Raw genomic sequence first — 247,087 nt, 5'->3', positions numbered from 1 at the left:
ACACAAATGGCCAGAGCTGGGAAACAAACAAGGAGAATTGGAGCTACGAACACAGGAAGAGAAATATGATGCCATCGGCATCACGGAAACTTAGTTGGATGATACACATGATTGGATACAAGGCTTGAAGGATACAATGTATTTATAAGGAACAGACCTAATAAAGGGGAGGAGGTGCTGTGTTGTATGTTAGGAGAACATTCATCTGTCCTTTTACAGGAACTCTGTCTACATCAGATGGCCAAGCTCTCAAAGAAGCCCAACATAGTGATCATGGGAGATTTTACCCATCCAGACATTTGTTGGGAATCTCTCAGGTAAAAGTAATGGATCCAACAGATTCTTATCCGCTCTTACTGACAACTTTATCTTCCAGAAGGTAGAAGAGAAAACAAGGGGATCTGCTATCTTGGGCCTAATTCTTACCAACAGGGAGGGAATGGTTGAGGGAGTAAGGATGGCCGGGACCTTAGGGGGCAGTGATCATGATATCCTTGGATGTTGGATAACAAGGGGAGGAAGACCTGAGAAGACTCAGACCTCAAGGTTGGATTTCAGAAAGACAGATTTAATGGACTCAGAAAGAGGATATGAAGAATCCAATGGTTGGATGTTCTTAAGAACAGAAATGTCCAAGAAGGTTGGGAGATATTGTGAAAGGAGATTCACAAAGCACAATCGTTACCAATCCCTAAAAGAAGGAAGAATAGGAAGCATTTAAAGTGACCAGGATGGATGAACACAGAACTTGTACACATGTTAAAGAGGAGGAAAATATGTTTATCAAATGGAAAGAGGGAATATCTAAAGGAGAATATAATGGGGTCTGCAGAAACTGTAGGGCAAGGGTCAGAAAAGCTAAAGCTGAGAATGAATTGTGGCTTGCAACAGAGGCCAAAAGCAATAAAGTATTTGGGGGGTCAAAAGTAAAAGAAAAGCTATGAGGGATAGCTAACACTAGGGAAGAGAGGGAGAGTATTCAAAAAGATCTAGAAAAGCTTGCACAGTGGTCGGCGACTAACAGAATGGTATTTAACAAGGAGAAATGCAAAGTCCTACATCTGGACATGAAAAATGAAGAAAGCACATACAGAATGGGAGGAATTGGGCTAAGCAGCACATGTGAAAAAGACTTGGGTATACTAATAGATCATAGACTGAACATGAGTCAGCAATGTGATGCAGCAGCCAAAAAGGCAAACACAATTCTGGGATGTATTAAGAGAAGCATAGAGTCTAGATCATGTGAGGTCATTATCTCCCTCTACTCTTCCTTAGTCAGACCTCATCTGGAATACTGGGTCCAGTTCTGGGCACCCCACTTTAAAAGGACAGACAAACTGGAGCAAGTTCAGAGAAGCATTGCCAAGATGGTGAGCGTTCTGTAATAATGTCCTATGAGGAACGGGTAAAGGATCTGGGAATGTTTAGCAGAAGAGAAGGCTGAGAGGAGACTTAATAGCTGTCTACAAATATCTGAAGGGCTGTCACAGTGCAGAGGGATCAGACCTATTCTCATCTGCACAAGGAAAGACTAGAAGCAATGGGATGAAACTGAAAGGGAGATGACACAGATTAGATATTAGACAGTGAGGGGGATCAATGAGTGGAACAGGTTACCACGGGAGGTGGTGAGTTCTCCTTTAATGTAAGTGTTCAAACAAAGGCTGGACAAATATCTGTCTGGGATGATTTAGTGAATCCTGCACTGAGCAGGGGGTTGGACCCGATGACCCTGGAGGTCCCTTCCAACTCTACCATTCTATGATTCTAGGTGATGAGCGGCACCTGGTTTCTTCCAAAGAGATCGCTTAGAGGCCAAAAAGTTCCATTTGGATGTCATCAGAGCAGAGAATCTTTTTTTCCTCACAGTCTGAGTGTCCTTTAGGGTCTTTTTGGTAAACGTCAGATGGCTTTCATGTGTCTTACTGAGGAGGCTTCCTTCTGGCCCCTCCGCAATAAAGCCCAGATTGGTGGGGAGCTGCAGAGATGGTTGACCTTCTGTAAGTTTTTCCCATTTGCACACAGGATCTTTGGAGCTCAGCAAGGGTGACCATTGGGTTCCTGGTTGCCTTTTTTATCAAAACCCTTCTCCCCCTTAGTTTGGGAGTCGGCAGCTCTAGGAAGAGTCTTGGTTGTTCATCTTCCAAGTAAGAATTATGGAGACTGCAGAGCTCTTGGGAACATTCAGGGCAGCAGAAATTTTTTGTAGTCTTTTCCAGATCTGTGCCTCTGCACAATCCAGTCTCTGAGCTATATAGGCAGTTCTTTCCTCCTCAAAGCTTCGTTTTGACTTTTATTTGTATTGTCAGTGTTGAGACCTTATAAACAGGGCAAGGGGGTCTTCTGTCCAATCAGCTGAATTTACTACAGGTGATTGTAATCAAGATGTACAAACATTTCAAAAATGATCAAAAAGAATGGGAGGCCCCCCAGTACTAAATTTCCCATGTCAAACCAAAAGGGGGTGAATACATTCTGTTGTCACTTTGTCATTATGGGGTATTGAGTGCACAGAGTGAGGAAAACACAAGGTCTGAAGACTTTCCAAATTCATTGTAAGGTTGTGATCTAGAAGGAGCAAACAGGGACCCTCTGTTGAGTGTGTCTGCCCCCAAGGCTGTGCTTATTAAATACCCAGAGAGTTTGTTAAAACCTCTCCAAAATAACTATTCCCATTATCCCCAAACTTAAATAAGGAAAGGAAATGATAAACCTAGTGCTCAGCGCGACCTACAGTCAATGTAGTCTTCTAAAACTAACGAGTTTGTAACTTAATGGAGTCCAAATAAACATATGTGGAGCCAAATAATGGCTTTGTAAAACTGAACCAATGATATAGAATCCAAATAACACTTCTGTTTAGTAGAATCAGACACCCAATGTAACGCGTTTCGAGGCACTCAGACCTCTTTCTCTGACAACTGAATAATTTATTCAATGCTGAATCATCTTGTCCCGGAATTAGAGAAATGGAAGGATCATTGGTCCTCCGGAGTTCAGTCTGAGAGCAATGGAAGGGCCCTTCTGAGGAACAGATCTGCGTACCTCGAAATGAGTTCTGAGTTTAATTTCATGGAAAAAAAAATGTAACTAGAATTATTTACCGTTGGTTCAATTCTACAAAACTGTTAATTGGACTCCATAGAATTTACAAACTTGTTAGCTCTATCAGACTACATCAACTATAGGTCACGCCTGAGTCCTAGCTTTTTTATTTCTTTTCCAAATTGACAGACACTGCTAAGATAATTGGTCCCCTAGCCTACTAGGCCAGCAGCGCCTGCCATGCCTCATATGCACACTTCTTTGTCGGTTCCCCTCTACCCCATTCTAATACACAAGTACACTAAGTCCTATTGGCCTTGCTTCTGGGCTCTCTGCCCATATTTTTTTATTAGCTCCACTTCTACTCAAGCTTAGTAAGGCCTATGAGCCCCAGTGGGGCAGTTAAATGATGACATTTTTTTCTCACTGTGGACCCAAGCGCTGACATGGCTCACTTAGGGAAACGCAAAGTAAATATGGGGACAGCTATGTCAGGAAGTATTTTTCTGGGTTTTTTATATATATTAACATAAATTGATATCTCCGGTTGCTAAAGATAAAAATAGTCCTTAGCGGAATTGTGTATACCATTGGCCTACACAGAAGACCCTGTGCTTCCTGAGTCTCACCCTGGACCTTGTGACTATAGCATGCCGCTCTTTCAGTATTATTTTAATGTAAGCCAATATCCTGATCCAATAACCAATAATGAGATCCAGCGCCTATTGTTTGAGTTGCATCCCATTCTGTTCACTTCTCTTAGTTTTCCCAAAGAAATGATGATGGAAAGTCAACGGGTTACAATTCAACCATAAATGGTCTTAAAGGATCCTTGGAGAACAGAATCACCCTGATATAAGATCTTGTAGTACAAAAGTCCAGAGATGCCCACCTTAAGGTCTTGCTCATCCACTCTGGTCATGCCTTAAGCTAGATGATTGTTTTTGCATACTAATGTTTTTTCATGTTTGGAACAAAGACAATTTAACTCTGATTTCAAAGCTGGTTTTCCATTCGTTCAAGTGTAGACCTTGAGTTGTATAAAACATACTTGCTGGGACTGGGGCTCCTGAACATCTTCTGTCAGGTCCAGCTTTTAAAGTTTCAACAGTACTCAACCAGAAAAGATGAAGTCTAACCTTAGAACACTCCATGCCACCTAGACAAGGTTTGGGGTATTTAGACGAATGAATGAACTTTATTGATAGTATGTCTAATGACATAGGTGGTCCGGTGAATATATACATTAATATACATTTACTAACAAGGGGACAGACAATCAACTGCGAAGAATGTGGCCGATGTGGCCAATCTTTGGCCTTAGCACTGGTACCACCGAGACCACTGGCTGGTTAAAGAGGCTACATGCACAGATGGCATGTGATCAGCTGATTGGAAGCTAGTGCACATCACTGAGGGTCGATGGGGATTGGAGCAGTTTAATGTAAACCAGTGGCAAGATGCAACAATAATGAGATCCATTGTTTGAGTTGCATCCCATTCTGTCCCCTTCTGTTCTTCTGAAAGTCAAGCATACATGCTCTTACAGGACGCTTGGCAGATACGGCTGTCATAACTCCTGACTGATACATGGTAGGATTACTTGGACTGATGAGACCAGTGAATGACCACAGCAGTCATTTGTATAGACACATACTGTAATCCGCTGCTGAAAAGTAATGGTAGGTTGTTGGGGGTCAGAGTGGGGGGAGACTGCAGCATTGAGGGGACCAAACAGGCCAGAACTTATTATTGTATTTCTTGCACTTATTAAACTATAAAATACTATGCACTGCACATTCCCTTTAAGGATCGGCATGAAGCAGTCCTGTAGAGGCGGGGCCAGGCGGTTGCAATCACATTATCGGGTGGGGCTCCGGGGCCCCATGCAATATTAGTTCATTTAAAAAAACACCCAGATCATTCCTTCTAGAATACCGTTCTTTAGTTCCTTGTTGATTTCCTGCATCACAGTAACGTAGCAGGTTAGGCTGCATGAACACAAGGTCCATCCACTTGAGCCTGTTTCACCCTTGTTGGTTCAAAGGAAGGCAAAACAAAAACAATGAGCCAATTTAGCTGATATGGAGTAAAGAATGCCTTTCTGACTCCATAATCGTATCAATTCTTTGTTGTCTTCAAGATCACTGCTTGCTGTCATTGTGGAAAACCTTCACAGTAAAGTTATACATTTCAGAACTCCATTCTATTCATGAGCCCTATAGCAATAACTGTAAGATGAGTAATAACTCAGTAGCAGCCGGCAGTCAGCGGGACCGGTATTACCATCAACTGACCTTAGATTGCCAAGTAGAGAATTATGCTGTAAAAACAAAATCCAAAGAAACGGCATCATTACAGGTCGTAGTGGGAGACTGAGTCAGAGCCGGCATTCGGCAGTCCCAACCTGATCACAGCCGTGCAGCCGCAATACAACACATTTCAATAAACTCTGTTCTAGTCTAATGAAACATTCCGTGATGTATTAAATATATTATGTATATTATTGTACATAGGAGGCAGTATTATAGCAGTTATATTCTTGTACATAGGGGGCAGTATTATAGTAGTTATATTCTTGTACATAGGGGCAGTATTATAGTAGTTATATTCTTGTATATAGGGGGCAGTATTATAGTAGTTATATTCTTGTATATAGGGGGCAGTATTATAGTAGTTATATTCTTGTACATAGGAGCAGTATTATAGTAGTTATATTCTTGTACATAGGGGGCAGTATTATAGTAGTTATATTCTTGTACATAGGGGGCAGTATTATAGTAGTTATATTCTTGTACATAGGGGGCAGTATTATAGTAGTTATATTCTTGTACATAGGGGGCAGTATTATAGTAGTTATATTCTTATACATAGGGTCAGTATTATAATAGTTATATTTTTGTACATAGGAGGCAGTATTATAGTAGTTATATTCTTGTACATAGGAGGCAGTATTATAGTAGTTATATTCTTGTACATAGGGGGCAGTATTATAGTAGTTATATTCTTGTATATAGGGGGCAGTATTATAGTAGTTATATTCCTGTACATAGGAGGCAGTATTATAGTAGTTATATTCTTGTACATAGGAGGCAGTATTATAGTAGTTATATCCTTGTACATAGGGGGCAGTATTATAGTAGTTATATTCTTGTACATAGGGGGCAGTATTACAGTAGTTATATTCTTGTACATAGGGGGCAGTATTATAGTAGTTATATTCTTGTACATAGGGGCAGTATTATAGTAGTTATATTCTTGTACATGGGAACAGTATTATAATAGTTATATTCTTGTACATAGGGGGCAGTATTATAGTAGTTATATTCTTGTATATAGGGGGCAGTATTATAGTAGTTATATTCTTGTACATAGGGGGCAGTATTATAGTAGTTATATTCTTGTACATAGGGGGCAGTATTATAGTAGTTATATTCTTGTACACAGGGGGCAGTATTATAGTAGTTATATTCTTGTACATAGGGGGCAGTATTATAGTAGTTATATTCTTGTACATAGGGGGCAGTATTATAGTAGTTATATTCTTGTACATAGGGGGCAGTATTATAGTAGTTATATTCTTGTACACAGGGGGCAGTATTATAGTAGCTATATTCTTGTATATAGGGGGCAGTATTATATTAGTTATATTCTTGTACATAGTGGACAGTATTATAGTAGTTATATTCTTGTACATAGGGGGCAGTATTATAGTAGTTATATTCTTGTACATAGGGGACAGTATTATAGTAGTTATATTCTTGTACATAGGAGCAGTATTATAGTAGTTATATTCTTGTACATAGGGGGCAGTATTATAGTAGTTATATTCTTGAACATAGGAGGCAGTATTATAGTAGTTATATTCTTGTACATAGGAGCAGTATTATAGTAGTTATATTCTTGTACATAGGGGACAGTATTATAGTAGTTATATTCTTGTATATAGGGGGCAGTATTATAGTAGTTATATTCTTGTACATAGGAGCAGTATTATAGTAGTTATATTCTTGTACATAGGGGGCAGTATTATAGTAATTATATTCTTGTACATAGGGGGCAGTATTATAGTAGTTATATTCTTGTACATAGGAGGCAGTATTATAGTAGTTATATTCTTGTACATAGGAGGCAGTATTATAGTAGTTATATTCTTGTACATAGGGGGCAGTATTATAGTAATTATATTCTTGTACATAGGGGGCAGTATTATAGTAGTTATATTCTTGTACATAGGGGGCAGTATTATAGTAATTATATTCTTGTACATAGGGAGCAGTATTATAGTAGTTATATTCTTGTACATAGTGGGCAGTATTATAGTAGTTATATCCTTGTACATAGGAGGCAGTATTATAGTAGTTATATCCTTGTACATAGGAGGCAGTATTATAGTAGTTATATTCTTGAACATAGGGGGCAGTATTATAGTAGTTAAATTCTTGTACATAGGGGGCAGTATTATAGTAGTTATATTCTTGTACATAGGGGGCAGTATTATAGTAGTTATATTCTTGTACATAGGGGGCAGTATTATAGTAGTTATATTCTTGTACATAGGAGGCAGTATTATAGTAGTTATATTCTTGTACATAGGGGGCAGTATTATAGTAGTTATATTCTTGTACATAGGAGGTAGTATTATAGTAGTTATATCCTTGTACATAGGAGGTAGTATTATAGTAGTTATATTCTTGTACATACGGGGCAGTATTATAGTAGTTATATTCTTGTACATAGGAGGCAGTATTATAGTAGTTATATTCTTGTACATAGGGGGCAGTATTATAGTCGTTATATTCTTGTACATAGGAGGTAGTTTTATATTAGTTATATTCCTGTACATAGGAGGTAGTATTATAGTAGTTATATTCTTGTACATAGGGGGCAGTATTATAGTAGTTATATTCTTGTACATAGGGGGCAGTATTACAGTAGTTATATTCTTGTACATAGGGGGCAGTATTATAGTAGTTATATTCTTGGACATAGGGGGCAGTATTACAGTAGTTATATTCTTGTACATAGGAGCAGTATTATAGTAGTTATATTCTTGTACATAGGGGGCAGTATTATAGTTGGTATATTCTTGTACATAGGGAGCAGTATTATAGTAGTTATATTCTTGTACATAGGGGGCAGTATTATAGTAGTTATATTCTTGTACATAGGGGGCAGTATTACAGTAGTTATATTCTTGTACATAGGGGCAGTATTATAGTAGTTATATTCTTGGACATAGGGGGCAGTATTATAGTAGTTATATTCTTGGACATAGGAGGCAGTATTATAGTAATTATATTCTTGTACATAGGGGGCAGAATTATAGTAGTTATATTCTTGTACATAGGGGGCAGTATTATAGTAATTATATTCTTGTACATAGGGGGCAGTATTATAGTAGTTATATTCTTGTACATAGGGGGCAGTATTATAGTAGTTATATTCTTGTACATAGGGGGCAGTATAATAGTAGTCATATTCTTGTACATAGGAGGCAGTATTATAGTAGTTATATTCTTGTACATAGGGGGCAGTATTATAGTAGTTATATTCTTGTACATAGGGGCAGTATTATAGTAGTTATATTCTTGTACATAGGGGCAGTATTATAGTAGTTATATTCTTGTACAGAGGAGCAGTATTATAGTAGTTATATTCTTGTACATAGGGGGCAGTATTATAGTAGTTATATTCTTGTACATAGGGGACAGTATTATAGTAGTTATATTCTTGTACATAGGGGACAGTATTATAGTAGTTATATTCTTGTACAAAATGGGCAATATTACAGTAGTTTTATTCTTGTACATAGGGGGGCAGTATTATAATAGTTATATTCTTGTACACAGGAGGCAGTATTATAGTAGTTATATTCTTATACATAGGGGACAGTATTATAGTAGTTATATTCTTGTACATAGGGGGCAGTATTATAGTAGTTATATTCTTGTACATAGGAAGCAGCATTATAATAGTTATATTCTTGTACATAGGGGGCAGTATTATAGTAGTTATATTCTTGTACATAGGGGGCAGTATTATAGTAGTTATATTCTTGTACATAGGAGGCAGTATTATAGTAGATATATTCTTGTACATAGGGGACAGTATTATAGTAGTTATATTCTTGTACATAGGGGGCAGTATTATAGTAGTTATATTCTTGTACATAGGGGGCAGTATTATAGTAGTTATATTCTTGTACATAGGAGCAGTATTATAGTAGTTATATTCTTGTATATAGGGGGCAGTATTATAGTAGTTATATTCTTGTACATAGGGGGCAGTATTATAGTTGTTATATTCTTGTACATAGGGGCAGTATTACAGTAGTTATATTCTTGTACATAGGAGCAGTATTATAGTAGTTATATTCTTGTACATAGGGGGCAGTATTATAGTTGGTATATTCTTGTACATAGGGAGCAGTATTATAGTAGTTATATTCTTGTACATAGGGGGCAGTATTATAGTAGTTATATTCTTGTACATAGGGGGCAGTATTACAGTTGTTATATTCTTGTACATAGGGGGCAGTATTATAGTAGTTATATTCTTGTACATAGGGGGCAGTATTATAGTAGTTATATTCTTGTACATAGGGGGCAGTATTATAGTAGTTATATTCTTGTACATAGGGGGCAGTATAATAGTAGTCATATTCTTGTACATAGGAGGCAGTATTATAGAAGTTATATTCTTGTACATAGGGGGCAGTATTATAGTAGTTATATTCTTGGACATAGGAGGCAGTATTATAGTAATTAAATTCTTCTACATAGGGGGCAGTATTATAGTAGTTATATTCTTGTACATAGGGGGCAGTATTATAGTAATTATATTCTTGTACATAGGGGGCAGTATTATAGTAGTTATATTCTTGTACATAGGGGGCAGTATTATAGTAGTTATATTCTTGTACATAGGGGGCAGTATTATAGTAGTTATATTCTTGTACATAGGGGGCAGTATAATAGTAGTCATATTCTTGTACATAGGAGGCAGTATTATAGAAGTTATATTCTTGTACATAGGGGGCAGTATTATAGTAGTTATATTCTTGTACATAGGGACAGTATCATAGTAGTTATATTCTTGTACATAGGGGCAGTATTATAGTAGTTATATTCTTGTACAGAGGAGCAGTATTATAGTAGTTATATTCTTGTACATAGGGGGCAGTATTATAGTAGTTATATTCTTGTACAAAGGGGACAGTATTATAGTAGTTATATTCTTGTACATAGGGGACAGTATTATAGTAGTTATATTATTGTACAAAATGGGCAATATTACAGTAGTTTTATTCTTGTACATAAGGGGGCAGTATTATAATAGTTATATTCTTGTACACAGGAGGCAGTATTATAGTAGTTATATTCTTATACATAGGGGACAGTATTATAGTAGTTATATTCTTGTACATAGGGGGCAGTATTATAGTAGTTATATTGTTGTACATAGGAAGCAGCATTATAATAGTTATATTCTTGTACATAGGGGGCAGTATTATAGTAGTTATATTCTTGTACATAGGGGGCAGTATTATAGTAGTTATATTTTTGTACATAGGGGGCAGTATTATAGTAGTTATATTCTTGTACATAGGAGCAGTATTATAGTAGTTATATTCTTGTATATAGGGGGCAGTATTATATTAGTTATATTCTTGTACATAGGGAGGAGTATTATAGTAGTTATATTCCTGTACATAAGGAGCAGTATTATAGTAGTTATATTCTTGTACATAGGGGGCAGTATTATAGTAGTTATATTCTTGTACATAGGAAGCAGTATTATAATAGTTATATTCTTGTACATAGGAAGCAGTATTATAATAGTTATATTCTTGTACATAGGGGGCAGTATTATAGTAGTTATATTGTTGTACATAAGGAGCAGTATTATAGTAGTTATATTCTTGTACATAAGGAGCAGTATTATAGTAGTTATATTCTTGTACATAGGGGGCAGTATTATAGTAGTTATATTCTTGTACATAGGAAGCAGTATTATAATAGTTATATTCTTGTACATAGGGGGCAGTATTATAGTAGTTATATTCTTGTACATAGGGGACAGTATTATAGTAGTTATATTCTTGTACATAGAAAGCAGTATTATAATAGTTATATTCTTGTACATAGGGGGCAGTATTATAGTAGTTATATTCTTGTACATAGGGGACAGTATTATAGTAGTTATATTCTTGTACATAGGGGGCAGTATTATAGTAGTTATATTCTTGTACATAGGAGCAGTATTATAGTAGTTATATTCTTGTATATAGGGGGCAGTATTATATTAGTTATATTCTTGTACATAGGGAGGAGTATTATAGTAGTTATATTCTTGTACATAAGGAGCAGTATTATAGTAGTTATATTCTTGTACATAGGGGGCAGTATTATAGTAGTTATATTCTTGTACATAGGAAGCAGTATTATAATAGTTATATTCTTGTACATAGGAAGCAGTATTATAATAGTTATATTCTTGTACATAGGGGGCAGTATTATAGTAGTTATATTCTTGTACATAAGGAGCAGTATTATAGTAGTTATATTCTTGTACATAAGGAGCAGTATTATAGTAGTTATATTCTTGTACATAGGGGGCAGTATTATAGTAGTTATATTCTTGTACATAGGAAGCAGTATTATAATAGTTATATTCTTGTACATAGGGGGCAGTATTATAGTAGTTATATTCTTGTACATAGGGGACAGTATTATAGTAGTTATATTCTTGTACATAGGAAGCAGCATTATAATAGTTATATTCTTGTACATAGGGGGCAGTATTATAGTAGTTATATTCTTGTACATAGGGGACAGTATTATAGTAAATATATTCTTGTACATAGGGGGCAGTATTATAGTAGTTATATTCTTGTACATAGGAGCAGTATTATAGTAGTTATATTCTTGTATATAGGGGGCAGTATTATATTAGTTATATTCTTGTACATAGGGAGGAGTATTATAGTAGTTATATTCTTGTACATAAGGAGCAGTATTATAGTAGTTATATTCTTGTACATAGGGGGCAGTATTATAGTAGTTATATTCTTGTACATAGGAAGCAGTATTATAATAGTTATATTCTTGTACATAGGGGGCAGTATTATAGTAGTTATATTCTTGTACATAGGGGACAGTATTATAGTAGTTATATTCTTGTACATAGGGGGCAGTATTATAGTAGTTATATTCTTGTACATAGGGGGCAGTATTATAGTAGTTATTTTCTTGTACATAGGAGCAGTATTATAGTAGTTATATACTTGTATATAGGGGGCAGTATTATATTAGTTATATTGTTGTACATAAGGAGCAGTATTATAGTAGTTATATTCTTGTACATAGGGGGCAGTATTATAGTAGTTATATTCTTGTACATAGGAAGCAGTATTATAATAGTTATATTCTTGTACATAGGGGCAGTATTACAGTAGTTAATTCTTGTACATAGGAAGCAGTATTATAGTAGTTCTATTCTTGTACATAGGGGCAGTATTACAGTATTTATATTCTTGTACATAGGAGGCAGTATTATAGTAGTTATATTCTTGTACATAGGAAGCAGCATTATAATAGTTATATTCTTGTACATAGGGGGCAGTATTATAGTAGTTATATTCTTGTACATAGGGGACAGTATTATAGTAGTTATATTCTTGTGCATAGGGGGCAGTATTATAGTAGTTATATTCTTGTACATAGGGGGCAGTATTATAGTAGTTATATTCTTGTACATAGGAGCAGTATTATAAGAGTTATATTCTTGTATATAGGGGGCAGTATTATATTAGTTATATTCTTGTACATAGGGAGGAGTATTATAGTAGTTATATTCTTGTACATGGGAGCAGTATTATAGTAGTTATATTCTTGTACATAGGAGGCAGTATTATAGTAGTTATATTCTTGTACATAGGGGGCAGTATTATAGTAGTTATATTCCTGTACATAGAGGGCAGTATTATAGTAGTTATATTCTTGTACATAGGGGGCAGTATTATAGTAGTTATATTCTTGTACATAGGGGGCAGTTTTATAGTAGTTATATTCTTGTATATAGGGGGCAGTATTATAGTAGTTATATTCTTGTACATAGGAGGCAGTATTATAGTAGTTATATTCTTGTACATAGAAGCAGTATTATAGTAGGTTTATACTTGTACATAGGGGGCAGTGTTATAGTAGTTATATTCTTGTATATAGGAGCAGCATTATAGTAGTTATATTCTTTTACCTAGGGGGCAGTATTATAGTAGTTATATTCTTGTACATAGGGGGCAGTATTATAGTAGTTGTATTCCTGTACATATTAGGCAGTAGTATAGTAGTTATATTCTTGTACATAGGGGGCAGTATTATAGTAGTTATATTCTTGTACATAGGGGGCAGTATTAGAGTAGTTATATTCTTGTACATAGGAGCAGTATTATAGTAGTTATATTCTTGTACATAGGGGCAGTAATATAGTAGTTATATTCTTGTACATAAGGGGCAGTATTATAGTAGTTATATTCTTGTACATAGCGGCAGTATTATAGTAGTAATATTCTTGTACATAGGGGCAGTATTATAGTAGTTATATTCTTGTACATAGGGGACAGTATTATAGTGGTTATATTCTTGTACACAGGGGGCAGTATTATAGTAGTTATATTCTTGTACATAGCCGCAGTATTATAGTTGTTATATTCTTGTACATAGAGGGCAGTCTTATAGTAGTTATATTCTTGTATATAGGAGGTAGTTATATAGTAGTTATATTCTTGTACATAGGGGGCAGTATTATAGTAGTTATATTCTTGTACATAGGGGGTAGTATTATTGTAGGTATATTCTTGTACATAGGGGGCAGTATTATAGTAGTTATACTCTTGTACATAGGAGCAGTATTATAGTAGTTATATTCTTGTACATAGGAGGCACTATTATAGTAGTTATATTCTTGTACATAGGGAGCAGTATTATAGTAGTTATATTCTTGTACATAGGAGGCAGTATTATAGTAGTTATATTCTTGTGCATAGGGGGCAGTATTATAGTAGTTATATTCTTGTACATAGGAGCAGTATTATAGTAGTTATGTTCTTGTACATAGGAGGCAGTTTTATAGTAGTTGTATTCTTGTACATAAGAGGCAGTATTATAGTAGTTATATTCTTGTACATAGGAGGCAGTATTATAGTAGTTATATTCTTGTACATAGAAGCAGTATTATAGTAGGTTTATTCTTGTACATAGGGGGCAGTATTATAGTAGTTATATTCTTGTACATAGGAGCAGTATTATAGTCGTTATATTCTTGTACATAGGAGCAGTGTTATAGTAGTTATATTCTTGTACATAGGGGGCAGTATTATAGTAGTTATGTTCTTGTACATAAGAGGCAGTATTATAGTAGTTATATTCTTGTACATAGGGGCAGTATTATAGTAGTTATATTCTTGTACATAGGAGCAGTATTATAGTAGTTATACTCTTGTACATAGGGGGCAGAATTATAGTAGTTATATTCTGGTACATAGGGGGCAGTATTATAGTAGTTATACTCTTGTACATAGGAGCAGTATTATAGTCGTTATATTCTTGTACATAGGAGCAGTATTATAGTAGTTATATTCTTGTACATAGGAGGCAGTATTATAGTAGTTATATTCTTGTACATAGGCGCAGTATTATAGTAGTTATATTCTTGTACATAGGGGGCAGTATTATAGTAGTTGTATTCCTGTACATATTAGGCAGTATTATAGTAGTAATATTCTTGTATATAGGGGGCAGTATTATAGTAGTTATATTCTTGTACATAGGGGGCAGTATTACAGTAGTTATATTCTTGTACATAGGGGGCAGTATTAGAGTAGTTATATTCTTGTACATAGGAGCAGTATTATAGTAGTTATATTCTTGGACATAGGGGCAGTATTATAGTAGTTATATTCTTGTACATAGGGGGCAGTATTATAGTAGTTATACTCTTGTACATAGGAGCAGTATTATAGTCGTTATATTCTTGTACATAGGAGCAGTATTATAGTAGTTATATTCTTGTACATAGGAGGCAGTATTATAGTAGTTATATTCTTGTATATAGGCGCAGTATTATAGTAGTTATATTCTTGTACATAGAGGGCAGTCGTATAGTAGTTATATTCTTGTATATAGGAGGTAGTATTATAGTAGTTATATTCTTTTACATAGGGGGCAGTATTATAGTAGTTATATTCTTGTACATAGGGGGTAGTATTATAGTAGGTATATTCTTGTATATATGGGGCAGTATTATAGTAGTTATACTCTTGTACATAGGAGCAGTATTATAGTAGTTATATTCTTGTACATAGGGGGCACTATTATAGTAGTTATATTCTTGTACATAGGGAGCAGTATTATAGTAGTTCTATTCTTGTACATAGCGGCAGTATTATAGTAGTTATATTCTTGTACATAGGGGCAGTATTATAGTAGTTATATTCTTGTACATAGGAGCAGTATTTTAGTAGTTATATTCTTGTACATAGGAGACACTATTATAGTCGTTATATTCTTGTACATAGGGAGCAGTATTATAGTAGTTATATTCTCGTACATAGGAGGCAGTATTATAGTAGTTATATTCTTGTGCATGGGGGGCTGTATTATAGTAGTTATGTTCTTGTACATAAGAGGCAGTATTATAGTAGTTATATTCTTGTACATAGGGGCAGTATTATAGTAGTTATATTCTTGTACATAGGGCAGTATTATAGTAGTAATATTGTTGTACATAGGGGGCAGTATTATAGTAGTTATATTCTTGTACATAGGGGGCAGTATTATAGTAGTTATATTCTTGTTCATAGAGCAGTATTATAGTAGTTATATTCTTGTACATAGGGGGCAGTATTATAGTAGTTATATTCTTGTACATAGGGGGCAGTGTTATAGTAGTTATATTCTTGTACATAGGAGCAGTATTATAGTAGTTATATTCTTGTACATAGGGGCAGTATTATAGTAGTTATATTCTTGTACATAGGGGGCAGTATTATAGTGGTTATATTATTGTACACAGGGGGCAGTATTATAGTAGTTATATTCTTGTACATGGGCGCAGTATTATAGTAGTTATATTCTTGTACATAAAGGGCAGTCTTATAGTAGTTATATTCTTGTATATTGGAGGTAGTATTATAGTAGTTATATTCTTGTACATAGGGGGCAGTATTATAGTAGTTATATTCTTGTACATAGGGGGTAGTATTATAGTAGGTATATTCTTGTACATAGGGGTAGTATTATAGTAGTTATACTCTTGTACATAGGAGCAGTATTATAGTAGTTATATTCTTGTACATAGGAGGCACTATTATAGTAGTTATATTCTTGTACATAGGGAACAGTATTATAATAGTTATATTCTTGTACACAGGAGGCAGTATTATAGTAGTTATATTCTTGTACATACGGAGCAGTATTATAGTAGTTATATTTTTGTACATAGGGGCAGTATTATAGTAGTTATATTCTTGTACATAGGAGGCAGTATTATAGTAGTTATTTTCTAGTACATAGGAGGCAGTATTATAGTAGTTATATTCTTGTACATAGGGGCAGTATTATAGTAGTTATATTCTTGTACATTGGAGCAGTATTATACTAGTTATATTCTTGTACATAGGGAGCAGTATTATAGTAGTTATATTCTTGTACATAGGAGGCAGTATTATAGTAGTTACATTCTTGTACATAAGGGGCAGTATTATAGTAGTTATATTATTGTACATAGGAGGCAGTATTATAGTAGTTATATTCTTGTACATAGGGAGCAGTATTATAGTAGTAATATTCTTGTACATAGGAGGCAGTATTATAGTAGTTATATTCTTGTGCATAGGGGGCTGTATTATAGTAGTTATATTCTTGTACATAGGAGCAGTATTATAGTAGTTATGTTCTTGTACATAAGAGGCAGTATTATAGTAGTTACATTCTTGTACATAGGGGGCAGTATTATAGTAGTTATATTCTTGTACATAGAGGGCAGTATTATAGTAGTTATATTCTTGTACATAGTGGACAGCATTATAGTAGTTATATTCTTGTACATAGGGGGGGCAGTATTATAATAGTTATATTCTTGTACACAGGAGGCAGTATTATAGTAGTTATATTCTTGTACATAGGAGCAGTATTATAGTAGTTATATTCTTGTACAAAATGGGCAATATGACAGTAGTTTTATTCTTGTACATAGGGGGGCAGTATTATAGCAGTTCTATTCTTGTACATAGGGGGCAGTATTATAGTAGTTATGTTCTTGTACATAAGAGGCAGTATTATAGTAGTTATATTCTTGTACATAGGGGCAGTATTATAGTAGTTATATTCTTGTACATAGGGGGCAGTATTATAGTAGTTATATTCTTGTACATAGGGGGTAGTATTATAGTAGTTATATTCTTGTTCATAGGGGCAGTATTATAGTAGTTATATTCTTGTACATTGGAGCAGTATTATAGTAGTTATATTCTTGTACATAGGAGCAGTATTATAGTAGTTATATTCTTGTACATAGGCGCAGTATTATAGTAGTTATATTCTTGTACATAGGGGGCAGTATTATAGTAGTTATACTCTTGTACATAGGAGCAGTATTATAGTAGTTATATTCTTGTACACAGGGGGCACTATTATAGTAGTTATATTCTTGTACGTAGGGAGCAGTATTATAGTAGTTATATTCTTGTTCATAGGGGCAGTATTATAGTAGTTATATTCTTGTACATAGGGGGCAGTATTATAGTAGTTATATTCTTGTACATAGGGGGCAGTATTATAGTAGTAATATTCTTGTACATAGGAGCAGTATTATAGTAGTTATATTCTTGTACATAGGGGCAGTATTATAGTAGTTATATTCTTGTACATAGGGGGCAGTATTATAGTGGTTATATTCTTGTACACAGGGGGCAGTATTATAGTAGTTATATTCTTGTACATAGGCGCAGTATTATAGTAGTTATATTCTTGTATATTGAAGGTAGTATTATAGTAGTTATATTCTTGTACATAGGGAGCAGTATTATAGTAGCTATATTCTTGTACATAGGGGCAGTATTATAGTAGTTATATTCTTGTACATAGGGGGCAGTATTATAGTAGTTATATTCTTGTACATAGGAGCAGTATTATAGTCGTTATATTCTTGTACATAGGAGCAGTATTAGTAGTTATATTCTTGTACATAGGGGCAGTATTATAGTAGTTATATTCTTGTACATAGGGGGCAGTATTATAGTGGTTATATTCTTGTACACAGGGGGCAGTATTATGGTAGTTGTATTCTTGTACATAGGCGCAGTATTATAGTAGTTATATTCTTGTACATAGAGGGCAGTCTTATAGTAGTTATATTCTTGTATATAGGAGGTAGTATTATAGTAGTTATATTCTTGTACATAGGGGGCAGTATTATAGTAGTTATATTCTTGTACATAGGGGGCAGTATTATAGTAGTTATATTCTTGTACATAGGAGCAGTATTATAGTAGTTATATTCTTGTACATAGGAGCAGTATTATAGTAGTTATATTCTTGTACATAGGCGCAGTATTATTGTAGTTATATTCTTGTACATAGGGGGCAGTATTATAGTAGTTATACTCTTGTACATAGGAGCAGTATTATAGTAGTTATATTCTTGTACACAGGGGGCACTATTATAGTAGTTATATTCTTGTACGTAGGGAGCAGTATTATAGTAGTTATATTCTTGTACATAGGGGCAGTATTATAGTAGTTATATTCTTGTACATAGGGGCAGTATTATAGTAGTTATATTCTTGTACATAGGAGCAGTATTATAGTAGTTATATTCTTGTACATAGGAGACACTATTATAGTAGTTATATTCTTGTACATAGGGAGCAGTATTATAGAAGTTATATCCTTGTACATAGGAGGCAGTATTATAGTAGTTATATTCTTGTGCATAGGGGGCAGTATTATAGTAGTTATGTTCTTGTACATAAGAGGCAGTATTATAGTAGTTATATTCTTGTACATAGGGGCAGTATTATAGTAGTTATATTCTTGTACATAGGGGGCAGTATTATAGTAGTTATATTCTTGTTCATAGGGGGCAGTATTATAGTAGTTATATTCTTGTACATAGGAGCAGTATTATAGTTGTTATGTTCTTGTACATAAGAGGCAGTATTATAGTAGTTATATTCTTGTACATAGGAGGCAGTATTATAGTAGTTATATTCTTGTACATAGGGGGCAGTATTATGGTAGTTATGTTCTTGTACATAGGGGGCAGTATTATAGTAGTTATATTCTTGTTCTTAGGGGCAGTATTATAGTAGTTATATTCTTGTACATAGGGGGCAGTATTATAGTAGTTATATTCTTGTACATAGGGGGCAGTATTATAGTAGTTATATTCTTGTACATAGGAGCAGTATTATAGTAGTTATATTCTTGTACATAGGGGCAGTATTATAGTAGTTATATTCTTGTACATAGGGGGCAGTATTACAGTGGTTATATTCTTGTACACAGGGGGCAGTATTATAGTAGTTATATTCTTGTACATAGGCGCAGTATTATAGTAGTTATATTCTTGTACATAAAGGCCAGTCTTATAGTAGTTATATTCTTGTATATTGGAGGTAGTATTATAGTAGTTATATTCTTGTACATAGGGGGCAGTATTATAGTAGTTATATTCTTGTACATAGGGGGTAGTATTAAAGTAGGTATATTCTTGTACATAGGGGGCAGTATTATAGTAGTTATACTCTTGTACATAGGAGCAGTATTATAGTAGTTATATTCTTGTACAAAGGGGGCACTATGATAGTAGTTATATTCTTGTACATAGGGAACAGTATTATAATAGTTATATTCTTGTACACAGGAGGCAGTATTATAGTAGTTATATTCTTGTACATAGGGAGCAGTATTATAGTAGTTATATTTTTGTACATAGGGGCAGTATTATAGTAGTTATATTCTTGTACATAGGAGGCAGTATTATAGTAGTTATATTCTTGTACATAGGGGCAGTATTATAGTAGTTATATTCTTGTACATAGGGGCAGTATTATAGTAGTTATATTCTTGTACATAGGGGGCAGTATTATAGTAGTTATATTCTTGTACATAGGGGCCAGTATTATAGTAGTTATATTCTTGTACATTGGAGCAGTATTATAGTAGTTATATTCTTGTACATTGGAGCAGTATTATAGTAGTTCTATTCTTGTACATTGGAGAGCAGTATTATACTAGTTATTTTCTTGTACATAGGGAGCAGTATTATAGTAGTTATATTCTTGTACATTGGGGAGAAGTATTATAGTAGTTATATTCTTGTACATAGGGAGCAGTATTATAGTACTTATATTCTTGTACATAGGGGGCAGTATTATAGTAGTTATATTCTTGTACATAGGGACCAGTATTATAGTAGTTATATTCTTGTACATAGGCGGCAGTATTATAGTAGTTATATTCTTGTACATAGGGGGCAGTATTATAGTAGTTATATTCTTGTACATAGGGGGCAGTATTATAGTAGTTATATTCTTGTACATAAGGGGCAGTATTATAGTAGTTATATTCTTGTACATAGGGGGCAGTATTATTGTAGTTATATTCTTGTACATAGGGCGCAGTATTATAGTAGTTATATTCTTGTACATAGGGGGCAGTATTATCGTAGTTATATTCCTGTACATAGGAGCAGTATTATAGTAGTTATATTCTTGTACATAGGGGGCAGTATTATAGTAGTTATATTCTTGTACATAGGAGGCAGTATTATAGTAGTTATATTCTTGTGCATAGTGGGCAGTATTATAGTAGTTATATTCTTGTACATAGGAGCAGTATTATAGTAGTTATGTTCTTGTACATAAGAGGCAGTATTATAGTAGTTATATTCTTGTACATAGGGGGCAGTATTATAGTAGTTATATTCTTGTACATAGAGGGCAGTATTATGGTAGTTATATTCTTGTACATAGGGGGCAGTATTATAGTAGTTATGTTCTTGTACATAGAGGGCAGTATTTTTGTAGTTATATTCTTGTACATAGAGGGCAGTATTATAGTAGTTATATTCTTGTACACAGGGGGCAGCATTATAGTAGTTATATTCTTGTACAAAATGGGCAATTTTACAGTAGTTTTATTCTTGTACATAGGGGGGCAGTATTATAATAGTTATATTCTTGTACACAGGAGGCAGTATTATAGCATTTCTATTCTTGTACATAGGGGGCAGTATTATAGTAGTTATGTTCTTGTACATAAGAGGCAGTATTATAGTAGTCATATACTTGTACATAGGGGCAGTATTATAGTAGTTATATTCTTATACATAGGGGGCAGTATTATAGTAGTTATATTCTTGTACATAGGGGGCAGTATTATAGTAGTTATATTCTTGTTCATAGGGGGCAGTATTATAGTAGTTATATTCTTGTATGTAGGGGGCAGTATTATAGTAGTCATATTCTTGTACATAGGGGCAGTATTATAGTAGTTATATTCTTGTACATAGGGGGCAGTATTATAGTAGTTATATTCTTGTTCATAGGGGGCAGTATTATAGTAGTTATATTCTTGTACATAGGGAGCAGTATTATAGTAGTCATATTCTTGTACATAGGGGCAGTATTATAGTAGTTATATTCTTGTACATAGGGGGCAGTATTATAGTAATTATATTCTTGTACATAGAGGGCAGTATTATTGTAGTTATATTCTTGTACATAGAGGGCAGTATTATAGTAGTTATATTCTTGTACACAGGGGGCAGCATTATAGTAGTTATATTCTTGTACAAAATGGGCAATTTTACAGTAGTTTTATTCTTGTACATAGGGGGGCAGTATTATAATAGTTATATTCTTGTACACAGGAGGCAGTATTATAGCATTTCTATTCTTGTACATAGGGGGCAGTATTATAGTAGTTATGTTCTTGTACATAGGCGACAGTTTTATATTAGTTTTATTCTTGTAAATAGGAGTAGTATTATAGTAGTTATATTCTTGTACATAGGGGCAGTATTATAGTAGTTATATTCTTGTACATAGAGGGCAGTATTATAGTAGTTATATTCTTGTACATAGGGGGCACTATTATAGTAGTTATATTCTTGTACATAGGCGACAGTATTATAGTAGTTATATTCTTGTACATAGGGGGCAGTATTATAGTAGTTATATTTTTGTACATAGGGGGCGGTATTATAGTAGTTATATTCTTGTACATAGGAGGCAGTATTATAGTAGTTATATTCTTGTACATAGAGGGCAGTATTATAGTAGTTATATTCTTGTATATAGGGAGCAGTATTATAGTAGTTATATTCTTGTACATAGGAGGCAGTATTATAGTAGTTATATTCTTGTACATAGGGGGCAGTATTATAATAGTTATATTCTTGTACATAGGCGACAGTATTATAGTAGTTATATTCTTGTACATAGGAGGCAGTATTATAGTAGTTATATTCTTGTACATAGGAGCAGTATTATAGTAGTTTTATTCTTGTACATAGGGTGCAGTATTATAGTAGTTATATTCTTGTACATAGGAGCAGTATTATAGTAGTTATATTCTTGTACATAGGAGCAGTATTATAGTAGTTATATTCTTGTACATAGGAGGCAGTATTATAGTAGTTATATTCTTGTACATAGGAGGCAGTATTATAGTAGTTATATTCTTGTACATAGGGGTACAGTATTATAGTAGTTATATTCTTGTAAATAGGGGGCAGTATTATAGTAGTTATATTCTTGTACATAGGAGCAGTATTATAGTAGTTATATTCTTGTACATAGGAGCAGTATTATAGTAGTTTTATTCTTGTACATAGGGTGCAGTATTATAGTAGTTATATTCTTGTACATAGGAGCAGTATTATAGTAGTTATATTCTTGTACATAGGAGCAGTATTATAGTAGTTATATTCTTGTACATAGGAGGCAGTATTTTAGTAGTTATATTCTTGTACATAGGAGGCAGTATTATAGTAGTTATATTCTTGTACATAGGAGCAGTATTATAGTAGTTATATTCTTGTACATAGGGGGCAGTATTATAGTAGTTATATTCTTGTACATAGCGGGCAGTATTATAGTAGTTATATTCTTGTACATAGGGAGCAGTATTATAGTAGTTATATTCTTGTACGTAGGGGGCAGTATTATAGTAGTTATATTCTTGTACATAGGAGCAGTATTATAGTAGTTATATTCTTGTACATAGGAGGCAGTATTATAGTAGTTATATTCTTGTACATAGGAGCAGTATTATAGTAGTTATATTCTTGTACATAGGGGACCGTATTATAGTAGTTATATTCTTGTACATAGAAGGCAGTATTATAGTAGTTATATCCTTGTACATAGGGGCAGTATTATAGTAGTTATATTCTTGTACGTAGGGGGCAGTATTATAGTAGGTATATTCTTGTACATAGGGGTACAGTATTATAGTAGTTATATTCTTGTAAATAGGAGTAGTATGTTTTCAATGAGCTTATTATTTATAATCCCCTTTACAACATTAAAAACCCCTATACTCTCCAGTGATCTTTCTAGCTTTTTGCTCCGATAGGTTATCTTTATTAATTACCTCATCGCACTACAATTATTAATACATATCATAATGGCTAAATTTCATTTGGAAAGCACCTTCATAATGTTCTGCATCTTGCTGGGACGGTTATACTACAGAGGTCAGGCAGATCTGTCATCGTGTCATTAACCTTTCTGTTCTGGTAATGCAACGTTTGCTTAGACCCTGACTAGCAGTAACGGAACAATAGTACAATTGTTGTTTAATTAGTAGCTAAGTAGCAAGTGAAGCAGCCAAGCAATGAATGGGGGTTCACAATAACGTCCTTTAATATAGAGGCTTCAGATATATTATTAAGAGCATATTGACCTTTGGGTATTTTGGTGAAAGGATTACTTTATGAATGTTGAACTGACTTAAAAGAGTTGATCACGTGGGAGCTGAAAGACATGAAAGTTATATAAGTCACTACATTCTTGCTTTTAAAAGACATTTGCCCTCCACCTTAAGGCTTTCGAGCAATGCTGTTTGGAAGGTAAGACGTAAAGCATTTACTACTTTGTAAGCAAGTTTTGTGTCCAAAATTAGAATGCGAGCCTCAAATATATAAGCAGGTAGAATGGGAGAGCATGCCTTAGACTTTACAGATCTGTGCTTGCACTCAGGCTGAATCCTTTTTTATAATGTGGAGATTGTATTTTTGGTGTCAGGCTCAGATCTTTGGACATTTATTTTTTCTCATTTTATTGAGATTTTACAATAAATTTTTTCTTGCTTATTAAAGTTCTTCATTTTAAGTACAATATTTACATGTAATAATTAAGTAGATTTTTACGCATCAAACAAACAATATTTTCTCATTTTTTTAAAGTAACAATGATGACTGTAAAGAATTATATTAAAAACCAATGTTTGCAGCATTTAGAGCTTAATGCCCAGAAACCAAGTGAGAAGTGTCATACTGTGAGTAGGAGGCAGAAAACGAAAAGCCAGACGTAACATTCGCCTCTAGTCCGTTCTTTGGGTATTTTTAGTTTAATTCTTATATTCTAGTTTTTTGTCATTTTTTGACATGCGTGTAGTTTTCAGTCTGTCCCGTTAACGTAAGCTGTCTTGCTCCCCGTCTGTCACACATGATGCTGTTTTGTTTGCCAGGCAGGACTTTACAATGGTTGTTACACATCTGGTGGCTTTGTTGATGATTTTTCAGATTGGTAAGTTTTTTCATTTTCTATTTTTCTTTCTTTCTCGCCTTTTCCTCGTCTCTTTGGTGTCTGGTATCCCGTATAACACCCCATCGCTGGACTTTATCACTCTGATACTTCTTCATTAGTTTTCAAGTGAATTGAAATATATTGCTGTAAAATTATTTTGAGCTTTTGAAATGAAACCCTGCCTGCTTATTGATACGAATCGCCCGCAGACTGGAGCCGCAGACATGGGAATGTCCGACCTTTGTTCTCTTCTCATTCTGTCAGCCGTGGACCTTACCGACTGACTGATTCTGCTGAATAGAGCTCCTTGTGTTTCCGATGTACCTGCAGAACCCGAGCAGCAGATTTGGGACATGAATTGTGTTTAGTCATTGCAGCAGATTTGTATATATTCATTTTCTTTATCCGTCTGCAGCCTCCATGTGGATTAATGCTCAATCAGACACATTTAGAATAGTTGATATAATGGGCCATTTGTGGTTTAGCGTCAGGATCAATTTCTGATTGTCTTATTTGACATTTTAATAGTGAGTGGAGGAAAGCCCATCTCATGCCCTGTGAGCCCCAGACATCCTGGTCCGTGCTGGGTGGATTCTTGGGCCCATTCGGAGTTCTACCTTCCATCCTAACAAATTCACTTATCACTAAATTGTAATCTTTGTTGTTAATATTGATCCCACCAGAAATCTGCATCATCCGTCAGCACTGAGGGCTTATTTGTAGAAGGGGACTCTTGTGGCAAGTGATCTGGGGCTCCGTGATTGTGGGGACCCTTTTACTGATCTATGCTTTTTTGCATGTGAGGGTGTTTCGGCATTGCAGTTCACAAGCAGCGCTACGTGTTGCCGAATGCATTACCTCCCATAGCAGTGGAGGGAGAGCTGAGATCCATCAGGGGAAGACTTGATCAGGCAGATGTAAGGTGGCCATTGGACTTAAAGGTATTATGGTACCAAATATCATCCACATCGATATGAGTAGTTGGAATCTTATCCAACAGTAATACTGCTCCTCTAAGGCCGCTCTCACTCAGGCGGTTTTCATTGCGTTTTAGTAGGCATTTGAAACACCCACTAAAAACGCAGTAGTGAGCCTCCATTGATTTCCATGGGCCTTCTCAGACGAGCGCTTTAGCACTGAGTCTCTAACGCTGCGCTTATTGAACTCGGTCTGTTCCATTTTAGTGCGTTGCAGCGCTTTTTAATGCACCACAGCAACCATTGTAAAGAGGGGGGCGTTAAAAACACTGCCATTACAAATCACTGTAAAACACCCCATTTAAAGAAAGGCCTGTGAGGGCCTGGCCTAGTTGTCCACTGATCCCCCCGTGGTCTGCATCCACTCGTTTAGCTGGCTGACTCAAACAACATCAGAACTTTTCACTTGAGTTGATTAAGAAACTATTTAAGAGGGTTGCTGAATATCAAGGACAGTCCAGGAATTTGTAGCGTGTTCCTAATATGTGGGAACCTGTAGTAGAGGTCACGGGAGACTTGAGATTAGGCCCATAAAATAAGGAGAATGAGAAGATACAGCAAACGAAAGGTGGAGAAGCTGCTTACAGCAACCAATCAGATTCCAGCTCTCGTTCACCTCGGTTTGGATGTCCTATTTAAATACAAGCCAAAATGTGATTGGTTGTTTGTTGGGCGATTGCTCAACTTTTTCTTTGCTTCCATTTTTACAAATTCCCCCCCCCCCCCCCCCCCCCCAGTTTGGATGAGAATTGTACCTAAACATTCTCCCACCGTCATGGAGTTGGGGCGCACGGCCTGAAACGACAGCAGCATCCTGTGATTGTCAAATCCATTTCACACTAAAACAATGGAGGGTTGCATTTTGCTCAAGTGCCTGGGTTGTGCATATTAAAGGGTTAATTCAGGTGCAGCAAAAAAAAGCTGATTGGTTGCATAATGACAAGTTGCTCCATTCAACAGACTTTGTGGATTAATTCCTCCGGCTTTCTGCTTTTAGTCATTGAATGAGGACCTGCTTGTCTCCCTCCAGCAGCTGGAGATCGGTTCTCATACTGTCTATGTCCAGATTGTATTGTCTCCGAGGGGATAGAAGCCTTTCTTGGTCATGTGATGGAGGCGCGGGTCGGCCCACATGGCCGATAGCTCTACTCTAGCAGATATTTAACCCCTCATAAATGGGACATCTTTACTTTTCATCTTCATCTTTTTTCATTCCCGCTTTATACGGCCCAGAAATCCTTTGTTTTCCCGGCGCGGCGCGAGGCTCGTTCTACAGGACAACCGGGTGGCAATGCCATCATTGTATGTATCGTATGATGTACCGGGTCAGCCACAGAGCAAAGTGTGCAACCAGGCATCAGATCTACAAGGTGACTTTTACTATAATGCATTGAAAAACATTTCACTTTTTTTTTATGTGGGGTGAAATAGGAAAAACGCAATTGCGCCAAAGTTTGTTGGGATTTGTTTTATGGCCTGCATGAGGACTTGCACAATTCCTGCTGGCTGTTAGTACAATTGCAGAAAGAACCAAATTTACACATTTTTTTATGTTTTGTTACTTCTAATAAAAATCCTTTTTTGTGGGTGTGACTGCCGGCCGAGCCGTGAGGGCTTGTTCCCTGCAGCACGAGCTTTAGTTTTCACGGCTCTTATTTTGGGGTACATGCGGCTTTGTGATCACTTATCATTCCATTTGTGGGGAGGGGGAGGCATGGTGCTTCAAAAAAATGCAATTCTGGCATAGCGCATTTTTTTCTTTAAACACCGTTCCCCGTGCGATAATGTGAAGCTCTGATCGTCCGTCTACCAGAGACCCTGAAATATCAATGGCAGATGAAGCAACAATTAACTTGGCTGCTATAAGTTTTTGCAACAAGTTATCCTATCTTGAGCCATTCTGAAGTTATTGAAGGACCAGCAGTCCGTTATCTGGGCACTTTTTGAGTCTTTAAACTTTGCTACATTGTTATTTTTATGTACTTTTTTTTAGTTCTCATAGGCGACCTGAGTTTGTGATTGTGTGATCACTTGCATAATATACTGCAAAACCTCTGCGTGTGTCTGTCTGTGTGTGTATGTCGCTGTGTGTGTATCTGTGTATTTGTGTGTCTGTCTGTCTGTGTATCTGACTCTGTGTGTCTGTGTGTGTGTGTGTCACTGTGTGTCTGTCTGTGTGTATGTCACTGTGTGTCTGTGTGTGTATCTGTGTATTTGTGTGTGTGTCTGTCTGTGTATCTGACTCTGTGTGTGTGATTGTGTGTCTGTCTGTGTGTGTATGTCGCTGTGTGTCTGTCTGTGTATCTGTGTATGTCGCTGTGTGTCTGTCTGTGTGTGTATGTTGCTGTGTGTCTGTGTGTGTATCTGTGTATTTTTGTGTATAACTGTGTGTCTGTCTGTCTGTGTGTGTCTGTGTGTGTGTGATTGTGTGTCTGTCTGTGTGTATGTCGCTGTGTGTCTGTGTGTGTATCTGTGTATTTGTGTGTATGTCTGTGTGTCTGTGTGTGTGTGTATGTCGCTGTGTGTCTGTGTGTGTATCTGTGTATTTGTGTGTATGTCTGTGTGTCTGTCTGTGTGTGTATGTCGCTGTGTGTCTGTGTGTGTATCTGTGTATTTGTGTGTATGTCTGTGTGTCTGTGTGTGTGTGTATGTCGCTGTGTGTCTGTGTGTGTATCTGTGTATTTGTGTGTATGTCTGTGTGTCTGTCTGTGTGTGTATGTCGCTGTGTGTCTGTGTGTGTATCTGTGTATTTGTGTGTAGGTCGCTGTGTGTCTGTGTGTATCTGTGTATTTTTGTGTATATCTGTGTGTCTGTCTGTCTGTCTGTATGTCGCTGTGTGTCTGTGTGTGTATCTGTGTATTTTTGTGTATATCTGTGTGTGTGTGATTGTGTGTCTGTCTGTGTGTATGTCGCTGTGTGTCTGTGTGTGTATCTGTGTATTTGTGTGTCTGTCTGTCTGTCTGTGTATCTGACTGTGTGTCTGTGTGTGTGTGATTGTGTGTCTGTCTGTGTGTGTATGTCGCTGTGTGTCTGTGTATCTGTGTATTTGTGTGTATGTCGCTGTGTGTCTGTGTGTGTATCTGTGTATTTGTGTGTATATCTGTGTGTCTGTCTGTCTGTGTGTATGTCGCTGTGTGTCTGTGTGTGTATCTGTGTATTTGTGTGTATGTCGCTGTGTGTCTGTGTGTGTATCTGTGTATTTTTGTGTATATCTGTGTGTGTGTCTGTCTGTGTGTGTCTGTGTGTGTGTGTGTGATTGTGTGTCTGTCTGTGTGTATGTCGCTGTGTGTCTGTGTGTGTATCTGTGTATTTGTGTGTCTGTCTGTCTGTGTATCTGACTCTGTGTGTGTGTGTGATTGTGTGTCTGCCTGTGTGTGTATGTCGCTGTGTGTCTGTGTGTGTATCTGTATTTTTGTGTATATCTGTGTGTGTGTCTGTCTGTGTGTGTGATTGTGTGTCTGTCTGTGTGTATGTCGCCGTGTGTCTGTGTGTGTATCTGTGTATTTGTGTGTCTGTCTGTCTGTATGTGTATCTGACTCTGTGTGTCTGTGTGATTGTGTGTCTGTCTGTATTCCTGTACATGGGCATCGGTGTATATTCGCTTGTGAGAGGATGACGTGATTGTACTCGTGCTTTCACGCTCATACCTGCGCACTGTATGGTATTTTTGGTGCTAACAGGCCCCGTTCACACTGGCTCAGCAGCCTAATTATTCTATGGTGCTATCAATTAAAACCATGAAATCTCACAATAACATATGTGATTTTGTGTGGATGGCATGCGAAAAAATACACAACATGCTCTATTTTTGCGCATCCCATAGACTTCTATGGTGGCTTGGGTACGCAAATGCGCATAAAAATAGAGCATGTTGTGTATTTTTTCGCCTGATGGAAATGCAGGCACAAAAATGCTGAATGCGAGGGAACTTATTGAAATCAATGGCTTCTATAGTCAGCGGTTTGCAGAAGTGATTTTGCACATGGGAGAATGGCCTGTCTGCAGGCGCCCTAAGGGTGGCTTCACACGAGCGTGTTATTGTGAGAGATGCAGCAAATGAATTCTTCATCCCTGTGGGAAATAAAGAATTCCCTATCACAGCTGTAACAGATGGCAGCTGCGGCAGGGCATACAGCTGCCGGCATCCTGTAATTGTTTTTCAGGAGGGGCATTAAGTGTAAGCCCTTTCCTAAAAAACAACAGAAAATGGTGATAGAAATAAAAAAAACAAAACAACTATACTCCCCTTTCTTTAGCTGCTGGGGCACAGCCACATCCAGCCAGCTCTTCTCCTGCACTGCTGTGAGGAGTATTCAGCAGGCGGGGATTTAAATTCCCCGCCTGCTGAATGGGCTGCCTCTGATTGGCTGAGCACTTTGACCAATCAGTGGCAGCTGTCAGCTATTGAGCTATATGTAAAGCTCTTCACTGAAAAACAATTCAGGGGTGCCGGCAGACCATTGTCTTTTAACCCCTTCATGACACGGCCTATTTTGGGCTTAAGGACGCAACAATTTTTGGCGGATTTTCTTCTCTGTCTATCAAAAGCCATAACTTTTTTATTTTTCGGTCGACGCGGCCGTGTAAGGGCTTGTTTTTTGCGTAGCGAACTGTAGTTATTATCGGCGTCATTTTTGGGTACATTAACTATATTGTAAAACTTTAATTTTTTTTTTATGATAGCGGGGAGAGAAAACGCATCAATTCTGACATAGATTTTTTTTTTACGGCGTTAATCATGCAGCATAAATGAGACATTCCATTTTTTCTGCCGGTCGGTACGGTTACAACAATACCAAAATTCCTACACTTTTTAAAAAAATTTTTCCACTTTTCTGCAATAAAATCCCTTTTTTTGGAAATTTTTTTTTCTAAATGGCTGCATTCAAAGTCCTGTAACTTTTTTATTTTTCGATGTACGGAGCTCTGTGAGGGCTTATTTTTTGCGAGATGAGCTGCAGTTTTTACTGGTACCATTTCGGGGTACATACGACTTTTTTGATTACTTTTATTGCATTTTTAGTGGGGCAAAATGCTAAAAATTAGCATTTTGCCTCAGTTTTGTAGCGTTTTATTTTGCGTTTTTTTCCGTGCACAGTCAAAAGCATGCGGATCTTATTGTACGTGTCGTTACGGATGCGACAATACCAAATATGTGGGGTTTTATTTTTTTTTTACCTTTTTTATGCTAATCTGAGAAAAAGCATAAAAAATGGGTTTTTTTAACTTTTTTTAAATTTTTCTAAATTCATTTTTTTAATCTTTGTTTTTTTTACACTGTTTGTGTCCCTCTGAGGGACTTTGACCACTGACCTGATGATCGCTGTCATATCGCTTATACAGCGATCATAGGCATAGGCAATACAGGACGCCAGTGTCTGTTGCCATGGTGACAGGCCGGGCTCTCGCGATAACATCGCGAGAGCCGGCCGGAGACACAGAGGGAGTCCGCTCCCTCTGTGAACTCTTTCCCTGCCGCAATCTACTTAGATCGCGGCAGGGAAGGGGTTAACAGCGGGGGGCGCATCTCCGATGCCCCCCCCCCCGCTGTTGCAGCGGGACGCCGGCTGTGACTGACAGCCGGCTCCCGCTGCGGGATAGTGCGGGATCATATGTGATCTTGCACTATCCCCAGGACGTAAGTTTACGTCCTGTAGCGGGAAGTACCTGGCTGCCAGGACGTAAACTTACGCCCTGCAGCGGGAAGGGGTTAATGGAGCCACCGGCAGCAGCCGCGGCTCTATTGAAGACAATGCGTGCATTCCCTTTGGTTCACATATGTCCTATCTTTACAGGCACTAACCTGTAAAACACGGACATGTGCACACACCATGGGGAATGCATTGTTTCTAATAGAAGCGTGTTTTTGTGCGCGCGTATGCATGCACAAAATCACGCTCGTGTGAAGCCACCCTAAGTGTGTGGCAAGGACCTTCACTAGGCACGCGTAGTGGATTATGTGTTTGGAGAAGCCACTATCACCCTGTTGGGCGGGGGCTATACCCCCCACTCCCCACCCCAGGTTATATCCCGCGCTTCGTAATGATCAATTGCAGTTAGCGCAGTTAGCAGCTGCAGCTCTTGGTTGCACAACAGCTCCAGGATTTGGAGCCAGTCCGAAAGACCACCTTGTACGCAGCTATCTGAACCCAAGCCAGTGTTCTGGGCTGATGGCTCACCACTTGCAGGGACCTTGAGATGCGACGAGTGTGACGCTTGCCAATGTATTAAGAGGAGCTCAAACAGGTCAAACCTTTGAAAACTGTGAATTCATAAACTGCCGCTCTCAGCATCCCGTTTCGTGCCTGAAGAATTATGTGGCTTCAACCTTTCCATCGGCGTATTCTTGCCCATTGAGCTTTTGTGGTCAAATGGACGCCTTGGTGGACATTGTTCAAAAGTTGTTGCGCAAAGAAGCGCAGTGGATATTCCATGTGGACCGCTGTCGCCAAAAGGGTCTTCATGAGACTTTGTCATTTGCTTCGTTTATTTAGATGTTGTTCTTTGCGAATCCTCCATTTTTTATGCACATCAAATTTTTGGTCTTTTTTCGGTCTTTCCTTTTTATCGTAGACGAAGATGAAACTTTCATAGATCTTTTTGAAGTACTTCTCTGGTCCGGCACTTACCTCCCCCTCCAGATGCTTCTTGTTCGAGGCCGTCGTCTCCCCGCGATGCACTGTTAGTTATCATTATCTAGCATGTATATCCGCTCTGGATGGCTAATGTGGCACTGATGCCGGCGGCCGCTGGTCTTCTCACTGGTGGCAGGCTGCGGCCTCACACTGTGCATGCCCAAGCTACGGCAGTGCATGATTTGGAAGCTGGGCGGAGCCTTTCTTTGACAGCTCGGTCCCTGATTGGGGGATAGCTCGGGGGCGGAGCTCTCACATCCGGGTGTCTGTGACATTATCTGACCAACCAGTTATCAGGACAATATCAGTTTTGTCTAGTTCCAGTAGGACCGTTTAACCTGACATCAGGGGAGCTCCATCGTATCCGCTTCCCAGAAGTTGTATACAGATAAGAAATAGCTTTTCTGCTATAACCTGGTACCACTGTCTGTGCCAGGACAATGTTTTTGCAATTAGAATCAGCATCGCTGCTGGTTCTGTTGGTATTTGTGCTCACATCCTGAGCGCCATGATGCCAGGAGTTCAGGAACGTGGCGCTGGAGTGGTTACCTGACTTCCTGTGACATCAGCTGTCACTACAAATGCCGGGACCACAGCGGGACTGCAGTGCTGGATCTCTGTGGCGGCAGACAGGTAAGTACTGCTCGGTTTGTTGTTTTACTATAGGCAGCCCGGTTTAAGGGATATTGTCCAGTAACTGAACAATCCCTTTAAATCTGGCACTCTTCATAGTATCAGGGAACATGAAAAATCTTTTGGGTTTCAACAAATGAAATAATGGCATTGCCACTTTTTTTTAGCTACAAAGCCCTTTAATAGCTGGTTTCTAGGAGAACATTTGAATCATAGAATCATAGAATGGTAGAGTTGGAAAGGACCTCCAGGGTCATCGTGGTCATAGGGGCCTCCAGGGTCATCGGGTCCAACCCCCTGCTCAGTGAAGGATCACTAAATCATCCCAGATAGATGTTTGTCCAGCCTTTGTTTGAACACTTCCATTGAAGGAGAACTCCCCACCTCCCGTGGTAACCTGTTCCACTCATTGATCCCCCTCACTGTCTAATATCTAATCTGTGTCTCCTCCCTTTCAGTTACATCCCATTGCTTCTAGTCTTTCCTTGTGCAGATGAGAATAGGGCTGATCCCTCTGCACTGTGACAGCCCTTCAGATATTTGTAGACCGCTATTAAGTCTCCTCTCAGCCTTCTCTTCTGCTAAACATTCCCAGATCCTTTACCCGTTCCTCATAGGACATGATTTGCAGACCGCTCACCATCTTGGTAACTCTTCTCTGAACTTGCTCCAGTTTGTCTAGGTCTTTTTTAAAGTGGGGTGCCCAGAACTAATGCATGAGCTGCATCGGTTTATAACTGCTTTCTATTGTCTCCTTATACGGCATATAGAGATGCATATTGTGGTGTTCGATCGCACACCTTAGAGGGGGAGACGGCTGGAAAACAAGATGGTATTCAATGGAGGCTCTACTGCTCCTCTCTGAAGGTAACACGTGGCCTGTCTTGGCTGCACATAGTGGTAAAATCAGACAGTTCTTATAACCTGCGGAGTCGGATAGGGTAAGGTGGCGATTCGTCGTGACGCCAACCTGCCTATGGGTAGAAACCCATTCCGGGCAGGAACCATGAATATTAAATGTAGGGAACTCAACAATAATGGTGCTTGTATTCCTTGTCCCTGGAGTGATAAGCGTAGTACCTCAGTGCAGTGTATCGATGAAGGGAAGACACTTCAGGAAACAGACTGCAGCTGATGAAAAGAGTTCAACCTTTTATTTGGAGGGAGGGAGAATACTTGACTTTGCATTTACATTCACTTGCAGTAACTGTTGAATCACATTGACTTGGGATATTTGATGACTTGGCATCGTATTAGTAGACATTGCATTGAAACACTTTCTCAGGGGGGCAGCGGCAACATATTGCAGTAACACACTTCCTGCTTTTATCCCTGGCTTTGACTGATGCTTTGCAGACTCATTACTGACTTGTTCCTTTCCTGTACTCCTCTTCTCTGCCTCTCCTCTGCTAAAACTCCAACACCACTTTTCTTGATAGGTACTCACACTTAGATGTGCTCCTTATAACTCCACGACTAGGATCCACAACTAGACTACTTCTTAGAAGACTTTGTGTAGATGTTCGCCTTACAACTCCCAGGTCTCTATTTCTGGCTGTCTTCTCTCAGCTATCTCCAAAACTAGACTTCCTCCATGGCTGAGCTCCAGGACTAGACTGCCTAACCACACGCAAGTGCTAGCTTTTATACCTCCCCAGTAACCAGAGAAGATTCTCTCTACCCAATCCCAGGGCTAGCTAGAGGTGATTGACAAGTGTTAGAGCAGGTTAGGTTACATTCTGCAAAGTCATTCACAAGTTATCTAGAGAGACACTAGACATTGACCTTTTGGCGATCTGTCTAGGCCAATACACATAACCAGACACAGTTTAACAGACATATACACTTCACTTGAGGTAGCTAATAAAATGCTGTGGGGGCCCAAACTCTGGGTCACTACAATTTAAAAAAAAGATGTCAATGTTAGCAGATATTTTGAAGCGCCCGGCTCTGCGCTAAACTGATTCTCTTTTCTTTATTTTTGCTTTTCTTTCAATCATTCTTCATGCTGTATTTTATATTGAAGATCACTATAAACAATTTATAATTGTTTCTTCCTGTCTGAGTTTTGGAGTATCATGAAGACATGTTGGTGGTTCTCTGAGGGACCTGCTGTCTGTGGCGAATGTCAAATGGACATTTTGGATGTCAAATCTGCAATTGTATTCTGTAGTGTTACTCATTGACAGTTGGCAGAGTTGGGGGGGAGCCATTCATGTTATAGTAAAGCCCCTCTGAGACGATAACTTAGAACTGCATCAAAAAGTGTCTTCTAGGATGGCGGGTCCTCTTAAAGAAGCCATCCAAGAATGGTCTTTTGACATGCCTTATGCATTCATACCTCCCTAATGTGGCTCAAAGCCTAAATCAAACACACACTGTGTCAATTTCGCTATACGTACAGTATGTACAGTATGTACTTGGGGACCCAGAGGAAACCCAAACATCAAACTCCATGCAGATGTTGTCCTTGGTTGGAATTGAACCTACAGCCCCCAGTGATGCAAGGCAACAGTGCTAACTGCTCAGTTCCTATGCTGCTGAATATAAGAACTTAGCAACATGAAAACACACAGTATGGCGGTAACTCATCTATATATATAAAGATGAAAGCCCTCACTGACTGACTGACTCACTGACTGACTGATTCACTGACTCACTGTCTCGCCACTAATTCTCCAACTTCCCGATGTCGTAGAAATATAACATTTGGCACAAGCATAGATTATGTCCAAAATAGGAAAAGCTAATGGGTCCCAACTCAATTATTCAATTCTAGCACAAAATAATTAGCGCCCAAATTTTAAGTACGGAATCTAATTCTCTCAGTTCCCGATGTCGTAGAAACATAGTTTGTGCCCAAACTTTACGCACATAATCTAATTATTCAATTCTATGCGCAAAAGAATTAGCATCCAAATTTTACATACGTAATCTAATTTTCTCACTTCCTGATGTCATTTTATATAAAGGAAACGTCACATGGTTACCTCCACGTGGTGTTTCCTGGGTAACGCAAAGAACCATGCAAAATGGTGAGCATATTTTTTTCCTCGGTATCTCTGAAGTAACCACGACTTCATAAGATTTTCTGTGTGAACACCAGATAAACACCAGCGCCAAATTAACTCGGGCGAAGCCGGGTATATCACTCACTCACTCACTGACTCACTAACTCTCCACTAATTCTCCAACTTCCCGATGTCATAGAAACATGAAATATAGCACCAGCATAAATTATGTCCAAAATAGGAAAAGCTAATGGGTCCCAACTTGATTATTCAATTCTAGCGCCAAAAGAATTAGCGTCCAAATTTTACGTATGGAATCTAATTCTCTCACTTCCCGATGTTGTAGAAACATAAAAATTTGGCACGGGCATTGATTATGTCATAAATAGAAAAAGTTAATGGGTCCCAACTCGATTATTCAATTCTATGCACAAAAGAATTAGCGTCTAAATTTTACGCACACAATCTAATTCTTTCACTTCCCGATGTTGTAGAAACATGAAATTTGACACGGGCATTGATTATGTCATAAGTAGGAAAAGCTAATGGGTCCCAACTTGATTATTCAATTCTAGCACAAAAGAATTAGGGTCCAAAATTTACGCACGTAATCTAATTCTCTCACTTCCCGATGTCATAGAAACCTGAAATTTGGCACGAGCATTGATTATGTTATAAATAGGAAAAGCTAATTGGGACCAACTCGATTATTCAATTCTAAGCACAAAATAATTAGCGTTCTAATTTTACGCACGTAATCTAATTCACTTCCCGATGTCGTAGAAGCATGAAATTTGGCGCGGGCATTGATTATGTCATACATAGGAAAAGCTAATGGGTCCCAATTCGATTATTTAATTTAAAGCGCAAACGAATTAGCATCCAAATTTTACGTTTGTAATTTAATTTTCTCACTTCCTGATGTCACAGAAACTTGAAATTCGGCACGGGCATTGATCTATCTATATATATAAAATTGAATGTATGCGTGTATGTCTGTCTGTCTGTGTGTGTGTGTGTGTTTGTCCTTTATGCGCTACTACACCATTCATCCGATCGCCATGAAACTTTGGGAAGTTGTTGAGTACACTCCTGGGAAGATTATAGGCATAGTACATTTATGCTACAATAAATGGCGCATGTGCGAGCGCCGTCGACAGTTACGACCCCCCCACGTAGATCGTTCGATTTCCAACGTTGCCACTAATTCTCTCACTTCCCGATGTCGCAGAATCAGGAAATTTGGCAGGAGCATTGATTATGTCATAAATAGGAAAAGCAAATGGGTCCCAACTGGATTATTCAATTCTAAGCGCCAAAGAATTAGCGACCAAATTTTACGTACGGAATCTAATTTTCTCGCTTCCCAATGTCATAGAAACGTGAAATTTGGCAGGAGCATTGATTATGTCATAAATAGGAAAAGCTAATGGGTCCCAACTGTATTATTCAATTCTAAGCGCCAAAGAATTAGCGACCAAATTTTACGTACGGAATCTAATTTTCTCGCTTCCCAATGTCATAGAAACTTGAAATTTGGCACGAGCATTGATTATGTCATAAATAGGAAAAGCTAATGGGTCCCAACTCGATTATTCAATTCTATGCACCAAAGAATTAGCGTCCAAATTTTACGCACGGAATCTAATTTTCTCGCTTCCCAATGTCATAGAAACTTGAAATTTGGCACGAGCATTGATTATGTCATAAAGAGGAAAAGCTAATAGGTCCCAACTCGTTTATTCAATTCTATGCGCCAAAGAATTAGCGTCCAAATTTTACGTACGGAATGTAATTTTCTTGCTTCCCAATGTCATAGAAACTTGAAATTTGGCACGAGCCTTGATTATGTCATAAATAGGAAAAGCTAATGGGTCCCAACTCGATTATTCAATTCTATGCGCCAAAGAATTAGCGTCCAAATTTTACGTACGTAATGTCATTTTCTCACATAGAAACTTGAAATTTGGCATGGGCATTGATTATGCCATAAATAGGAAAAGCTAATGGGTCCCAACTCGATTATTCGATTCTATGCGCAAAAGAATTAGCGTCCAAATTTTACGTACGGAATGTAATTTTCTCGCTTCCCAATGTCATAGAAACTTGAAATTCGGGACGGGCATTGATCTATCTATATATATAAAATTGAATGTATGCATGTATGTCTGTCTGTGTGTGTGTGTGTGTGTTTGTCCTTTATGCGCTACTACACCATTCATCCGATCGCCATGAAACTTTGGGAAGTTGTTGAGTACACTCCTGGGAAGATTATAGGCATAGTACATTTATGCTACGATAAATGGCGCACGTGCGAGCGCCGTCGACAGTTACGACCCCCCCACGTAGATCGTTCGATTTCCAACGTTGCCACTAATTTTCTCACTTCCCGATGTCGCAGAATCAGGAAATTTGGCAGGAGCATTGATTATGTCATAAATAGGAAAAGGTAATGGGTCCCAACTTGATTATTTAATTCAAAGCACAAAAGAATTAGCATCCAAATTTTACGTTTGTAATTTAATTTTCTCACTTCCTGATGTCATAGAAACTTGAAATTCGGGACGGGCATTGATCTATCTATATATATAAAATTGAATGTATGCATGTATGTCTGTCTGTGTGTGTGTGTGTGTGTTTGTCCTTTATGCGCTACTACACCATTCATCCGATCGCCATGAAACTTTGGGAAGTTGTTGAGTACACTCCTGGGAAGATTATAGGCATAGTACATTTATGCTACGATAAATGGCGCACGTGCGAGCGCCGTCGACAGTTACGACCCCCCCACGTAGATCGTTCGATTTCCAACGTTGCCACTAATTTTCTCACTTCCCGATGTCGCAGAATCAGGAAATTTGGCAGGAGCATTGATTATGTCATAAATAGGAAAAGGTAATGGGTCCCAACTTGATTATTTAATTCAAAGCACAAAAGAATTAGCATCCAAATTTTACGTTTGTAATTTAATTTTCTCACTTCCTGATGTCATAGAAACTTGAAATTCGGGACGGGCATTGATCTATCTATATATATAAAATTGAATGTATGCATGTATGTCTGTCTGTGTGTGTGTGTGTGTGTTTGTCCTTTATGCGCTACTACACCATTCATCCGATCGCCATGAAACTTTGGGAAGTTGTTGAGTACACTCCTGGGAAGATTATAGGCATAGTACATTTATGCTACGATAAATGGCGCACGTGCGAGCGCCGTCGACAGTTACGACCCCCCCACGTAGATCGTTCGATTTCCAACGTTGCCACTAATTTTCTCACTTCCCGATGTCGCAGAATCAGGAAATTTGGCAGGAGCATTGATTATGTCATAAATAGGAAAAGGTAATGGGTCCCAACTTGATTATTTAATTCAAAGCACAAAAGAATTAGCATCCAAATTTTACGTTTGTAATTTAATTTTCTCACTTCCTGATGTCATAGAAACTTGAAATTCGGGACGGGCATTGATCTATCTATATATATAAAATTGAATGTATGCATGTATGTCTGTCTGTGTGTGTGTGTGTGTGTTTGTCCTTTATGCGCTACTACACCATTCATCCGATCGCCATGAAACTTTGGGAAGTTGTTGAGTACACTCCTGGGAAGATTATAGGCATAGTACATTTATGCTACGATAAATGGCGCACGTGCGAGCGCCGTCGACAGTTACGACCCCCCCACGTAGATCGTTCGATTTCCAACGTTGCCACTAATTTTCTCACTTCCCGATGTCGCAGAATCAGGAAATTTGGCAGGAGCATTGATTATGTCATAAATAGGAAAAGGTAATGGGTCCCAACTAGAGATGAGCGAACGTGTTCTTCCGAGCTTGATATTCGTGCGAATATTAGGGTGTTCGGGATGTTCGTTATTCGTAACGAGCACCATGCGGTGTTCTGGTTATTTTCACTTCCTTCCCTGAGACGTTAGCGCGCTTTTCTGGCCAATTGAAAGACAGGGAAGGCATTACAACTTCCCCCTGTGACGTTCAAGCCCTATACCACCCCCCTGCAGTGAGTGGCTGGGAAGATCAGGTGTCACCCGAACATAAAAGTCGGCCCCTCCCGCGGTTCGCCTCAGATGCGGTGTGAGTTAGATGAGGGACAGTGCTGTTTGTACCGGAGCTGCTGTAGGGAAAGAATTGGTAGTTAGTGTAGGCTTCAAGACCCCCCAAAGGTCCTTATTAGGGCCACTGATAGCTGTGTGTTGGCTGCTGTTAGCAGTGGCAAATTTTTTTTTCTCAAAATCGCCTCTGCAGACCGTTGCACCTGGCATTAGGGACAGAAGTGCTGCATAGGCAGGGAGAGTGTTAGGAGTGAGTGTAGCCTTCAAGAACCTCAACGGTCCTTTCTAGGGCCATATTTATCCGTGTGCAGTACTGTCCAGGCTGCTGTTAGCTGTGCTGCATTTTTTTTTGCTTCTCAAAATCGCCTCTGCAGACCATTGCACCCTCCATTGATACTGCAGGGAAAGAATTGTATAGGCAGGGCCACAACACAGTTATTATTCATAGAATATACGCAGTGCTGCCTTTTGGTGCCAAAAAACTGAAAACAAATCTATTTGTCCAGCCTCTGTCCGTCCTAAGGGCTGTGGACACGTGTGAGCTGCGTGAACAACATTGCTAAATCAGACGCACCCAGCTACGCTTTACTGCTGGCTTCGCCATTTGCTTTCCTTAATTGGTAAAAAAATACCTGCTCTCCAAGAGTTATAATAACTCTGCTACCTTCACGTTCTGTGACACATTAGCAGGGACACAGCACAGTTATTAAACTTAGATAATTCATTCACTAGAGGCAGTGGGGCCTTTCGTTTTCCAAAAAGGGCAAAAATTATATTTGGCCTGCAGTCTTGCGCCAATTTATTTCCTGCCTGTGAAATCAAATCACTGGTAATACAGCATGCTGAGGGGTAGGGGTAGGCCTAGAGGACGTGGACGCGGCCGAGGACGCGGAGGGCCAAGTCAGGGTGTGGGCACAGCCCGAGCTCCTGATCCCGGTGTGTCGCAGCCGACTGCTGCGCGATTAGGAGAGAGGCACGTTTCTGGCGTCCCCACATTCATCGCCCAATTAATGGGTCCACGCGGGAGACGGTTATTAGAAAATGAGCAGTGTGAGCAGGTCCTGTCCTGGATGGCAGAAAGTGCTTCGAGCAACCTATCGTCTACCCGCAGTTCTGCGCCGTCCACTGCTGCCAATCCGAATCCTCTGTCTGCTGCTCCTCCTTCCTCCCAGCCTCCTCACTCCACTACAATGACACCTGCTCAGGAGCGGGAACACTCCCAGGAACTGTTCTCGGGCCCCTGCTTAGATTGGGCAGCAGCGGTTCCTCTCCCACCAGAGGAGTTTATCGTCACTGATGCCCAACCATTCGAAAGTTCCCGGGGTCCGGGGGAAGAGGCTGGGGACTTCCGCCAACTGTCTCAACAACTTTCTGTGGGTGAGGAGGACGATGACGATCAGACACAGTTGTCTTGCAGTGAGGTAGTAGTAAGGGCAGTAAGTCCGAGGGAGCAGCGCACAGAGGATTCGGAGGAAGAGCAGCAGGACGATGAGATGACTGACCCCACCTGGTGTGCAACGCTTACTCAGGAGGACAGGTCTTCAGAGGGGGAGTCAAGGGCATCAGCAGGGCAGGTTGCAAGAGGCAGTGCGGTGGCCAGGGGTAGAGGCAGGGCCAGACCGAATAATCCACCAAGTGTTTCCCAAAGCGCCCCCTCGCGCCATGCCACCCTGCAGAGGCCGAGGTACTCTAAGGTCTGGCAGTTTTTCACAGAGACGCCTGACGACCGACGAACAGTGGTGTGCAACCTTTGTTGCGCAAAGCTCAGCCGGGGAGCCAACACCACCAGCCTCACCACCACCACCATGCGCAGACATATGATGGCCAAGCACCCCACAAGGTGGGACGAAGGCCGTTCACCGCCTCCGGTTTGCACCCCTGCCTCTCCCCCTGTGCCCCAACCTGCCACTGAGATGCAACCCCCCTCTCAGGACACAGGCACTACCGCCTCATGGCCTGCACCCACACCCTCACCTCCGCTGTCCTCGGCCCCATCCAGCAGTGTAGTTCAGCGCACCGTCCAGCCGTCGCTTGCACAACTGTTCGAGCGCAAGCGCAAGTACGCCGCCACGCACCCGCACGCTCAAACGTTAACCGTCCGCATAGCAAAATTCATCAGCCTTGAGATGCTGCCGTATAGGGTTGTGGAAACTGAGTCCTTCAAAAGTATCATGGAGGCGGCGGCCCCGCGCTACTCAGTTCCCAGTCGCCACTACTTTTCCCGATGTGCCGTCCCAGCCCTGCACGACCACGTCTCCCGCAACATTGTGTGCGCCCTCACCAACGCGGTTACTGCCACGGTCCACTTAACTACGGACACGTGGACAAGCACAGGCGGGCAGGGCCACTACATCTCCCTGACGGCACATTGGGTGAATTTAGTGGAGGCTGGGACAGAGTCAGAGCCTGGGACCGCTCACGTCCTACCCACCCCCAGAATTGCGGGCCCCAGCTCGGTGCTGGTATCTGCGGAGGTGTATGCTTCCTCCACTAAACCACCCTCCTCCTCCTCCAACGCAACCTCTGTCTCACAATCAAGATGTGTCAGCAGCAGCACGTCGCCAGCAGTCGGTGTCGCGCGGTGTGGCAGCACAGCGGTGGGCAAGCGTCAGCAGGCCGTGCTGAAACTACTCAGCTTAGGCGATAAGAGGCACACGGCCCACGAACTGCTGCAGGGTCTGACAGAGCAGACCGACCGCTGGCTTGCGCCGCTGAGCCTCCAACCGGGCATGGTCGTGTGTGACAACGGGCGTAACCTGGTGGCGGCTCTGCAGCTCGGCAGCCTCACGCACGTGCCATGCCTGGCCCACGTCTTTAATTTGGTGGTTCAGCGGTGTCTGAAAAGCTACTCACGCTTGTCAGACCTGCTCGTAAAGGCGCGCCGGCTCTGCGCACATTTCCGCAAGTCCCACACGGACGCTGCCACCCTGCGCACCCTGCAACATCACTTTAAGCTGCCAGTGCACCGACTGCTGTGCGACGTGCCCACACGGTGGAACTCTACGCTCCACATGTTGGCCAGGCTCTATGAACAACGTAGAGCTATAGTCGAATACCAACTCCAACATGGGCGGCGCAGTGGGAGTCAGCCTCCTCAATTCCTTTCAGAAGAGTGGGCCTGGTTGGCAGACATCTGCCAGGTCCTTGGTAATTTTGAGGAGTCTACCCAGGTGGTGAGCGGCGATGCTACAATCATTAGCGTCACCATTCCTCTGCTATGCATCTTGAGAAATTCCCTGCAAACCATAAAGGCAGCTGCTTTGCGCTCGGAAACGGGGGCGGGGGAAGACAGTATGCCGCTGGATAGTCAGGGCACCCTCCTGTCTATTTCTCAGCGCGTACAGGAGGAGGAGGAGGAGCATGAGGAGGATGAGGAGGAGGGGGAAGAGACAGCTTGGCCCGCTGCTGACGGTACACCGGCTGATTGCCTGTCATCCTTTCAGCGTGTATGGCCTGAGGAGGAGGAGGAGGAGGAGGAGGATCCTGATAGTGATCTTCCTAGTGAAGACAGCCATGTGTTGCGTACAGGTACCCTGGCACACATGGCTGACTTCATGTTAGGATGCCTTTCTCGTGACCCTCGCGTTGCACGCATTCTGGCCACTACGGATTACTGGGTGTACACACTGCTCGACCCACGGTATAAGGAGAACCTGCCCACTCTGATTCCCGAAGAGGAAAGGGATTCGAGAGTGATGCTATACCACAGGACCCTTGCGGACAAGCTGATGGTAAAATTCCCAGCCGACAGCGCTAGTGGCAGAAGGCGCAGTACCGAGGGCAAGGTAGCAGGGGATGTGCGTAGATCGAGCAGCATGTACATCCCAGGCAGTGCAACAGTCTTTAAGGGCCTGGCCAGCTTTATGGCTCCCCACCAAGACTGTGTCACCGCTCCCCAGTCACGGCTGAGTCGGCGGGAGCACTGTAAAAGGATGGTGAGGGAGTACGTAGCGGATCGCACGACCATCCTTGGTGACGCCTCTGCCACCTACAACTACTGGGTGTCGAAGCTGGACACGTGGCCTGAACTAGCGCTGTATGCCCTGGAGGTGCTTGCTTGTCCTGCGGCTAGCGTCTTGTCGGAGAGGGTGTTTAGTGCGGCTGGGGGAATCATCACGGATAAGCGTACCCGCCTGTCAACCGACAGTGCCGACAGGCTAACACTCATCAAGATGAACAAAGGCTGGATTTCCCCAGACTTCTGTTCTCCACCAGCGGACAGCAGCGATACCTAAGCAATACGTAGGCTGCACCCGCGGATGGAAGCTACGTTCTCTCTCACCATCCAAAACGGGGACATTTCTGCTTCATCAATCTGTGTCTAATATTCCTCCTCCTCCTCCTGCTCCTCCTCCTGAAACCTCACGTAATCACGCTGAACGGGCAATTTTTCTTAGGGCCACAAGGCTCACTCAAATAATTTTTCAGAACAATTTTTATAAGTTTCAATGCACTTAAAAGCGTTGGAACTTTAACTTGAACCAATTTTTCGTTACACTGGGCTGCCTCCAGGCCTAGTTACCACTTAAGCCACATTAACCAAAGCGGTTAATGGGTTTCACCTGCCCTCTTGGCTGGCCATGGCCAATTTTTGGGATGTACATTAGTACTGTTGATACAGCAATTTTTGTGGGCCCTCGCCTACAGTGTAATCAAATTAATTTTTAGCCCACCTGCATTACAGCTGACGTTACCTCAGCTGTGTTGGGCAATGCAATGGGATATTTCTATGTACCGCCGGTGGGTTCCAGGGAGCCACCCATGCTGTAGGTGCACACGGAGTTTTTAATACATCTGTACACTTCTAAAGAACCCGTCTGACTGGGCCATGCAGTGTGGGCCGAAGCCCACCTGTATTACGCACGACATTACTACCTCAGCTGTGTTGGGCAATGCAATGGGATATTTCTATGTACCGCCGGTGGCTTCCTGGCACCCACCCAGGCAGTGGGTCCACAGGGAGTTTAACCTACATGTGTCCACTTGTAAAGAACCCCAGTCAGACTGGGGCATGCAGTGTGGGCCGAAGCCCACCTGCATTAAGCACGACATTACTACCTCAGCTGTGTTGGGCAATGCAATGGGATATTTCTATGTACCGCCGGTGGCTTCCTGGCACCCACCCAGGCAGTGGGTCCACAGGGAGTTTAACCTACATGTGTCCACTTGTAAAGAACCCCAGTCTGACTGGGGCATGCAGTGTGGGCCGAAACCCACCTGCATTAACCCTTTCCAGTCCACTGTGTGACCTGTGAAGACATTAGGGTTTAAGGCTGTACAGCTCCGTTGTTGGTAGACGTCCGTCGGGGTTCTCTTACTGTATATTGCCAGCATCTCTGCTGTCGGAGCCTATCCTACGTGTCAGCTCATGCAGTACTGGCTTTAGCCAGCATATAGCGCCTTTGTATAACAGCAGAAAAACAGTAAGCCCCCTAGGAAAACCATATACAAATTGGATTGGAAAGGGTTAAGCACAACATTACTACCTCAGCTGTGTTGGGCAATGCAATGGGATATTTCTATGTACCGCCGGTGGCTTCCTGGCACCCACCCATGCTGTAGGTGCACAGGGAGTTTTTAATACATCTGTACACTTCTAAAGAACCCGTCTGACTGGGGCATGCAGTGTGGGCCGAAGCCCACCTGTATTACACACGACATTACTACCTCAGCTGTGTTGGGCAATGCAATGGGATATTTCTATGTACCGCCGGTGGCTTCCTGGCACCCACCCATGCTGTAGGTGCACATGGAGTTTTTACTACATCTGTACACTTATAAAGAACCCCAGTCAGACTGGGGCATGCAGTGTGGGCCGAAGCCCACCTGCATTAAGCACGACATTACTACCTCAGCTGTGTTGGGCAATGCAATGGGATATTTCTGTGTACCGCCGGTGGCTTCCAGGGAGCCACCCATGCTGTCGGTCGACAGGGACTTCACAATAGGGAGTTGTACCTGCCTGTGTCTATGAATTAAAAAGCCCGGTCTGACTGGGGCATGCAGACACCTTGACAGAATGAATAGTGTGTGGCACATAGGTTCCCCATTGCTATGCCCACGTGTGCAGCTCCTGATGGCGGTGGCACAGGATTCTATTTCTCATTGCTTCTGTACAGCATTGTGGGCTATCGCTCCGCCACTTTTAAAGAGGGTCGCTGCCTAGCCGTGCCAACCTCTGCAGTGTGTGCCTGCGGTCCCTCGTCATGGCAGACGCAATTCTAAATAGACATGAGCGTGGTGTGGCATGAGGGCAGCTGAAGGCTGCCCAGGGACACTTTGGTGTGCGCTGTGGGGGGGGGGAGGGGGGGCGGTTGGGCAGCATGTTACCCAGGAGAAGTGGCAGCGGAGTGTCATGCAGGCAGTGATTGTGCTTTGTTGGAGGTAGTGTGGTGCTTAGCAAAGGTATGCCATGCTAATGAGGGCTTTTCAGAAGTAAAAGTTGTTGGGAGGGGGGGGGCCCACTCTTGCCGCTATTGTGGCTTAATAGTGGGACCTGTGAACTTGAGATGCAGCCCAACATGTAGCCCCTCGCCTGCCCTATCCGTTGCTGTGTCGTTCCCATCACTTTCTTGAATTGCCCAGATTTTCACACATGAAAACCTTAGCGAGCATCGGCGAAATACAAAAATGCTCGGGTCGCCCATTGACTTCAATGGGGTTCGTTGTTCGAAACGAACCCTCGAGCATCCGGGGAAGTTCGTTCCGAATAACGAACACCCGAACATTTTGGTGTTCGCTCATCTCTAGTCCCAACTCGTTTATTGAATTGTAAGCGCCAAAGTATTAGCGTCCAAATTTTAAGCACCGAATCTAATTTTCTCGCTTCCCAATGTCATAGAAACTTGAAATTTGGCACGAGCATTGATTATGTCATAAATAGGAAAAGCTAATGGGTCCCAACTCGATTATTCAATTCTATGCGCCAAAGAATTAGCATCCAAATTTTACGTACGGAATGTCATTTTCTCACATAGAAACTTGAAATTTGGCATGGGCATTGATTATGCCATAAATAGGAAAAGCTAATGGGTCCCAACTCGATTATTCGATTCTATGCGCAAAAAAATTAGCGTCCAAATTTTACGTACGGAATGTAATTTTCTCGCTTCCCAATGTCATAGAAACGTGAAATTTGGCACGAGCATTGATTATGTCATGAATAGGAAAAGCTAATGGGTCCCAACTCGATTATTCAATTCTAGCGGCAATAGAATTAGCGTCCAAATTTTACGTATGGAATCTAATTCTCTCACTTCCCGATGTTGTAGAAACATAAAAATTTGGCACGGGCATTGATTATGTCATAAATAGAAAAAGTTAATGGGTCCCAACTCGATTATTCAATTCTATGCACAAAAGAATTAGCGTCTAAATTTTACGCACACAATCTAATTCTTTCACTTCCCGATGTTGTAGAAACATGAAATTTGACACGGGCATTGATTATGTCATAAGTAGGAAAAGCTAATGGGTCCCAACTTGATTATTCAATTCTAGCACAAAAGAATTAGGGTCCAAAATTTACGCACGTAATCTAATTCTCTCACTTCCCGATGTCATAGAAACCTGAAATTTGGCACGAGCATTGATTATGTTATAAATAGGAAAAGCTAATTGGGACCAACTCGATTATTCAATTCTAAGCACAAAATAATTAGCGTTCTAATTTTACGCACGTAATCTAATTCACTTCCCGATGTCGTAGAAGCATGAAATTTGGCGCGGGCATTGATTATGTCATACATAGGAAAAGCTAATGGGTCCCAATTCGATTATTTAATTTAAAGCGCAAACGAATTAGCATCCAAATTTTACGTTTGTAATTTAATTTTCTCACTTCCTGATGTCACAGAAACTTGAAATTCGGCACGGGCATTGATCTATCTATATATATAAAATTGAATGTATGCGTGTATGTCTGTCTGTCTGTGTGTGTGTGTGTTTGTCCTTTATGCGCTACTACACCATTCATCCGATCGCCATGAAACTTTGGGAAGTTGTTGAGAACACTCCTGGGAAGATTATAGGCATAGTACATTTATGCTACGATAAATGGCGCACGTGCGAGCGCCGTCGACAGTTACGACCCCCCCACGTAGATCGTTCGATTTCCAACGTTGCCACTAATTCTCTCACTTCCCGATGTCGCAGAATCAGGAAATTTGGCAGGAGCATTGATTATGTCATAAATAGGAAAAGCAAATGGGTCCCAACTGGATTATTCAATTCTAAGCGCCAAAGAATTAGCGACCAAATTTTACGTACGGAATCTAATTTTCTCGCTTCCCAATGTCATAGAAACGTGAAATTTGGCAGGAGCATTGATTATGTCATAAATAGGAAAAGCTAATGGGTCCCAACTGTATTATTCAATTCTAAGCGCCAAAGAATTAGCGACCAAATTTTACGTACGGAATCTAATTTTCTCGCTTCCCAATGTCATAGAAACCTGAAATTTGGCACGAGCATTGATTATGTCATAAATAGGAAAAGCTAATAGGTCCCAACTCGTTTATTCAATTCTATGCGCCAAAGAATTAGCGTCCAAATTTTACGTACGGAATGTAATTTTCTTGCTTCCCAATGTCATAGAAACTTGAAATTTGGCACGGGCATTGATTATATCCTAAATAGGAAAAGCTAATGGGTCCCAACTCGATTATTCAATTCTATGCGCCAAAGAATTAGCGTCCAAATTTTACGTACGTAATGTCATTTTCTCACATAGAAACTTGAAATTTGGCATGGGCATTGATTATGCCATAAATAGGAAAAGCTAATGGGTCCCAACTCGATTATTCGATTCTATGCGCAAAAGAATTAGCGTCCAAATTTTACGTACGGAATGTAATTTTCTCGCTTCCCAATGTCATAGAAACTTGAAATTTGGCACGAGCATTGATTATGTCATAAATAGGAACAGCTAATGGGTCCCAACTTGATTATTTAATTCAAAGCACAAAAGAATTAGCATCCAAATTTTACGTTTGCAATTTAATTTTCTCACTTCCTGATGTCATAGAAACTTGAAATTCGGGACGGGCATTGATCTATCTATATATATAAAATTGAATGTATGCATGTATGTCTGTCTGTCTGTGTGTCTGTCTGTGTGTGTGTGTGTGTGTGTGTGTTTGTCCTTTATGCGCTACTACACCATTCATCCGATCGCCATGAAACTTTGGGAAGTTGTTGAGTACACTCCTGGGAAGATTATAGGCATAGTACATTTATGCTACGATAAATGGCGCACGTGCGAGCGCCGTCGACAGTTACGACCCCCCCACGTAGATCGTTCGATTTCCAACGTTGCCACTAATTTTCTCACTTCCCGATGTCGCAGAATCAGGAAATTTGGCAGGAGCATTGATTATGTCATAAATAGGAAAAGGTAATGGGTCCCAACTCGTTTATTGAATTGTAAGCGCCAAAGAATTAGCGTCCAAATTTTAAGCACCGAATCTAATTTTCTCGCTTCCCAATGTCATAGAAACGTGAAATTTGGCACGAGCATTGATTATGTCATAAATAGGAAAAGCTAATGGGTCCCAACTCGATTATTCAATTCTATGCGCCAAAGAATTAGCGTCCAAATGTTACGTACAGAATGTCATTTTCTCACATAAAAAACTTGAAATTTGGCATGGGCATTGATTATGTCATAAATAGGAAAAGCTAATGGGTCCCAACTCGATTATTCAATTCTAGCGGCAATAGAATTAGCGTCCAAATTTTACGTATGGAATTTAATTCTCTCACTTCCCGATGTTGTAGAAACATAAAAATTTGGCACGGGCATTGGTTTTGTCATAAATAGAAAAAGTTAATGGGTCGCAACTCGATTATTCAATTCTATGCGCCAAAGAATTAGCGTCCAAATGTTACGTACAGAATGTCATTTTCTCACATAGAAACTTGAAATTTGGCATGGGCATTGATTATGTCATAAATAGGAAAAGCTAATAGGTCCCAACTCGATTATTCAATTCTATGCGCCAAAGAATTAGCGTCCAAATTTTACGTACGGAATGTCATTTTCTCACATAGAAACTTGAAATTTGGCACGAGCATTGATTATGCCAAAAATAGGAAAAGCTAATGGGTCCCAACTCGATTATTCGATTCTATGCGCAAAAGAATTAGCGTCCAAATTTTTACGTACGGAATGTAATTTTCTCGCTTCCCAATGTCATAGAAACTTGAAATTTGGCACGAGCATTGATTATGTCATAAATAGGAAAAGCTAATGGGTCCCAACTCGATTATTCAATTCTATGCGCCAAAGAATTAGCGTCCAAATTTTACGTACGGAATGTCATTTTCTCACATAGAAACTTGAAATTTGGCACGAGCATTGATTATGCCAAAAATAGGAAAAGCTAATGGGTCCCAACTCGATTATTCGATTCTATGCGCAAAAGAATTAGCGTCCAAATTTTTACGTACGGAATGTAATTTTCTCGCTTCCCAATGTCATAGAAACTTGAAATTTGGCACGAGCATTGATTATGTCATAAATAGGAAAAGCTAATGGGTCCAAACTTGATTATTTAATTCAAAGCACAAAAGAATTAGCGTCCAAATTTTACGTTTGTAATTTAATTTTCTCACTTCCTGATGTCATAGAAACTTGAAATTCGGTACGGGCATTGATCTATCTATATATATAAAATTGAATGTATGCATGTATGTCTGTCTGTCTGTCTGTGTGTGTGTGTGTTTGTCCTTTATGCGCTACTACACCATTCATCCGATCGCCATGAAACTTTGGGAAGTTGTTGAGTACACTCCTGGGAAGATTATAGGCATAGTACATTTATGCTACGATAAATGGCGCACGTGCGAGCGCCGTCGACAGTTACGACCCCCCCACGTAGATCGTTCGATTTCAAACGTTGCCACTAATTTTCTCACTTCCCGATGTCGCAGAATCAGGAAATTTGGCATGGGCATTGATTATGTCATAAATAGGAAAAGCTAATGGGTCCCAACTCGATTATTCAATTCTATGCGCCAAAGAATTAGCGTCCAAATTTTACGTACGGAATGTCATTTTCTCACATAGAAACTTGAAATTTGGCATGGGCATTGATTATGCCATAAATAGGAAAAGCTAATGGGTCCCAACTCGATTATTCGATTCTATGCGCAAAAGAATTAGCGTCCAAATTTTACGTACGGAATGTAATTTTCTCGCTTCCCAATGTCATAGAAACTTGAAATTTGGCACGAGCATTGATTATGTCATGAATAGGAAAAGCTAATGGGTCCCAACTCGATTATTCAATTCTAGCGGCAATAGAATTAGCGTCCAAATTTTACGTATGGAATTTAATTCTCTCACTTCCCGATGTTGTAGAAACATAAAAATTTGGCACGGGCATTGATTATGTCATAAATAGAAAAAGTTAATGGGTCACAACTCGATTATTCAATTCTATGCACAAAAGAATTAGCGTCCAAATTTTACGCACACAATCTAATTCTTTCACTTCCCGAAGTTGTAGAAACATGAAATTTGACACGGGCATTGATTATGTCATAAGTAGGAAAAGCTAATGGGTCCCAACTTGATTATTCAATTCTAGCGCAAAAGAATTAGGGTCCAAAATTTACGCACGTAATCTAATTCTCTCACTTCCCGATGTCATAGAAACTTGAAAATTTGGCACGAGCATTATGTCGTAAATAGGAAAAGCTAATGGGTCCCAACTTGATTATTCAATTCTATGCGCCAAAGAATTAGCGTCCAAATTTTACGTACGGAATGTCATTTTCTCACATAGAAACTTGAAATTTGGCATGGGCATTGATTATGCCATAAATAGGAAAAGCTAATGGGTCCCAACTCGATTATTCGATTCTATGCGCAAAAGAATTAGCGTCCAAATTTTACGTACGGAATGTAATTTTCTCGCTTCCCAATGTCATAGAAACTTGAAATTTGGCACGAGCATTGATTATGTCATAAATAGGAACAGCTAATGGGTCCCAACTTGATTATTTAATTCAAAGCACAAAAGAATTAGCATCCAAATTTTACGTTTGTAATTTAATTTTCTCACTTCCTGATGTCATAGAAACTTGAAATTCGGCACGGGCATTCATCTATCTATATATATAAAATTGAATGTATGCGTGTATGTCTGTCTGTCTGTCTGTGTGTGTGTGTGTGTTTGTCCTTTATGCGCTACTACACCATTCATCCGATCGCCATGAAACTTTGGGAAGTTGTTGAGTACACTCCTGGGAAGATTATAGGCATAGTACATTTATGCTACGATAAATGGCGCACGTGCGAGCGCCGTCGACAGTTACGACCCCCCCACGTAGATTGTTCGATTTCCAACGTTGCCACTAATTTTCTCACTTCCCGATGTCGCAGAATCAGGAAATTTGGCAGGAGCATTGATTATGTCATAAATAGGAAAAGCTAATGGGTCCCAACTCGATTATTGAATTGTAAGCGCCAAAGTATTAGCGTCCAAATTTTACGCACGGAATCTAATTTTCTCGCTTCACAATGTCATAGAAACTTGAAATTTGGCACGAGCATTGATTATGTCATAAATAGGAAAAGCTAATGGGTCCCAACTCGATTATTCAATTCTATGCGCCAAAGAATTAGCGTCCAAATTTTACGTACGGAATGTCATTTTCTCACATAGAAACTTGAAATTTGGCATGGGCATTGATTATGCCATAAATAGGAAAAGCTAATGGGTCCCAACTCGATTATTCGATTCTATGCGCAAAAAAATTAGCGTCCAAATTTTACGTACGGAATGTAATTTTGTCGCTTCCCAATGTCATAGAAACTTGAAATTTGGCACGAGCATTGATTATGTCATGAATAGGAAAAGCTAATGGGTCCCAACTCGATTATTCAATTCTAGCAGCAATAATATTAGCGTCCAAATTTTACGTATGGAATCTAATTCTCTCACTTCCCGATGTTGTAGAAACATAAAAATTTGGCACGGGCATTGATTATGTCATAAATAGAAAAAGTTAATGGGTCGCAACTCGATTATTCAATTCTATGCACAAAAGAATTAGCGTCCAAATTTTACGCACACAATCTAATTCTTTCACTTCCCGATGTTGTAGAAACATGAAATTTGACACTGGCATTGATTATGTCATAAGTAGGAAAAGCTAATGGGTCCCAACTTGATTATTCAATTCTAGCGCAAAAGAATTAGGGTCCAAAATTTACGCACGTAATCTAATTCTCTCACTTCCCGATGTCATAGAAACTTGAAATTTGGCATGGGCATTGATTATGTTATAAATAGGAAAAGCTAATTGGGCCCAACTCGATTATTCAATTCTAAGCACAAAATAATTAGCGTTCTAATTTTGCACACGTAATCTAATTCACTTCCCGATGTCGTAGAAGCATGAAATTTGGCGCAGGCACTGATTATGTCATAAATAGGAAAAGCTAATGGGTCCCAATTCGAATATTTAATTCAAAGCGCAAACGAATTAGCATCCAAATTTTACGTTTGTAATTTAATTTTCTCACTTCCTGATGTCATAGAAACTTGAAATTCGGCACGGGCATTGATCTATCTATATATATAAAATTGAATGTATGCGTGTATGTCTGTCTGTCTGTCTGTGTGTGTGTGTGTGTTTGTCCTTTATGCGCTACTACACCATTCATCCGATCCCCATGAAACTTTGGGAAGTTGTTGAGTACACTCCTGGGAAGATTATAGGCATAGTACATTTATGCTACGATAAATGGCGCACGTGCGAGCGCCGTCGACAGTTACAACCCCCCCACGTAGATCGTTCGATTTCCAACGTTGCCACTAATTCTCTCACTTCCCGATGTCGCAGAATCAGGAAATTTGGCAGGAGCATTGATTATGTCATAAATAGGAAAAGCTAATGGGTCCCAACTGGATTATTTAATTCTAAGCGCCAAAGAATTAGCGTCCAAATTTTACGTACGGAATCTAATTTTCTCGCTTCCCAATGTCATAGAAACATGAAATTTGGCACGAGCATTGATTATGTCATAAATAGGAAAAGTTAATGGGTCCCAACTCGATTATTTAATTGTAATCGCCAAAGTATTAGCGTCCAAATTTTACGCACGGAATCTAATTTTCTCGCTTCCCAATGTCATAGAAACTTGAAATTTGGCACGAGCATTGATTATGTCATAAATAGGAAAAGCTACTGGGTCCCAACTCGATTATTCAATTCTATGCGCCAAAGAATTAGCGTCCAAATTTTACGTACGGAATGTCATTTTCTCACATAGAAACTTGAAATTTGGCATGGGCATTGATTATGCCATAAATAGGAAAAGCTAATGGGTCCCAACTCGATTATTCGATTCTATGCGCAAAACAATTAGCGTCCAAATTTTACGTACGGAATGGAATTTTCTTGCTTCCCAATGTCATAAAAACTTGAAATTTGGCACGAGCATTGATTATGTCATAGATAGGAAAAGCTAATGGGTCCCAACTCGATTATTCAATTCTATGCGCCAAAGAATTAGCGTCCAAATTTTACGTACGGAATGTCATTTTCTCACATAGAAACTTGAAATTTGGCACGGGCATTGATAATGTCATAAATAGGAAACGCTAATGGGTCCCAACTCGTTTATTCAATTCTATGCGCCAAAGAATTAGCGTCCAAATTTTACGTACGGAATGTCATTTTCTCACATAGAAACTTGAAATTTGGCATGGGCATTGATTATGCCATAAATAGGAAAAGCTAATGGGTCCCAACTCGATTATTCGATTCTATGCGCAAAAGAATTAGCATCCAAATTTTACGTACGGAATATAATTTTCTCACATAGAAACTTGAAATTTGGCACGGGCATTGATTATGTCATAAATAGGAAAAGCTAATGGGTCCCAACTCGATTATTCAATTCTAGCGCAAAAGAATTAGCGTCCAAATTTTAAGTACGGAATCTAATTCTCTCACTTGCTGATATATATAAATGAATGTATGTCTGTCTGTCTGTCCTTTATGCATTACTACACCATTCATACAATCGCCATGAGACTTTGGGAAGTTGCTGAGTACACTCCTGGGAGGATTACTGGCATAGTACATCTATCCTACGATAGGTGGCGCACGTGCGAGCATCATCCACAGTTATGCCCCCAAGACAAAGATCGTTTGATTTCCATCTCAAGCACGAAAGCAAAAGGCATTACGAGCAACGGGAGGCGTGTTCAACTACAAGATGATACATCCGCCGAACGTATCGCAAGACAATTGCTGGATATTGAGAATGCTGAGGTAACATGAAAGCTGTGCTGTGATTGGTTGTTATATATTATACTGCTGAGGTAAAATGAAAGCTGTGCTGTGATTGGTTGCTATTTCTTATACTGCTGAGGTAACATGAAAGCTGTGCTGTGATTGGTTGCTATATATAATACCGCAGAGGTAACATGAAAGCTGCGCTGTGATTGGTTGCTATATATAATACCGCAGAGGTAACATGAAAGCTGCGCTGTGATTGGTTGCTATATATAATACCGCAGGGGTAACATGAAAGCTGCGCTGTGATTGGTTGCTATATATAATACCGCAGAGGTAACATGAAAGCTGCGCTGTGATTGGTTGCTATTTTTTATATTGCTGAGGCAGAATAAAAGTTGCGCTGTGATTGGTTGTTATTTCTCTTACTGCTGAGGTAACATGAAAGCTGCGCTGTGATTGGTTGTTATATTTTATACTGCTAAGGTAACATGAAAGCTGCGCTGTGATTGGTTGTTATATATTATACCACTGAGGTAACATGAAAGCTGCGCTGTGATTGGTTGTTATTTAGATATATAAAAACGAATGAATGTATGTCTGTCTGTCTTCGCAGCAACACGCGACGGGTACGCTAGTATATATATAAAGACGAAAGCCCCCACTCACTGACTGACTGACTGACTCGTCACTAATTCTCCCACTTCCCGATGTCATAAAAACATGAAATATGGCACAAGCATAGATTGTGTCCCAAATAGGAAAAATTAATAGGTACCAACTCGATTATTCAATTCTAATCGCAAAAAAATTAGCGTCCAAATTTTATGTATGGAATCTAATTCTCTCACTTTCCGATGTCATAGAAATTTGAAATTTGGCACGAGCATTGATTATGTCATAAATAGGAAAAGCTAATAGGTCCCAACTCGTTTATTCAATTCTAAGCGTAAAAGAATTAGCGTCCAAAATTTACGTACGGAATTCAATTCTCTCACTTCCCGATGTCATTTTATATAAAAGAAACGTCACATGGTTACCTCCACGTGGTGTTTCCTGGGTAACACAAAGAATCATGCAAAATGGTGAACATTAGAGATGAGCGAGCATACTCGTCCGAGCTTGATGCTCGTTCGATATTAGGGTGTTCGAGATGCTCATTACTCGAGACGAGCACCACGTGGTACTCAAGTCAATTTCATTTCCTTCCCTGCATGTTTAGTGCCATTTTCTAGCCAATAGACATGCAGGGAAGGCATTACCACTTCCTCCTGTGACGTTCCAGCCCTATCCCACCCCCCTGCAGTGAGTGGCTAGCGAGATCAAGTGACCGCCGAGTATTTAAAGCTGTCCCGCCCGCGGCTCGCCTCAGACACACGCTGAAGAGATTAGGGAGGGTGCTGCTGGTGCTATAGGGAGTGTTAGCATCTTCAATAACCCCAACGGTCCTTCTTAGGGCCACATCTGACCGTGTGCATTACTGTTGTGGCTGCTGGGAGCAGTTTTGCACCCAAATTTTTTTTTTTCATCTCGGACTGTGCAGGCTATTACAGCTATAGCGTTCTCAGTCTGCAGTCTATTATACAGAGTATAGGGGCAGTAGTGGTGAGGCAGGGACAGTGGTAGTGTAGGATCCTGTGTACAAGAACCCCAACGGTCCTTCTTAGGGCTACGTGTGACCGTGTGCATTTTACTACGTGGCTGCTGGGAGTTGTAGTGCTTCACTATTATGCAGCTAGGCCTTTTTGCAGCCTTGCGTATAATTTTTTTCTGGCTGCATTTTGCGTAACATAACCGCTGTCAGCCTCCAACTGTACGCCAATAATTCCCTAATTTTATACACCGCTCTGTGTCTGCCACCAACTTCACACACAGCGTACTGCGACAGCCCCTGATAGAGGGAAAGTCATATACACGCTATATAGCCGGTATTCTTTTTCAAAAAAATTACAAGAAAAGCTCCTTCGTTGGGCTACCCCTGACCATCTGAAATTTATAGGGTGTCTTGTGGGAGTTGTAGTGAATCCCTATTGCATAGCTAGGCCTGTTTGCAGCCTTCTGTATACTTTGTTTCTGCTTGGAGTTAACATTACAATACCGCTGTCAGCCTCCAACTGTACACCAATAATTCCATAATTATTTACACCGCTCTGTGTCTGCTCTATTTGTAATCCACCATGCTGAGGGGTAGGGGTCGGGCTAGAGGACGTGGACGGGGACGAGGACGCAGAGGTCCAAGTGAGGTTGTGGGCACTGGCCGAGTTCCTGGTCCAGGTGAATCACAGCTGGCTGCTGCGGGATTAGGAGAGAGGCATGTTTCTGCGGTCCCCAGCTTCATATCACAATTTTTAGGTCCACGTGGATGGCAGAAAATGCATCCAGCAATGTATCGACCACCCAGTCTTCTACGCAGTCCACTGCTGCAACTCTGAATCCTCTGGCTGCTGCTCCTCCTTCCTCCCAGCCTCCTCACTCCATGAAAATGAGACATTCTGAGGAGCAGGCAAACTCCCAGGAACTGTTCTCGGGCCCCTGCCCAGATTGGGCAACAATGGTTCCTCTCCCACCGGAGGAGTTTGTCGTGACCGATGCCCAACCTTTGGAAAGTTCCCGGGGTCCGGGGGATGAGGCTGGGGACTTCCGACAACTGTCTCAAGAGCTTTCAGTGGGTGAGGAGGACGATAATGATGAGACACAGTTGTCTATCAGTCAGGTAGTAGTAATTGCAGTAAGTCCGAGGGAGGAGCGCACAGAGGATTCGGAGGAAGAGCAGCTGGACGATGAGGTGACTGACCCCATCTGCTTTGCTAAGCCAACTGAGGACAGGTCTTCAGAGGGGGAGGCAAGTGCAGCAGCAGGACAGGTCGGAAGAGGCAGTGGGGTGGCCAGGGGTAGCGGCAGAGCCAGAGCGAAGAATCCCCCAACTGTTTCCCAAAGCACCCCCTCGCGCCAAGCCACCATGCAGAGGCCATGGTGTTCAAAGGTGTGGATGTTTTTCATTGAGAGCGCGGACGACCGACGAACTGTGTTGTGCAACCTTTGTCGCGCCAAGATCTGCCGGGGAGCCACCACTACCAGCCTCACCACCACCAGCATGCGCAGGCATATGATAGCCAAGCACCCCACAAGATGGGACGAAGGCCATTCACTGCCTCCGAGTCGCACCACTGCCTCTCCCCCTGTGCCCCAACCTGCCACTCAGATCCAACCCCCCTCTCAGGACACAGGCACGAGCGCCTCCCAGCCTGCACCCACACCCTCACCTCCGCTGTCCTCGGCCCCATCCAGCAATGCCTCTCAGCGCAGCGTCCAGCTGTCGCTAGCGCAAGCGTTGGAGCGAAAGCACAAATACGCCACCTCATACCCTCACGCTCAAGCTTTAAACGTGCACATTGCCAAATTGATCAGCCTGGAGATGCTGCCGTACAGGCTTGTGGAAACGGAAGCTTTTAAAAACATGATGGCGGCGGTCCCACGCTACTCCGTCCCCAGTCGCCACTATTTTTCCTGGTGTTCCGTCCCAGCCCTACACCAGCACGTCTCCCGCAACATCAATCATGCCCTCACCAACGCGGTTTCTGGGAAGGTCCACTTAGCCACGGACACATACTAGCGGTCAGGGCCACTATATCTCCCTGATGGCACACTGGGTGAATTTAGTGGAGGCTGGGACCGAGTCAGAGCCTGGTACTGCACATATCCTACCCACACCCAGAATAGCAGGTCCTTCCTCGTTCCTGGTATCTGCAGCGGTCTATGCCACCTCCTCTAAACCTTCCCCCTCCTACGCAACCTCTACCTCTCAATTAAGAAATGTGAGCAGCACGTTGCCAGCAGTCGGTGTGGCGCGCCGCGGCAGCACAGCAGTGGGCAAGCGTCAACAGGCCGTGCTGAAACTACTCAGCCTAGGTGACAAGAGGCACACGGCCCCCGAGCTGTTGCAGGGTCTAACTGAGCAGACCGACATCTGGCTTTCGCCACTGAGCCTCCAACCGGGCATGGTCGTGTGTGACAACGGCCGTAACCTGGTGGCGGAACTGCAGCTCGGCAGCCTCACACACGTGCCATGCCTGGCCCATGTCTTCAATCTGGTGGTTCAGCGGTTTCTGAAAAACTACCCCCACTTGTCTGACCTGCTCGGCAAGGTGTGCCGCGTCTGCGCACATTTCCACAAGTCCAACACAGACGCTGCCACCCTGAGGACCCTCCAACATCGGTTTAATCTGCCAGAGCACCGACTGCTCTGCGACGTGCCCACATGGTGGAATTCTACGCTGCACATGTTGGCCAGGCTCTATGAGCAGCGTAGAGCTATAGTGGAATACCAGCTGCAACATGGGCGGCGTAGTGGTAGTCAGCCTCCCCAATTCTTTACTGAGGAGTGGGCCTGGATGGCAGACATCTGCCAGGTCCTCAGAAACTTTGAGGAGTCTACCGAGATGGTGAGCGGCGATGCTGCAATCATTAGCGTTACCATCCCGCTGCTATGTCTGCTGAGAAGTTCGCTGCAAGGCATAAGGGCCGACGCTTTGCGGTTGGAACAGGAGACAGGGGATGACAGTATGTCGCTTGATAGCCAGACCACCCTCATGTCTATATCTCAGCGGGTTTTGGAGGAGGAAGAGGAAGGGGAGGAGCAGGTGGAGGAGGGGGAAGAGACAGCTGGGCACACTGCAGAGGGTTCCCATGCTGCTTGCCTCTCATCTGCTCAGCGTGTATGGCCTGTGGAGGAGGAGGAGGAGGAGGAGGAGGAAGAGGAGGAGCCTGAAAGTCATCTTCCTAGCGAGGACAGCCATGTCTTGCGTACTGACACCCTGGCACACATGGCTGACTTCATGTTAGGCTGCCTTACTCGTGATCCTCGCGTTAGACGCATTCTGGCCAACACGGATTATGGGTGTTCACCCTTCTCGACCAACGGTGCAAGGAGAACCTTTCCACTCTCATTCCCAAAGAGGAAAGGGGTACGAGAGTGATGCAATACCTCAGGGCCCTGGTGGACAAAGTGATGCTAAACTTCCCATCTGACAGCGCTAGCAGCAGAAGGCGCAGTTCCGAGTAGCTGGGGAGGCGCGGAGATCAGGCAGCATGTTCAGCGCAGGCAGGGGAACACTCTCCAATGCTTTTGCCAGCTTTATGGCTCCCCAGCAAGACTGCGTCACCACTCCCCAGTCAAGGCTGAGTCGGAGGGAGCACTGTAAAAAGATGATGAGAGAGTACGTAGCCGATCGTACCACCGTCCTCCGTGATGCCTCTGCTCCATACAACTATTGTGTGTCAAAGCTGGATACGTGGCACGAACTTGCGCTGTATGCCCTGGAGGTGCTGGCTTGCCCTGCAGCTAGCAGCTTGTCAGAGAGGGTGTTTAGTGCAGTTGGGGGAATCATCATGGACAAGCGTACCCACCTGTCAACTGCCAGTGCCGACAGGCTTACACTCATCAAGATGAACAAAGCCTGGATTTCCCCAGACTTCTCTTCTCCACTGGCGGAGAGCAGCGGAACCTAAAGATTCTTTTCGCTGCAACTGCAGATAAAAGCACTCTTCTCTATTACCAGGAAAACGGGGCATCTAGCTTTGTCAATCTGTCTCTGACATTAGTCCTCCTCCTGCTACTCCTCCCTCAGAAACAACATGTCATCGCGCTGAATGGCCAATTTTTCTGCGGCCCAAAAGACTCATCTACCAATGTTTTTACAATTTTCAAAGTTTCAAAAGTATTGATACTTTAACATGAACCGATTTTTTCAACAGGGCTGCCTCCAGGCTCTGTTACAAATTTAAGCAACAGTGAGCTATATCTTTCAAAAAATATTTATGGGTTTCACCTGCCCTCTCGGTTGATAAATTTTTCAGAGGTACCCATGTACTCTTGGTACACTTATCTTTCGGGCCCACGCCTATACTGTTATCCAACTAATTATTCCAGCCTTCGCCTATGCTCATGGTACCCCAATGTTTCAGAGGTTGGCTTATACTATTACTACAGAAATTTTACTGGGGTCTGCCTGCCAATACTTCTGCTACGTAAATGTTACAGGGGTCTGCCTATACTTCTACTACAGAAATGGTGCTGGGGTCTTCCTATACTGCTACTACAGAACTGATACAGGGGTCTGCCTATACTGCTGCTACATATGTGTTACAGGGGTCTGCCTATACTGCTGCTACTAAAATGTTACCCTGGTTCTGCCTATACTTCTGGCACGTAAATGTTACAGGGGTCTGCCTATACTTCTGCTGCAGAAATGTTACAGGGGTCTATCTATACTGTTACTACAGAAATGTTACTAGGGTCTCCCTAGACTTCTGCAACATAACTATTACTGGGGTCAGCTTATACCTTTGCTACAGGAATATTACAGGGGTCTGTGTATACTATGGGTGCACCTAGTCTTCCCATCATGGTGTTCTACCTATCTGGCCCAAAAAAAACCCCAGACTGACTAGGGCATGGATTGTGAGCCGAGGTCAACATGTATTTTCTCTCACGTTACCACAGCTATCCGGGGCACTGCAATGGGATTTCTCTATGTACCATCTGTGGGTTCCTGCTAGCCACCCATGCTGCGGGTGTACACAGACTTCCCATAGCGGAGTTGTACCTGCCTGGCACTTTAAAAAAAAAAACAGACTGACTAGGGCATGGAGTGTGGGCCGAACCCAACATCTATTTTCTCTCACATAACCTAAGCTATCCGGGGCACTGCAATGGGATTTTTTTTATGTACCGTCTGTGGGTTCCTGGGGGCCACCCATGCTGTGGGTGCACACAGACTTCCCATTGAGGTGTTTTACCTGTCTGTCCCAAAAACACTGACAGAGTTGGGTAGGGTGCAGAGTGCAGATGGTTTACCCCTTGCGTTGTCGATGAGGTATCCGACACCCAATTAGAATGAATACTGTGCGGACACATGGATTCCCCATTGCTATGTCACTCGCAGCACCTTGGGCCACACAAGGTGTTTGCTGGGACAGAGGCTGACTCAAGGCCTGCTCACATACTTCCCACACCGAGTATTGCTGCATTGTGGAGATGTGTAGAAGTGCTGGGCTGGCACCGGAGTCCCCTTTATGCCCACGTTTGCAGCTCCTGATGGAGGTGGCACAGGATTGGAATGAGGATCGAACGTCAATCTATTATCAATTCTCAACAGCATTGTGGGCTATCGCCCCCCCCCCCTTTTAAAGAGGGTCGCTGCCTGGCCCTGCCAACCCTCCGCAGTGTGTGCCTCCGGTTCCTCCTCATGGCAGACACACTCATAAATAGACATGAGGGTGGTGTGGCTATGAAGCCAGCGTGTGGCATGAGGGCAGCTGAAGGCTGGGCAGGGACACTTTTGTATGCGCTGCGGACGCAGGGTCATGCGTGGGGGTTGGGCAGCATGTAACCCAGGAGAAGAGGCAGCAGTGTGTCCCGCAGGCAGTGATTGTGCTTGGTTGGAGGTAGTGTGGTGCTTAGCTAAGGTGTGCCTTGCTAATGAGGGTTTGTCCGAAGTAAAAATTGTTGGGGGTGGGGGGCGGGCACTCTTGCCGCTATTGTGGCTTAATAGTGGGACCTGGGAGCCTGAGATGCAGCCCAGCATGTAGCCCCTCACCTGCCCTATCCGTATCCTCACTGACTGACTCGCCACTAATTCTCCAACTTCCCCATGTCATAGAAACATGAAATTTGGCACGAGCATAGATTATGTCCAAAATAGGAAAAGTAAAGAGGTCCCAACTCGACTATTCAATTTTAGTGCAAAAGAACTTTGCGTCTAAATTTTATGTACGGAATCTAATTCTCTCACTTCCCGGTGTGATAGAAACATGAAATTTGGCACGAGCATTGATTATGTCATAAATATGAAAAGTTAATGGGTCGCAACTGGATTATTTAATTCTAAGCGCACAAGAATTAGCGTCCAAATTTTATGTTCGTAATCTAATTCTCTCACTTCCCGATGTCGTAGAAACATGAAATTTTACACGAGGATTGATTATGTCATAAATATGAAAAGTTATTGGGTCCCAACTGGATTATTTAATTCTAAGCGCAAAAGAATTAGGGTCCAAAATTTACGTACATAATCTAATTCTCTCACTTCCCGATGTCATATAAACTTGAAATTTGGTACGGGCATTGATCTATATATATAAAGACGAAAGCCCTCACTGACTCACTCACTGACTGACTGACTCACTGACTGACTCGCCACTAATTCTCCAACTTCCTGATGTCGTAAAAACATGAAATTTCACACAAGCATAGATTATGTCCAATATAGGAAAAGTTAATGGGTCCCAATTCGATTATTCAATTCTAGCGCAAAAGAATTAGCGTCCAAATTTTATGTACGTAATCTAATTCTCTCACTTCCCGATGTCGTAGAAACATGAAATTTGGCACGAGGATTGATTATGTCATAAATATGAAAAGTTATTGGGTCCAAACTGGATTATTTAATTCTAAGCGCAAAAGAATTAGCGTCCAAATTTTACGTACGGAATCTAATTCTCTCACTTCCCGATGTCATTTTATATAAAGGAAACGTCGCATGGTTACCTCCACGTGGTGTTTCCTGGGTAACGCAGAGAACTATGCAAAATGGTAAACATGTTTTTCCTCAGTATCTCTAAAGTAACCACGACTTCATGTGAACACCAGATAAACACCAGTACCAAATTAACTCAGGCGAAGATGGGTATATCAGCTAGGGTACTATATGCGGGTATGGAGTACAGTGATGTAGTATCATGGATTTAATCAGAATCTGTACTGAGGTCACATTGACAGTGGACAATGTCTGGGATTAGATGGTGATTAGAGATGAGCGAGCACCCAAATGCTCGGGTTCGCGTTATTCGAGTCGAGCTTTTCGTAAAATTCGAGAGCTCTACTCGAGTAATGAACCCCATTGACTACAATGGGAGACTCGAGCATTTTTGTATGTGGGACGCCGGGTCCCGAGCTTTCTTTTTATTTCCTTGGTTCATTCTCTCTCTCGACAAAAAAATTGCCAATGAAGCGCGCTGGGTAGGGGGCCAAAACAGGCACGTCACAGTGGGGAGGAGCCAAAAACTGGGGCGGGGTCGAACACGACTTGATGCTCATTTGAGTAACGAGCACCATCGAGTATGCTAATACTCGAACGAGCATCAAGCTCGGCAGAGTATGTTCGCTCATCTCTAATGGTGATGAAGATACAACAGTAGTCATGAACACATCCCTAGGCCTCCCTCACACAGGTGCTTTTTCCGTGATTAACGTGGTGTTTTCAGTGCCACGCTGATCGTGGCATAACGCTCCCATTGCTTTTAATGGAGCCTCTCAGAGGAATCTGTTCTATTTTTCGGTGTTTAGCGCACTTCATCAGTTGTGAGGTATGCTGAACCCAGCTGTCAGTTGCAGGGAGCTGCAGCCGAAAAGCAAAAGTAAAATTGCTGCACTTTGCCGAACGCCTGTGTGAGGAAGACCTAAGTTGTAGGTTGGTTGACATATAATGCCACCCACCACCCACGTACAGGTTGGAAAACTGTTTGTCCATCATGGCAATTATATTTGGGTGTCTTATGGGAGGAAGTACTACATGTCAGTTCATGTCGTGTGATTCCCTGTGAGGCAGGGCCTGCAAATGACTACAAAATGCTGCAAAGACCACCTACCTTTGTCAGCATATATACCAACCCTAACCATGTAGACAAACCTTATTGGCTATTTTCATTTATTCTTCGTACTTCTTGGACCCCAAATCTGTTTTAAAGCTCTGTGTGCCATATGTGACTTCAGAACAAGCTATCTGAAGGGCGGTCCTCTTCTTGGTCCATGCCCTCTCACCCTCCTGGTACTCCAACCCAGCTCATTGCCAATTGAAGCTCTTTGGAGTTGGGGACGCCATGTGTTTACAACGCTTCTGGAATAAGCAGCGACTGCAAGCAACGGCCTTGCTGATGTCCCTGCAAACACGCCTATCCCATGGGTGTGGCGCAAATACTGGAATGCAGAGGTGGGATTGGAACAGATGGCGGGGCAGGGAGCTGCACGCACCCCAAGAACTGAACTGCCCATTGGATGGTTTGCTTGTAATTTGCATACCATGAACAGAACTTGAAAATGGCAATTTTGGGGCCATAGAGGTACTGAGAATAAGAGAATGCAGGGTTATGTTTGCCTTAATTTCCCTCATCTGTGGTCAGGATTGGAAGACGGGGCCAAATGTGGCCGACTGACCCTTTTAAATGAAATCGCTATTTCTTATATTTCAGAGACTACAAATGCGCAGGAATCGGGAGTTCCTCCTGTGTTAGCGGAGCTTTCTGACCTCCCGTTAAGAAACATCAGTAAGTAAGCGGCTGCTGTAATCCTGCATCACTGTCGGCCGCTACCAGACAGGTTAAAGTGATTAACCAGTGAGTGATCGAATGACAAAAAACCTTGACGACGCATCACATGAATCCCGGCAGGAAGCAGTTTGACAGAAATTTCCCTGATTGCGTTAGTTTTGCAGCTTTAATATCCATGTGTTCTGTCCGGTCGGGGCGTGAGGGGCGGCGAGGACCCACCGCAGAGTATCAGCCGCGCCTGCAGCTTCGGTTACTTGCAAACTGTTCCCAGATCCTCAATCCCACTGACGGCAATCCATGAAGCCGACTATGAGTGACCATGTCGCGGCCTTACAGAGCCCCCCAAGCTGCCCGAAAATAACCCCCGTTAAGGCACACTAACTGCTGCCGGGTATTTACCACAAGCTGCATCACAGGAAGGAAACGAGGTGGATTATTACATAAAAGCCAAAGCATGAGAAGCTGCGAGGAGCTCAACACTTATCAGTCCGAGCACAAAACTCCAGCGGGGTCAATACTTTACACATTTCACTTAAAATGTTACACACCAAAAAGATTCCAGAATGCCAAATCTAGGACCCCGCAGCCGCCAGAGGAGTACAGATCGTCTCTCAGTGGTCACTGAGGCAAAAAACAATGATTCCGCTCAACACCAAAAGGACAAAAAAAGTGTCATCAGAAAACGACCTCATAGCAGTTTTTATGTTAAATATATATTTTTTTTAATTTTCTATATGAATTTTAAAGAAATCCTGCATTTATCACACCAACCAATAAGCCTGACCATATTCTGGTGTCACAGCACACCTCCTCCCCTCCCTGCACACTGACCACTTAGCCTAATAATAGTCTGAGACTTCCTGTACTGTAGAGGAAACTTCTCAGCTATCGGCTGCTGTAAAGCATATCTTTAAATGCTGTTAACTGCAGTTGAGCCAAGATGGCCACACCAATAGTCATACACAGACAATATGTGTGCCCTCATAGTCCTATACAGACAAGATGGCCTCCCACATAGTCATGTACCAACAAGATGGTGACACCCATAGTCATGTACAGACAAAATGACCATTCATAGAATGGTAGAGTTGGAAAGTACCTCCAGGGTCATCGGGTCCAACCTTCTGCTCAGTGCAAGATCACTAAATCATTCCAGACAGATATTTGTCCAGCCTTTGTTTGATCACTTCCGTTGAAGGAGAATTCCCCACCTCCTGTGGTAACCTGTTCCACTCATTGATCCCCCTCACTGTCTAATATCTAATCTGTGTCTCCTCCCTTTCAGTTTCATCCCATTGCTTCTAGTCTTTCCTTGTGCAGATGAGAATAGGGCTGATCCCTCTGCACTGTGACAGCCCTTCAGATATTTGTAGACTGCTACTAAGTCTCCTCTCAGCCTTCTCTTCTGCAAGCTAAACATTCCCAGATCCTTTACCCGTTCCTCATAGGACATGATCTGCAGACCGCTCACCATCTTGGTAACTCTTCTCTGAACTTGCTCCAGTTTATCTGTCTTTATATGTCTTGTATAAAGTGGGGTGCCCAGAACTGGACCCAGTATTCCAGATGAGGTCTGACTAAGGAAGAGTAGAGGGGGATAATGACCTCATGTGATCTAGACTCTATGCTTATCTTCATACATCCCAGAATTGTGTTTGCCTTTTTGTCTGCTGCATCACATTGTTGACTCATGTTCAGTCTGTGATCTATTAGTATACCCAAGTCTTTTTCACATGTGCTGCTGCTTAGCCCAATTCCTCCCATTCTGTATGTGCTTTCTTCATTTTTCTTGCCCAGATGTAGGACTATGCATTTCTCCATGTTAAATATCATTCTGTTAGTCGCCGCCCGCTGTGCAAGCTTTTCTAAATCTTTTTGAATACTCTCTCTCTCTCTCTCTCTTCCCTAGTGTTAGCTATCCCTCCTTGCTTTGTGTCATCGGCAAATTTGATTGGTTTCCCATCAATTTCTCCAGATCATTTATAACAATGTTGGCCAACACTGAGCCTAGGACAGAGCCTTGTGGTCCCCACTTGATACATTCTCCCACTCTTTGAGAGCGATCACTCAGCCAGTTGTGAATCCACCTAACAGTTGCCTTGTCAATCCCAGATTTGGTCATTTTTTCAATAAATATAGTATGAGATACTTTGTCAAATGCTTTACTAAGGTCAAGATATACTATATCCACTGTATTTCCCTGATCAACCCAGTCGGCGATTCTGTCATACAAGGACATTAGATTAGTCTGGCATGACGTGTTTGTTACAAACCCATGCTGGCTCTAGTTAATTACTCCATTCTCATCCAAGTACTTGCATACATGCTGTTTAATAATTTGCTCAAAGCTCTTTCCTGGTATAGAAGTCAGGCTCACAGGCCTGTAGTTTCATGGATCCACCTTCTTCCCTTTTTTTAAGATGCGGACAACATTTGCCCTTGTCCAAGTTTCCGGAACTTCTCCTGTTTTCCAGGAATTTCCAAAGATTATGGCGAGTGGTTCAGCAATTACCTCCACTGCTTCCTTTAGTATCCTAGGATGTAATTCATCTGGACCTTGAGACTTGAATTCATGTAAGTTAGCTAAGTGTTCCCTCACCATCTCTCTGCTTACAGATAACCTATTCCCCCAATAGCACAGGAAAGATCAGTTGATGTTCCATCTACTTTCAGAGAGAAAACAGATACAAAATAGGAATTTAAAAGTCCGTCTTTCTCAACTTCATTCTTCACCAATTCACTATTTTCATCTTATAAGCATCCAATAGCATCTCTGACTTTTCTTCTGCTTTTGACCCCCAATCCTTTTTTATTGCTTTTGGCCTCTCTTACAAGCCTCAATTCATTATCAGCTTCAGCTTTTCTGACACTTGCTCTGCAGTTTCTGCAGACCCCATTATATTCTTCTTTAGATATTCCCCCTCTTTCCATTTGATAAACATATTTTTCTTCCTCTTTAACATGTGTACAAGTTTTGTGTTCATCCATCCGGGTCTCTTTAAATGCTTCCCATTCTTCCCTCTTTTAGGGATTGGTAACGATTGTGCTTTGAGAATCTCATTTCACAATATTTCCCAACCTTCTTGGACATTTCTGTCCTTAAGAACATCCAACCATTGGATTCTTCCTCTCCTCTTTCTGAGTTCAGTAAAATCTGTCTTTCTGAAATCCATCCTTGAGGTCTGAGTCTTCTCAGTTTTCCTCCCCTTGTTATCCAACATCCAAGGATATCATGATCACTGCCTCCTAAGGTCCCAGCCACACTTACTTCCCCAACCATTCCCTCCCTGTTGGTAAGAATTAGGTCCAAGATAGAAGATCCCCTTATTTTCTATTCTACCTTCTGGAAGATAAAGTTGTCACAAGAGCGGATAAGAATCTGTTGGATCCATTAGTTTTACCTGAGAGATTCCCAACAAATGTCTGGATGGGTAAAATCCCCCATGATCACTATGTCGGGCTTCTTTGAGAGCTTGGCCATGTGATGTAGATAGAGTTCCTCCATATCTTCTGGTTGTCCAGGCGGCCTATAGTAAATGCCCACAATGGTGTCCTTTCTGTTGTTCTCTCCTTGTATTCTTACCCAAACAGTTTCTACAGAACTCCCAGCTCTGAAGCTTGAATCTCGGTGGAGATGAATGTTCTCCTAACATACAACACAGCACCTCCTCCCCTTTTATTAGGTCTGTTTCTTATAAATAAGTTGTATCCTTCAAGCCTTGTATCCCAATCATGTGTATCATCCCATGTTAGTTTGTGATCGGTGTCTCTTGCTCCTCTACTTTCCTTCTGAATTTTTTGTCTTTGTTCTTTTTTTTTATACTTCTAATAGCGAGGTTCTCAGATGCATGATTAGATGTATATTTTAAACCTTTCACTTCCCTTCCCATATTGTTCTAGTTTAAAGCTCTCCTAATGAGTGAAGCAAGGCGTCACCAACTATATGCTTACCTGTCTGTAAGGTGCAACCTGTCTCTAGTAAGCAGTCCATCATATAGGTTATTCACTCCAGGTTCTAGAAATCCAAATCTTTGCTGATGGCACCATTGACGTAGCCAGTTGTTCACCTCTAGAATCCTGTTCCATCTTCTTATTCCATGGCCATCCACTGGGAGGATGGGTGAGAAGACCACCTGTGATCCTAGTTCCTTCACCTTCTTTCCAAGGTCTTCAAAGTCTCTACAGATAGTTGCAAGGTCCTTTTTTGCTGTGCCATTTGTCCCTACATGTATTAGTAGGAATGGGTGGTGTTCTGGAGGACTGAAGAGTCTTGACAGCCTATCAGACACATCTTTGATTTGTGCACATGGAAGACAGCACCCCTCTCGTGAGGTGTCAGGTCTACAGAAAGTGGCCTCTGTTCCTCTCAACAGGGAATCCCCCACAACCACCACTCTGCTTTTCTTCTTTACAACAGCACTTATATTTCTCCATCCAAGATGATTCTGTGTGCTTACTACACAGTTCTTTGTCGGTAGAGACATTTCTTGCTGTACCTCTTTCTCCTCTGCTCTGTTCTTTGTGGGCAGACTCATTTCTCGTTGTACCACTTTCTCCTGCTCAGGAACCTGTACTAGCCCCCCTGTGTGAGAACCTGGCACTGGTTCCTCCTGATCCCCTGACTTCTTTGGGTCACATGCTTCTATTCCTCAGCTTCTGCAGATACGCTGGGCATTTCTTTTCCTTCAACATTTTGATGATTTTCTTCTGCTCTGTCAAGGAAATTCTCACCTTCCTTAATGAGCTTCAATGTAGCTATTCTCTCCTGAAGAGAGAGGAAATCCTAACCCTTTCCTTCCACCATAATAATGTACAGACAAGATAGCCTCCCATTGTCATGCACAGACAAGATAGCCATCCCCTCACAGACATGTACAGACAAGATGGCTGCTCCTATAGTCATGTACAGACAAGATGGCGACCCCCATAGTCGTGTACAGACAGGATGGCCTCCCACATAGTCATATGCTGACAGGAAGGCTGCCTACATAGTCATGTATAGACAGAATGGTATCCCACATAGTTATCTACAGACAAGATGGCTGTCCCCATAGTGTACAAAAAAGATGGCTGCCCCCATAGTAATGTACAGGCAAGATGGCCTCCCCCATAGTCATGTACAGACAAGATGGCGACCCCCATAGTCATGTACAGACAGGATGGCGTCCCATATAGTTATGTACACACAAGATGGCTGTCCCCATAGTCATGTACACGCAAGATGGCTGTCCCCATAGTCATGTACAGGCAAGATGGCTGCCCCCATAGTAATGTACAGACAAGATGGCCTCCCCCGTAGTAACATACAGACGAGATGTCTTCCCATAGTCATGCACAGACAAGATAGCCACCCCCTCACACTCATGTACAGACAAGATCGCCTCCCACATAGTCATGTACCAACAAGATGGCGACCCCCATAGTCATGTACAGACAGGATGGCCGCCCCCATAGTCATGTACAGTAAGGATGGCCTTCCCAATAGTCATGTACAGACAGGATGGCATCCCACATAGTTATGTACAAACAAGATGGCTGCCCCCATAGTAATGTACTGACAAGATGGCCTTCCCAATAGTAATGTACAGACAATGTGGCCTCCCATAGCCATGCACAGAGAAGATAGCCATCCTTCACAGTTTTGTACAGACATGATGGCCTCCCACATAGTCATGTACTGACAAGATGGCTGCCCCCATAGTCATGTACTGACAAGATGGCTGCCCCCATAGTCATGTACCAACAAGATAGCTCCCCATAATCATGTACAGACAAGGTGGCCTCCCCCATAGTCATGTACAGAGAAGTTGGCCTCCCCCATAGCCATGTACAGACAAGATGGCCTCCCCCGTAGTCATATACAGACAAGGTGGCCTCCCCCGTAGTCATATACAGACAAGGTGGCCTCCCCCGTAGTCATATACAGACAAGGTGGCCTCCCCCGTAGTCATATACAGACAAGGTGGCCTCCCCCGTAGTCATATACAGACAAGGTGGCCTCCCCCGTAGTCATATACAGACAAGGTGGCCTCCCCCGTAGTCATATACAGACAAGGTGGCCTCCCCTGTAGTCATGTACAGACAAGGTGGCCTCCCCTGTAGTCATGTACAGACAAGGTGGCCTCCCCCATAGTCATGTACAGACAAGGTGGCCTCCCCTGTAGTCATGTACAGACAAGGTGGCCTCCCCCATAGTCATGTACAGACAGGATGGCCTCCGTCATAGTCATATGCAGACAGGAAGGCTGCCTCCATAGTCATGTACAGACAGAATGGTATCCCACATAGTTATCTACAAACAAAATGGCTGTCCCCATAGTCAAGTACCAAAAAGATGGCTGCCACCATAGTTATGTACAGGCAAGATGGCCTCCCCCACAGTCATGTGCAGACAAGATGATCTCCCATAGTCATGCACAGACAAGATAGCTGCCCCCTCTCAGTCATGTACAGACAAGATGGCGACCCCCATAGTCATGTACAGACAGAATGCCTCCACATAGTTCTGTACACACAAGATGGCTATCCCCATAGTCACGTACAGACAAGATGGCCTCCCCGTAGTAACATACAGACAAGATGTCTTCCCATAGTCATGCACAGACAAGATAGCCATCCCCTCACAGTCATGTACAGACAAGATGGTGACCCCCATAGTCATGTACAGATAGGATGGCCTCCCACATAGTCATGTACAGACAGGATAGTATCCCACATAACCATGTGCTAACAGGATGGCTACCTCCATAGTCATGTACAGCCAGAATGGCCTTCCCATTAGTCATGTACAGACAGGATAGCATCCCACATAGTTATGTACAAACAAGATGGCTGTCCCCATAGTCATGTACCGACAAGATGGCTTCCCCAATAGTAATGTACAGACAAGGTGGCCTCCCATAGTCATGCACAGAGAAGATAGCCGTCCCTCACAGTCTTGTACAGACAAGATGGCCTCCTACATAGTCGGGTACTGACAAGATAGCTGCCCACATAGTCATGTACCAACAAGATAGCTGCCCCAATAGTTATGTACCGACAAGGTGGCCTACCCCATAGTCATGTACAGACAATGTGGCTTCCCCCATAGCCATGTACAGACAAGGTGGCCTCCCCTGTAGTCATGTACAGACAAGGTGGCCTCCCATGTAGTAGTCATTGACAGACAAGGTGGCCTCCCATGTAGTAGTCATTGACAGACAAGGTGGCCTCCCCCGTAGTCATGTACAGACAGAATGGCCACCCCCGTAGCCATGTACAGACAGAATAGCCTCCCCCATAGTCATGTACACACAGGATGGCATCCCACATAGTTATGTACAGACAAGTTGGTTGCCCCCATAGCCATGTACAGTCAAGATGGCTGACCCCATAGTCATGTACCGACAAAATGGCGACCCGCATAGTCATATACAGACAGGAATGCTGCCCCCATAGTCATGAACAGACAGGATGGCCTCCCCAATAGTAATGTACAGACAAGATGGCTACCCCCATAGTCATGTACAGACAAGATGGCTTCCCCCATAGTAATGTACAGACAAGATCGCCTCCCATAGTAATGAGCAGACAAGATCGCTGCCTCCATAGTCATGTACAGACAAAATGGCATCCAATAGTCATGCACAGGCAAGAAAGCCATCCCCTCACAGTCTTGTACAGACAAGATGGCCTCCTACATAGTCGGGTACTGACAAGATAGCTGCCCACATAGTCATGTACCAACAAGATAGCTGCCCCAATAGTCATGTACCGACAAGGTGGCCTCCCCCATAGTCATGTACAGACAATGTGGCTTCCCTCATAGCCATGTACAGACAAGGTGGCCTCCCCCGTAGTCATGTACAGACAAGGTGGCCTCCCATGTAGTAGTCATTGACAGACAAGGTGGCCACCCCGTAGTCATGTACAGACAGAATGGCCACCCCCATAGTCATGTACAGACAGAATAGCCTCCCCCATAGTCATGTACACACAGGATGGCATCCTACATAGTTATGTACAGACAAGATGGTTGCCCCCATAGCCATGTACAGACAAGATGGCTGACCCCATAGTCATGTACAGACAGGATGGCCTCCCACATAGTCATATGCATACAGGAATGCTGCCCCCATAGTCATGTACAGACAGGATGGCCTCCCCAATAGTTATGTACAGACAAGATGGCTAGCCCCATAGTCATGTACAGACAAGATCACCTCCCATAGTAATGAGCAGACAAGATAGCTGTCCCCTCATAGTCTTGTACAGACAAGATCGCTGCCTCCATAGTTATGTACAGACAAAATGGCATCCAATAGTCATGCACAGGCAAGAAAGCCATCCCCTCACAGTCTTGTACCGACAAGATGGCTGCCCCCAAAGTTATGTACAGACAAGATGGCTGCCTCATATTCATGTACAGACAAGGTGGCCTCCCCCATAGCCATGTACAGACAAGGTGGCCTCCCCCATAGCCATGTACAGACAAGGTGGCCTCCCCCGTAGTCATGTACAGACAAGGCGGCCTCCCCCATAGCCATGTACAGACAAGGTGGCCTCCCCCGTAGTCATGTACAGACAAGGTGGCCTCCCCCATGATCATGTACAGACAAGATGGCCTCCCTCAGTCATATGCAGACAGAATGGCCTCCCCAATAGTCATGTACAGACAGGATGGTTGACCCCATAGTAATGTAAAGACAAGATGGCCTCCCATAGTCATTCAAAGACAAAATAGCCGTCCCCTCTCAGTCTTGTACAGAGAAGATGGCCTCCCACATTGTCATGTACAGAGAAGATGGCTGTCCCCATAGTCATGTACAGGGAAGATGACATCCCACATAGTCCTATACAGACAAGATGGCCTCCCATAGTAATGCACAGACAAGATAGCCCTCCCCTCACAGTCATGTACAGACAAGATGGCTGTCTCCATAGTAATTTAAAGACAAGATGGCCTCCCATAGTCATGCGCAGACAAGATAGCCGTCCCCTCTCAGTCTTGTACAGAGAAGATGGCCTCCCACATAGTCATGTACTGACAAAATGGCTGCCCCCATAGTCATGTACAGACAAGATGGCTGACCCCATAGTAATGTAAAGACAAGATGGCCTCCCATAGTCATGCGCAGACAAGATAGCCGTCCCCTCTTAGTCTTGTACAGAGAAGATGGCCTCCCACATAGTCATGTACCGACAAGATGGCTGCCCCCATAGTCATGTACAGAGAAGATGGCTGTCCCCATAGTCATGTACAGACAAGATGGCTGCCTCCATAGTCATGTACAGACAGGATGGCCGCCCTTATAGTCATATACAGACAGGATGGCCGCCCCCATAGTCATGTACAGACAGGATGGCCTCCCCCATAGTCATGTGCAGACAAGATGGCTGCCTCCATAGTCATGTACAGACAGGATGGCCGCCCTTATAGTCATATACAGACAAGATAGCCGTCCCCTCTCAGTCTTGTACAGAGAAGATGGCCTCCCACATAGTCATGTACCGACAAGATGGCTGCCCCCATAGTCATGTACAGAGAAGATGGCTGTCCCCATAGTCATGTACAGACAGGATGGCCGCCACCATAGTCATGTACAGACAGGATGGCTGCCCCCATAGTCATGTACAGGCAGGATGGCCACCCCCATAGTCATGTACAGGCAGGATGGCCGCCCCCATAGTCATGTACAGGCAGGATGGCCTCCCCCATAGTCATGTACAGACAGGATGGCTGCCCCCATAGTCATGTACAGACAGGATGGCCGCCCCCATAGTCATGTACAGGCAGGATGGCCTCCCCCATAGTCATGTACAGACAGGATGGCCGCCCCCATAGTCATGTACAGGCAGGATGGCCGCCCCCATAGTCATGTACAGACAGGATGGCCGCCCCCATAGTCATGTACAGACAGGATGGCCGCCCACATAGTCATATACAGACAAGATGGCCTCCCATAGTAATGCACAGACAAGATAGCCCTCCCCTCACAGTCATGTACAGACAAGATGGCTGCCCCATAGTAATGTACAGACAGGATGGCATCCCACATAGTCATGTACAGACAAGATGCCCACCCCCCATTATATACATGTACAGGCATGTTGGCCTCCCCCACAGTCATGTACAGGCCTCCCCCATAGTCATGTACAGGCAAGATGCCCAACCCCCCCCCCCCCCCCCCCATGGTCATGTACAGGCAAGATGCCCCCGCCCCCCTAGTCGTGTACAGGCAAGATGCCCCCCCCATCATATACATGTATAGGCAAGATGCCCCCCCCTTTAGTCATGTGCAGGCAATCTGCCCCCCCCCCCATGGTCATGTACAGGCAAGATGCCCCCCCCCCCCCCTAGTCGTGTACAGGCAAGCTGGCTTCCCCATAGTCATGCACAGACAAGATATCCATCCCCTCCCAGTCTTGTACAGACAAGATGGCCGCCCCGTAGTCATGTTCATGACTGTTTACAGAAGAAATGTTGTCCTCATGGGTTTTGTTTGATTTCTTCCAGATAACTTCACATTCAATGGCGTCTTTAAAAATATTGAAAGTGTCACATCGTTCCTCGGTGAGTTCCAGCCAGAAGCAGTTAGAGTGGAGAAAACTATTGAAGTCGTTGTTTGTCTACTTTGTGTTTGTGAAGTCTATGTGGCCATAATGCGTTAACCTGTTAGTGACCAGCCTGCGCTGGGAACTCCATTATGGGAGCGGGAAATGGAATCCCCTGGATGAATGGACACATCCCATAAGGGAACCAACGGACGCCACTGACCATTATAGGGACTGCTGGGCTCCCGCGTTTATCCATGAAATGCCACGTCTGCGCTGGAGGCTCTGCAGGTAGCCTCCGACACACCAGTCAATAGGGCCCTAATGGCAAAGGGATTGCCTTTGTTTTTGACATTATCTCTTTCCCAGACTAGTTTGGGTTCTGCTTTGCCAGCGCTGCATGAGGAGTCGTGTTCTGCGGGATAATCTGACGTTTCCATTGGTACCATTTTGGGGTACAGATGACTTTTTGATTGCTTTTTATTCCACTCTTTGAGCATCCCCTGGGAGGCTGTGCTGCAGCGTACAACCGTCTCCTCTATCAGCCGCAGCTCAGGAAGATTACTGTCCTCCCTGGATTGGAAGATCTGAGGGTGGTCCAGCAGTGTATCATCTCGGATGCCAAGATTGGTAAAGAGCTTGACAACAGACTGGCAAAGACAAGCAGCGCATCCGGCAGACCATGCAAAAGAGCAACAAACCCCTGAAGATCAGAGCGTCTGGAGCCGTCATACTGACCAGCCTTATATATGGCTCCGAGTCACGAGTCCCTACAGCAACGACTCCTCGGGCACCTCCCTCATTCTCAACATTCATCGGTACGACTTCAGTGCCAACATTGGCGTCCTCAGCAGCACTGAAGTCATGCCGTGGAGGGTGCCGTCACGTCTGGCAGGATACTTCCAGGAAGGAGAATCACCATCAACCCAACAACACTGTGTGGTGAGCTCAGAACTGGTCTCCGAAGAAGAGGTGTAAGAAGAGGGGCACCAAACAAGAGGTCCACTCCAAGCTCCACCCCCTTTACCTACCTCACTGCCTTCGTCAGGTTGCTTACTAGTATGAGAGGAGACTGAGACAGAACCAGCGCAGCACCAAACCTGAGATCGCTGTGGCCGGATCTGCCAATCCCCAAGTGGACACACCAGCGAGCCTGCAGAGGGCGTGGGTGGACCCTTACGCAAATCTTCTTTCGTAAAGCCGTACATTTCATATTTTGGGTACCAGGAAGGAGCGGTCCTGACCTACTCTCGTACGTTGGCCCCAGCGTTGGCTCTTTACTTCTGGAAATGATGTCAAAACCAAATTTATAGAACTTTTTATTGTTTATTATCTTTAAAAGAAAAAATGCCCCTTTGCATCGCCGCGTCCCGAGGGCCAGCAGAGCTTTGTGGGAGGAGCTATCGTTTTATTGGTTCCACTTTGGGCGACATGTGACTTTCAGTTCACATTTTTGGGAGACAGATGGATTTTCTGCCCTTTTTCTCCATTGTTCACCCTCAGAGGAGGAGCCTCCTACTATTCTCACGTCGACGCAAAATATATATTTTTTTCCATTTGTCGGGATACAAGGTATTTTTTACCTTTTTTTTGGCTAAACTTTATTTAACTTTTTTTTCTCGTTTTTGCTCCCTCAAGGGGACAGGAAGAGGTGGTCATTTGATTGTTAGCATGCAGTGGACTGGACCAATGATCGCAGCCTATTAGACCTTGCCAGAGGCTGGATAGATTGGGATACATGGCAGTCACAAAGGCCTTTGTCAGGCTTCCAGCTTTTATGTGGACCCATCGGTGCCTCCTGATTGTACTGTGGGGTGCCAATGGCTGACGGGGAAGCTCCCTGCCAACTAATTTGCTGCGGCATGTAGGGGGTTAAATAGTTTGGGGTTTCAGGGTTCTCTGCTCTGAGCTGCGGCCGGCACACCCGTTAAACCTGCAGCGCTAGAAGAAGGCGTATGTGAACATTTAAAGCCCATTAGTGACCACCGTAAAATGGTGTATTGGCGGTCACAGGCTTCCGTGCCGTGATGCGTGGATCCTCTCAATAGCTTCACAATGGCTTTGTTGTGCTGAGAGAAGAAGAGCTTCTTAATGGCTTCAGCTATAACACTCCACATAAACGTTGCCACATCTGTAGGCATATATCGAATGTTTCCCTCCATGGTGACTTAAATGGGTTGTCTAGGATCAGAAAAACATGGCCGCCTATCCATAGGATGTGTGCGGTATTGCAGCTCAGCCCTACTCACTTCCATGGATCTGCAATACCTGACACAACCCAAGGACAGGAGTGGCGCTGTTTCTGGAAGGAAGCAGCCATGTTTTTGACCCCACAGTGGGATTGTCCAGCAGTGACCCTTCCTTCACGCCTCTCCATTCTCCTTCACCCCAACAGATTGCCTGGGCTCCCATTTCACCTGGTTACAAGTCATATTTACCAACTTCCCGGCGCTACTTAATTTTGTGAGTAAATTAAAATGTGTAACTGGCCTGTGCCCCAAAGACCTGGAAGACTACGGCTGCGCCTGCAGATATGAGCTGGAGGGCCTCCCTGTAGATGCAGCTGATAGGTAAGGCTCTAGGACAGTCATGTCACCCACAGCGCCACACCTCTCCACAGGTTGTGTCAGGTATTACAGCTGTGCTCCAGTACAATGCATGAGGCCAAGCTGCAATACCACACGTGGGCTGTGGACAGGGGTGGCGCTGTTTGTCTCAGCATGTTCACCTCATACAATTGCTGGATTACCCTGTTCTTGTGTTTCAGCTGTTGCTTTCAGCATCGGAAGTGTTATGAAGAAGCTTTGGAGATGGATTGCAGTTGGGACCCAAATAAGATCATTGGAGATGTCAGCTGCCTGACGAAGAACCTAACATGCGGTGAGATGTCAGGGGCTCCTAGAAACGTTCTCTGTTGCATATGGGATGCATTTTTGGATCTGGACCCAACACAGCCATAGAACTAGCAAGTATTACCTCTGCCTGTCCTTCAGTGGAGCCACCGGGTGCCAATGTGCAGTGCAAACCAGGGGGTTTCTTGCATTCTCATTTCCATTGATGGCTGATTGGAGTCCAGCTACAGTGATAGGAAAAATGCAAACATTAAAGGGGTTGTCTAGTTGTAAAGTATTGGTGAGCTATCTGTAAAATAGGCCATCAATAATAGCTCATTGGGGGTCTGCCGCCCAGGACACCCACCAATCAGCTATTTGTTGAATTCTCAAGCAAGCAGACAGCTCCATTCCTACTGCAGTGTCCAGTGGATTTATAGGCAATGTCCCCATTGAAGTGAATGGCCTGTAATACCAAGTCTGGCCACTGCAATGGGAACAGAACTGTCTGCTTCCTGCCAAAATCAGTTCCATGCTTGAGAACACTGGTCCAGTGAACAGCTGCTCAAAGGGGTCCCAGATGGCAACCCCCCACTGACTTACTATTGTGGCCTCTCCTAAGGGTAGGTCATCAATAGCTTACAACTGGATATCCCCTTCATAGTTATGTGTTATTGAGTCAGACTGATATGTAACATGCATTTAAAAGGGTTGTTCCAAAACATGACCTTTCTGAAGGATAGGAGATAAGTCAGATCAGTGAACGAGAAGAGGGGTTTCGTGTACCCCTGTATGAAGGGTGAACGGTTGAGTCAGAGGGCTCCATTTATTTTTTGGGACTACTCTTGAGAAGTGAGTACAGCACTTAGCGATCTCCAGCCGTCCCTTAGAGATGACTGAAGCCGCACCGCTTACACTCAACCACCGCTCAGTTCATAGGAGGGGACCCGGACGGCCCATTCTTGTGATTGTCTGAGTACTCAGACCCCCCACTTATCTCCTATCCTGTGAATGGGCGAGGAGTTCATATCTTGGGTGACCCCTTTAATGCGGGACTTCATCAGAAGTATTTGGGCCCCATGTTGGGAACTGGTCAGTGCTTCTCGAGTATCAGTTTATTACCGTCTTGCACCCCGTTACACCAGAGGGACGTTGCTAGGCAACTGCGGATGGTGAAACGCCCGACTACAATGTGACCGCCCATCATGAGAGAAGACCAAGTCTAACTGGAGCCTAGACATTTATGGAGATAGTCGGCACCATGTTGGGAGACAGGCTTGCCCATCGCTGGCTACAAGATAGATCCCTCTTGTAGCTCCCATGCTGCGAGTAATGAGGGAGTCATTGACCACCGGTGCGTCCCTCATCTCCTGACAGCAGTAACAATCGTATTGTCCTACCCGATGCATTAAGGGTCTTGTCTCGTGGGGCCCCAGTAGGGCGTAATACAGGGAGTCCCCCCTTGAGACCCACTTCTATGACCCATTTTGGAGTATCGCTCTACATAAACAGCTCTCCTTCTTGTGGACTCCATTTATATGCCTGACTAGTCACAGCTTCCTCTAGCAAAATCTGCTGCAGCAATCAGCTGACCACCCAGGCAAAATCTGTGGTGAGACGACCCCTAACTGTAAGAAGGGGTCTTACTACTGCAGAGAGCCTTTAGGGGCCCGAGGGCTGCTAGATAACCCAACGCCAGCGTGTCCTGGGTGAAAAAACTCAATAGAAAAGTGGCGTCACAGATGACAAAAGTTTGCATCGCTGATGTCCTTTTGCTCATCTCTTACCTACTGAATAGCCAATGAGATGGGAGACATCAGCGGCGACATGAGCGGCTTTGGTCAGTTGTATGGTGGCACGATGGCCGCCCCCATAGCCATGAACAGACAAGATGGCTGCCTCCATAGTCATGTACCGACAAGATGGCTGCCTCCATAGTCATGTACAGACAAGATGGCTGCCTCCATAGTCATGTACCGACAAGATGGCTGCCTCCATAGTCATGTACCGACAAGATGGCTGCCCCCATACTCATGTACCGACAAGATGGCTGCCTCCATAGTCATGTACCGACAACATGGCTGCCTCCATAGTCATGTACCGACAAGATGGCTGCCTCCATAGTCATGTACCGACAAGATGGCTGCCCCCATAGCCATGTACAGACAAGATGGCCGCCCCCATAGTCATGTACAGACAAGATAGCTGCCCCCATAGTCATGTACCGACAAGATGGCTGCCCCCATAGTCATGTACCGACAAGATGGTTGCCCCTATAGTCATGTACAGACAAGATAGCTGTCCACTCATAGTCATGTACAGACAAGATAGCTGCCCCCATAGTCATGTACCGACAAGATGGCCGCCCCCTATAGCCATGTACAGATAAGATGGCCGCCCCCTATAGCCATGTACAGATAAGATGGCCGCCCCCTATAGTCATGTACAGACAAGATAGCTGCCCCCTATAGCCATGTATGGTCGAGATGGCCGCCCCCTATAGCCATGTACAGATAAGATGGCCGCCCCCTATAGCCACGTACAAACAAGATGGCCGCCCCCATAGCCATATACAGACAAGATGGCCGGCCCCTGTAGCCATGTACAGATAAGATGGCCGCCCTCATAACCATGTACAGACAAGATGGCCACCCCCATAGCCATGTACAGACAAGATGGCCACCCCCATAGCCATGTACAGACAAGATGGCCGCCCCTATAGCCATGTACAGACAAGATGGCCGCCCTCATAACCATGTACAGACAAGATGGCCACCCCCATAGCCATGTACAGACAAGATGGCCGCCCCTATAGTCATGTACAGACAAGATGGCTGCCCCTATAGTCATGTACAGACAAGATGGCTGCCCCTATAGTCATGTACAGACAAGATAGCTGCCCCCTATAGCCATGTATGGTCGAGATGGCCGCCCCCTATAGCCATGTACAGATAAGATGGCCGCCCCCTATAGCCACGTACAAACAAGATGGCCGCCCCCATAGCCATATACAGACAAGATGGCCGGCCCCTGTAGCCATGTACAGATAAGATGGCCGCCCTCATAACCATGTACAGACAAGATGGCCACCCCCATAGCCATGTACAGACAAGATGGCCGCCCCTATAGCCATGTACAGACAAGATGGCCACCTCCATAGTCATGTACAGACAAGATGGCCACCCCCATAGCCATGTACAGACAAGATGGCCGCCCCTATAGCCATGTACAGACAAGATGGCCACCTCTATAGTCATGTACCGACAAGATGGCCGCCCCCATAGCCATGTACAGACAAGATGGCCGCCCCCATAGCCATGTACAGACAAGATGGCCGCCCCCATAGCCATGTACAGACAAGATGGCCGCCCCCTATAGCCATGTACAGACAAGATGGCCGCCCCCTATAGCCATGTACAGACAAGATGGCCGCCCCCTATCGCCATGTACAGACAAGATGGCCGCCCCCTATAGCCATGTACAGACAAGATGGCCGCCCCCTATCGCCATGTACAGACAAGATGGCCACCTTCATAGTCAGGTACAGACAAGATGGCCGCCCCCATAGCCATGTACAGACAAGATGGCCGCCCCCATAGCCATGTACAGACAATATGGCCGCCCCCTATAGCCATGCACTGACAAGATGGCCGCCCCCTATAGCCATGTACAGACAAGATGGCCGCCCCCTATCGCCATGTACAGACAAGATGGCCGCCCCCTATAGCCATGTACAGACAAGATGGCCGCCCCCTATCGCCATGTACAGACAAGATGGCCACCTTCATAGTCAGGTACAGACAAGATGGCCGCCCCCATAGCCATGTACAGACAAGATGGCCACCCCCATAGCCATGTACAGACAAGATGGCCGCCCCCTATAGCCATGTACAGACAAGATGGCCGCCCCCTATAGCCATGTACAGACAAGATGGCCACCTCCATAGTCAGGTACAGACAAGATGGCCGCCCCCATAGCCATGTACAGATAAGATGGCCGCCCCCTATAGCCATGTACAGATAAGATGGCCGCCCCCTATAGTCATGTACAGACAAGATAGCTGCCCCCTATAGCCATGTATGGTCGAGATGGCCGCCCCCTATAGCCATGTACAGATAAGATGGCCGCCCCCTATAGCCACGTACAAACAAGATGGCCGCCCCCATAGCCATATACAGACAAGATGGCCGGCCCCTGTAGCCATGTACAGATAAGATGGCCGCCCTCATAACCATGTACAGACAAGATGGCCACCCCCATAGCCATGTACAGACAAGATGGCCACCCCCATAGCCATGTACAGACAAGATGGCCGCCCCTATAGCCATGTACAGACAAGATGGCCAGCCCCATAGCCATGTACAGACAAGATGGCCGCCCCTATAGTCATGTACAGACAAGATGGCTGCCCCTATAGTCATGTACAGACAAGATGGCTGCCCCTATAGTCATGTACAGACAAGATAGCTGCCCCCTATAGCCATGTATGGTCGAGATGGCCGCCCCCTATAGCCATGTACAGATAAGATGGCCGCCCCCTATAGCCACGTACAAACAAGATGGCCGCCCCCATAGCCATATACAGACAAGATGGCCGGCCCCTGTAGCCATGTACAGATAAGATGGCCGCCCTCATAACCATGTACAGACAAGATGGCCACCCCCATAGCCATGTACAGACAAGATGGCCGCCCCTATAGCCATGTACAGACAAGATGGCCACCTCCATAGTCATGTACAGACAAGATGGCCACCCCCATAGCCATGTACAGACAAGATGGCCGCCCCTATAGCCATGTACAGACAAGATGGCCACCTCTATAGTCATGTACCGACAAGATGGCCGCCCCCATAGCCATGTACAGACAAGATGGCCGCCCCCATAGCCATGTACAGACAAGATGGCCGCCCCCATAGCCATGTACAGACAAGATGGCCGCCCCCTATAGCCATGTACAGACAAGATGGCCGCCCCCTATAGCCATGTACAGACAAGATGGCCGCCCCCTATCGCCATGTACAGACAAGATGGCCGCCCCCTATAGCCATGTACAGACAAGATGGCCGCCCCCTATCGCCATGTACAGACAAGATGGCCACCTTCATAGTCAGGTACAGACAAGATGGCCGCCCCCATAGCCATGTACAGACAAGATGGCCGCCCCCATAGCCATGTACAGACAATATGGCCGCCCCCTATAGCCATGCACTGACAAGATGGCCGCCCCCTATAGCCATGTACAGACAAGATGGCCGCCCCCTATCGCCATGTACAGACAAGATGGCCGCCCCCTATAGCCATGTACAGACAAGATGGCCGCCCCCTATCGCCATGTACAGACAAGATGGCCACCTTCATAGTCAGGTACAGACAAGATGGCCGCCCCCATAGCCATGTACAGACAAGATGGCCACCCCCATAGCCATGTACAGACAAGATGGCCGCCCCCTATAGCCATGTACAGACAAGATGGCCGCCCCCTATAGCCATGTACAGACAAGATGGCCACCTCCATAGTCAGGTACAGACAAGATGGCCGCCCCCATAGCCATGTACAGATAAGATGGCCGCCCCCTATAGCCATGTACAGATAAGATGGCCGCCCCCTATAGTCATGTACAGACAAGATGGCTGCCCCTATAGTCATGTACAGACAAGATGGCTGCCCCTATAGTCATGTACAGACAAGATAGCTGCCCCCTATAGCCATGTATGGTCGAGATGGCCGCCCCCTATAGCCATGTACAGATAAGATGGCCGCCCCCTATAGCCATGTACAAACAAGATGGCCGCCCCCATAGCCATATACAGACAAGATGGCCGGCCCCTGTAGCCATGTACAGATAAGATGGCCGCCCTCATAACCATGTACAGACAAGATGGCCACCCCCATAGCCATGTACAGACAAGATGGCCGCCCCTATAGCCATGTACAGACAAGATGGCCACCTCCATAGTCATGTACAGACAAGATGGCCACCCCCATAGCCATGTACAGACAAGATGGCCGCCCCTATAGCCATGTACAGACAAGATGGCCACCTCTATAGTCATGTACCGACAAGATGGCCGCCCCCATAGCCATGTACAGACAAGATGGCCGCCCCCATAGCCATGTACAGACAAGATGGCCGCCCCCATAGCCATGTACAGACAAGATGGCCGCCCCCATAGCCATGTACAGACAAGATGGCTGCCTCCATAGTCAGGTACAGACAAGATGGCCACCACCATAGCCATGTACAGACAAGATGGCCGCCCCCATAGCCATGTACAGACAAGATGGCCGCCCCCATAGCCATGTACAGACAAGATGGCCGCCCCCTATAGCCATGTACAGACAAGATGGCCGCCCCCTATAGCCATGTACAGACAAGATGGCCGCCCCCTATAGCCATGTACAGACAAGGTGGCCGCCCCCTATCGCCATGTACAGACAAGATGGCCACCTTCATAGTCAGGTACAGACAAGATGGCCGCCCCCATAGCCATGTACAGACAAGATGGCCGCCCCCATAGCCATGTACAGACAATATGGCCGCCCCCTATAGCCATGCACTGACAAGATGGCCGCCCCCTATAGCCATGTACAGACAAGATGGCCGCCCCCTATCGCCATGTACAGACAAGATGGCCGCCCCCTATAGCCATGAACAGACAAGATGGCCGCCCCCTATCGCCATGTACAGACAAGATGGCCACCTTCATAGTCAGGTACAGACAAGATGACCGCCCCATAGCCATGTACAGACAAGATGGCCACCCCCATAGCCATGTACAGACAAGATGGCCGCCCCCTATAGCCATGTACAGACAAGATGGCCGCCCCCTATAGCCATGTACAGACAAGATGGCCACCTCCATAGTCAGGTACAGACAAGATGGCCGCCCCCATAGCCATGTACAGACAAGATGGCCGCCCCCATAGCCATGTACAGACAAGATGGCCGCCCCCTATAGCCATGTACAGACAAGATGGCCGCCCCCTATAGCCATGTACAGACAAGATGGCTGCCTCCATAGTCAGGTACAGACAAGATGGCCGCCCCCATAGCCATGTACAGACAAGATGGCTGCCCCCATAGCCATGTACAGAGAAGATGGCCACCCCCATAGCCATGTACAGACAAGATGGCCGCCCCCATAGCCATGTACAGACAAGATGGCCGCCCCCTATAGCCATGTACAGACAAGATGGCCACCTCCATAGTCAGGTACAGACAAGATGGCCGCCCCCATAGCCATGTACAGACAAGATGGCCGCCCCCATAGCCATGTACAGACAAGATGGCCGCCCCCTATAGCCATGTACAGACAAGATGGCCGCCCCCTATAGCCATGTACAGACAAGATGGCTGCCCCCATAGCCAGGTACAGACAAGATGGCCGCCCCCATAGCCATGTACAGACAAGATGGCCGCCCCCATAGCCATGTACAGACAAGATGGCCACCCCCATAGCCATGTACAGACAAGATGGCCGCCCCCATAGCCATGTACAGACAAGATGGCCGCCCCCATAGCCATGTACAGACAAGATGGCCACCCCCATAGCCATGTACAGACAAGATGGCTGCCCCCTATAGCCATGTACAGACAAGATGGCTGCCTTCATAGTCATGTACCGACAAGATGGCCGCCCCCATAGTCATGTACAGACAAGATGGCCGCCCCCTATAGCCATGTACAGACAAGATGGCCGCCCCCTATCGCCATGTACAGACAAGATGGCCGCCCCCTATAGCCATGTACAGACAAGATGGCCGCCCCTATAGCCATGTACAGACAAGATGGCCACCTCTATAGTCATGTACCGACAAGATGGCCGCCCCTATAGTCATGTACAGACAAGATGGCTGCCCCTATAGTCATGTACAGGCAAAAGAATAAAAATTCTGCAATCAGAAAATCAAAACAGATTACAAAAATGGAAACGGCTCCTCCGTCTGGTTGTCGCTGATATTAGATGTCGCTGACGCTTCCCCTCAAGTGGCTTCCGGTGTTCTTCTTAGTCCTGATGAAACCCCTCTTAGTTTAGATGTCCAGTAACGGGATCCCTGCTCCCTTTGGGTGTCAGACGGGCGGCGGTGTTATGTAACGACTGTACAAGACAGAAGAATGAGCTGAAATCCAAGTGAACAGAATCGGCTTTTGTAAGCTGCTGTGAGGGTCACGGGAGGGGACGCCGGGGGTCCGTGTGCATTGTACATGTCATTATCATGGTGGGAAGCCGATCTATAAATGGGGTCTTGTGTTTGTCTCGCCCCCCAGAGTCTGGCAGCGATTGTGAGAAACTGCTCTGTGACTGCGACAAAGCCGCCATTGAGTGTTTTGTGAACACGCACATTAACTCTTCGGTGAAAGGGATGGATATCGCTCTGTGCCCGACTCTCGTTACAGGTACCAATTATACCATCCAGGCCTCTGGCGCCCTCTCAGGAGGGTCTCATTATTGCAAATCCTTTAGCTAAAAATGCAGGGTTGTTCCCCGTGACCCCAGATGTGAGACCCCAAAACTCCATTTAATGACTCTCAGGTACAGAAACTCCAAAGGTTTTATGGCTCAACATGAGAACTGTTCTCCCCTCGGAGGGGTCAGTGTGGCCTCCTTTGTCCCCCTCGGAGGGGTCAGTGTGGCCTCCTTTGTTCCCCTTGAAGGTGTCAGTGTGGCCCTCTTTGTCCCCCTCGGAGGGGTCAGTGTGGCCTCCTTTGTCCCCCTCGGAGGGGTCAGTGTGGCCTCCTTTGTCCCCCTTGGAGGGGTCAGTGTGGCCTCCTTTGTCCCCCCTCGGAGGGGTCAGTGTGGCCTCCTTTGTCCCCCTCGGAGGGGTCAGTGTGGCCTCCTTTGTCTCCCTCGGAGGGGTCAGTGTGGCCTCCTTTGTCCCCCTCGGAGGAGTCAGTGTGGCCCCCTTTGTTCCCCTGAAAGGTATCAGTGTGGCCCCCTTTGTCCCCCTCGGAGGGGTCAGTGTGGCCTCCTTTGTGCTCTTCGGGAGGAGGAGAGGTTCCCTGGATTGCCTGATTTAGCATGAGAGAGGAGTGAGCCCCCAAGCAGGGAGAGAGAAATAAGTGAAGGTTTCCCCAAGGCCCAGTGCACATACGGGCGTCCTGAAGTTTGGGATCACCGCGTGGAGGTTCTCCCAATCGAGTCTCTCTAAATGCCTGCATGTGGAAGATTGTCTACTTTGCCTTGTACTGCTTAGGTTCGTTTAAGTAAAGTTCTGCCAGGCCCTGACCATTCCCGAGGACCTGAGGTACAATATATATGTCTGCGGCTCATTTATTCACCACCGAAGTTCATTCCGGTGTGTATTGGAACAGTGGTGTCACCTGTGATAATACCCATCCCTGTTTTACCGTTTATTGGGCATCCCTCTCCTAGGGGTGTCCGCAAGAGGCCCAGCACTGCCCTGGCCGAGGCTACGTGTGTCCCTTCAGGAGAGGGCGTGGTAAGTGCCACTGTGACAAGTCAGCATCCTACCCTCCCCGCTCCTCAATGTACGCCTGTGTCTGGGGTCAGCCTACAGGACGCTCCAGCAGCAACAAGGCATGTGCCAATATGGCCTTTACCAAATAGGCCCAATCTAGTGAGATTGTAACAACCTTCTTCCCAGTAGTCCCGATCGATACACATACAGGGCTCCAACCATGATTCCACATCCAGTTTCCTTTCGCCTGGGATGCATAGAAGCTGATCAGCACACCTACACTTAGAGAACTAATCGCTAGAACTCGTTGGTTGTACGTGAAGCCTTGTCTGATATATTGCTGGCCGTGCATATACAACGTACAATATGCAGTTCTGCGCCATAACAACTGCAATAAACATATAACTGTTCCATCATGCTATTAACTAACTATGCAAGGCCTTGTGCCAAAACCACATCCTACTACGCCATACATTAGCCTGAACCCCTTAGAGCCGTCCCATAAGCTCCAACACCCTGACCTGGGATCAAATACCTAACGAAGACCAGGAGACAGCATGCTGTCATGCACCTGCTGGATATAGGCTTCTCCAAAGCGCTCGGTCTCATCAGCAGCCCTCCACCTCCACCTTCCAATGTGCAGACCTTTAGACCACTGTCACCAGCGTGTGACCCCCTCTCCTCCCATGGGCTGCACAGTGGCCCTAGCGGTCTGCCTGCTCGTTCAGTTTCTCCTGCTGCCTCTACGCCTGTAGCCGCTGTAATCGGCCTTTTCTCTGTCAGTGCAGATCTTTAACAGACCCATTGGTCTCTCCAGGTTGCTGGCTCCTCTCCTCCAACCTCAGCCTAGCATGGAGACACGGCCTCTGCCACTTTAATATGCTGGGGAAGGTGGTGCAACCAGGTTCAAGATACAAGGTGGACACAGACTTCAAAATATAGCTCTTTATTACAAATACTAATGGCCAAAAGAAATGCTTAAACGAGATAAGAGAAAGATCAGTAACTATTATGGAACACTACAACATCTGCTTCAGACCTGCCTGCAGATACAGAAGCCGGTCTGAAGCCGCTGATATGGAAGATTAAAACTGAAAGTAAAGAAGACTAAAATTATGGCAACTGTAAAAAATTGCAAAATTCAAATCAAAATCAACAACAAGGTCCTAGAATGCGTGCGAGACTTCATCTTCATTGGTGCTGGAGAATCTATGGCAGAGATAAAACATAGGATGGCATTGGGGAGAAGCGCGATGCTAAACATGGACACAATCTGGAGAAGTAGGGATATCGGTATAGCAACTAAACGCAGGATAGTGCAAACCACCGTTTACCCCCGAGCCACGTATGGATGTGAGAGCGGGACTGCAAGGGAAACAGATAGGAGGATTGATGTGTTGGAGCTGCTGGCGAAAGCTGCTGTGTATGCCCTGGACAGCAAGAGTAACAAACAAAAGTCCTGAGTCGTAGAAGACCTGATATATCACTAGAGGCCAAGATGATCGGACCTGGACTCATGGAGGCCAAGATGACCGGACCTGGACTCATGGAGGACAAGATGACTGGACTCAGACTCATGGAGGACAAGATGACCGGACTCAGACTCATGGAGGACAAGATGACCGGGCTCAGACTCATGGAGGACAAGATGACCGGGCTCAGACTCATGGAGGACAAGATGACCGGGCTCAGACTCATGGAGGACAAGATGACCGGGCTCAGACTCATGGAGGACAAGATGACCGGGCTCAGACTCATGGAGGACAAGATGACCGGGCTCAGACTCATGGAGGACAAGATGACCGGGCTCAGACTCATGGAGGACAAGATGACCGGGCTCAGACTCATGGAGGACAAGATGACCGGGCTCAGACTCATGGAGGACAAGATGACCGGGCTCAGACTCATGGAGGACAAGATGACCGGGCTCAGACTCATGGAGGACAAGATGACCGGGCTCAGACTCATGGAGGACAAGATGACCGGGCTCAGACTCATGGAGGACAAGATGACCGGGCTCAGACTCATGGAGGACAAGATGACCGGACTCAGACTCATGGAGGCCAAGATGACCGGACCTGGACTCATGGAGGGCAAGATGGCTGGACTCAGACTCATGGAGGGCAAGATGGCTGGACTCAGACTCATGGAGGCCAAGATGACCGGACCTGGACTCATGGAGGGCAAGATGGCTGGACTCAGACTCATGGAGGGCAAGATGGCTGGACTCAGACTCATGGAGGGCAAGATGACCAGACTCAGACTCCCATATTTTGGCCATGTAATGCGAGCAGAGTCGCTAGAAAAATCTATAATGCTTGGACAGATCAGTGGCAAAAGAAGACCCGACCGCCAAAGAATACAATGGCTGATACTGTCAGAGCTGATACTGGCAAAAACATGGAGGGAGGGAGCCTTACTGATACCGACAGCATGCGTGAGATACCGACAGTGTGAGAGATACCAAAAGCGTGCGTGAAATACCAAGGCAAAGGGAAAAATAGTATTTTTTAAGGCAGAGTTGGAATTACAAATTATAGGGTAGGATTTAGAAACTTGTACATCATTTTATGGTGGGTAGGGGGGTCTCCAATGTGGGTGCATGGATGGAGGAAAGGTTGGGTTTTCTGTATAAAGCACCGGACCCTTAGTTTTTGGTTGTGTCTCCTCCACAGGTCTCCTCTCTGTGATTTAAAAAGTTGTCATTTGTAATGTTATGCTATTTAATAAAAATGGCTGCTGTTGTAATGTCCTGTGAGAGACGTCAAAAATTGTGCTAGCCTGCGAGAGATGCCAACTTTTGCAATACCCAAGCGTAGGATGCTGCAGGGGATGACTCGCTACCCAAGCATACGGCTGGGGCTGGGAGGGTGTAGTGCATAGACCTGTCACGGTGGCACTTACCAACTCCTGGTCCTGGAGGGAGTTACCGCAGCAGAGGATAGGGCCAGTAGTAGTTGTCAAGTTCGTGACGCCACCGTTCCACACAGCGGCACTCATACACGGCACATCAATAAACACTGGACAAGTGTATGGTACCTCGGGTCCTCAGGAACGGTAGATTCATGGCAGCAGTTACAGGCAGAAGCTCAGAGGGTGGGAGGATACACAGGAACAATACGGCCCTATAGTCCACGGTATCTATATGTCACCGGTCCAGGACATTATATATATATACTACAGGGGGGGCAAAAAGACAAGATCCTCTCCACATCCTCTCTGGCAAGACAGCATTACTTAGCAGAAGACTTAGAATAAATGCACCCCGCACATTCTCCGTGTGGGTGTGAAAATCACATACTTCTGTGTGGTGATCCGACGGCGGGCGGTCACACAGGCCAGATTAACTGCCGGGATGGGAACGGGTACCTGGTCTAGTAGCAATTAGGATTTGGGTTGCTATATCTCTCTCTCTTTCTGGCATGGACTCACTCCTCTACATTCACATGCGCTACGGGATGTCGCTCCTCCTCTTCCAGCTTCACCAACATGGAAGCTGATGGTGCTCCCATGTGGCTCTGTGCTAGCTCCAAATAGCCGGTAAGATGGAACCGTGCTCCAACACAGATAGGAGAAGACCCCTTCCCACTCCCAGACCCTCACATTTATACCCTCACTTGTACCACATGACACAGCAGGATAGATACATTCAGCAGCAGAGCTCACAGGCGATGATTTTAGGGGAGTTAACCCTGCAGACGCCGCAGCTGTGCAACACTCATACAGAGAATAGACATGACAGCCTTGCACAGCGCATCCACATGAGACAGACATGTATGACAATTATAAAGGGGTCCAGGATGGTGTTCTGACCAAAATATCCAAAAAAGGTGCTGTCCAGTCTATGTATTGAAGGTATTTGGGGAGGTGCGTCGGGCATATCCTGGCCAAGCTGCTTGCCTTGGAAAGAGTTTAGTAAACGGGCAGAACTGAACGTTGGCGGTTCAGAAAAATACACTCTGCGTAAATTACTTTACTTCCTGGGATTTATGTCAGAGAGATCCACCGCAGAGGATGGAACGGTGGCGTCACGTGTGACAAACAGGACTACAGGTGACCACGGTTACGATATGTCAGCTCCTCCAGCAGTACCGTGGTCGGTCCCGGACCACCCTAAGGCAGGGGATAAACAAGCGCTCACATCCACTGGATCCTTGTGGCTCGGCTATGTATCCATCCTAGGCCTCCACCATATCCAATAGGAGTTTTGGTAAAAAGGAAGTCTGCCTTCATTAGAAGCCTAAGCTGTGATACTGATTATTAACCCCTTAGTGACACGGCCTATTTTGGTGTTGAGGACCAAACGATTTTCGGTATTTTTTTTCATCTCCATTTTTCAATAGCCATAACTTTCTCCGTCGGCGCGGCCGTATGAGGGCTTGTTTTTTGCGTGGCGAACTTTAGTTTTCATTGGTACCATTTTTGGGTAAATAGACTATATTGTAAAAGTTTTATTATTTTTTTTATGATCTCAGGGAGAGAAAACGCATCAATTCTGCCCCAGATTTTTGTTTTTTTTTTAAAGCGTTAATTATGCAGCATAAATGATACACTACATTTTTTCTGCGGGTCGGTACGGTTACAGCGATACCAAAATTGTTATATTTTTTTTAGGTTTTTCCACAATAAAAGCCCTTTTTTAGGAAATTATTTTTTTCTAAACTCACTGCATTCAAAGTGCTATAACTTTTTTATTTTTCCATGGGCGGAGCTCTGTGAGGGCTTCTTTTTTTGTGAGACGAGCTGTAGTTTTTATTGGTACCATTTTGGGGTACATACATTTTTTTTATCACTTTTATTTTGCGTTTTTTGGGAGGCAAAATACTAAAAATTTGCGTTTTGCCTGTTTTTTAGCGTTTTTTTAACGCTTTTTTCCGTGCTGGATAAAGCGTGTTCAATGCATTGTACACGTCATTACGGACGCGTCAATACCAAATATGTGGGATTTTTATGCTAATATAAAAAAAGCATAAAAAGAGGTTTTTGTTAACTTTTTTTTACATTTTTATTTTTGATCTTTATTTTTCTCTTTTTTTACACCATCTGTGTCCCTCTGAGGGACTTTCACCATAGCACTGCAGATCGCTGCGATAAGGCATGGCAGGACTTCTCTCCTGCCATACCTGATTGCTTATTACAGCGATCTTAGGCTATGGCAATACAGGACGCCGGTATCCGGGCTCTCTACTTAGATCGCAGCAGGGAAGGGGTTAACGGCAGGTGGGCGCAACTCTGAGGCCACCCGCTGTCACAGCGGAATGCCGGCTATCACTGACAGCCGGCTCCCGCTGCAGGATAGCGCGAGATCTGCTCTGATCTCGCGCTATCCCTATGACGTAAGGGTATGTCATTTTGCAGGAAGTACCCCGCTCCGATGACGTACCCTTACTTCACGGGGAGGGAAGGGGTTAATAAAGGCTAACGATTTTTTTTCATACCTATGAAGGCGGACTTTCTTTTTACTACAATTCCTAGGCAGGAGATGGTGGACCCATGATGGTGGAGCCTGTGATGGTGGAGCTTGTGATGGTGGACCCCGTGATGGTGGACCCCGTGATGGTGGACCCCGTGATGGTGGACCCTGTGACAAGGCATTTCTCTACCCTGCTGTCTCCTCAGACGCTGAACGGATGGAGTGCATGAGTAACTGTAAGCCTGCCTGAAATACCAACCGTGTACAAGAGATACCGCCAATGTGCGAGAGATACGAGAGTGTTCATGAGAGCATGCATGAGGTGCCGACCGCTGCAGCCGTTCTGAAGTCTTCACCTTGCTTGCAGGCCAGACCAGGGTTTAGCAGTGTCTCTCCCTTTCCTGGAGCTGAGGGGTGTGGTGGTTGGATGAGTGATGTCAGTCCTCACCTGTCTCTGAGTGGCTCTCCTCCTATATAAGCCAGGCTAGAATTGACCTCAGTGCTGGTCGATGTTCAGTTCCTTCTGCTGAGGAGCTCAGCCAGCACTGGCGTGCCTCCACATTAAGTAGCTTTGAGTTCATGGTGTTCTGTTCCCTTTTTTGTATCGGGGCTCCCTAGTAGGGACTTATTAGTGGCCCAGGCACGCATTGTGGGTCCGCACCTGTTGGCAGCGATCGGCCCACCGAGCAGGCAGGGCCCCCTCCCGGGTTAGGGGTTTGCAGGGAGAGGCTTTCCCTTACTTTGTATTTACGTTGCACAGTTGTGCCTTTTCTTTTGTTTTCGGATATTGCACGTCCGGTAAGGACGCAACACCGACAGCGTGCAGGAAAAATCAACTGCATGTGGTATACTGACACCCTGCAATAAATACACATGCCCTGTGACCCCACCCCAGAGAAAACACGGTCTTATGTCCCGTTCTTGAAGTCCTTGCTGTGGGCCAGCTTCTGATTGGCGCTAACATGGAAGACGATGGGGGTACAGCAGGTACAGCAGACGATGGGGGTACAGCAGGTACAGCAGATGATGGGGGTACAGCAGGGGGTACAGCAGGTAGTCTTCGTGCCGGATAATGCTCAACGTCTCCCTGTTGACTTAGACTTTGTTCCTTGCCTCCAGACCATGCCCGAGTGTCTCTTCGGTCTCCCAGTGGCATTAGTGAGGCTTCTGTATGGTGACATGGATTTGGCATTATTTTGGCGGTCATGGACTGGCAGCAATGCGCCAAATAGCAGAGGCGTGAATTATGACAGCAGCAGTTTCCCCTCTATGTAGGTCACCGATATCCTGGGAAAATATCTTTCATCAAAGTCAGAAATTTATCTCAGTGATTTCTCTCATTTCTTCTAGTTGCCCCCGAAACAACATTGCAGAGCGGTGACGTCATCCTGGACCCCAAGTGTAAGTGTCATCGTCACCTGCCATCCACTGCCTGTCCGTGTCCCCTGAAGAGGATGCCGGTAATGGGCAGCAGCTGCACACTAAAAAGAATACTCGTCATCCTGCACCCCGAGTGTCGGCGTGTCATTATCCCGTCCCCCCCGAGTGTCGGCGTGTCATTATCCCGTCCCCCCCGAGTGTCGGCGTGTCATTATCCCGTCCCCCCCGAGTGTCGGCGTGTCATTATCCCGTCCCCCCCGAGTGTCGGCGTGTCATTATCCCGTCCCCCCCGAGTGTCGGCGTGTCATTATCCCGTCCCCCCCGAGTGTCGGCGTGTCATTATCCCGTCCCCCCCGAGTGTCGGCGTGTCATTATCCCGTCCCCCCCGAGTGTCGGCGTGTCATTATCCCGTCCCCCCCGAGTGTCGGCGTGTCATTATCCCGTCCCCCCCGAGTGTCGGCGTGTCATTATCCCGTCCCCCCCGAGTGTCGGCGTGTCATTATCCCGTCCCCCCCGAGTGTCGGCGTGTCATTATCCCGTCCCCCCCGAGTGTCGGCGTGTCATTATCCCGTCCCCCCCGAGTGTCGGCGTGTCATTATCCCGTCCCCCCCGAGTGTCGGCGTGTCATTATCCCGTCCCCCCCGAGTGTCGGCGTGTCATTATCCCGTCCCCCCCCGAGTGTCGGCGTGTCATTATCCTGTCCCCCCCCCGAGTGTCGGCGTGTCATTATCCCGTCCCCCCCGAGTGTCGGCGTGTCATTATCCCGTCCCCCCCGAGTGTCGGCGTGTCACTATCCCCCCCCGAGTGTCGGCGTGTCATTATCCCGCCCCCCCCCCGAGTGTCGGCGTGTCATTATCCCCCCCCCCCGAGTGTCGGCGTGTCATTATCCCGCCCCCCCCCCGAGTGTCGGCGTGTCATTATCCCGCCCCCCCCCCCCGAGTGTCGGCGTGTCATTATCCCGCCCCCCCCCCCGAGTGTCGGCGTGTCATTATCCCGCCCCCCCCCCCCCCCCCGAGTGTCGGCGTGTCATTATCCCGCCCCCCCCCCCGAGTGTCGGCGTGTCATTATCCCGCCCCCCTCCCGAGTGTCGGCGTGTCATTATCCCGCCCCCCTCCCGAGTGTCGGCGTGTCATTGTCCCCCCCCCTCCCGAGTGTCGGCGTGTCATTGTCCCCCCCCCCTCCCGAGTGTCGGCGTGTCATTGTCCCCCCCCCCTCCCGAGTGTCGGCGTGTCATTGCCCCCCCCTCCCGAGTGTCGGCGTGTCATTGTCCCCCCCTCCCGAGTGTCGGCGTGTCATTGTCCCCCCCTCCCGAGTGTCGGCGTGTCATTGTCCCCCCCCTCCCGAGTGTCGGCGTGTCATTGTCCCCCCCCTCCCGAGTGTCGGCGTGTCATTGTCCCCCCCTCCCGAGTGTCGGCGTGTCATTATCCCCCCCCTCCCGAGTGTCGGCGTGTCATTATCCCCCCCCCTCCCGAGTGTCGGCGTGTCATTATCCCCCCCTCCCGAGTGTCGGCGTGTCATTATCCCCCCCCTCCCGAGTGTCGGCGTGTCATTATCCCCCCCCTCCCGAGTGTCGGCGTGTCATTATCCCGCCCCCCCCCCCGAGTGTCGGCGTGTCATTATCCCGCCCCCCCCCCCGAGTGTCGGCGTGTCATTATCCCGCCCCCCCACCGAGTGTCGGCGTGTCATTATCCCGCCCCCCCCCACGAGTGTCGGCGTGTCATTATCCCGCCCCCCCCCCCCACCGAGTGTCGGCGTGTCATTATCCCGCCCCCCCCCCACCGAGTGTCGGCGTGTCATTATCCCGCCCCCCCCCCACGAGTGTCGGCGTGTCATTATCCCGCCCCCCCCCCCCATCGAGTGTCGGCGTGTCATTATCCCGCCCCCCCCCCGAGTGTCGGCGTGTTATTATCCCGCCCCCCCCCCCGAGTGTCGGCGTGTTATTATCCCGCCCCCCCCCCCGAGTGTCGGCGTGTCATTATCCCCCCCCCCCCCGAGTGTCGGCGTGTCGTTATCCCCCCCCCCCGAGTGTCGGCGTGTCGTTATCCCCCCCCCCGAGTATCGGCGTGTCGTTATCCCCCCCCCGAGTGTCGGCGTGTCGTTATCCCGCCCCCCCCCCCGAGTGTCGCCGTGTCATTATCCCGCCCCCCCCACCGAGTGTCGACGTGTCATTACCCCGCCCCCCATTTGATCTGGAGTGTTGGTGAACAATATGTCTACATGTACGTAGGTCAGATCCCAGGTTTTGGGTGGATGCCCAATCTCACAGGCTAGCAGTGATGACTCTGCAGGGTTCACAGTGATTCCGGCGCGCCCCCCACCCTCCCCCCACTACAGACGTCCCGCTTCCCCCTGGAGGATGAGAGGACAGATAGGATTTGCTTTTCACTGTAACACGTTGTATTGTCCTTACCTGTCAGATGTTTCTCGGTTTCTCACCTTCTAATGACTCTTCACCTTCATTATATATTGTAGCGCAGCAGAACAGAAGTGTCTACACGCAGTATGGGGCCACCCAAGAAGGTAGGTCAATTACCGACCCGTTCTGCCATCTAGTGATCTCTCCTGACAGAAGCTCTGTGCTGCCGTGTAGGGGACATCCAAAAGCTTTGTAAAATGACTGGCAAAGAACATGGGACAGTCTGCGGAATATGGCCGAAGAGTTTTGGGGCCGCATCACATAGATTAACATTAGGGAATTTATCATCAGCCTGTCAGGGGAACAGAATCAGGAATATTAGGGAGAATTCCAAAAATGTGGGGCCATTGTTAAAATGTAAATGAATGTAATGAAAAAAGGAATGCAATGACCTGGAAACCTCATCGACTCCCCATAGAACATCAGCCATATCAGAGGGGGAGAGACCCCCCCCCCCCTTTATTTAAAACAACATCTACAGTAGATGATATCATCAAGAGCGTCAGAAAACCTTGAGAAATCCATAAAAGTGGAATGGCCCCTCTCCTCTGGGGTCCGCGGGACACAACATCTGTGATTTCTAAAGAATTTCCCTCTTTGATTCCTCTGACCACAGGACCGTTTTCCATTTTGCCTCAGTCCATTGTTAATGTGCGTTGGCCCAGAGAAGATTCAGTGGCGAGCTGCGGTCACAGACAGTGATTTCTGGGGGTATTCCGGAGCCCTACAGCGATGACATGACAGAATCACGCCTGCCTTTAATGCAGCGCCGCCTGAGGCCCGTAGATCTCCAGCATCCCATACTGACCGTCAGCCCCACATATATTCCTCCAGAGTCTCTGCTAATATTATGCAGCTGATGGGATGTTCAACGTCTTCACAATTTTACGATGAGGAACATTTTCCTGAGTTTTCACAACTTTTAGATGCAGCTTTTCGTGGATTGGTGAACCTCCGAACATTTTTGCTGGTGAGACCCTCTGATGAAGGGTCGATGAGAAGAACCTGGAAGCTGCTGTAACATCAGGTATTTCTGTTGGCCATTAAAAGGTCTCCTATCTACAAGATGCCTCGGTTGCTCTTCCTGGGAACAATCACACTTTCCTGGCGACTACGGACCAAACCTTTTTTTCATATTTGTAGAAAACTGACCCTTCCAGTTGTTCTTCATTAGCCCCACTTACGTTTCCAGACTTTTGTTACCGCTATCCCAACTTTTGTGCGATATTTTACGGCCAGTAGGTACTAAATGCAGTTGCACTAGTTCCCCTCCCCCACTGATGTGACTAAAATCTGCTTCTATGAGACTTCCAAATCATTCCATTCTATTTCTCTTTACATTTTACAGTGTCCCTACTTTTTTGGAACTGTGGTTGTACAAAAGGAGGACGAAGGAGAAGTGAGACCTGGGCGGGTTGTGGAGGAGAGTGATAAGGCAACATTCAACAATAGTTTTTTCCTAAAAGGTCTTATCATTAAGGGTGGAGAAGGAGAAGCACGAGGGTGCGTCTATCAATGTCCATTCCTTGGAGGTCCAAAGACCCATCTGTAATATAAAGAGATTAATAGAGGGCCCCACCAGCTGTCCAGTAACATTCAGCTGCCGTTCAGGACACTAGGAAAGCTGCGCTGACATCCTTCCCCCTTACTAGGCAACAGGGATGGGCATTGGAAGTGATCCAAAATGAGATCAACCACCATTGCCCATGTGATGTATGAGATGATAGATATTAGACTGATAGATAAAGATATGAGATGGATGGATATGTATATTGGGAGGTGGAGGCTGTACCCTTTCAGACATTCTGTGGGTGTCTCCGCTCCATTTTTATGTTAGCCCATTCAGTAACACGTGGCTACCTTAGTCCCACATGGTTTTGCAACACTGCTGTGTAGCTTGTAGGTGGAAGGGTTAAATGCTTTTCAGCATATAGGAAAGCTGAGTGCTGAACTGGAGCTTTGAAGTAGGCTCCAGCAGAGACTGTCACATTCCCCCCAGGGGGTCTGTGATGTACCAAAGCCCCCTGTTAAACCAGAGCAAGAGAATGTTTACATTGGGAGATAAGGACAGGAATAAGCCCTTGACATCTCAGTGAGCTTCTCTGCCCCATTTCTTGGAGGTTCCTGGAGATCAAACACTGAGTTATGAAGAAAATATGGATTTCAGGTATTTTGTGCTCCAATGTAAGCCAACCCCCCCGGGGGCTGGAAGGAGCTAAAGGGGAGTTACCTTGCTAAGGGTTTAAAAATCAGTGTGCTCAGCGTCCACCCCTTGAAGGTCCCGATACATGAGGACTGTCCAGTAGTAACTCTGAGACTCCATACAAAGAATGGGAGCCCTCATCTTAATCCGTTATCTTACTGTCTCTGATATCCTATGTAAGTCTCTTGCTGATTATCTTGTAGCATCATTTTTCTGTAAATAAGCACTGTTACTTTTTGAGTTAAACTTTACATTAATTAGTGAACCTCGCCCGTGTTAACACGGAACCCTATCTCTACAGACATACCTGTGGGTAATTTGCATTCAGGTCCAACGCCCGTCAACATTGGTGGTGGCAGCGTGCACTGTATGAGCATTGTAGAGCTCTGGAGTGCGCTAGAATGGCAAGGTGGATGATTAGAGCTTTTGCTTCGCATGTGTGCAGAAGCTCGGGAAAGCTGAGTACAAATCAGGTGGTGTTCTAACGACTTCAAGCTTGCAATCTCAGCTATATTGAGCACAGGGATAGGCGGATTGCTGTGGAATTGTGGCAGAAGGTGATGGTTGCTTGTCCAGTTGATGTGCGGAGCCCCGGAAAGTTGGGTACCAGTCACTCGACAATCTAAGCCTTCCCCTCGCTACCTGACACCATCTAATAAATGTTCAGGTCCACCAAATGTGCTCCTGTGGAAAACAGCTACAACCAACAGTGGAATGACAAGTTGGGCATTAGGGCAGTGCCCAGAGACCCAGTAGCCAGAGGAAGACCACAGCTCTGAAATCTGTTAATAAATTTAAATGCGGCCTATAAAAGAAATGTTAAAATCAAGCGGATAAATGCTTTCAGTTACCAAAACCAAGTGTGTGCGGGGTATCAGGGCCATCATTTGTAAGGCGATATTCCAGAAGCAAAATTAAATGTCATAACTGGAACCCGGGACCTCTTGTGCTCCAGCCAGCAGCTCTCTCCCCTGGGCTATCCAGGATTTGGACAGTACCTTGCTGAAACCAAGCCTTGTTCTATGTTTCCTTGCTCAGGAAAGCCACATTGGCAGAAAAAGTCCTTAAAAAAAAAAAAAAAAAAATATATATATATAATATAATATATAAGCTGAAAGCCCTGACTGACTCACTGACTCACTCGCCAAAAGTTCTCCAACTTCCCGATATCGTAGAAACATGAATTTTGGCACAAGCATAGATTATCTCCAAAATAGGAAAAGAAATTGGGTCCCAACTCGATTATTCAATTCTATGCGCAAAAGAATTGGCGTCCAAATTTTACGTACGGAATGTAATTTCTTCCCTTTCCGGTGTCATAGAAACAGGAAATTTGGCACGGGCATTGATTATGTCATAAATAGGAAAAGCTAATGGGTCCCAACTAGATTATTCAATTCTATGCACAAAAGAATTGGCGTCGAAATTTTACGTGCGGAATCTAATTCTCTCACTTCCTGATGTCATTTTATATGAAGGAAACGTCGCATGGTTACCTCCACGTGGAGTTTCCTGGGTAACGCAGAGAACTATGCAAAATGGTGAACATATGTTTTTCCTCAGTATCTCTAAAGTAACCACGACTTCATAAGATTTTCCGTGTGAACACCAGATAAACACCAGTACCAAATTAACTCGGGCGAAGCCGGGTACATCAGCTAGTTATATATATATATATATATATATATATATATATATATATATATATATATATATATATTTATATATATCTCCCTTCACACAAAAAAAAAATTTCAAATATTAAACTTTATTAAATATTTCTTAAAAAACATTCACCCAAAGGGCGCAGCAGCCGCAGTGACGTACCAGATCATACCGAAGTATCGGCCAATCAGTGTGTGAACAACCAATATCTTGGTTATATCTTCGATAAATCTCTGGTATATGAAGAGAAGGTACCGTGGCCTGGCATGTGGTATGGGCTCATTAATGGTGTATAATAGCCCATGTGCGCTGATACATACACCATCCAGAGGCTCATCTACAGTGGGGTTTGCGTATTGATGCCTTCAGAGAGTAGCTAATGCTCTTCTGCTTATTCGGGGGGATAGTGGGTATTTTCAATCTTGGCTGCTCGGCAGGTTATGACTTTGCCTGATTGTAGGAGCTACTCAGACAGTACGGAACTCCTAGACCTGCAGTAGCTGAAGATTGTTCTCCCCGCTAGTATGTGTCAGGACCAGTGGCTCTCTGGGGCTCCGTCCCCACACCACTGGTCGTGTCACCCAGGCTACTGGGGTACGGCACAGGGGAGTCCCGGTCCTTGTGACCTCCCCAGGCCGCTGGGGTCCCGGACGCCGGCTCCCGGCGTGCACTTCCATGCTCAGGGGGCAGCGCCTGGGTAATCAGGTTGCTGGGGACGCAGCGGATGCTGTCCCCTTTGCCATAACACCCTGATTAGCATGCTCTGCACTCGCTGCTGAATGTCTGGGTCTCTGCACTCGCTGCCTTATGTCTGAGTCTTGCTACTGTCAGGCTCCTGCCCCAATCTGCTGTTGGGGTGGGAGTTCTGACAGCATTTAAAGCTGCTCCGTTCCTTATGAAGATTGCCAGTGTTTGCCCCGTCTCCAGCTGCACCCGCATACTTTCTTATTTGATTCCCTACTTTGACCCACTGCTTGGACTTGACTACGATTTGCTTGACTCTTCTGTACCGCATTCCTTCTCGTTGCCGACCCAGATAGCCAGACTTGCCTTTGTGTCATTTGTTTCTGTGTTTGTCTGTAAGTCTGACCCCAGCCCCGTGTCCCTAGTCAGGTTAGGGACTGTCACTGAGTTGTCGCCATAGGGCTTAGCCTAAGGTAGGCAATAGGTAGGGACAGGGGTTGTGGGCCGATTTCAGGGACTTCCTAATACCCGGACCCCAGTTCCCTGACAGTACGTGCTCATGTACTCCAGACCGCAGCCCAGTTGTGTATTATACCGTCTGCCGTATACTGGTTGGCTAGTGTATGCTAACCCAAATGGTGTACGTTTATGTGCACTACAAACAGGCCCGTGGATGAAACCGTGGATGGGTCACCCTTGTCTTCGGGTCTCGTCACACAGGAGACAATTAAACTGGAGTTCCACATGAACTCTGACCACCAAGAAACCATCAGCTTCCAGCTCATCTCATCCGCTAAGTTTCCAGTGATTCTCAGGATCCCATGGTTTTCTACCCATAATCGCTCTATTAACTGGGAAACCAGGACCATTGCCTTCCCTTCAGAATATTGTAAGGAAAACTGCCAGATGGCACCATCCAGCCCTAAACTAGTGCAAGACCTTGAGGAGGATCAACACAAAAATTACTAGATGTTCAGGGATGTTTGCAACAAGAAGAATGCTGACCAGCTGCCACCTCACCAGCTGTATGACTGTCCTATTGAGCTGCTCCTGGGATCTTCTATTCCATTTGGGCGTATCTTCAACCCCACAGAACCAGAGTTAGGGGCCCTTCAGGAACATCTGGATGAAAGAAGGGCTTCATCCAGTTTTCTTCCTCTCTGGCAGGAGAACCCATTTTCTTTATTAAAAAAGATTCTACTCTTCGCCCGTGCATCGATCATCAGGAACTAAACAAGATTACCATTAAAAATCGCTCTCCTCTCCCATTAATCCCAGAACTGCTGGAGAGGCATTGGGCAGCCAAGGTCTTTACCAAACTGGACCTCAGAGGAGCATATAATCTAGTACGAATCCCTCCTGGAGACGAGTGGAAGACGGTCTCAGAACAAGATATGGACATTTTGAATCCCTAGTTATGCCGTTCGGTCTCTGCAAGGCTGCCACTACCTTCCAGCACTTTATTAATGATGTGTTTTGAGACCTGTTGGATCAATTCATAGTGGCAGAGCTCAACAACATTCTCATTTTCTTTGACAATTTTGAGGAACGTTGCGGACTTGTTCGGGTGGTCCTGGAATGACTCCAAAAGAATAACCTCTACATCACGTTAGAGAAATGTGAGTTTGAACAGACCAAAATACAAATCTTGGGATACATGATCTCCCCAGAGGGCTTAAGTATGGATCCCAACAAGATTAAAGCCATCCTAGATTGGCCCATTCCAAAAAACTTGAAGGAAGTGCAGCGCCTGAGTGGTTTTATGATTTCCTATAGAAGATTTATCAAGGACTTCTTCTCAAACGTCATCTCTCCCATCACCTCCTTCATAAAGAAGGCACATGCATTTTTCTGCCCTTCCCGACACATGCATTTAAGCCCTTCCCGACAATTCATCCCGCGATCGCCGGCAGCCCATTGCTTTCAGTGAAACCTGCTGTATTGCCGGCTCCATTAAATTCAATGGGCTAACATCATTCTTCTCTGCCACAGCTGTTACAGGGGGGGGGGGCACTCTTGCCGCTATTGTGGCTTAATAGTGGGACCTGTGAACTTGAGATGCAGCCCAGCATGTAGCCCCTCGCCTGCCCTATCCGTTGCTGTGTCGTTCCCATCACTTTCTTGAATTGCCCCGATTTTCACAAATGGACACCTTAGCGAGCATCGGCGATATACAAAAATGCTCGGGTCGCCCATTGACTTCAATGGGGTTCGTTACTCGAAACGAACCCTCGAGCATCGCGATAATTTCGTCCCGAGTAACGAGCACCCGAGCATTTTGGTGCACGCTCATCTCTACTCTCCTCTCTACCTAGTACTGAAGTTGGGGGGGAAACGAGGTAATGCAGGAACCTGGGGTAACAATGTTAGTTTGCTCAAATCCCCATCATATAACCCTATAATTAATAAATCCTTACAAAAATATTTCGAAATAAATTCAATCCCAGAAACCAATATTTCGGAATGCCAAAATGCTTTTCAATTTGGAATGCCCACAAAGCCTGTATCAAAGGAGTCTTGATCAAGATTAGTGCCCAACATAAGAAAGTCAAGAACACCCAAAAAGTTTGGTATAAAAGGAGATTTCCTTAAAGCAATCCAAGCATTATACACAACTCCCTCTGCTAGAGTTTTGATTGATGTAGCCTTATCATCGCCTTTCCAAATAACCAATGGCACTCACTAAGGTTGCCCTCTCTCCCCATTGATATTTGTATTAATTATGGAACCCCTAGCGGAACTGATAAGAAGCTCTCCAGAGGTTCAGGGATGTTCAATGGGAAACAGGCAACACAAAAATGGTCTTTTCGCTGATGATGTGCTCTTGACTTTGACGAACCCCTTGAGTTCCCTGTGAGCAGTGGAAAGTATTGCGAGATCATTTGGGAAAGCTTCATACTACAGTCTAAATATATTTATATTTCCCAGATTCTGGGCATAAACACTAACCTAAAGACAGACATACAGAGGGAGTTCGCGTTCCAATGGTCTTCCACGATCCCCTATCTTGGCATAAAATTATGTTTCCCATTGAAAGACATTCTTTCCCTAAACTTCAATCCATTACAATCAGAATTGAAACTTCTTGAAAAACTGGAGCCATCATGGTTTGGAAGAATAGTGTGGTACAAGATGATGATGTTGCCTAAGATTCTATATCTCTTCCGTACCCTGGTTTGCCCAATCCCGTGCAATGTCATAGATAAATCTCAAAAACAATTGTTACATTTTGTGTGGGAGGGAAAAGACCTAGAGTTGCAACAAATATTCTGTATCTCCACCGTAGACAGGGAGGCTTGGGAGTTCCCAATCTGTGGTCCTACTACCAAGCAATAAATATAAATCAAGCAACATTATGGCTGGAAGGCCCCCAGAAGCCACCATTGAGCTATATGGAGGAACCGTTAGTGGAGAATAAATCTTTAGATGCCTTCCTTAGGGCTTCTATTCTCAGCAGTATACATCCAAACCTACATATGTCTTTCGACATATATAATCGATTACCCCCCCCCCCCCCCCCATGTTGACAACCCTTCAGACTTGGAACCTTCTAGCCTACAAGTGTAAAAATGCTCTCAAGAGGGGGTCTGTGGCACTACCTTTGGAGATACTCTCCTATTTTATCCCTGACTTATCGCTCAGAAACTGGATCAGACGGGGCATCAAACCAGCCTCTGATTTAATAGCAGACCACAAGATCATCCCCTTCCAGATTCTTAGAGAAATTCAACCTCTCATCAAATGATTTCTACCTATGGTGCCAGATCTATTCTTTCCTAAACAAATCTAAAATTCTGGAGTGTACACCCCCGAGTATATTGATCCCTTTCTTAACTAGAGCTCCCGTAACACATAAATCTCTTACTAGAAAATGCTACAATATTTTTTTTTTCAGGAGATATGGGAGAGACTAAGAAAGTTCACCTACTCAATTAGGAAAGAGATGTGAAGAATGTGTAGCATTATCACAGGGGGTGTCTCCCTTTAGTGGGTGAATAGATCTACTTTAGGTACAAACCTTTTGCAAACTCACTATGAAGTCCTAACGAGATGATGCTATACTCCATTTGAACGGGCTAAAAGTTTTAAGGACGTAAGTAAGCAATCAATGCTGGAGAGAATGCGGACAAGTAGGGACAATTCTCCATGTTTTCTGGGAGTGTCCTTTGATACAGCCATTCTGGAAGGAGGTATTCCAACTCATTTATGAGGTAACAGGCCTTAGAATGTCAATAAACCCCAAACTGGCTCTATTATTACTAGAGTGTAATCTAATTCCAGTCGGATACAGAATATGGATTTGTCGCAGTCTACTTGTGGCTAGATTATATATTGTATGAGATGATTGCTGCTCATTACACATATGAAACACTTATCGCAAGTGGAAATCCTAATCAAATGGAGTGTAGAGACGTGTGGGGTCCCTGGCTGCGCTGTGTTAAAATAGCGTTTTACTAGTTTGTATTTCTTGAATATTATACGCGAATAATGTGCGATACGAGAATATAATCTTATAGTTTGTATACAAAAATGAAAACCTAATCCCTGAGCCAAGCCTTGTGGCAGTGCTAAAGTGATATCACATCTACACGTGTCTGCAACGCTTATACAGACTGTATGCACCTCATTGTACGTAATTTAATAAACTATTTGAACAAAAAGTTAAATACTGACCACACAATTCTGTCTTCAAAGAATTTTTTACGTATTCTGCATTCAGAGGACTTCCTAACAAAGTTTAAAGGAGGCTAAAGAAGTGACCCTTTTCTGAATCGTCCTTCTAAGGACGTGAAGCTCTCTTTTGAGAATGGACTTTGGAGACAAGGACATCAATTATATGTCCCCAAAGCTGGTCAACTCGAAGTCCTTAAAGTAGTCCACAACTCCAAACTTGCCGCTCACCTTGGGGTCACAAAGACCTTGGACCTTCTACTCCATTTTTTTTCTGGTAAACCCGACTGCAGGAAGGATGTACATTACCTCTTGCAAAATATGTGCTCGGAACAAGACCGCACAAGCTCACCCTCTTGAGTTGCTACAGCCCCTTCCAGTTCCATCTGGGCCTTGGGGGTCTATATCTATGGAGTTTATAGTAGATCTGCCCCTTTGAAGGAAATGACTATCATCCTTGTGGTCGTTGACTGACTCACAAAGATGGCTCACTTCAGTCCCATAAAAAAAGATTCCCACCGCTGAGCACAATGCAGAGTTGATGATCTGGGAAGTGTTCCGACTACATGGATTCCTGAAGATGTGGTCTCAGATAGAGGGGTTCAGTTCACCTCAAGATTCTGGAAACGCTTCTGCATGGCCCTGGGAACTTCCATGAATCTTTCCTCTGCCTTTCATCCGCAGTCCAATGACCAGACTGAGAGAACAAATCAGACTCTGGACCAGTATCTTTGCTACTTTATCTCCCACCTTGAGGACGATTGGGTGGATTACTTATCAACTGCAGAGTTTACCAATACTAATGCTAAACACAGTTCTACCACCTAGACTTCGTTTTACTCCAATTATAGGGTGCATCCTGTGCTTATTTGCGGCCTTCCTATCAATACTCTGGTACTGACTGGCATGCAGACACTGACAACCTTGGCTAGAACTCAGGAAGAGTTTAGGAAAGTCTTACAGGAAGCCCAAGAGGTTTACAGAGAGGCAGCAGATAACCATACTTTTTCTCTTACTTGGAAGGCAGGGGCAGCTTGGCTGTGTTTATCAACCAAGAACCTGAAGGCCCACATGCCTGCTCCCAAAGTGGGATTTTCACAAAAGTGGGCCAAGTCGCCTTCTGCCTAAGACTCCCTGGCAGTTTTAGAATCCATCAAATATATCACTGCTCAAGCTGTTCAAGGAGAACACTTTTCCTAGAAGAAGCCCACCACCTCCTCCACCAGTCATAATTCAGGGTAAAGAGGAGTTCCTGGTAAATCAGATCATGGACTCCAGAAAACATAAAGGGAGGCTGCAGTGCCTTGTCCGGTGGAAGGATTATGGCCCAGAGGAGAATTCCTGGGAACCGGTCTCTAACATTCATGCTCCTCAGCTGATGAGGGAATTTCATCTCAGGTGCCCAGGTAAGCCAACTCCTGGGATGTCCAGTTGCCATCCTCGAGGGGACTGATATCAGGACTCGTACCCTGGACTTCTTGCACTCCAGTCAGCAGATCCTTCTCCTAGGCTAACCGTGCCTCGGATCCAGTGCATGATTATTGTATTCCACCACTTTGATCAAGCTCCTCTTCCTCCTCCTGCTGCTGACCTCTGGCTTCCATTTGACTATGCTGCTGTCTCATCCTATTGTACTGCACATTGTGACTTCCCAATAATGACTCCTGGCTGTCTTGACTACTCTCCAGTGACCAGCATGGCTACTACACCTGCGGCTCCAATCTAGCACCAATAAGACATAACCTTAAATTTCAACTCCCTATGTGTTAGCCCTTGTTAAGTGAAGCCCTTCAATGGTTTTCACCTCCTGAATCCGAGATTTTACCATAAAGTTCAGAACTTGCTATTGTCCTTTGTTCCTTAAAGGGATTGTCTAATTGTAAACTATTGATGGCCTATCTGCAGAATAGCCTATAAATAGTAGATTGGCAGTACACCTTTCAAGATCCCCACCGGTCAGTTATTCGCCAGGCCATTACACTTGTGCATGATGATAGCCCTGTTCCTGCTGCAGTGGCCAGGCTTGGAATTGCAGGTATTGAAGTAAATAGTAACTTTGTGTAAAAGGTTTAGATTTTTTAAATAAAATCCATGGAAAACCTCCATGGATTTTAATAACTTTTGTTTATATTGTTAAATATTGTTTTAATAACTTTTATACATTTCGGAAGGGATAAAATTACACCTAATCATGGTACCTGGAATACCCTTTTAACAATTGTGGGCCCAGATCACTCTGCATCCTCCCTATCCTACATACTTTGCAGCTATGAGAGCCATTCACACAAGCAATTGTGTATATTGTAGATATGGAGAATCAGACCCCATCAAATCGTCCTCTAGCAGAGTACAGTGGATCATTGTATGCAAAATAGTCAGAAAAACGTTTCGATTTGTTGCATACGCAGATCTCTGTACTGTGCGTAATGTGAACATCCTACAGTTTTATCATTTTGCTTGCAGTACCACTCCTCACCACAGGGTGTGCTGTCCATAAGCAACAACAGTTTTTCCTACAATATTTTTAAAGCGCTCTAGTGACTGTATATTTTCTGCAAAGCTGAAAGATAAGAGAAAGCCACATGATTTTTCAATGGACGTCTTAATATCTTAAATTGACTTCCCATCAAGAGACAGTCGCAACCGTAACTAACCCGATGGTTGTGGATAGAAAATGCTGAACCTGCAAAAATGAGAAATAGTACAAGAATGTTGTCTAGAATAGATTTTTTTCATCTGCAGTACGCACTAGTTCTTATATCATTATCCTCAGCCAGACACAAGCCATTATTGGGGACTGTCTTGGTATATTGTAATGGCGGCTCCTCCGAGCGGACACCATCTAATCACGTGCTGAGTCCGATCTCCTGGGATGTAGTTATAATGTGTATTACACAACATGTAAAAGGGCACCTGGGACACATTTACATGGCTGTAAGCAGCACGTATGCAGAGATAAAGCCTTAAAGGCTCTGGACTGCTATGGGTGGTGGGGGGCAGCATTGTTTCACTTAAATGCGAGTATTTTGAGGTACCAATCATTGGGGTTCCATTAAACATTTGAGAGAGTTTGTTTTCTGCAGCTTCTACCTATCCCTGTTTACGGAAACAGCAGACTCTAAATAGGAGAAGTCAGTGGGACTGGACTGATGGCTTGGTAGCCCTCTGCTCTTTTCTCCAATCTAGTCAAAAATGAGCTGATTAGAAGGTGCAGAAGTTTATAGGCTGATGATGAGCTGCAGGAGAGGGGAGAGCAGAGGGGATCCAAGCCGCAGGAGAGGGAAGAGCAGAGGGAATCCAAGCCGCAGGAGAGGGAAGAGCAGAGGGAATCCAAGCTGCAGGAGAGGGGAGAGCAGAGGGGATCCAAGCCATCAGTACAGCTCCCCCAACAGATCACCTACTGACACTAAGGCAGTGATGGCGAACCTTTCAGAGCCCGAGTGCCCAAACTGCAACCCTAAACTTACTTATTTATCCCAAAGTGCCAACACGTCAGGGGGCGGGGCTTATCACGACATGATTCTACCCCCGTCATTCTAAAAAGGACAGGGCTGTTTCACAATAGACAGCGTGCAGATTGTGACTGCTTCTTGTATGCGGAAATACTGCAGGATGTCCTCAGCGGGGATTACTGTGGGAAATTCTGCAGCATTTCCGCATCCAAAAAGCACTCAAAATCTGCACCCGGTCTATTCTGAAACAGCCCTGCCCATTTCCGCCACATGTAAACATACCCCAGCGGTAATAGTGACCCCCCCCCCCCCCAGTAGCCCCAGCAATAATATTGACCCCACCCCACAGCAGGACTGGGGGGACTTACCCACTAAACCCGCTCCCCATTACACAAAGACAAATACAACTATATGCTGGCTTGTTGTGGGTAGGCCACAGCCTTTATTTAACCGTATAAAATTTAACCAGTAATCCTTTTCTTCTCTCCTTCCATGCCAAATACTAAAATGTCCAATTCTAACCGAACGTTAACTGTATAAATGAGGCGTAAGAAGGCCCCTAACGGCCTGAAAAGCCCTTCCATTCCTTGCTGGCATGGAAGTTCTGAAATTCCGCCACGAAGGATGCAGCATATTCCTATGCTGCACTCCGCCCCCCACATGCCAGCAAAAGAGCCGACTCTACCCCATCCTGCAACCTGGACAGAAATGTATCTAGTCCTATATCACTAAGATGCACCCCGTCACCTCGCATCATCCCGCGCTCTCGCCTTTCCAACTCCCAATGACGTATGGCTACTCCACCTAACGCTTGCACGTGCTTGGACAATCTGACATTAACGGTCCTCCGCACTCGCTCAATCGCTTCGTTGTCTCTCGCCTCTCTCCAAATTCTTCTGGCCACGATGTCCGACCACACTATTACCACTCTCTTAAAGAACTGTCTGAAGCGATATAGGCGAAAAGGCGGACGTCGCAGCTCCAATCCTGAATGAGTGCGATCCGAATTCTGTAGGATTGAGGCCTAGTTTTCTTATGCTACCACGCATGACCACCATGAATTGATATCTCGTTAGAGGAAGGCCCGACGCATGTCTCAAAAACGGGCCCGTCCCGCAATGTCGCACCGAAAATTCTTTTATAAGTGAAACCGGGCACCACTTTGTCCCCAATTTGCCTATCCTGATCCACTCTCCCATCCCGTATATATCTGTTTTTGATGTTCTAACACATATCTTGATACAGTCTCCATCAGCTACCACGTCTGCGAAAAGAAGTCCCCCGGGTCTCGATTTACACGCCGACACTAACTCCCCTATTCGCAACGCTGCGAAAAAGGCAAGTGAAAAGGCCATGCGGAAAAGCTCCGTCTCGGAGCCCTCCGTGCAGACTGACTCTAACACGTCGACTATAGCATTCAATAATTCGAACGTAATCGGGCGCCTGCTGTCCTTGGTCGCCTTGTCCTTCTTCCACCCTTTTACAATTTGCCCAAAAACGAAGTCCTTCGTCACGTTTCTTGATCCGTGTAAACGTAACAAAAAGGCTATAGCCGATAGCTGCTTTTTCGCCGCGTCCGCTGATGCCCCTTTTTCCCGCATCGCCGATGGGATATCTAATGTTACCGCCCTCGCTCTTTCTTCTGCTGGAAAAGTTCCTCCCGCTGCCGCTAACCAGTCCCTCCATACGTTGTTATACCGTCTCCATGTGGCACTAGTTACTGACGCCTTTACAAGAGCTAAGAGCTCTCCTCTATCGCTTCCCACAAGAAAGCAGGGCAACGTACCCCCTCGACATCCGCCGTCGGGTGCAGCTCCCTGAAATGCAACATCTGAAAACGAGACAGAGCGTCAGCCGTAGCATTCAAATATCCAGGGACATGTCTCGCTTTAAACCTAACGTTGTGCTGTAAACACCGTAAGATTAGGTGGCGTAATGCTGCCAGCACCAACGTCGACGAAGACGATTGTTTGTTGACCGCCTGTACTACCGTTTGATTGTCAGACCAAGAACAAATATTACTGTTGGCCAGCCTGGGGCCCCATATTTCCATAGCCACCATTAACGGGAAAATCTCCAAAAATGCCGTGTTCTCTATCCACTTTCTATTTATCCATGTTCCAGGCCATGCGGCAGAACACCACCGGTCACCAAAAATCACTCCAAATCCATATGAGCCAGCTGCATCCGATACCAAACCGATCTCCTCATTTTGTTTTTCTGCATCCGGACATATAACTTGCCCATTGAACGAACTGAGAAAAACTTTCCAGATGTGCAGGTCCAACCTCATCCCCTTCGTCACTCTGACGAAATGATGAGGTTCCCGTGCCCCTTTCGTCGCTAGTGACAACCGTCGGGAAAACGCTCGCCCCATAGGGATGACTCTGCACGCGAAATTAAGTAAACCTAACAAAACTTGCAGTTGATGCAAACGCGCCACCTTGTCATCCGGCAAGCGGAAAATCATTTCCTCTGTGTCAATTCCTATCCCTAAGAAGCCTAACCGCGACGCGGGGCCCACCGTTTTCTCGTCCGATAGTGGAACCCCAGCTTTCTGCATTAATGATCGAAATGACGAAAGTAGAAACTCACAGACCGCCGAATTTGCCTGTCCAACAAACCGAAAATCATCTAGATCTAGTGCGACACCGATGAGATGCCCGTCTCAACTCTTAACATCCACTCCAAAAAGGAGCTGAAAACCTCGAAATAATAACAAGAGATGGAGCAACCCATCGGCAGGCACATATCCACAAAAAACTGGCCCTCGATGCTGCACCCCAGCAGATGAAAACACTGCGGATACACTGGCAGCAGCCGGAAGGCCGATTCTATGTCAGCCTTCGCTAGCCATGCACCTCTACCCGCCTGTCTAACCAAAGCAACCGCGCAATCGAATGACGCATATGACACCGCCGCTTGTTCCTTTGATATTCCGTCGTTGACTGATTCACCCGACGGATAGGATAGGTGATGGATAAGCCTGAACTTGCCCGTTTCCTTCTTCGGTACTAATCCCAAAGGGGAAACCCGCAAGTTCCCGAAAGGCGGCTCCTGAAATGGGCCCGCCATTCGTCCCAATTTTACCTCCTTCAGCAACTCTTCCATCACTAACTCTTTATTATCGCGAGCAGATTTTAAATTGTGGCAGAACGACGCAGCGGAAACCGGGGAATGTGGAATGAAGAAACCTTCGGCAAAGCCCGTTCTAAGCAGGTTTGCTTCCAGTCTTCGGGAGTATCGGTCGAGCCACGGCTCCAGGTACCGGACGCTCACTGGCGTTCGCTCCTGTGCCGGGAACTCCCGTCGCTCGTTGGCGTCGGAAACAACGCAGCGCTGCGTGCAAACCTCCGCAGATTGAACATTCGTGCTGAAATTTGCATGATGCATAAAAACGGAAGTGGCCTTCGTTGAAGGTCAAGCATGAACCGGATGGTTTTGGGGCCACAGGAGCCTGCTGTCCGCTGGCGCCTGTGGCCGCTCCTTGAAAAATAGGTTTCACCGGTTTCTGCGCCAGGATCAGCTGGATCCACACATCCGTCGCCTTTGACGCCCAGCTGATATGCTTTGAACCCGAGATCCTACGACGAAAATCCTCGTCGTAGCGCCACCAAGCCGATCCCCCGTGCAACTGATATGCACTGTGGATCGTGTTGATGTACACGAGCAGCTCAGGCTCCTTCTGCGGATGCTGTTTGCACACTACGTGTGCCAAAATCAAAAAGGCCGGTAGCCAGTTCCCAAAGGTTTTAGCCGCCTCGGATTTCTTATCGCTCCCACGCTCCACGAAACGTTCCCTGTCGACTGACACGTGTTCGACGGATAACAGCAACCATATGTCCACATAGCATCCGCTTGCTATTTTAGCCATCACCTCGTCCTCCAGTCCCGCATCCAACGGGGCTACACCACAAAAAAGCGAGTCAGCTAATTTCAGACCCTCACTCACTCCTGCCCCCGAAGGCGAGCCCGAACTCCCCGGTTGATTATAGGACACTGGTAGTCCTTTATCCATATCATAACTCACCCCTGCCCCCGAAGGCAGGCACCTTTGTCCTTGTAGCGGACCACCAACCTCGGGCGAGCCCGAACTCCCCGGTTTATTATAGGACACTAGAAGCCCTTTATCCATATCGTAATTTTTCACCAAGGCTCTAAGAGCCACCATAAAATCATCCTTCCGGCTCGCGACGGGCACATTATCCCAAACTTTATTAAATTGCACCGACTCACCCGCCACGTTGACCTCCGGCATAGCCAAGGGAAAATTGGGGGAGGGCAGTGACGATTGCTGGTAATCTCCTCGTGCCGCGTGTCGTGCCGTGCGATTATCGTGGGAGACACCCTGGCGCCTCGGGCTCCCTGGCCTTGTAGCCCCACAGGCTGAAATCCTGGTATTAGGTCTGCTACTACTCTCTCCTTGTCTGAAATCTGCAGAAGAAGCCGGTGAACGTGAAAAAAGGTGCCTTGCGACCCGCGTGTCCAAATCATGGCTGCTCTGCCTATCCCTCCTTGTCACCGCTTCTGACTGACCGCTCGGTGCGAATGCTCGTGGGAACCTGCTCCTCCTATTCTCCACTCGTGCTGCTGGGGAAGACGAGCTGCTACGCTCCTCCCGCGCGCTAACTGTCTGACTACCTTCCGCAACCGCTAGCCGCCTGCGCCTATCCTGCCCTAGCTCCCTAAAGCTGGTATGATGGGCGCGCCATGTGCTAGCATGCGCTGCGCAATCCTCAGGGGAGTCCCTCTCTGCACTGCTGCTGGCTGTAGCCCTGTAGTCCCTGCGTTTAGCTCTAGCTCCCCCGGGGTGCCCAGGGCCCCCCCACGCTGTGGCGTGAAAATTCGCCGCCTCTTCGTCCCTGGCAGCCGCCCCCCCCCCCCCCCTGCAAAACTCCCCCCTTTCATCCCCTGAGCGCTGCTGGCGCAGGACCCTTCGCCCCCTGCCCAGCTGAAAACTGCTCGTTTCCCTCCCCACCCGCTTTCCCCCCCGCTGCTTTCTGCGCGCGATGAGGGAGATGCACTTTCGGGCATCCCCCTCCTAACGGCTGCCGTAGATCCGCGGCCGGATCTACTTTCTTCCTGAGAATCCCTCCGCACGCCTGCCGCTCCACGTGGGGAGCGTTCCGGGACCTCGCTCCTCGTTCTGGGGACAGCCACGGGGATACCTCCCCCCACGCTGGACTTACCCGACCTGGACCCCGCCGGACCTCCACAGGTAGGTGCTGCACTCCCGGTCGCTTCCGATACACTTCCGCGCGCACGTCCTGCCGGCTCTGCTTCTTCCCTCCCGCGCTGCCACCGCGCGGCGCTGCTCCTGCTTGCACGTTCCATTCTGGGGCTGCCGGTACGTCCTCCTCTCTTCGCCACCGGGCTGGGGCTCAGTCTCGATGGGGTTTTTTTTCTCCGGATCGGTCTTCCGCGGGGCTCCACGCTGCTGGGCAATTCCGGTTGGCTCCCCCTTGCCCCGGCTTCCGCCGCTGTCGTTCCGGATAGGTCTTCGGCCATCTTCACGAGCCATCCAGTGCCCTGGGTGGCCACCACGTCCTTAATCTTCCTCATCAGCTCTTCCATTCTTCAGCTCTTCTGGGTTCGTCTTCACTTTTCTTCTCCACGGTCCAGACTGATCCTCCTCTTCCTTCTTCTTCCTCTCACTCTGTTAACCCCTTCCCTACCCCTGGTCGCTTCCTCTCTTCTTGACTCCTCCCCCCCCCCAGTCCTCAGCATCTCCACTAGCACGTTTTGCTGCTATCTATCCCAGCGATAATAGTGACATCCCACAGCGGCCCCCAGTATAATAGTGACATCCCACAGCGGCCCCCAGTATAATAGTGACATCCCACAGCGGCCCCCAGTATAATAGTGACATCCCACAGCGGCCCCCAGTATAATAGTGACATCCCACTGCGGCCCCCAGTAGAAATAGTGACATCCCACAGTGGCCCCCAGTATAATAGTGACACCCCACAGCGGCCCCCTGTAGTAATAGTGACATCTCACAGCGGCCCCCAGTATAATAGTGACATCCTACAGCGGCCCCCAGTATAATAGTGACATCCCACAGTGGCCCCAGTGTAATAGTGACATCCCACAGCGGCGCCAAGTAGTAATAGTGACATCCCACAGCGGCCCCCAGAAGTAATAGTGACATCCCACAGCGGCCCCCAGTAGTAATAGTGACATCCCACAGCGGCCCCCAGTATAATAGTGACATCCCACAGCGGCCCCCAGTGTAATAGTGACATCCCACAGCAGCCCCCAGTATAATAGTGACATCCCACAGCGGCCCCAAGTATAATAGTGATATCCCACAGCGGCCCCCAGTATAATAGTGACACCCCACAGCGGCCCCCAGTATAATAGTGACACCCCACAGCGGCCCCCAGTATAATAGTGACATCCCACAGCGGCCCCACTATAATAGTGACATCCCACAGCGGCCCCCAGTAGTAATAGTGACATCCCACAGCGGCCCCCAGTATAATAGTGACATCCCACAGCGGCCCCCAGTATAATAGTGACATCCCACAGCGGCCCCCAGTGTAATAGTGACATCCCACAGCGGTCCCAGTATAATAGTGACATCCCACATCGGTCCCAGTATAATAGTAACATCCCACAGCGGCCCCTAGTGTAATAGTGATACCCCACAGCGGCCCCCAGTATAATAGTGACATCCCACAGCGGCCCCCAGTATAATAGTGACATCCCACAGCGGCCCCCAGTATAATAGTGACATCCCACAGCGGCCCCAGTATAATAGTGACACCCCACAGCGGCCCCCAGTATAATAGTGACATCCCACAGCGGCCCCCAGTATAATAGTGACATCCCACAGCGGCCCCCAGTATAATAGTGACATCCCACAGCGGCCCCCAGTATAATAGTGACATCCCACAGCGGCCCCCAGTATAATAGTGACATCCCACAGCGGCCCCCAGTATAATAGTGACATCCCACAGCGGCCCCCAGTGTAATAGTGACATCCCACAGCGGCAGCCAGTAGTAATAGTGACATCCCACAGCGGTCCCCAATATAATAGTGACATCCCACAGCGGCCCCCAGTATAATAGTGACACCCCACAGCGGCCCCCAGTATAATAGTGACATCCCACAGCGGCCCCCAGTATAATAGTAACATCGCACAGCGGCCCCCAGTATAATAGTGATATCCCACAGCGGCCCCAGTATAATAGTGACACCCCACAGCGGCCCCCAGTATAATAGTGACATCCCACAGCGGCCCCCAGTATAATAGTGACATCCCACAGCGGCCCGCAGTATAATAGTGACATCCCCCAGCGGCCCCCAGTGTAATAGTGACATCCCACAGCCGCCCCAGTGTAATAGTGACATCCCACAGCGGCCCCAGTGTAATAGTGACATCCCACAGCGGCCCCAGTGTAATAGTGACACCCCACAGCAGCCCCAGTGTAATAGTGACACCCCACAGCGGCCCCCAGTGTAATAGTGACACCCCACAGCGGCCCCCAGTGTAATAGTGACATCCCACAGCGGTCCCAGTATAATAGTAACATCCCACAGCGGTCCCAGTATAATCGTAACATCCCACAGCGGCCCCTAGTGTAATAGTGACATCCCACAGTGGCCCCAGCGATAATAGTGACACCCCACAGCGGCCTCCAGTATAATAGTGACACCCCACAGCGGCCCCCAGTATAATAGTGACATCCCACAGCGGCCCCCAGTATAATAGTGACATCCCACAGCGGCCCCAGTATAATAGTGACATCCCACAGCGGCCCCAGTATAATAGTGACATCCCACAGCGGTCCCCAGTGTAATGGTGACATCCCACAGCGGCCCCCAGTGTAATAGTGACATCCCACAGCGGCCCCAGTGTAATAGTGACATCCCACAGCGGCCCCAGTGTAATAGTGACACCCCACAGCCGCCCCAGTGTAATAGTGACATCCCACAGCGGCCCGCAGTATAATAGTGACATCCCACAGCGGCCCCCAGTGTAATAGTGACATCCCACAGCGGCCCCCAGTATAATAGTGACATCCCACAGCGGCCCCCAGTATAATAGTGACATCCCACAGCGGCCCCCACTATAATAGTGACATCCCACAGCGGCCCGCAGTATAATAGTGACATCCCACAGTGGCCCCCAGTATAATAGTGACATCCCACAGCGGCCCCCAGTATAATAGGGACATCCCACAGCGGCCCCGAGTATAATAGTGACATCCCACAGCGGCCCCCAGTATAATACTGACATCCCACAGCGGCCCCAGTAGTAATAGTGACATCTCACAGCGGCCCCCAGTATAATAGTGACATCCCACAGCGGCCCCCAGTATAATAGTGACATCCCACAGCGGCCCCCTGTATAATAGTGACATCCCACAGCGGCCCCCAGTATAATAGTGACATCCCACAGCGGCCCCCAATATAATAGTGACATCCCACAGCGGCCTCCAATATAATAGTGACATCCCACAGCGGCCCCCAATATAATAGTGACATCCCACAGCGGCCCCCAATATAATAGTGACATCCCACAGCGGCCCCCAATATAATAGTGACATCCCACAGCGGCCCCCAATATAATAGTGACATCCCACAGCGGCCCCCAATATAATAGTGACATCCCACAGCGGCCCCCAATATAATAGTGACATCCCACAGCGGCCCCCAGTATAATAGTGACATCCCACAGCGGCCCCCAGTATAATAGTGACATCCCACAGCGGCCCCCAGTATAATAGTGACATCCCACAGCGGCCCCCAGTATAATAGTGACATCCCACAGCGGCCCCCAGTATAATAGTGACATCCCACAGCGGCCCCCAGTATAATAGTGACATCCCACAGCGGCCCCCAGTATAATAGTGACATCCCACAGCGGCCCCCAGTATAATAGTGACATTCCACAGCGGCCCCCAATATAATAGTGACATCCCACAGCGGCCCTCAGTATAATAGTGACATCCCACAGCGGCCCCCAGTATAATAGTGACACCCCACAGCGGCCCCCAACGGTAATAGTGACATCCCACAGCGGCCCCCAGTATAATAGTGACATCCCACAGTGGCCCTCAGTATAATAGTGACATCCCACAGCGGCCCCCAGTATAATAGTGACATCCCACAGCGGCCCCCAGTATAATAGTGACCTCCCACAGCGGCCCCCAGTAGTAATAGTGACATCCCACAGCGGCCCCCAGTGTAATAGTGACATCCCACAGCGGCCCCCAGTGTAAGTGACCCCCTCCCCAGTAGTAATAGTGACATCCCACAATCCCACAGCAGCCCCCAGTATAAGTGACCCCCTCCCTAGTAATAATAGTGACATCCCACAGCTGCCCTAGTATCACACTGCCCCCCTCCCCAGCGGCCCCACAATATCACAGTGACCCTCCCCCCCACCCCCACAGCAGCCCCCAGTATCACACTGACCCCCCCCCCCCCCCCCCACAGCGGCCCCCAGAATCAATACTGACACTCCACAGCGTCCCTTAGTATCAATAGTGACACTCCACAGCGGCCCCCAGTATAAATAGCGCCACCCCACAGTGCCCCCCCAGTAATAGCGACACCCCACAGTGGCCCCCAGTATAATAGTGACATCCCACAGCGGCCCCCAGTAGGTAATAGTGACACCCCATGGTCAGGGGCGTACCTAAAGGCTCAGGGGCCCGGGTGCAAAAGTTCAGCTCGGGGCCCCCCCACCCCAGGCCTCCTCCCCACACGCCCCCGTACCCATACCTAGATCGTGCTGCATACATGATCTGCCCCTTGGCGTAATCTTTCCAAACATGATGCATTTCCTGCACTACATGAAGATTTGTTTGTAGCCCCGCAGGCCGCTCTCACACTGCTTTTTACCGCTATTAGCACAGCGCCCCGAGTGCCGTACTAACCGCGGTACAACACTCCCAGAGATTTTAATGAAGTTACTCAAATCTGCGCTTGAACACGGTGTTTCTATCGCTGTGATTTTCGAGAGCTGGCTGTTCTGTTCCTGCATTTTCGTGGTTTGTAACACCTCCTCACCCATCACAATGATGGGGGGCACTGAAGAGCGCTGTCAGACGCTGTAACCGGTGTTCGAAAACGCTGCTCGAAATTACAGTAAAAATGCCACGATTTCAAGCTGCGTTTTCTGAACCCGTGTGAGAGCGCCCTCAGGGGGTCAGGTTTATGCTGCACTTTAGAACCACAATTAAGACACATAAAAACCTGCATGCAGTATTTAAAGACCGCGTACGGTATTAGGGTGACCGCCCACTGCAGGTTTTTTTCACGGTGAAATTCGCAGTGTTTTTTTTTTTCTGCAGGGGTCTATGGAACTTGTAATGTTAAAATCACGATCGCACAAAATCACGATTTCGCAGTAAATTGCGATTTTGCGCGATCGCTCTTTTAGCATTACAAGTCCCATAGACCCCTGCAGAAAAAAAACCGCTGCAAATTTCGCCGTGACAAAAAAATGTAGTGGGTGGGCGCCCTAAAGGAGCCGCAGACACTATTAATAACCGCATGCGGTTTTGATGCGTCTTTTAATTGCGTGTAAAGGATGCAAATAAATACAGTAAATCCAGGGAGATGTATAGCGTATACCCCGGATAGATAGAGAGATAGAGAATAGATAGATATGAGATAGATAGATAGATAGATAGATAGATAGATAGATAGATAGGAGATAGATAGATAGATAGATAGATAGGAGATAGATAGATAGATAGGAGATAGATAGGAGATAGATAGATAGATAGGAGATAGATAGGAGATAGATAGATAGATAGGAGATAGATAGGAGATAGATAGATAGATAGGAGATAGATAGATAGATAGATAGATAGATAGATAGATAGATAGATAGGAGATAGATAGATAGATAGGAGATAGATAGATAGATAGATAGATAGATAAGAGATAGATAGGAGATAGATAGATAGATAGGAGATAGATAGGAGATAGATAGGAGATAGATAGGAGATAGATAGGAGATAGATAGATAGACAGATAGGAGATAGATAGATAGATAGATAGATAGATAGATAGATAGATAGACAGATAGGAGATAGATATGAGATAGATAGATAGATAGGAGATAGATAGGAGATAGATAGGAGATAGATAGATAGATAGGAGATAGATAGGAGATAGATAGGAGATAGATAGGAGATAGATAGATAGATAGATAGATAGATAGGAGATAGATAGATAGGAGATAGATAGATAGATAGATAGGAGATAGATAGATAGATAGGAGATAGATAGATAGATAGATAGGAGATAGATAGATAGATAGATAGATAGATAGATAGATAGATAGATAGGAGATAGATAGATAGATAGATAGGAGATAGATAGATAGATTGGAGATAGAAAGATAGGAGATAGATAGATAGATAGGAGATAGATAGATAGATAGGAGATAGATAGATAGATAGGAGATAGATAGATAGATAGATAGGAGATAGATAGATAGGAGAGAGATAGATAGATAGATAGGAGATAGATAGATAGGAGAGAGATAGATAGATAGATAGGAGAGAGATAGATAGATAGATAGATAGGAGAGAGAGAGAGATAGATAGATAGGAGATAGATAGATAGATAGATAGATAGATAGATAGATAGATATGAGATAGATAGATAGATAGATAGATAGGAGATAGATACATAGATAGATAGATAGATATGAGAGAGAGAGAGATAGATAGATAGATAGATAGATAGATAGATAGATAGATAGATATGAGATAGATAGAGAGATAGATAGGTAGGTGGATATTAATAGATAGATAGATGGATGGATATGAGATAGCTAGATAGATATGAGATAGATAGATAGATAGATAGATAGATAGGAGATAGATAGATAGATAGGAGATAGATAGATAGGAGATAGATAGGAGATAGGAGATAGATAGATAGATAGATATGAGATAGATAGAGAGATAGATATGAGATAGATAGAGAGATAGATAGGTAGGTGGATATAGATAGATAGATAGATGGATGGATATGAGATAGATGGATGGATATGAGATAGCTAGATAGATATGAGATAGCTAGATAGATATGAGATAGATAGATAGATAGATAGGAGATAGATAGATAGGAGATAGATAGGAGATAGATAGATAGGAGATAGATAGATGGATATGAGATAGCTAGATAGCTAGATAGATAGGTAGATAGGTAGATAGATATTAGATAGGTAGGTAGATAGATAGATATGAGATAGGAGATAGATAGATAGATAGATAGGAGATAGATATGAGATAGATAGATAGATGATAGATAGATAAGAGATAGATAGATAGATAGATAGATAGGAGATAGATAGATAGATAGATAGATAGATAGGAGATAGATAGATAGATAGATAGGAGATAGATAGATAGGAGATAGATAGGAGATAGATAGGAGATAGATAGGAGATAGATAGATAGATAGATAGATATGAGATAGATAGATATGAGATAGATAGATAGATAAATAGATAGAGAGATATGAGATAGGAGATAGATAGATAGATAGGAGATAGATATGAGATAGATAGATAGGAGATAGATATGAGATAGATAGATAGATGATAGATAGATAGGAGATAGATAGATAAATAGGGGATAGATAGATAGATATGAGATAGATAGATAGATAGATAGATATGAGGTATAGATAGATGGATATGAGATAGATAGATATGAGATAGATAGATAGAAAACAGATAGATAGATAGATAGATAGGAGATAGATAGGAGATAGATAGATAGATAGGAGATAGATAGATAGGAGATAGATAGATAGGAGATAGATAGATAGATAGGAGATAGATAGATATAGATAGGAGATAGATAGATAGATAGGAGATAGATAGGAGATAGATAGGAGATAGATAGGAGATAGATAGATAGATAGGAGACAGATAGATAGATAGATAGATAGATAGGAGATAGATAGATAGATAGATAGGAGATAGATAGATAGGAGATAGATAGATAGATAGGAGATAGATAGATAGATAGGAGACAGATAGATAGATAGGAGATAGATAGATAGATATGAAATAGATAGATAGATATGAGATAGATAGATAGATAGATAGATAGATAGATATGAGATAGACAGATAGATAGGAGATAGATAGATAGAAGATAGATAGGAGATAGATAGATAGATAGAAGATAGATAGGAGATAGATAGATAGATAGATAGATAGATAGATGATAGATATGAGATAGATAGATAGATAGATAGATAGGAGATAGATAGATAGATAGATAGATAGGAGATAGATAGATAGATAGATAGATAGATATGAAATAGATAGATATGAGATAGATAGATAGATAGATAGATAGATAGGAGATAGATAGATGATAGATATGAGATAGATAGATAGATGATAGATATGAGATAGATAGATAGGAGATAGATAGATAGATAGATAGGAGATAGATAGTAGATAGATAGATAGGAGATAGATAGATAGATAGGAGATAGATAGATAGATAGATAGATAGATAGATGATAGATATGAGATAGATAGATAGGAGATAGATAGATAGATAGATAGATAGATAGATGATAGATAGGAGATAGATAGATAGGAGAGAGATAGATAGATAGGAGATAGAGAGATAGATAGGAGATAGAGAGATAGATAGGAGATAGATAGGAGATAGAGGAGGGAGACAGACAGATACACACACATATATACACTTACCCCAGGGCTCGGTCCACTTCTCCTCCATGTGACAGCAGCAGGAGAGGTAAACTCAGAAGCTTCCCCGTTCAGCAGGAAGCAGGGGGGCGCAGCACATGATCCCTGTGCCCTGCCGTCTCATGTGACTTCCTCCCCTGCCATCCCATGTGACCTCCTCCCTCCTCCCCTGCCGGCCCATGTAAGTACCTCCCTGCTTTTCCTCTCAGGCTGGCTGTTCTTACTGCCGCATCATGCGGGGGAAAGAACGGTCAGCCATTAATGCACTGAATGTGCATGGGGGTATGGGGAGGGCAGCCCCGGGGCCCCCTGAGCTCACGAGCCGGGTCGCCATGGCGACCCCAGCACCCCCTGACGCTACGCCTATGCCCACGGCGGCCCCCAGTAGTAATAGTGACACCCCATGGTGGCCCCCAGTAGGTAATAGTGACACCCCACAGCGGCCCCCAGTAGTAATAGTGACACTCCACGGCGGCCCCCCATTTCACCCCTGAGATCCACATACTTACCCCCTCCTCCTCTTGGAGGCACTGCTCCTCTTCTGTTCTGCGTGTCTTCCAGCAGCGCTGATCACAGGTGCACACTGACGTCGGTGTGCTGCTGGACACCCCCTGCTCTCGCGGAACGCGACGTCATGGGAGAGGGGAGGAGGATCCCGACTGCACACTGACGTCATAGTGTGCGCCAGGATCAGCACAGATAGCAGTGCTGCTGAGTGAATACCGGCAGGGGCCGCAGCTCCACTATCTTGGTGGTTGGCCGACGGCGACGCATGCCAGCAGGGAGGGCTCTGCGTGCTACTGGTTCACCACCACTGCACTAAGGCCATACTTACATGGGCAATTTTATTGCGTTGTGAAATGTACAAAGTTCACATGAAACTAGCAACCATTATTTGCAGCGATACTGAGAAAGACAAATCACAGCACATTATATTTTTCTGTGCTCCTCCCGGGGGTGGCTAGGACCTGCGCACCTCCCCGGCGGTGGCTAGGACCTGCCCTCCTCCCGGGGGTGTCTGGGACGTACGCTCTGTCGGGGGTTAGTCTGCTCAAACAGACTGGTCAGTGATGTTGTCCGTTTCCAAATTGACCTAGGTACGAGCGCTCTGGAGACAAAGCATTGACCAATACACACAGTATATGGTTGAAGCAATGAACTCTGTTTATTTTCTGTATGTCTTGGTTTTTATAGACAGTCACCCTCGCAGGATGCGACTTGTGGTTAAACAGGGAAAAACTTGTGATTCCACATATGACTTAGACTTGTGATTCCACATATGACTTAGACAAGCACATTCTTATTAGGAACCGATAACTCTCTGTGGTTAAGCCATTTCTTGATAAACTAAAGGACATCTGCTCTGGTGACCTTCCTGATTCCACTCAGGTCAGGCGTAGAGCTCAAGACAGGAAACCACAGGCTTGTTCCTCAAAATAGTCATCAGTTCTTTTACACATAAAATATTGCAGTATTCATCCTTATTTTTCTCAAATGGATTGCTAAGCAACATATATTAACCCTTTTAGCCCCCATCATTCCCCCATTTTGGACATCAGGAAGACACACGCAGGGTCCAGTTCTATCGCCCGATGGCGCTGATGGCCTAGTCAGATCCCTGGACAGTATGTCTAACCTTCATCCAGCAAGGGTCGGCCTACACAGGGGCTGAAAAGGCTTTTGCCGTACATTTGCCCACACAAGAGATTATGACTTTGATTACTATATATATACACAACAGCATGACAATTATCTGTACTATACTTTGTAGGATTCCCATGAACCATCCTCCCAGACCAGAAAACCAATTTGCAGTGTTAAGAAAACTAAACCATCCCTGGTCTTTATCCTGTTTTATGCTAGTAGCTATTTTTCCCAAGGTATTGATCCTTTGGTGAATGGATTCTGAGTGCTCAGAGAGGTTGAAACAACACATCCCCTCAAATTCCTCACATCCGTGGTTTATTGTGAGCAACAGGTAATCTATGGCGGCTCTATTTTGTAAAGCTGCTTTCCTGACTCCTTGTATGTCTAGTAGGAGGAGGTCCAAGGCCTGTGATGTAGCATTCAGGCCCTTTACCATATCGCATGCTAATCCATTGATTACTCTTGCGTTATATTGTGCCAACCCGGGAACACCCACAATACTGACTGCCAGTGCCGTATGTTCTGCGTAGCTAAGTAGAGTGGGTGGTCCTTCACAGTTGCTATCCAGTCCTTCTACCTCCCTCTTTCGTCTGTCGGTGAGTTGTGGGCTGTTAGGTTTTTGGTACATTAGTATACTTAATCTGGCCAGTGCACACGGCCCACCAGAGATATTACCAGGGATGTATGTGTAAGTCAGGTTACCGCAGGACAGGACCCAGCCTAATGGTAATTTGACGTGCCTAAAATGGCTGGGGCTTCGGACTGTGTGGTTACAGAGCATAGGAGTCTGCACCTTTCTACATTGCTCGACTGTGCGATTACAGAGTCTCTGGGAATCACTAGTCACCCTGGTTCTCTGCGCACAACCTCCCATATGTTCTTTATTACACGTGAAGTTATAGCATACCTCAGCCGGAGCGACATTCCTGACCCGGAAACGAGTCATATTAGACCAAAGTGTATGTTCGACCGCATCACAGTGGGGACAATATTCATATACATTAAGAAAGGTATTTTCCTGGACAACATTGCTCTCCTCCACATCACTATCATTATGCACTATTGAATATATATCGCGAAGTGTCTTTATTGGAGTGGGGATAGACAGTAAGCAAGTCCGTAAAATATCTTCCCCACTCCGAAGGTTGGGCATGCACATGTGGGAGATATTCAGTACGTCTTTTGCAAGGTATTCCCACATGTTGGGGTGTCCTTCCGCCCAACCAGTCCATCTTCTTCTTACATTGACAGTTGGTGAGGAGTTGTCCCGAAAAGAGAGTAGTTCAAGAAGACAAAGGGTAAATAATACACCTATCCAGACTATCAGTGCTGGTGTCCAGGTTGCCATCCCCCTCCCCCACCCTGGGTTGGGCTTATTCTCCACCCCCCTCGTGGTGCTGAGGCGTTGGAACTTTCTTGCAGTGTGAGGCATGGATCCAAGTGGGTTTGCCTTCTAACTTGACCGAGGTGGGAGTGGTTAACAGTACCTGGTATGGTCCGTCAAAGCGAGGCCCCAAAGTCTTTCTGACGTGTCTCTTTACCACCACCCAATCTCCGGGATTCAGAGAGTGGGAACCTTCCAAGCTATCCGGATCTGGAATAGAAGAGAAAACTAGGTCGTGTGTTATTTTTAGTTTTTGGCATAAGTCCTGCACAAAGGAAGTGACTTTGTCATGACCCAGGGATAGAGCTTGTGGGTGATACAGCCCTAACCTAGGTATGGAGCCAAAGAGAATCTCATAAGGAGACAGTCCTGTTTTCCTATTTGGCGTGGTCCGTACTGAGTAGAGGGCCAGGGGTAGGCATTCGGGCCAAGGTTTTCCTGTTTCAACCATGGCTTTTTGTATCTTAAGTTTGAGGGTGCCATTGAGTCTTTCCACTTTTCCGGAGCTCTGCGGATGATAGGGGGTGTGAAAGGCTTGTTCCACCCCTAAGGCCGACATGACTTCTTGCATTACCTCACCGGTGAAGTGAGTACCTCGGTCGCTTTCTATGGTTTCTGGTACCCCAAATCTGCACACCAACTCTGACACAAGTTTCTTGGCAGTGGCCTGTGCCAATGCTCTGGGAACTGGGTATGCCTCAGCCCACCCAGAAAACAGATCAACGCACACTAGGACATACTCGTACCTACCTGATCTGGGCAACTGGATGTAGTCGATCTGTAGTCTCTGGAAGGGGTACAAAGGTCGCGGAGTGCACTTCCGAGGGGTCTTTACTACTTGACCGGGGTTGTGTAGTGCACAGATTTCACAAGCCTTGACATATGCCTTTGCCATCCTGTCAAATCCCGGAGCATACCAAACCTTTTCCACAAGTGCTACCATGGCATTGCGAGAGGCATGCACCTTTCCATGAGCCAAAAGGGCCATACTAGGATAGGCAGCCGCAGGTAAACACATACGCGCACCCATCATCCAACCTTCATTTCCTTTTACTGCCCCTGCACTTGCCCAGCGCTCCTGCTCTTGCCCTGAGGGGAGTAGGTCCACCTCCTTCTGTGGTGGGACAGAGAGAGTCTGGTCCTTGGCAGGGGGCTCAGGATCCTCCTCCGCTGGGCAGGACCTGGTCTGAACTCTGCACACGGGTGTCCTCCAGTCCAGCAGGGCTGCAGCCTTAGCTGCTCCGTCTGCCTTCTCATTGCCTCTGCTTTCCAAGGAGTCCCCTTGGGTGTGTGCTTTTACCTTTATTATGGCTACCTGCTTTGGGAGCATGATAGCTGACATCAACTGACTTATTGCATCACCATTCTTGATTGGCTTACCCTGAGCTGTTAGGAAGCTCCGCGCGCGCCAAATCGGCCCATAGTCATGCGCAACCCCAAACGCATACCTGGAGTCCGTGTAGATATTAGCAGTGACTCCCCGGGCTAATTTGCAGGCCTCGGTCAGAGCGCACAGCTCCGCTTCCTGTGCTGACATATGTGGGGGCAAGGCGCGGCCTATCAGTACTTCATTCATTGATACTACAGCAAACCCAGTCACAAATCTGCCCATCTCATTCTGGTATCGTGATCCATCCACAAACATTTCAAGGTGGGGGTTTAGGAGAGGTTTATCAGTGACATGTGCGAACCCAGCTGTCTCCTGCTCCATGAGTGCTGCACAGTCGTGCTGGTGTTCTGCGTCAAAGGCCTCCTCCTCATCAGTCAGGGAATTCGCGAAAAGCTGGTCCCCTGTACTTACTCCCCCATTTGAATCAGTGTCACCTAATGGCAGTAAGGTGGCCGGATTCAAAGTTGTGCAACGTTGAAATGAGACATTGGATGAAGAGTGTAATGCAAGTTCCATTTTGATCTGTCTAGCAAGAGACAGATGTCTACGGCTCACCTGTGTCAGAATTCCATGTACGTCATGGGGCGTGAGGACCACAAGTGGGTAGTCTAGGACCACCTCAGAAGCTTTCTCAAGCAGTGCTTGTACGGCCAGAACTGCTCGTACACAGGAGGGTGAACCCCTAGCTACTGCATCAAGATGTGCACTGTAGTATGCTACAGGGCGCTTTTTGTCACCATGCTCTTGTGTGAGGACGGCAGTAGCATGTCCCGCCATCTCAGTCACGAACATCTGGAAGGGTTTATCATAGTCTGGCAGACCCAGTGCTGGAGCACTGGTGATCTGTATTTTCAGCTGATGGAAAGCTGATTCGGCTTCCGGGGTCAAAGCAAATGGCTTAGAACTCAGGCAGTCGTACAGAGGCTGCATGGTCATGGAGGCAGAGCGAATCCACGGCCGACAATATGAAACTAACCCCAGAAATGTCCGCAACTGAGCATGGGAGGCGGGGAGTGGCATGTCCTCCACCACCTTGGTACGTTCTGGCGTGAGGTGTTTTGTACCAGGACCTAGGCAGTGACCAAGAAACACAACATGAGATTTGCAAAACTGTAATTTGTCTTTACTGGCTTTACACCCGCTGTCTGCAAGAAAACAAAGGAGGCTGAGTGAGGCCGCAACGCAGGCAGGTCTGTCCGGTGCACAGAGTAGGAGATCATCAACATACTGAAGCAGGGCCACACCCGGTGGGACCGTCCATGCATCAAGTACAAGCCTCATACATTGGGTGAATTGATTTGGGCTGTTTTGTGCCCCTTGTGGTAGGACAGTCCAGCAGTACTGTTTTCCTCGGAACGTGAAGGCAAACAGGTACTGGCAATCGTGGTGTAGGGGGACAGAAAAGAATGCATTGGCAAGATCGACCAGAGTGTACCAACAGGTTCCGGAGGGTATGGTGGACAACAAGGTGTATGGATTGGGAACCAGAGGTGTCTCTAGGATGGTCACCTTATTAATTTCTCTTAGATCGTGAACCATCCGGTAGGTATCAGGTTCGCCTTTCTTGCTTTTCTTTTTAACCGGGAAGAGTGGCGTGTTAGCGGGTGAGACGCAAGGTTTTAAAGCATTCAAGGCACATAACTCTGTAATAGTGGAGGCTATTGCATCTTCCTGTGCCATGGCTAGGGGATACTGGCGAATCATGGGGGCTTTTTCCCCATCTTTGAGATACACCATGACTGGGGGTACGTGGAGACGCCCCAAGTCTGTCTTCCCTTTTGCCCATAGGGTCTCTGGTACTGCTGAGAGAACCTGTGTATCTTCTGGGGTCAACACATATACAGTACAAGAAGGAGGCGGAGTGACCAAGTCTGCTGCCATGAGACAGAATACCTGGTGGTCGGCCGCGGAGGTACTGACATGAGCCTCACCGGAAGGATGGAGCTGAATACAGCACCCCAGGGGTCCCATCACATCGGTTCCCATGATGCAATCCCCAGCGGGTGACACCAGGAAGCGAGTGAGGACTCGTGACCCTTGAAAGGAGACTTCTATGGGTTCGGTCTCACGCATGGGTGTTGGTTCACCGGACACTCCAACGGCTATGGCTATGGAGTCTGAGAGGGGAATACTAAGGTCATTGACTTGTGAGGTACTGACACATGATTTAGTGGCCCCTGTGTCAATTAAAAAGGGCACCTCCTTCCCCTGGATTTTTAGAGGCTGAAAAATTTGTGGTCCACATGTGTCAGTAACTATAAGGGACACGGGGGAAGGAGTGCCAGACCTTCATTGGTAATTGGTATACCCGTTGTTTCCCTGTGGGCGGGATGATGTGGTATTGGCCGTACTTCCCTGTTGCCCCCTTTCGTCTGACATGTTCTGTCTAGGGCGTTTAGGGGCCCGACAATTACGGGCCAAGTGTCCAGTCTTCCCGCAGTTATAACACTTACGGGTCTCCCGCCTGGGGTCTTTAAGTCGGGCTGTGTCCCCCTCCATGGTGTAATGTTTAACCATAACACCCTTTGCGTGGTCTTCTGTGTCCATGACAAATCCTACAGCTTTCTTATATAGATCACGCGGTCTGGCCTGTCGCCAATCGGGGGTACATGCTTTAACGCGGTCGGACAGGCGCTTATCTATTCCTTGCATAAAGGCTTCACAAAAAGCAGCATTACGTATGGCCTTTGGACAATCATACAAACCCAGATCTCTGCCTACTTCCTCTAAACGGCCAAAGTAACATTCAATAGACTCGCCCTTGTTCTGTCTACACTGGGTTAGGGCTGTACGTCTTTCTTGGGCTTTATCCTTAAACCAGGCCTTAAAGGGGTTGTCCCGCGCCGAAACGGGTTTTTTTTTTTTTCAACCCCCACCCCCCATTCGGCGCGAGACAACCCCGATGCAGGGACCTGCACGAGAGGCTCCATAGAAGAAAGCAGAAGACCCGGACTGCGCAAGCGCGGCTAATTTGGCCATCAGAGGCCGAAAATTAGTCGGCACCATGGAGACGAGGACGCCAGCAACGGAGCAGGTAAGTATAAAACTTTTTATAACTTCTGTATGGCTCATAATTAATGCACAATGTATATTACAAAGTGCATTAATATGGCCATACAGAAGTGTATAGACCCACTTGCTGCCGCGGGACAACCCCTTTAACCTTGTCCACATATTGAGTACCACTAAGTAATGTCTGGGGGTCATCTGGGCGTTCTTCCAGACCACAAAATTGGGCAATACTATTGTAAAGGCCCAGAGGACATTTTACATTCATAAGACATTCCATGTCTGTCCAAGTGGCAGAGTAGTTTTTCTGTATGACTTCCAACTTTCTATGGAAAGCTGCTGGCTCTTACTGGGGATCGGGCAGTTGCTGACACAGTGCCATCTGGTCTGTGGCGCTCCAGGGTCGCCATGTAGTGACTGTAGACCCGGGAGTTGGTCTATTTGCGTCCGTGGGTCTGTCATTAGAAGACGATGGTCCGTCGGTGCCCTCTTGTCTGACCGTGCCCAATGGTGGACTCGGTCTGTTTGGTTCTCTATAATGGGTAGTGGAGGTTGTAACGGGGAACAAGGGAACCGGTTGTCTACACTGGTCCCTGGGACGTGGAGTCCCACATACCGTACAGAGTTCTCTAAGACAGGCATTCTGTTGACCACAACGTGGACAATCCCAAGCCGGACCCCTATTTACTTCAGGGCCCGGGGGTCCTGATTGAAGGCTGTAGGGAGGTGTATCCATCTGGGCAGTAGCCTGTGGATACGTAGGGGGCAGGGGCGGCAAATTGGGATACAGAGAATTAAAGGGATTATTTGGAGACATTGGTGGAGCGGCCGGGACGACAGGAGGGGCCAATGGAACCGTAGGGGTTTCCATGGGAACGTCTATTGGTGGCCGGGCCATAGGACAATAAACTAAAATGCCCTCGCCTCGGGACTCGGAGTCCCAGTGTTCGTCTTCTGCTGTTTTAGAGCAGTCCAGAATAGCCTTCATGCCTTTTTCCAAACCCTTATTTCTTATTTCCTTTCTATGCTTATCCTCATATTGTGACCAAAATTCATAATTGAATGTTCCCGCCTTCTTAAGGCCTATACGTTTGTAAACTTTATAGGCTTGTCTGCAAATGTCCTCCCTTTCTCTATCTTTAATTATTTCAATAGGAGTCTGATATGTCTTAGATTGTTCAGACCCCATGTTTGACCAGTTTCAACTATTCTTCACTAAGTATGCAGGACGTATATTTCACACAGTAAACTAAGATAATCACTGAGACTATCTGGGAACACACAGTTCCCTGTCCCGGAATAGATTTACAGAACTAAAACGTGGTCAACTTCAAACACTAGGATTCAGGGGAGACCAGACTTCGCCTCTTAGGGAACTTTTAGTAATATTATAACAGATCCAGAGTAACAATATGACTGCCAGAAATGAGACTATAATAATGACATTTAATTCAATCTCCAATACAGACAACATGACTCTTTAAGTCCCAATGAGTGAGTTCTTCCGTCTAGGACAGTTAAATGAACCTATTCACTCTAAAATATGGGCGGGGCAGAAAATATATTGAAACAGGCAACAACTAACCTCTAGTCCGTTAGAGACACAGATCTAAAGAATCCAGACTGTATAATAGTAAGACAATCTCTTACCTTTACACCGGTGTTTTTAGTCTGGGGTCTCAGGATCCAGTGTCCACGTCAACGGGCCAGGAGTTTGTTTCAGTCTACTGGTTGCGATGTCCCGTAAAGATAAGCCCTGCCCCACGTTGGGCGCCAAGAACTGTCGGGGGTTAGTCTGCTCAAACAGACTGGTCAGTGATGTTGTCCGTTTCCAAATTGACCTAGGTACGAGCGCTCTGGAGACAAAGCATTGACCAATACACACAGTATATGGTTGAAGCAATGAACTCTGTTTATTTTCTGTATGTCTTGGTTTTTATAGACAGTCGCCCTCGCAGGATGCGACTTGTGGTTAAACAGGGAAAAACTTGTGATTCCACATATGACTTAGACAAGCACATTCTTTTTAGGAACTGATAACTCTCTGTGGTTAAGCCATTTCTTGATAAACTAAAGGACATCTGCTCTGGTGACCTTCCTGATTCCACTCAGGTCAGGCGTAGAGCTCAAGACAGGAAACCACAGGCTTGTTCCTCAAAATAGTCATCAGTTCTTTTACACATAAAATATTGCAGTATTCATCCTTATTTTTCTCAAATGGATTGCTAAGCAACATATATTAACCCTTTTAGCCCCTATCAGCTCCTCCCCGGCGGTGGCTAGGACCTGCCCTCCTCCCGGGGGTGTCTGGGACGTACGCTCCTCCCCGGCGGTGGCTGGGACCTGCCCTCCTCCCGGGGGTGTCTGGGACGTACGCTCCTCCCAGGGGTGGCTGGGACCTGCGCTCCTCCCCGGCGGTGGCTAGGACGTACGCTCCTCCCAGGGGTGGCTGGGACCTGCGCTCCTCCCCGGCGGTGGCTAGGACGTACGCTCCTCCCAGGGGTGGCTGGGACCTGCGCTCCTCCCCGGCGGTGGCTGGGACCTGCGCTCCTCCCCGGCGGTGGCTGGGACGTACGCTCCTCCCAGGGGTGGCTGGGATCTGCGCTCCTCCCCGGCGGTGGCTGGGACCTGCGCTCCTCCCCGGCGGTGGCTGGGACCTGCGCTCCTCCCCGGCGGTGGCTGGGACGTACGCTCCTCCCAGGGGTGGCTGGGACCTGCCCTCCTCCCGGGGGTGTCTGGGACGTACGCTCCTCCCCGGCGGTGGCTGGGACCTGCCCTCCTCCCGGGGGTGTCTGGGACGTACGCTCCTCCCAGGGGTGGCTGGGACCTGCGCTCCTCCCCGGCGGTGGCTAGGACGTACGCTCCTCCCAGGGGTGGCTGGGACCTGCGCTCCTCCCCGGCGGTGGCTGGGACCTGCGCTCCTCCCCGGCGGTGGCTGGGACGTATGCTCCTCCCAGGGGTGGCTGGGATCTGCGCTCCTCCCCAGCGGTGGCTGGGACCTGCGCTCCTCCCCGGCGGTGGCTGGGACCTGCGCTCCTCCCCGGCGGTGGCTGGGACCTGTGCTCCTCCCCGGCGGTGGCTGGGACGTACGCTCCTCCCAGGGGTGGCTGGGACCTGCCCTCCTCCCGGGGGTGTCTGGGACGTACGCTCCTCCCAGGGGTGGCTGGGACCTGCGCTCCTCCCCGGCGGTGGCTGGGACCTGCGCTCCTCCCCGGCGGTGGCTGGGACCTGCGCTCCTTCCCGGCGATGGCTGGGACCTGCGCTCCTCCCCGGCGGTGGCTGGGACCTGCGCTCCTCCCCGGCGGTGGCTGGGACCTGCGCTCCTCCCCGGCGGTGGCTGGGACCTGCGCTCCTCCCCGGCGGTGGCTGGGACCTGCGCTCCTCCCCGGCGGTGGCTGGGACCTGCGCTCCTCCCCGGCGGTGGCTGGGACCTGCGCTCCTCCTCGGCGGTGGCTGAGACCTGCGCTCCTCCCCGGCGGTGGCTGGGACCTGCGCTCCTCCCCGGCGGTGGCTGGGACCTGCGCTCCTCCCCGGTGGTGGCTGGGACCTGCGCTCCTCCCCGGTGGTGGCTGGGACCTGCGCTCCTCCCCGGCGGTGGCTGGGACCTGCGCTCCTCCCCGGCGGTGGCTGGGACCTGCGCTCCTCCCCGGTGGTGGCTGGGACCTGCGCTCCTCCCCGGTGGTGGCTGGGACCTGCGCTCCTCCCCGGTGGTGGCTGGGACCTGCGCTCCTCCCCGGCGGTGGCTGGGACCTGCTCGCCTGGCATGTTAGGTAGTCTTGTCATCATTTTACTTATTTCTTATAAAGTTAAAATATTTTTTTGCACTTTAGCTCTGATTTTGGAATGCTGCTGACGTGTTTGACCATCATTTCATCTACAGGAGAGCTGAACTCCCTGCTAAATGACATGACGGCCTCGCCCCCCGCAGAGGAGATGACCACCGCTCTTCATAGTAAGTAGTATCCAGGAGGGGAGACAGGTCCCTATGGGTGGCGCTGTGGGGAGCGACGCCTGATACTCAGGTTCAAGGCTGGATTACTTCCATGCACATATTTGTAGATGCTGACTATACGCTTCAGGTTCTCCTTCCATAATATCCCCTGTTTGTAATGGGAGGAGCCTGAGGTGCATTTTGTGTCTCCAAATCTGAAAATTTGTTACTGGTAATATTTCACAGTCTAAAGACGATGTTCTATTAGAATGGTATCAGTAAAGGTCTGCCCGCTGAGCCCCTACTGATCGCTGGGATGAGGGGCCGTCAGCACCTTGACTCTTCATTCCCTATGGGCCGACAACAGCTTCACCCAGGAGAGGATGGCGAGTCTATAGCAAAGATAAAGCTTCTTCCAGGAGCTGCTTGACGCCCCTGCAGCCCCCACCGCACCAGATGTTGGTGCCGCTATTGCATTTTATGCCTTCAGAAGGATTGACACCTCCTAGTTTACTCAAAATTAAGGCCGCATCCCTGTGCAGGTACTTAAGTGGGCCAACCATGAAGCGTCCACCCTTCTTCAGGGCCACCATTGTAGCTATCTCACCGCTATGCTACCTGAGTTCGAAATTTGAATTGGTGTTCCCCCCCCCCACTCCACAAAAAGATTGAGACTTGTCTAAAGTGAAAGAGCAATAGTGTCCACAATAGTAATAGGGACTGCCTTAATGGCCACAGTAGTAATAGTAACCCCCATAGGGGCCCCATTAGTAATAGTGGCCCAAGCAGTGATAGTGGCTCCATTAGTAATACTGCCCCCCCCCCCCACCACCACCTCCATCGTAGCAATTGTGTGGGGTGCCGATGGGGAACAGGAACAGGTCCCTCCTTCCCGCTGACTGTTTAGACATGCAGTCAGCTTTGACCGCAGCATGTAAAGAGTTAACTGCAGCACGCAAAGCCCAGGGCTGCCATAAATACCTCCCAAGCTCTGCTCCAGGCAACATCAAAAATTGATCCTGAAATATGACAGTATATAGTAGATGTGATCAGGTGATCCCAAGTTCAAGTCCCCTCTGTAAAAATATTTAACAAAGGATTTTTTTTGTCTTTTTTTACCAAATGTTAAAAGTAAAACAAACAAACCTTTTCCTCGTTAAAATATCTAAACGAATAACAATCCGACATATTTGGTCTTTCCATGTAAAAGTCCAAAGTATTAACATCTCCCAATCCTTATCCCGGATGGTGAAGGACAAAATGCCACAATTACACTTTTTTTTTTTTTGCTCCAACAAATTTGAATAAAAAGTTATCAAGAAGATGTATGTTTCCCAAAATGGCGGTAATCTAAAGTGCAGCTCACATGACCCACGCGGCAGAACAATGGATGATACGGCCCTCAGAATGCATCGAGGAAGAAAAATGTCTTAAATATAACAAAAACTCTAAGTTCTGGGAGAACAAAGTGCAGCGCCCGTTACAGCAGCGGACGCCGCGAAGACCGCACCCACCAAAAATGGGGCAAATGCTTTTTTAAAAAACTTCTCTGCATTTTTAAAAGCTTTTCATACATTATACGGTGCATTAAAAGGTTAAGTTACAGATACAGCTGGCCCCCGTGGACAACAAACCCTCGGCCGGCCGGCAAATGAGGAATTAAAAAGTTACGGCTCTTGAAAGGCGGAGATGAAAAAAACGAAAAAAAAAAAAAAAGCAAAATCTTTGGTCATCAAGGAGTTAATGGGATCATTTGACAATCTATCATGCAGACATGCTAGCAGCTGAAGCGAATGGTAGCGGGGGGCCACACATCAGTAGGACCACCGGAGATAGTCGCCACTGCCATTGACTTTGGGCCACACTGCTGCTCGCTGCGCTCCGGCCCAAGAGGGTTCACTGGTAGAGTAACCGAATGTTTCTGTTTTACAGTCGGAACAGAAAGACCAGGAGGGACCCCAAGAATGGAAGGTAAGGAGACCCCATTACTGCAGCGGCGTGTGCGCCCATCACAGCACACAACTACAAAACAATCTAACACAGTCGGACTGTAGCCGCATTGCCTAATATTCACCCCAAAACCTCTAGTGAAGGTGACGCTGCTCTCCATCCTGACATAAACCTCTAGTGAAGGTGATGCTGCTCTCCATCCTGATGTGACCCTCTAGTGAAGGTGACGCTGCTCTCCATCCTGATGTGACCCTCTAGTGAAGGTGACGCTGCTCTCCATCCTGACATAAATCTCTAGTGCAGGTGACGCTGCTCTCCATCCTGATGTATAATTCTAGGGAAGGTGACGCTGCTCTCCATACTGATGTGAACCTCTAGTGAAGGTGACGCTGCTCTCCATCCTGATGTATAATTCTAGTAAAGGTGACGCTGTTCTCCATCCTGACATAAACCTCTAGTGAAGGTGACGCTGCTCTCCATCCTGATGTGAACCTCTAGTGAAGGTGACGCTGCTCTCCATGCTGATGTGAACCTCTAGTGAAGGTGACGCTGCTCTCCATGCTGATGTCAACCTCTAGTGAAGGGGACGCTGCTCTCCATGCTGATGTGAACCTCTAGTGAAGGGGACGCTGCTCTCCATGCTGATGTGAACCTCTAGTGAAGGGGACGCTGTTCTCCATGCTGACGTGAACCTCTAGTGAAGGTGACGCTGCTCTCCATCCTGACATAAACCTCTAGTGAAGTTGATGCTGCTCTCCATGCTGATGTGAACCTCTAGTGAAGGTGACGCTGCTCTCCATCCTGATATATAATTCTAGTGAAGGGGACGCTGCTCTTCATGCTGATGGGAACCTCTAGTGAAGGGGACGCTGATCTCCATGCTAATATAAACCTCTAGTGAAGGGGATGCTGCTCTCCATCCTGACAGGAAGGCGCAGGTCAGTGTGAGGTTCCAGCACTCGCAGGCGCCAAGTTCTGCCATCTTCCTACTTTTCCTCCATTCTTCAGTCCTTCTTCTCTCTGCTCCACGCGCCTCGAGGTTTGTGTCAGTTGACAGATCCTGTTTTTCTGATGGTGTGTTTGCACAGACTGCACAGCTGGGGGTGCTCATGGTCATGTCAGCCATGACACTTCAAGTAATCACAATCTTCACAGCTGCAGATAGACTCCGACATTGCTTTTAGGGGTGAGAGTCTATGAGAGAATATGATGTAGCAGAGCTCGTTCTGTACGACGGTAAGTAGGGTGTATATATGAGGGCAGGATACCGCGAGCGTCTTACTGGCGTGTGGCACAGCAATCATCGTGACTGTGATGGCGATGCCTCTGTTTTGTGACGGTATGCGAGGTCTGTGCTAGAGCCAAGTCACTCGGCATCTCCCAGCGGGGAAGTTGCTGCCTCTACCGGTACCAGAGAGACCCGGGGCTGATCTGTCCTTGGATTTTATCACAGACTTGCCATCCCCCGAGGGAGACACAGTTAAGAGAGTGGCGGATAACAGTCGGTCTGAGGGGGTTAGCTTGCAGGTGGTTGATTTAGTCTGGTTGTCCACAAGGAAGATCAAGCTTAAACAACCATCTTTTAAGCTGGGGCCACGGTTTATTGGTCCTTTTAAGATCACTGAGGGCATTAATCCGGTGTCCTTCAGATTGGAGACTCCCACGTCACTAAAGATCACCGATGTGTTCCACAAGTCGTTACTTAAGAAAGTGGTATACCCCGGACGAGGGTCGTCAACCTCCTTCGCCAGTGTTTGTTGATGGGAATATGCAGTTCGAGGGCAACCGCATCATTGACTCTTGCCGAATCAGGATTTCGCTGGAGTTTCTGGTGCATTGGCGGGGGTACGCTCCTGAGGAGAGGACGTGGGTTCCAGTGGCTAGGGTCAATGCAGACCGTTTACATCGGAATTTTCATAAGTGGAATCCTGCTAAACTAGGACCTAAGTGTCCAAAGGCCCCTTCTCAGACGGGAGGTACTGTCACAGCTTGTTGTTCGCAACAGCGTTGTGGCATGGTCGCCTCGATGCAGGCCAAGACCTGTCACCTTGTTATGCAGGACAAGGGTTAATGCTCCATGTGCAGAGTCTGCTAGTTCTGTCTGCCTTTGCTGCATGGATGCATGCTGGATTAGTCATGCCTGGGAGAAGGTTGCAGGTGTGCTTCTCTAATTGCTACACTAGTCATCAGGTGTGGAGTAGCTTTATATTCTCACCCCTCCTTGTGCTCAGTGCTGCTTATTCAGCTCCATAGAAGAGTAGTGAGAGTGGAGCCTCTCTGTGCTGGGTGTACTGCTACTTCCAGATAAGTTGCTGCGGTTCACTTTCCAGTTGTATATGCAGCTTTCTTTTCTGTATTGCTTTGCTTTTCGGTTCATCGCTCCAGGGGCCCCTATGGGGACAATCAGGGCCCAGGATGTAGACTGTGGAGCCGCCTCTATTGAGGCGATTACTCCGCTTCTAGGCAGGGACCCTTCATCCCCCTGCTAGGTTAGGGCCAGGCTTCCTTCTGCCTGGAGTGATGCGGGTTGTGGGTCTATTTCCAGCAGTGTGTACGTTCCCTGTCGCCGTGCTGAGCGTAGTACTCTTGTGTTGCACGGGCTTCACATACTGGTTTTCGTACTCCTGTTCTGGTGCGCACTGTTCTACACTGCATAGTAATATCAACTGCAGTGTACTTTAAACTGCCCCCTGTTTCTTCTGTGATGAGTCTCAGAGGGGAGGGCTGGTAATCTCCAGGTTGCAGGAAGATCCTCAGGCCTGGGCATTTTCATTGCCTCCCACCTCTGAGGCTTTTTTGTCGATGGATTCCTTTTTCGGCTTTGGGCCTGATCTAGGATGACCCCCAATGGGGTATCCCTGGAGGAGGGTAAGATCAGAAGCCTATGTCAGGGGAAATTGCATATTGAGCACTTTTGCGTAGAGTTTCGCCGTTGGTCAAATAATTTACAGTGGAATGATCCCGCATTGCAGAGTCAATTTTGCTTTGCGACAAAATAAAAAATCTCATGGTTTCACATCCCACACCCAGAGCTCTTGACGAGGCCATGTCCCTAGCCATACGGATTGGTCAGCGGTTGAGAGAGCGGGCAAGGGAACCATCCTTTGCCTCGAGTGAGCTACCCTTTGCATCATCCGTAGAACCCATGGAGCATAATGAACCCATGCAATTAGACTTTGTCTCTGGTGGAGCGGTACAACACATTATATGTCCCCCGGAGTGCAGCCAGTAACATCTCCAACACATTATATGTCCCCCAGAGTACGGCCAGTAACATCTCCAACACATTATATGTCCCCCAGACTGCAGCCAGTAACATCTCCAACACATTATATGTCTCCCAGAGTGCAGCCAGTAACCTCTACAACACATTATATGTCCCCCAGAGTGCGGCCAGTAACCTCTCCAACACATTATATGTCCCCCAGAGTGCGGCCAGTAAAATCACGAACACATTATATGTCCCCCAGAGTGCGGCCAGTAACATCTCCAACACATTATATGTCCCCCAGAGTGCAGCCAGTAGCATCTCCAACACATTATATGTCCCCCAGATTGCGGCGAATAGCATCTCCAACACAATATATGTCCCCCGGAGTGCAGCCAGTAGCATCTCCAACACATTATATGTCCCCCAGAGTGCAGCCAGTAACATCTCCACCACATTATATGTCCCCCAGAGTGCGGCCAGTGATATCTCCGACACATTATATGTCCCCAGAGTGCAGCCAGTAGCATCTCCAACACATTATATGTCCCCCAGAGTGCAGCCAGTAGCATCTCCAACACATTATATGTCCCCCAGACTGCAGCCAGTAACATCTCCAACACATTATATGTCTCCCAGAGTGCAGCCAGTAACCTCTACAACACATTATATGTCCTCCAGAGTGCGGCCAGTAACCTCTCCAACACATTATATGTTCCCCAGAGTGCGGCCAGTAAAATCACGAACACATTATATGTCCCCCAGAGTGCAGCCAGTAACATCTCCAACACATTATATGTCCCCCAGAGTGCAGCCAGTAACATCTCCAACACATTATATGTCCCCCAGATTGCGGCGAATAGCATCTCCAACACAATATATGTCCCCCGGAGTGCAGCCAGTAGCATCTCCAACACATTATATGTCCCCCAGAGTGCAGCCAGTAACATCTCCACCACATTATATGTCCCCCAGAGTGCGGCCAGTGATATCTCCGACACATTATATGTCCCCAGAGTGCAGCCAGTAGCATCTCCAACACATTATATGTCCCCCAGAGTGCAGCCAGTAGCATCTCCAACACATTATATGTCCCCCAGAGTGCAGCCAGTAGCATCTCCAACACATTATATGTCCCCCAGAGTGCACCCAGTAACATCCCCAACATATTATATGTCCCCCAGAATACAGCCAGTAACCTCTCCAACACATTATATGTCATCCAGAATGCAGCGAGTAACATCTCCAACACATTATATGTCCCCCAGAGTGCAGCCAGTAACATCTCCAACACATTATATGTCTCCCAGAGTGCAGCCAGTAACCTCTCCAACACATTATATGTCCCCCAGAGTGCGGCCAGTAACATCTCCAACACATTATATGTCCCCCAGATTGCGGCAAATAGCATCTCCAACACATTATATGTCCCCCAGAGTGCAGCCAGTAGCATCTCCAACACATTATATGTCCTCCAGAGTGCGGCCAGTAACATCTCCAACGCATTATATGTCCCCCAGAGTGCGGCCAGTAACATCTTCAACACATTATATGTCCCCTAGAGTGCGGCCAATAACATCTCCAACACATTATATGTCCCCCAGAGTGCGACCAGTAACATCCACAACACATTATATGTCCCCCAGAGTGCGGCCAGTAACATCTACAACACATTATATGTCCCCCAGAGTGCAGCCAGTAACATCTCCAACACATTATATGTCTCCCAGAGTGCAGCCAGTAACCTCTCCAACACATTATATGTCCCCTAGAGTGCGGCCAATAACATCTTCAACACATTATATGTCCCCTAGAGTGCGGCCAATAACATCTCCAACACATTATATGTCCCCCAGAGTGCGACCAGTAACATCCACAACACATTATATGTCCCTCAGAGTGCGGCCAGTAACATCTACAACACATTATATGTCCCCCAGAGTGCGACCAGTAACATCTCCAACACATTATATGTCCTGCAGAGTACAGCCAGTAACATCTCCAACACATTATATGTCCCCCAGAGTGCAGCCAGTAACATCTCCAACACATTATATGTCCCCCAGAGTGCGGCCAGTAACATCTACAACACATTATATGTCCCCCAGAGTGCGGCCAGTAACATCTACAACACATTATATGTCCCCCAGAGTGCGACCAGTAACATCTCCAACACATTATATGTCCTGCACAGTACAGCCAGTAACATCCCCAACACATTATGTGTCCCCCAGAGTGCAGCCAGCAACATCACCAACACATTATATGTCCCCTAGAGTGCGGCCAGTAACATCTCGAACACCAAATGTTTTCTATTGGTGGAAGGACCGGACTGCAGGTGGCTGGTTAACTTCCAGACTATTCTCTGAAGCTGTTGTGATGGATGCCGTATATGGTGGAAGGTCCGGACTGCAGGCGGCTGGTTCACTTCTGGACTCTTTTGTGAAGCCATGTTGTTGTGATGGATGCAGTATATGGCGGAAGGTCTGGACTGCAGGCGGCTGGTTCACTTCCGGATTTTTCTGTGAAGCCATGCTGTTGTGATAGATGCAGTATATGGTGGAAGGTCTGGACTGCAGGTGGCTGGTTCACTTCTGGACTCTTTTGTGAAGCCATGTTGTTGTGATGGATGCAGTATATGGCGGAAGGTCTGGACTGCAGGCGGCTGGTTCACTTCTGGACTCTTCTGTGAAGCCATGCTGTTGTGATGGATGTAGTTTAGCATTATCTGAAATAGACAAGGTCTTCTCTGAGAGATGATGTCTGGATGGAACAGATGTTGTCCTACAACCTCTATATACTGTCAGCACTGATAATGCCTCTCAGGATGTGTAAGCTGCCCATGCTATAAGCACTAACCCCCCCCCCCCCCCCCATACCATCAGAGAGGCAGGACTGTGCATTGATAAGAAGCTTGATGGTTCCTGTCCTCTTGAGTCTGCAGGACATGGCATCTGTGGTTTCAAAGAAAAATTTCCCATTTTGATTCATTTGACCATCGCGAGTTTTAGTTTTTTCCTCAGTCCGCTGCACATGCGCTTTGGCCCAGAGAAGACGCCGGGGTTTCTGGATTGTGTAGATATACGGCTTCTCTGCATGATACGGCTACAACTTGTATTTGTGGATTGTACGGAGAGCTGCGGTCACAGACAGTGATTTCTGGGGGTATTCCTGAGCCCTAGCAGTGATTACATCGTATCTTAGGCTACAAATATCCTTTATCTTAACCGGGAAAAATAACGTACACGAAGTCTGAATCTGGACTAACCCCTTGAGTGGCACGCCCGGAAATTTTCCGGGACGAGCTCCACTGCCCATACCGATAAAGGCCGGAGAATTTCCGGGCTATGTATCCCTATGGGAGCTGCAGAGCACCATGCCACAAGCTGTGGCATGGTGCTCTGCCTGAACAGACCCACACAGAACAGTGCAGGACTTTGAAGCAGGGAGATAATGCCGATCTGGCTGGAAACTTGCCGCTTTTAATTTCAAACCCCTGCACTAGTTTGTTTACAGGTTGCCATAGAGACCATCGGTTTGTCAGAAGTAAGCTGATGGTCTCTGTGAGAGGGAGAGCTGGTGCTTGGCTGTCAGAGGACAGCCAGGCATCAGCTTTTTCAGCAGAGATCAAAGAAAACCTCCTATCTCTGCTGTGTTAACCCTTTACATGCTGCAGTCTGTGACTGCAGCATGTAAAGGGCTGACAGAGGGAGAGGGCTCCCTCTGTCAGAGGACAGCCAGGCACCAGCTCTTACAGCAGAGATCAGAGAAAACCCTTTAAATGCTGCAGTCTGTCACCATCGGACCCCCTAAATGTGATCAGGGGGTCCTGATGGGTCTCTGTCGAAGTCCCCTAAAGGGACAAAAAAAAGGTAAAAAAATAAAAGCACTTGTCTCCCTTTACTTTGTAAAAAATTAAAAATAACATTACACGTGGTATCCGTGCATCGTAATGACCCAGAGAAGGACGTTAGTATATTATTTAACCCCTTAATGACACGGCCCCTTTTTTTTTCTTTTTTCCCCATTTCTTTTTTTCCTCCCCCAGTTTAAAAAATCATAGCTCCTTTATTTATCCATCGCCGTCGCTGTATGAGGGCTTGTTTTTTGCGGGACGAGTTGTAGTTTTCAATGGTGCTATTTAATGTGTCATATAATGTATTACAAAAACTTTTACAAAATTCTTAGTGGAGTAAAATGAAAAAAAAAACGACATTCCGCCATCTTTCGGTGCGTTTTGTTTCTACGGCGCACAAGCTGCAACACAAATGACCTGATATCTTTATTCTACAGGTCAGTACGATTACTGCGATACCAAATTTGTATCGGTTTTTTTTTGCTGTAGTTCTTGTATTTTTTTTTTCAAAGACATTTAATTTTTTAAAAGTATTTTCTGCTGCATCTTCTGCGCGCAATAACTTTTTTATTTTTCCGTCGACCTACTTGAGCGAGGGCTCATTTTTTGCGGGACGTCCTGTAGTTTATGTTGGTACCATTTTGGAATACATATGACTTTTTGATCGCTTTTTATTCCTTTTTTTTCTGGGAGACAGGGTGACTGAAAAAGCGCATTTGTGGCGTTCTTTTTTTTTTCGGACTATGTTCACCATGCGGGACAAATAATGCACTACTTTGATATCTCGGACTTTTACGGAAGCGGCGATACCAAATGTGTATTTTTCTTTTATGATTTAGATTTTTTTATTATAGATATGGCAAAAGGAGGGGGATTTAAACTTTTATTTATTACTTTTTTTTTTAAGTGTGAAAAAGAAAACAAAACTCTTACACTTCGGTATAATCGTACCGGCCTGGAGAATAACTGTAATACATTATTTATACTGCTCAGAGAATGCAGTAAAAAATAAAAATAAAAAACACGCCAGAATTACAGATTTTGTTAATTTTGCCACTCGAAAAAAAGGAATAAAAAGCGATCAAACTTTTACATGTTCCAAAAATGAGATAAATGAAGACTGGAGTTTATCCCGCAATAAACACGGCCGTCTAGAGCGCTGGTAATGGGAATAACATTATTACGGCTCTTGGAATGTGGAGACACAACAGCAAACCTTTAAGAAAAAAAAATGTTTTAAATGTACAAAAATAGCAAAACATAAAAAAACGTATAAACTCGGCATCACCAGAATCGTGTGACTCAGAGAATAACGTTATCACACTATTTATTCTGCACGCCAAACGCCGTAAACATGGAATCCAAAAAACTAATGGCAGAATACCTTTTTCCCCCAATCTCTCACCAATTTTTTTTTACAAAAGTTATGCAATACATTATATATACCCAAAAATGATGTCATCAAAAAGTTAAACATGTCCCGCAAAAAACAAGCCCTCACATGGCCGTGTCAATGGGGAAATGAAAAAGTTATGGCTCTTGGAACGCGGCTGCAAAATGAGTTGAAATTAAATGATTGGCCCATTTAAAATCCTGGCCTAGTGGGTCTGACAGGATGGTAAGAAACCCGCCACTGAAGGGGTTAAAAGGTCGCGGCATTTATGTAAACAGAGTTAAAACATATTAAATATCATAAAATATATAACATGTAGACTCAGTCCGTCCACCTCAAGTCTACCAAATATAATAAAATCAAATATAATATAACCTGTAGACTTAGTCCTGCATGCCCCAGTCTACAGCAACAAAGTCCTTTTAATAACCTTTCTGTCCACCCGCAGGAGGCGGGCGACATCCCACCCGGCCCTACCCATTCTATGACATGCCCCCCCCCCTCCACAATCGCCGCAGCCATTTCAATCATATTTTGCAAATTCATGTTAAGAATGCCCAGAGCAATATCAGATAGATGTACCTGGTCCGCCCTGTAAATATCAGATAGATGTACCTGCTCCGCCCTGTAAATATCAGATAGATGTACCTGGTCTGCCCTGTAAATATCAGATAGATGTACCTGGTCCGCCCTGTAAATATCAGATAGATGTACCTGGTCCGCCCTGTAAATATCAGATAGATGTACCTGCTCCGCCCTGTGAATATCAGATAGATGTACCTCCTCCGCCCTGTAAATATCAGATAGATGTACCTGGTCCACCCTGTAAATATCAGATAGATGTACGTGCTCCACCCTGTAAATATCAGATAGATGTACCTGCTCCGCCCTGTAAATATCAGATAGATGTACCTGCTCCGCCCTGTAAATATCAGATAGATGTACCTGCTCCACCCTGTAAATATCAGATAGATGTACCTGGTCTGCCCTGTAAATATCAGATAGATGGACCTGCTCCGCCCTGTGAATATCAGATAGATGTACCTGCTCCACCCTGTAAATATCAGATAGATGTACATGCTCCGCCCTGTAAATATCAGATAGATGTACGTGCTCCGCCCTGTAAATATCAGATAGATGGACCTGGTCTGCCCTGTAAATATCAGATACATGTACCTGGTCCGCCCTGTAAATATCAGATAGATGTACCTGGTCCGCCCTGTAAATATCAGATAGATGTACCTGCTCCGCCCTGTAAATATCAGATAGATGTACCTGCTCCGCCCTGTAAATATCAGATAGATGTACCTGCTCCGCCCTGTGAATATCAGATAGATGGACCTGCTCCGCCCTGTAAATATCAGATAGATGTACCTGCTCCGCCCTGTAAATATCAGATAGATGTACCTGCTCCGCCCTGTAAATATCAGATAGATGGACCTGCTCCGCCCTGTAAATATCAGATAGATGTACCTGCTCCGCCCTGTAAATATCAGATAGATGGACCTGCTCCGCCCTGTAAATATCAGATAGATGTACCTGCTCCGCCCTGTAAATATCAGATAGATGTACCTGCTCCGCCCTATAAATATCAGATAGATGTACCTGCTCCGCCCTGTAAATATCAGATAGATGGACCTGGTCCGCCCTGTAAATATCAGATAGATGGACCTGGTCTGCCCTGTAAATATCAGATAGATGGACCTGCTCCGCCCTGTAAATATCAGATAGATGTACCTGCTCCGCCCTGTAAATATCAGATAGATGCACCTGCTCCACCCTGTAAATATCAGATAGATGTACCTGCTCCGCCCTGTGAATATCAGATAGATGTACCTGCTCCGCCCTGTGAATATCAGATAGATGTACTTGCTCCGCCCTGTGAATATCAGATAGATGTACCTGGTCCGCCCTGTAAATATCAGATAGATGGACCTGCTCCGCCCTGTAAATATCAGATAGATGTACCTGCTCCGCCCTGTAAATATCAGATAGATGTACCTGCTCCGCCCTGTAAATATCAGATAGATGCACCTGCTCCGCCCTGTACATATCAGATAGATGTACGTGCTCCGCCCTGTAAATATCAGATAGATGTACCTGCTCCGCCCTGTAAATATCAGATAGATGGACCTGGTCCGCCCTGTAAATATCAGATAGATGGACCTGGTCTGCCCTGTAAATATCAGATAGATGGACCTGCTCCGCCCTGTAAATATCAGATAGATGTACCTGCTCCACCCTGTAAATATCAGATAGATGGACCTGCTCCGCCCTGTAAATATCAGATAGATGGACCTGCTCCACCCTGTAAATATCAGATAGATGCACCTGCTCCGCCCTGTAAATATCAGATAGATGTACCTGCTCCGCCCTGTAAATATCAGATAGATGTACCTGCTCCGCCCTGTGAATATCAGATAGATGTACCTGCTCCGCCCTGTGAATATCAGATAGATGTACCTGCTCAGCCCTGTGAATATCAGATAGATGTACCTCCTCCGCCCTGTAAATATCAGATAGATGTACCTGGTCCGCCCTGTAAATATCAGATAGATGTACGTGCTCCGCCCTGTAAATATCAGATAGATGTACCTGCTCCGCTCTATAAATATCAGATAGATGGACCTGCTCCGCCCTGTACATATCAGATAGATGTACGTGCTCCGCCCGGTAAATATCAGATAGATGGACCTGGTCCGCCCTGTAAATATCAGATAGATGGACCTGGTCTGCCCTGTAAATATCAGATAGATGGACCTGCTCCGCCCTGTAAATATCAGATAGATGGACCTGCTCCGCCCTGTAAATATCAGATAGATGTACCTGCTCCGCCCTGTAAATATCAGATAGATGTACGTGCTCCGCCCTGTAAATATCAGATAGATGTACCTGCTCCGCCCTATAAATATCAGATAGATGTACCTGCTCCGCCCTGTAAATATCAGATAGATGGACCTACTCCGCCCTGTAAATATCAGATAGATGTACCTGCTCCGCCCTATAAATATCAGATAGATGCACCTGCTCCGCCCTGTAAATATCAGAGAGATGTACCTGCTCCGCCCTGTAAATATCAGATAGATGTAGCTGCTCCGCCCTATAAATATCAGATAGATGTACCTGCTCCGCCCTGTAAATATCAGATAGATGGACCTGCTCCGCCCTGTGAATATCAGATAGATGGACCTGCTCCGCCCTGTGAATATCAGATAGATGGACCTGGTCCGCCCTGTAAATAGCAGATAGATGGACCTGCTCCACCCTGTAAATATCAGATAGATGCACCTGCTCCGCCCTGTAAATATCAGATAGATGGACCTGCTCCGCCCTGTAAATATCACATAGATGTACCTGCTCCGCCCTGTAAATATCAGATAGATGTACCTGGTCCGCCCTGTAAATATCAGATAGATGTACCTGGTCCGCCCTGTAAATATCAGATAGATGGACCTGGTCCGCCCTGTAAATATCAGATAGATGGACCTGGTCCGCCCTGTAAATATCAGATAGATGGACCTGCTCCGCCCTGTAAATATCAGATAGATGGACCTGCTCCGCCCTGTAAATATCAGATAGATGCACCTGCTCCGCCCTGTAAATATCAGAGAGATGTACCTGCTCCACCCTGTAAATATCAGATAGATGTACCTGCTCCACCCTGTAAATATCAGATAGATGTACCTGCTCCGCCCTGTGAATATCAGATAGATGTACCTGCTCCACCCTGTGAATATCAGATAGATGTACCTCCTCCGCCCTGTAAATATCAGATAGATGTACCTGGTCCGCCCTGTAAATATCAGATAGATGTACGTGCTCCGCCCTGTAAATATCAGATAGATGTACCTGCTCCGCCCTATAAATATCAGATAGATGGACCTGCTCCGTCCTGTACATATCAGATAGATGTACGTGCTCCGCCCTGTAAATATCAGATAGATGTACCTGCTCCTCCCTATAAATATCAGATAGATGTACCTGCTCCGCCCTATAAATATCAGATAGATGTACCTGCTCCGCCCTGTGAATATCAGATAGACGTACCTGCTCTGCCCTGTAAATATCAGATAGATGTACCTGCTCCGCCCCATAAATATCAGATAGATGTACCTGCTCCGCCCTGTAAATATCAGATAGATGGACCTGCTCCGCCCTGTGAGTATCAGATAGATGGACCTGCTCCGCCCTGTGAATATCAGATAGATGTACCTGCTCCGCCCTGTAAATATCAGATAGATGTACCTGATCTGCCCTGTAAATATCAGATAGATGGACCTGGTCTGCCCTGTAAAAATATCAGATAGATGGACCTGGTCTGCCCTGTAAATATCAGATAGATGTACGTGCTCCGCCCTGTAAATATCAGATAGATGTACCTGGTCCGCCCTGTAAATATCAGATAGATGTACCTGCTCCGCCCTGTAAATATCAGATAGATGTACCTGCTCCGCCCTGTAAATATCAGATAGATGTACCTGCTCCGCCCTGTAAATATCAGATAGATGGACCTGGTCCGCCCTGTAAATATCAGATAGATGTACCTGCTCCGCCCTGTAAATATCAGATAGATGGACCTGCTCCGCCCTGTAAATATCAGATAGATGTACCTGCTCCGCCCTGTAAATATCAGATAGATGCACCTGCTCCGCCCTGTAAATATCAGAGAGATGTACCTGCTCCACCCTGTAAATATCAGATAGATGTACCTGCTCCGCCCTGTGAATATCAGATAGATGTACCTGCTCCGCCCTGTGAATATCAGATAGATGTACCTGCTCCGCCCTGTAAATATCAGATAGATGTACCTGCTCCGCCCTGTAAATATCAGATAGATGTACCTGCTCCGCCCTGTGAATATCAGATAGATGTACCTGCTCCGCCCTGTGAATATCAGATAGATGTACCTGCTCCGCCCTGTAAATATCAGATAGATGTACCTGCTCCGCCCTGTGAATATCAGATAGATGTACCTGCTCCGCCCTGTGAATATCAGATAGATGGACCTGCTCCGCCCTGTAAATATCAGATAGATGTACGTGCTCCGCCCTGTAAATATCAGATAGATGTACCTGCTCCGCCCTGTGAATATCAGATAGATGTACCTGCTCCGCCCTGTGAATATCAGATAGATGTACCTGCTCCGCCCTGTGAATATCAGATAGATGTACCTGCTCCGCCCTGTAAATATCAGATAGATGTACCTGCTCCGCCCTGTAAATATCAGATAGATGTACCTGCTCCGCCCTGTGAATATCAGATAGATGTACCTGCTCCGCCCTGTGAATATCAGATAGATGTACCTGCTCCGCCCTGTAAATATCAGATAGATGTACCTGCTCCGCCCTGTGAATATCAGATAGATGTACCTGCTCCGCCCTGTGAATATCAGATAGATGTACCTGCTCCGCCCTGTAAACCCAGGACGAACCCTTCTAATTCTCAGTGACGAAATGAGAACCCCCAATGGTTGACATCCATCTCTCTAGAGATCTATTCAACCGTCTTCTAATCTTTTCCATAAACAAAAACTTGGGGAACGACCGAATTTTCCGGGGTATTATTTCTGATAACACTATTCTGGTCCCAGGGAACATAGACTTCGTTTTCCATAGCTTCTTTCTGATCTCAAGAATCGGGTCGTATGTCTTCAGCCTTCCAACATCATTTCCTCCTAAATGAATAATCAAAATGTTCGGCATCGGCAGCACTGCCTGCTTCTCGAGCAGCAACGATGTCAAGGAGGACCAAGACATACCCCTGATTCCACACCAATAGATCTCATAAGAAGATGCATCCAAACCCAAATTCCCTGAGTAGCAGCGGCTTACCGCCCTCTGATGGGCCCAGAATATAAAAGAGTGTCCTACAATCCAAACTATCTCTCTTTGAGAACCTAAAAAAACCAAGAACATTACAAGGCAACATTATTGGGCCGAACATATAAATCGATTTGATCCCCATCTACCGATACTCTTAATATGCTCTTTGCTGAAACCCAACCTAGCGCCAATTCTAAACGAGTGCGATGTCACTTTAACCCCATTGCAACCTGCCTTCTTAACACATTTCTTTAGCACACTTACAAATTGAAATCGTGGCAGCGAAGATCCGTCCACATGGCAAAAGAACGATCCCATCTTCGAATACCTTTGTAAAGCTCTGACCGGGCACAGGTTAGCAGAGGGATTCTGAAACAGCTGAATCCATATCCCTCTGCCTAACCTATCAGTCTTTGTATGTTTTACAATAATTTCACGTGATTGCCCTGATCAAACCCGTCAGACACCAATAGCGGGGAGCAAGTTACCTTGGATTGGGACAAAAATTCACATCTCAGAGCTCCGAAGTAAGCCACTATAAAGGCAGTGACATCAAATCCTCTCATACTTTGAAGTGCCGACTAAGCCCAGAACCGCCACTAACTCAATAAACTAAGCGTGATGGCCGACCTCTGATCTGGGGCAAAAGCAACCGTTTCAGAACCGCGAGTCAGAAGCTTAATTTGCTTATATGAATTAATTGGCGTTACATTCAACCATTTCTGAAAAAAGGATCTACCTGCCAAAAGCTTCATAACAGAGTTATCAGCCAACCCCGCCATAATCTTTGAACATAAAAGGAAATGCAAACATTACATCTTGTGAACTCTCAGGTACGGCCTTCTCCTTGCAAAAACATCTCCAAGCTTCCCAAGCTGCATTATACTCCAACCAAGTCTTCGGCGCTACAGATCTGGACAAAAGCTGAAAAATCAACTCAGCATCAGGGCCCAGAGATGTTCGGGACATTTCACACCCATTAAACCCCCTTCTGGTGCCCGCTCCCTGAAATGCAGCATCTGAAAGCAGGATAAAGTAGGGACTGAAACCTCCTGCTAAGACTGCTCTGTGCTTTGGACTTTAAACAAGCCCACACTAAGTGTCAGCAGTAACAATTCAAGGCGAGTAGAACTCCTCTATTATCAGAACCAAGTAACAATCTCCTATTACACAAGTTCTCACCCCGCAGATACAATGCTACCACTAACGGGAAAGCTTAAAGGAGATGTCCCGCGCCGAAACGTTTTTTTTTTTTTTTTAACCCCCCCCCCGTTCGGCGCGAGACAACCCCGATGCAGGGGTTAAAAAAACCACCCGCACAGCGCTTACCTGAATCCCGGCGGTCCAGCGTCTTCATACTCACCTGCTGAAGATGGCCGCCGGGATCCTCTGTCTTCATGGACCGCAGGGCTTCTGTGCGGTCCATTGCCGATTCCAGCCTCCTGATTGGCTGGAATCGGCACGTGACGGGGCGGAGCTACACGGAGCTACACGGAGCCCCATAGAGAAGAGGAGAAGACCCGGACTGCGCAAGCGCGGCTAATTTGGCCATCGGAGGCCAAAAATTAGTCGGCTCCATGGAGACGAGGACGCCAGCAACGGAGCAGGTAAGTATAAAACTTTTTATAACTTCTGTATGGCTCATAATTAATGCACAATGTACATTACAAAGTGCATTATTATGGCCATGCAGAAGTGTATAGACCCACTTGCTGCCTCGGGACATCTCCTTTAACCACGTCAGATTTTCCTAATCTTAACTTCCAATCCTGTGTCCGGCACAAACTTGCTTGCCATGCGGTGTGACCATTAAAATCAGTCAGAAAGCTCAACCAGATGCTCAGATCTTCCTTTATACCTGCAGTTAATCTAACATGCGACGAAGGTGAAACCAACCCTTTCATCGCCAAAAATAAACTTCTGACAGAAATTCTACCCACTGGAATTACACGACACGCAAAAGCCAACTGGCCGCCATTTTCTGTAGCTCTTTCAAAGTAACTTTCTTTTTCCGCAGTACACCACTGATCAAGTTGCACAATCTTTCCACTTTCTCAGCCGGCAGACGAAATTTCATCTTAATGCTATCAATAACTATCCCTAGAAACTCTAGCTCCACACAAGGTGGAACTGTCTTCTCATGAGCCAACGGGATTCCAAAAAACTCCATCATCACACAAAAACCTCTCAAAACCTCAGCGCATTTGTCACTTTCTGGATGACCTATAAACAAAAAGTCACCTAAATAATGCATAATACCAACTAAAGGGAACTCCCAGCTGACCACCCACTCTAAGAACGAAGAAAATAGCTCAAAATAGTAAAAAGACAGCCTAAACCCCATGGGTAGCGCCATGTCAAAAAAGAAAAGCCCATCAAACTGAAAACCTAAAGAGTTAAAGCCAGCTGCAGACACCGGAAGCAATCTGAACGCTGCCTGTATATCAGCCTTAGCCATCATGGCACCTTGACCAAATCTCCGTAATAAAACTAATGCTGAATCAAATGAAGCATACTTCACCACTGCCTGAGCCCATCTACCTCATCATTCAAGGAAGCATTAGGGGGAAAAGACAGGTGGTGAATGACCTGGAAAATATTTGCTTCCTTTTTTGGCGCTAGACCCAAGGGAGATAACCTGAAATTCTCAAACGGAGGATTACTAAATGGTCCAGCAACCCGGCCTTCTTGAATCTCCTTTAGGATTTTATCACGCACCACATCCGGATGCAACTTGACCGAACTTAAGTTATCCACCCAATTACACCCGAAGCCTTTAAAACCTGGGATAAAAAACCTTCTTCAATGAGTTGGGCCCTCAGGCGCTCTGGGTACCGTCTAACCACGGCAGCAGGCTTCCCAGCTTCAATGGGGTTGAGGCCTTTAACCCCTTAACGACTGCCCCATCGGGAAACTACATCCTCAGTAAGTGGGCTTTAATCCTACAGGACGTAGTTTTATGCATCCTCTTTGGATTAATGCCCACTGGCCTGAGGACGTGACAGCTCCATGCTGTCGGTGCCCGCAGATAGCCGACGGCATGGAGCTGTCATCCCAGGATGCGGACAGTCCCCCCCGGTATTGCGATCGGCGTTATCCAATTGATAGCGCCGATCGCAAAAAAGTAAAGAAAAGTGCCTAAAACGTTAGAGATTCAGCTGCCCTGATGGATCGGATCCATCAGAGCAGCTGAAAATTCTTACCTGGCTTGGCGGCGGTGTCCCCCGGCAGTCTTCTGCGCATGCGCGCCAGACGATGACGTCAGGCGCATGCGCAGAAGCCTGGGAGCCCCCGGCAAATTTGAAATCTCCTGGCTCCCGGCTCCTGAAGGTAGCCGGGAACCAGGAGGTGTTACCAGGGACCGCGATCGCCGCTAACCGGTGTTACCAGGGACCGCGATCGCCGCTAACCATTGGATAGTGGCGATCGCGAAAAAGTTTTTTAAAAAGTCAGTTTCACCTCCCCTCATGGATCGGATCCATGAGGGAAGGTGAAAATACTCACCTAAGTCCTCCCCGGTGTCCCGATGTCCCGGAACCCGAATTCCCCGTCTGCGCATGCGTATCCGATGATTGACATCGGGCGCGTGCACAGACGGGCTCGAGCCCCGGGAAATTTAAAATCCCTCTGCTCTTGGCTGCCATGTGTAGCCAGGAACAGAGAGATTATACCGGGGACATGATCACTGTTATCCAATGGATAGCAGTGATCATGTAAAGTAAAAAAAAGTGTAAAAAGTAAAAAAAAAAAAGTTTTAAAAAAGTTTTAAAAAAGTTAAAAAAAGCTTGCGTTTCATCTCCCCCCATGGATCATATCCGTGAGGGAGGATGAAATGACGTACCTAAGGCCCGCAGACCTTACCCCAGCTTCTGCGCACGCGCCCATCGCCAAAATGGCGGATGCATGCGCAAAAGCCGTGGATTGCCAGGATAATTTAAAATCTCCCTGCTCCTGGCTACAAAACTTAGCCGAGAGCCTGGAGATTTCACGGGGGGCCGCGGTGAGCGGTTCCTGATCACGTGTTCGCCGTTATCTAATGGATAATGGCGGTCACGTAAAAGTAAAAAAAAGGTGAAGCTTCATCTCCCCTCAGCAATGCGATCGGTGAGAGGAGATGAAACTTTTTATCGGAGGCATCCGTATTTGCACCCCGACGCGATCTTCCTCCGTTAACTTACCCGGATTCTGCACATGCGACCGCCGGCAAAACACCGGACACATGCGCAGGAGTCGGGGAGCACAGGAAATTTAAAATCTCCTTGCTCCCAGCGACCAACGGTCGCCGAGAGCCCGGAGCAGTGACGGGTGGCCTCGTTGAGCAGTCACCGGTCATGTGATAAAAAGGTAGCGATCTACCTTTGGCCGGTCTCACATGACCTGATAGGAATTATGGATTCCGCATGCATCTGATCCGCGGTAATAACGCAGATCAATCGCATTGGATGACACAATTGCGCTCACATTAGCGGGTCGGAATTGTGTAATCCACTTGCAGAAAAGAGAACGCAGCAGGTTCTATTTTACCGCGGATATCCGCAACATAGAGCCTATTGTGCTCCATGGTCGTGGATATACCTGCAGCCCATACGCAACTACATTGTATACGGGCTGCGGGTACCCGCGTCATCGCTAAGCGACGGTGCGGGAAATACAAACAAAAAAAAGGTACTGCGCATGACCGCCTGTGTGAGTAGGCAGTTATGCGCAGTACATTACGCGGCCGTACGCAGGGTCACAGCCGGGCTCATAGCTGGGATCCGCTGACGGCCTCCACAAGCGGATTCCACATCCGGCCGTGTGAGCCCGGCGTTATTCAGACCGCTACCTGTAATACGCAATTTACAAGAAGCCCTGGGAACGCTCGCCTTCATGCAGTTCCAGGAGCAGCTTGTTGAGCGCCTTCTATGTGAGACCGCTGCACCTCATCAAGCTTACGGAGACTCACGGAACGCCACTTTTTACACCCCATACCCACCACTGAGGTCAAGAAATGACCCCCAAAAAGCATGAGAGGAGGGGGATACCCGGTTTTATTGCCCCATGGGCCCATCCCAACCAGCCTCCATAATTACCCTTGTCTTCGGAAATACCACACAGTTCACATTATTACTTTTATCTAAGATTTGGGGAAAGCCGAAAAAGACGTGGAGCGTGTGGGGGAGGGGCGGGGGATTTTTAGGGAGTCAATTTTTATTCCGTACAAATGAACAATGGGGCCTGGAATTTATTCAGTTCTGCCCTGAAATCCAACGGGTGTTCCCTGCATTACAGGCCTAACCATGTGTCCTATAAGTAGATTAGGGCCACAATGGGTATGTTTTTGAACACAGGACAAACGGGGGGATCCATTTTAGGGTGAACGTCTTCATTCCTATGTACACTGTACAAAAAAAACAGTTTTTAAATTGACAAAATTGCCAAAAAAATGAAAAACGTAATTTTTTCCTTCTGCTTTGCTTAGATTTATTCAAAAACTGTGGGGTCAAAATACGCAGTACACCCCTAGATTAATTAATTAAGGGGTCTAATTTTTAAAATGGGGTCATTTGAGGGGGTTCTCTATCGTTTTAGACACTCAATGGCTCTATAAGTGGGCAATGGGGCCTGGAATTTATTCCGTTGTACCCTGAAATCCAACGGGTGCTCCTTCCATTATAGGCCTAGCCATGTGTCCTGTAAGTAGATTAGGGCCACAAGGGGTATGGTTCTGAACACGGAACAAACAGGGGTATCCATTTTGGGGTGAAAGTCTTCATTCCTATGTACACTGTACAAAAAAAACAGTTTTTAAATTGATACAACTGCCAAAAAAATGAAAATTGTAATTTTTTTCCTACTGCTTTGCTTAGATTTATTCAAAAATTGTAGGGTAAAAATACACAGTGCACCCCTAGATTAATTCGATAAGGGGTCTAGTTTTCAAAATGGGGTCATTTGTTGGGGTTCTCTGCCGTTTTGGCCGCTCAAGAGCTCTACAAGTGGGCAATGGGGCCTAAATCACCTTCATGCTAAATTTCTGTTCTGAAAGCCACCGACTACTTCTTTCATTTTGGGCCCCGTTGTGCATCCAGACAAAAGATTAGGGCCACAATGGGTATGTCTCTGAACACGGGGGAAACAGGGGTATCCATTTTGCGGTGCAAGTCTTCCTTCATATGTGTGCTGTACAAAAAAAGCTGTTTTTAAAACAACAGAATTGCCAAAAAAATGAAAATCACATTTTTTGCCTTTTGCTTTGCTTGAATTCATTCAAAAACTGTGGGGTCAAAATGGGCAGTACACCCCTAGATAAATTCGTTAAGGGGTCTATTTTTCAAAATGGGGTCACTTGTGGGGGTTCTCTTTGGTTTTGGCCGCTCAAGAGCTCTACAAAAGTGCTATGGGTCTAAAACGTCTTCAAGCAAAATTTATGTTCTGAAAGACACCGACTGCTCCTTTCATTTTGGGTCCCGTTGTGCATCCAGACATAAGATTAGGGCCACAATGGGTATGTTTCTGAACACGGGAGAAACAGGGGTATCCATTCTGGGGTGTAAATCCTCATTTTCATGGGCAATATAGGAAAAAAATATGTCTTTAAAATGACATATTTGCAATACTATGGAATTTTATTTTTTCTCCTCTAAATTGAATTAATTCCTAAAAAAAACTGGTAGGGTCAAAATACTCATGACACCCCTCAGTGGATACATTAAGGGGTGTAGTTTTTTAAATGGGGTCATTTGGGGGGGGGGTATCTATTATTCTGACACTCATGAGCCTTTGCAAACTTGGCTTGGTGCAGGAAAACAAAGTGTTCCTCAAAATGCTGAAAAGTAAAGTTAAATTTGTACGTCCTATAAATGGTTAAAAAAAACACAAAAGTTTTTCAAGTTTGCATTCAGAATAAAGTAAACAGATGTAAATATATATCTTATCAAAAATTTGTACAGTATGTTTGGACATATTTGAGATATTACAGTTGAAAATTTGAAATAATTACAATTTTTTCAAAATTTTTCCAATATTGGTACTTTTAATAAATATACACAAATTATATCGGTCTCTTTTTACAACCAAAATGAAGTACAAGATGTGTCGAAAAAACAATGTCAGAATCACTTGGATATGTAAAGCCTTTACGGAGTTATGCTACGTTGAACGATGCATGTCAGATTTCCAAAATTTGGCTCCGTCACTAAGGCGCAAACAGGCTTTGTCACTAAGGGGTTAACATGCAAATCCCTCGTACCAACCTGAGAGCTGGCTGCTGCAGCCTTGTGAAAGCACTTTACCACAGGGTGCAATCCATTACAGAAGGAGCACTCGTGGCGGTACCTGCAGCTCTGAAGCCATTTACACGGACTTTCATTAAATGCAAAGCAATGTCCTCTCTTCAGCACCGCCCCTGCTGTGGATTGCACCCTCGGAAAGCTCTGCTGCCTCGGTGGAATCATTAAGCTCAGCCACAGACCCACATCTTTGACTCCCCATTTCAAATTGGGGTAGATCACCAGCTTTTGGCGAAACATTTCATCGTAAGTAAACCATGACGATCCGCCAAAGCTGCGATATGCCTCCAATATAATGTCTATATGTTGCAGAACGCCTGCAGTCTTAACCGACGACTTCAGATAACACTGCAGCATAAATGCAAAACGCCTGCAACCACACAATGAAACTCTTGGGGCGCTTTTTTCTTCCTCTTCTGATTTTGCAGCCTCCTTGCCTGATGGTAATAGTGGCAAGAGTTCCACAAACTCTCCGCGCCAGATTATCTCCTTACTGGCTATTGGCAGTAAACCCCAGTGGGGACAGCTCACAGGGCAGAGCTTCTTTATAACACTGTGAGCTCACACCGGCCTTGTTACCCATCAATGGGACCGCTGGTGCAGCTATCCATGACAATCAATGGGACCGCTGGTGCAGCTATCCATGACAATCAATGGGACCGCTGGTGCAGCTATCCATGACAATCAATGGGACCGCTGGTGCAGCTATCCATGACACTGCTGGGGATTCATCCTGCACAGTTAACCCTCTATTTAACTCCACTGACTGCTGCATCCCTGAAGAACCAGCCTGTAATAACCCTTTCAGGGTCAGCAAAACACTATCTAATGATGCTAGCGTATTACCAGACGCCAGCAATGGCTGCGATAAACCTTCGTTGCCAGAGGGCAGCGAAAACACTGCCCTCCAGAAGTCTCGCCACCCCTGGAGCTCGCCGCTGCTGTCATCTGGATGGCTGGCCCTTCAGCTGCTGTGGAGCCCAATGGTGTCCTCCTGGAACTGTCCTCCGCTGGCCTGTGACGCTGTGGGGAAACTGATGGAGAATAGCGCCTGCTGCTCTTCCGTGTGCGCTTACCCCTAGCGCGGGTCTGCATCTCCACAACCCCTGGTACTAAAGCTTCCGGCGGGCATCCAGTCAGCTGCTCCGACGCCAACATCCTTCCAGACGACCTCTTCCTCGCACTGGACGATGCTGCAGCACTTCTAGTGGAGTCCCTCCTGGGCAAAATGACCGCTGACGCGGCACCTCCGGCATCCTCTGGGTCACTTGGCTCAAAGGCTAAAAGGGAGATCTCCTCCAGGCTGGCAGGTAAAGCAGACACACCTGCAGCAGGAACTTCCAGGCAACGTCTCAGCCACTCCTCGCCCCCTGCAGCCTCCGCTCTCACCATCAGCTGCCTCAGTAAGTCCTCCATCACACAACTGACAACCTTGGATGCCGTGAGGAGACTGTGACAGGATTCAGCACCTTGACTTAGTGATATCTCCTCTCTTCTTCCCGCTCAAAACCTCCACCAATCACAGCCTGTTGCTAGGCCTTTGCCTCACAGAGACCTTCTCTTCTGATAGGTCACCGCCATTATCTGCTTGCCCAATCATTCTCTGTCGCCAGGCTTCCCAGCTTCCTCATATTATAGCTGACCCTAGAGTGACTTAATAAAAGCACGTTAGAACCCCCCCCCCCCACAATACAAACCATTTCCATCTACCTTTTATTAAAGCTATTAACCCTCTCCGCCCCTAGATTCCATGAGGCCTCAGTCCCCTGGCGTCCTTCTGCCGTACATTACAGAATCATGCCTGCTTATATGTCCAGCATGCAATAATGACCACCTCCCTTCTTCACATGAATTCCTCCAGATTCTCTGACTCTCTTGATGATACTATGGACTGTAGATGGTGGATATTCAACGTCTTCACAATTTTACATTGAGGAACATTTTTCTGAAGTTCTGCCATGAGTTTTACATGCAGTTTTTCACAGATTGGTGACCTCTGCCCTTCTTTGCTTCTGAGAGACTCGGCCTCTCTAACATGATCTTTTTATACAGTCGTGACTGGGCCCTCCAGCTGTTTAGCATTATTACCCCCTTAGTTTTGCAGCCTTTTGTCACCCCTGTACCAGTTTTTGTGAGATGTGTTGCTGCCATCAATTTCTAAATTAGTTGTTTTAAATGAAATGAAAAAATATATCTACCCCACCCCCCACCCCCCACCGGTTTTGTTCCTGATCATTCCATTCTGTTTTTCTTTACATTTATTTACATTTTACGCAGCACCCAACGTCTTTGGCATGGCGGTTGTACATTCTGACCAGCGGCGGGTGTGTGGAGATGCAGTTCACTGTAATTAATGTTATTGATGATCTGGTTCTATTAGTTAATGTTGGTTCTCCATACTTACAGATCCCTCAAGTAGAGGTGCTGCCATCTCCATCTCTGAAGGTAAGAATGCCCAGAATGTTTTAGGATGAGAAGGTCATGGCTGCTCTCCTCTGCTCCATGGAAGTGAATGGGGCTGAGCTGCATTGCCTGACTCAACCCAAGGACCACTGTGGTGCTGTTTGTGGATGAAGACCACCATGTTTTTCTGATTCTGTAGGGCCCCTCGTATATGTGACCTCCAGACCCCAGCTCCTCCAGAACGTTCAGTCTTAGGTCTTTAGGTTTTTCTCTTGAGCTGGCCAATACGTCTCTAGTCTGTATAGAGACCCGTATAGAGTAATGGTACCTGTGAATACTGGGATAAGGAATATTACAGGGGGTGAGTTAAGAAATCACGTCTTCCCTTTTATGCATGCTTGTGTGCTGGATGTATCTGCTATTACAGCTCAGGCCCAATCTGTTGAATACTGCAATACCAGTTACATCCTATAGACAAGAGTGGCGCTGTTTCAGGAAAGATGGGCAGACTTGTTTTGTAGTCTTGTACAGTCCCTTTAGGTCTTCATTGCTGGTTGTCATCTACACTACAAGTTCTATGTCTTATGTAGTGGTGAATTATAATAGGAAGCGCTCCGCCATCTTTACAGACTGCTGGTCACTTAGACTTAATTAGATTATTCTAATGCCGACATAATATGATACAAATATCGCTACTCTCCTGGCGCTTCAGCCTTACTCCTCTTCCATAGGTCCCTGCGAATACTTACACTTGTAATCTGTGTAAATATGTCAGTCATACATTTGGCACAACACATCAGTCATTCCTCCTGGGAATACGGGGCACACCATGTGAGCGAGGGTTACAGAGCGGAGCTGGTCAGCCACATTGCTGTTCATTGGGGTTCTGTATGCTGAGCAGCTGCTTCATGTTGCTTTGCGATGAGTCAATTCTTCATGTTAACAGACCACCTGAGAATAAGATGAAAACATTGTTCCCCTGCTGAGACCCCCAGTGATCAGCAGCAGTCCACAGGGGAATCCAGCAGTGTTCAGTTTTCCTGCAGCGCCCTCACAGGGGATCTGAAGCATTACTGAAATCACTGAGCTACCCATGTGATGACATGTTGAGTTTCTCCAGAGACACTCTTTGTAGCCACGAATTGATGAGAGTCCTGAACAGGGACCCCCCTAAGTGGTATAAAACCACACAGATATCTGCAAATACAAGTGATTCACTGAAGATGTCCTCATCTCTTTTCCTCTTGTTTCAGGTCCCAGTGAGGTCCTCAATAATTTAAAGCCAGATGCCCAAAGTAAGTCTTGTGATCTGTATCCACCGCATGAAATGTCTTCTCCCGACTGGCATAAATAAAACTTGTTGAAATGAGCCCTGGGGTGGATTCCTGGTTTGCAGTAGGTCTGGCCATAATTTGGTACTGTGAGAGAAGATGGATGGACCGAATCAATGTGGGAGATATATTCAGTTATTCAACCCTAATTACCAAAAAGTTGAGAAATGTTGCGTAAAATGTAAATAAAAAAAATAGATTTATTTGAAAATCTCAAAGTTGGGCTAGGGGTAACAAAATGTTGGAAATGTAGCTGGTGCTAGTAGCAAATTGACCATCCAGCTGTTTTTCATTAAGTCACATGACTGCACATAAAGAGCATGTAGAGAGGCCGAGTTTCTCAGAAGCAAAGACAGTTGGAGGTCACCAATCTGTTAAACACTTTGTCTAAACGTTGTGGGACAACTTCAGAAAAATGTTCCTCAATGCAAAATTGTGAAGACGTTGAATATCCACCATCTACAGTCCATAATATCATCAAAAGAGTCTGAGAATCTGGAGAAATTGATGTGTACAAAGGAGAAGACCAGTGGTCAATATTGGATGCTGGAGATCTACGGGCCCTCAGGCGACACTGAAATAATAACAGGCATGATTCTGTCATGCAATTCACTGCTAGGGCTCAGGAATACCCCCAGAAAACATTGTCTGTGAACACAGCTCTCCGTCCAATCCACAAACAGAAGTTATAGCCGTATCATGCAGAGAAAAATCTGTATATCAACACAATCCACAAACATCAATGTCTTCTCTGGGCCAAAGCGCATGGCAAAATGTAGAACTGTTATGTAGTCAGACTCAAGAGCTTGTTATCAGCAAAAAGTCCTGCCTCTCTGTAGGTATAAAGTTGTATTAGTGCCTATGGCATGGGCAACATACACATCCTGACAGGCACTATCAATGCTGAGCAGTATATAGAGGTTGTAGAATAACATCTGCTCGATCCAGGCAACGTCTCTTTTCAGGAAGGCCTTGAATGTTTCAGGAAGACTATGCTAAGCCGCATACTACATCAATCATAGCAGCATGGCTTCACAGGAGAAGAGTCCGGGGTGAACCGGCCGCCTGCAGTCCAGACCTTCCACCATATACTACATCCATCACAACAGCATGGCTTCACAGGAGAAGAGTCCGGGGTGAACCGGCCGCCTGCAGTCCAGACCTTCCACCATATACTACATCCATCACAACAGCATGGCTTCACAGGAGAAGAGTCGGAAGTGAACAGGTCGCCTGCAGTCCAGACCTTCCACCATATATTGTATCCATCAGAACAGCATGGCTTCACAGGAGAAGAGTCGGGCGTGAACAGGTCGCCTGCAGTCCAGACCTTCCACCATATACTGCATCCATCACAACAGCATGGCTTCAGAGAAGAAGAGTCTGGGGTGAACCGTCCGCCTACAGTCCAGACCTTCCACCATATACTGCATCCATCACAACAGCCTCACAGGAGAAGAGTCCGGGGTGAACCGGCCGCCTGCAGTCCAGACCTTCCACCACATACTGCATCCATCATAACAGCACGGCTTCACAGGAGAAGAGTCCGGGTTGAACCAGCCGCCTGCAGTCCGGACCATCCACCATATACTAAATGCATAACAACAGCTTCACAGGAGAAGAGTCCGGGGTAAAGAATCCACCTGCAGTCCAGACCTTCCACCATATACTGTATCCATCATAACAGCATGGCTTCACAGGAGAAGAGTCCGGGGTGAACCGGCCGCCTGCAGTCCAGACCTTCCACCATATACTGTATCCATCATAGCAGCATGGCTTCACAGGAGAAGAGTCCGGGTTGAACCAGCCGCCTGCAGTCCGGACCATCCACCATATACTAAATGCATAACAACAGCTTCACAGGAGAAGAGTCCGGGGTAAAGAATCCACCTGCAGTCCAGACCTTCCACCATATACTGTATCCATCATAACAGCATGGCTTCACAGGAGAAGAGTCCGGGGTGAACCGGCCGCCTGCAGTCCAGACCTTCCACCATATACTGTATCCATCATAGCAGCATGGCTTCACAGGAGAAGAGTCCGGGTTGAACCATCCGCCTGCAGTCCAGACCTTTCAGCATATACTACATCCATCACAACAGCCTCACAGGAGAAAAGTCCGGGGTGAACTGGCCGCCTGCAGTCCAGACCTTCCACCATATACTACATCCATCACAACAGCTTCACAGGAGAAGAGTCCGGGGCGAACCGGCCACCTGCAGTCCAGACCTTCCACCATATACTGTATCCTTCACAACAGCATGGCTTCACAGGAGAAGAATCCGGGGTGAACCAGCTGCCAGCAGTCCAGACCATCCACCATATACTGTATCCTTCACAACAGCATGGCTTCACAGGAGAAGAGTCCAGGGCGAACTGGCCACCTGCAGTCCAGACCTTCCACCACATACTAAATACTTCAGAACAGCATGGCTTCACAGGAGAAGAGTCCGGGATGAACCGACTGCCTGCAGTCCAGATCTTCTACCATATACTGCATCCATCACAACAGCTTCGCTGGAGAAGAGTCTGGGGTGAACCGGCCGCCTGCAGTCCAGACCCTCCACCATATACTGTATCTATCACAACAGCATGGCTTCACAGGAGAGGAGTCCGGGGTGAACCGGCCACCGGCAGTCCAGACCTTCCACCACATGCTACATCCATCACAACAGCATGGATTCACAGGAGAGGAGTCCGGGGTGAACCGGCCACCGGCAGTCCAGACCTTCCACCACATACTACATCCATCACAACAGCATGGCTTCACAGGAGAAGAGTCCGGGGTGAACCGTCCACCTGCAGTCCAGACCTTCCACCATATACTACATCCATCACAACAGCTTCACAGGAGAAGTGTCCGGGGTGAAGCGTCCGGCTGCAGTCCTGACCTTCCACCATATGCTACATCCATCACAACAGCTTCACATGAGAAGAGTCCAGAGAGAACCGCCCGCCTGCAGTCCGGATCATCCAGCAATAGAAAACATTTGCTGCCTTATAAAACAAAAAATCCAGCAAAGACAACGGAGGACTGTGGAGCAGCCAGACTCCTCCATCAGACAAGAGGGGACAACATTCCTCTTCCAAAACTCCAGGAATTGTTCTCCTTACTTCCCACAAGAGGGAATGCTACACAACGGTAGACGAGGCTCCGACCGACTTTTGTGAGATATGTTGCTGCAATTATTGTCTAAGAGAGTTTTAAGTGAAATGGAAAGTTTTCTCCCCCTCCCCTCTCTGATATACTCTGGGTTCTGCTGGGAATAGAATCTGGTTGGATGAGGCTTCCAGACGCTTGCAATCATTGTTTTTTTCTTTTGATTTTGTTTTTGTTTTTTGTTTTTTACATTTTACACAGCAGCCAACTTTTTTGGAATTGGGGTTGTATATTATATTACAGAGATGGCTCCAACATGCATAACTTCTTTAAGACTGTGGGTTGGAGGAATCAAGTGATCACCCCAAGTTCCACTCCCCGCCCCTGGCAAACCCCCCCGGCCAGTCTGATATTTCCCCTAAAACAGCCACTACACGTGTGACATATTACAGGGTGTCTTGTAGTTACAGAATGGCAGAAGGTCCTCTGGGATGGGAGATGCTCTTATTGAGTGGCTCTCCATTGTGGGACATAGAGGCGGGTCCCAAGCAGAGGACTCCAGTCAGTGACGTTCATATAGTCCTAATAGGGTAAATGTCCTTGGGATGCCATCTTGGGACTACTCCTTTTAACCCCTTAGTGACCAAGCCTGTTTGCGCCTTAATGACCAGGCCAAATTTTGCAAATCTGACACGTGTCACTTTAGCATGGAAAACCACCAGAAAGGTTTTGCATATCCAAGCGATTCTGACATCGTTTTTTCGCCACATGTTGTACTTCATTTAGGCGGAAAAAAAAGACCGATAGAATTTGTGTTTATTTATTAAAAGCGCCAAAATTGGGAAAATTTTGAAAAAATCGTCATTTTTTCACATTTCCAACTGCAATATCTCAAATATGTGCAAACATAATATAGAAATTTTTGTTAAGATATATATTTCCATCCGTTTAATTTATTTTGGACGCACATTGGAAAAACTTTTGTTTTTTTTAACCATTTAGGAGACGTACAAATTTAACATTACTTTTCAGCATTTTGAGGAACACTTTGTTTTTCTACACCAAGCCAAGATTGGAAAGGCTCATAGGAGTCAAAATGATAGATACCCCCACAAATGACCCCATTTTAAAAACTGCACCCCTTAACGTATTCACTGAGGGGGTCATGAGTATTTTAACCCCACAGTTTTTTTTCAGGAGTCAATGCAATTTAGAAGAGAAAAACTAAAATTTCATATTTTTGCAAATATGTCATTTTAAAGACAGGACTTTTTTCTATAGTACACATGAAAATGAGGATTTGCACCCCAGAATGGATACCCCTGTTTGTCCCGTGCTCAGAAACATACCCATTGTGGCCCTAATCTTACGTCTGGATGCACAATGGGGCCCAAAATGAAAGGAGCAACCGGTGGCTTTCGGAACAGAAATTTTGCTTGAAGGAGATTTAGGCCCTATTGCACACTTGTAGAGCCATTGAGCCACCAAAACGATGGAGAACCCCCACAAGTGACCCCATTTTGAAAAGTAGACCCCTAAAGGAATTTATCTAGGGGTACGATGACTTTTTTGACTTCACAGTTTTTGAATGAATCTAAGCCAAACTGAAGGAAAAAAATTACGATTTTCATTTTTTGGGTAATTCTGTCATTTCAAAAGCAGTTTTTTTTGTACCGCACATATATGAATGAAGACTTGCACCCAAAAGTGGGTACCCCTGTTTGTCCCGTGCTCAGAAACATACCCATTGTGGCCCTAGTATTACGTCTGTATGCACAATGGGGCCCAAAATGAAAGGAGCAACCGGTGACTTTCGGAACAGAAATTTTGCTTGAAGGAGATTTAGTCCCCATTGCCCACTTGTAGAGCCATTGAGTGACCAAAACGATGGAGAACCCCCACAAGTGACCCCATTTTGAAAAGTAGACCCCTTAACGAATTTATCTAGGGGTACGATGACATTTTTGACTTCACAGTTTTTGAATGAATCTAAGCCAAGCAGAAGGAAAAAAATTATGATTTTCATTTTTTTGGCAATTGTGTCAATTTAAAAACAGGTTTTTTTTTGTACAGGGTACATAGGAATGAAGACGTTCACCCCAAAATGGATACCCCCATTTGTCCTGTGTTTAGAAACATACCCATTGTGGCCCTAATCTACTGAAAGGAAACATGGCTAGGCCTATAATGGAAGGAGCACCCGTTGGATTTTAGGGTACAACGGAATAAATTCCAGTCCCCATTGCCCACTTGTAGAGCCATTGAGCGGCCAAAACGATAGAGAACCCCCACAAATGACCCCATTTTGAAAACTAGACCCCTTAACAAATTCATCTAGGGGTGTACTGTGTATTTTTACCCCACAGTATTTGAATGAATCTAAGCAAAGCAAAAGGAAAAAATTACGATTTTCATTTTTTTGGCAATTTTGTCAATTTAAAAACTGTTTTTTTTTGTACAGTGTACATAGGAATGAAGACGTTCACCCCAAAATGGATACCCCCGTTTGTCCCGTGTTCAGAAACATACCCATTGTGGCCCTAATCTACTTACAGGACACATGGCTAGGCCCATAATGGAGGGAATGCCTGCTGGATTTCAGGGCAGAACTGAATAAATTCCAGGCCCCAGTGCCCACTTATACGGAAAAAAAATTGACTTTCTAAAAATAATCCCTCCCCCCTCCCCCCGCCATCCCCATTTTTTGGCATTCCCTAAATATTAGATAAAGGTAATAATATAAACTGCGTTTTATATCCGAAGACAGGGGTAATAACGGAGGCTGGTTGGGTTGGGCACATGGGCAAGAAAACCGGGTATCCCCCCCCCCTCCTCTCATGCTTTTTGGAGGGGATTTCGTGACCTCAGCAGTGGGGATGGGGTGTAAAAAGTGGCCCTCTGTGAGGTTTTGTAATCTTGCTGCGGTGCGGCGGTCTCACAGAGAAGGCGCTCAACAAGCTGCTCCTGGAACTGCATGAAGGCGAGCGTTCCCGGGGCTTCTTGTAAATTACGGATTACAGGTAGCGGTCTGAATAACGCCGGGCTCACACGGCCGTAGGTGGAATCTACTTGCGGAGGCCGTCAGCGGATCCCAGCTGTGAGCCCAGCAGTGACCCTGCGTACGGCCGCGTAATGTACTGCGCATAACTGCGTACTCACATGGGCGGTCATGTGCACTACTTTTTTTTGTTTGCATTTCCCGCGCCGTCGCTTAGAGATGACCCGGGTACCCGCAGCCCGTACACAATGTGTTTGTATATGGGGTGCGGGTATATCCGCGGTCATAGAGCACAATGGGCTCTAGGTCGCAGATATCCGCGGTAAAATATAGCATGCCGTGTTCTGTTTCTGCGAGTGGATTACGTAATTCCAACCGGCTAATTGGGGGGAATTGTGTAATCCAATGCATGTGATTGATCCGTGGATTACCGCTGATCAAGCGCACGCAGAACCCGTAATTCCTTTCCGGTCATGTGTGACCGGCCTAATGTTAGATCGCTACTTTATCACGTGACCGGGGACCGCTCAGCGAGGCCGCCGGTCACTGCTCCAAGCACTCAGCAACCGTTGGTCACTGGGAGCAAGGAGATTTAAAATTTCCTGGGCTCCCCGGCATCTGTGAATGTGTCCGGCATTTTGCCGGCGGGCGCATGCGCAGCAGCCGGAAGGGTCCATGGAGGATAATTGCATCTGGATTCAAATGCGGAAGCCTCCGAGAAGATGTTTCATCTCCCCCCACCGATCGCATCGGTGAGGGGAGATGAATGCCACTTTTTAAAGAACTATTACGTGATCGCCCTTATGCATTGGGTAACGGCGATCACGTGACCAGTAACCGCATACCGCGGCTCCCCGTGACATCTCCAGGCTCTTGGCTACCTTTGGTAGCCAGCAGCAGGGAAATTTTACATTTCTTGGGCAATCTTTCACTTTTGCGCATGCGTCCGCCATCATGCTGACGGGCGCATGCGCAGAAGCTGGGGTAAGGTCCGCGGATGAACATCCCATCAGGGAACAAATCCGGGACCTTGGGTACGTAATTTCATCCCCCCTTACCGATACGATCCGTAAGGGGAGATGAAACTTTAACTTTATAAACTTTTTTTTAACTTTTAACTTTTTTTTTTACTTTTTAACTTTATATGATCACCGTTATCCGACGGTGATCATATGACTGGAAACCGCATACAGCGGTCCCCAGTCATATCTCCCTGCACTCGGCTAACGGTGACAGCCGGGTGCAGGGAGATTTTGAATTTGCCGGGCTCGCCGGCCTTCTGCGCATGCGCGCCACATCAGCACATCGCAGAAACCAGCGGTGGGTCCCAACACCGGCCGGAGGACATGGAGGAAGGGGGGTGAGTATTTTCACCCTCCCTCATGGATCCGATCCATGAGGGCAGCTGAAACTTTTCTTTTTTACACTTTTTTTTCACTTTTCCGCGATCGCCGTTATCCATTGTATAACGGCGATCACGGTAACGGGGACCGCTCACCGCGGTCCCCGCTGACATCTCCTGCCTCCCGGCTACCTACAGGAGCCGGGAGCCAGGAGATTTTAAGTCTCCCGCGCCGCTGGGCCTTCTGCGCTTGCGGCTGACGTAATGCCGCCTGGCGCGCATGCGCAGAAGGACGGCTACAGCGCCCGGAGCATCGGGACAGCGGGGAGTCGTGCGGCGGACCTCGGTGAGTAATTTCAGCTGCTCCGATGGATCCGATCCATCAGGGCAGCTGAATATGTCACTTTTTTTGCAGTTTTATTTACTTTTTTGTGATCGGCGCTATCCATTGGATAGCGCCGATTGCAATGCCGGGGGGGGGTGTCCGAACAGCCCAGGATGACAGCTCCATGCTGTCAGCTACCTGCGGACACCGACAGCATGGAGCTGTCACGTCCAGAGCCCGAGGGGCTTTATTCTCTGCAGGACACATGTTTTTACGTCCTCAGAGAATAAAGCCCACTTCGGGAGGACGTAAAAACACTATGGGCTGGTCGTTAAGGGGTTAAGGAAAGAGCACAGACATTGATCATGTACACAAGCTTGATTTTAATGAACCCTGAGAACACCTTAAGTTATTACAACTTCCTATTTTCTTCTTATGGTTGTCAAATCATCTGGAATAATAGGGTTAAATGTTGTGTTTCAGGCACTTCTCAACCATTGAATGTGGCGCCAACAAGTAAGTGCTGATCTAATACCAACCTATCCTAAGTGTGACGTTGTGTGAGGTGGGATGGGATGGGACGTAGAGGCCAGCGGCAATCTATTGTGGACAGTTACAGAAAGTTTCTGTGTGAGTTAGCAGGACTACTAAATGGGGAGGGGCTTAGGTTGTAGTGAAGTGTGTGCATTGCTAATTCCCCTCCACCCAGCTAGAGGGCACTGTGCCACCTCAACTCTCTGTAATAAAAGGCAATGGGGGGGGAGAGGGAGAGAGAGAGATCCCCCGAATCTTTAGAGACGAGCGGGGAGATACTCAACTAAGGCACTACTCGCTCATCTCTATTAAACTCATCTTCCTGCATCACAACTTTGCTCCTTTCAGAAATGTCCCCCTGCTTTAAGTCCAAACACAGAGAGAAGGAACTAAAAAAAAAGCAGAGAGAGTTCCTTGTGTATTCGGTATTCTGTGTGCATGCAGGAGACGGGCAGAGCAGGAAGTCTGGGCGGGGACACTTCAGCCAATAGCGGCAGAGCAGGAAGTCTGGGAGGGGACACTTCAGCCAATAGCAGCAGAGCAGGAAGTCTGGGAGGGGACACTTCAGCCAATAGCAGCAAAGCAGGAAGTCTGGGAGGGGACACTTCAGCCAATAGCAGCAGAGCAGGAAGTCTGGGAGGGGACACCAGCCAATAGCAGCAGAGCAGGAAGTCTGGGAGGGGACACTTCAGCCAATAGCAGCAAAGCAGGAAGTCTGGGAGGGGACACTTCAGCCAATAGCGGCAAAGCAGGAAGTCTGGGAGGGGACACTTCAGCCAATAGCGGAAGAGCAGGAAGTCTGCTACTAATGGAATTTTAGCCTTTTCTTCTGTATACTCTGATGTTCTCAGCTAGAAATATTGGGATTTTTTAAAAATGTAAACGTGTGATTGCTGATGATCTTGTGCGCCCTTAACCCCCCCCCCCCCCCCCATCTGTAGAGTCTGGATTTAAGATTGTGGAAGAAAGTACCCAACGATCAGACGTGTCGCCTCTCTCCGCTGCAACAGAAATGGAATCAGTGGAACAAGGTGAGCAGAAAACCTTCCTTTTCCAGGATTTCACTGGCAAATAGACATGAGCGAGCACCAAAATGCTCGGGTGCTCGGTACTCAAGTCAAACTTTCCGTAATGCTCGAGAGCTCGTTTCGAGTAACGAACCCCATTGAAGTTTATGGGCGACTCGAGCATTTTTGTATGGGACCGATGCTCCGCATAGGTGATGACTTGTGAAACACCAGAAAACATCGGAAAGTCATGGAAACGCCACAGAACCGGATAGAGAAGGGCAGGGGCAGCATGCATGGATGCATCTCATGCTCCCAGGTCCCACTATTAAGCCAAAATAGGGGCAAGATCCTGGCGTCACCCCCCTAACAATTTACTTCGGACAAACCCTCATTTGCAAGGCACACGCGCTGGCACACCTTAGCTAAGCACCACACTACCTGCAACCAAGGACAATCACTGCCTGCGGGTGACACCGCTGCCTCTTCTACTGGGTTACATGCTGGCATTGCTGTCCAACCACCCCGCACGACCCTGCGTCCACAGCGCACACAGAATTTTCCCTACGCAGCATTCAGCTGCCCTCATGCAACACGCTCGCTTCATAGCCACACCACCCTCATGTCTATTTATAAGTGCGTACTGGATGTGGAGCAACCGCAGGCACACACTGCACAGGGTTGGCAGGGCCAGGCAGCGACCCTCTTTGAAAGTGTGGGTGATAGCCCACAATGCTGTTGAGAATTGATGATAAATTGACGTTCGATCTTCATTCCAATCCCGTGCCACCTCCGTCAGGAGCTGCAAACGTGGGCATAAAGGGGACTCAGGTGCCAGCCCAGCACTACTACACATCTCCACAATGCAGCAATACTCGGTGTGGGAAGCACGTGAGTGGGCCCAGGGTCAGGCTCGGTCCCAGCCTCCCCCTTGTGTGACCCAAGGTGCCGTTAGTTACATAGCAATGGGAAATCCATGTGTCCCCACACAATACAGTCTGTGTAGGTGTCAGATAGCTCAACACCACAATTGGAAGTCGTTGAGTTCCTTGGGCTCGCCTATGCTGTCGGTGCACAAAGATGGTATTACACAGAAAGAAATCAGAGTGCCCAAACAAGGCAGTTTCACCCCCCAAGGACCTCGGCCTCGGCTCAAACCCTCAGTAATCGTAGACATAAAGCGGACTTGGATTCTAGTACAGCTGTGAATGTCTCATTAAATCAGTTACGGTTGCTTTCATCGCTCCAAAGACTGGATGAACCAGAAAGAAATTGCGCAGGCCAAACCTGGCGCAGTTGCATTTCCCTCAGGACTTCGTCCTCTGCCCACACCCTCAGTAATCGTGGGCATAAAGCGGACTCCGATGCTAGTACAGCTGTGAACGTCTCATTAATGCAGTAACGCTCCTTTTGTTTTACCCAAACCAGTGCCTCAGATAACTGTGGTAGCATGAGAGAAAATACATGTTGCCCAAGCTGATCCTCAGACCCCAAGCAGGAGGAGGAGGTGGCATTACAAGGCTGAGAAACCATGACCGAGGTAGGACCCGCAATAGTCTGTGTGGGAAGAACGTGAACGGGCCCTGGGTCATTCTCGGTCCCAGCCTCCACCTTGTGTGACCCAAGGTGCCATGAGTTACATAGCAATGGGAAATCCATGTGTCCCGACACAATTCATTCTGTATATGTGTCAGATAGCTGAACACCACAATGGGAAACTTTTGTGCACCCACAGTATAGGCGAGCCCTGTAACATTTCTGTAGCAAGTGTATAGGTGGACCCCAGTAACATGTGCAATTCAAAGATAATAGAGTACGCGTTTGAGTTCTATTGAACCTTGCTCACCTCTAATTAACAAATATTTCACAGTCTTTAAAAACCTTATCCTTAATTAAACAAACTTGATTCAATTAAAAACAACAGTGATTTAACCCTTAGTTAATTTCTAGTGCTAGGCGTTCCTGGTCAGTATTCTCCTGCAATGACTGACATACCAGAACAAACCTTATCGCTCGTGCCAAATTTCGAGCTTCTATGACACCGGAAAGTGAGAAAATTAGATTCCGTACGTAAAATGTGGACGCTAATTCTTTTGCGCTAGAATTGAATAATCGAGTTGGGACCCATTAGCTTTTCCTATTTATGACATATCCAATGCTCGTGCCAAATTTTAAGTTTCTATGACATTGGGAAGTGAGAGATTTAGGTTATGTATGTTAAATTTCGACACTAATTATTTTGCGCTTAGAATTGAATAATCGAGTTGGGACCCAATTACTTTTCCTATTTTGGAGATAATCTATGCTTGTGCCAAAACTCATGTTTCTACGGCATCGGGAAGTTGGAGAACTTTTGGCGAGTCAGTCAGTCAGTCAGTGAGTCAGTCAGTGAGGGCTTTCGTCTTTATATATATATACTAGCTGATACACCCGGCTTCACCCGAGTTAATTTGGTACTGGTGTTTATCTGGTGTTCACACGGAAAAGCTTATGAAGTCGTGGTTACTTTAGAGATACTGGGAAAAACATATGTTCACCATTTTGCATAGTTCTCTGCGTTACCCAGGAAACACCACGTGGAGGTAACCATGCAATGTTTCCTTTATATAAAATGACATCAGGAAGTGAGAGAATTAGATTCCGTACGTAAAATTTGGACACTAATTCTTTTGCGCTTAGAATTAAATAATGGAGTTGGGACCCATTAGCTTTTCCTATTTATGACATAATCAATGCCCGTGCCAAATTTCCCGTTTCTATGACACCGGAAAGTGAAAAAATTACCTTCTGTACGTAAAATTTGGACGCTAATTCTTTTGTGCATAGAATTGAATAATCGAGTTGGCACCCATTAGCTTTTCCTATTTATGACATAATCAATGCGCGTGCCAAATTTCCCGTTTCTATGACACCGGAAAGTGAAAAAATTACCTTCTGTACGTAAAATTTGGACGCTAATTTTTTTGTGCATAGAATTGAATAATCGAGTTGGGACCCATTAGCTTTTCCTATGTATGACATAATCAATGCTCGTGCCAAATTTCACGTTTCTATGACACCGGAAAGTGAAAAAATTACATTCCGCACGTAAAATTTGGACGCTAATTCTTTTGCGCATAAAATTGAATAATGGAGTTGGGACCCATTAGCTTTTCCTATTTATGACATAATCAATGCTCGTGCCAAATTTCCCGTTTCTATGACATTGGGAAGTGAGAGAATTAGATTCCGTACGTAAAATTTGGACACTAATTCTTTTGCGCTTAGAATTGAATAATGGAGTTGGGACCCATTAACTTTTACTATTTATGACATAATCAATGCCCGTGCCAAATTTCCCGTTTCTATGACACCGGAAAGTGAAAAAATTACCTTCCGTACGTAAAATTTTGACGCCAATTCTTTTGCGCTAGAATTGAATAATGGAGTTGGGACCCATTAGCTTTTTCTATTTATGACATAATCAATGCCCGTGTCAAATTTCCTGTTTCTATGACACCGGAAAGTGAAAAAATTACCTTCTGCACGTAAAATTTCGACGCCAATTCTTTTGCGCTAGAATTGAATAATCGAGTTGGGACCTATTAGCTTTTCCTGTTTGTGTCATAATCAATAGAGATGAGCGAACGTGTTCGGCTCCGCCCCTTTTCGCCCGAACACCGAACTTTGCGAGCAATTCCGTGCTCGGGCGAAAAAAGTTCGGGGGTCGCCGTGGCAGCGCGGGGGGGGTGCGGCGGGGAGTGGGGGGGAGAGGGAGAGAGAGAGGGCTCCCCCCTGTTCCCCGCTGCTGCCGACCGCGCCGCTGCGCCTCTCCCCGCCCCCCGGCGCCCGCCGAAGCTTTACGCGCGGACACTGAAGTCCTCGGCAAAGCCGGTGTCCGGGTGCGTAAGTGTTCGTTAAGAACACGTTCGCTCATCTCTAATAATCAATGCTCGTGCCAAATTTTAAGTTTCTATGACATTGGGAAGTGAGAGATTTAGATTATGTATGTAAAATTTCGACGCCAATTATTTTGCGCTAGAATTGAATAATGGAGTTGGGACCCATTAGCTTTTTCTATTTATGACATAATCAATGCCCGTGTCAAATTTCCTGTTTCTATGACACCGGAAAGTGAAAAAATTACCTTCTGCACGTAAAATTTCGACGCCAATTCTTTTGCGCTAGAATTGAATAATCGAGTTGGGACCTATTAGCTTTTCCTGTTTGTGTCATAATCAATAGAGATGAGCGAACGTGTTCGGCTCCGCCCCTTTTCGCCCGAACACCGAACTTTGCGAGCAATTCCGTGCTCGGGCGAAAAAAGTTCGGGGGTCGCCGTGGCAGCGCGGGGGGGGTGCGGCGGGGAGTGGGGGGGAGAGGGAGAGAGAGAGGGCTCCCCCCTGTTCCCCGCTGCTGCCGACCGCGCCGCTGCGCCTCTCCCCGCCCCCCGGCGCCCGCCGAAGCTTTACGCGCGGACACTGAAGTCCTCGGCAAAGCCGGTGTCCGGGTGCGTAAGTGTTCGTTAAGAACACGTTCGCTCATCTCTAATAATCAATGCTCGTGCCAAATTTTAAGTTTCTATGACATTGGGAAGTGAGAGATTTAGATTATGTATGTAAAATTTCGACGCCAATTATTTTGCGCTAGAATTGAATAATCAAGTTGGGACCCATTAGCTTTTCCTATTTATGACATAATCAATGCTCGTGCCAAATTTCCCGTTTCTAGGACACCGGAAAGTGAGAAAATTAGATTTCGTGCGTAAAATTTGGACGCCAATTTTTTTGCGCTAGAATTGAATAATCGAGTTGGGACCCAATTACTTTTCCTATTTTGGAGATAATCTATGCTCGTGCCAAAATTCATGTTTCTACGATATCGGGAAGTTGGAGAACTTTTGGCGAGTCAGTCAGTGAGTCAGTCAGTGAGTCAGTCAGTGAGTCAGTGAGTCAGTCAGTGAGTCAGTGAGTGAGTCAGTCAGTCAGTCAGTGAGTCAGTCAGTCAGGGCTTTCAGCTTTATATATATATAGATTAAACAGATGTATTCACAATTAATACATGTACAAAAGATCTGTTTTACAATTCCTTCCTGTAGGATACCTTGTATCTAATGCTCGTATCCAATATGCCTCTCTTTTGAAGACTCATTCTTGACTGACTATGTCTTTCTTCTAACTGAGGACCCTTTCAATGCCAATAAAAGAAAAAGTTTCCAAACTATCTACATGCTTCTCCAGAAAATGTTTTGCTGCTCCAGAGCTATTGACCATGCCCTTCTTTATATACCCTGCTAGCTGATATACCCGGCTTCGCCCGAGTTAATTAGTACTGGTGTTTATCTGGTGTTCACACGGAAATCTTATGAAGTCGTGGTTACTTTAGAGATACTGAGGAAAAACATATGTTCACCATTTTGCATAGTTCTCTGTGTTACCCAGGAAACACCACGGGGAGGCAACCATGCGACGTTTCCTTTATATAAAATGACATCAGGAAGTGAGAGAATTAGATTACATACGTAAAATTTGGACGCTAATTATTTTGCGCTTACAATTGAATAATTGAGTTGGGACCCAATAACGTTTCCTATTTTGGACATAATCAATGCTCGTGCCAAAATTCATGTTTCTACGACATCGGGAAGTTGGAGAATTAGTGGCGAGTCAGTCAGTCAGTGAGGGCTTTCGTCTATATATATATATAGAGAGAGAGATATGTTCCGCTATTCGGGATTTCAGCTTGCGTGTCGTGTAACCGATATAACTCTGGTTACATTTTGTACATACAATTCTAGATATCACATTAATAGTGTCACAGTTAATGTAGCTCATTATTTTATGTTCTTTGAAGCCCTCACTATTCAAAAAACTGTCTCTCTTGGCAGTCAGACGACGCGCGCTGCACCGGGGACTACCGCATCTGAAAAAACCTTATTTTTTAGCCACTGGGTTTTTTTTGTATTCGATGAAAAAATACTTGGGGGTAATAAATCCCCCAAATTCTTCTCTATAATCCCACCCCTCATCTACAAGATTGTCAGTTATTTCATCTTGCCGCAAAATTGGCAAGAATTTTAGAAGATTTTCTGATGTGATAGAAATCTCTATTAAAGGCCGTAGAAAACACTAAACCCGGTTTTCATTTTTCTGTTTCATTTCTGTATTTCTGTCCATTGGCTCGCTATTATTGCCGGCCTTATCAAGGGCGGGTTTTATATCCTCTTTGGCAAAGTCTATTTTTGATATCCCTTTTAGTTGAATCGAACATGGAGCCATCAGATGTTTGGGCCCGGATACATCCTCCTATTGGGATCGCTCTGATGGTTGCTCAGGGTGACCACTATTAGTGCGTAGGACTATTTCCTGTGGTTTCTTTTCTGTGTAATTTCGTTTCAATACCTGCAGTAGTGTTACCTTTAAGAACCAAACCTAGGAAGGGGTGCTTCTTTATCATTATGGGGAATTGTTATTTATACACTGCCCAAATCTCCAAATGTCTTCATCGCTCCTCCGGTTCAGTTCCTTTGTCCCAGATAATAATATCAGTAAATCTAGCGCACCCCACCATGCGGCATGTGCATGGATTATTACTATTGAAGAAGTACTCCCACCAGCTCAAAAAAAGATTAGCTATCAATGGGGAACATGTTGAGCCCATCGGGGCGCCGGAAACCTGTAAAAAAATCATTATCAAAGGAAAAAAAGTTATGTTTCAACAGAAATTCAGTAGAAAAAATAATAAACTCCTTCAATTCATCCCTGTAATTACTAAATGTTGTAAATGACACTGAAGTGCTTCAATGGCCGCATGCTGCGGGGTGCTAGAATAAAGGTCTAAACATCGCAGACAATCCAATGGGAGCCGTCCTTCCATTCAAAATGTTGGAGCTGTTGGGTAACGTTTGCTATCTTTCAAAATCCCTGGGACTCTACGTGCGAGGGGATGCAGGGAGCGATCCACCCACAAACCTAAACATTCACAGGGGGAATCGATCCCTGCAACAATGGGGCGCAGTGGAGGTGGAAACACCCCCTTATGGATCTTGGGAAGACCGTGAAGCACAGCCAAGACTGGGCTGGTCGGACACAGAGACTTCTTTCTCATCCAGAATACCTCGTTGCGCTCCTATATGCAGCAACCTCCTCAATTCCTTGAGGCAATCTTGTGATGGATTGCATCCTAATTGCTAAGTGCTGCAGATCGGAGTCCATCAGTACCGCATCCCCTCCTTGATCAGATTTACCTATTACCACATTTTTATTTGACATTACATTCTCCTTCTTCCTTTCCGTTGTTTCATTCAATGTTTTCAATTTGATTTGATGGTCTGTTTCCATAATCGATTGAAATTCATCCATAAATTTGGTTCTTGAAGTCAGTGGATAAAATTTGGGATTAGGAATGTGAAGATTGATTTTTTTGATATTCTCAATTTGATGTGATTCATCATTATTTTCACCTTCCAAACCCTTTCAAAGCCATCATTTCATTAAATGTCCGCCCATCAAACCCATTGCTGCTGTAGTTCTTATAGTAGTCGTATTCATCCCGGACCCTCCATTAACTTCCTGTGTTTTATTATAGAAATCCTTTTCCACAGTCGGCTTCCTTATGAATTTATTAATGTCCAATAACTAGAGATGAGCGAGCACCAAAATGCTTGGGTGCTCGTTACTCGGGACGAAACTATCGCGATGCTCGAGGGTTCGTTTCGAGTAACGAACCCCATTGAAGTCAATGGGCGACCCGAGTATTTTTGTATTTCGCCGATGCTCGCTAAGGTTTTCATGTGTGAAAATCTGGGCAATTCAAGAAAGTGATGGGAGCGACACAGCAACGGATAGGGCAGGCGAGGGGCTACATGTTGGGCTGCATCTCAAGTTCACAGGTCCCACTATTAAGCCACAATAGCGGCAAGAGTGCCCCCCCCTCCCCTCCCAACAACTTTTACTTCTGAAAAGCCCTCATTAGCAATGCATACCTTAGCTAAGCACCACACTACCTCCAACAAAGCACAATCACTGCCTGCATGACACTCCGCTGCCATTTCTCCTGGGTTACATGCTGCCCAACCCCCCCGCACGACCCAGTGTCCACAGCGCACACCAAACTGTCCCTGCCCAGCTTTCAGCTGCCCTCATGCCACGCCACCCTCATGTCTATTTATAAGTGCGTCTGCCATGAGGAGGAACTGCAGGCACACACTGCAGAGGGTTGGCACGGCTAGGCAGCGACCCTCTTTAAAAGGGGCGGGGCGATAGCCCACAATGCTGTACAGAAGCAATGAGAAATATAATCCTGTGCCACCGCCATCAGGAGCTGCACACGTGGGCATAGCAATGGGGAACCTATGTGCCACACACTATTCATTCTGTCAAGGTGTCTGCATGACCCAGTCAGACCGCGGTTTTTAATTCATAGACACAGGCAGGTACAACTCCCTATTGTGAAGTCCCTGTGGACCGACAGCATGGGTGGCTCCCTGGAACCCACCGGCGGTACATAAAAATATCCCATTGCATTGCCCAACACAGCTGAGGTAGTAATGTCGTGCTTAATACAGGTGGGCTTCGGCCCACACTGCATGCCCCAGTCAGACTGGGGTTCTTTAGAAGTGGAAACAGATGCATTTACAACTCCCTGTGGACCCACAGCATGGGTGGCTCCCTAGAACCCACCGGCGGTACATAAATATATCCCATTGCAGTGCCCTACTCAGCAGAGCTAACGTCAGATACAATACAGGTGGGCTTCGGCCCACACTGCATGCCCCAGTCAGACTGGTAATATGTACCTTGACAGTAACCTCGTTGGTGGTAATGTGGTGGCGACTGCGGACCTGGTAGCGCGGTTTTATGTAGTTGGTTTTCGGAATGTGGCCAGGATTAAGTGGGCCGTGGCGGGGGGATGGTGGTGGTGCTCTCTTGTTGTGTCGTTAAAGGTGAAATTCTTGGACTGCCACCGGACGGACCAATGCAAAGGTATGTTTTCATTGTTGGAGGAGGAGGGGGATGTTTTGGAGGCACTATGTGTCCTCTCCACGTGTCCGTGGTTATATGCACCTTAACAGTAACAGCGTTGGTGGGAAATGGCCTCGCCGCCATCATGTCTTTGTGAAGCCTCTGTTTCCACACCCCAGTGACATACCATTAGCAGCGGTATAGGCAGAGCCCACAATTATTAACATTTCAGCGGTAGCATTAGGGACAGGCCCCACTAACATATCACTAGCAGCAGTATAGGGGGAGCGCAGTCTTAGTTCCATTTCAGTAATAGTAGCACTCAAGACAGGCCCCAGTAACAATCCCATTGCAGCAGTTTAGGGAGATAACAGTCTCTTTCACATTTCAGTAGCTGCAGTATAGACAAGGCCCCAGTTACATTTATGTAGCTAAAGTGTAGGCCAACCCCACACACCTTTCTGTACCATGAGTGCAGGCGAAGAACATACAAATTACTATGATTACACTGTAGGTGAGGGCCCAAAAAAATTGGTGTACCAACAGTACTAATGTACCTCAGAAAAAATTGGCCATGCCCAACCAAGATGGCAGGTGAAACCCATTAATCGCTTTGGTTGATGTGGCTTAAGTGGTAACTAGGCCTGGAGGCAGCCCAGTTTAACGAAAAATTGGTTCAAGTTAAAGTTTCAACGCTTTTAACAGCATTGAAACGTATAAAAATTGTTTAGAAAAATTATATGAGTGAGCCTTGTAGCCCTAAGAAAAATTGCCCGTTCGGCGTGATTACGTGAGGTTTTAGGAGGAGGAGGAGGAATATTAGACACAGATTGATGAAGCTAAAAGGTCCCCGTTTTTCATGGTGAGAGAGAACGTAGCTTCCATCCGCGGGTGCAGCCTACGTATTGTTTAGGTATCGCTGCTGTCCGCTGGTGGAGAAGAGAAGTCTGGGGAAATCCAGGCTTTGTTCATCTTGATGAGTGTAAGCCTGTCGGCACTGTCGGTTGACAAGCGGCTACGCTTATCTGTGATCATTCCCCCAGCCGCACTAAACACCCTCTCTGACAAGACGCTAGCCGCAGGACAAGCAAGCACCTCCAGGGCATACAGCGCGAGTTCAGGCCACGTGTCCAGCTTCAACACCCAGTAGTTGTAGGGGGCAGAGGCGTCACGGAGGACGGTTGTGCGATCGGCTACGTACTCCCTCACCATCCTTTTACAGTGCTCCCGCCGACTCAGCCTTGACTGGGGAGCGGTGACACAGTCTTGCTGGGTAGCCATAAAGCTGGCAAAGGCTTTGGAGAATGTTCCCCTGCCTGCGCTGTACATGCTGCCTGATCTCTGCGCCTCCCCTACTACCTGGCCCTCGGAACTGCGCCTTCTGCCACTAGCGCTGTCGGATGGGAAGTTTACCATCAGTTTGTCCACCAGCGCCCTTGGTATAGCATCATTCTCGAACCCCTTTCCTCTTCGGGAATGAGAGTGCAAAGGCTCTCCTTATACCGTGGATCGAGCAGTGTGTACACCCAGTAATCCGTAGTGGCCAGAATGCGTGTAACGTGAGGGTCACGAGAAAGGCATCCTAACATGAAGTCAGCCATGTGTGCCAGGGTACCTGTACGCAACACATGGCTGTCCTCACTAGGAAGATCACTTTCAGGATCCTCCTCCTCCTCCTCCTCCTCCTCTGGCCATACACGCTGAAAGGATGACAGGCAAGCAGCATCTGTCCCCTCAGCAGTGGGCCAAGCTGTCTCTTCCCCCTCCTCCTCATGCTCCTCCCCCTCCTCCTCAACGCGCTGAGATACAGACATGAGGTTGCTCTGACTATCCAGCGACATACTGTCTTCCCCCGCCTCCGTTTCTGATTCCAAAGCGTCTGCCTTTATGCTTTGCAGGGAACTTCTCAAGAGGCATAGCAGAGGAATGGTGACGCTAATGATTGCAGCATCCCCGCTCACCATCTGGGTAGACTCCTCAAATTTTCCAAGGACCTGGCAGATGGCTGCCAACCAGGCCCACTCTTCTGTAAATAATTGAGGAGGCTGACTCCCACTGCGCCGCCCATGTTGGAGTTGGTATTCCACTATAGCTCTACGCTGCTCATAGAGCCTGGCCAACATGTGGAGCGTAGAGTTCCACCGTGTGGGCACGTCGCACAGCAGTCGGTGCACTGGCAGATTAAACCGATGTTGCAGGGTCCGCAGGGTGGCAGCGTGCATGTGGGATTTGCGGAAATGTGCGCAGAGCTGGCGCACCTTTCCGAGCAGGTATGACAAGTGGGGGTAGCTTTTCAGAAAGCGCTGAACCACCAGATTAAAGACGTGGGCCAGGCATGGCACGTGCATGAGGCTGCCGAGCTGCAGAGCCGCCACCAGCTTACGGCCGTTGTCACACACGACCATGCCCGGTTGGAGGCTCAGCGGCGCAAGCCAGCGGTCGGTCTGCTCTGTCAGACCCTGCAGCAGTTCGTGGGCCGTGTGCCTCTTCTCTCCTAAGCTGAGTAGTTTCAGCACGGCCTGCTGGCGCTTGCCCACTGCTGTGCTGCCACGCCGCGTGACACCGACTGCTGGCGACGTGCTGCTGCTGCTGACACATCTAGATTGCGAGACAGAGGTTGCGTAGGAGGAGGGTGGTTTAGTGGAGGAAGCATACACCGCCGCAGATACCACCACCGAGCTGGGGCATGCAATTCTGGGGGTGGGTAGGACGTGAGCGGTCCCAGGCTCTGACTCGGTCCCAGCCTCCACTAAATTCACCCAATGTGCCGTCAGGGAGATATAGTGGCCCTGCCCGCCTGTGCTTGTCCACGTGTCCGTTGTTAAGTGGACCTTGGCAGTAACCGCGTTGGTGAGGGCGCGTACAATGTTGCGGGAGACGTGGTCGTGCAGGCCTGGGACGGCACATCGGGAAAAGTAGTGGCGACTGGGAACCGAGTAGCGCGGGGCCGCCGCCGCCATCATGCTTTTGAAAGCCTCCATTTCCACAAGCCTATATGGCAGCATCTCTAGGCTGATCAATTTTGCAATGTGCACGTTTAACGCTTGAGCGTGCGGGTGCGTGGCGGCGTACTTGCGCTTGCGCTCAAACTGTGGCGCTAGCGACGTCTGGACGCTACGCTGAGAGACATTGCTGGATGGGGCCGAGGACAGCGGAGGTGAAGGTGTGGGTGCAGGCCAGGAGACGGTACTGCCTGTGCCCTGAGAGGGGGGTTGGATCTCAGTGGCAGGTTGGGGCACAGGGGGAGAGGCAGTGGTGCAAACCGGAGGCGGTGAACGGGCATCGTCCCACCTTGTGGGGTGCTTGGCCATCATATGCCTGGTGGTGGTGCCTCCCCAGCTGATCTTGGCGCGACAAAGGTTGCACACCACTGTTCTTCGGTCGTCAGGCGTCTCTGTGAAAAACTGCCACACCGTTGAGCACCTTGACCTCTGCAGGGTGGCAGGGCGCGAGGGGGCGCTTTGGGAACCAGTTGGTGGATTATTCGGTCTGGCCCTGCCTCTACCCCTGGCCACCGCACTGGCTCGGCCTGTGCCCACACCCTGACTTGGGCCTCCGCGTCCTCGCCCGCGTCCATGTCCTATAGGCCTACCCCTACCCCTCAGCATGGTGTATTACCAGTGATTTGATTTCCCAGGCAGGAAATAAATTGGCGCAAGCCTGCTGTTAAACGTAGCTGGTTGCGTATGATTTCTTTACGTTCTCCACCCACCACACACATACTCAGAACGCTGAGGACTGTCAGAGGTAGGCCAAATAGAATGTTTTCCCTTTTTTTTCAAGGAAAGGCCCACTGTGTATATTCAATCAATAATAAATATGTCTTCTGGCCCTGTAAATGTGTCACAGAACTGCAGGGTTGCAGAGTTATTAACTACAGCAGAGCAGTGATTTCCCAGGCAGGAAATAAATTGGCGCAAGCCTGCTGTTAAACTTAGCTAGCTGCGTATGATTTTTTTACTATCTCCACCCACCACACACGTACCCAGAACGCTGAGGACTGACAGAGGCAGGCCAAATAGAATGTTTCCCTTTTTTTTTAAAGAAAAGGCCCACTGACTATATTCAATCAATAATATATGTCTTCTGGCCCTGCGTACACAATTCTGTCCCTGTAGTATTACTGCAGGGCGCAATGCTCTGCACAGCCGATTTTGAAAAAAAAAAAACAACACTGCTAACAGCAGCCTGCACAGTACTGCACACGGTTAGATGTGGCCCTAAGAAGGGCCGTTGGGGTTCTTGAAGCCTACAATAACTCCTAACACTCTCCCTACAGCAGCTCCAACACGATACCACTGTCCCTCAGCTATCTCACAAGGCATCTGAGGCGAGCCGCGGGAGGGGCCGATTTATATACTCGGGTGACACCTGATCTCCCCAGCCACTCACTGCAGGGGGGTGGTATAGGGCTTAAACGTTGCAGGGGGAAGTTGTAATGCCTTCCCTGTCTTTCAATTGGCCAGAAAAGCGCGCTAACGTCTCAGAGATGAAAGTGAAAGTAACTCGAACATCGCGTGGTACTCGTTACGAGTAACGAGCATCCCGAACACGCTAATATTCGCCCGAGCATCAAGCTCGGACGAGTACGTTCGCTCATCTCTACCAATAACGTTTCAAACAGCGAAAAATCATTTTCAGGAACAAAAGGTTATAAACAACAATGTGATTGTGTTGGCCCCTTTGTTATTACGAAACAACAGATATGTCTTCTAAACAAGGGACTAAATTTTTCTCCTGAAAATTACAGGCAACCGGTTCACCCCGGACTCTTCTCCTGTGAAGCTGTTGTGATGGATGCAGTATGTGGTGGAAGGTCCAGACTGCAGGCAGTCGGTTCACCCCGGACTCTTCTCCTAGGAAGCTGTTGTGATGAATGCAGTATATGGTGGAAGGTCCGGACTGCAGGCGGTCGGTTCACCCCGGATTCTTCTCCTGTGAAGTCATGCTGTTGTGATGGATGCAGTATATGGTGGAAGGTCTGGACTGCAGGTGGCCGGTTCACCCCGGACTCTTCTCCTGTGAAGCCATGCTGTTGTGATGGATGTATTGTATGGTGGAAGGTCCGGACTGCAGGTGGTCGGTTCACCCCGGACTCTTCTCCTGTGAAGCTGTTGTGATGGATGTAGTATATGATGGAAGGTCTGGACTGCAGGCTGTCTATTCACCCCGGACTCTTCTCCTGTGAAGCTGTTGTGATGAATGTAGTATATGATGGAAGGTCTGGACTGCAGGCTGTCTATTCACCCCGGACTCTTCTCCTGTGAAGCTGTTGTTATGGATGTAGTATATGGTGGAAGGTCTGGACTGCAGGCGGTCGGTTCACCCCGAACTCTTCTCCTGTGAAGCCAAGCTGTTGTGATGGATGCAGTATGTGGCGGAAGGTCTGGACTGCAGGCGGCCGGTTCACGCGGACTCTTCTCCTGTGAAGCTGTTGTGATAGATGTAGTATATGGTGGAAGGTCTGGACTGCTGGTAGCCGGTTCACCCGGACTCTTCTCCTGTGAAGCCATGCTGTTGTGATGGATGCAGTATATAGTGAAGGGTCTGGACTGCAGGCAGCCAGTTCACCCCGGACTCTTCTCCTGTGAAGCCATGCTGTTGTGATGGATGCAGTATGTGGTGAAAGGTCTGGACTGCAGGAGGCTGGTTCACCCCGGACTCTTCTCCTGTGAATCTGTAGTGATGGATGTAGCATATGGTGGAAGGTCTGGACTTCAGGAAGTCATTTCACCCCGGACTCTTCTCCAGTGAAGCCATGCTGTTGTGATGGATGTAGTATATGGTGAAAGGTATGAACTGCATACAGTCAGTTCAGCCCAGACTCTTCTTCCGTGAAGTTGTTGTGATGGATGTAGTATATGGTGGAAGGCCGAGACTGCAGGCGACCGGTTCACCCCGGACTCTTCTCTTGTGAAGCCATGCTGTTGTGATGGATGCAGTATGTGGTGGAAGGTCTGGACTGCAGGAGGCTGGTTCACCCCGGACTCGTCTCCTGTGAAGCTGTAGTGATAGATTTAGTTTGTGGTAAAGGGTCTGGACTGCAGGAGACCAGTCACCCCGGACTCCTCTCCTGTGAAGCTGTAGTGATGGATATTGTATGTGGTGGAAGGTCTGGACTGCAGGCAGCCCGTTCACCCCGGACTCTTCTTCTGTGAAGCCATGCTGTTGTGATGGATACAGTATATAATCGAAGGTCTGGACTGCAGGCAGCCAGTTCATCCCGGACTCTTTCCTGTGAAGCCATGCTGTTGTGATGGATGTATTGTATGGTGGAAGGTCTGGACTGCAGGAGGCCGGTTCACCCTGTACTTGTCTCCTGTGAAGCTGTAGTGATAGATTTAGTATGTGGTGGAGGGTCTAGACTGCAGGAGGCCGGTCACCCCGGACTCTTCTCCTGTGAAGCAGTAGTGATGGATGCAATTTGTGGTGGAAGGTTTGGACTGCAGGTGGTCGTTTCACCCCGGGCTCTACTGCTGTGAAGCTGTTGGGATGGATGCAGTATGTGGTGAAAGGCCCAGACTGCAGGCAGTCGGTTCACCCCGGACTCTTCTTCTATAAAACCATGCTGTTGTGATGGATGTAGTATATAGTGGAAGGTCTGACCTGCAGGCAGCCGGTTCACCCCGGACTCTACTCCTGTGAAGCTGTTGTGATGGATGTAGTATATGGTGGAAGGTCTGGACTGCAGGTGATTTGTTCACCCCAGACTCTTCTCCTGTGAAGCTGTAGTGATAGATGTAATATGTGGTGGAAGGTCTGCACTGCCGGTAGCCGGTTCTCCAGTGAAGCCGTGCTGTTTTGATGGCTGTGGTATTTGGTGGAAGGTCCGGACTGCAGGCGGCCGGTTCACCCCGGACTCTTCTCCTGTGAATCTGTTGTGATGGATGCAGTTTGTGGTGGAAGGTCTGGATTGCAGGAGGTTGTTTCACCCCGGACTCTTCTCCTATGAATCTGTTGTGATGGATGTAGTATATGGTGGAAGGCCCAGACTGCAGGCAGTCGGTTCACCCCGGACTCTTCTCCTATAAAACCATGCTGTTGTGATGGATGCAGTATGTGGTGGAAGGTCTGGACTGCAGGCGGCCGGTTCACCCCGGACTCTTCTCCTGTGAAGCTGTAGTGATAGATGTAATATGTGGTGGAAGGTCTGCACTGCCGGTAGCCGGTTCTCCAGTGAAGCCGTGCTGTTTTGATGGCTGTGGTATTTGGTGGAAGGTCCGGACTGCAGGCAGTCGGTTCACCCCGGACTCTTCTCCTATAAAACCATGCTGTTGTGATGGATGCAGTATGTGGTGGAAGGTCTGGACTGCAGGCGGCCGGTTCACCCCGGACTCTTCTCCTGTGAAGCTGTTGTGATGGATGTAGTATATGGTGGAAGGTCTGGACTGCAGGCGGCCGGTTCACCCCGGACTCTTCTCCTGTGAAGCCATGCTGTTGTGATGGATGTAGTATGTGGTGGAAGGTCCGGACTACAGGCAGTCGACTTACCCCAGAGTCTCCTCCTGTGAAGCTGTTGTGATGGCTGCAGTATATGGTGGAAAGTCCGAATTGCAGGCAACTGGTTCACCCCGGACTCTTTACCCATGAAGCTCAAACTGCCATGAAGACTTCTTCCAGACATCACTGGTCTCTCCACCTCCTTCCATCATGCTTCTACCCACACTTACAATGTTCCTCTCAGTGGCCCCATAATACTAGTGCCCTTTTTTGCTTCTAAAAGTTATTATGCTCCTCAATTTTATAGTGCCCTCTCTGCGTAATACTCCTTTCTGACAACCTCTCTTTGTAACTCCTAGTCCTGCCAGTCCAGATGCTGCTCAGCTCCCTGCAGACTCAGTACTATACTGAGAGCCGGAGTGAGTGGAAGGAGTCGCTCTCTGAACTGAGCCGAGTGCTGCCTGGACTGGCAAAACAATAAGTTACAGAGTTTTTCTGCTTGCTGGACTCTTGGGCAGATGTTGATGAATCGGAGGTGGAGCTGTTCAGTCGTGACTCCCCTCTGTCTTATGGGCCCCCCAGCAGTTATAGACCCCTTAGCCATTAGGTCGCTCGCACACATGACCCTTTTTTACTGCAATTAGCACGGCGTCCCTAGCACCGCGTTAACTACGGTACACTGTTCTGTTTGATTTCAATGGGGCCTCGCAGGCCTGCGCTCGAAAGCGGCATTTCTAACACCGCAATTTTCGAACGCAGTCTGTTCTATTTTCACATGTTTTTGCGCACCTCGTCACCCATTACAATGATAGGATGCGTTAAAAGCATTGTCAAACGCTGATGTGTTAAAAAATGGCGCTTAAAATCAGAGTAAAAATGCCGCGATTTGAATGGCGTTTTCTAAACGCATATGTGAGAGAGGACTTACCTGTCTCTATGGTGGGCAGACCACTGTAAATGTACAGCAGGGGCTTCATATCCACCTGCTCTACCAGAAGCAAACAAAGTAATAAGCTTGCTAAAAATCCTGTAAAGTTCTGTTAATCTGGCGCACTCTGGACCATCAGATTACTGGGAATCCTGTCCTTTCATAGGGCCAGATACATATAGTTGCATTGTATATACTCCATGGCGTTACCACAGACCTGCGACGTGGGTGGAGGCATCCCTGTCCTGAGCTATAAGCACTCTAGGTGCGCTGATATGCAGAACTGCCCCCCCCCCCCCCCCCCTCCCGAAGAAGAGAAAGTTAACCCTGTGTTTTCAGCAGAACATATCAGAAGCAGAAAACAATTCAGAAAGCCAGAAAGGCCAAAAGTGGGAGGCAGTTTTGCCCCCGTTTCTGTTTTTCACTCGTCTCCAGGTGTACCGTCCCTTTAAAACCAAATGGAAATGCATAATAAACGTTCTCTCTTCTCTCTTTAAGTTTGTGACAGATTTCACTTCCAACGTGTAAAAGAAAACGGGAATGTGATGAGCGACTTACCTCTGCTCGGGGAGATGCTGTACTGCCTGACAGGCCGCTGTCCGGAGGAGTTTGAGTCATATGGCTGCTACTGTGGACAAGAGGGAAGCGGGAACCCCAAAGACGTCCTGGACAGGTACGACGCGTGAGCAGACAGTGGACTCTACCTTCTACTGATCTTAAAGGGGATGTCTTAGCACAGAGCGCTAGGATAGGGCATAAATGTCTGATTGCCACGAGTCCCCCCATCATCACCGCCACCATCCCTCAGCCTTTTTCTTAGCTCAGGGATTGGCTACAACGGTCCGACCACATGACCTTACTATCACACCACTTGGTCATAACAATGTACCAGAGTGGATGTGCTGCTGCTCAAGACATTATGGGAGCCGACCCTCGCTGCTGTGATGTGAGTGCAGCCACATCATTGTGCCCCACAGAGAAGCTGCATCCCCCTCCTCCCCTCTACCATTTACTGTTTTACACTAGATAGATTTTTTGGTGACTGACGACATTTGTGAACATGAAGCATGCGTCCTCACGGGGCGGAAACCCTCTAGATTCTCTGCAGCAGGGAATCCATACCGCTTGGGGTCAGTTTTGATGCAGATTTCATCCTCCTATTTGAAGAGATGGAATCCACATTGGAAATATGCAGAATAAAGACGCGCCGCAGCATTCAATCCCCGACACGACTTCGAGGAATAGATAATGTGTTGTTACTGACTGCAATCCTGAGAGGGGTTTCTGTAGGCCATCAAAAGCAACAGAAGAAACTGAAACCTTACTACTAAGGCAGATAGAAGAGGCGTCAAACCGTAAGGAAGTAATTATCACGGGGGACTTTAATTACCCAGATATAACATGGGAGAAGGAAACCTGCAAATCTCACAGGGGTGATAAGTTCTTGAGTACAATTAAAGATAACTACCTTACCCAACTTGTTCGGGAGCCAACGAGAGGGAGGGCCACTCTGGACTAAGTACTAACTAACAAACCAGACCGAATAATGGGGGTGCAAATTGAGGGGAACTTGGGGAACAGCGACCACAATATAATCAACTTCCAGCTGTCAATCAATAAGAAGCCTGAACTTTAGTAAAGCAAAATGTGATGAGCTTAGAACTACTATGGGTAACATTAATTGGGACAACATCCTCAAAAATGCCAGTACGGAGGACAAATGGGAGGAGTTTAAAAGGATCCTAATCACCTTATGTGAACAGGTCATACCGTTCAAAAATAATGCATGACGAAGTGCAGAGTTGGCTAAAAAATATTAAAATTGGCAAATCGCCGGGTCCAGATGGAATACACCCAAGGGTTCTAAGGGAACTAAGTGATGTGATAGCTAGGCCGCTATATCTAATATTTCTGGATACTATCAAGACCAGGGTTGTACCGGTGGATTGACGCCCTGCCAATGTGGTTCCAATTTACAAAAAGGGTTCCAAAAGTGAACCTGGTAACTACAGGCCGGTAAGTCTCACTTTAGTAACTGGAAAAATATTCGAGGGGTTTCTGGGAGACGCCATCCTAGAATACCTCAAGGAGGACAACGGTATAACCCCTCATCAGCATGGATTCATGAGGGGGCGATCATGTCAGACCAATCTGATCAGCTTCTACGATGAAGTAAGCTCTAGGCTGGACCTGGGAGAGTCTATTGATCTCGTATATCTGGACTTCTCTAAAGCATTTGACACCGTGCCGCATAATAGGCTGATATACAAAATGAGAAGCTCGGATTGGGTGAAAACGTGTGTAAGTAGGTAAAGAACTGGCTCAATGATAGAAAGCAGAGGGGGTAATAAATGGTTCGTACTCTGATTGGGCCCCCGTCGCTAGCGGGGGGCCACGGGGTTCAGTATTGGGCCCCATTCTGTTCAATATATTTACCAATGACCTGATAGAGGGGCTGCACAGTAATATATCAATATTTGCAGATGACACAAAATTATACAATATAATTAATGCAACGGAGGACAATGTGCGGCTACAAACGGACCGAGATAAGCCGGGGGCTTGGGGGGAAAAATAGGAAATGAGGGTCAATGTGGATAAATGAAAGGTTCTGCACATGGGCAGGAGAAACGGATGTCACCAATATACACTAAATGGGGTACTGCTAGGGAAGAGACCTGGGGGTACTAGTGGGCTGTAGACTAAACTGGAGTAACCAATGCCAGTCAGCTGCTGCAAAAGCTAATAAATAGAGATGAGTGAGCATGCTCGTCTGAGCTTGATGCTCGTTCGAGCATTAGCATACTCAATGTACTCGTTGCTCGAGCCAAGCCCCGCTCGGTGCTCGGGTGCTCAAGAAAAACCTCAACCTCTCTTCCCCACATGTTTTCAAAGGAGCTGCGGCTGCTCCGTTGAAAACAATGGTCTGCCAGCACCCCTAATTGTTTTTCATGGAAGGTCTTTACATATAAGCCCTTCACTGAAAAACACTCATTTTAGTATAAAAAAAAAACAAAACACTAACCTCTCCGCCGCTGTTGTGTCCTCCCCGGGGATGAAGAACACATCTGCCGCATGCGGCAGTAGTTTCCTTCATGCCCGTTAGTAAAAAGAATTCTCTGCTGCTACAATTGCCACATCTGTCACAGATGAAGCAGAGGAATTCTTTAATTCCCTACCGCAGCTGTCACACATGTCAGCTGCAATAGAGGATTCTGCTGCCGGCTCCCAGTCATTGGATTTCAGAGAAGAGGTTTAATATAAGCCATTCCCTGAAAAATAGTGTAGAAAAAAAATGGATACTCACCTCCCTTCAGGTGTCGGGGCTCAACCGCGACTTCTCTGCACTGTCCCCGACTCTGTAGTGGTGATCTATCAGCAGGCGGGGATTTAAAATCCCCGGCTGCTGAAAGATCTGATATGTGATTGGTGCTCAGCTCAGCATACTGTTACATATAATGTGTTGTAGATGTTACTGGCTGCACTCTGGGGGACATATACTGTGTTGTAGATGTTACTGGCCGCACTCTGGGGGACATATACTGTGTTGAAGATGTTACTGGCCGCACTCTGGGGGACATATAATGTGTTGGAGATGTTACTGGCCGCACTCTGTGAGACATATAATGTGTTGGAGATGTTACTGGCTGCACTCTGGGGGACATATAATGTGTTGTAGATGTTACTGGCTGCACTCTGGGGGACATATACTGTGTTGGAGATGTTACTGGCTGCACTCTGGGGGACATATAATGTGTTGGAGATGTTACTAGCTGCACTCTGGGGGACATATAATGTGTTGTAGATGTTACTGGCCGCACTCTGGAGGACATATAACGTGTTGGAGATGTTACTGGCTGCACTCTGGAGGACATATAATGTGTTGGAGATGTTACTGGCCGCACTCTGGGGGACATATAACGTGTTGGAGATGTTACTGGCCGCACTCCGGGGGACAGATAATGTGTTGGAGATGTTACTGGCTGCACTCTGGGGGACATATAATGTGTTGGAGATGTTACTGGCTGCACTCCGGGGGACAGATAATGTGTTGGAGATGTTACTGGCTGCACTCTGGGGGACATATAACGTGTTGGAGATGTTACTGGCCGCACTCCGGGGGACAGATAATGTGTTGGAGATGTTACTGGCTGCACTCTGGGGGACATATAATGTGTTGGAGATGTTACTGGCCGCACTCTGGGGGACATATAATGTATTCGAGATGTTACTGGCTGCACTCTGGAGGACATATAATGTGTTGGAGATGTTACTGGCTGCACTCTGGGGGACATATAATGTGTTGGAGATGTTACTGGCCGCACTCTGCGGGACATATAATGTGTTGGAGATGTTACTGGCCGCACTCTGGGGGACATATAATGTGTTGGAGATGTTACTGGCTGCATTCTCGGGGACATATAATGTGTAGGAGATGTTACTGGCCGCACTCTGGGGGACATATAATGTGTTGGAGATGTTAGTGGCTGCACTCTGGGGGACATATAATGTATTCGAGATGTTACTGGCTGCACTCTGGAGGACATATAATGTGTTGGAGATGTTACTGGCTGCACTCTGGAGGACATATAATGTGTTGGAGATGTTACTGGCTGCACTCTGGAGGACATATAATGTGTTGGAGATGTTACTGGCCGCACTCTGGGGGACATATAATGTGTTGGAGATGTTACAGGCTGCACTCTGGGGGACATATAATGTGTAGGAGATGTTACTGGCCGCACTCTGGGGGACATATAATGTGTTATAGATGTTACTGGCCGCACTCTGGGGGACATATAATGTGTTGGGGATGTTACTGTCTGCACTCTGGGGGACATATAATGTGTTGCAGATGTTACAGGCTGCACTCTGGGGGACATATAATGTGTTGGAGATGTTACTGGCCGCACTCTGCGGGACATATGATGTGTTGGAGATGTTACTGGCCGCACTCCGGGGGACATATAATGTGTTGGAGATATTACTGGCCGCACTCTGGGGGACATATAATGTGTTGGAGATGTTACTGGCCGCACTCCGGGGGACATATAATGTGTTGGAGATGTTACTGGCTGCACTCTTGGGGACATATAATGTGTTGGAGATGTTACTGGCCGCACTCCGGGGGACATAGAATGTGTTGGAGATGTTACTGGCCGCACTCTGGGGGACATATAATGTGTTGGAGATGTTACTGGCCGCACTCCGGGGGACAGATAATGTGTTGGAGATGTTACTGGCTGCACTCTGGGGGACATATAATGTGTTGGAGATGTTACTGGCCGCACTCTGGAGGACATATAATGTATTCGAGATGTTACTGGCTGCACTCTGGAGGACATATAATGTGTTGGAGATGTTACTGGCCGCACTCTAGGGGACATATAATGTGTTGGAGATGTTACTGGCTGTACTGTGCAGGACATATAATGTGTTGGAGATGTTACTGGCTGCCATCTGGGGGACATATAATGTGTTGGAGATGTTAGTGGCTGCACTCTGGGGGACATATAATGTGTTGGAGAGGTTACTGGCCGCACTCTGGGGGACATATAATGTGTTGGAGATGTTACTGGTCGCACTCTGGGGGACATATAATGTGTTGTAGATGTTACTGGCCGCACTCTGGGGGACATATAATGTGTTGTAGATGTTACTGGCCGCACTCTGGGGGACATATAATGTGTTGTAGATGTTACTGGCCGCACTCTGGGGGACATATAATGTGTTGGAGATGTTACTGGCTGTACTCTGAAGGACATATAATGTGTTGGAGATGTTACTGGTCGCACTCTGGGGGACATATAATGTGTTGTAGATGTTACTGGCCGCACTCTGGGGGACATATAATGTGTTGTGGATGTGACTGGCTGCACTATGGGGGACATATAATGTGTTGTAGATGTTACTGGCTGCACTCTGCAGGACATATAATGTGTTGGAGATGTTACTGGCTGCACTCTGGGGGACATATAATGTGTTGAGGATGTTACTGGCCGCACTCTGGGGAACATATAATGTGTTGGAGATGTTACTCTCCGCACTCTGGATGACATATAATGTGTTGTACATGTTACTGACTGCACTCTGGGGGACATATAATGTGTTGGAGATGTTACTGGCTTCACTCTGGGGGACATATAATGTGTTGTAGAGGTTACTGGCCGCACTCTGGGGGACATATAATGTGTTGGAGATGTTACTGGCCGCACTGTGGAGGACATATAATGTGTTGTAGATGTTACAGGCTGCACTCTGGATGACATATAATGTGTTGTATATATTACTGGCCACGCTTTGGGGGACATATAATGTGTTGTAGATGTTACTCGCCGCACTCTGGGGGACATATAATGTGTTGGAGATGTTACTGGCCACACTCTGGGGGACATATAATGTGTTGTATATATTACTGGCCACGCTTTGGGGGACATATAATGTGTTGTAGATGTTACTCGCCGCACTCTGGGGGACATATAATGTGTTGGTGATGTCACTGGCTGCACTATGGGGGACATATAATGTGTTGGAGATGTTACTGGCTGCACTCTGCAGGACATATAATGTGTTGGAGATGTTACTGGTTGCACTCTGGGGGACATATAATGTGTTGGAGATGTTACTGGCTGCACTCTGGAGGACATATAATGTGTTGGAGATGTTACTGGCTGCACTCTGGATGTCATATAATGTGTTGGAGATGTTACTGGCTGCACTCTGGGGGACATATAATGTGTTGTAGATGTTACTGGCCGCTTCTGGATGTCATATAATGTATTGGAGATGTTACTGGCCGCACTCTGGAGGACATATAATGTGTTGGAGATGTTACAGGCTGCACTCTGGATGACATATAATGTGTTGTATATATTACTGGCCGCGCTTTGGGGGACATATAATGTGTTGTAGATTTTACTGGCCGCACTCTGGGGGACATATAATGTATTGGATATGTCACTGGCCGCACTCTGCGGGACATATAATGTGTTGGAGATGTTACTGGCCGCTCTCTGCGGGACATATAATGTATTGGATATGTCACTGGCCGCACTCTGCGGGACATATAATGTGTTGGAGATGTTACTGGCCGCACTCTGCGGGACATATAATGTATTGGAGATGTTACTGGCCGCACTCTGGGGGACATATAATGTGTTGGAGATGTTACTGGCCGCACTCTGCGGGACATATAATGTGTTGGATATGTTACTGGCCGCACTCTGGGGGACATATAATGTGTTGGAGATGTTACTGGCTGCACTCTGGGGGACATATAATGTGTTGTAGATGTTACTGGCTGCACTCTGGGGGACATATAATGTGTTGTAGATGTTACTGGCTGCACTCTGGGGGACATACAATGTGTAGGAGATGTTACTGGCCGCACTCTGGGGGACATACAATGTGTAGGAGATGTTACTGGCCGCACTCTGGGGGACATATAATGTGTTGTAGATGTTACTGGCCGCACTCTGGGGGACATATAATGTGTTGGAGATGTTACTGGCTGCACTCTGGGGGACATATAATGTGTTGTAGATGTTACTGGCTGCACTCTGGGGGACATATAATGTGTTGTAGATGTTACTGGCCGTACTCTGGGGGACATACAATGTGTAGGAAATGTTACTGGCCGCACTCTGGGGGACATATAATGCGTTGGAGATGTTACTGGCCGCACTCTGGGGGACATATAATGTGTTGGAGATGTTACTGACTGCACTCTGGGGGACATATAATGTGTTGTAGATGTTACTGGCTGCACTCTGGGGGACATATAATGTGTTGTAGATGTTACTGGCCGCACTCTGGGGGACATATAATGTGTAGGAGATGTTACTGGCCGCACTCTGGGGGACATACAATTTGTAGGAGATGTTACTGGCCGCACTCTGGGGGACATACAATGTGTAGGAGATGTTACTGGCCGCACTCTGGGGGACGTATAATGTGTTGGATATGTTACTGGCCGCACTCTGGGGGACATATAATGTGTTGGAGATGTTACTGGCTGCACTCTGGGGGACATATAATGTGTTGTAGATGTTACTGGCTGCACTCTGGGGGACATATAATGTGTTGTAGATGTTACTGGCCGCACTCTGGGGGACATACAATGTGTAGGAGATGTTACTGGCCGCACTCTGGGGGACATACAATGTGTAGGAGATGTTACTGGCCGCACTCTGGGGGACATATAATGTGTTGTAGATGTTACTGGCCGCACTCTGGGGGACATATAATGTGTTGGAGATGTTACTGGCTGCACTCTGGGGGACATATAATGTGTTGTAGATGTTACTGGCTGCACTCTGGGGGACATATAATGTGTTGTAGATGTTACTGGCCGTACTCTGGGGGACATACAATGTGTAGGAGATGTTACTGGCCGCACTCTGCGGGACATATAATGTGTTGGATATGTTACTGGCCGCACTCTGGGGGACATATAATGTGTTGGAGATGTTACTGGCTGCACTCTGGGGGACATATAATGTGTTGTAGATGTTACTGGCTGCACTCTGGGGGACATATAATGTGTTGTAGATGTTACTGGCCGCACTCTGGGGGACATATAATGTGTAGGAGATGTTAGTGGCCGCACTCTGGGGGACATACAATTTGTGGGAGATGTTACTGGCCGCACTCTGGGGGACATACAATGTGTAGGAGATGTTACTGGCCGCACTCTGGGGGACATATAATGTGTTGTAGATGTTACTGGCCGCACTCTGGGGGACATATAATGTGTTGGAGATGTTACTGGCCGCACTCTGGGGGACATATAATGTGTTGGAGATGTTACTGGCCGCCCTCTGGGGGACATATAATGTGTTGTAGATGTTACTGGCCGCACTCTGGGGGACATATAATGTGTTGGAGATGTTACTGACTGCACTCTGGGGGACAAATAATGTGTTGTAGATGATACTGGCCGCACTCTGGGGGACATATAATGTGTAGGAGATGTTACTGGCCGCACTCTGGGGGACATATAATGTGTAGGAGATGTTACTGGCCGCACTCTGGGGGACATATAATGTGTTGGAGATGTTACTGGCCGCACTCTGGGGGACATATAATGTGTTGGAGATGTTACTGGCCGCACTCTGGGGGACATATAATGTGTTGGTGATGTTACTGGCCGCACTCTGGGGGACATATAATGTATTGTATATATTACTGGCCGCACTCTAGGGGACATATAATATGTTGTTAATATTACTGGCCGCACTCTGGGGGACATATAATGTGTTGTAGATGTTACTGGCCGCACTTTGGGGGACATATAATGTGTTGGAGAGGTTACTGGCCGCACTCTGGGGGACATATAATGTGTTGTATATATTACTGGCCGCACTCTGGGGGACATATAATGTGTTGGAGATGTTACTGGTCGCACTCGGGGGGACATATATTGTGTTGGAGATGTTACCGGCTGCACTCTGGGGGACATATAATGTGTTGGAGATGTTACTGGCTGCAGTCTGGGGGACATACAATGTGTTGTATATATTACTGGCCGCACTCTGGGGGACATATAATGTGTTGGAGATGTTACTGGCTGCAGTCTGGGGGACATATAATGTGTTGGGGATGTTACAGGCTGCACTCTGGGGGACATATAATGTGTTGTATATATTACTGGCCGCACTCTGGGGGACATATAATGTGTTGGGGATGTTACAGGCTGCACTCTGGGGGACATATAATGTGTTGTATATATTACTGGCCGCACTCTAGGGGACGTATAATGTGTTGGAGATTTTACTGGCCGCACTCTGGGGGACATATAATGTGTTGGAGATGTTACTGGCCGCACTCTGGGGGACATATAATGGGTTGGAGATGTTACTGGCCGCACTCTGGAGGACATATAATGTGTTGGAGATGTTACTGGCCGCACTCTGGGGGACATATAATGTGTTGTATATATTACTGGCCGCACTCTGGGGGACATATAATGTGTTGGAGATGTTACTGGCCGCACTCTGGGGGACATATAATGTGTTGTATATATTACTGGTCGCTCTCTGAGGGACATATAATGTGTTGGAGATGTTACTGGCTGCAGTCTGGGGGACATATACTGTGTTGGAGATGTTACTGACCGCACTCTGGGGGACATATACTGTGTTGGAGATGTTACTGACCGCACTCTGGGGGACATATACTGTGTTGGAGATGTTACTGACCGCACTCTGGGGGACATATACTGTGTTGGAGATGTTACTGACCGCACTCTGGGGGACATATAATGTGCTGGAGATGTTACTGGCCGCACTCTGGGGGACATATACTGTGTTGGAGATGTTACTGGCTGCAGTCTGGGGGACATATAATGTGTTGGGGATGTTACTGACCATGTTTTTTACTGTTTGGTGATAATAACGTTCTCTCCTGTTCTGCACTATTACTGCGATGTCTCCTGATCCCCTTCATTCTCCTGGCAGCGCGGTTCTGTGAGGTCTTGTCTTTTCCGGAGTCGCCATTCTCGTTGGCGCCAGTTTTTTGCCGTCTTTGGATTTGTTTTTTTTTTAGCGGTGAACAATTCAGATGTTTTTTTTGTATCTCTCTTTTGGGGTAAATCTGTCCATTGTTCGCTCGTTCTGATCGTGATAATACCGATTTATGTTCGGATCTTTAAAATTTTTTCGGTATTTTTCCTTTTTAAAAAATTTTTTTTGTGTGGAAAATGCTTTTTTTGTAACTGGTTTTTTTTTTCATCAAACCTTTTTGAAGTTTTTGAGCCCTTTTTCTTCCCTGCAGGGCACTTGAAGATGTGATTTTTCTGTCTCTAGGATAGTACACTGCATTACTTATGTAGTGCATTCTACTAAGCCTGTTAGACTGTGCTGGAGGCGGGGCCTAATACACTGCGTTACATGGCAGAAATGGACACCTTTTTCAGGCTTCCGGCCGCCTCTCATCCCGGAAGAGACAAGTCCTCAGACGGCGCCGGATAAAGAAAAGTTAGATTTTTTGAAAGTGGGGAGGACGTAAGCAAAAAGGAAAAATAGAAAGCAGCTGTGTCCTGGAGGCGTTCTTATTGTAGACAGTCATGTATCGCCCTGGCTGCTATAACAGGTTATGTGCTGCTGCCTCTTACCTGCTCTGTCTCTGCCTTCAGCTGCTGCTTCTCCCACCAGTGCTGTATAGAGCACCTGAAGAAGTTAGGCTGCGCCCCGGACAGAAACGTCAGGTCAGAAGTCGTGTGCGTGGACCACAAGCCGACATGTAAGAAAGTCCCTTCCTCTACATATTCATCAGTTGCTCTTTTCTTAAAAAGGATACTCTAGAATATACCTAGTGCAAGAAAAAGCAAGGATCTCTTAAAGGGCTACTCCAGGGCTTTTTCCACTCCTGCCCAGTTCACTTCATTGGCTGTCAGCCTCCTGTCTGATACTTATTGGGTACCAAGTTCAGTTTTAGATTTCTCCCTGCTTTCGCTATTTCTATGCTGTGTCAGCATTCCCAGGATGCCATTGTTCTCAGTGAGAGAAACTACGTAATCTTGTAGATATGAGACCTCCTAATGGCTGAGGAAAATACATGATGTTAATGAGAGGTTTCGAATAGAGATGAGCGAGCACCAAAATGCTCGGGTGCTCGTTACTCGGGACGAAATTTTCGCGATGCTCGAGGGTTCGTTTCGAATAACGAACCCCATTGAAGTCAATGGGCGACCCGAGCATTTTTGTATATCGCCGATGCTCGCTAAGGTTTTCATTTGTGAAAATCTGGGCAATTCAAGAAAGTGATGGGAACGACACAGCAACGGATAGGGCAGGCGAGGGGCTACATGTTGGGCTGCATCTCAAGTTCCCAGGTCCCACTATTAAGCCACAATAGCGGCAAGAGTGTCCCCCCCCCCCCCCCCCCCGCACTGTCAGCATAACGATCGTTCTCCTCTGCCACAGCTGTAACAGCTGTGGCAGAGAAGAACGATGTTTGCCCATTGAATTCAGTGGAGTCGGCAATACAGCAGGTTCCACTGAAAGCAATGAGCTGCCGGCGATCGCGGGATGAATTTTCGGGAAGGGCTTAAAAATATAAGCCCTTACCTGAAAATCATCCTAAAATGTGTAAAAATAAAAAAAAGTGCAGGATACATTATGTCTAGTTTATGAATTTACCCATTTATGAACAAAACATTTTGAACCGCAAAACTCAAATTAAAAAGCGTTAATACATCCTTATCATATCCTAATGCAAGATGTTGGGGGAGGAATATGGAGGGCATCCATCGTGCCTGAATGTTGACCAGATTAGACACCTCTGTTCCTACCCCTGCCATCTTATTCTTTATTACCTCTAAATCTATTGAACTTAAAGGGGTTGTCTCGCGGCAGCAAGTGGGGTTATACACTTCTTCTGTATGGCCATATTAATGCACTTTGTAATGTACATCGTGCATTAAATATGAGCCATACAGAAGTTATTCACTTACCTGCTCCGTTGCTGGCGTTCCCGTCGCCATGGTGCCGTCTAATTTCAGCGTCTAATCGCCCGATTAGACGCGCTTGCGCAGTCCGGTCTTCTCCCTGGTGAATGAGCCCGCTCGTGCCGGAGAGCTGGTCCCCCTAGCTCCGCCCCGTAACGTGTGCCGATTCCAGCCAATCAGGAGGCTGGAATCGGCAATGGACCGCACAGAGCCCACGGTGCACCATGGGAGAAGACCCGCGGTGCATCGTGGGTGAAGATCCCGGCAGCCATCTTGCTAAGGTAAGAAAGAAGTCGCCGCAGAGCGGGGATTCGGGTAAGTACTAAACTGTTTTGTTTTTTTTAACCCATCCCTTGTGTTTGTCTCGCGCCGAACGGGGGGCCTATTTGAAAAAAAACCAAAACGTTTCGGCGTGGGACAATACCTTTAAACCCCCTGTGCCTGCTCCTACTCCTCCAAGAAGAGTATCGTACCATTCTCTCTTCATTCTAGAGCATGATTTCATTACAGGGAAATATATATTAAACTGCACTACGGTCCTCTGTTGTTTGGTTGAGACATTTTTACACGTATGGGGGATCCTAACTAAACTATGGGTGTGTACCACAGGGGTTGTTTCCAGGAGGGTCAAAAAGTTCAACCACATTAGAGCGTTAGCTATAGGACTACCATGTATGCACAGGAGAGTATATGTATCTTTTAAAGATATTGTCTGGTTTGTGCCTCCTCTCTCAACTTGGTCACCCTTGCACATCAACGTCTTTGAAAGATGCTCATATGTGAACTGCTAATCTATATGAGTCACACATCCTTGGGTTAGTTTATAGCATGAGCTATTTACTCTACTGATAATGTTTATCCCAGGATGCTCTCCTTCCGGTATCACATATGAATGACCTCTAAATTTAGTAGAGGGGACATATAAGCCACTGGTCTCTCCTAGTGTAAAGTTGGCTATTTGGGCACCTATGATGGCTTTCACATATGAACTTGTCTTGCTGTCTGGCTTTAGTTTTATTTGCCCATCCCCACTAGCTTTTAACAACACCTCCTTCCTTAGCTTGTGCCAATTTCAACTTTCTCGCTGGCGTCAGGGTCCAGGCCCTGACGCTAAGCAGGAGAATTCCCAGCACCAGGAACAGTCTCCTTTCTCTAAGATTGTGGTATCTTAGCCTTTTTGCAAGGTGATGCATGTACCCAATTGGTTTTACCCTCTAGTTTGACCGCAGTACTGGTTGTGAGAAGCACTTGATACGGACCAACAAATCTTGGTTCCAATGTCCTCCTCACATGTCTCTTTGTCACTACCCAATCTCCGGGCTGCAGATCATGCGTTCCTTCAAGAGAATTTGGTTCTGGAATTGAAGAAGACACTTGATTGTGTGTTGCCTTCAGGCGTGGATTTAACGACATAACATAATCAGTTAGAGTACCAAACTGGGCCTGCTGCAGCTGTGGAAAGCACAGACCCAACCTGGGTGCACACCCAAACAAGATAACCCTATCTTTCTGTTAGGCACATATCTGACTGAGAAAAGGGCCAATGGGAGGCACTCAGTCCATGGATTGCCGGTTTCTTTCATTGCTTTCTGTATTTTTAGCTATAGGGTACCATTCATTCTTTCTACCTTCCCACTACTTTGTGGATGATAAGGGGTATGAAATGCCTGGGAGATACCCAGGGCAGACATGATGTGTTGCATTATTTCACCTGTGAAATGTGTACCCCTGTCTGACTCGATCACCTCTGGTACCCCATACCTGCAGATTACCTCATTCATGAGCTTCTTTGCAGTTGCCTTGGTGACAGCGTAGGCCTCAACCCAACCTGAGAAGATATTAACAACAACAAGCACATATTCATACTTCCCAACACATGTGAGCTGAATGTAGTCAACTTGCAATCTCTGAAATGGGTAGAGTGGCCTAGGCAAGTGTTTTTGCGGGACCTTTACCTTCTGTCCTGGATTGCTTATGGCACAGAACATGCAAGATTAGACAAAAAATGTAGCAGCTACAGAGAACCCAGGGGCCACTCATTCTCTCTCAAGCGTCAGTAGCATAGCTGCCTTCGATAGGTGAGTCTTTCCATGGATCAGCTGGGCCATCATGGGGTGCTGGGATCGTAGTAAGCAAGTTCTGCTGACTTCGCCATACGCCATCCTGCTCTGCTGCTCCCATATTAGTCGATTTATCCTTTTCTTCTTTGCTGGCTTGTGACTGATAAACCTTTGGACATAAATGTACTAAAGACATTACAATGTCCAAATCATAGTCTCTGACTTGTGCGGTCAGTATCTTCTTTTCTTCTACGGCTTGAGGACCACTGCCTTTGCTGTGAAGTCTGCTAGGGCATTGCCTTTTGCTTCTGCAGTGTCGGCTTTGGTATGAGCTTTCACCTTTAGGATTGCTACTTTGGTAGGAGTAAGGCTTTCATGAGGTTCTGTACTGCTACACCATTCTTAATGGGTTGTCCTACAGAAGTAAAAAATTGTCTGTCCTTCAATATTGGGCCGTAATCATGAGCTATGCCAAATGCATACCTGGAATCAGTGTAAACGTTTGCCGTCTTACTTTCTGCCACTCTACACGCCTCAGTGAGGGCCTTCAGTTCCGCTTCTTATGCTGAGACATGTGGAGGCAGAGCTTCTGCTTTTAGGACATCATGTTGTGTGACTACTGCATACCTGGTATGGAATCGACCATCCTCACTTTGGTACCGTGAACCATCTACAAAAAGCTCAAAATGTGCATTGTCAATAGGCATTTCAGTAACTGATTCAATACCTGCAGTTTCTTGCTGCATCAATTCTAGACAATCATGTTGAAGTTCTGCATCAAAATAATCAGAATCATGCTGTAAAGAATTTAAAAATAACTGATCTGCAGTACCCAGATCCCCCAGTCCTCCATTTGAATCAGGGTACTCGATTGGAAGAAGAAAGCCGGGATCAAGGTAACGCACTGTTGGAAAGAGATGTTAGGGGGCATGAGCAAGGCACATTGCAACCTTATTTGACGAGCTAGAGACAGATGTTTAGGTTGTACTTGAGTGAGTATACTCTGGATGTCATGAGGGGTGAGAACCGCTAGGGGATAGTCCAGGACCAACTCAGAAGACTTGTCAACCATTGCTTGTACTGCTTCCACCACACGGACACAGGAGGGGGCTCCTCGGGCCACCAGATCCAATCTCATGGAGTAATACCCAAGTGGCCGTGGACGTCCTCCATGTTTTTGCGTCAATACTGCTGTCGCATGACCGGAAAGTTCAGTGCAGAAAAGAGATAAAGCTAAAGTGTAGTTAGGAATTCCCAATGCTGGAGAACTGAGAATAGACAGTTTTAGTGTATGGAAGTTGTCAGTTGCAGAAGAAGAAGGTCCAGAAATGGCTTGAATTGTAGCCTTGCGTTCTCCTGTGAGATGTTTGGCCCCTTGAGCTAGGCAATGGTCTAGAAACACAACCTTTTGTTTACAAAGCTGTAATATTCCTTTGAAGCCTTGCAGCCATTTTCTGCTAAACATTTTAGAAGAGAAATGGATGTAGATGGACATGTTTTCAGATCCTCAGCACAAAGCAGAAGGTCATCAACATATTGCAACAGCGCAGTCCCATCAGGCGGAGTCCATGCCTGCAAGACAGACTGGAGTGCCTGGGTGTACGTGTTTGGAGAATTCTGTACACCTTGTGGCAGGACTGTCCAAGCATATTGTTTACCCCTAAAGGTAAAGGCAAAAAGGTATTGGCAATCCGGATGAATCTATGCACTGAAAAACGCATTTGTGAGATCTATCACTGTAAAAAATGTCGCAGTGGGCGGGACTTGTGCTAAAAGCGTATGTGGATTTGGCACTACTGGGGTATCAAGTACAGTTACTTTACTAACCTCCCGAAGATCATGTACCATGCGATAAACATCCGGTTGTCCTTTTTGCGTTTTCTTTTTAACTGGAAAAAGGTGTGTATTACCTGGTGATGTTATTTCCCATAATGCCCCTATTTGAAGTAAGCCTGTAATTTGTGGGCCTATAGAATCCTCTGGGCCCTACCAAATGGGTATTGTTTTACTTGGGGGGCTACGCATCCTGGTTTTAGTGTGACTACCATGTATGTCTCGTTCATATGACCAATATCTGTTTTGGACTTCGCCCAGAGTTCCTGTGGAACTTCCTGTAATATTACTTCCTCTTCTGGAGTTAAGAGAAAAAATGGCCGTGGATCCTCTAGAGAAGCCACCAGGGGCAGAGTGTATGTCTGTGCCCATATAACTGACAGTGGAATATCATCACTCACTAATAGTTTTTTTTTTTTTAAACTGTCTGGTCTCTGAATTTTATGGGGAGAGGGTCTGTTTCCTGAAGTTTCTCAGGAACTCCTTCAAGACCTACAACAGTTTGAGCTGTATTTTGCCGATATTCTGAAGGAATTAGGTGGCTTTGGATGACTGAGGTTGCTGTCCCTGTATAAAAAAGGAATTACCTTATTGAGTACTTCCCCTTTTAGAAAAATGGCCACACCCTCTTTTACATTGCTCATGGGGAAGAAGGCCAGAGGGTCGCCATTCAACCTTGCTTTTCTATTTCTCTCTTGGCGACTCGTGCTTTTGTGGGTTGTTCACTACCCTTCTGCTGGAGGAATTTTCTACACTCTCGTTTAAAGTGCCCAGGCTTACCACAGAAATGGCACTTAAGGTTATGTTTGGGATGGGTGCCCTGTTTTATTTTGTTCTCTCCTGTGCTGTATTGTGCTATCATAACAGAGCTATGTCCTTTTTTAATTTTTAAATTTAGTTCAATGCCCTTGGCTGCTTGCACCAGGCCTGCTGCTTCATACTGTCTCCACTTGTTATCCATTTGTTTAGACCTCAAGGGTTCTCGCAACCCCTCTACAAAGGCCATGCTAAGCACATGGTCACCCAATTCTTGTATGCCCCTATAGCCAAGATCTGACCAACGTAGTTGAAGGCGGGCATAGAATTGTTCTACACTTTCATCCTTCTCTTGTGTGATATTAGAAAGAGACAAGGAGGATTCTCTCAATTCTTCTTTTGCCCAATGTTCTAGACCAATTACAAAGATCTTACCACTTCTTAATTCTCTATGTTTAATTTTATCCCAATCTGTGCCACAATAGTCTTTCACATAATTTAAGATTATAGTTCCCACTGCCTCCCCTGTTTTCAACATAATCAGAGGACCCCGATCAGCTGATGTTGTAGAGTATGTGTCCTGTATTTGTGCTATCTGTCTAAAGAAAGGCATAGGTCTGGTCATGGGGTCTGGTAATTGCTGTATGAGCGACTTCTGCTCTTGTGGCGTCCATGATCTAGATTTGCCTTTTTGTGATGTTACATGATATTGGCTCCTTTTGCCTTCCCCCTGTGTTACATCTGCTCCTGTATCACCCTCAGCTCCCTGCGTCCCCTCCTTGTACTCCTCCTCATGCTTCCACTCACTAGCCTTGGATCTAGTGAGCATTAAGTCCTAATAAGACTATAGGTTGACCAGAGTACTAGCTCGGGAGCACCTATTCTTGGTTGACTTTCTTGGCACTTCATATTCCAAGTCTCTCTTTGCTTTGAAGTTGCTCTGCCCGTTTTCTTCCCTCACCTTACTGATGGGTGTGCGTCCGGCAGAGAGTGCAGCCATAAAATAAAGGTTACTAATTAGCTGATCTCTCTAGGGAAGCTCCATCTAGTATTATGGGACAGTTATTCACACGTAGTCCTCTAGTGCACTACTTTCATTTGTTTAGAGGGATCCGCTGAAGACCCCTCTGATGACTCTCTCTCCCAATGATGCATATGGGCAAGAGTGTAACAGATAAGTAACTCTGGCCTGTTCTTATTTTTTCCCTCCGACAGGTGTGGGATGGAGCATTTGTGACAAGCTGGCATGCGCCTGTGACAAAGCGGCTGCTGAATGCATGGCAGCTGCACCGTTCAATACCACCATGGGATCACTAAATAGAAGGCAGTGTCTTGGAACTCCACTGCTCTGCAGGAATGTAGGTATCGAGGATAAACCAGAACGGGCTATGGGGCCACAGTCGGACAGCGCAAGCTCAGAAGACAGCAGCGAGGAGCACAGTTCGATGAGAGATATAGTGAGAGGTGAAGAAACTGGGTCACTCGTGCCAAGAGGAGGCAGACGGATCCGCTCTATACTTCTGGGGAATTAGTGCGGGAAACAAACTACATATCTGCATTATGAATGTTAAAAGGGAATTCCACCATTGAATATAATCTGATATCATAGAGACAAGACAACAATGGAGGGGATTCTGCAAGATGGGCTGATTTGTATTGTATTTTATAGAGCACTTAGGCCCCTTCACTGTTGAGTTGACCACTTGATGGTACTCAGTTAGGCTACGTTCTGGCTCCTGGAAGCTCTGGCACAGCCTAATTGATTTCACAAACCCTTAGTCTTAGATCACTTGGTGGTTCTAGCTTACATGCATCCCATTTTCTGACAAGTCGTCATGGTGTGGAATTCCCCTTTAAGCTTTTACATGTCAGAGGATTTCACATATCTATTTGTGTATATGAAAAACGTCATGCTACAGTTCTTCACTTCTATATCAACACTTCCTGACTGCGCTCTGTGCTTGTTCAACCACATCGGCACGTGTGGATCCAAATCTTACCAACCACATCAGTGCTCACGTGTATTTCCTACTCTCGAATATTGATGTAGATGGTGATAGGCATCTATATAGCTCTCCGTGACACGTTAGTAAGAGCGGTTATCAGACTTGCAGATATTGGATCTGTATAATCTATTATGTACATTAAAATAGCCTTTCATATATGCACTGTGTTGTTTTTTAGGCACAGCGAATAGATGTCATTAATAGGTTCCTCCTTTAAATAAAAACGTAGACCCTGGCTCCTCTGACTTCCTTGGGTGGAGCTTGTTATACAGATATTACTGCTGTTCAGTACTCCTGGTTAACGGGAAGCTCTCGGTGGTAGCGGTGGTCACCTTTGTACCTGAAGAGCTATGGAGAGTTTGATATTGGATGTTATGAACTGGACTCAGATTGATGATATTTGCGCATGCAAAATCTAGCAAACTAATGGTGAAGAGCTGGAGGATACAGCAAATACTCTGAAAAGGCCCCCCTTGCCCATCTGCATCCCTGAGAAGGCAGGGAGGTGATGACCTACTATAGCAACTCATGTGACTGCAATAGTGTAAAACGTTTCTGTTTCATACCATTATCTGGAGCAAGAGTTGTTATAGGCGAAAACTTGGAACAAATTAGCTCTCCTCCAGTTTGGAAACATGGCTAGGCATATAGACCAGTCTCTTTAGATTGTGGTCCAACCCTTTTAACTTATTCCCTAGAATATGGGGTAACTTTATGATCAGTGGAAGTTCAAGAACTGGGATACCCACCAAACTCAAAAACAGGGGTCCGGGTAATCCCTGCATGAAGAGCACAGTGCTGATTGGGATGGAAGGGGTCAGAATTTAGTGCAAATGGCAACAGAAATCTGGATCCATAGGACAAGATGATGTTTTCCCGCTGCTCAGTCATACAAGTTTTGCGCTCTTTTGCCCGCTGGAGTCTTTCTGTTCCTCTTAGACACAATGGCGCTGGAACTGGTCGTCTGCTGTTATACCATCCGTGCGGAGGAACGGCGAGTTGTGCGTTCGGACACGTTAGTTGGAGCTCCAGCGTTGTATGCAGCTGACGGTGCAGTAGGGTGATGACTTTTATACAACCTCGTTTCCCTGTATCATAATTTGATGAGCTTTTATTTAAAATAAGGTAAAATGTTATTTTAAAGATGGTTTGATAAAAAACCTCACGCACAAAATGATTTGAAAAATTTTATGTATCGGCTTTTTTGGTCCATTTTTTGAAGTCACTGTAAGCAGATACAAAATTAAACACAAGCTTTAGTCACATTATACAACATTATATAGGTCATCAAACACAAAAGGAAGTCAATTATTCCCAATAATGTCATTGGACAGGATGAATCGGAGAGGGAGATTGTCCTTGTTGTGGCAGGATTTGTGCAAGTCTTGCATAACTTTGATCGCACGCTCACAGCACTGGTGGCTTCGGGGAATGTTGATTGGAGATTAGTCTGTTTTCCAGTGGGTTTTCTAGCATTTGAGACCTGTTGGTTAGTCATTTAAAGCTGCAGATAGTTCATCAAAATCTTCAGCGCAGAACAATTGACTGCTAAACCAATGGTCCGCCCATGAGTAAGAAATGAACAAACAGATTTTACGCAGCCTGTTCCAGGTATCAGCATAAATGCAAGAAGGCCTAGAATGGCACGAGAATTCCAACGTGCATTGCTGATGTTTGGGATCTGTTTAAACTTCATTGAGAGGAATGAGATCCCCTTCGTGAAGTGACGGAAGACATGAGTGAGGTGGTAGAGAAACTTCATGCCGTCCCTCCAGCCGCCTGTTTCCTTGATCTCGGTTTTACCGTTGTTGAAGGCTGCTTTCAATTTATCATAGTTGCTCATCAAATCCTGCACAAAGAAGTACTCGATGTTTGGTGATTTAGTCGGCCCATGGAGTTCATCATCCATGACAACGCGAAGAATGCGATCCGGTGTGGGTTGACCTTTCTCTTCGAACATTTGCTGCAGCCGAACATCGACACCTGTCTTCCTGCCAGTATTCACACTTGTTATGTCGGCAACAATCATCACAATTGATCCCCACAGGTTGAACTCCTCTAACACAGTGTTCCCCACCTTCAGTCCTCAGGGACCCCCAACAGGTCATGTTTTCAGGATTTCCTCAGTGTTGCACAGGTGAAGTAATTATTGTCGGGGCCTCAGACATTGCCACAGGTGTTCTTACCATAGGGTATCCAGAAAACATGACCTGTTGGTGGTCCCTGAGGACTGAAGTTGGGGACCCCTGCTCTAACACATCCTGGAGATTTTCTGTGATTGTTTGAGCTTTCCCATATTTCAATGTGAGCGCAGTCAACCTAATTTCTTTTGCTTCATTCTTGAGGACCACAGCCTGATATTCAATGTTCAAAGTGTATGCTCCACTTCTCCAGATGCAGCGTGCTCATCAAGTGCTTCTTCACCTGAGCAGCTCTCATGTAGATAGCCTTGTGGATTGCTGACTGACATAAGGTTGGGATTTCAATGTCCTCACCAGAAAGCTGGCGGCACACATTTGCTGCTCAGTGGGCCGAGAGCTTTGAGCTTGTAACAAGGCGTCTTGCAATGCCTGTTGCGTTATGCTTCATTGTGCTCATTAATGCAGCTGTCTCATCCTCCCACGGACTGTCTTGACTGTTGTTTGATTAGTCCGTGCTACTTTCAGAATAATTCGGTGGCACCAAGCTCATCAGTGTGGACACAGTCGCTTCCATTGCCTTCTTTTGCTTGGATATGTGGATGGTTTTAACAGTAGCAGGTTTGATGGTGGAATAGCCAACGTGACCTTTGCTCAGTTTGTAGAGGTTCTTGTCCTCTTTACACATCCATTCGCTATTCACCTTGGTCACGTCAAACAGTTCATTCCATGAATCAAATGTTAGTTTTTTTCTGCAGTGCTCATATTCTTTCAGAAGGTTTGCTAGTTTTGCACAAATGGCTGGATCAGATACCTGCGGGAAGTTCAATGTTTTGCTCCATAGGCCTTTAAGCTCCACAGCAATTAGACCAAGTCTCTGTCTTTGTTCTTTGGCAGTAGATTCAAGAAATTTAAAGCGTCCAATGACATGCTTTTTCAGGGGCATGCGAGTCCATTCATAAATACATAAATTATTGCACAAGCCGGTTTGGGGAGAAAAATGGCAAATGAAGTTCAATGTGGATAAATCTAAGGTTCTGCACATGGGCAGGAGAAACGGGTGTCACCAATATACACTAAATGGGGTACTGCTAGGGAAAAGACCTGGGGGTACTAGTGGGCTGTAGACTAAACTAGAGTAACCAATGCCAGTCAGCTGCTGCAAAAGCTAATAGAGTCTTGGGGTGCAGTAAAAGAGGTATAGGGGCGAGGGGGCAAGAACATTATCCCCCCACTATATAAGGCACTTGTCAGGCCTCACATGGAATACTGCGCACAGTTCTGGTCACCGGGGCTCAGGAAAGATGTTACAGTGCTGGAGGGGGTTCAAAGAAGGGCAACTAAACTAATACATGGAATGACGGGACTAGAATACCCAGAGAGGCACCAAAACTGGGATTATTCACCCCGGAAAAAAGACGGCTCAGGGGCGACCAAATAACTCTGTATAAGTACATGAGGGGACAATACAAGGATCTCTGCCATGATCTGTTTATACCCAGGACTGCAACGGTAACAAGAGGGCATCTGCTACGATTAGAGGAAAGCAGGTTTCATCACCAACACAGAAAGGGGTTCTTTACTGTAAGAGCAGTTAGACTGTGGAACTCTCTGCCTGAGGAAGTGGTGATAACAGGATCCATAGAGGTCCTTTCTTCTCATTCACATCTTGCTCACTTTCAGGGTTATACAATTCATCATCTTGATCGGGAGCTTCAGTTAAAATGTCATCCAAAACATTAACCTCACCATCTTTGCTCTGCTCTCCTTGTTCAGTTTTCATTCTCCTTTCCTTCTCCGCCGGTGGTGGGCCTTTCTGGAGTCTTGGCTGCTAGCGGATGTCAGTCCCCCCCCCCCCCCCCCCCCCCCCCCCCCCCGCCCTCCTGCCGTGGTGAAGCAAGTCACGCGCGGGAGCAACCCGCTCTAGAGACCAACGGGCGATAAGTGCAGGTGAAGTAGCGTGTCCTGCGGACTGTCCGATGAGCTACGCCACTCCTACTGCAGCTGCCCGTTCCAGGAGGAGATTGGAAGCTGAATGAGGAGAGCAATGCAGAGCAAAGATGGTGAGGTTAACGATACATATCAAGGGTGCGCCAGGTGTGTTCACGTAATAGATATGCCAATTGGCTAATAATGAGTCACAACTTACCTGCTGCTCAATCGGATCCCCCTGTTAAGGTGACCCCCACTAGCACCTATTAGCCGGGTCGGATAATACGCACGTTCCATGAGGCGCAGGACCATGTGACACTTCCCACAGCGGGATCCGCCTCCCTCTGTGGCGTCAGAGAAACTTTCAAGGCGTTCTCTAGCATCATGATCACGGAGCATGTCAGTTATATATACCTGTGTATTGTATGTAATACTGAGCTTGAAAAAGGCTTGCCCTAGCCGAACCGCCTTGCTCACTTTTCTTCAATAGAGAGTTCTATCTTATCCACACGAGCGCGGAAGCTTTCTTCTAATCTGCTATGGTGAGGTTAATGTTTTGGACGACATTTTAACTGAAGCTCCCGATTAAGATGATGAACAGGATCCATAGAGGAGGTTAAGAGGGACTTGATGTCTTTCTAGAGCGGAAGGATATAAATCTTAGGCGACCGGTGGGTTGTTGCTCCAGGTCTTACATTCATGTAGGAACTATTAGGGGTTGGTCCAGGGAACAGTCTGACTGCCATTATGGAGCCGGGAAGGAATTTTTCCCCCGATGGGGCTAACTGGCTCCGCCTCTTGGGGTTTTTGCCTTCCTCTGGATCAACAAGGAGGGTGAACAGGCTGAACTAGACGGACATTGTCTTCATTCAGCCCAACATACTATGGTACTATGCAATGTGTGGGAGTTGCTGGGAGAGAAGGTTTTACACTAAATGAAGACACAATCAGGAGAGCGCCAGCCGCTCATTGCTTTAATGCAGGTTACACAGTGAATTCATATCATGACTTTCAGATTCTAGAAAACATATAGACTCTTATAAAAGCAGCACAGCAACTTCAAAGACATTGTCTAACATCAAGAAGAGAACATTTCATCTCAACCAACTGTTCAACTACAAAAACTACAGCGTAAGAAATCTCAGAATTAAGGAGAACTCAACCCAAAGCCTCAAATCTCATAAGCAGCCAAGACCAACCCTTGGAAGTGAAAGGAAGCGTGCTCATCTGTAAGCTGTACATCAGGCGGTCACTCCGGCCGAAGGGGAGTTTTAGGGAATCTATTAAATGTTTTGACGTAATGAAAACAGGCGCCCGCCCGCAGCTGATCCAATTTCCATCATCCTTTGGCCGGTCAGTCTCCGGGGTCCTGATGCAGAGCTCCAACTCCGAGCTGTTGGCAAACTGAAAACTGGACACTATGGCTTCGCTCAAGCCCCATTGGGGGGAGCTTAGTGCATCCCGAACAGAGAGGGAACTCCGACGCTCCCGCTGCTGGGGGCAGAATTTCATCATTTAAACAGATTTCTGACAGTCAAACAGAAAGGCGGGGCCGATAACGGAAGAACGGAGGTGGTATTTGCACGGACCAACAGCACCCGCGTTCCTCCACCTTTCTGTGTGATGCGTTTTGCGTGGACAATTGCATGTTATTTCTACAGGAAAAATAATAATCCCATCACTTTTGCACGGGACATTATATGTGCTAATGGGCGATATTACCCCAAACATAGCACAGCGTGTTCCCCTCTCAAGAGAACTGTGAAAGGAAAATCAGCCATTGAAATAGACCCATTCAAAAATATACGGCCTTGGGAATACTCATCTTTTCATTGCCACCCCCCCCCCCCACCCCCATCTCCCAGAAGTGATTGCAGCGGTCACATACTGTTCATCACTCATATGACCAATCAGCCAATCCCAGGCCTCAGGAAACATCTATGTATAAACAGCATTTGACCACTCTGGTTGCTTCTCAGATCAGACCAGCAGGGACTGCAATGCTGTACGGGGAGGTCATTGAAAGGTAGAATATGGCTAATTTTCCTATCATACACCAATTAGGTTCCTGGTCATTTTTTTAAAGGGGTTGTCCAGATCAAAGGCCTGTCCTCAAGATAGGTTATCAATAGTAGATTGGTGGAGGTCCATCTTTTGGGACCCCTGCCGCTCAACTGCTTAGCAGCCCCGTGTAGTTGTGCATTGAGCTTATTTCTGAAGGAAACGGACAGCTCCGTTCCCACTGTAGTGGTCAGGCTTTGTATTACAGACAACGTTCCCTTTGAACTGAATGGGTGTAATACCAAGCATGATGACTACAGCAGGAACGGTCCTGTTTGCTTCTTGCAAAAATCAGCTCAATGCAAGAGCAGATCTGATTGGTGGGGTCCCTGGTGACAGCCCCCCCTCTAGTCCGGAGGATAGACCATGAATAGTTTACATGCAGACCCTGTGGAGCTCTGCATCAGGAGGGCTCAGACCACGAGAAAGATAAATTATAAGATTCCTTCCAGCTCCGGGTGGAGTTCATCTTTAACTCATTATCAACCAGATCACACAAAAGATACAAGAGTGCAGGAGCAAATCTAGTAGATCTATGAACGACACTTAGTGACAACTTCTAGGAATCCAGCCGTGGTGTATGATCAGACCAAAACCCGCTACTTGGCCGTAAAGCAACAGGATGAGATATTCCACAGAGCTCCCGCTGGCCTGCACTCAGCATTAAAGGGGTTGTCCAGTTGTAAAGGACTGATGGCCTGTCTGTAGGATAGGCCATCAATACTAGATCTGTGGGGTCTCGGACCCAAATGCAGCTATTCTCTGTGGTGGCGCCATTCCCGCTGCAGTGGGCATTCTTAGTATTACAGGCAATGGGGCTTATTTATCAATAAAGGCATAATTTGTGCCCGTTTTATACCAGCTCCCGCCAGGAGTAATCTACAGCAGATTTATGACAGATGAATAACGCTTCTGAAGGTGTTGACTATTTAGACGCGCTAGAAAAACTAGTAGATGCGCCAAACATTTTTGAAATGTGCTAAACTTTGATGAAGGTTACTAAAAGACGCAGTCGCAGGTCAGGAAACAGTTAATGGAGGAGGCGGATGAAGCTGAGATGCGCCAAAATAGGAGTTTGATGGACTTCGCTCAAAAAGTACCTGAGAGTGCGTGCTGAGACGTGATACACCGAGCGGCTGACCTCCCCCCGTATAACGGACGTCCCACTAAAATAGGAATGTTTGGAGAGTTCATAAAAACAAGAGCGCCAAAATAATGAGAAGCGCCAAAATAATGAGAAGCGCCAAAATAAAGCTTTTCTAGTTACGCTCAAAATTTACTGCAGAGGCCGGAAGATTGCACAATAATATCGGCCCAAATTCAGCAGATGCGCCAAAAGATGCGGCCGGCCGGCGCCACGTGCAACACCTTTTACTTGGTCTAATCTGAGCTTACTTTTTTCTTAAATTCAGCTTCAGAAGTCTTCCGGAGACGTCCAGAGGGCGCGGCCAACCGAGGGCACGGCCAACCGAGGGCACGGCCAACCGAGGGCACGGCCACATTCCTAAGGCAGAAAAAACCGAGCAGAGCCAGTCACAATTTGTCATTCCTTTTGGGGCAAATCACTTGTAAAAATATTACGCCATTATTCCAGAGCAAATCTGGTGGGAAAGGCTTCATACACGAGTCCTAATGTACCCACTGAAGTAATACCAAACCTGGCCCCTGCAGTGGGAATGGAGCCGTCTGCTTCCTGCAGAAATCAGTATGGGCCCTTTTACATGGCTAATAAAACGTTCCGATTCTGCATCCAGCTGGGTTCTGTACAATTAGCAGTCAGTGTAAAGGCACACCCCGACTGAACGACTGTCAAGAATTTTTGGGTTTTCTGCTTTCAGAAACTGAACAACGAATGAGAAGTGAACAACAGATCGGCCGTGTAAACAGGCAGCATCATCTAGGGACGACTTCCTGCTGACTCTGAATGGAGACGGGCAGCTGGAACAACCCCAACCTGCGCCGCCTCCAATCACTGAGTGATGCTTGTTCCTATGTAAAAGCACAGGAACGGTTATTGCTGGGGTGACCTGTCGGGCATCTGCCCCGATATATCGCCCTATGTAAAAGGGCCCTTCGTTCAGGAGAACGTTGGCTTGGCAAATAGCTGATCAGTGGGAGTCCTGGGGGGCAGACCCTTGCTGAGGTACTATTGATGGCCTTTTCTGCAGGTGAGTCAGCAATAGTTTACAATCAGAGAACCCCTTTAAGCAACCGCATTGATATTGTTCTTCTGAAGTCTGGTTTCTACTGAAAGCAGCTTTCTGGAAGATATCGTCCTACTGCTAGCTGCGGGAAGGAGACAGTGCCATACAATGTGCAGTGGTGCAGAAAGGTACTGCATGTTCAATGCTTTTGAGGTGAATTGGACTGAGCCTGCAGTACCAACGTGGGCCACTGCATGGCACTGTCTACCTTCCCTATGCAAGACATCTAGAAGTAGGACAATCCCTTTAAGTTCCAATTACTTACAGGTGTTGTCACAGTTCTAGGTCTTCTGTAAAATCCCATTCCCAAGCAGTAACAGAACAAACAGGCTTCCCCTCACCTCTCGCCGCTGCTCGTTTCTCCGCGCCGCTGCTCGTTTAGAGCCTGCAGTTGCACCCGCTATACAGGATGTGAGAGGCGCTGCAGTCAATAGCAGAACTCAGTGATCGATCGCCAAGTGCAGCGCCCGACATCCCGTAAAGGTGATGCTAGAGGTGAGACCCGGCGCCGCGGGACACAGCGGGGAGCAGAAGCTTATTTGTTCGGTTGGGATTGTACAGAGGACCCCTTTAATAGGTGTTTATTGAAGATGGTCGCTGCGGTTCTCCATGATTGTCTGCATGTCGCATCGCCCCTGGAAGCATCTGTATGAACATACCTTTACCTGCCAGAACCCAGGCAGCCTCTCAGAAGAAGACTACTTGCCCCAGGAGCCGTGGCCGACCGCTTGGGCTGTAATACTACACTTTGCCTGTAGTGGCCGCTAACAAGCGTTGTTCACAGTGAACACGTTCTACTAAACTACTACCGTTACACCAACCCTCCGTCCGTCTGTGCGAGGAGGCCGCCTTGTGTCTACGGTTGGGGCGGGCCACTTCCTACCCAGAATCCAGAGCATGACGAGACCCCAACATATTGGATGCCTGGGGCACCGAGGATGGAGACGCCACCGGGCAGAGCGTTGGTCAGTCTTGAAATTAGCATTTCAGCAAGATTTCTTCCTGGTGCCCCTCCCGTATTTGGGTGGCAGCGGCCGGCCGGATCGTCTACTTCACACAGAGCAGCAGGGGGGCTGCAGCCTTATACAGTGCAGACCGATGGCTGACATCTTGTGTTTTCCATTCATCCATTCCTTGGGATTGCGGGACGTAGGATGGATATTCTAGCGCTGCTCATCACGGAGAATCTCCTTTAAAGCCAATATTCATAACAAAGAAGCCGTGACACAAGATGGCCGCCCCGATCACATGACTTACATTCTAGACTAGTGGCGCCAATTCAATCCTCTTCCATCGGTGGCGCACATATACAACACAGAATTAACCCTTCCAGAAGAGCGAGAACCCATCTATCAGCTAAACCTGACGGCATCGATGTGCCAGACGCAGACACCGGACGGACACCGCGCACCATGTGGCACAGATACACGCCGGCTATATACAGAGAAGCACAGTGGTCCGGTTCGTCTGGTTCCTGCATGTTCTACATACGGCGGGGATCCCACCAGGCGCCGCTTCTCCAGCGCATCGTTAGTCTGCTGTATGTTAGTCCACAGTGGTTTATAGAACCCCTTATCTCTCAACGACCCATCAGCCGACCCTTCCTTTAACAGACATGGATGACGTCCTCTCCGGCCACTGGGCCAGACCTCAGCGCCGCTCTCAATGGACCTGGGGAGGTCATCCAGGCCAGTTAAAGCCATGGGTCTGGCTTCTCTCCCAGGCTGGATCCGCCCACTGGACTGTTGAGGATGATGAGCATACGGTGTGAGAGTCATGTAAGCTACTCAACAGGTATGCAGGACTCCTGCGCAGTAATGAGTGTGTCCTACAGACTAATAATGTGCTGGGAATGGCGTGGCAGGGAGAAATCTGACTGCAGCTTCCCCTTAAAGGGGAAGTCCAAAGCTAATAACAAAAAATCATTGGTTTCACAAAATGTAAAACAAAGAAGCGTACGAATATATGGCAATCGCCAAAACTGCACCAATGGACAAGTGTCCCCCCCCCATGATGAAGTGCTGATGGTGGAGCGTCCCCCCCCTTCCCTTTGTGTCGGCGACATGACTGAAGAAACCCGCCCCCTTCTCTGCGCTCTGGAAGAAAGCAGCCATGTTTTTCACATCCTTTAAGGGGAGATTCCGACTCTCAACCTCCGAAGCTACTTTACAAATATAAAGGAACTGCTTGAATCTCATTCCTGATCCAGTCTGAGCCACAAACGGTAAAGCCAGAGCGCAGGGTGGGCCCGTAGGCGTAGGTGAGGAGGCGGACGTTTAAAGGGCTCTTCTGTGTAAAAACTATGACCTACCCTCAAGGTAAGTCATCCATAATCACTGGGGACCCAGTAGCATCGTTGGCTTCACTCCCATGGAGGTCAACGGCAGTAATTTATGTCAGTAGATCCACAGTGAACACAGACCCTCCAGCCCCAACAGGAAGAACACGACCAGAATTAGTAAAAACGGAAATATTAACTAAAAGTGAAATAATTAAGTAGCAATTAGTACAACAAACGAAAAGGAATGAGAACAAAGTCACCCCCAAAACTAAGACCATATTCTGCATGAGTGCTCATAAGACTGGTCCAATACCGCGGCCTGTACACCACGCTTCCAGGACAGGGGTTCACATACTTCATTTTAACAAAATAACAGTCGTAAAAGACTTTGGTTCAGGGGGAAAGTAAACGTTTTCAAGAACATGAAGAACAGAGATCCCTTTTACCTCGCTTTACTAAAGCATTTCAAAGAAGTATAAAACAGGCACAAGCCCTAGAGCCGCGCGGGCGCACCGCAAGCCCAAGAGCCCCGCGGGCGCACCGCAAGCCCTAGAGCCGCGCGGGCGCACCGCAAGCCCAAGAGCCCCGCGGGCGCACCGCAAGCCCTAGAGCCGCGCGGGCGCACCGCAAGCCCAAGAGCCGCGCGGGCGCACCGCAAGCCCTAGAGCCGCGCGGGCGCACCGCAAGCCCTAGAGCCCCGCGGGCGCACCGCAAGCCCTAGAGCCGCACGGGCGCACCGCAAGCCCTAGAGCCGCGCGGGCGCACCGCAAGCCCTAGAGCCCCGCGGGCGCACCGCAAGCCCTAGAGCCGCGCGGGCGCACCGCAAGCCCTAGAGCCCCGCGGGCGCACCGCAAGCCCTAGAGCCATGAGGAGCGGCACAATCCTCTAACCACCATTTTACTAACGCTCACCGATTTGAACAGATTGTCTTCCAGATGGTTAAGACCTTTGGACACGTTGTCATTGGGGTGCAGAACGAACCATCGAAAAATCCAGCCGAGCCCCAAGAATTCTTTGGGTTCAAGGAAGGAAAAAAAAAAAAGGGGAAAAAAAAAGAAGCAACAAAACGCACAAAATACAAAGCAAAAAACTAAATGAGTTACATTTCGCAGGGATGAGAGCAAAAATCCCCATGGCCGACCTTCCAGTCCGCGAGCAGAAAACGGAACGTCTGCCGGTACAACAATTACTTTCCCGTCAGAGATGAAGGTCCATTATATCAGTGAGGAGGGAGATAAGGGGCTGCCAAGTGCTACTCCACAGGGCTAACCACGCGGCTTTAGGCTGCCTACGCCTAATGTAGGACTCGTGAAGGCGTGTTCCGGCCGGACCGCGGGTCTCCTCGCCCCAAATTCAATCATACGCTTGTCAGGCCAGAACACACTTTTAAAGTCCTACATAAAATGAAGGCCACCTGAAGCCGTGCGGTTAGCCGCTAATCCAAGGTGTCGGGTCGTGCTATACCAGCCCTCACGTTCCAGTCTCTGTAAGGGTGCGGCGACCACATCTACCCCCAAAGATGGGAGAGGCAGAACAGGCAGGACGCTCCGAGGATCTGCGCCAGTGAAGCCTCCGCTGCCGGGTAGACAGGTCCAGCCACGGCTGCAGTGAGACGTGTAACGCCCGGCCCCAAACACGGTGCAACCCTCTTATTTTACCATGGGAATCCTGTGCCCGATCTCCACGTCCGCCGGCGTTACTGCTGATTAGTCTACTTACGCACAACCGCAGCAAAGATCTAAATATTGGCGCTCAGCTGACTGCCGCATCTCCTATTCCAGAACCTTCAATGGAGGCTCTAATACAGATCTGTAACAGGAGATAAGCCAGAAGCGCCGATCTGTCACCTGGCCGCCCCCTAGGTGGGAAGCGGCCTCACACAGCACAAGAAGCCTCCTACTAACCTCCACATTCAGAAAAAAGGGCAAATGCTGAGAGCACAGTGTGCAGGAGGAGGGCGCTAGAGAGGCAGACAGGAGCACAAGGGATTTAACCCCCGATGATGCTTTACAATTGTAACATGCAAGAAATAAAACAGAATTGTTCCTGGATAAAAAGCTAAACTTGGCATTTGTAGGAAAGCATCCAACGGCTTGTGATGATGGCGTCCTGTGCCCCCGCAGTACCAAGCTCCTCCCTCGTTGGTTGTGACAGCGCTCAGTCCGAATACTGTGAAGCAAGACACATCCTAAGATCCCCTACGATACAGATGTCTGGATGGATGGAGCAGATCTTCAGCCTAGTAGACACAGAGGTCGGGAAACTTCATCTCATACACCGGGACGGACTGGTACTGGGCGTGCCCGGCGGTGATGGTGATGGTGCCCGATGGGCTGGGGGGGGGCCTGGAATACAAGAGCAGAGCACAACACTAGGTTATATTTGGCAGGTTGGCGTGATAGTCAGGATTCTATGAGCGGTCCGGTGAGTGGGGTGGAGCGTGCAGCACCGTTGGATGAAGCTCTGCTAGTCTGTAGTCAGACCTCCCATCTGCTCCGGATTTTGAGGGTGGGTCATCAATGGTGTAATCATGAAAAACACCTCCAACAGACAGCATAGGGAATACGTTTATGATCACTGGGGTCTCATCAATCCTGAGAACGGGGGGCCGTATCTCCCGTCTCATCCATCAGGGTGATGCCCAAGCAGGCACGATGCTATTATATTCATTTCAATGGTGCTGACGGAAATGGCCGAGTGCCAGCGCTCCGCTATCTTGGGTATGCCCATTGAAAGTGAATGGGGCAGCACTGCAGATGTGTGCCTATTGGTACATTCAAACTGCGAGTGGGTTGTGCGGTGAGCCCACGGCACGGAACAATGGGGAGATTCCCACCAATCATGTGGACAGGCAATAGATTTCGAGATAAGCGCTCTAAACCCCCTGCCTCGTACTGTGTGGCCCCTCTGGCATCAGATCCTGTAGGTTGCTGGCTGCGGCCTCTATGGATCAGACTTGTTCTCCAGCACATCCCCCCATGCTCCATCGGATGAGACACATTATCCTGCCGGGGGCGCTGTCATTAGGGGGTACTCCTCTGTCCAATGCCACATCCACATGATGCCAGGACCCAAGCTGCCTGGTTCTCCCGCTGCGGCTGCTGGGGGCCCTTCTATACGAAGTCCTTTGTTTGTTTCTTTCATTTTTAATGTTTCCAATTTACAAAGTAAATCTTATGGGGCCCCTGCAAGCAGATCAGCGAGGGCCAGTAACACTCAGGACTGACGGGGCGGTGGGGCCCCTTCTATCGTCCTCCATGGAACGTGCAGAGACGTTGCCCCCCGGCGATGGCAGTGGATCACCAGCAATAAAAAGAAACAAAGTGTGAGCCCTTTAAGGGTTAATAAGGATCGGCTGGTTTAATAAGGATCGGCTGGTTTAAAAAGCCCGGCTTCAGGGAACTCTGAGCCCTCGTCTATTAACCAGGAGCGTCTCTCTGGAGGAGCGAGCATTACACAAGGAGCTCAATGAAACCGGTGTGATGCTTCATGTGACCTGCGGGGGTGCTGCAGTGAGACGGAGCCCAGACGTCGCTCAGTACCTGATGGTCAGCTCCAGGATCTGCGCCAGCTTGTCATGCAGCAGGTTCGCCTGTGAATGGGTAAAGAAACGCAGAATGAGACAATCGATCTCAACACCAGATGTCTCATAGGGAGAGTGCTTGTATTCTGCCGCCCCATACCCCTCATGCCACACTTACGGGGGTCCAGACTGTAAAGTGGGACGGAAGATACTGGGGTGCACGGCCGGCAAAGAAGAAAGCTTCAGCAGGGTAAGACTGTCACCCCTCTGTGACAAGGCGCGACACCCACCCAAAATATCTGCACTCAGCGCTAGCTCGGACCGCGGCCAACTGATGGTGTAGAGCCTGTCCACATGGCAGTAACTGTGCCAGCCATGTATGCCAACGGCAGCACACTTACTAGCCATGCCAACGGCAGCACACTTACTAGCCATGCCAACGGCAGCACACTTACTAGCCATGCCAACGGCAGCACACTTACTAGCCACAGAGGTTATTGCACAGCCGGTTTTCAGACGTACCAATAACCTGTGCGAAAGAAGATCAGCGGCGGTCCGACTCCCGGAGCGCCGGGCAGAATGCAGATAAACAGGACCGCTGTGTGAATAAGCCCGCATGTAAGCGCTCAGCTGGGGGACTCCTCCGACATCCCAACACCTTGCTACTGCTGAAGGCTCACAAGCTACAAAGAGGAAACTAAGCTCATATAGAAAACCTCACAGGAAACATAGGCATATTGAAAGTCCAAAAATGGCCCCTTTTCGCACAGAAAAAAAGTCTAAAACAACAAAAAATAAGTATATTTGGTGTCATTGTAACCGTAAAAGCCTGAATTAGACATCACATTACTCATCCGTGCCTGAAAGCGCTGGGCAATAAGTTGGCGCTATACAAATAAAGATGATAATCATCATCCATCATCATCCTCCATCCATCCATCATCCTCCATCCATCCATCCATCATCCTCCATCCATCCATCCATCATCCTCATCCATCCAATCCATCATCCTCCATCCATCCATCATCCTCCATCCATCCATCATCATCCTCCATCCATCCATCATCATCCTCCATCCATCCATCCATCATCCTCCATCCATCCATCCATCATCCTCCATCCATCCATCCATCATCCTCCATCCATCCATCCGTCATCCTCCATCCATCCATCCGTCATCCTCCATCCATCCGTCATCCTCCATCCATCCGTCATCCTCCATCCATCCGTCATCCTCCATCCATCCGTCATCCTCCATCCATCCGTCATCCTCCATCCATCCGTCATCCTCCATCCATCCGTCATCCTCCATCCATCCGTCATCCTCCATCCATCCGTCATCCTCCATCCATCCGTCATCCTCCATCCATCCGTCATCCTCCATCCATCCGTCATCCTCCATCCATCCATCATCCTCCACCCATCCATCATCCTCCATCCATCCATCCATCCAATCCATCCATCATCCTCCATCCAATCCATCCATCATCCTCCATCCATCCCTCATCCTCCATCCATCCATCATCCTCCATCCATCCATCATCCTCCATCCATCCATCCATCATCCTCCATCCATCCATCCATCATCCTCCATCCATCCATCATCATCCTCCATCCATCCATCATCATCCTCCATCCATCCATCATCCTCCTCCATCCATCCATCATCATCCTCCATCCATCCATCATCATCCTCCATCCATCCATCATCATCCTCCATCCATCCATCCATCATCCATCCAATCCATCCGTCATCCTCCATCCATCCGTCATCCTCCATCCATCCGTCATCCTCCATCCATCCGTCATCCTCCATCCATCCGTCATCCTCCATCCATCCGTCATCCTCCATCCATCCATCATCCTCCACCCATCCATCATCCTCCATCCATCCATCCATCCAATCCATCCATCCAATCCATCCATCATCCTCCATCCAATCCATCCATCATCCTCCATCCATCCCTCATCCTCCATCCATCCATCATCCTCCATCCATCCATCATCCTCCATCCATCCATCCATCATCCTCCATCCATCCATCCATCATCCTCCATCCATCCATCATCATCCTCCATCCATCCATCATCATCCTCCATCCATCCATCATCCTCCTCCATCCATCCATCATCATCCTCCATCCATCCATCATCATCCTCCATCCATCCATCATCATCCTCCATCCATCCATCCATCATCCATCCAATCCATCCGTCATCCTCCATCCATCCGTCATCCTCCATCCATCCGTCATCCTCCATCCATCCGTCATCCTCCATCCATCCGTCATCCTCCATCCATCCGTCATCCTCCATCCATCCGTCATCCTCCATCCATCCGTCATCCTCCATCCATCCGTCATCCTCCATCCATCCGTCATCCTCCATCCATCCGTCATCCTCCATCCATCCGTCATCCTCCATCCATCCGAGGCTGTACAACAGGGTACTAGAGCCTCCATGCCCACCTGTATCACATCTTGTATCCAAGCTAGACGTGGTACAACAGGGTACTAGAGCCTCCATGCCCACCCGTATGACATCTGGTATCCAAGCTAGAGGCGGTACAACAGGGTACTAGAGCCTCCATGCCCACCAGTATCACATCTTGTATCCAAGCTAGAGGCAGTACAACAGGGTACCAGAGCCTCCATGCCCACCAGTATCACATGTTGTATCCAAGCTAGAGGTGGTACAACAGGGTACTAGAGCCTCCATGCCTGCTCGTATCACATCTTGTATCCAAGCTAGAGGTGGTACAACAGGGTACTAGAGCCTCCATGCCCACCTGTATCACATCTTGTATCCAAGCTAGAGGCGGTACAACAGGGTACTAGAGCCTCCATGCCCACCTGTATCACATCTTGTATCCAAGCTAGACGTGGTACAACAGGGTACTAGAGCCTCCATGCCCACCCGTATGACATCTGGTATCCAAGCTAGAGGCGGTACAACAGGGTACTAGAGCCTCCATGCCCACCAGTATCACATCTTGTATCCAAGCTAGAGGCGGTACAACAGGGTACTAGAGGTTCCATGCCCACCTGTATCACATCATGTATCTGGGATAGAGGCGGTACAACAGGGTGCACATAAATATATATACACATTATATTCCTGCTGGGGGGGATGTTACCAACGAGGGTTTTTGTTCTTAAACATTGGCTCATTGGTCAGCTGCCCCGGTTACACTTTTGTTCCCAACCTTTGGCCTGTGCAGGTCTTTGGGCATATGGGCGGCAGCAGGCCGGAGCCCCTGGGCAGGGGCAGCAATGCACTGGGGGCAGAAGCAGGTTAATATAGTTTGGTCGGTTTAAACGTTATATAGCTCGACTGTCTGAAGGTGGAGGCCGCTGGTATCCCCTCCGGTCAAGGCCGCCGGCATCCCCTCCGGTCGAGGCCGCCGGCATCCCCTCATCAGTGAGGACGGTTCAGCTGCCCCCATATTTATTACCCAAATAGCACACAAGGTTTGATGACTGGTATAGGAGGCCGGCGGCCGGAGGAAGCGCTCACTTTAGATTCACACTGGGCAGCAATCTCTTCAAAGGGCGCCTTCTGGAACTTCTCGATGACCTGCCGTCTCTTCTCCTTCTCCTGCTCCTCCATGCCGGTGTTGTCTGCAGAAACATATTCCATAATACTTGTATGACATATATACCTACAGCTGGCATCTAATCAGTAGAGACCTCACTGAGCGGGCACGGACAACTAACATTTAGGAAGACTTCTGGGAGCTTGCAGAGGCCCAGCTTCAAAGAATCCGTGCAGGAATTAGACTATTAAATTACTGGTGCAGCTCCTCTCTCTTCCCTCCATCCCAGTGGGCATTCCCTGTGAGGCGCCTCTCACCCCAGTGGGCATTCCCTGTGAGGCGCCTCTCACCCCAGTGGGCATTCCCTGTGAGGCGCCTCTCACCCCAGTGGGCATTCCCTGTGAGGCGCCTCTCCCCCCAGTGGGCATTCCCTGTGAGGCGCCTCTCCCCCCAGTGGGCATTCCCTGTGAGGCTCCTCTCCCCCCAGTGGGCATTCCCTGTGAGGCTCCTCTCCCCCCAGTGGGCATTCTCTGTGAGGCGCCTCTCACCCCAGTGGGCATTCCCTGTGAGGCTCCTCTCCCCCCAGAGGGCATTCCCTGTGAGGCTCCTCTCCCCCCAGTGGGCATTCCCTGTGAGGCGCCTCTCACCCCAGTGGGCATTCCCTGTGAGGCGCCTCTCACCCCAGTGGGCATTCCCTGTGAGGCGCCTCTCACCCCAGTGGGCATTCCCTGTGAGGCTCCTCTCCCCCCAGTGGGCATTCCCTGTGAGGCTCCTCTCCCCCCAGTGGGCATTCCCTGTGAGGCGCCTCTCACCCCAGTGGGCATTCCCTGTGAGGCTCCTCTCCCCCCAGTGGGCATTCCCTGTGAGGCGCCTCTCCCCCCAGTGGGCATTCCCTGTGAGGCGCCTCTCCCCCCAGAGGGCATTCCCTGTGAGGCGCCTCTCCCCCCAGTGGGCATTCCCTGTGAGGCGCCTCTCACCCCAGTGGGCATTCCCTGTGAGGCGCCTCTCACCCCAGTGGGCATTCCCTGTGAGGCGCCTCTCACCCCAGTGGGCATTCCCTGTGAGGCGCCTCTCACCCCAGTGGGCATTCCCTGTGAGGCTCCTCTCCCCCCAGTGGGCATTCCCTGTGAGGCTCCTCTCCCCCCAGTGGGCATTCCCTGTGAGGCGCCTCTCCCCCCAGTGGGCATTCCCTGTGAGGCGCCTCTCCCCCCAGTGGGCATTCCCTGTGAGGCGCCTCTCCCCCCAGTGGGCATTCCCTGTGAGGCTCCTCTCCCCCCAGTGGGCATTCCCTGTGAGGCGCCTCTCCCCCCAGTGGGCATTCCCTGTGAGGCGCCTCTCCCCCCCAGTGGGCATTCCCTGTGAGGCGCCTCTCACCCCAGTGGGCATTCCCTGTGAGGCGCCTCTCACCCCAGTGGGCATTCCCTGTGAGGCGCCTCTCCCCCCAGTGGGCATTCCCTGTGAGGCTCCTCTCTCTTCCCTCAGTAAGCATTCCCCATAAAGATAATTCCTCCAGCCCCCTCTACCCCCAGTGGGGATTCCCTATGAAACTCCCCTCTCCCCCCCAATGGACATTACCTGTGAGGCTCCTCTCAAACATAAGTGGGCATTCCCTGTGCAGCTCCTCTCTCTCCTCCCAGTGGTCATTCCCTGTGCAGCTCCTCTCTCTCCCCCCAGTGGTCATTCCCTGTGAAATTCCTCTCTCTCCCCCCAGCGGGTATTCCCTGTGCAGCTCCTCTCTCTCCCCCCAGTGGTCATTCCCTGTGCAGCTCCTCTCTCTCCCCCCAGTGGTCATTCCCTGTGCAGCTCCTCTCTCTCCCCCCAGTGGTCATTCCCTGTGAAGCACCCCCCCCCCCCCTCCCAGTAAGCATTCCCTGTTAAGTTCCTCTCAGAGCTTCACAGGGAATGCCCACTGGGGGGGGGGGGGGGGGAGGAGCTTTCTTCACTGTAATTTATCTACAAATTTACTTACAAACTGGTTTAATTTTTGTAATGCTTAAAAATGTCCTATGGCTTCATGTGCACAGCGCCTATATATGCCCTGTATATCTGATTACAGGTTCTTCACTGGGAGGGAGAGAGGGGAGCTGCACAGGGAATCCCCACTGGAGGGGGTGAGAGAATCTTTACAAGGGAATGCCCACTGGGGGGTAGAGCGGAGCTTCACAGGTAATACCCATTTGGGGAGGGGGAGAGGAGCTTCTCAGGAAATGCCCACTATGGGGAGGGGGGGGGGGGGCGGGGGGAAGGGAAGTTTCACAGGGAATGCCCACCGGGGGGGGGGGGGGGGGGGCTTCACTAGGAATGCCCACTGGGGGGGGGGGGGGCTTTCTTTACTGTACTTTATCTACAAATCTGTAAAGTTCCTCTCTCCCCCCAGTGGGCATTCCCTGTGCAGCTCCTCTCTCTCCCCCCAGTGGGCATTCCCTGTGCAGCTCCTCTCTCTCCCCCCAGTGGTCATTCCCTGTGCAGCTCCTCTCTCTCCCCCCAGTGGTCATTCCCTGTGCAGCTCCTCTCTCTCCCCCCAGTGGTCATTCCCTGTGCAGCTCCTCTCTCTCCCCCCAGTGGTCATTCCCTGTGCAGCTCCTCTCTCTCCCCCCAGTGGGCATTCCCTGTGCAGCTCCTCTCTCCCCCCCCCAGTGGTCATTCCCTGTGCAGCTCCTCTCTCTCCCCCCAGTGGTCATTCCCTGTGCAGCTCCTCTCTCTCCCCCCAGTGGTCATTCCCTGTGCAGCTCCTCTCTCTCCCCCCAGTGGTCATTCCCTGTGCAGCTCCTCTCTCTCCTCCCAGTGGTCATTCCCTGTGCAGCTCCTCTCTCTCCTCCCAGTGGTCATTCCCTGTGCAGCTCCTCTCTCTCCCCCCAGTAGTCATTCCCTGTGCAGCTCCTCTCTCTCCCCCGTGATCATTCCCTGTGCAGCTCCTCTCTCTCCTCCCAGTGGGGATTCCCTGTGCAGCTCCTCTCTCTCCCCCCAGTGGGCATTCCCTGTGCAGCTCCCCTCTCTCCCCCCAGTGATCATTCCCTGTGCAGCTCCTCTCTCTCCCCCCAGTGGTCATTCCCTGTGCAGCTCCTCTCTCTCCCCCCAGTGGGGATTCCCTGTGCAGCTCCTCTCTCTCCCCCCAGTGGGGATTCCCTGTGCAGCTCCTCTCTCTCCTCCCAGTGGTCATTCCCTGTGCAGCTCCCCTCTCTCCCCCCAGTGATCATTCCCTGTGCAGCTCCCCTCTCTCCCCCCAGTGATCATTCCCTGTGCAGCTCCTCTCTCTCCTCCCAGTGGGGATTCCCTGTGCAGCTCCTCTCTCTCCTCCCAGTGGGGATTCCCTGTGCAGCTCCTCTCTCTCCCCCCAGTGGGCATTCCCTGTGCAGCTCCCCTCTCTCCCCCCAGTGATCATTCCCTGTGCAGCTCCTCTCTCTCCCCCCAGTGGTCATTCCCTGTGCAGCTCCTCTGTCTCCTCCCAGTGGGGATTCCTTGTGCAGCTCCTCTCTCTCCTCCCAGTGGTCATTCCCTGTGCAGCTCCCCTCTCTCCCCCCAGTGATCATTCCCTGTGCAGCTCCCCTCTCTCCCCCCAGTGATCATTCCCTGTGCAGCTCCTCTCTCTCCTCCCAGTGGGGATTCCCTGTGCAGCTCCTCTCTCTCCTCCCAGTGGGGATTCCCTGTGCAGCTCCTCTCTCTCCTCCCAGTGGGGATTCCCTGTGCAGCTCCCCTCTCTCCCTCCCAGTGAAGAACCTGTAATCAGATATACAGGGCATATATAGGCGCTGTGCACATGAAGCCATAGGACATTTTTAAGCATTACAAAAATTAAACCAGTTTGCAAGTAAATTTGTAGATAAATTACAGTGAAGAAAGGAATGAAATGGCTGCAGAGCTGACTGATTAGATACAGCAGATGTATCCGAGGTCTCTTATAATGGGCTGCGGCATTATCATGATGGCACAGATTCTTATGCATTGGGAGTCAAAAAAACACAACACTGTTTTTGTATTTACCATGAACTCTTGTCTCATTTGTTGAGGGACACAACTGAAGACCGAGGGTATAGGTACGAGCACTGGGAGGTGGACACGAAGCATAAAAGGTGTTAGCTCCTCCTACTAGCTATACCCTCCTGCAGGCACCCTTCTATCTACTGTAGTTTGTATGCAGCAGGATCAGCCAGGGCTGGCCGCTGGAGATTCTTTCAGCTTGAATGCAGTTACTTCAGTCTTTTCGTGGCTAAGGGACGGCTTGGTTTTGCTTTGCATATTCAATGAGTACAATGTTTACTCAGCCCAGAGGAGAACAAGGGAATCTGCCAGCCAGATGTTTGCTCAACTAGGCAAAGTGTTTATGTAATAACAATCGCCTGAACACACGCCCAGCTGAGCAAACAACCTCTGGAGAAAAATGCAGGAGATTAAAGCAATTAACTGCCCCTGTTATTTTAGGCTAAAATGTTAGCAGATTGTTCAGTTGTTCTGTTTAAGTGGTTATCTTTGCGTGTAAAAGGGCCTTAACTCGCTGTAAAACCATGTGCAACTTCAAAGAGAACTCTCTAACAAGGAGGAACATATCAGTAAAAGCACAGACTGCCTGGATGCTGTGACCCCTAATGCACAAAGCAGTCCCTTGGGGGTGGGGAAAGTATAGAAGGACGCATGCGATTAGTTTATAGCTGTCTTTGACTGAGGGAGGTTCCGTGAATGCAAAATTATGCGCTCTGCAAAACTTTGTGCAAAGAAACCCACGTAGCGGCCGCACACAGGAAGCCCCGCGGCGTACCGCCCACAAGGGCTGGGATTTTGCCTTTAGCCCAGTATGTCCCTACCGCCGTTGCTCATATCCAGCAAGAAACGACTGCCATGGAAGCTGCAAGGCCGTATCTTGGGCCATTAAAAACCACAGTCAGAGCATCTGAAAGATGGTAGATGTGCAAGGCTCGCACGAGATCCAGTCAGTGAAGAGCATGTCCTGCGGATGGACAAAGAGGATGATTGATGTGGGACGCCGACACCACCTTGGGGTCGAAGGAAGGAACGAGATGCAGAACCACCAAAGGCGATGAACAGAGGTGTCAGGCAAAGACACCGCTTATACCAACAGCACACAAATCAGATCAACCAGGATGAGGCAGTGTCATATACAACGCCAGCTTCAGGAACCTGAGCCACGGCTCCAAAGAGATCCACGGCAGAAGGAAAGGCCGCCTGTGGCCGAAACGTTGCTGCTGTTTACATGGATACATAAATAAGCAAGAGATCTTCTGCTTTTAGAAAGAAAGGGAGTCTACGGCTGGCGGCCACGTCTGAGGTAGCGCCTGGATGCGCCTCCTTGTCTTCTGAGGTTAGTACAGACAACACCACAGTCAACTCTGTTCTGTTCGCCCTCCTCGGTGGGGTAACGGAGAGTCCTGCCCCCCGTATGCCCCAAACACAAGAGGTTCCTGAAGACCGGCGAGAACCAGGTCTGCCTCCTACAGACACTAACCTAAAACTGGCAGGAGGGTACAGCTGGTAGGGGGAACTAACACTTCATGCTTAGTGCCGCCTCCTAGTGGCAGCAGCTATATCCGTGGTCAGAGCCATGTCCCCCAATAATACGGACCAGAAATAAAGGTTTCTACTAAATGACAAGAAGCAGAGATCTTGAAAACTGAACTACTGATAGAGAAATATTACAAAATGTATAACTTTTCAATATACAAAATCATTCATTTGCTGAAACTGAAATATATATATTGTCCCCTCAGTATCCAATAATCAGAGTACTGGACACGGCGGCGCACATCGGGCCCGACTGCTTCACATATTAATGACGCGGTAGGAGGATCGTGCAGGAAAATATCAACATTTGCAGATAATACAAAACTATGTAACAATATTAACACGAGGCACAAGCGGGTTGTAAGAGGATCTGGAGAGGTTGGGACAGAAGAGCGTCAGCTGAGGGGCAACACTGATACATGTGAGGGTCTGCGCACGGGGGGCAGGAAATACAGGTCACCATTACACACTAATGGGAAACCACTGGGGACCCCGACAGGGAGAAGGACTGGGGGGTGCATAACAGAAGCTTAACTGGAGCACCCAGTGTCAGGCAGCTGCTGCCAAGGCAAATAGGACAATAGGGGGCATCAGAGGAGGTCTAGGGGCGCAGGATGAGAACATTGTTCTTCCTCTTTACAAGTCACTGGTCAGACCACACATGGGATATTGGGGACAGTTTTGGGGACCGGTACTCAAGAAGGACATATCAGCGGGTACAAAGGTGGCAACTAAAGTAATAAATGCAATGGTCGAACTACAATACCCAGAGAGGTCATCAATACTGAGATTATTTAAAGGGGTTGTCTCGCGGCAGCATGTGGGTCTATACACTTCTGTATGGCCATATTAATGCACTTTGTAATGTACATTGTGCATTAATTATGAGCCATACAGAAGTTATCAAAAGTTTTATACTTACCTGCTCCGTTGCTGGCGTCCTCGTCTCCATGGAGCCGACTAATTTTCGGCCTCAGATGGCCAAATTAGCCGCGCTTGCGCAGTCCGGGTCTTCTGCTTTCTTCAATGGAGCCTCTCGTGCAGGATGCCGACTCCGTGTAGCTCCGCCCCATCACGTGCCGATTCCAGCCAATCAGGAGGCTGGAATTGGCAATGGACCGCACAGAAGAGCTGCGGTCCACGGAGGAAGAAGATCCCGGCGGCCATCTTCACCGGTAAGTATAGAAGTCACCGAAGCGCGGGGATTCAGGTAAGCGCTGTGCTGTTTTTTTTTTTAAGTCCCTGCATCGGGGTTGTCGGGGGGGGGGGGGGGGGGGGGGTTGGGGGGTTGAAAAAAAAAAAAACCCGTTTCGGCGCTGGACAACCCCTTTAATTTAGAAAAAAGACATCTGGGGGGCAACCTAATAACTATATATATCAGGGGTCATTACAGGGATCTCTGCCATCATCTATTATACCCAGGACTGTAACAAGGGGGCGCTCTAATAACTATGTATAGATATATCAGGGGTCAGTACAGAGATCTCTCCCATCATCTATTATACCCAGGACTGTAACAAGGGGGTGCTCTAATAACTATGTATAATATATCAGAGGTCAGTACAGAGATCTCTCCCATCATCTATTATACTAAGGACTGTAACAAGGGGGTGCTCTAATAACTATGTATAATATATCAGAGGTCAGTACAGAGATCTCTCCCATCATCTATTATACCCAGGACTGTAACAAGGGGGCGCTCTAATAACTATGTATAATATATCAGGGGTCAGTACAGAGATCTCTCCCATCATCTATTATACCAAGGACTGTAACAAGGGGGCGCTCTAATAACTATGTATAGATATATCAGGGGTCAGTACAGAGATCTCTCCCATCATCTATTATACCAAGGACTGTAACAAGGGGGCGCTCTAATAACTATGTATAATATATCAGGGGACAGTACAGAGATCTCTTCCATCATCTATTATACCCAGGACTGTAACAAGGGGGCGCTCTAATAACTATGTATAATATATCAGGGGACAGTACAGAGATCTCTCCCATCATCTATTATACCCAGGACTGTAACAAGGGGGCGCTCTAATAACTACGTATAATATATCAGTGGTCAGTACTGAGATCTCTCCCATCATCTATTATACCCAGGACTGTAACATGGGGGCGCTCTAATAACTATGTATAGATATATCAGGGTCAGTACAGAGATCTCTCCCATCATCTATTATACCCAGGACTGTAACAAGGGGGCGCTCTAATAACTACGTATAATATATCAGTGGTCAGTACTGAGATCTCTCCCATCATCTATTATACCCAGGACTGTAACATGGGGGCGCTCTAATAACTATGTATAGATATATCAGGGGTCAGTACAGAGATCTCTCCCACCATCTATTATACCCAGGACTGTAACAAGGGGGCGCTCTAATAGCTATGTATAGATATATCAGAGGTCAGTACAGAGATCTCTCCCATCATCTATTATACCCAGGACTGTAACAAGGGGGCGCTCTAATAACTATGTATAGATATATCAGGGGTCAGTACAGAGATCTCTCCCATCATCTATTATACCCAGGACTGTAACAAGGGGGCGCTCTAATAACTATGTATAGATATATCAGGGGTCAGTACAGAGATCTCTTCCATCATCTATTATACCCAGGACTGTAACAAGGGGGCGCTCTAATAACTATGTATAATATATCAGGGGTCAGTACAGAGATCTCTCCCATCATCTATTATACCCAGGACTGTAACAAGGGGGCGCTCTAATAACTATGTATAGATATATCAGGGGTCAGTACAGAGATCTCTCCCATCATCTATTATACCAAGGACTGTAACAAGGGGGCGCTCTAATAACTATGTATAATATATCAGGGGACAGTACAGAGATCTCTTCCATCATCTATTATACCCAGGACTGTAACAAGGGGGCGCTCTAATAACTATGTATAATATATCAGGGGACAGTACATAGATCTCTTCCATCATCTATTATACCCAGGACTGTAACAAGGGGGCGCTCTAATAGCTATGTATAGATATATCAGAGGTCAGTACAGAGATCTCTCCCATCATCTATTATACCCAGGACTGTAACAAGGGGGCACTCTAATAACTATGTATAGATATATCAGGGGTCAGTACATAGATCTCTCCCATCATCTATTATACCCAGGACTGTAACAAGGGGGCGCTCTAATAACTATGTATAGATATATCAGGGGTCAGTACAGAGATCTCTTCCATCATCTATTATACCCAGGACTGTAACAAGGGGGCGCTCTAATAACTATGTATAATATATCAGGGGTCAGTACAGAGATCTCTCCCATCATCTATTATACCCAGGACTGTAACAAGGGGGCGCTCTAATAACTATGTATAGATATATCAGGGGTCAGTACAGAGATCTCTTCCATCATCTATTATACCCAAGACTGTAACAAGGGGGCGCTCTAATAACTATGTATAATATCAGGGGTCAGTACAGAGATCTCTCCCATCATCTATTATACTCAAGACTGTAACAAGGGGGCGCTCTAATAACTATGTAAGGATATATCAGGGGTCAGTACAGAGATCTCTCCCATCATCTATTATACCCAGGACAGTAACAAGGGGGCGCTCTAATAACTATGTATACATATATCAGGGGTCAGTACAGAGATCTCTCCCATCATCTATTATACCCAGGACTGTAACAAGGGGGCGCTCTAATAACTATGTATAATATCAGGGGTCAGTACAGAGATCTCTCCCATCATCTATTATACCCAGGACTGTAACAAGGAGGCACTCTAATAACTATGTATAATATATCAGGGGTCAGTACAGAGATCTCTCCCATCATCTATTATACCAAGGACTGTAACAAGGGGGCGCTCTAATAACTATGTATAATATATCAGGGGACAGTACAGAGATCTCTTCCATCATCTATTATACCCAGGACTGTAACAAGGGGGCGCTCTAATAACTATGTATAATATATCAGGGGTCAGTACAGAGATCTCTCCCATCATCTATTATACCCAGGACTGTAACAAGGGGGCGCTCTAATAACTATGTATAGATATATCAGGGGTCAGTACAGAGATCTCTTCCATCATCTATTATACCCAAGACTGTAACAAGGGGGCGCTCTAATAACTATGTATAATATCAGGGGTCAGTACAGAGATCTCTCCCATCATCTATTATACTCAAGACTGTAACAAGGGGGCGCTCTAATAACTATGTAAGGATATATCAGGGGTCAGTACAGAGATCTCTCCCATCATCTATTATACCCAGGACAGTAACAAGGGGGCGCTCTAATAACTATGTATACATATATCAGGGGTCAGTACAGAGATCTCTCCCATCATCTATTATACCCAGGACTGTAACAAGGGGGCGCTCTAATAACTATGTATAATATCAGGGGTCAGTACAGAGATCTCTCCCATCATCTATTATACCCAGGACTGTAACAAGGGGGCACTCTAATAACTATGTATAGATATATCAGGGGTCAGTACAGAGATCTCTCCCATCATCTATTATACCCAGGACTGTAACAAGGGGGCGCTCTAATAACTATGTATAGATATATCAGGGGTCAGTACAGAGATCTCTTCCATCATCTATTATACCCAGGACTGTAACAAGGGGGCGCTCTAATAACTATGTATAATATATCAGGGGTCAGTACAGAGATCTCTCCCATCATCTATTATACCCAGGACTGTAACAAGGGGGCGCTCTAATAACTATGTATAGATATATCAGGGGTCAGTACAGAGATCTCTTCCATCATCTATTATACCCAAGACTGTAACAAGGGGGCGCTCTAATAACTATGTATAATATCAGGGGTCAGTACAGAGATCTCTCCCATCATCTATTATACTCAAGACTGTAACAAGGGGCGCTCTAATAACTATGTAAGGATATATCAGGGGTCAGTACAGAGATCTCTCCCATCATCTATTATACCCAAGACTGTAACAAGGGGGCGCTCTAATAACTATGTATAATATCAGGGGTCAGTACAGAGATCTCTCCCATCATCTATTATACTCAAGACTGTAACAAGGGGCGCTCTAATAACTATGTAAGGATATATCAGGGGTCAGTACAGAGATCTCTCCCATCATCTATTATACCCAGGACAGTAACAAGGGGGCGCTCTAATAACTATGTATAATATATCAGGGGACAGTACAGAGATCTCTTCCATCATCTATTATACCCAGGACTGTAACAAGGGGGCGCTCTAATAACTATGTATAATATATCAGGGGTCAGTACAGAGATCTCTCCCATCATATATTATACCCAGGACTGTAACAAGGGGGCGCTCTAATAACTATGTATAGATATATCAGGGGTCAGTACAGGGATCTCTCCCATCATCTATTATACCCAGGACTGTAACAAGGGGCGCTCTAATAACTATGTATAGATATATCAGGGGTCAGTACAGAGATCTCTCCCATCATCTATTATACCCAGGACTGTAACAAGGGGGCGCTCTAATAACTATGTTTAATATCAGGGGTCAGTACAGAGATCTCTCCCATCATCTATTATACCCAGGACTGTAACAAGGGGGCGCTCTAATAACTATGTATAGATATATCAGGGGTCAGTACAGGGATCTCTCCCATCATCTATTATACCCAGGACTGTAACAAGGGGCGCTCTAATAACTATGTATAGATAAATCAGGGGTCAGTACAGAGATCTCTCCCATAATCTATTATACCCAGGACTGTAACAAGGGGGCGCTCTAATAACTATGTATAATATATCAGGGGTCAGTACAGAGATCTCTCCCATCATCTATTATACCCAGGACTGTAACAAGGGGGCGCTCTAATAACTATGTTTAATATCAGGGGTCAGTACAGAGATCTCTCCCATCATCTATTATACCCAGGACTGTAACAAGGGGGCGCTCTAATAACTATGTTTAATATCAGGGGTCAGTACAGAGATCTCTCCCATCATCTATTATACCCAAGACTGTAACAAGGGGGCGCTCTAATAACTATGTAAGGATATATCAGGGGTCAGTACAGAGATCTCTCCCATCATCTATTATACCCAGGACAGTAACAAGGGGGGCGCTCTAATAACTATGTATAGATATATCAGGGGTCAGTACAGAGATCTCTCCCATCATCTATTATACCCAGGACAGTAACAAGGGGGCGCTCTAATAACTATGTATAATATCAGGGGTCAGTACAGAGATCTCTCCCATCATCTATTATACCCAGGACTGTAACAAGGAGGCGCTCTAATAACTATGTATAGCTATATCAGGGGTCAGTACAGAGATCTCTCCCATCATCTATTATACCAAGGACTGTAACAAGGGGGCGCTCTAATAACTATGTATAATATATCAGGGGTCAGTACAGAGATCTCTCCCATCATCTATTATACCCAGGACTGTAACAAGGGGGCGCTCTAATAACTATGTATAATATATCAGGGGTCAGTACAGAGATCTCTCCCATCATCTATTATACCCAGGACTGTAACAAGGGGGCGCTCTAATAACTATGTTTAATATCAGGGGTCAGTACAGAGATCTCTCCCATCATCTATTATACCCAGGACTGTAACAAGGGGGCGCTCTAATAACTATGTATAGATATATCAGGGGTCAGTACAGAGATCTCTTCCATCATCTATTATACCCAGGACTGTAACAAGGGGGCGCTCTAATAACTATGTATAATATATCAGGGGTCAGTACAGAGATCTCTCCCATCATCTATTATACCCAGGACTGTAACAAGGGGGCGCTCTAATAACTATGTATAGATATATCAGGGGTCAGTACAGAGATCTCTTCCATCATCTATTATACCCAAGACTGTAACAAGGGGGCGCTCTAATAACTATGTATAATATCAGGGGTCAGTACAGAGATCTCTCCCATCATCTATTATACCCAGGACTGTAACAAGGGGGAGCTCTAATAACTATGTATAATATATCAAGGGTCAGTACAGAGATCTCTCTATCATCTATTATACCCAGGACTGTAACAAGGGGGCGCTCTAATAACCATGTATATCAGGGGTCAGTACAGAGATCTCTCCCATCATCTATTATACCGAGGAGTGTAACAAGGGGGTGTTCTAATAACTATGTATAGATATATCACAGGTCAGTACAGAGATCTCTCCCATCATCTATTATACCCAGGACTGTAACAAGGGGGCGCTCTAATAACTATGTATAATATATCAAGGGTCAGTACAGAGATCTCTCTATCATCTATTATACCCAGGACTGTAACAAGGGGGCGCTCTAATAACCATGTATATCAGGGGTCAGTACAGAGATCTCTCCCATCATCTATTATACCGAGGAGTGTAACAAGGGGGTGTTCTAATAACTATGTATAGATATATCACAGGTCAGTACAGAGATCTCTCCCATCATCTATTATACCCAGGACTGTAACAAGGGGGCGCTCTAATAACTATGTATAGATATATCACAGGTCAGTACAGAGATCTCGCTCATCATCTATTATACCCAGGGCTGTAACAAGGAGGCGCTCTAATAACTATGTATAATATATCAGGGGTCAGTACAGAGATCTCTCCCATCATCTATTATACCGAGGAGTGTAACAAGGGGGTGTTCTAATAACTATGTATAGATATATATCAGGGGTCAGTACAGAGATCTCGCTCATCATCTATTATACCCAGGACTGTAACAAGGGGGTGTTCTAATAACTATGTATAATATATCAGGGGTCAGTACAGAGATCTCTCCCATCATCTATTATACCGAGGAGTGTAACAAGGGGGCGCTCTAATAACTATGTTTAATATCAGGGGTCAGTACAGAGATCTCTCCCATCATCTATTATACCCAGGACTGTAACAAGGGGGCGCTCTAATAACTATGTATAGATATATCAGGGGTCAGTACAGAGATCTCTCCCATCATCTATTATACCCAGGACTGTAACAAGGGGGCGCTCTAATAACTATGTATAATATATCAGGGGTCAGTACAGAGATCTCTGCCATCATCTATTATACCCAGGACTGTAACAAGAGGGCACTCTAATAACTATGTATAGATATATTAGGGGTCAGTACAGAGATCTCTTCCATCATCTATTATACCCAGGGCTGTAACAAGGGGGCGCTCTCTACATCCAGAGGAAACGTTTCTACCAACATAGAAGGGTGTCTTTACTGTAAGAGCAGTGAGACTATGGAACTCTCTCCTGAGGACGCGGTGATGGTGATATAAGAGGTTCTGGACGTCTTTCTTGGGTGTTACAATGTTACATGTTGTATCACTGATTACTCAGAAGGGTCGGTGATCGGGGGATTATTCCAATTACCAGATTGGAGTTGGCAAGGAATTTTTCTCCTTAAATGGTGAAAATTGGCTTTACCTCATTGTGTTTGTTTGCCTTCCTCTGGATCAACACTGGGGGCCTAGTAGGCGGGGCTGGACGGCCGGGGGCTTTCTTCGGCCTTCCACAATGTGTCACATCGGGATCTACTGACAAATTAAACTTCCAGTTTCCACAGATTATTTGTATTCTTTGCATATTGTGCTATGGGGATTTTTCAAGATCTCTGCTTGCTTGACTGATTACAACAGATGAAGACAGCCGGGCTGCGGCTGTTCTTCCACTCTCCGTTGCTCCTGGGTAGGAGCGCTTTCCCGGAGATTGCCCGCCTGACCGCCATAATACCGCAGACATCACAGAGTCTCACCGATGGCCTTCTTCAGGGATTCAAACGTGATCTCTTCCGTGTTCACCTACAGAGAGAAGAAGTGGGACAAGTTGATGTTTTAGTCACTACGGCATCAATGTACCCCCCACCTTAAAGGGGCGTCCGTGCCGTTGGGTACGTCACAGTGAAAAATCCACAGCATGTCCGCATCCAAAAGAGTCAAAATCGTCAGTGACCGTGACCTGCGGAGCGTGCCGTTGGGTACGTCACAGTGAAAAATCCACAGCATGTCCGCATCCAAAAGAGTCAAAATCGTCAGTGACCGTGACCTGCGGAGCTGCGCTCACTAGAGGCCGCTGAGTATCAGGTGAAGGGCTGCACCGAGAGCGCGGTATGTATTAGCTAAGCTCATGGGCTGACAGTAGGTGGCCACAGAGTTATACCTACCTGCCCCCTCGTCCCCCTGATGTGAGACCGTCACTCAGTGCCAATTAACCCGCCCATTCTAACGTGCGTCTCAACGCTCCGCAGAGGTGGCTTTCAGCGCTCACACGGGGGAGGCAAGTACAACACTTACCTACGGTCAGCCCACAAGCTCCGCTAACAGGACTACAAGTAGGTGGCCGATTCTTCAAGGAGTTTACCCATCTAAGCCAGGGACATCATTAATAGAGGTTGTTCCTTCACTTGCCAGCTGGGGGCGCTCTGTGGACCATCACCCCCAGTTTGGGCCTTAAAGGGGTTTTCCAAGACTCAACTATTGCTGAACTACATCTTCCGAATCGGCCAGCAATGTCAGATTGAAGGGGGGGGGGGGGGGGGGATTCTATTGCTTTGGGCCTTCTGGATGGGCCAATGCCGGTCTGATGTACAAGTATGTCGCCCGGCTGCTTTCGTTTGGTACGAGCACTCCGTCCCGCCGCGGGAATCTCCCAGGTCACTCCGTCAGCATTTCTTACTCTCACTGATGGAGGAGCGCCCGCTCGTTTGTTGGCGCCTTCACGCGGCCCGCTCGTTTGTTGGCGCCTTCACGCGGCCCGCTCGTTTGTTGGCGCCTTCACGCGGCCCGCTCGTTTGTTGGCGCCTTCACGCGGCCCGCTCGTTTGTTGGCGCCTTCACGCGGCCCGCTCGTTTGTTGGCGCCTTCACGCGGCCCGCTCGTTTGTTGGCGCCTTCACGCGGCCCGCTCGTTTGTTGGCGCCTTCACGCGGCCCGCTCGTTTGTTGGCGCCTTTACGCGGCCCGCTCGTCGGGTGGAAGGGTGTTCCTGCCTGATAACTGGACCTGTAGGAGGGCCTCCAGAAAAGCCAACGTACCTTGTCCTCGGAGCCGCTGCCATTCATCAGGTCCGCTACCTGCAGGGAGATGGTGTCCACCGTGCTCTTCCTTCTAGACAGTCGGTCTTCATCTATAGAGATAGAAGCATCTTAGTGCGGCACGGATACCCCACGTGTCCTCTGGGGAGCCCAGGGGGAAGGCATCCAACCACCAATACGTTAGAGGGGAAGCTTGGGATTGGCCCTCAATAGCCGAACTCCTGAGTCAGGCCTGAGTGATGTGAGGCAGAATGCTTGATAGGGAAGTGCTGCATGAAGGACTGGTTGCTAGGGACACATACTCCTTAGCAACTAGAGTGTGTCAGAAATGACTGGCCAGGCTGAAGAGGGAAAGCAGACTGACTGCAATCGGAACGTGTCAGTCCCCACCGCCGGCTGTAGTATTGGAGTCTCATGAAGGGGAATCCTTTCTACAAAGGTAGTTTGTCAGCCAATGCCACCCTTATAAACAAAGTCACCGTTAGACTGGCACTAAGTGGGGCATTAGTAGCATCCACATAGCACTGCTGCCAGGGCTGCCACAAAGGAGAAATCTACGTTTCTCTGCCGTATTCAAACAAGCCCAGACCGCCCGGTGGGCGCTTCCCTCCGCTTGGACCGCCCGGTGGGCGCTTCCCTCCGCCGGCACCGCCCGGTGGGCGCTTCCCTCCGCTTGGACCGCCCGGTGGGCGCTTCCCTCCGCCGGCACCGCCCGGTGGGCGCTTCCCTCCGCCGGCACCGCCCGGTGGGCGCTTCCCTCCGCCGGCACCGCCCGGTGGGCGCTTCCCTCCGCCGGCACCGCCCGGTGGGCGCTTCCCTCCGCCGGCACCGCCCGGTGGGCGCTTCCCTCTGCTGACAGACCTCACAAGCAGAAGGGAGCTGTCAACCATTGGGCAGGGGAGGGCAGAACACCGGCCCAGTCTGAGCCAACAAACATGCCCGTTGACTGACCTACGTCCAGTGGGGCAGAAAAATAGCCCCTCTCCATGATGGCAGCGGTGGCAACACAAACGCAGGCATGTTAACACAGCTTGCTGCCTTCGCGCCGACTGAATGATGCAACTTGTTTATAGGGGTAACGGGAGATCCGTGTTATTACCGGACAAGCCACGCAGCGACCTCTGCAGGAGAAATGAAGTACTGCATGACTCCCATTTAAATGCATGGCCAAGCACATACTACAAAGAGGGTCCCGGCTCATCCGGAGGGGGATTTGCTCTTTTTAGGCAGCTCTAAGGTAATCATCAGTGAGGGGCTCCTGCAGGCCAGATGGAATCCGCTGCGCTACTCACCGTACAACACTCTAAGACCACCATGTAATAGACAGGAGGACGGCTACGTGTCTCTGGTTAATTACAAGGGCGGCACTAATTCTCTAGAGACTACAGAACTACATTACTGCCGATCGGGGGTCACTACACAAGCCAGGATGTAACAGCGTGTCTGGGGGAGCACTACGTAGGACAGTCTAGGGGGCTCACACAGCTTTACCTTTCGGACTGTTACGCTTTTTTTTGACTGACGGGAACAGGGCTACATTGAGAAGTAAGAGAAACACTTGATATTTCTGCTGTCAAAGAGAAAATCAGGAGGTCGAAGGGGCTTCCAGGTTTAAACCACTGATGGCCAGTCTTCAGGATAGACCATCAATGGTAGATCAGCAAGGGTCTGCTGTATGGGACTTCACCAATCAGGAAGTAGACAGCTTCATTCTGCAGTGGCCAGACTAGGTATTGCAGGCAGTGAATGGGAGCTCAGCTTGTAATACTAAGGCTGGCCACTGCAGAGAGAACGGAGCCGTTTGCTTCCTGCACACATCAGGTCTATGCTTGAGCTCACTGGCCCAGAGAACAGCTGATCATTGGGGGCCCAAGCAGGGGGCCCCTGCTAAACGGCCATTGATGGTGTAGCCTGAGAATAGGCCATCAATAGTATAAAGGTGAGCAACCCCTTTAATGGTTGAATTGTTCAATGTCGAGGCTTTGTAGCTAACAAGGATGCTTATGGAGACTGCGCCAGAGTCTGTACCAAACCCCTCAGCTGGGGGGCGTCCTTCCCCCATTCTACTGCCTATAGCCTGCTACATGCTGCAGTGTTTATCCAAAAGAGTGCCAACAGCTGCGATTCTTTAGTAGAGGGGCACTTTATTCCATCATGGTCCGCACATATACAAGAACAGCAAGGGCCCGAGGCGGGACATCCTTCTGGGGCTCATGCATCAGCCTTCTGGCTTTACAAGGACCGGACGAGTGCCGCCGGGACGTGTGCAATACGCTGCAGCCTGCTCACAGATGGGATTTAATCAACTACTGGGGATCGGCTCAATCGGTAAGCACCCCCTTGGTTCTAACCTCGGGCCAACTCTTACTTGGGGTACAAAGCACAAGTCCTGAGCGCCCAAAGTTGTAGCCCTCATAAAGGGGAAAATGAGAGCGTGCCATCCGACGAGCTTCACTGCAAGGAGAGCGTTTAGGGTGATCCCGTCGCATTGTACATCATGGAGCAGGAGGAGCCCAGCGGACCTCTGCAGAGTCTGGGCTCATGAGTCCAGGGGGCGGTCCTACCCAGGGACTGGCAGCACACAGACACACCCAAAGTAGGTAAGGCCGCCCCCCACTGAGGGAAGATGGAACTCAAAGGCCAAGTTATACACCTATATGAATGCGCTGGGCGCCTCCTGCTCTACAAGCCGCCGCCTACAGACAGGAAGTTATTTAATGGGACAGGATCACTTTAACTATTTGCAATCCAATTTTGGATTCTGGGTTTCCTAGGGGGCTTTCTCTTTCTGCCATTATACAATGGCACCATCTGCTGGCTAGAACCAGTACTGCAGTATGGGACATGCTGGAGAGGCCGCCAACAACAGAGCGGACTGTAACATACAGTAAGGATGTCGTCTTCTGACATCGGAGCTGTACAGCCTTCAATCAGAATGTCTTCAGACGTCAGTGGATTGGGGAGGGTTCAATGGTCTGTCAGCTGATGGAGGCGGCTCCAGTGATGGACGGCCACTGATTGCACTAGTTATACAGCATCTCCGCAGTAGTAGACTGCAGCTCTACCACTAGTAACAGCTCATCAAGGATGGCGATTGGGGGAGGGGCTCCCAGGCCCAAGTACGGCCCCCAACCTGCGATACGAGGTTATCCGGACCAGATGCGTGCCACTAACTCTGCCCTAATGCCAGTTCTGGCATCTTTTCCTGCGTCCATCTAATAATGTGCCATGCTTGACACTGCAGTATTTCTCACAATTTGAGGTCAGCGTCAGGCTTCATTCACACGGGCGTATACTGACGCGTTTCCACGCCCGTCCGATATAAGTCGCCCATCTGAAGCATTAGTTTCCAATGAATGTGTTCAGATGGGCAATTTTCTGCCAAGATCGCGCATGCGGTGGGCATCCAGGACAGGCGCTTCTGCACCGGCCAGAAAGTATAGTTCTGGAACTAGATCTTCGTCCGGAATACAGGCGCTGCCATAGACTCCTATGGGAGCTGCTGGAGAAGGGAGGTGACTGCTAAACTTCCTCCCCCTCACCGGCTATCTGCAATGGGAGGGGGCGGGAGCCAGTGTGCTGAAGTCCCACCCCTCCCTCATGCCAGCAGCTCCCATAGGTTGGAGTGGAGAGTGGGAGGGACTAGCTCTGCTGAGCTCCCACCCCCCTCCCATGTCATAAGCCGGCAAGGAGCCCAGCCGCTGGTATCCCAGGGCTGCGGTATATATGCACTGCTGTCTGAACGGGTGTTCGATCAGGAGATGCAGCGGTGACTTGTACGCGGCTGCCTCTGGTTCACACGACTTTCATCCGAAAAACATCACGCTCATGTGAATGAAGCCTTAAAAGGGTTGTGAAGGGATCAATGAGTGGAACAGGTTGCCACAGGAGGTGGGGAGTTCTCCTTCAATGGAAGTGTTCAGAGGCCGGAGACATCTGTCTGGGATGATTTAGTGATCTGCACTGAGCAGGGGGTTGGACCCGATGACCCTGGAGGACCCGATGACCCCCAAAGGTCCCTTCCAACTCTACTATTCTAGGATTCCCATTTCTAGCTTTTTTCTGCAGCTCTGTGCGGTGGCCTGGGTTGGTACCTTCTGAAATGAATGGAACTCAGCCTGCAGTACCAACTCAGGCCACCGCATAATGTACAGCAATGCAGCAAAAAGCAGCTCGAGTTGGGACGACCCCCCTTCAAGGACACTTGCTACATTAGGGACCCTAAACCCTCTTGCTCTCCAGATCATCACTGCAACCTACTGACCACACCGGTACAAAGCCTCCAGAGATAAAAGCAGAGCCACAAAATAATACACATCGCAGTACAAGCAGCACTAATACAGGGTGACGCGAGCTGCGGCGCCTCCCGTCCTCAAACTGCAGCCAGGGAATAAATATCGGATTGTTGGGACCCCCACGATACCAAGAACTTCCCCCGGAATGCCCACTGGAGCACCGCGCCAGTCACTCTACGGGGCAGGCAGAGATCAGCCATCTTCCTCCGTACTATAGTAGTGAATGGAGCGGTGGTCCCGCGGGTGCAGGTCACGGGGTCGTTGGGGGGTGGTCAGTATCTGCTACACATTGCCCTGATGACCGGCTGTTTCTCTCAGCTGTATGTGACAATATGGATTTGAGTGGCTTGCAGTGAATTCTGTGGTTCACGCCAGAATGGGAGGAGTCAGAGGCCGGACATATAATGACCCCACGCCTCGGAGTTAGCGTCCCCCTTCTTGGGGACATGAACTTCGTGACTCATTCCTCTACCTCCATGTTCAGGAGCCCCGACGGACCGGCCTCCATCTGGGAATCTCACCTGTCACCTGCGGCACATAAGGGGCTGATAGTCGCTCCACGCCGTAGCCGCTGCCTCCGAGGGACTCCACGATTTTGTTCGTAAGGAAGAAGACGTTCTTATCATGCTTCTCCAAAGACTTCGGAAGACTGTAAATAGAGGGAAACGAGAGTTCTGCTGCATGTACCTCTGCTAGCACCGAGACAGACAGGCGCGCACGTTATTATGGCCACCGGCAGTACGTAGCCCAGGGAGGAAGGGACGTGTGGGTGTACAAGGTGTGTGACCGGCCGTCTGCTCACATGTCACTGTCATCAGGGGTAGAAGGGGCGATTAGAGTGGGGCCATTGTTGGCTTCTGGGCCACGGATGACGGCATTTCTGAAACAGCACAGTTTGTGAACGGTTCGCGTGCTGCTGCGGTGAGCGGACAAACGGCACCATTAGGAATAACCGACCAGGAAACTGTGGAAAACAGCCATTAATGTGAGAGGTGAACGTCGGCTACGGAGGTGCGTGAGGGTGACTGATACGGTACAGTAGAGCCGCTCAATGTGACAACGAACCCGACTGCGCCCGAAGCAGACGGACGGTCACTGCTGCCATGATAAAGATGGATTGGAAGAAAAGGCT

At 46.7% G+C, this 247,087-nt stretch overlaps 2 protein-coding genes across 2 annotated transcripts in view; one reads left to right on the top strand and one right to left on the bottom strand.

Moving 5' to 3' along the window:
* The first annotated feature begins 24,132 nt into the window (after positions 1 to 24,132).
* Positions 24,133 to 208,627, top strand: OC90 (otoconin 90). Its single transcript, XM_066578803.1, has 18 exons — positions 24,133 to 24,192; positions 24,813 to 24,871; positions 65,698 to 65,772; positions 76,271 to 76,327; positions 78,704 to 78,878; positions 79,076 to 79,188; positions 87,412 to 87,540; positions 95,326 to 95,376; positions 97,828 to 97,875; positions 135,466 to 135,537; positions 137,449 to 137,487; positions 161,423 to 161,461; positions 162,673 to 162,714; positions 170,999 to 171,031; positions 171,991 to 172,080; positions 189,865 to 190,039; positions 200,501 to 200,607; positions 207,679 to 208,627. The coding sequence occupies exons 1-18, from the start codon at positions 24,179 to 24,181 to the stop codon at positions 207,993 to 207,995; spliced, it is 1,635 nt and encodes a 544-aa protein (XP_066434900.1). The 5' UTR covers positions 24,133 to 24,178; the 3' UTR covers positions 207,996 to 208,627.
* A 4,870-nt stretch (positions 208,628 to 213,497) lies between these two features.
* Positions 213,498 to 247,087, bottom strand: part of EFR3A (EFR3 homolog A) — a 151,630-nt gene continuing 118,040 nt past the window's right edge. Inside the window, exons 16-21 of the mRNA XM_066578801.1 lie at positions 246,477 to 246,604; positions 241,661 to 241,752; positions 240,386 to 240,431; positions 226,124 to 226,227; positions 222,628 to 222,677; positions 213,498 to 221,430 (exon numbers count right to left, since the gene is read on the bottom strand). Of these exons, the coding sequence (XP_066434898.1) occupies positions 221,325 to 221,430; positions 222,628 to 222,677; positions 226,124 to 226,227; positions 240,386 to 240,431; positions 241,661 to 241,752; positions 246,477 to 246,604 (526 nt within the window). The 3' untranslated portion in view covers positions 213,498 to 221,324. The remainder of the gene's footprint in view (positions 221,431 to 222,627; positions 222,678 to 226,123; positions 226,228 to 240,385; positions 240,432 to 241,660; positions 241,753 to 246,476; positions 246,605 to 247,087) is intronic.

This window comes from Eleutherodactylus coqui, chromosome 9 (assembly GCF_035609145.1).
Source record: "Eleutherodactylus coqui strain aEleCoq1 chromosome 9, aEleCoq1.hap1, whole genome shotgun sequence".
In the NCBI taxonomy this organism is placed as follows: domain Eukaryota; kingdom Metazoa; phylum Chordata; class Amphibia; order Anura; family Eleutherodactylidae; genus Eleutherodactylus; species Eleutherodactylus coqui.
The sequence above is the reverse complement of the archived record's forward strand: the minus strand, read 5'-3'. Positions and strand labels throughout refer to the sequence as shown.

What these genes read in the sequence shown, in the direction of transcription:
- OC90 (XM_066578803.1), top strand. An exon ending in CCTGTAGATGCAGCTGATAG is followed by an intron (nt 78,879 to 79,075) that starts GTAAGGCTCTAG and finishes CTTGTGTTTCAG; the next exon opens with CTGTTGCTTTCAGCATCGGA. An exon ending in TTTAAAGCCAGATGCCCAAA is followed by an intron (nt 162,715 to 170,998) that starts GTAAGTCTTGTG and finishes GTTGTGTTTCAG; the next exon opens with GCACTTCTCAACCATTGAAT.